Source organism: Tetrao urogallus (assembly GCF_951394365.1).
Source record: "Tetrao urogallus genome assembly, chromosome: Z".
Lineage (NCBI taxonomy): Eukaryota > Metazoa > Chordata > Aves > Galliformes > Phasianidae > Tetrao > Tetrao urogallus.
The window spans coordinates 12,348,820-12,637,177 of NC_136816.1; the positions used below are offsets into that span (position 1 = coordinate 12,348,820).

Genomic DNA, 288,358 nt, shown 5'->3' on the forward strand with positions numbered 1-288,358 from the left:
CTGCCCCGATTTGAGCAGAAGGTTGCCAAGATGGCTAAGGATGTGGTGTCAGACATGGGAGGGGTGGGACTCTTCAGCACAGAGAGGATCTTACCGGTGTGTGTGTGTAAATACCAGATAGGAAGATATAAATAAGTTGGAGCCAGCGTATTCCTGGTACTGATCAGTGAAAGGCAGGAAAAAAACATGCTGATACATATATACATTTCTTGTTATTTAACCATAAAAAAAAGAAAAAAAAGTCACTTCTGTAGTAATTGAATAGTGGAACAGAGGTTGTGACATCTTCCTTGGAGACAGGCATAACCCATCTGGAGATGATCCTGGGCAACCTTCTGTAGCTGATACAGCATTGGGCATAAGATTTGGACTGGACAATTCCCCAGAGATGCCTTCTGACCTCATCCATTTTGTGATTCTCTAAAGTGTTGCACTTGGAATAATTCTTTGTCTAATAGAAACAAAGAATTCTCCACTGCTTTGTTCTTTTGCTATTCAGCTGCTATAAATCAGTACGTGTTATTTTTAGTGTTTGTCTGTCAGTACTAACATTTAGTTTGCTCTGCAGATGTCCTGTAGCATGGCTGTTGAAGAGGTCTTTTTTTTGGAAGAAAAAAGATTCAAGCAGTACTGTGAAGAATTTGTTAAACATTCACAGCAAATAGGGGATGGCTGGGAGTGGAAAACTACCAAGGTAAAAATAATCCAAGTGATCATTTTTAGATAGCTTGTTGGCCTCTCTTAGTAGTTTGCAAATGTTAGGAGCTATAAGATCCTTCAGGATTGTTTATATTGTGTGAAATAAATGACATTTCTTCACAGCTTGTCTGTGAGCAAGAGAGCACAGAAGTAGTTCCTCTAAGCATTTAGGCAAAGACATCTATTGAATACAATTAATGATCTAGAAACAACTGCTGGGCCTTACGTAGCAAAGACACAGAAAAATGTCAGTGATGTCTGTTTTGATACCTTTTAAGGCATTTTCCTATCTTTACTTTCAGATTCCCAAGGATGGGGAAACAATTGTGAGGCTAGCTAATGTCTGGCTATGCTTGAAATTTGAAGAAAATATTACTTTTAAACTACTACCTAGTTCAGGCTTTCAGCCACGTGAACTTATTCCTTGTCTATGAAGCTGAGAGCTTCTCTTTAATCAGAATTCTTCCTGTTCGGGTACTTATGGATTCAGATCAATTCATCCCTTAATTTTGTCTGGGCTAAATAAAATAAGTTGACCGCTTTGGCTGTTTGGCATTTTTTCTGGTATTCCTGTGGAACCTCAAGCCCTTTCCAGTATAGCAGCATCCTTTCTTCTTCATCCATGGTCAGAACTAGAGGATGGATGTTGCATCACTGTGAAGTTCAAACCTTCCTAGGTGACTTTAGCCCTTTAAACTAAAATGGCACGTAGGATTTTCCCTGTTTAGCTAATTATCCATAAATCTATGCAGATTTTGTGCCTTAGGATCTAATCCTTCAACTTGCTGTCTTTGTTCTAGATGTGTGACTGCATTTTATATTTAAAAACAATTAATTATTTGCATACAGCATCTAAAATAATCTATTACTGGTCAGTATGTGGTCAGTCCTCATTATTTTTTGCTTCCCTGTTATCTTCAAGCTTCATAAAAAATAATTACATATTGTTTCTAGGTCATTAATCAAAATTCTAAATAGCACGGGGCTAAGACTGATCCCACAGGACCCCATTAGAATCTTCTTTTATGATGATTTCCCATTTTTTTAAGTTGTGTTTGTGATGATTGTTTTTTTCATCCTTCAGTGTCTGTCAGATTAGTTTGGGATTATATTATTTCTTTCAATTTCTGCTTTTGAAATCAGTGGTTTACATAGGGAAATATGGCATATACTTTACTTTGACTATTTTTCTTAAACAAAGGAAATAAAAAAGGAAATAGTTTCCTGTATTTATTGAATTCCATTTGAAGTCTTTGCTTGGGTTAGTCACAAGGTAACAAGTGTATAGCTATGCATGTTGTCTGGTATATACTTTTAGGGATACCTGGCTGCATTCTGGCCTTCTCCCAAGTTCTCTGGAACTTTCGCAGCATTTAAAGATATAAAGAACGTCGGCAGTTCTTGTGTGCTGGTTAGAAAATTCCGAGTCATTCATGCTAGTGTCTCGTCTGACTGCCGTGGCTGCATCAGTTGTATTTGATGCCTGATAACGATAGAAATGTTTTGAACGCATGATTTTTATGCTTTGAGTGCTTCTAATATTTTCCATCTAGTATTAGATTCATACTGCATTAGGGTTTCTCTTTCACTTACTTTTTTTTTCTTTTGCTTGTTGGACAGCGTAGATTTTCTTGCATTCTCTTGCTGTTCTGACCAATTTTCAGTAGTGGAAGGTTTGAGATGCTTGTTGTTATCTCTGTATTTCTTCTCTTTGCTGTGCGTGTGTGTGGACTGGTGGTCTTTTGCTTTAATGTCTGGTTTTCCATTCTTTCAGTAATTCTGGGGAGAGAAATTTTGCTTGAACTGTTTTGAAATGCAGAAAGTCCAAGAACACATGTGGTATAATTTCTATTTAAATTATTGTATTCAAGTGGAAGGGTTACCATTTGTAATCCTTTCATCGTGGATTGAACAATTTTGATTCTTGGCCTTAAATGCATTCACTTAAAGAAGTTTTTAAAACAGTGCAAATATTAGGCAAGTTTTACAATGCACCCTTTCTTGTAGGTAGCCATTTGAAACTTCAGATTTCAGTCGAAGGCTGTATTTATGAGGGATTTATTCAACAAAGAAAGATGCCATGAGCTTCTATTGGGAATTCAATACGCAGGTCAATCTTTGAACTTTTGTGAAATATGAATCTTTGCTGGAAATAGCAAAATGAGGGATTTGTGTTCTCATGTATATATAAAAAAAAGTGTTTTTTTTTTAATTGGCCAAGTTAATGCTTTGTGGTTTCAGAACATAGCAAAAAGCTTGCTGTTGAGATGCTCCGTGTATACTATATAATCTCTGAAGGAAGCTTTTCATTAAAAAGATTTCTCATTGCCTTTTTGCCTTTTTTAAACAGTGTTTGTGATACAGGAAGTTTGAAGCACTCAGTTTTGTCAATGTAATGTGCTCAGACCCCATTCCTCATTCCATACTTGCATGAATGCCGCTGATGGCAATAAGACCACACAGACTTGTAGTACTGTGCTCTTAGTCTCCTGTGTTTTTGATAGAGATTAAGCTTAGATGATGAAATACTCATTGTTTTTGACAGGCTGACTCCTGTGGCATGAGCTCACGTGACCCCAGCAGAAGCTGTATTTACAGCAGAAAGTGGAATGTTCTAAACTATGTTGTTTTTATAATCCTTTTTTTTTCTTTCTTTCAAAAGAAAGCTATAAAAAAATAGAAAGCTAAGAGCACCTCAGTTGTAGGACCTGATGGAGTTAAAATGTGGATAGAAACAGCAGTTGTTACCAGAGATGGATAATTAGGACTTGTCTGTGACAGCTGTCCCATCATTTCATTTCCGTTTTATTTCATATCAGTTAGTTTAATCTGGGTAACCATATCAAAGTCTATATCAGTTCATGTTTGTTTATGATGCTTACAAGACAGCTGTAGTAGAAAGTACTCCTTTTCCCACATTCATAAGGATCCTTGCTGCAGTATTGATTTGTTTGCAGGGGCAGAAGTCTATCTGCAGGGTGCAGCAGGAAGGATGATCCTCTTTCCAGCCACCACTTCACTGACTTCTGATGTACAGCTGTCAAGCACAGAGGTTTCTTGTTCCATGTTTCCTGCCATCTGTAGACATTTTTTATGGCATTCAAATACCATGGATCGCAAAGGCTGTATAGCTTTGGCTCCTTCTTTCCCCTCACTGGAAAAACTGGTTCAAAGAGATTAAAGTTGTATCCAGATCTTCTCTGGCAAAGATCATTGTGCCTTGGGGCATTCCGCCTCTGTGGGTGGTGATAGTACTTTCTTTGCTGCTCTTAGGGCAATAAATACTAATGTAGGCAGCTTTGTTCTTACTGACACTCGCACAAAACTCCACAAGGAGAGACTTGAGAAAGTGCTGAGAATGAATGGAGTGGTTTTTATGTCATCAGGAGGTGCTTCAGTTTTTCCATCTCTGTTGTCCTCCATATGCTTTGTTCTTCCAAGCTTAGGAGGTAATTGGTTGTACAACCAGAACATCCAGCAAAGTTTGGCAGATTTGTCCTGTTGATGAAGTGAGATAATTGCTCATAGCATTTGTGCTTAAAAATTCACAGGCAAAAATATGTGTAAAGGCATTAGTATTTTATTCAAGGTGTGAAACTTAAGAACAAAGTATGCATATAGATATAATGTGTTGGAGGTGTATATATTATATATTACGTATAAATATATGTATATATTTCTGTATATATTCTATATATATTCTCTCAGTGTCACTGGGAGGAGAGAACTGATTTATCAGAATAAAATGTACATTGATTTAAAGGTCAAAATACATGAAACAAACTGTGTCAGAAATAATAGATTAACCGGAGAGTCCTATTATGGTTAAATTTGCAGCCTTGTCGAGCAATCTAATGCTACATTAATGAATTCGATAGAGACTGCTTTGAATAAAATTCTTTTTCATCAGATGTTGCACATGTGCTTTCTGTATTTGTCTAAAATAAAATGTAATGAAACAGCTAATAAAACCTCAATTTATTTGTTTCCTTTGAAAAATACGTTCTTAACATGCAACTACTGTTCTTGGTGTTACATACACTCTTTCTTTCTCTCAGAGGGTATGTTTGTGATCAGTTTTTTTTTTTTTCTATTCTTTGAATTGAAAAAATAGGTTTTATATATGTGTGCAGATAGTTAATAAAGAGGGAAGGCTGTTAGAGTTTCTTCTGCAACTCTGAAATGGCAAAAGGGCCTTCTACAACAGTGGGCCATGTGTTCTGGGAAGCAGAATGATAAAAAAGGAACTGGGAGAAAGTAAAGCATTGCTGTTTTCTCTCACATTTGACCCTCAGAAGTGATCAAGAGAAGGGAACAAGTTGTGACTCTACACATGCAAATTCTTAAGGTTGTTAGGTTGTTTTGTTTTGTTTTTTTTTACTTTATGAAAGTTGGAATGTAAACAGATCTAAAATAAAACAAACTACGAAGAGTTTGGAAGTTTGTACTGGTATGAATGCACTGCAAGTTTTTATTGGCTATTTGTCTCTTCAAAACCTTAGCGCTCGGTCTTCTGATTTTTTAGCAGTCATCGTGGACGAAGTTTTATTTTCACGTTTAGGGTCTTTGATTTCTTTTAGCACTGAGAACAGATTAAACTGCCAGTGAGAAGATTCTGAGAAGCAGCACAATCATTGGTTTCTGAAAAAAAAAAAAAAAACAAAAAAAAACCCAAAACCAAAAACAAACAAACAAACAAAAAGGCAAAACTCTTGGAGCTTCTGCTTGTATATTGTGCTTTATTATCTGTAAAAGTGATAGCACTTAGCATTTTGGTTACAGATTTTTTTTGTGTTCTGAATGCAGGACTTCGGTGATGGTTATCTCAGTAAAACACATTTCCAGGTGCCAAATAAAAGCATGTCACCAGATCTCAAGAAGAAAAACGATAACATTGAACAAATGCTGCTTACACATGTTGAAGTAAGTACCGATTTTAAACTTCTGTGTTTATAAAAGAAAACATGATTTTAAAAAAGAACGTAGCATTAAGTCCTTCCAGATCTTCAGTTGTCAAAGGCTCTTAGTTGTTTTTCGTGCAGTGCTTCTTGTTAATTTGTGTTGTTAATTTGGAGGTGAAATCTGGGAGAAAATGGAAAAGCTCCAGCATCATCTATCTATGTATTTTTGTGATGGAAGGGTAATGTTTTTTTGCACATTGATTTGCACTAACATTGCACTAACATTAAAAACCTTAAGGTTTTTTTTTTTTTTTAACTGAATACTCAATTGAAGTATATTTTTCTTTGAAGATTTTTCTTTAAAGAAATAAGTATTGTGTAGAAGTTTTATGCTCACTATATGTTTATTTTCTGCTGTTACTTGTTACTAATTCTTAAAAATATTGAGCAATTTTTTTTAAACTAGTGATGAGAAAGAAAATAGATTATGTATTCTTGAAAGGAAATAAACTTCTTTCTTCTAGAAAATGAATTCTGCTCATTAAACAGAGAGCGAATTGTTTTAAATAATTATTTGCTTGTTTGACATTGGACTTACAGATTATTCACTAATCAAGATATAAACAGTGGAAACTCACTTGTTTTGTTGTTAGCATACACAAGAAAAGAAATTTTGAATTATAATTGACTGAAAATAATGGATTTCTTGTGCTACAAGCTGTTGAATAGATTGACATAGTGTATTTTCCAGTTACCTTTTCCTGTAGCAATTCCTTTTCTTTTTCACCAGCACAACTTTTTTTTTACTTTTTTCCCCACAGCAACTGTGGTTGAGGGTCTGAAATAAGTATTCTTTTGGCCTGATTTCTGAAGGAAATGCCACTTAAGCAATCATACCATCTGTTAGGTAGTTGTTTCTTGTGATTTTTTGAGTTCACTTGTAGATTTCAACTGTATTTTAAAGAAAGGTAGATCTTTCAAAGATTTTGTTTTTTTTAAGAAATTTGAAAGCTGATGTCTGGCCAGGTGAAAGATGACTTTTGCTGTCAGGTAGAGCTCTGATCCTTGTGCTCTGTTTGGCTAGTCAGTGCATGTACCAAGATAAAGGAGCACCCTGGTCTGTCAGAGTACCTTGAAGAGCAGGACTCATTTGCTTGTGTTCTACTGTTGATAACTCTTTGGATGTGCTGAAAAAGGTTGGAAAGCTTTACAACCCCATTGCTGGTACACCGGATTTGATACCAATTGGAATTATCATCATCTTTAGAGTCATTGCCTTATCTTTGTTAAATAGGTATAAATCGATGGGCAGATTATATATGTCATCTCAAGTGCAGCTGAAGCATTTCAAGATTTTCCTTGAAATGTTAGTGTTTCTTAAAATGAAGCCAAATATCAGTGCTTCAGAGGTTGTTATTCAACTGTCTTTATAACAGTGTTTATATACTTTAGGCCTGGCTTGTAAGAAGAGATTAGATGTTTATATTCAGAATTACTCTTTATTATTGTGGCTGTTTTAACAACAAATCAAGTTTTCTTTAGACTATATGGTAAAATGATGTGTTTTAAAGCTGTTTAGGCCTCCCTCTGGAATAGGCTCTCCAATCCACGGCTACCAGGCTGCCTGCAGCCCAGCCTGTCGGTCACTGTGGCTGCCCCTGCTCCATGCTGTAAGGCAGCGCCTCTTCCCCTCAGGCTGGTCCCAGCACAACCATTGCTCACAAAAGCCAAACATCAGTGCACTATTATTGCTGCATCGACTGACTGCAGGGCACAGGGGGGGCAGTGCTGACTCAAGCGATGGCACATAACTGCCTGCATGCTGATACATTGGCTAAATATAGGGCTCTGAACAGCAAAGAATGTGCGGCTATGCTTTCTGTTGTGATGAAAGGATTAGAGAATGGGTTTCAAGTGGCTGTAAAGATCATCAATTTATGTTTGTGACACCATTTTCAGTTGATATAAGTACATGACCTGCAAATATTCAAATGGAATATGTAGAGTTGCAATCAGATATTTAAGTTAAAAGTCTGACCCTGTCTCTTTACCAGACTTTTATTAGCCCTCTCTTACCAGAGAGAGAGATCCTTCACAGTCACATCTTATTCATGTCGCTGCTTTGGCAGTATACACATGTGAAAAATTGTCAAGGTTGACGTACAAGAAGAGTAAAATGTCATCAAAAACCTGTTGAACACCTTGAGACCTCACTAAGAATTTCAACCGCTGCCATCAAACCAAGGTGATGCATTTGTTTCACAAAAACAAGGTCAATAACTGACCAGTCTTAGTTCCTTTTTTAAAAAAGTGTTTTAAGAAAAATACTAACAATTAAATTTTGTTTACTTACACGTTAATGATACTGTGTATTTTATAGGGGCTGAAAGTAGTGCTTCCTGTTTTAGGATGTTGGCCTATGACACTGGAGGTGGATATTGGTGGTATGGCAGTAGAGATTGAACCTTCCCAATTATACTCTGTTACATTTTGATGCAGTGTGACAACAAATGGCAGCAGAGGGGCAGTCTGACAGAATGGTATCTGACGTGGAAGTATATATGAAGCAAAGGTGTGTCGTTGAATTCCTCCATGGGGAAAAAAAATGGCAATGCTTGGTTTTCATTGATGCTTGCTTGAATGTTTATGGAGACTAAACAGTGAATGTAAGCGCAGTGAGGTGGTGTTTTTCTGCAGTGGTGACTGTAACAGTGGGCCACCTAAGCTGGTGCAGATTGTTATGAGCACAGCATGGAGGGTCTTGTTTGTTGCTGGTGAAAATTCATAGCCAATGGTAGTGACTATGATCGAAAGATATTATTTTAGTAACTGAGAATTTGCTCTATGAAATAGTGCTATTGTGCTCTTTGTATGGGTTATTGTTTCCATGCAATTAAGTAGGAGGCATTACTTCTGGAGTAGCTTATGTATATGCTGCCCTAGACAATTCATCTTTACAAAATGTGGCTCAGGCAAGTGAAAAAGTTGAAGTGGATCCAGAGGAGGGCCACGAAGATGATCAGAAGGCTGGGCCACCTCCCCTATGAAGACAGGCTGAGAGAAGGCTCCGAGGAGACCTTATAGCAAGGGGCCTACAGAAAAGCTGGAGAGGGACCTTTTATCTAGGCAGGTAGTGACAGGGTACAGGGCTGTGGTTTTAAATGGGAAGATTAGACTGGATATTAGGAAGAAATTATTGTGAGGCTGGTGAGACACTGGAACAGGTTGTTGCCTGGTGAGGTTATGGATTCCCCCTCCCTGGAAGCATTCAAGGCCATGCTGCATGGGGCTGTGAGCAGCCTGGTCCAGAAGGAGGTGTCCCTGCCTATAGCAGGGGAGTTGGAACAACATGATCTTCAAGGTCCCTTTCAACCCAAACCATTCTATGATTCTGTCAAACTGGTGCATATATGAAGAACATGCTTTCCCACAAATGTAGACTCTGCAAGTCTTTCCTGATATCCAACCTAAACCTCCCCTGGCACAACTTAAGGTCATTTCTCCCTTGTCACCACTGAGAAGAGACCAGCCCCACTCTTGCTGTAAGCACCTTTCAGATATTAGAAGAGAGCAATTAAGTCTCCCCCTCTCCTCCTCTTCCCCACACTAAACAGCCCCAGTTCCTTCAGTTGCTCCTCATAGGGCATATTTACCAAGCCCTTCACCAGCCTTGTTGTCCTTCTTTGGACCTGCTCCAGCACCTCAGTGTCCTTTCTGTACTGAGGTGCCCAAAACTGAACACATACTCAAGGTGAGGCCTCACCAATGCTGAATACCCTACAGGGGCAGGATTACTTCCCTACTCGCGCTCACCACACCATTCCTGATACAAACCAGGATGCCACTGTCCTTCTTGGCCACCTGCTGGCTCATATTCAGCTGGCTGTCCATCAGTCCACCAAGGTTCCTTTCCTTTCCATCAGGCAGCTTTCCAGCCACTTCTCCCGAAGCCTGTAGGGCTGCCTGACCAAAATGCAGGACCTGACACTTGACCCTACTGAAACTCATACAGTTAACCTTGGCCCATCAATCCAGTCCATCCAGGTCCCTCTGTAGTGCCTTTCTTCCCTCAGACAGATCAACACTCCCTCCCAACTTGGTTTCATCTGCAGACTTACTGAGGGTGAACTCAGTCTCCTTATCAAGACAGTTTATAATGATGTTAAATAGAAGTGACCCCAGTACCAAGCCCTGGGGGGAACCACTTGTGACTGGCGACCAACTGTATTTAACAGCATTGATCACAACTCCTTGGGCCTGGCCATCCAGCCAGTGTCTCACCCAGTGGAGTGTATGCCCATCAAACTGTGGGCAGCCAGCTTCTCCACGAGAATGTTGTGGGGGACAGTGTCAAAGGCTTTACTGAAGTCCAGGTAGACCATATCAACAGCCATACCTTCACTCACTAAGTCTTGTCATAGAATGGGGTGAAGAGTAATTCAGTGGGTATACCCTATTATAGCAAAGAATTTTGATGTTGTGTTGAAACTGCAGAGAAACAAAGTTGTTCCTGTTTTATTTGTTTTTAAATCTGTCGAGAAACAGTAAAATAGAATGATAGAGTGCAAAAAATGTATAGAACAAAGCAACCTTATTAAAATAGGAAATCAGTTATCAGATAACAGATTATCAAAAATGTGTCAATCTCATAGGATCCCCAGGGAAACAGATCACGTTATTAGAGAAAGCTATTTCCACTTACTGGTTATGGACAATTGGCTTTTCAAACTTCCCATCTTATTCTTTGCCATCTAAATATTTGGGGTCTTCTAGAGAGGGAGTAAGGAGTTAATACGTATTCTAATCTTTTCTTCACAGCTGTCTGTATTACCTGGTGTGCTTGGTTCCACTTAACATAACTTGTGTTTTGATAGAGATTGAAAAGCATCTGAAAACCAAGAAAAATAAGTCTTGGCTTTTTTTCTTTTTCTGTTTTTCTGTATCTGCAATATAGAGCTTGTAACTTGAATCTCTGTTTCAGCCTGAGGCAGTGAAAAGTGATTATTGTCTATAAATCAAACTGTTTTGAGAGAGGATGCACCTATTTTTCTTCATTGATGTTCAGGTAAGCTAGATGGTTAACTCCAATGTGTTAATCTGCATTTCGTAGCATGTATCTTGTACAATGAAGCCTGGATGTACACTCATTACAGGCCGTAGCCATTTTTGCTATTGACTTCACTGAGGCTGACAGATTTTGCTTTGACAGTAAAGCTTATACAAATTTCAGAACAGAATATAGCAGGAGCTGAGGACAGGTTTGGGGACCTTTGTGCTGAACTGCAGCAATGTGGCATTGTTATCTAATAGAAAGCAGGTTTTCCATTTTCTTAAACTTGAAGGTTCTATCATGCACATAATACTTAATTGATGATAACTTGAACTCACCAGCAAGCCTGTGGAGTTCAAACTGTCTCCTAGCACATGTCAGTGAGCCTTTGGCATCTGCAGGACTCAGACATGCTCTTGCTAATTCCTTAGCTGTCCTAGGCAATAGAGGAGTTAGCTCATGAACTCATATGAGGGCTGCATATGATGTTAGCTGCCCTGCTTTTAATTAAGTGCATTGTAAGAGTCACGAGTTGCGTTCTGTTCATTATATTTAAATGACATTTAGCATAAGCTTAGTTTAAGGTAAATGGAAGAATTTATGCGTAGATGCACTGACATTTTAAAGGCAGGTTGTTTGCAGACAGGTAAGTTCAAATGCTATACTTAGAGCAATTTCAGAAAGTTTCTGTGTGCTTGTTGGTAACTGAGTTGTCCAGCTATTTAGCTAACCAAGTGCCTGAGTGCCATGTTTCATGCAGATGCCATCTCTTTCCATTTGCTGCCTTACTATACAAGGATAGGAGTGTTTCCATGAAAAACTATTCTCTGATTTCTGTGGATTTAGTTTAATCAGAATGTTTAATAAGAAAAAGGACTTCAGTTCCTTTTCTTGAAGAATTACATCCTACACAATGTCTACATCTGGTGGCATACTTATTTAGACTGGTAAACAGGAACTACTAATGACATTGTGATTAAACATATACAGATTTTTGACCAACCTTGTGAAGGATGGTCACAACTAACTACTGGGATGGGATTCTGTCCCTGGGATATGAGATCATAAATCTGGGCTGAAAATTATGTGAAATATGAAACATGGAAGCAGTACAAACACATCATGCCATCTGAAAGTTGTAAGGTGCAATTTTGATCTGGTTTGGTTTTTATTCTGTTTTTGTTCTCTCCTCACTTTCTGCCAGGTAAGGGTCGTCTATGCTTTTCTGTAGACAGCATAAATCTTGTGTAATCACTGTACTGTATTGGGCTAATTCAACAACAGTGTTCAGTTTATGTTCTGTCTTGATCCAGATCAATGTCCAAATTTGCCCTGCCAGGAGGTCTGTCAGGATCTGGATCAATGAACATGGAATCATGTAGTCTTTTGTATAATTTAATTTAAATAGAGAAATGTATGTTTTAAATATTTCTATGTTGACAGTCTAATAGTGACCAAGTTTATAGCTGAGATTCATGTAACTTGTGCATCTCAAGCTCTTCACTGAGATGAGGTGCAATGATAACCAGCTGTGCAGGAAAAGAAATAATTTTGATGAACTTAACCTGGGCTTGATTTTTGAGAGATACTGTGACATTGGTATCTTGACTGAGGCCGTACCTTCTGTTTTGAATTTGGACTCTTACCCTTTTTTTTTTCTTTTTTTTTTCTTTCTTTTCCCCTCAGTAGGTTGAAACTAGTTAAAAGCTGTGGAGTTGTATGTCACTTATGTTATTATGAGCCTGGGTAAGTCTGAATTTCACTGAAACATTGGCTATGATTGTGGGTGTTGGTATTTACCATCAACTTCATCCAGCTCCAGCTTTTGTTAAGCCATACATAGACACCTCTCAAGCAAGGACAGAACAATTACTACCATATATTATTACATGAATTGTTGACAATGTGAACAGTCCGGTACAAAAACTCAGAATCAGGATAGTCCACATGCCTCAAAGAGCTTATATTCTGAAAGAGTGAAATAGGAAAATCTGGATTCACTTTATGCATTCTTTTTGTTTATTATTCAAATAGCTCAAGGGAAGCAATAACTTGGAGTCGTAATTCTCTGTGTGTGGTTTGTCTGTTCTTCTGGGTATTGCAGAAATAGTGAGTCAGCCTGGAACTGTTTCTGAAGTTACAGCCATTGCTACTTTATGTAGGAGTAGGCAGGTTGGGAATGTTGAAGGTCTCTTAATACCTGATATTGCCTTTGGAAAATGAGAACTGAGCTTCACAAACATGTTGATTAAGTTATATATTTATTTTTACATCAACTTTACCTTTGCTGGCAGATGTTCAATAGTGTAAGTCCTGATAGAGGATTTGGTAATGAGTCTGACATCCTTCTTGTACTTCGTGATTGTGTGTGATTTGCTGTTCAGCTGTGGTGTTCAGTTTATTACAACTAGAAAATTATAAGTCTTAGCAATTATTAATCATTTTTTTTCTCCAAACATATCCAGTATTTTTAGAATTAAGAACAACTCCTTTTGTGTGCAAAAGTAAATAAGATGAACTCAGTGTAAACATTGGCATAACCACAGTATTTGTTAGATGGTTAAAAAATGTAAAGTGAAAACCCAGGAAAAGTACTTAAGGAGAAAAATGTAAATACATTTAATGAAATCCAGCACTCACTGAAGAAAATAATGTCTGTAGCAGAGGAAGAAAATCAAGTATTATATACTCACATAAAATATCAGTTTATAATGAATGATCACAGCTTAAGAACAGTGCAGCTGCCTCAGAAACAGGTGAGTTTACCGATAGTCTTTTTCACAGTTTCCCTCTTGCTCTGGGGAGGGAGCAAATCATGGTGTATATATTCAACCCAAAGTATGTTTTTTTGAAAACCTAATGGAAGAAGGTTTGATAACCTTGGTAGGAAGGAAAAATTCTAGTTTTGGTTCAACCCAGGCTTACTCAGACTGCTTTCAGTATGCAGGGTTCCTATTTATATTCCATTAGGTCTCTATGGAACCAGCTCTTCCTTTGGTGTTGTTGCCCAGAGTGCTGGTAGGCAGCCTTAATTTTTCCACAGTACATGACTGTGACCCATAATTTTGTATTAGCCAGTCCAGTGATTGGTTCAGTCACCCAAATTCCCTTAATGCTTCATTGTCTAGCATGTGTACAACAAACCTTCAAAAATGTTAGGTCACAAACAGAAAACCCAAACTGTTGATGGAAACCTACTAATAAATAAATAAATCGAGAAACCATTTATTTTACGTAGATCTATAGTGAACTGCAAAATGCAGCAGAGATCCTTATGATTGTGTTTAACAATATATTAATCTGAAAATGGAATTGTTTTTTATTAAACCAGAAGAAAAAAAGTGGGGTGTGGATTTTATTAACTGTGTTTTAGATGAAAAAGCTTGGCAAAAGAATGACATTGTTTAGAAATATCAAGTCTGGAAGAAACTTCAATATCAAGATTACTCCCCTTCCTTGAACTGGAGAAACCTCAATAAAGAAGGAAGGCTGTGGTGTCAGAAGTCATTTGCCCCAAGACGTATCCTGCCTGAGGATTCCCTTATTGGTGGGATGTCTCAGTCTTCATGGAAATCATCTATGTTCTTCTTTTACTGAGTTCTACTGGTGTGGGAATTTTTCTCTCCCCTCAGCCCCCATACCTTTGCAGATCACTTTCAGCATGTCTCTTTGATATTCAGGTAGATCTTTTTAAGAGTAATTAGTCTTAGTTTTCAAGAGCGTTGATGGCATGCTGTTGACTTGGCTATCATTGTGCATGATGAGACAGTAATTTTTATCTTAAATGTTCTTTGAGTGCAGTTCGGGTTTATCCGATAGAATATGCACAAGTTTGTACAAACCTTAAAAGTGATACAAATACAAACTAATTATGAAGCTTTTGGGAGAGCTGAAGAAGCACATTGTGTGACCTCCAACAGTAATTTCTTTTTTGTTTAGGGGCTAAAGTGGATTCAACATTTTATGTACTATCTTAGTATTTGGAGTTGACAATATTAACAAATAAATTTTGGACCAAACACTGAAAAAAAATCTCTAATTCAGCTTTGGTAAGTGAATGTGACAGCTTTCTTAGAGTTACAGTAGTTGAAGACATGCTATAATCCCTGCAGAATCTCTTGCTTTTGCAGTAAGTAAATGAAGCATGCATTGAGACTAGTTACTGATTATGGTTTTCCCAGAGCCTAGACTTTGGCAGTCTAGTAATGCAACTGATGACATTTTTTATAAGCTCCTTCGTTGGGCGCAGTGATAGTGTGTGATAGGTATTAAAAAGAAGTATTATCATTTTGCTGACTTCGGTGCATTGCTTGATGACTTCTAAAAAGTGGTTCTGAGAAGTTTATGTGGTTGATTTTTTCAAATCTAGAAAAGAAAGCTCTAGACCAAGGTCTTTAAACTTAAGAAATGCAGCTTTGGCTCAGTAGGAGAAATTCCATTGATAACACTTCTGTGGCATTCGTTTTCTGAATGTTTCTATTCTTGGGGATGATAGAAATGGAAACATTGGAGGAATGTATCATTGACTTTCTATGATATTTTATTTTGTATGAGCAGGTAGATACCAGACACCCATCTAAGCCGTCAGAACTGTTCAGTAGTTGCAAGAGACTGGACAACACACTGTTTTTACTCAGTACAGCTCATTAATAGGAACAGATTTGTGATTAAAAGTTCAGTAGAGTGCGTAGAAGTCACAAATTTATTACTCTTAATTTTACTCCAACACCTTGCTGTATTTTTTAATTGTTTGAATTTAAAAATGAAAACTATGCACCTTACAGTTGAGTTAATGATGAAAATCTGGCAGTAGTTCTTCAGAATTGATCAATCACTGGGATACACACAATACAAAAGGATGTGCTCCAAAAACGTATATTGACTCTGGCAGTGATGTTAAATACAATAAAAAGATTAAAATCTCTGTATTCCTAAAAAAACAATGACGAATCAGAATAGTTTGGCTTTATGAAAGTGAGGATAAAGTGGCTTCAGAATACTTCTGAAAGTAATGGATACAGGACTGTGTATTGAATTGGCTTGTATAGGATACAGAGAGGAAAGACAGCTGCTTGTATTGTGAGTAGCATTTTGGAGACCTTAATTTCAAGCTGTGGCACAAGAGGTTGGATAGTGAAGAAGTGTCCTGTAAGAATGTAGCTGTGGAATTAAGGTTCTGTACAGGGCTGGTGTGGCAGAATGTTAAAATGTGGTACTGATGGTATTATGAATGGCCCAATTTCAAAATTATTATTTCATGTTAGAGCAGGAATGAATTTCATTCTGTGAGTTTGTATGAGACACAGATGTTTTCCTGAAAGAATAAGGCAGTAGATCTTTAATAACAGCAGGTATTTTTTTTTTTTTTACTTGAATTCAGCTTGTTCATATTGCATAATTTTTTTGCCCTGGTTTGCCAGAGACCAGTTCAGACAGTGCTTAGACATGTTTACTGACAATTTAAGTGAGACACTCTCATTTGTACATTCCAGGTAAAGGGAACATTGTTTCAGTGATCATATATGTTTGAGGATGGGAAAATGCACTGCGGAATGTAAACTGGTGTCTGTAACTGGACATATTTCATTTTACTTGGTGGGAAGCTTTCTCTTGATGATGTGTGGTGTTATCCATCAAGATAATTCTCGAGAGACAGAGTCATACACTTAATAAAATATATGTTTGCTTTCTAAAAAAAAAAAAAAAAAAAGAAAGTGTGAAGACTACTCACAACCATGATATAGGTGTTTCCGCGATAAATTAAAGTGCATAAAGACCCTTCTAGCACGGGAGAGAGAAAGCTGTGTCCTGTAGGAGGTAGAAAACTCATGATGTAGGTAATAGGTTGTATTTTGTAACTTTAGCTTTGTGTCAATCTAACAAGCTTTGTAATATGATTAATAGTATTTATTTTCATCCATATTTTCGACTTCTCCTTATTTGATGGCTTGCCAATAAAATTTCTTTCCAAGACAGCTGAACCTAGCTTGCAGGCTGACAGGGAACAAAAAAACACCTTCAAAAGCAAACACATTAAAAAGCTTAGAAATCACCAGAAAGCGTTAACGGCTCTGTTGGCTGTTGCACAATGGAATGCAGAAATTGCAGTAATGTTCTTCTTCCATCTGGTGCCTGCAAACTTGCTGTTTTCAGAGGCATTCATTACTGTAGCAAACTGTTCACTTATTCATTCATGTGTAGCTGCCCGTTATTCTTTGGAAAAGACTTGAGTTGAAATCGGCTCAGTTCTTTGTTCCTGAAGTGCTTGGTGTCAAATGTATTATGAGAAGTTGTCAGTCCAAATGCAAATATCATCAAATTTTAAAGCGTCTCCGCATGTTGTATGTATTTGGAATGTACTGTGAAGGTGCACTCCCAGGAGTGAGGATCTTGACTGACAATACTCAAAGGAAAATCATGCATTATCTGTGCCAAGATGTCTGTCTTAAACTGAAATTTCAGTTTTTGTTTTAAATTTCCTGGCTTGTGTCAGCTAACATCCTAGCCTTCTTTCTTAGCCTCTCTTTAGTTGTTTTCCTTGTTGCATCTGGGCTGGTTGATGTTCAGGATGTGAAATGGCTACTGGAAGGTGTTCTGTGAGGGAAATGCATTTTCCTGAACTAAAAGCTGGGAAGCACTGGAACTGACTTTTTTCAATCCCAGTTACAAAAAAGTACACGACTTTGTTTTGAAATGTTTCTCCTTATTTCCTTTTATTGGTTCTTAACGGAGCAATATCGGAGTTGCCAATTTCCTCAATCTGATGCAGAATGAGGATCATTTTTAGGTCCTCATGAGGAACCTTTGGAGGAACCATGTGTCTCAGATTTCTGGCAGTGTTAATATTTGTCACTTTCTTAATTGAAGTTGTGGAGTTCTATTAGGAAGAAAATCAAGATTAGTGTGCATCCTTCTTGCTAGAGCAGGAGATGGGGGTGGTTGATGTGTAATTTGTCAGCACAGACCAGTTAAAGGAGTCCAGCTCTTCATCATTCCTGAACATCTGAGATAATGATGTTCATCTGGCCAGTAGTGATGCGTTCGTATCGTATGCGTTCACAAGGGTGCCAGGTTAGCCATTACCTCTCCTGCACGTCCTGCAGCAGTGAGCAGGTAAGTGAACTTGCTGACTGTTCTCCTGAAAGTTCTGGTAGGAATTCTTTCCATTCTGTCCATTACAATTAAATGCTGTATAATAACATGTATATGTAAATCTTCTTGTCTTGCTTTCAGAAGACATGAACAGGGGGCTGGCCTGAGTGAGACTACATGGGAAACTTTCACTTTCGCATGTGTGGAAATTTAGAAAGATTTGATAGTGATACAGCTTTGCAGTGATTTAACCACAGGTGTTCATGAGCTTGTCACTGGGTTGTGTCCTTCACATATGGTGGTGCTGATGAAATACCAACCTTTCCTGGCTTTTCCCCTTCTGGTCGGTTATGTGACTGGAAAACTGACTGGAAAATGTGGAAAAGGACCAGTTTACAGGTCCTAGAATGTCATTGATGTTCATCTCCTGTTTATAGGTTACTTGTGGGAGAAAAAAAAATCACTATTTCATGGAAAGTGAAGGGGTCAGTGAAGTAAAATGCATTTTGTCTCATAGCTAATGAGAGGTTTAAAGACCTAAGCTGTACGCTGATGGTACTGCAGAAGAACTTCGGTAAGGTATAAACTGGATGCAGATATGTGGCATCACAGCGGTAAATGTGTTTCTGAAGGCTTCTTTAAAGTTGGACAGTTTGTTCTTCCCAGAGCTTTAAAATATTCATGTCCTAGCCACTCTTTACAATTCATTATTATGCATAGTATGCTGATAAGTTGTGGATTTCCATTTCAAACATCAGCTACTGTGTTACAAGATTTTAAAATAATTGAAACAAATGTGAAACTTTGTATAAAGTGTGGTTTATGCTCTGGTATTCTCCTAACGGCTTGGTATTGAGACATTTTGGATGATAGCATAGCTCCAATGGATAATAGGATGGTAAAGCCAGGCTGTATATAACTGTTTTTCGGTTGATTTCCTACAGTAATTATCTTAAGGGGTCATGCTGTATATTTTTCTCTCCACCACAGTGAACCTGTGATGTAAGTTTTGGAGCTGCGTGTACTGTCTGTGTTGGATTCTTTTCCCACCTGGGTCACTTGCTGGTACAAGCACAGCCTTAAAGCACCTGTTGTGTACTATTTGTGCCTATTAAAGTAGTCCTCTAAAGAAATAACCTTAGTTCACACCTAGTCAGTGAGGAGTAGCATGCGCCCTTGAGAGTCTCCAAATCGAGATCTTGTCTGCTGGAGTTCAGGTAGTAGTTTGGTTTCTAAAAACAGACTGTATCTCTCTTCAATTATTTCTTCACCAAATAAGTTAAAACACAAGCCCTTTATGAGGACTGTTCAACAAAATGTAGAGCAAACTGGAATTAATTGTCTAACCTAAGCAAATGGAATTCCATCTTCTGCTCACAACATCTTTGTTTTTCGTCCTTTATGCACTATCTAGTCAAATCCTCACTTCTGGAATGTTTGCAGATAATACTGATCACGTTGGAAGTGAAGAGTGTGAAAAGGAATTATTTAAAAATGACTAATCATCATCCAATTTTTTGCATCTGAACCATAAGATCTTGAGTAATCCCTAGAAGCTAGGTGTTGGTTTCTCAACTGCTCTGATACTTAGCAGTGGTGAGTCCTTCAGCTGTTTTTAGTGGAATCTTTCTAGTATGTAGATCTTTGAAAAGTAAGCCCACATAGGTGCTGAAATAGAAACCTGCTTATTTGAGTGAAAATTTCTGATTGGAAGAGTCTTACCCAAGATTTAGGATATGATCAGTTGTATAACCACTCAGGACATTTGCAGAAATGAACATGAACAAGAAAAAGCTTCTGAACAAGAAAAGAACAAGAAAAGCTGTATGAATTCCTAATTCCCATGCAGGATGCATAGAATGTTGTTTAAACATTGTTTTCCAGGGGTCTTGTGCTTCAGTAGTTTCACAGCATCTGTTTTAATATATGCCAAAGGAGTTTTAACAGTCTAGTAATGACTGGTGGAAAAACAAAAAGCTAAGAAACTGCTTTCCTTTTGCTGTAGGAAGTCAAAGAAGCATGATTATTCACCAAACAGAAGATGTAGAAATGCAGTTAAAGAACAACAGAGACAAGGCAATCAAAACTTTGATGCTGTAGTGTGACAGGTGGAATTAGGTGGAATTCTTACATTTTCTAAAGTAAATATTAAAAACTATAGCTGTTTAAATAGTGTTAATGGTAGAAACTCGTGTGACTTAATTTTTTAAAATATTTTATTTGCAATCTGTTTTGGTTGTCTGCTATTCACGTAACTTGTTTTTTTCTTCTGTACTTTGAAAGAACAAGAACATATTTGTCACTTAAAGTTGAAGACATGATGTCTATGTAAACCATAATTATTCAAGTTTCTGAAAAAACTGTAACTGCACAGAATTCTAGGAATAATATTAAACATTGTGAAAATGAGAATCCAGGAGGTCTGACAGACCTAAAGTTAGCAAGGTATAACACTCTTCTTTCAATTCTGTTTTGATTTTCTTCAATGCTTATTTATGTCTCTATGCAAATTTTTTTTTTCATCAGTGGAGTGATGTTAATCACATTTGAGCAAGGTGAGCTTCTGAAATATAACTAAGATCCTGTAAATTCTGTGAAAATCAGTGGCTGAGTGGAAGACAGAGAACATAACTTGCAATGTGCATTGATAATTGCGGTGTGCCAGGAAATCCAGATGAGGTAGACCTTGTGAATGTCCCAGCGTTGTTGTTCCTTACATCCAAAAATCGGTTGACCACAAGGTTCAAATCTGAAGGAAAGAAAAATCAATCAGAGAAAATACTGAAAAATAATTCAAGGTAATTATGATCGTACAGCATTTAATAAGCAGCTTGATGACCAACTTCAAAATGTTTTGTCATGTGGATTTGATGCAATATGGGGAAACAAACATAAGTTGATTGAAGAACTAGACTGACAAATAGTTGTTGTTTTGCTTTTTGTTTGTTTGTTTCTTTTTTGTTTTATTTGCTATTTCAAATGTTTTCCTCATTCCTCAAGCAGGTATGCTTTGGGAAATCAGAGAGTACATTGACTAACTGTGGATAAAGTGATATTCCTCGTGGGCAGTCCTGTAGCCTTGTGGCAGTGTGCAGAGCATATGAATATTAAGCCATTGCATTTTTCAGGGAAGCCTGCCATGCTTTCGCTGGTGCCACTCTCGTCTTCTTGAATGGCAAATTTGAATGTCTGTGAATAGCAAAACTGTGCAAAACCTTTATTGTAGCATATTAGATCCTGTGTTGTATAGATACTTGGGACTTTGTTAACTTGACCTGAATTTCTGGACAAACATGGTACCCACTGCTGAATTTGCACACGTAGTGAATCCAGTACCTGTGTTGAATTCACAGTGGTTGTGCTGGGCCTTAATAGAATTTTTTTTGTATATGCAACAGGTCTTCATGCTTCCAGGAAAACATTGGACTTATGGCACAGACACTGTAGTGCTGGATCTCTCTCACAGTTATGATAAGTGGTCATATTTGAAACTGGAATTTTTTTTTAATTCAGGAGGGGAAATACTTGCTTTCTCAATCTTTCTAAATGTTTGGTATTATTTTGTCTGGTTGATTTCATAATTTTTTTTATGATCCTATTGCATGGACAGTGGTAGCTGTAGCAGAGTGAAAATGTGTTGAAATCCTGTACAGGTTTTGCTGAAGCTCATGTAAAGACTCACCCTACTGTGAACTGTATCTGAATCTGCTTTACATGTAAGAACAGAGTTAATGGTCAGACATGCCAAGCTTGATAATACCCAATCAAGTATGAATCAAACTGAATTGCACACTTACCAATGAAGTAAATATATTTCTAAACCATGTTTTCAAACACTTTAGCTAGGATAAATTCTTATGCACCTTTGTTCCCTAGGCATCTAGAGCCACCTGTCATTAAACTAGACAAAGTGGTTTTTACCTCTGTGGTCAGATTTTTAGTATTAGAATTTGTTTACTGTCCTGTGCATTTCTCCAGGTTTTTTGCCCCCTCTACTGTCGTTACCTATTTTCTTTGCTCTGCATGAAAAGGATATTTTGCTGCTACAGTAGCACCTTGCTATAGAACTTTATTTCAAATCTACCTGTAGAAATACCTCTTAGAACCGTTACTTTAATGCTTTTTCTGTGAAAAATCTTTCTGAAAACTGCTCTGATGCTACTGTGATGGAAATATTGGTAAAAAGGAAGAAACAGAAAAATAACACGAGAGGGGTTGTTATTGATGTCTTTTAGTTAATGCACTTTATTAGCTTCAGTTGAAATCCCTGTTGTAATCTGATACACTTATTTTCTTCTGGAAGGTGTCCTCAGTGTTTTATCTAGCTGGTAATTTCATATTTTGCCTCCTGGTGCTGTTGTAAGCTGCGTATTTGAGAATTGGCTTCTACCTGTTGTTTTCCAGTGGCAATCCTTTATCAGCAGTCTCCTATCTACGTGTGAGCACCAGTTTTCCAAGTATCTAATGTGTTGGCAGCTAGTTATGTCATAGGTGTTGCAGTGAATGGTGTATCATTTCTCAGTATTGAGTAGAAATCTGCCTGAAGCGAGATGGTCCTTTATATGTGTTAAATCCCTCTTACAGGCTCTTTACACGTGTAAATAATATGCAATTAAAAAGCATAACCGGTTTTCTGAAGTGACTGAAGAACATTTAATAATCTTACATGGGTAATGCAACAATTTACTACAGCAAATAAAAATCAAGTGCCTCGCAAACTTTAAGATCATAATTATTAAGAAATGATCACTTACACCTTGAACTGAACTTACTAAAAATGCGGAGATAAAAGGAGTGAGTGGATGAATATGGACAAGTGTTATGAGTAGGAGAGAATTGAGCTGGTGCAGTACTTTGATAGGGAAGGGCATGGGTTTATTCTAGTCATTGGAGACTAATTTCATAGCAGTTTCAGAAGGCTAGAAGTGAGGTTAAGAACAGTGTAATTTTCTGCATCAGGAGAGTGGAAAAGAGAGCAAAATTGTGTTTTTCCCCCCCTTTTATCTTCTGTTACTCTGTCTCTTAATTTGACACTTGATAATACCAAAGAACAGGTATTTAAAAATATCTGTGGCTATTGGGTAAATACAGTTGTGTTCATCTGGCTCTGAAATGTACATACTTTTAAATAATATTTTGGTAAGATGCTAGGAATTCAAAACATTGATTAGCTGTTACAGAAATCATTGAAATAGGTAGTTAGACTGGAAATGTGTACTCCCACTATACCTACAAAGTTTATAATTATTTGTGATATCTTTCAAATAACAGAGAAGTAATAAAAAGATAAAAAGACTTGTTCTAATATTTCGGACATGTGGCTTTAACCAGGAAATAACTTGGGTTGTAAGCTGGTTTTTAAGGGACTTTCAGTTTCTTCTGTTGTTGAAGTAGTTATAAGTGCTTTCTTCTGGAAGCAGATTAGCCATTATGTATTGCTTTGTTAGGCATAATTAACATCGTAGAGAGGTAGGATATTATGTTATTCCAAGCAGAGTATCATAGTAATATGTGCCTATGTTGTTTCTGGTACCTGAGCTATGTCTCTGGAGACATTCTGAAGATGATTTTTGATAGAACAGGTGATTTATACTGATAATTCTGGGAAACCAAACTATATAATAAAAGGGCTGCATGCACTGAATAGTTTCCATCTGTTCATACCTTTGGTATTTGGATTCTGTTCAGTGTTGTACTCCTGTTCATTTCAGAGTAACATTCACAAAACGTGTAATCCTTTTTGTCTCCTTATTTTTCATCTTTCCTGTTAGTGCAATTTAATAGATAATGTTTGTCTTCACTGTTTTTCATAATGGTAGATAAGTAGCAATTGCATCTGTAGTATTTTGGAAGAAACCAGAAAGACTCTGCAAACTCTCTCTTCAAAAATAGGTAAGGAAAGATATTGTGAAATTAGAAATCAATTCTGGAGGTTTTACAACTTGTTTCAGCTATTAATTCAGCTATTAATTGAAAAAGAAGTTTTCACCATGACAGTAACAAAATTTGAAAGCAAGCTTGTGGAATTACATTCCCCTGCAATATGGTTTGTTCATAATTATGGCATTATTAAACTTAATTATTACTCAGTTGTTATTTATAAAAATGGTAGGAGTCTTCTGGATGTAACAACTGGTGGATTTTTTTGTAGCAGTTGGGTTTTAAATGAAGAAAAGCTAAAACACTTTCAGATTTGGTTTTAGTATTTAGTAGGAATTACTTAATAGCTGGCCTTAGAAGACAAGCTTGATTGGTTGTATCATGATTTTATTCTGTTTAAAATGCACTTAAGTTATTTGCCTACCTTGAGTTTATTAACTACGAAAGGTCAAGCTGTAGCTTATTGAAGATATTTAATCATTTTAGCTGAAACACACTTTTACTACCCTTGAATTGAAAGTGCTGAATAGTCTGAAACTCAGCTGTTGAAGTAGGATTAGAAGGAGAGTGAAGCAACTTCAAGGAATGGAGTAAAGATACAGTGTTTAAGTTTTAGATGCAAAATAAGAATTTCCATGAAGTGAACCTGTATTACACCTTGAAAACAGGTCTGAAATTTTGCTACAATGAATGTCAAATGGCTCTTTATGCCTACTGGATAGAAAGAAAGGAAGAAGCCCAATGAAAAGACTGCAGATAACTTTATTTTACTCTCTATGAGAGTAAATGAGAACAAATTCCCATTTTCAGTATAGACTGTTTTGGAGGAGGCAGAATTGCTGGTAAGAATGCAATTGTATGTAGAAATTGCTTTGATGGAGAAAAAGCAACATTTAAGGGGGCAGAAGGCAACAAATAGCTTCTCCACACCAGAATTTTTGTTAGATGTTTGTCTTGTTTGAGAGAAATTTTTGAAATGAAAGAAAAAGGAAAGAATTTTTATTTTTAATTTAAAAATGTGAAGAGCTATAGGCTTCTAAGCCTGAAATCAGTAGTATTCAGTATTTTCTAGTAAGGTCTTAAAGAATAAATATATGGCCACTGAAAAAGAGTGTAGAATGGAATGCAAGGTGGATTTATGGAAGACAGACATATTGAAAAGTAACATTATTTGGCAAAATAGCTCATGAGTTGGAGAAAAGAAAACATACTTTCTAATCTGTTTACAGTTCAGTAAAACATTTTTTATTAAAAGCATAGAGGAAGATGAAAGTGAATGATAATACCACAAATGTTAGTCTGTGGACAGATCTAACATCTTAACTAGTAATTATAGTACAGGAAGTAGAAGTGGGTTAATGAAATTTACTGATGGGAAAAAAAAATAAATCTGGAGGCATCATCTATATAGGAAGAAAAGAAGAAATTCCTGCAGAGGACCTTGAGGATTGATACAGCAGAAACAGGATGAAATTGGTGCAAAGCATAAGGTCATGTACTCAGGGAGTAAGGATAAGATAATTCTGTGTCAGAAGCTTGTGGCTCATTAGATGGAAATGACTGAGAAGGAGAAAGAAATGAATGTTTCACTTGACCATAGGATTACTGTGAGTTGCTAATGGGCATAAAGGAAATAAAGACAGTTTTAGGTTCTGAGTGGTGCTCTTAGTTGAAATGAGCACTGTGCAACAAGGTGGATTTTTTTTTGGCTGATTGGGGTAGTTCTGTGAGAAGGGACCTTCAGAGATCATCTAATCCAACTGCAGTTGGGAGAAGCCTGTGTTAGGAGAAACATTTAGAAGAATTTGTCTTGTTTAGTCTAGTAAAAAACAAAGCCTCAAAAGGAATGTGATTTATCTGTGTTAATACACTAGAGAAAAGATGTTGGAAATCTCTGGGAATGAAAGAGTATTTAAACCCAACTAAAATGTTGGCTTTGGAACTAAAAGTTGTAAACTGACCACGGATAAACATGCACTAGAACCAGTGAAGTGAGATGCTGCAATATCTTTCCAAAAGAAACAGCAGTGTCCTGAAGCCATTTAATTTTCAGGTTAAGCTACATAAATTTAGTGTAAAGCATTATATGATGTTTGATCCTGTGAAGAGAAGAATGGATAGAATCTAAACTTTATGACCCAGAAGGTCTCTTCCCCTTGTATTTCAGACATTCCTATTTTTCATTTGTTGTTATCCATGACGTGGTGAAAGACAAGTATTTAAAGTTAGTGCCTTTGTTGTTACTTATCAGATGTTGCAAGGCTGCTTAGAGGATGAGGAAACGTGAACAGGATCGTCATCTTTACTAAAGTCAAGTAAGAGACATTGTCACTTTTGCTCTAGGTGAGAAGTCCTAAAAGCCTGAGATCTGATTTTGAGAAACTGCTATCCTCTTAATCCCCTCCCCCCCTCTTTTTTTTTTTTCTTTGAAAATTGGGCTCCAACATTGTATTTTCAGATTCCTCCTTCTTCTATACCCTTCCTCCAAACAAGTAAGAAAGATTTTCTCAGGAGGAGAATCATGGGGAAGAAAATATGGGAAGTTTATCAAGAGCTAACGTAACAGTCAGCCCAAGAATTTTCCCATTTATATCTGGTTTTCTTACCTGTATTCTGTTCACTGAGTTTTAGGCACCAAAGTTATTACATGATTGCATTGTACATGGAATGCTTCTCACAGCCCAAGGTTCTTTACCTGGCTAAACTTCTGCTGAGAGAAGAATTAAGAGATCTGCTTAACATTTTAGATCACTGAGCAGTCACCAACTTTCTAATGGAGGTGTGAGACAATAGAAATTTGTTCTTGGAAACAGAATGAGATGTTTCTTCCTCATTTCTCATTTGTAATTCCTCGAACCTGAAATCAGCAAGTAGTTCTTTGGATCTGGCCTCTGCTTGGGCTCAGATGGATTTGCTCCTGTCACTGCTTGTTGTGCTTTGAGCTGGTTTATTTTTCCTTAGGGGCATGTCTGCATCATGGAAGCTTTCAAAAGACGATGAGATTAGTGAGAGACAGTGGGCTGAGGGTGAGATTGCATGGTCATGCTTCTGGATATGTGAGAAAGGGTACAGGAGCATTTTCTACAAGTAGGACCCTGTACAGGAAGGCCAAGAATGGGACATACAGGGAAACACGAGACAGAATAGATAGAAGGGATAGGCAGAAAGTCACTACAGATAAATAATGCTACCTGCTAAAACTTGCTTAATGGTGATGCACAGGTTTGTTACTCCCCATATACTGCACCAGGAGTTTTTGTGCTTCCATGTTGTGGGACTAATAGCACGCTCCGGAGTGTTACTGTTAGTAATGCTAAGCAGTACTGTGGGCTGCGGGTAGCTTGCATCCACTTCTATGGTGAACATTTAGACATTCAGTACTTGTGGTAGGATCGGATCAATGAATGATCAGGTCCTCTTGGTTGATCTTTTTGTTTTTCTTGGTACTGTAAATATGTTACAGAGAGTTTTTGCTTGCTGATCTAAAAGCTGCATTCTTAGCTGATAAAAAGAACCAGGAAGTGATTATTAAGGCAGGGAACAGAGGAATGAGAGGCACTATCCTGAACACAAAGCAGAAGAAAGTAGTGAAAAGAGTGCTGCTCTGAGCTGCCTCATGGGGGGGAAACTGGCCCCTTCCCTTGTGATGTAGCTTCAGAGCTGACCTATGGTTGACTGAGGAGGAAGGGGTGCTGCAAAGTCAGGCATTAGCTTCACCTCTGTAGCTGAGATTTGCCTTTAAACAGGGGAACACTGATAGTTAACAATGCTGTGTATAATGAAATACAATTTTAGTTTATACACAGCTCTAGCTATATGCTTTTTTCTTGGAAATCTTGTTGCCAACTTTGTACCCAAGAACATAATCTTTTGCTTTGCTAGATGAAATTTGTTTTCATTTCTAAGTTATCTCATGTTAAGAATGAACAGAACTGACAAACATATTTCTCCAGAGAAGATGTGGCCAAGAGAAGCAGCATGTAAAGCTGTCAAGTACCAGGGATCTACAACCTGAGAGGGTGGAGACTTTCTGGAGCTGGGCATGACTCCCACCAACTGGCATGGTCCAAGTGCCCCTGGCATCAGCTGCTGACTGATAGGAAATGTCCTGGCAGTCAAGGTACAGATGGAGTAAAATAAAGCCGTAGGCAATCCCCCAGGTCATTGCATACTTCTGTATGCTTCTAGCTTTGGAGCATGACTTTTAACCAATCGTTACAAATGACTGATATTCAGGAACTGTGCTATGAGTTGAAGCAAATGTGCTATTAAGTGGTCCTTATTACTTACTTGTTAGTGGCTGAAGATGCAGTCTTTTGGAATAAGAACAAATGTTTTTGAAAGTGCCATTTTACATATCGGCACTGAAAGCTTGCCCTACTGAAATAGATGAGTTTTGAATATTAACATTCTTCTTAACTTTCCTTGCCCTTGTTCTCAATCCTATTCATCTTTATGCTTTTTGTTTGAATTATTATTTTACTTTCACTTGAGGAAAAAATGAGCCAGTGCATAGTAAAGAATTTGTGATGAATACTTTTTTCATGGTGATAAAACGAAGACTGAATAAACGATGTCATCTGCAAAAGTGTTGAATTTTCATTTCCTTTTTCTAAACCAGATGAGCATTCTTTATTTTTTCAGAAATAATATCTTCACTTGTATTTCATTTTTAATACCGAACTTTCAGCAGTCCTTATCTACATGATAAGAGTAAGGCCAGTAATTTTGAGTTTGCACTGTTCTTCTGACCTGTGTTAGTGTCGTCCCCCTGCTCAATGCCACAGGAGGATCCCCAGGACGTATGAGATTTGTACATCCTCCACACAGGCTTGTAGAGGACTGTCCTTTCTCTAACCAGCTGTGCCTGTTAGTGTATCCATGCACACACAAGTAGGGAAGAGGGCATACCATCTGTACACTCATTGTCTTATTAGAGGTTTATACTGAAAAAAGAAATTAACCTTGATAATAGAATTATGTTCTTATACCAGAAAATCTAATATTAATATGCTCATTTTAGGTTAATTTTGTCTGAGTGACTCAGACAGTTCCCAATTGTGATTGGCAATCAATAGCAATAATATGAGCACTAAGTCATGTTTCTTCATCAAAATGACAAGCCTCAGAGCAGACAGTATAATTGTTTGCTTTTCTGCACAGATAGAGACATGATTGCTCTGCTTTTTTTCTAAAGAATGAGTTCTTGGGGGCTGAAGAAATGGATGTATAAAGCCCCAAAGACAAAGACTTGTGTAAAAATAGGGAAGTGTAAATATTAAACAGAATGGACATTAAAGTCATTCTGAACATATGCATGAGTAGCTAAATATCTGTTGAAGATTTTTAACTGAGTACAGCTTCTAGGTGACATCTCAGAGACTTGTTAACATGAAACTAGAATAGTGTTATGTGCATAGTCTTTTAGGGAGAGAAACAAGAATAAGAGTTTACACAAGCAATATAATTTATGTAACTGCTATTTCTCAATAGATTCTGATGTTAAACTTCAAAAACAAAATGAAATCTCTGAGTAATGTTTTAGGTTTTCATCAGGACAATATATATATATATATTGTTTTCTTGAGGCTTAATTCCATAACAAAGGATTAATTATAACTCTTACTTCTTACATTTTCATCTAGCGAAGTTGCATGTTTCTGCCTAGCATCTGATTTATTTTTTTCTTTTGTTCCAAATGGCATATATCACTTGGCTCAGTAGTATGTATGTTTTTTAATATCTGTAACATCAACAGTTCCTTCAGTATCATTGTGATTAAGAGAGAACCTTAGGAAAGTTATGTGTTTTGAAAACATCTGATACAAAAGGGGTGAAAGATACAGAAATGTGGTGGGAAATTAGTTGTTTCTCACAACACTTCAAGACTGCAAGAAGAGGTGTGAGACAGGGAGATTATGGTTTCAGGATAGAGCTAACAGGGAATTTAAGGTGCAAGATTGCTATATAAGAGAAGTACCTTGTTGCTGCATGTTATTCTGCATTCATAATCATCCAACTCTCACAGCATATATTGGTTAATTTGTAGGCATGACTTTTATCTAATGCCTCCTCATTTTGGAAAACCTGGACCTCAGGAAAGTCCAATGTGCAATCTGTTAGGCTAACATGATCCTGGGATTCTGCATTTACTTGTATGCTTTTTTCTTTTTTGTTCTAAATCAAATGGAATTGTGTAAAACTATATCAAGAAGTTTGCTTTTGCACAACAGCCGTGGCAGATGAAACAAGGCAAATCAACAGTAGACTGTAGTTACACTATGCACTGCACCTGGTCAGTTTTCAAAGGCACATACCATACTTCTACTTCATAGTTCAGTTGTATGTTAAAATGTGTTTATTTAGTTGGTGTAAAATTCATGTTCTTTGTCTTTCTATTTTCATTTTTTTTCTCCAAAGATTTTATCAATAACTGAGATTTTCTGCTACAATCTTATGTCAAAAAATTAAGATTCTTTACTATGAGGAAAACTTCGGTTGAAGAGCTATTATGAATGCTAACAGAAGAAAAGATGAACATTTTAAATCAGAGTGTATGCAACTATATTTAAATATACTTGTAGTATGCACTTACATGATCAATCCTTATCTAAGTAGAAGATAAATTTGTTAAAGAGCTAACTGTTTCAGTGTTTAAATTATACTTCTAAGTTAAAGATATACTTTAAAGTATAAGCTAAACATACTTTGCACTTGCTGATGCTTCTGTAGCATCTAGCAACAACTGAAAAGATAACATTTGTTTTAAAGGCACAGTCATATGATTTTCTTGTTCATGTCTAGTAGTGGTCTTGTGCCAGTTGAGGAAATTCACAGCCTTGGTGTTACTGGTTTGAGTGTTTTTCCATTTAGTTCTTCAAGTTACTGAACACTTAATTTTACTCTTGCTGATATAGGGACGTCCCTTTTGAAAGGGCATGATGTTATCTAATCATTTATGGAACTGTTCGGTAGTTTTTTTTGTTCTTAAATCTAGTTTTTTAATGCAGAGGATCACAGCTTATAGAATCATAGAATGGCTTAGGTTAGAAGGGACCTTAAAGCCCATCCAGCCCCAGTGTGGGTAAGTTGTTACCCATTAGAGGAGGCTGCCCAGGGCCCCATCCAACCTGGTGTAGAGCACCTCCAGAGGTGGGGCATCCCCCCCCCAGTTTGTGAGTAAAGAATTTCTTCCTAACATCTGCCTAAATCTTCTCTCTTTAAGTTTAAAGCCATTCCCTCTTGTCTTATCACATCAGACCATGTAAAAAGTCAGTCTCTCTCTTGTTTATAAGCTTCCCTTAAGTACTGGAAGGCTGCAGTGAGGTCTCCCCAGAGTCTTGTCTTCTACAGGCTAGACAATCCCACCTCCCTCCACCTTTCTTACTGGGAGAGGTGCTCCAGCCCTCTGATCATCTGTGTGGCCTTGTTCTGGACCTGTTCCAAAAGCTCTTCATCTTTCTTGTGTTGGACCCACAGGCCTGGATGCAGTAGTCCAGATGGAGCCTCATGGGAATTGAGCAGAGGTTTCAATTGCCCTTCTGGCCACCCCTCTGTTGATTCAGCCCAGGATACAGTTGGTCTTCTAGGCTGCGAGCACACAATGCTGGCTCTTGTCCACCAGGACCACCAAGTCCTTTCCCACAGGGCTGCTCTCCATGAGTTCTTCTTTGTTTATATTCATACTTGAGATTGCCCTGACTCAAGTGCAACACCTTGTATTTGGTCTTTTTGAATCTCATTAGGTTATTGTGAGCCCACTTTTCAAGCTTATCCAGGTCTCTCTGAATGGCATTTATTCCTAAATTTCTGTCAGTTGCACCACTCAACCTGGTGTCAGCAGCAAAATTGCTGAGAGTATGCTCAGTCCCACTTTCTGTGTCATTGATAAAGATATTGAAGAGCACCTGTCCCAAGATGGGCTTCTGGTAATCATGACTGGCCTTCCCCTTGGGTGTTGAACTGGTAACCACAGCAGTCTGGGTGCTACCAGCTATCCAATTTTTTATCCACCTAATATTCCATACTTCAAATTATATCTCTGCAATTTAGGGAGAAGGATGTTATGTGTTGCCATGTCAGAGGCTTCTCATGTCCTGGTAGATGGCATCAGTTGCCCTTTCTTTGTCCATTGATACTCCGTAAGAGAAGGCCACCAGACCAGGGAGACACAATGCTGACTGTCACTGATCACCTCCTCTTCTCTCATGTAATTTAGCATATATTCCATGATTATGATCTGCTCCTTGAACTTCCCAAGCACAGAGATGAGCCTCGCTGGCCTGTTGTTCAACATGTCTTCCTTTCTCACTTAAAAATGGGAATGATGTTTTCTTTTTTTCAGTCACCAGGGAATTTGCCTGACAACCATGACATTACAAATATGATGGAGAGTGGCTTGCAACCACATCAGGCAGTACTCATTGAGTACCTAAGCTTTCCCCCAATTTCTTGAAGCCATTTCTCCCTTCTCATTTATCAGAGGACTCTAAATTTCAGGAAAGAGAATTTCCAGCTCTTTAAGGAATTACTGGATGAAATCCCCTTGGAAACTGTCCTTAGGGACATAGGAACAGAACAGGGTTGGCAGCTCTTTAAGGGCACTTTTCTGAGAGCATGAGAACTCTCTGTCCCCCAGTATAAGAAATCAAGCAGAGGTGGCAGGAAACTGGCATGGCTGAGCAAGGACCTGCTGGTTAAACTGAGGGATAAGGAAAGGTATAGGCAGTGGAAGCAGGATTGAGTGGCCTGGTAAAAATATAGAGATGCCATCCGGACATGCAGAGATGGGATCAGAGAAGTCAAGGCACAGATGGAACTAATTTCAGCAGTGGCCAAAGCTGTGAAGGTTCCAAGATAAATTTTAAGGTCTTTTGAGACAGGGCTATGAGAGTACTGTCCTGTGATCATGGATAGTACAGATATTTATTAAATAGTTAAGCACAGTTAATGATTTCACTTTAAATTCAAACAATTATGAAAAGAACTTTCTAAGCACTGTGTAGTACTTTCTCTTCATTTTGGAATGCTTGTAGTGGAAACAAAAATGTGCATTTAATATGATATGTTTTACTGTTACATACTTGTTCTAAAGAGTGCTCATGTTAATAAACAATTACAGAAAGGATTTAAAGCTGTTTTGCTAAAATATGGAGTTGCAAGGTAGCTAATTATTGGTTTGAGCATTTGGAAATACAAGCGTTTTGGCACAAGAACTCAGTAATTTATACTCTGAGTTCTTGTGTGAATTTATCATATAAGATTGATGAAAGCACTTCACCTTTCTATCTCCATCTTCACTGAATAGCTTGTACTTGCTGGGGGTAGAAGTTAACAACATAAAATAACTTTATAACTAGCAATGGTGATGCAGAATAAGCAGTAAATTTTGTAATGCCACTTTTTGTGGAAAAAAAACCTACTCGTAGTATCCAATAAAACTGTTTAGGCAAGACCTTTATGTTGAGTGAATTCCTCTTCACGTTGTGATTGCTTTCCTTTTGACCACTCCTGTTTTAAGTAATGACAAGATGAACACATAGGATCTTGTCTTCTAGTATTACATGTTGATCCTTTCAGACTCATTACTGACAATTTCATCTTTTTTTCAAGCTGGAATTGTGTAATAACTAAAAATGGTGTGACTTAAATCGTGTGTATAGAGTCTCTGAGGGTAAAAATCTCAGAAGTGAGCTGTTTGATATTTATTACAGATCATCAACTAAGCTTTAAAGTTAGAACAAACTGCATTTTACAGTAAAGCTGTATATAACTAGGACTCCTTCCATGTGACACGTGAAAGTGTGTAGAATTAAGAAGGGGATAAATTTGACATGACTTGTATTGTTTTAATATCATCCAGTTTTAATTTTGCAGTTTTCCCTGAACAGAGGAGAGGGGAAACATTATATTGTCCAAATAAAACGCAGGGAATGATGTGAGGAATTCTTCCTGCATGTTCTGCAGTAATGAGAGCATGTATATCATTATAGATTCCCTTGCTGCAGGTTGTTTATTCAGCTTGAGTAGCAACCGTGTTTTCTGTTTGAGTACTAACATATTGTGTTGTAAGTAGTTACACTTTTCTCTAGTGACCCATATCTCTGAGTGACTGGAGGACAATTTGAAAAGGAAGAAAAAGAAATGGCATGAGAGCAAAACTAGAGGACTAGCTTAACCCACTCTACCCTAGAATTCAGTGTGAAATGAAATGTGACTTCCTGTTGCAGGTCTGAGTCTCTGATGACAGTGGGAGAAATATACAATTTTTTTCTTGTTATCTCTTGTAATTTCTGGGAAGTATGGAATGGGTTTGTACGCATATTTATACTTTAGGGAAAAATAGGAGCGTTGTTTCTAATTCTGCTGAAATGCAAACATTTTAAAAGGCTCTTCCAGAAGGATATAAAGTTGAAAATATCTCAGTAATAAGGCAAGTCTGCATTAAGCATGCTCTGCCAGCAGGGCACAAGCCGTAGCTGGCTCTTTTCTTCTGGTGGTAGGACCATGTCCTGCCCCTTGAGGAGTGAATCTGGCTGATAAACCAAAAATCACTCCATGGGACTGCACTCTGCTTTATCAGAATGCTGCTGCTGTCTCACCTCTCCACGTTGCCAAGCAGCCTAGACATCGTGCATGATGCACAAGGCAGGCCTGGAGGGGTGCTCTAGAGATGCTCTAACTCCAGAGCTTGGTTTTATTTGTGCTGTCTGTTTGCAGAGACAGTGGACAGAACTTATGTAAGAGGCTGGTACTTCGTGAGCTGCAGTAAATTGATTTTGGTTTTACAGTCTATCATGTAAATGCATGTTTTGGCTCATGAAACACTTTGTCAATGTGCTCAGTACGGTCACACAGTAAAAGCCTTATGAGGGGTTTTGAAATGTCCCTGGTATTAACATTAAATAAATGAATTTTCTTTGACTAGTAAGTGGTCTTAGTTTGCTATCCTTTTTTTTTTTTTTTTTTTTTTTTTTTTTTTTTTTTTTTCTTCTTAGTTATATTTGCAGTTCGGTTTATATGCCTGTAATTCCCATTTTGCTTAGAACTATATGAATACTGTGGCAGAAATGGAGGTGTTAGAGAAGTTTTTAAATGGAAAAATTGTTTTCTGCAAAGTCAACTTTTTCTTCAAGAAATGTTTTTCTAATTACTCAGATGAAAATGAAGAAGCTTATATAGGATCAGCTTAATCCTACTGAAAGTGTGTTGATGTATTAAACTTTTCTCTTCTAGCAGGAGTTCAACAATATGCTGCATTACACAGCATAGCTGTGTTTATTACATCTTTCCCTACCAACACTCTTCTGGGAAAGCTGCATTAAGGTTTTCATGGTAGAATATAGTATTTCTTTTCTCTGTAGCCATTGCGGTGGTGAAGTGCCTATGAATGCAGGCTAGAAGCCCCTAATAAATGAGTGAGAACTGGGGTTGTGTTCAGTTATGCACGCTTCTAGAATTATCACACTGAATGTCCAGCTGGATTAGGTCAATCAGTTAGCAGATTTACATGGCATGCTCTTATTTGGAAATGCAGATGTTTTCTTTGTTTAATATTTCACAATTTGTAACCTAAACATTTTTGTTGTGTGATAAATATTCATGTGTAACTTTGATGTTGGTTAAAGAAAGACAGATATTAAAAATCTGAAGTCCCTCATAAGATGGAAATAGCAGAATTTGCTTGGATTGCTGGCAGTCCAAATTCTCTTTTCTTGTAAAAAGAGATCTGCAAAAGATGGGAGAACCCATAGGCTGCAATATGAGAATGAGGGGCATTTGTCTTTTCTTTTGTTGATACTGTCAATACTTTTCTGACAGAGAGAGGGAGAAGCGCTGAGGTCAGCTTGTGGATGATCTTGATGTGGCAGCACTTGTGTTATGAACACCATTTCCTGTAACACTACCTTTGCTCTATTGACAGCACTTCCCAAGCTTGTATCATCAGCAAAATGTGCCTATGATCTCCTGCTTTTGTGTTCAGGTTATTAAGGAAAAATTTAACCAAGATTACGTTGTGAACCAGTTTTAGAGGTACTCAGCTGGTCAGTGGTCTCCTGGTCAATAATTTGCTGCTGAGCATATCCCCTTATTACCTTCATTTTGCCAGATTGTTATACATCACTTTTTAATGTAAACCCAAACTTCTCCAGTTTAAATAATATTTTCTCATTTGGCACCCTGTATGATGTTTACCTGAATTCAGACAGATTAAATCTCCTGCATTTCCTTGTCCACTAATTCAGTTATCTTGTCAGATACAGATAGCAGGTTCGTCAGGACTGCTCTCCCTTTTGTAAACTAATGTTACGTTTTGTCCCTGTCTCCATACTGCCTTATGTTTTATTATTCCTACATTCAAAAATTGTTCTAACCCCTGCATATGCTGAGGTCAGAATACAGTTAGCCAGATAGGTTATTTGTTTTTTTTTCCTTTTTTTAAATGCAAATACTCTGTTATTTTTCATTCAGGTATTCTCACTCAACACAGACAGTGGTAAAAATCCCTGCTACTGGATCTTTGTTTACATGTGTCTCTCCCTCAGAGTCTCGAACTGGAGGCCATTCTGGTTCCCTGCTTGGCTGTCCCTCAAGTGACCAAGATGTGTCATGTTTGTGTATCAAAGGATGAATGTACCCTCATCCTTGTTAACAATTACGGGGTGTTCTCATCTTCTACTATAGTGCACTGTGACAAAGTCTGAAATTGGGTTTGTGGCTGTTCCTGTGTTAAGTTTTTTATTTGAACCTCAGTCTTATTACATTTTTTACACCACTTTTTTATCTTGATGTTCTTTTACTCATGTCTGGTGAGTCTTCTACCATTCATCAGTGTCAATTTACGTTGAATATTGGCAGTTCTTGCTTTCTCCTTCTAACTTAGACTTCAAGATGTAGTTCTTTTCACTTGCCATTGCTCTCTTTCATTCTCTGGAGGTTTTTTTTTTCTTTGTTTTTCTTTTTATTAATCATCTGTCCTGAGGTGATTCTGAGGTGATTATTCACTCAGTTAAGTCTGAAGCTTTTTTCTATGGTGTTTTTTAATAATTCAGAATGTAGATTTTAGGAAGTTTTTATATCTCTGACTTAAATAGATTTAAACCTTTTCCAAATTCTATTCCTTCACCTAATTTGGTATGCTTTGAAATTCTTCAATTCATAATCTCTCTTAATTTTTCAAGTATTTAAGAAATATTTACAGAAATTTAGAAAGGATTTTTATGGACAGTTTCTCTCAAAAGATTCTCAGTACTGGAAGATCTGTAGTATAGCTGTTCCATCATTGTGTGCATATTTCAGGCCAAAATCATAGAATCATATCAAAGAATTATAGAATGGCCTGGGTTGAAAAGGACCACAATGATCATCTAGTTTCAACCCCCCTGCTGTGTGCAGGGTTGCCATTAGGCCAGGCTGCCCAGAACCACATCCAGCCTGGCCTTGAATGCCTCCAGGGATGGGGCATCCACAACTTCCTTGGGCAACCTGTTCCAGTGCGTCACCAACCTCTGTGTGAAAAACTTCCTCCTAATATCTAACCTGGGTTTCTCAGTTCATTATAAAAGGTAAAGATCAGTTGTAAAGTACCAAAAGCCACATCTTTAATGTGCAGAACTCCTCCCTGATCCGAGGAAGCCGAGCAGATTGGAGATGTTGTAATTAATTGGTTTTGAATGTTTGACCAAGGTATAGCAATTAAATACACTCAGTATCATGTATACATCTGTCCTTTTGTATTTGTTTGTACTTACGCATAATTGAAACCTTTGAGTCAGACTCTTTTTATATAAGTGACAATCCTGTAATAATGTTGAAACTCTGTTAAAATACATAAAATTATTATTTTTTTTTATCCACTGAATTTTATGAAGAAATAATTCAAGAATCACATCCAAGAAAAAGTGGGCCTTGTCAATACTAGAAACATATATTCTGTAATCTTTTGCTACTGAGTTTGTTTCCTGCGGTTCCTGGCAGTACTAATCTCTCTAACAGTATTTGAGAGATCCCTATCCACATAAAATCCTGTAGATCCTGTTTGTATTACTGCAAACTCTGTTTTTATAATTCTTCCCTCAGATGATTTTGACCCAAACTGGGTTAACTTTGTCTGTGCCACTTGTATTTCTCTGCATGATTCACAGCTGGAATAAAGGCACTTGAAAGCACTTTCTAAGAGAGAATTCTGTAATATTTTGCTTCAGGGCGTGCACCAGGAACCCATGAGAAACCTCTGCTTCTTCTTGTATTGCTCAAGTGTTATTGAATCAGTGTGACACTGGGAAATGCTCTCCTTGACCTCTGCCAGGGTTCTGTGTAATGCAGATGCAGTCCTTTCACTAACTGTGGTCCATAGTTTCAAGGACTGTACTTGCTCTCTGATAACAACATTATCAGGCCTTTTTCTAGATTTTATTTTCATAAAATCATAAAATATCTTGGGTTGGAAGGGACCTCAGGGTTCATCCAGCCCCAGCTCCCCTGCCATGGGCAGGATTGGTAGCTCAAGCACCAGATCAGGCTGCGGTGTGCCCCGTCAAACCTGGAGTTGAGCACCTTCAGGGATGGGGCATCCACAGCTTCCCTGGGCAGCTGTACCAGGACCTCACCACCCTCACAGTGAAAAACTTCACCCTGACATCTAATCTAAATCTTCCCTCCTTTAGTTTAAAACCATTCCCTCCTGTCCTATCGCTGTCTACCCATGTAAAAAGTTGTTTTCCCTCCTGTTTATAATCTCTCTTTAAATATTGGAAGGCTGTTATGATGTCTCCCTGCAGCCTTCTCTTCTCCAGACTGAACAAGCCCAGCTTCTTCTGTCTGTCTTCATAGAAGAGGCTCTTCAGCAGTCTGATCATCTTTGTGGCCCTCCTCTGGACCCATGTGTGGGGGCCTGTGTGGGGACCCCAGGCCTGGATGCAGTACTTCATCTGGGGCCTCACAGAGGCACAGTAGTGGGGGACAATCACCTCCCTCATCTAGATGGAACCCAGAGTATCTTCTGGGCTGAGTAGCCTTCTGGGCTGCAAGTGCACACTGCTGGCTGATGTTAAGTTTTTCATCAGCCAGGACACTAAAGTCCTTCTCAGCAGGACTGTTCTCAATGAGTTCTTCTCCCAGTCTCTATACATATCTGGAATTATCCCAACCTAACATTGCGCTTTACTTTGCTGAACCTCATTAGGTTCACAAGGGCCCTCCTTTTGAGTTTATTTAGGTCCCTCTGGATGACATCCCTTCCTTGTGCTGTATCAGCTGCTCCACTCAGCTTGGTGTTGTCAGCAAAGTTGCTGAGAGTGCATTCAGTCCCATCATCTATGTCATTGGTAATGATGTTAAAGAGTATTCAACTCAAGACGTACCCCTGGCAGACACTGCTCGTCACCAGCCTCCACCTGGACTTAGCGCTGTTGACCCTTCTAACCAATTCTATATCCATTGGGTAGTCCGCTCTTCAAATCCATATCTCTCCAATTTTGAAATAAGGATTGGTTGGAGACTGTGTAAAAGGACTTGTGCAAATCTTGATAGATGACACCATCTGCCTCCCTTTTGTCTACAGATGCTGTCATTTCATCACAGAAGGCCACTAGATTGGTGAGCATGACCTTCTCGTGGTGAGGCCATGCTGGCTGTCTCAGATCACCTGCTTGTACATCATGTGCCTTAACATTACTTCTGGGAGGATCTGTTCCATGATCTTTTCTAGCACAGAGGTGAGGCTCACTGGCCTGTTGTTCCCTGCATCCTCCTCCCTCCCTTTCCTATAAATGGGAGTGATGTTTCCCTTTTTCCAGTCACGTGGGCTTTGCCTGACAGCCACAACTTTCCAAATATGATGATAATGTTTTTTTATTTTATATTTTTTCATGTACATGGATAATGTTTTACTCTTTCTTGATTTATGATTTTGTTCTCTGTTTGGTAAACAGATAAATCTTTCAAATTTTCCATCACATTTCCTATTTTAAAATACTTACTAGCTGTACTAGACCTGACTGAAAATGTTAGTGATCCAAATGTAGTGATATCATTTTGTTGAGAGAAATCAGTTTTGTGTGGATGCTTACCAGTGACTAAGCATTCCCAACGAAGTCATCTCTTAATCAGCACTGATATCATGTCTCCACCTGCTTTCTCTTGAAAAGGTGACTCCCAGTGAGTCACAAAATTGCCACCCAAAGTTCAATTAAACCTTCATTTCTCTAAGCATTTTCCTCTGCCATCCTCTGTAGTCATCTGTGAGTCATTTCTGTAGAAACTGGGTTTTATCATTTATTTTGATATGAGAGACCCTCAGTAGAGCTTCCCACACTTCTGACTTGGATGCTGCGTATTGAATAACAAGAATAAAGAAGTGATGTGCTGCTGCCTGTCCCTTGTGTACTGCAAGGGGTAAAAAGCCCCCTGAGAAGAGATTAAAAAATCACCTGAGTGGATCGAATGTACACGGGAACCCAATTAGTTAGGAAACTTCAGTTCCTATTTGAGTGCTTCAGCTTAAAAATATAGAAATAAAAAAGCTTGTATGTCTACTCATTCTGTTCACTTGTGTGCAAACGTTTGTTAAAACATATGCATTGATATCAAAAGCCTACATTTGCCATTTTTCTATTAAATTCATATGATTTTGTGGAATTCAGTGTATGAATGGTCCTGGTACTTCGGAACTGATTCCTGCGATCATAAATTCTTGCTTGTCTCATGAAGTATTTCCATCTTGGCAAGGTCAAAAATGCAGAGGTTCTCTTATATCTGAACTGTTGTGGAGTGGGGACCTCTGTGGTAGTGCTTAAAATATCATATGGACACCAGGCATTTCTTCTAAAATTATATTTTCAGGAATTGCATTTGAGTTGCAGAAGCCTATAAACAGCAGTTAAGAAAAAAGTCGATAGAAGTATGTGTTTTATTTTGGTGCAGCACTATCATTCATAGATTTGGTCTTATGAATAAAGTTATAGTACAGGATGTTAAAAATACATCCAATATATATTTAGCTGTTTCTTCCTCTACATGCTTTGTTTTGCAAATTCCTGAAGTTTGGTGTTTAGGAAAGCATGTCCATAGTTGATTCAAGATTGATTCCTTTATATAACCAGAAATAATTTAAGTATTAAATATGTTGCAGCTTCTGAGGGACCCTATTTGGGGTACATGCTGCAGCATGCTGTACAATAAAAGGTTCTTTCAGCAAATGTTTAGGAAAATACTTTCCAAGAGATCTGCGCAAGATTAGAATTGCTGAGTGCTCTCCTCTTTGGCTTCCTGTTTTGGAATTAAATGCCTTCGGGACACTTGGAATATCTCAGCTTTGAAAAGCAAGAGCAATTTAACCAATTAAATACTTCATCGTCTTAGCTGTGATTTCAGTTTGTTTTAAATAGGGGTGAATATCTGAAATAGTCCCTGAGATACCTTAATCGATTTGAAGAAACAAATTAGCTCCAGGAGCTATGGAGTAGCTTTTGAGGGAAATTAGAGGGTAAAGTGCAGCAACAGCCAAAGCTATGTTCTGTGTCCTTCTGTGCAAATATGCACACTTAGTAGCTCTTCTCTTACCTTATTGTTTCCTGTGTTTCTGATCCTATGGGTTGTCAAGCGCATCACTTTTAGGTGGGGCCAAGGAACTTGGGATTGTCAAGCGTCTCATGGTTTGTGCCTCTGCACATAAAAGTAATCAGTGCAGACCCGTGGAGCATGGTGTCCCTCACTCACTGAGCCCCCTAAGATGAGAGACATTCAAGTATTTAATCGTTCACAGATTGTCTGGGTTTTGCATCTCTTTAAATTATCTATGGCAGCACAAGGTAGGAGCTTGGCCATGTGTGCCAATCCTGGCTTTTGTAAACCTGCTGCTGCAGTGGTCACTGCGGTGTTGTTGACCATCCCAAGTGTCTTCAGCCATGTTTTGTTGTAAATCTATTTAAGTGTTCCTAATGTGGTGTTGAGCTTTCTGGTCAATTAAAATAAACATTGTCCGAAGGTGGAAACTGTTAGAGGATACACTGTAAAAAGGTTCATTCAAATTTTCGTCTTCATGTTCTTTGGAGCAGAACTGGCTTCTAGGTGCAGTAGTACTGAGTTGTCCAAAACTACTTGTGCTGTACCGGAACTGCTGGTTATAGCCAAGATATGTTTCTACTTGTGTATTTCTATATTTGCCCACAGAAGTCTCCCAGCAATGCTATTCAACAGTAGGAATATAGTACAACTGTCTTTATTGTTAGATAGTGCTGTAACAGTCTATTTTTAATTATAAAAATGTATTGCTTTGTGTCTTCTCATTTGAATTTTGTGGATTTTAGCTACATTTTGTCAAATTACAATTACTCCTTTGTAAAGCCTGCTAGTGATTAAATTTGCATTGAGTTCTATTACATACTGAAAATTCTTCCTGAAAATTAATAGTATCCTGTAATATAGCATGGCCATTTTCATTTGATATCACCTTAATAAAAGAAGCATTCAGTATTTTCTTTCCATCCAGTATGAATGTCACCAATATACATTTGGGATAGTTGTGATAAACGGCATTTGATAACATTATAGTTATTAATACTTAGAATATACAGAGTGTTTTGTTTGAAAATGAATTGAAAGGCTTTTGACCTGCCAGCTCTGAATACAGAGCTTTGCATTTCCTATGTAGCAGTGACTGCGGAGTAGACAGTAAGTCCATCTGTATTACATCACATATTAATAAACAGCTTTTCAGAGCAGATAAAAGCTGAACTGATTTGACTTGGTAAACTCTCGCCCTGTTCCTTAAAAAAATATTTATTCTCACACCTTTCCAAAAAGAAAAGATCACTGGATCCTAGTGTGATACTGGTTTTTATATAAGCATGGGAACAAATCAGAGTATTTTCAAGAATTCACAAGTGAGTTCATAATTATTTTGTGTGATAGTTATATTTTTTAAATTATAATTATTTTTATTTTGAAATCGACCATTCTGTTTTAATTTTTTCTTCCTATTGTCTTAAGATAGTAATGTACGTGCTTCAGGCTTAATGTATGTTTAACTTAATCGGAGCTCATATTGAAATAAGTCGGTTGTTATTAAGCTACCTGGTTTATGAGCATGGTTTCTAATTGTTGTGATTGTACAGTACAGCTTATGGCCAAGCAGTACCATTTTGACAGAGATGCACTTAATTAGGGGCTCTGCATGGCACATGGCTTCTGGACCTCGCCATCATCGTTTCCCTTCCAGCTGCTCGTAATCAGAACCTGTAACTTTAAATTTCTTGTTTTTGTCGTGCCAGATTTTGTGACAATTTGAGCATTTCTGTCTGTAACTTTTTCACTTCAATTACTGCTAAACACTGTCAGTCTTGGCACCATTTTCATACAGTTTCCCATCTGAGAAATTAATGAGGATTTGAATTTGTCTTCTGTAAAGTAAAGAGCTGCAGGAATTTCTGTCAGTCTCCCTGTTGAATTAACTGTGTCCAAAACTGGGTTGCTGCTGAGCTTCTCAATGCAGAAATAATAATCTTGTTCTAAAAAGATAAAACTGACCTAAAATACAGCTGAACTGTTACCTTTCTCTTCTGATGTATCAGTATTTTTTTTCTTTCGCCTATCATGAAGCATACAATATGAAGCATAGAGCTCAATTCGGGAAGCAGTTAGGTCCAAAAAAGCAATAAGCTTACATAATAATGCTAAGTCTTGTAGTAACTTCTTATAATCTGTACAAATTCAAGATAATAAAAATAATGAGAATATGCTGCAATTTTGTTTATATCTTTCTGTACAAAATTCAAGAGAAGGACTTTGTCCTGTTGTTTGCACTGCTTACCCAGAATAAGATTGAGGCTTTTGTTCCTGCAGCTGGACATATGTAGAGTGATCCCCGCACCTCATCTGTGCTGCATGGTAATTCTTACAGTAAGGCTGGTGGCGAGAAGGCAGAGATAGGAACACCACCATCTCCAGCTGCTTCTTCATAGAATCACAGAATCATTTAAGTGGGAAGGGACTGTTAAAATCCGTATATTCCAACTTCCCTGTAATGAACAGGGACACCTACAGCTCAAATCAGGTTACTTAGAGCCCCCTCCCTCCAGCCTAACCTTGAGTGTCTCCAAGGATAGGGCTTCCTCCACCTCTCTGGGCCACCTGTACCAGTGCCTCACCACCCTTAGTTTAAAAAACTTCTTCCTTATATCCCTTCTAAATCTCCCTTCTTTTAGTTTGAAACCATTTCCTCTTTTTCTGTCTCAAGAGACTCTGCTGTTTGTTTGTCTTCTTTTTCTAATACCCCCCTCCATAGATACTGAAAGACTCCTCCCAGGCCTACCTGGACCTTCTCTTTTCCAGGCTTAGCTGCCCCAGCTCTCTCAGCCTGTCCTTGTAGGGAAAGTGTTCCATCCCATTAATCATTTTTGTAGCCCTTCTCTGCACACACAGATTCACATCTCCACTGTCTGAGGACTCCACATCTGGACATAGTGCTCCAGGTGAGGTCTCACCAGTGCACAGCAGAGGGGCTGAATCACCTCTCTTGTCCTGTTGGCCATGCAGCCCAAGATACAGTTGGCTTTCTAGGCTACAAGGGCACATTCCTGGCTTGTGTGCAGCTTGTCATCCACCAGTATCTCCAGGACCTTCTTGGCAGAGCTGTGCTCATTCCTTTCATCTCCCACTTTGTACTGATAGTGGAGATTTCTGTGATCCAAGACCTTGTACTTGCATTTATTGAACCTCATGAGATTCTCCTGGGCCCACAGTTTCAGTCTGTCTAGATCCCTCTAGATGGCATCCAATAGCTTAGTATGTTGACTGCACCCACAGCTTGGTGCCATCCATAAAGAAGCTGAGAGTGTACTCGATCCCACTGTTAATGCCACTGATGGAGATATTAAAGAGCACCTATCCCAGTACTGATCCCTCTGGGACACCACTTGTCACTGATCACCCTCTGAACATCGAAGCATTGATCACCACTCTCTGGGTTTGATCCTGTAACCAGTTCCTGTGTCTGACCAGTATCTGTCAAACAGTCCACTCATCAAATTCATGTATTTCCAACCTGGAGAGAAGGATGCTATGAGGGACCATGTTAAAGGCCTTCTTGTCTCGCCATACATCCTGCAAAAGAAGAGTTCGCTTGCCTGAGATGGAGAAAGAATTTTGATAATGAGTATTGTTCGTTGGAGGGAGTTTACATAAACGCATGCCTTCAGCTCACACATCAGACCATATATACATGTCCATGGCTTAGGACATGCCTCCTGCATTGCCAGCTTAGCTAGCCTCTCACCCAGCACTTAGCTGTGCGTGCTGTGATTTCTACCAGGAGGGATTTTCTGCGTAAGCCATATTTTATATATTAAAAGAAAAAGAAAATACCTCTTCAGGGGAAGGAGAGGAGCCACTAAATTCTGCATTTGGAATGTGACAACAGGAAAAGAATGAAGGGTTGATTTTGAAAGAATTCCCTACCTTTATATGTAGTGAAAAAAAAATTCTAAACAGTTCTGTTTTCATGGTCCATTGCTTCTTTCACTTGAATAGATTTTGCTTTCACTTGTGATAACAGTTTTAAAGCAATCAAAAGACAAATCTAATTTCCAACCATTAGAAACAATTGTTAATGCATGAGGGACTACTAAAATTTTATGTGCTGCATCTTTTTGGGGTGGAACTGTTGGATTTGTTCTTTTGGTATGCCTTGCATGACGAAAGGCTGTGTTTTTTGTTAGCAACCTGTGTATTTTGGGGAAAGACAGCCATTCTAATAATCCCTGGATTCTTTAGTAGCATCAAGTCAGGGTGCTGATTTGCAGTAGAAGGTGTTCCTTTGGGAAATGAATTATTTACTAGATCCATGTGCCTGTAGGAATCCATTCCTTGTTTACCTTAATCCGTGTCTGTTTTCCATAGGTGACTTAGTAGCTTCTCCAGGAGGCTGTGTGTTGTAGAACAGAATTCTGACTGTAGTCAGGGTTACTTTCTTCTTCTGTTACCAAAGGGCAGTATTTAGCTAGGTTCTTCACCTGGCTAATTGAATTTGAAGAAACACAAGACAGTAGGGAGCATTCTATAGCTGCTTACAGGAAATAAATCCATAAGGTAACTTTGTCATTCCATGGGTCTCTTTTGTTGTACTTTTATCTGTCTGTCATTTGTCTGTCATTAACAATGACTGCCCTGGAAAGCACACAGAGACTGCTGGATTCCTAGTATGTGCTTAAGATAAAAAAGCAATTTATTAATGATTATGAAGATGCTGAAACTGTTGGCAAATACATTTTTTACACCATTCATACTTAACATATTCAGGAAAATGCCCACATTTTTATGTATTTTTATGGACTAGATACAGTGAGGTAAGTGTGTTAGAGCCTGTGAATCTTAGTGTAATGTGGGGATTTGATAGTTGAAAGGAAAATACAATCACAAAATGCGAACAGAAGTTCTCTTACTGTATTAAAATAAAGAACATGTGTTGCAGTGGTTTTGAGGTTCTTAAAAGTTTTTTTTATTTTCCCTTGCTTATACAAGGGAAAAAAATTCCCTTGTTTATACAGGGGAATTTTTTGCATTTTGTAGGTTGTGTTGCAGTGTCCACATCAGGGATTGTTCTGATGCCCTGGGAGCAGAGTCCAGGCCCATGGCTCATTCAGCCTTTGCTCAGCCATTGCAGCCAGGGTCTATATGATGGTGGGGACCATAGTATCACATAATGACTTGGGCTGGAAGGAACCTTAAAGCCCACGCAGCTCCAACCCCTGCTGTGAACTGGTTGCCTCTCACCAGGTGAGGCTGCCCATGGCCCCACACAACCTGGCTTGGAGCACCTCCAGGGATGGGAGACCCACAGCTCACTGGGTAGCTGAACCAGGGCCTCACCGCCCTGAGATGATGCGAGAGTCTGTGCTAGAGGTACGAAATCATGAGCAAGGTGACCTGCAGAGACTGGAATGGTGGGGCTGCAGGCAAAGAAGGGAGATGCGATACTAATAGAGGTGGAGAACACCCAGGGGGAAGAATAAAGAATACAGATACAATCTCACCGTGCTGCCGCACCCTCCACATTAAGCTCTGCTTTAATTCTGTCTGATGAACGTTGTCCTGCCATTCAGTTTTCATATTTTGCCACAGGGAAAGTGTTGGACTGAGAGGGGAGCTGTTCTGTGGATTTCTTGTGTTTCACACGGGAGCTCACAGTCATTTTTGGAAGAATAGTTAAAGAGGTACATGTGCGATACTTTTGTTTTCAAGTTTGGAGGCCAAAATGTAATTAAGTGTAAATACATTCTAAGGAATGAAAACAAATTTCTTACTAATCTGGACTGCATCTCGTTTTCCCGCAGTAATGAGGCTGCTGGCCCCAGCGTCTGGTCCTTGGTCTTCTCCTCCTCCCCTCTCTGCCCACAGCCCCATCCTGCCCCACTTGTGTGTGAGGAGAATCCCATGAGGCTCCCAGGAAGCAGGAGGAAATGCAGGTCAGGATGCCAAAAACAGAGATAAAGAACATGGGAACTGGGAGAAAGGTAGATGTGATATCCAGGAGGAGTGTGCCTGCTGTCGTTCAAACCACTTCTTTTTCCCTATTCCCCCCCCAAAAGACTTTAGGGCCTGTGTTAGCATTTCAAAGAGAATTTGGGCTGAGAAAGGAATGCTGGCTCAGCCAGTCTCTGTGTGTGAGGTGAAGAGAGGGAAATATGAGGCGTCAGCAGAGGAAAATCCCTTCTCCATCAGGTGCATCTGCCTCCTTCCATTTCACCTTGCCCGTTCCTGTCCCTTCCGTTTCTGTTGCAGCCCTCCCTCCAGGAGCAAGCTGCCCTATCCCGTGCCTGCTGCGATTGCATGCAGCAGCGTCAGAGCACACCAGAGGCTCTGTCCTGCTCCCAGATGTCACCGGCGGTTGTTGACTCGTCGTCTTCATCAGGAGGAATGGAAATAGTGCAAACACATTACTTTGCCTTCAGAGTGATGTGCAGCGTCATTTCTGATCTGTTGATTTAAATAATTTAGCATTTTAAAAGGGACAAATCAACTTAATTTGCTTAGGGGATACTTAAAGGTTGAGAACAATTTTATATCAATTAAAATTAGTGATAATTCATTTATGATGGAACTAATATAATTAATTAGTTGGTTGCTGCTTATCTTTTTTGTAATAGATACATTGCTTTTAAACATCTGCTCAGCAGTCCATTATAGTAGCACAAGAATGATTTTACATGAGAGCAACAGAGTAGCAGATGCTTCCTGATGACAAATTCCCAATTTGTTTAGGAAACAGTTGGTGAGTCCTGGATTCACAGTTTTAATGTGAAGCATGGCAACCATGCAAGCAAATTGCAATGCAGAAACAAAAAAAAAAAACAGAAAGAACAAAACAACAACAACAAAACAAACAAACAAACAAAAGAAACAAAAAAAGAAAAAAGAAAAAGAAAAAAAAAGGGAAATAAAATTATTGCAGTTATTTCATCTCATGCTTAAGGATTGCAAGTTAGTCAAAAAACATTTTCTGTAAACACAGTAATAAACTTTTTTCTTTACGCAGATGTGTTTGTCTTGACAAGATCAAAGCAAAATTACGAATTTGTTTTCTTATTCATGTGCATGTATGAATGTTTTGTAAAAGTTATGCAATCTCCCAGTGTTAAAATTGATTTCAGTGCTATTAGAATAACTAAAATTTTGTATTAGCTGAAAGAGATAGAACATCTGTATACGTTGAAAGGGAATGTAGAACAATTACTTGAAGAAAAATTGAATAGGCTATCAAGTGAAAAGAAAATTCTGTGATTTTTTTTTTTTTTTTAATGAGTTACACCTACATTTTATGTTTATGGCTTTACCAGTAGCTGGTTAAAGAGGAAAAAAATTGTTTTTCTTCCTTTGGGCTGATGTAACACTCTCTGAGCTTCCATGGCCTTATTCAGCTATGCATAATTTTTAGATGTTCCAGAGATGCCTAAAGTGACTGTACTCATTTTATTCCTCTCATCAGCAAAGTTCATCTCATCAGTGAGAGAGATACCATCAGAACGTTTAGGCTCCAAGATGTACTTTCCTTGGATAAAACCTATGCATCATACGTACAGAGGCTGTAAAGTACAGGATTACACATCAGTGCTGCATTTTTTATGTTAGAAGTCTTGCCACTACCGTTTACCAAAAGGAAAGGAGATTAGAAATAGCCCTAAGAAGGATTCAGCTATCTGTCTTTCTATGCAGATCTCAAATACAATGCACCCGCTTGTCACTAGAAATGGCACGAAAAGAGATCTGATTATCAGAAACTGTTCTGAATAAGCTTAGAAATGTTGTAGTAGACCCAAGTCCATCTTGTAACAGAGCAGAAGAATGTCAGTTTCAAGGCTTCGTCCAGCTCTGCATAAAGCAGAGTACTTGATTTCAGACACTGCTTAAACCATCAGTCAGAGAAGTCTGGGATAATGCAAAATGAATGTGTGCACAAACATTCTGCTCTCCAGTGCAGTAATTTGTTTAGAGCAAAGCTGTTTATACAGCCTTCTTCCCTTGTCTGCTGCCTCTCCTGTCATCAGACTACGTACATCTTCTGGGAAGGCCACTTCTGCAGAAAATCAGCTTTCTCTGGAAGTAATAGGATGTTTTGGTAAGTGGCCCACTGTCTAATATCCTGGTAATGGTAGGAATTCTCAAGAGAGTTTTCTCTCTGGCCTTCTTAAGGAACAATAAAATTGGAGGGACTGACTGACTCCTTTACTTTCCTTTTCCTCATACCAAAAATGAAGACAGAAGTTGCTTACTAGTTGAAATCCTTGCTAACCTAGCAGTCTCAATTCTTGATGACAAAGTTATTCTTAGCTTAATTTATTACTTATTGAGATGGTAAGTAGGTTATTTACAAAACATATTTTCCCTGAGGGTATGCAGCTTTTGAGTATTTAATTTTTGAGTTTAAGTTATTTATTTTCTTAGGTACTTGCAGGTAGTAAAGAGTATGACTCCTTTATCATTTGGTCTAAAATTAACACGAATCAATGTTTATGTGAGGGTTTAGAGTTATTTAACCTTACATACACAAAGCAGCACAGAGAAGTGTGTGTGTACATGAAGCTTTTTTGGTAGAACAACAGTATTTAATACATGTCCAGGTAGTCCTGCCATTTCCAACAGTTTTTAGGACAAGGTAAGCATAAGATGATGCAGAATTGATGTCTATAAAGCAGCATTGTTTTGATTCCAAAAGGCTGATCCAAAAGGGTTTTGCAGATTTCAATCTAGGTTCCATTCTGAATGTGGATTCTTTTGCTTTCCTACCTGTATGAACTCAAAAGCCAAGTTGTTTTTTCATTTCCATTACCACGTGCTACTGGTTTTCTTTGTTTTATTATTCACACTAAAGCACTGAAAAAAGACAGATTTGAATAACACTGTTTACTGTAGAGAGTCTGTCTTTTCCTCAGGATGTATGTATTTTAATGGTATTCTGCTGTATTTGACATCTGATCACATGTTCTGACATGCAGGAAGAGGAAAAGTTGTCTTTCTTAGTCTGTTAAAGGTTTTATAGGAACCAGGTATGGCATAATTACCTTCACCTGTCCTACGAAGTCAGATACAGCAATTATTATTGTCCCTTCTGGCATGTTGTCTTTAGTATCCCTTCATACATTTTTTTATAAGTAGGCTAACATGGAGAGTATTTGCTTTAATGTTCCCTTTCAGTGCTTCATATACCTGTTTCTTGGGGTGCAGCTGCACAGAATTTCCCAGAAACCTTCTATTCTCTGGCCATCTGTGATTTTGTCATTTCATGTCCAAAACTGTATTTACAGTACCTTGGTCTGCAGCTTCCCACAGTCTGGGTTCTTCATTCATGGTCTTCATTCAGCTGCAGCTGGTAATCTAGTATACTAAATGTGGGGGAAATATCTTTTATGTTGACTACAAAAAAAAAAAAAAAAAAAAAAAAAGTGTTTGGCATGTTATTACTGCTATAGTTTATCTGTTACAATACCACCTCATAGATTGATTCATGGCTTAGCTGCCAATGTGAGATAAAAATGCAAAATTCTTTGAATTTCCTGTGTGTTGAACTATTGTGGGATCTGCTGGTTCCTCTTTTCCATTCAGTCTTTTTCATTGTGTGTGGACAGAGACAGCAAACCAATATTCATGGTTGGCAATAATAATCTTGTGGAATAAACGCCCAACCTGTGGGGCATTATCATTGCTTAGTTCATGCATGAAAATTTGGGGGTTTGAAAACCAAACAAGTACACACCCATAGTGTCTTTTTGGAAAGTTTGTTCTAACATTTAATCTTAATGGCATTAGTAATTTAACGTCTCCAATTTCAGAGTTGTGAAGAATTGGCAGTTTGTAGAAAAGTCAAAATAGCTGGGTGCTTAGCACAATTTAAATATTATTTTGAAATTAAGAAAATTAATACACATGCTAAGAGATTTTTGTTCCAGCTGGAAAATATTTTAATGCAACAAGTCCATCTCTTCAGCTTTGTTTCAGGCCTGCAACATATATTAATTACTTTGCACCCAAAATATACAGTAACCAGAGAAAAACGGTCTCCACTTTTGGAAGTGTTATTATTAAAACCAGACTTTTGCAAAAAACCCTTAAAGAAAAATGAACAAAGATTTTTTGGTGAATACTGTTGATTTGTCCTTTGGCAGGCAAAACCAAGAGTACACTTTTAAAATGGTTTATAATAATGGCAATCAGAAGAGGTGCAGATTTGGTTACCTTAGTGTACAAGTATTCTGCCATAAAGAAAGCTTTGCCTTTTTCTTTTGCCTGCATAAGCAGCCTGCGTTTAGAAAGGCCTCGATTCTGCAAGTGCTGACACAGAGTTCACAGTTTTTAAAAGTTAAGTGTAACACATCTTTGCAGGGTTTGGACCTCTGTGATTTTCTTCCTTGTATTAAAATTCTAGTGCTGTGAAAGGGGTGATTGCTATTTTTTTCTGTTCTGTATGTTTATTAATTATAACAGTTATATAATATCTAATATATATATATATATAATATATAATATATAATAAGTTATATTATAACAATTATATAATTGTAATCAATTTCCTCTTGATAGAAATACAAAACTTTATATAATTTTGTGTTTGTGTTTATTGTTTTAGGAATCTTTGGATGATTCTCAAGTAGCTGGAGTCTGTGCAACAGAAGAAGTAATTCGCTATGAGTATCATGTCTTGTATTCCAGCAGCTACCAAGTACCTGTGCTTTATTTTAGGGCTTGCTTTTTAGGTAAGACCCATTTTCTGTTAAACAGCAATGTAGAAAAATATGTCAGGTGCTATAGATGTTGTAAACTAAAATTTTATATTAAACAGAGAAACAGAGTAATGATCATGTGTAATAAGAAAGTAAGAGATGAGGCTGTTCACCAGTAAATTTTGTAATACTCCAGACAGAGAGCTTCAGGACCTTGGAATAGATGATATCATCTCAGCCTGAAGGAGGCTGAACTTTGGCTCCTGGCGTCTTGCCTGGGGTTGACTAAAACTACTGGTCATTTTTCTTGTTCGTTTCTTTAAATGAATACAAAATCCTTAAAGCTGCAGGTCTGAATTTGGCTATGAAATAAGTGGACATAATTACAGTGCTTCAGCAGAACTGTGTGTCTCTGAAGCCTGAATTTGAGCTCCAAGGCTGGGGCTAAGTATACCTTTAAATATGTATGTTGTTTTCTATTTAACTTTGCTCATTTAAAAAAAAAATAATAGTGATAAAGTATTGCCTTTTTCTCTTTATGAAAACTATTTTTTGAAACTAACAGATTTTGTTTCCTCCTAAAATGTACATCTTGTTATGCATTACTGAATTGCTACAGCCGCTATGATTTCAGTCACCATCCTGTCAGGAAGGAAGGAGGAACACAGAGCCTCCCTCCAAGGCCAGTGTTAGTGTCACTTATTTAATCAGCAAGCATAGAGTGATCATATTGCAGCACTGGCTGTGCTTTCTTCCTCTGTACCCAGCAACTGTGTACCAAGGACTGAAGGTTTGAAATCTTCAAGTCATTTTGTTCAGTCTTCTGCGTGGTAGCATCAGCATCTTTTGTGTTTTGAATAATCTCCTAACTTTATCTAGATAAAGATGTCTGAATGTTGCCAGAGATATCTTTTTCTTTTTAATTAAAAAGTAGCTTAAGCTGCTTTGAATGTGTTTGGTAGATTTAATCACTCTCTGCCTTATATTGTTTAATGGTTTCTAATTTTGCAGTGTTAGCGTTTTAAAAGGCACTTTAGATTTAAAATTGAAGAACAAATTCTCATAGATTCCCTGGTGAAAAGATTTTAGTCAGAGGTGCAGTTTCAGGAGTGGATAATTTGGGGCAAATTTTCAAACTGAGACATGGGGAATAGGGGACATTGCTCTGCCTTCCACCACCAGAACTCATTTGCACACATCCTGCTGCAAATTTCTGTTCTATTGCAAGCATTTATAAATGTGCAGTGTTTTGCTTTTAAACTTATTGTGCAGACAGAAGGATGAGGGAAGTTTTGCTTGAAAGAGACAGCTTAACCTATTTGTGGTCCTGAAAAATGTCATCATCTCGGTTTTAGCTGAATTAATAGCACACAGTCTCTACAGAAGAGGATGGAGATGCTGCAGGTAGAAGAAATAGGACACTATTTCGACTATACTGTACTTTCATATAATTAGTATTCACCATAAGCAGTTAATCACCAGAGAAGAGCTCCCAGAGACAAAACAAGTTGTTTAGCTTGTCAGCATCAGGGAATCGGAGGTGTTGAAACATGACTCCTTGTATCTGGAAGTAGATATTACAGAAGCTAGTGGATGATCTAATGCACAGTTGCAGTATTACGTGCCAACAGCTCCCCTTGCAGTACAAATCTGTTATTGTTCTTGCAACTAAGATTGTGGTTTAAAATGCTTCTTGGGAACCTTTCACGATGGAGAACAATGATCTTTTCAGATAATTCCTTAAGCCATCTAGCTTGTCTTCCGTATTTAACATTTTCTTCTAACATCTAACATTCTCTAACTCTTGAAGAAAGAAGGTTACTAAATACTGGTAGTAAGTACTTCTCCAAGAATGTTTTCATCTAATATTCTCTGGTTGTAGTTCCAGATAGTTTAGTTTTGAAAACAAAACATTCTGTCATAACTGCAAATAATTTACCTGCCTGTGCCCGTGCTATCTGAAGGCCTCAGCATGGAGTTTCCAGAAACGTGCAGTCACAGCTCCCTAAACTATCTCAGAAGGGTATCTTTTGTCTTGCTCTGAGTATGTTATGTAGAAAACTAGGCAAAGCCCTAATATTTTTTTCCTTACAAGGGTGACAGTCTTTCAGTGATTCCTTTCCTCACCTTGTTTCTTAGACAGCTAGAAATGCTCACTACATTCTTAATCTGAAATAGACAGGGAAAAATCTTCTGAGACCTGCATCGATTTCCCACTCTAAATTCCTGCTATTGTTTGCAGATTAACTAGTAGAATGGTTCTTCACAAGTCTCTTGTGAGCTACTCATGGTTTCTCTTGAATCCTGTCCATACTGATCCTCATGCTAATTAGAGCATGTTGCAAGAGGTGAAGGTGAATTATAATCCTTTCAGTGTTTCCACAGCTCTGCCCTGTCTTGTCTTCCCCAGCAGAAGAGCAAGGAGGTTGGATTTAACACAGCTTCCTCTCTGGCAGTATGTTAAGTGGCCATTACAACTGGAGGCTTGCCTAGGAAATGATAATTTTTTTTGTTCAACCTGACTAAGTAGTTCTGTTTGTTTTGCATTATTCACTTCCTTACTTTGTATGCTATGATAGCAGCTGGTGCTGGCCTGTCCAAATGTGCAATATTTCAAATAGACTCTAAGAACTTTGCTAGAACAATTAAATCCTTCATTTCTACCATCGTATGTGAATTTTTACTGACTCCAGAAGAAACTCTTAGGAAAAAGACTTCAGAAAATACTCCTGTGGAGTTTTTTTCTTATCCTCCTTGGTAGGATTTGTATCTTCAGGAGCTTGTGTGAGTGAAGACGTCTGGTTTTTACTCCTTTCTGCTAGCAGTTGTGATAAAAAAAAATTGCAGGTTAGTCCTTTCTGGAGGAAGGCAAAAGTTGCAAAGCTGCATTGTATCTTTACCCTTGCTGCTTTTTTGCTGCTTTTTAAATCGCATGTGATAACTTATTTTCTGGTATTCATCTTTAGACCCTTTTTTTGTGTGTGTCAGAGGAACTTAATTATGTAAGGTAGTACAAGATACAGGTACAACTGCAACAGAACTAAAATGTTCTGAAGTGCATCTAAACTTTTTGGTAGTCTCTGGGAATAGGTTTGCAGGGATAATCTTGTTCTGTGCAAGGATATACTTTGACTGAAAATGATGAAATGAGATGACTGCCTGGAAGGGTGATTGAAAACATTTTGGGAGATAGGAAGATGATTTTAGGATACATATATATAAATCTAAGAAACGTTTTTCACTACTTCATGATACTTCCCTTGTGGCATATTTTCCTAAATTCAGACCTCACGAAGTCCTAGTCTGTGTCAGGAGCTCAGAGCAGTGGTCCTCAGTACCTCAGAGTGTCAGAGAACTAGGTGTTTGTTCTCCAAAATCAGTTTTATCTGTGCCATACCTTTCAAAAGCAGAGGCCCTTCTTTGGCTTCTGAGATTACCAGAGAGGTAGCTGAAGAAATGCACGAACCCTTGCTGAGATCTGATGTCAGCAATTAGCCCTCTTAGAGACAGATGGTCTAGGCAATTAGCCTTTCCCTTCAGTGCTGGCATCAGCCAGATGGGCTGGGCTAGGTCCAGTAAGCTTTCTTTAATCAGCAGAGTATATTCCCCTTTTCTTCATCTTTAAGATGTCAAGGAACTTTGTTCTTTTTCTGAACCATCTTCATTTAAAGCCTTACACTATTGCACTGACAGTGAGGTAGCAGTAACAAAATCACAGATGCACACAGGCATCAGTCAGGAAACACCCTGCAAGAAAAGAATGACTTGTCTCACAGTTTGCTGCTTCTTTTTCCTACAAAGGCAGAGGAAGAATCTTTAATACTGGCAGAGCACCAAAAAGAGCAGGACTAATGGGAGTCAGTAAAGACTACAGCCTCACTCACCTAGAAAAGAGTGAAGAGAGGGGATTTTCAAATTGACCAGTTCAAAATATGTCTAGCTCTCTGACATAGATAGGTCCCTGCCAATAAAAGCCATGCTAATCAGTGGTTATAGAGAGACAGCTTGTGAGATAATGTAACTTCCTCCAACCCCGAAGGCATGACTTTCTGTATTCATAACAGTGCTGAGCCTGATGGATGTGCTTTCCAGAAATCAGGCTTACTCTCTGAAGTCAGAAGCATGCAACCACTCTGTTCTTTCTCAAATAGTTCTTCTTAAGATCTTGTCCTGTAAGAATGAGTTGTGTGGTTTTGGGTATAAAAACAAACAAAAAACCCCAAACAAATAAAAAAGCCCATCTGCTTTTAAACTATTCTTAACTAGCTTATGGTGACACGAGTTAGTTAACCCCAGCTGACTTCAACAAGGCTTTCTCAGAAAAATTTATTATAGCCAAGACAATCTAAATCATAGCAATTTGAACTTCTGATAGGAAGGCTATAGGGGCTGGTGCAGGTGAAACAATTGATTCAAGCTCACAGCTAGTGAAAGGGAGAAGCAGAACCAATATTCAGGAGTTTTTGATTCCTGTCCTTTAGCACCTTTCTCTTAAAAAAACCTTTGGTGGTTGTTTCTCAGGTGCTTTTGGCCTCTGTTGCAGGATAGGTGTCATGTTTGTTGCATCAAAGCCTGTGTTTCACCTGTTGGTACTAATGATGGCTTGTGTGCAGATTTGTGGCTTTCTGAGCACAGTGTTTCAAAAAGGTACAGTAAGCCTAGGCTGGCCCACACACAGCTCCTGCTGTGTGGTATACATTTCCTTTCACTCTTTGTGGTAAACTGTGTGATTATTTAATAAGCTGAATTACACAAAACCACAGATTTTCTCCTCTGTCGACACACCAGCTTCCAGCTAGACCTAGTGCAGGGCTTGGGACGAGCAGCAGACACCTCAGCCTCTGGGTGGCTGACGAATAAATAAACACATTGCTGAGTGGATTTGCAGCCCACACCTTCCTCTGCCGCCATGTCTCTTTGCTTGTTGCTGCCTTCCTTTTCCAGCAGTGCTTTCTGAGTTGAGCTCCACTATGGAGAGCTGAGTATGGAGACGCAGCAATGGCAAGGCCCAATGGCTGCTAGGCCCCGCAGGTGCCACAGGCCCCTTGATAACAACAGCAACAATTTTTGACCTGCCTGGCTAGGCAGCTGGATGTGCGGGGATTGCAGAGATGCAAAATGGACTGCTGAACCTGCAAATGCTGGCAGCCCTGCAGAGGTGGAGTAAAAGTACCCAGAGAATACCGATGCGTCTACTTGTGCAAGGGTGGGAGCTTGAGAGAAAAATGGCTTCAGTTGTGTTGTACTCACATAAGCCAAGGAGTTTAAAATGTAACACCACATCCACTCAGGTTAACTGAAATTAGTTTTATCGGAAATACTTGTATTCCAACATGGAAACAGCAACAAAAGAAAGCAGACTACCAAAACTTCAAACTCTTCTATTTCTCATACTTCTGTCACAAATTTGGGATCATAATGTATTTTTTATTCTTTTCTATTTTGTTCTAGTTTGGTTATTGTATTTTATTTCTTAAATGCAGAGAGAAAATGCTAGCGTTTCAGGTCTTCATCCTGCAAGGGGCAATGTGGAAACTGCCCATTAATCATCTGTCCTTCTAGGAAACCAAACTGGTCAAGTTCAGTTAAGAATTTAGGAAGAATAGGAATTTACTTGGAAGTATGTATGAAACCTTGCTCAATTAAAATAAAAAAAAATGACTGATTTCAAACTCATTTAAAGTTTAGTGAAACATATTAAATTTGTGAAGAAAATTCAAAATTTGCAAGGGGCTTAAATCCAAACATATTTCACTATGTAAATCCCGTGATCAGAATGCCCAGATCAGTTTTTTTGTTCCTATGTGAAATGCTGCAATCCCCTTATAATAACCAGTGACATTTTTTATTGTGATCTCACTTAGGTAATGTAAAAGTTTTAGTTTAAATTTATTCATATTTTTGTCTGAAATGAAAATAATACTGTACTGAAATGGAACATGTACTGCTTTTCATACATGAAGTAAAAGCAAAACTGGTGATTTCTAACTATAACATGCTTAATACTTGTTATGTACTCTATCATTTCTATCGATGTAAAATTTATTTGAGCAGTTTAAGTTAGAGATAGTTAAAGTTAGAATAATACATTCCATGTGTATAATCTGAATTTGCTCAAGGGATGTTCCAACAGTTCACAAATACAAAGGTGTACAGAGCAAAATCAAGAGGAGCAGATGAAATTTGTAATTGAAATGTGTGTTATTTTACATTTTGCACTGGGACTTGTTCTGGACTGCCTTAGCAGGCAAGCAGAAAACTGAAAATGGCATTTTCAATACAAAATCCATGGCATTTTGTATTACCTATACACTGATGATCTGAGTGTAAATATTTCCTTCTAAACTTGACTTACATGCTAATACCAAATTTCTTAGTAGGTGTTAGATTGCCTACAGAGCAACTTTGATATCTGCCATCATAGGCTCTAGGACATGAAGATCTAGCTGGTCTCACCTTCCTGAGGATAGCTTAGTGTATCTACCAAATATTCTGTTGCCTTCACAGATGCTTCATTTGCTACATATCTTAATGCTCCTGCTCTGTCATGCTTATGTAAGGGCAAAACTTGGAGCTGCATTGTAAAATGTGTGCAGAGACTGAAACAGTGGCAGTAGGCAGCTGTTGTTAACTTACACCTAAACGTGGTATTCAGATGTTAATTTGGTGCATAAATCTTGTTCATTTTATAGATGTGAAAGTGTCAGTAGAATAAAACTAGTTATCACACAGTAACAGTCTCTGACACTTAATAAATGCTAAGATGTAGCTACTTATTGAAAATATATCCAAATATCCTGCTGCTGTTTGTCAAAAACAAATATTCAGGAAAAAAACTGACATGCTTATTTTCAAAATGGTTGACACTAATATCTTGGCATAATCCTAACTAAAAGCCTGCAGCAACAATGCAGTCATCTAGGTTACTGAAGGGCAGTGTTTTTCAATCTCTTTTACCCAAGTGTTTTTTTACATAATTAGTTTAACTTTACAACTTGCAACCTGGAAAGTAAGTTGTTGCTCTCAGGTGACAGAGACTAAAGATGATCAGAGTGTACATAAACATATATATCACATAACAGTTTTGAGAATTCAGGATAGTTTTATACACACATCCAGTTAGGATCTGAACTGTGCTGTACCAGAGTTATGAGGCCAGAAGTGTCTCAATCACATTTTGATGTGATTGTTTCCCTCTCTCTCCAGAGAATCAGTATTTTTGTATTTACTTTTGCTGCTCTCTACTAAAGATACTGCCTACTTAAGTGTGTTAACTGTGGGTGCTTTTTCCCCTTCCCACTACCACAGATGGAAGACCTTTAACTCTGGATGAAATTTGGAAAAGTGTTCATGTGTGCTACCAGGCTCGTCTGCAGGAAGGGCCATGGGACACTATTACACAGCAGGTGAGAAGCCACTAGTCCTTTACACAATTGATGAATGCAATATATGCCCAAATCCTCGCTGGTCTTATTTCTCTCCCGTATGCAAATAAAAGTCTTACTGAGGTGCTGTTTGAGCCACTTAGCCAACTACAGTTTCAGACCTGGATTTTGAAGAATTTACCACTTAAAACTGAATGTGACATTATCTCTCACTTAAAATAATTTTCCAAAGCCAATCTTGAAATTTTGAATCTTGAAAATCTTGGTGATTTGAGTAATCATGGATTTGGGTACAAAAGAAAGTAGTCTTATTTACCTAAGTTTTGTCTAGTAATGCAACATTTCCCAGATTGTCTGCTAATCAAATTACTAAAAAGACTGTATAATTTTTTATTTTAAATAAATTTCCAATTGCTAGGATTGAAGGAGAGAAAATTTATCTCTCAGTCAAATAATATGTTATTCCTGACAACTGTGCTTAAGAATCAGTGATTAATGAATACTGTTTTACAAGAGGAAACAGATTAGTGAACTCTGCTATCACTGCCTTGTTTTAGAGCTATTCAAATCACTTTTATTTGAAGTGGTCTTGAAGTCACTAGACTATTTCAGCAATTTATGCCATGTTTCTGGGGTTGCATGGTGGCTGTCTTGAAAATAGTCTCACTTGTGCATAGGAAAAGTGACATGGCTCAGAGCTGAGCTGATTGCTCGAGGCCTGCAGTTCAAATTTGGACAAAGAGTGGAGACTCCAAGTGTGAAGTCTTTATCATCAGATGAACATACTGATGCCTTTATTCTTCTACTGCTTCAGTCACTGGCTTCTTGATCTTAGCTGTTTCCGGGTATACAGGTTTCTTAATACAGCAGCTGGCACAACAGGAATGTAGCCTCAACCGAGGTCTACTGGTGTTCCCATAATTCAACTAATACAACTTAATTACTGTTTGTAAATAGTACTCAATCATGGGAACACAGGCAACATTCATGCTTTTTCAGCCACAAACTATTATTTGTATTATAATAGCTCCCTGGGAATCTCACAGACATTGGTTAATCCAATGTTCACTGTGCATTTCTGAATTCTAATTGTGAGTTTGCAGATTCTCTCATAATAGATGCTTTTAAATAAAGTGTTAATTACCCAGCTTGTCTACTGCAGAATGAAGGTGAGAAAATTAGATTTTATGCTAGTAGGTAGCTGTCTATCTGTAGGAGAAAGTTTTATAGTTCAGATTGTAAAGTTTTGTGATTCATAGCTGAAGTTAAAGATTTGTAGCTAAGTGATCACTGTTTCTGCATAGAGAGGCAGAGGATTCAATTAACTTTGCCTTCATTGAATGTATATTCTTGCATTCCTGGTAGATAGAGACCTATAGTCAGATGATAGAAATCTTTTGGTGTTAAAATCTTTAGTATTTCCCAGCTGAGCTGTTCTGGCTTGTGGATAGTTTGTACATGTAAAAATGTATAGAAGTGTTTGCTGTGTGCATGTTGAAGGTGTTTTTGCCTTCTAATACACCCTTACAGATTCCTCTATGGCCTAAAGCCACATTCACATTCAATAGATAGCACAGTTTCTTTCTTTCTATTTAATGCAAAGCACTGCAAGAACCTACAACCCTGTATAGATAATAAATCATAATGCAGTGCTACTGAGAATAAAGTATAAAGAATATGTTTGAAATATATAAAATCAAAGTAATGGAAGCCAAAGGAAAACCAGAAAACTTCCAACCCATAATTACTCTTAATGAACAGTAAAGTAAAACTGTCCTACATCTTATAGCTGGAGATGTGTATGAGGCTTACACATGCACTTGTTTTACGGATGGTAAAATGTATGGTGTGCTGAGCCTCTTGACTTGGTGGTATTTTCCCAGGGGCAGTTCAGCCTATATGAATCCAGTGACAAACAGAAATTATGATATGAGAAAGAACATTTCCAAGAAATTATTAGTTATATAGCAAAATACTTTGGAACATAACACATCGAAGTGTTACTCCATTAAATAATGTCCATTAAGCAATGTCCATTAAATAAGGACATTGCAGACCAAGTTAAGCTGTTTCTTCTAGAATAATACAGACTGAACCTCAAGCATGATATTGAAACTGCTGGCAGGTAGAAGCTGGAGATGGTAAGATCCTTCAGCTGTTCTAATAAACATGCAATTTAGAATTACTTTTTTTCCCCTACGTCTTTTGTACATGTCTTCTCCATGAAGCCTATGTACCTGTGGCTTAAGACCATTGAATTTCACTGTCCTGAGTGAGGTAAGCCTGCTTCACATCAGTATTGAACAGGGTCCATAGGCACCAACTGCATTCCTGCATTGAAAATGTGCTTTTCTACATGTCTGTGAGAGAGCCCCTGGGAAAGTGGCTTTAAGAGGTCTGTAGTTTTAATTTTAGATGTAAGCAGGAAGGCACCAGGCAGTGAGGGTACATTCACTTGTGGTCATTCATTCCAGTGACCAGAATATAAAGGGAATGCATGTTTTTTGGTACGTCTCTCACAAATTTGGAGGGGAGGGAAAGCACTGGCACAATTAGCTGTGCCAACACTATCGTATTACAAGAGCCAGCAACTGCTGGTATAACACCTACCTTTGTAAATTGAGAGATACGTATGCCAGATCATGTATAAGACAACAGTGAAAATAAGAGAATTCTCACAGAAATTATAAAACATAATACAAGCATACTGTAAGTAATAGCCAGCAAGGCTCAGATCAAAACAAGTTAGGTCTGCAAGAAAAAGCATGTTTTTTGCCCTCAAGTGGGTCAGGGTTCTGAACTGAAAGATACAGTTTCTCTTCTCTTCTGCATTTCTGCTGACCCATTTTGTTATGTGGGTTAGGCTTTGCCTCCAGGGACACAGATCATGTAATGCAAGTCACTGGGCAAACTCACCAAAACAAGCTTGAACTCTCAGTACACATGAACAGCAGAGAAAGAACATTTAGGATTTTGCTCCAGAACAGACAAAAAATTTTAAGTTCTACAAGCAATTCACCATTGGGAAAAAAATGAACAAAAATGTCATTGGATAATTATTTAACTTTTAACCCTTGACTTAAATGCTTGGTAGGCTGGGGAGGAGGGAGTCACACTGCCACATATAAGTCACAGATCCACAGGTGTCAACTGAGCATTTGTAACTTGTATTCTGTGTCTTTTATGAAATTTTCATACTCTTCCCTTTATATCTGAGACCAGAAGTGGAACAGTACCTAAGCACTAAAGAGTTTAGGTGTGTGGGAAATACATTGCCAATGTAGTTAAAAACAGACTTTAGGTAAAATTTGAACTTTTTTTTGTTACCTTTGATTATCATTGGAAAGTCACATTCATTTTTAGAGAACGTGCCTTCAGATGTTTTTTCTGACTAGATGATTTTTATTGCAGAAAGCAGAAATCATCTAGTTACCTTGTCACAAATAAATTAGTATGATAAGGTTGCATAGTATTTTGTAATGATAATTGATGATGATTTAATTGCACTTCCTCTAGTAATAATCTTAAAATGCTCAAATGAAGTTCCTATGATTGGCTTTCTTGTGAGTTAAATCTCCCCAGAGTCTTCAGTCGTCCCTTTTCTACATCCGGAGATAACTTGCTTTAGCTGTTTTAAATAATACAAATCAATTATAACACACAGCTGTTTAACAAAACTTCTAAATGTTGCTACAGGTCTCTGTGGGTATTTCCTGATGGTTTATAATGACATCAATTTAGCACACCTGGTAAGATCTGTGTGAGCTGGAAGTAGCTTAATTCTGCAATAACAGGAAAATTAAGGAGTATTTATGGATTACTGTTGCATTTTAGAACCCTTGCCAACTGTGATTTTAGCTTCTTTTTATGAAGAATCAGAAATGGAATTGCAGACATTGCATGTCTGTGTCCTGAATAGTTTTCTTGTAACTTGGTGAGTGCTTTTGAGGATATACTGTATTAGTTATTACTCCCTATGTATTTCAAAAGAATGGCTCTGTGCCTTTTTGAATTAATGGATGCTAGAAATGGGTTTTTCTGAAGAAGCTGCTTTCTGAGTGTCTGGTGTAACTTTTCCTGAAATGCAATATAGCTTTCCTCAACTGTCCTGCAGTTGATTTATTCTGTTGTATGGGAATTAGGATGAAATCCCAGCCCTGCATTGCCCTTGTCAATATCCTGGGGGAACTTCTGGATTCCTGAGGCTTCTAGCCCTGTTTTTTTTCCTTTGGTTGCATGGCATTTCAAAAGTAATTATTAAGCTGGCTATATATTGGCCTTTAGAATGAATAAGAGATGTAAATGTTCAGGAGAGTGGATTGGAGAGAAACAGAAATATCACAAGAGAAGTTGAAAACAGGATGAATGTGAAAATAACTCTGAAGGTCCTGAAGAGATTTCAATTCATAGTAGAGAACAAAACAAGAAACATTCTGCAAAGCTTTGAGCAACTGGATCCAGCTAAAAGAAATTTAAGGTAAATGGTAATAGTAGTCTATACAAAGGAATGAAGAAACGAGTCACCATGGTAATGGATGCCATCAAGATGTGTTTCTCTCACATATGCTCTGATATTTAGCAGAGAAATCCAGTATCATTTTAGGTAGATACATGGTGGCATTGCATATAAAAGCTCCAACCTAATTGTCCTCCTTTATGTAAGCCAATGTCAGATCCGCCGTATGAAAATCCAGGTACGATGTACCAGAGGCGTCCTGTTGGCAGAAGCCCAAAAGTGATATGGTGCAATGCTAAATGATGAGACAATCCAATAAGTATAGGGGAAAGTATCAAGACCAATCAGTGGAGAGCAAAGAACAGAAAAGAAGCAAGGTGGGAGAAACCTTACTGTTTAAGTGAACAGGTTTTGCCATGGGTATGGTATAGTTTATCAACCCGGAATTCATAGTACACAGATAACTAAACTTAAGTTCATTTAAAAAGGCTGTATTTTATCTTCTGTCATTTTGGAAGTCTCCCCTCATGTGAGTGACATGCAGCAATTAAAAGTGACTGCATAGTTACAGCCACCCCATAAGTACTGGTGAATGTCAAATTTTGTCTTCCATTTTTACACACCTGCTTTTCTAACTTACGGCCTGGTGATGCATACAATTACCTATTAAAAGTGAACTATAAAGGCCTATTTATTTTCCAGACACCTTCTAGAAGTTGTTATGCAGTACTGGAATATTTATTGGATTGGGCAATAGACAAAGGCAGGATTCGTTTCCATCTTGTCTTTGTCCTGACAGGTGTTTATAAAACTGTGTCCAGAATAGAGAACTTTAGTAGTGGAAAGTGAAATGTTCTCACCTCAAAGTACCATGTAGGTTGGTAGTGAATGGCTCTCCTAGGAAAAGCAAGCAGAAAAGAAAGCTGAATCTAGGTCTCTTGCATCTCAAATGAGTTCTCTAGTTGCTTATAGAGTCAAGGCGTAAAACAAAAAAAAAAAAAAAAGAATTTTCTTCTTTTCTTTTTTTTCAGGGGGGACAGACTTGGTAGTCTGAAAAACAGATATTCCTAAGCTTAGAAAGAAGCTGAGTGAGAATTTCAGAGGATGTTGGATATATACTCCTGAAGATGTGTGCTCAAGTCCATTTTTTTGTTTTTCTCACTTGTGCCAGTCTTTGATATTTTTTCGTTTGTGTCTGTTTTGAAGCAAACAAGATAATTTTAAAAGCTAGTGAATGAATCTGATTGCAGTCAGGAACAAGCATCACTGAAAGTTTTGTTACAAAAACAAAACTGTGAGTGTTATGTTGTCATAAACCACGACCTTCCTCTGAGAAACGCGTAATCACAATCAAGTGTATGAGCTAAGGCTTAATCAATGCATAGGGATGATAGAATGTAAAATAAAACATCCAAGGATAGAAATCGAATTGCATTATAGTAGGAGGTTCAGCAGTTGAAAAACTGCCCAATAAAACAAGAATGAAAGCTTGGTGGTTGAAGGTCTTGTAGAAACAGTCTAAAAAACTAAACTGTGACTCAGGGCTCTGAAGGATTATGGAAGTTACAGACCGTGTGCTTCCTTCCTCCTTCTCCGTACCAGTTTTTACTAACAGCAGTTCAGACCCAGTGTATCAATTATCAAAATGTGAATTCAAAATCTGTGTGCATATCCCTAAGCATGTGAGCAGACAACTTTCATGTATGGTATCATGATTTGGTGTTTTGCTTGTGTTAGTGCCTTGCAGATGCCCCAGAAAGAAAGACATTGACGGCATTTGGGTACTGACTGTAAATGCAGTAACTGGTGAGATCAGATGCAGGCCTGAATTTCAGGACTATAGCAACTCACATTTCCTGTCAGCCTGAAATTCTGATCCCAATTGGGTTCAAAAACTTAGATTCTTAAGAAGTTTCCAGTGTTAGAAAAGATTAATGTAACGGTCTAACTTATTGTAGAATCATTAAGGTTCAAAAAGACCGTAAGATCTTCCAGTCCAACCATCCAGCTGTCACTACAATGCCTACTAAACAAGGTCCATAAATGCCACTTCTACTCTTTTCTTAAACACCTCTAGGGACAGTGCTTCCATCAACTCCCTGGGCAGCTTGTCACAGTGTGTCACCTCTCTTTCTGAGGATAACTTTTTCCTAATATCCAGCCTGATCCTCCCCTGGTGAAAGCTGAGGCCATTCCTGTCACTGTTAGCCTGAAGAAGAGGCCAATCCCCAACTTGCCACAACTTCCCTTCAGGCAGTTGTGGAGGGTGACATGGTCTCTCCTGAGCTTCCTCTTCTCTAGACTTAACAATCCCAGTTCCCTCAGCCTCTCCTCGTAAGACTTGTACTCCAGACCCCTTGCAGCTTCAAGGCTCTATTTCATGCATACATCTTCCTTAAAAGGTTATTTCTCCTTTGGTATGTTCCTGCTGTTCTGTAACCAATGAATTCCTAAGAAAGAAAGATCATTGTTGTCTATGCGGTAGCCTGTTAAAAGATCTTATACAATGTTTAAAGTCTTAGCTTAAAAGCTCATCTTGTATAACCCATAAATAGAAACCAACACCAGTTGAGAAAGGCTGGTGGTGATTCTACTGTTTTCCTTCTGTTGTTTGTGCATCTTCAGTTTCAGACTATTCAGCTCTTTTTTGATTCTTCACTTACAATGATCAAAGGTGTTGGTATTTACTAATAACACCTCTACAACAAAAAGGGATTTTAGCAGCTCTGTCCCACAAATTAACTGGTATTAAGTTTCAGAATCATAAGTAAAAAGGAATTTTCTTACTTCTGACTTTTTTTCCCATATTTATTTGTCAATTTCATCTGAATCATCTGTTTTTCTTCTGTCATTTGGTACTTAGCAGGTAGTTGTAATATCATCTCTCTTTCATGTCCATTCTGTCATATAAAAAGTAGCTTTCCAAACGTAAACTTCCAAGAACAGCAGAGAACTGCAGTATTTTTCCAGTGTCTGTGCTTTTTCAATATGTAGTTAAGTATCTGAAAGACATATTCTTTATAGTACTTCAATAATCCTGTCCATTACATCACTTAATTTATAGCAGTGTTAACAGAAAAATCAATAAACATTATTTCTAAAATGTCAGGGATGTTAATGGTGTGATTTAGAAAAGGAAAAAGATTCAAAACTCTGAGCAGAGCACATTGATATAGTGTGGTAGAGGCACATCTTGCTGAAACTGTGGTAGGGAGGATTTAAATCATTATGGCTCAGTCATCTTGAAAAATGTGTGTAGGTAGCTATTCTTAGACATACAAATCTTTCTTGCCATATTGTGGGATTTTGCTAAGTGGGGGAGGCTGTATAAAGTATATCTTAACAGAAGGTTGCTAAGATTGCTCTTAAATCATTTTGAGTCATATCAACAGTTGCTATGGATCCCCTGCTAATATTTTTGGAAAATTATTAGTACAACATCCTGAGGAAAGGGAATATTACCAGCATGGATTGGAAGGTTGTTTCAAAGGGAAAAACACTAAGAATGGAGAAGTGGGGTGAATACTTGTTTAAAACTAAGAGTTTCTGTGATGCACTGAACTTCTGTGGCTGGAAACAAGGAACAGTATTGTACGATCTAGCAAGTAGGTTTTGTTTAAAAATTAAGCATTAATTAATAATGTATAGTCACAATGAGTCAAATTTCTTCCAGTAAGACTTTATGGGCATAAACCTAGTCTGACTAATTTCATAGGAGTTCAAATGGTAGACTAGTACTAAATTGTGTAACATAAACAAAGAGGCTTAGCTGATAATGTTCATATAGAAATAAAAAGTGGTAGGAGGATCCTTGCCAATTGCCAGTATACTGTTCAGGATAGCCTTTCAAGCCCTAGCATTCAGGCCTAGTGCTTGAATTGATCAGTTATTCTGAAGTAGAGGCTTAATAATATTTCAGCACTGATTCATAATTAATTGAATGAATTACAGTGTAATAGTATTGATCCTCATCGTTCTTCTTCTGTAGAAAAAATGAGTCAATGCTACATGTCCCATTTGCAGTTTCTCTGGTAAGAGGAATTCCACAGATATCTTCTGGTAGAGATTTTTTGAAAGAGATGAAATGACATATTTTCTACCTGCTCTGACATTATTCATCGTGAGCTGAGGTTGTCTTTCCCTTGCAGCAGACCTGTATGGATCCAGCAGTTCATTACTGGAGCGAAGCTGGGTAATGAATGTTCCCCTCTTATTGAATGTTTTTATGAAAAATTCTAAGACACACGGTAACACTAATTGCACAATATGAGAGAAGTGGTTGTCACATATGTCATATTCAATTAAGCTCCATGTGAAAGACAGCTGACACGATCATAAAACTGTTGTAAACTTTGCAAGAATATCCAGTTTTGTTTCTATAGCATAGGCTTTTGGTCAAGCCCCTCTGCAGATTTTTATTTTTTTAAAATTAGTATTAATAAAGCTCCTAAATTGCCATTTCAAATGGAATTTACGCATTTATGCCTAAGCACCTGTGCTCTCAAGTTTTGGAAGCAGATGCTATCAGCACTTCAAAAGCATTTAGAGAAATTAATGGAACCACTTGTCCACAAATGGCTATAAAGTTACTCAAACACACTAATAGAACAAATATGCTGGAGCTGCATAAGGGGGATGAACCTCAGAAAAGGGGCAAACTTGTGTTTTTCTAAAATGGCCTTTCCAGTTGCAGCTGGAAGACACAAGATATGTTGCTGGATGGATTTAGTACAATCCAGTAAAGTGCTTCTTGCATTCTTATGGCAGTCTGAGTTTCAAGAAACATAATGAAATCATCAGAGAAGATGGATGTCCTCTACAAAGTCAGATAGTTAATGAAACTGCATGGAGACTCCAAAGCTCACAAAGCCATGTGATGTCTCTTAAAGTTGAAAATTGACTGGAGCCCTACTATGGCTCCCCTTTTTGTGTATTGCATTCTGGCTGCATTGCAGCATAATTCAAGAATAAGCGGATATACCACTTAAAATGTCCTTGCAGAATGGGAGCTTTTGCTCCTGAAGACTAGGTGAGCTCACACTTGCATAAGATTTTGGACTCAGGAGAGAGTCTGGTGATTCACTTGTGCTGTTACAGACACTGATGTGTTCAAAGGCTGTTTTAAATAGATTCTGGATGCTGGATCAGATCATCCATTTGATCAGTCAACAAAGCATTTAGTTGCTGAGTAAGTACTCAGCAACTCAGCAACTAAAGTACTGAGAAGCTTCTTCACCATTGCTGGAGACAATTTCATTTCCTTTGTGCATTTCCTGCTGTCCACTTTTGTTGTGCCAGCATTTCCTTTTCTCTTGGATATTAATCCCAGTTCAAACTTCTGCCTCTGCTAGATTGAGTATGAAGATCCTTGACTACCTTCAGCAAACTTGTAGGCTGAAGGTCAGGCTTGTAGGTCATACACTGTTTGTAGCCTACTGTGGAATCTGTCATGAGTAAAATTGTTGTGATCATTGACAGTGTTACAGTGTCTGTGCAAGAGTATAACATGTACAGTTTCAGTAGTCCAACAAATGGTATTTCAAGTAGCAGGCAATACAAGGTCCTTTAAGTGAAGGAGAAGAAAGCGGTCATCTGGCATTAGGAAGAGACGAGGAACAAAGAAAATCTTCCGTTGGCCCAAACTCAGAATGAGAGTTCACTCGCACTTTTATGGACCCTTTATTGCCTATATTTATTTATTTAAATAAATGTTAACTATTTATTTATAGTTAAATTAGCATCCTGCTGCTTTGCTGCAGCAGAATTTTGCTTTTCGTTCATTACCGTGTGGTAACTGTAACTGTTTGACTGTGCTATAGCTATCAGTCAAACTACCTTACTGATAAACGATAAAGAGGAGATGGAAATATTTGCCATCACATTTGCTAGTTGCAGTATTTCAAGCTCAAAATTCCAATGAAACCTCTCTTTCCAACATCTTTTTGTCTAGGAACTCCTGGAACTATAAAGTGAGCCCTTTAGGGGTGCATTTGTCAAATGCTATTACAGATTATAATTTTTTCAATGGACCATTTTTTTTAATCAGAGTGGGAAATCTGTCCCCAGTATCATTTCCATACTTCCACAGCTTGCTGGATCTTTCAGCTTTGCACCTTAGTTGAATCTCTTAACTTAAGAACAGATTTTAAATAGTAATTAATTAAGTCTATATGCTACATAACTAAAATTGTGACAACTGAATTAATCTCATTTTGGCAAGCATGGAAGAAGAATCATATGTTTATTTTCTTGGAAAAATGGCTGAGATGTCATTTCTTGACAATACAATTATGGACCTGCCAATTTTTAGCTATAGAGTTTTCTTAAAGAATCCTAAATGCAAGTTACGTGCTTCTGAGAAGTTTAGGCTTTGAAAACATAATTTTGTCTGAGTGTCATCTGGTGCTTTGATTCCAATTGTTCTTAAATTTAATAATCAGAGCCTCATTTTACAGATGTAAGTGTTAGCAGTGTTGTCTATTTTTGATGTATGTTATGCTTGTCTTAGGTATGCTTTTCAAGGATATTATGTTAGATGTTAAATAAAATACTAAATTTATATATTAACAGTAAAAAAGGATCTTCGCCTCATCGCTCTGGAATTGGTCAGATGAATTGATTTCAGGAATGAGACATACTAGATCTTGGTTATCTAGTTGTTTATTACACTTTTTAAATTCTCTGCTCTTCATGTATTACAATAATTTGTTAACTCTGCACAAAGGTACACATACACATCTTTCAGAATTTCTGTTGTTACCACTGTTGTTAGTTAGAGAAGTCACTACATAGAGATGACGTTTATCTTTTGAATACACCTGAAGTAGAAAAGACCTAAGATGTTAAGTAAACTGAAGTAAAAGTTCCTATTTAAACTCATTTCCATCTGCTGCCCTTGAAAACACTATTTCTGGATAACAGGCTTTTTCTGTGACTTTTTAACTTGTGTATTAGACAAGAGAAGCAAAAAGCTGTCTTCAAAGATTGTGGACAGAAGTACTGTTCTAGTTTTGGATACACTCTGATAGTTTAAAGCTATCAGGAAAGCAAGATTGATGTGTTTATGGCATTTGACTGCAGACATGTTCAAGTGTCACATTCAGCAGAAGCTGCAGCTGTCAATACAAGTAGCAATAAATTAGCAATATGGAGGTAACATGTGTGTGGAATGTGGTGGTCAGATATCTGTCCAAAGCAAGAAAACAATTTTACTGTAAAGTGTAGACAAAAGACTGCATTCAGGCTTAATGTCATTAGCAGGGTTTTAGATGTCATTTATGGGAAAAGCACTGTTAATTTGTACTATGAAATGTTTCTTCAGAACCATAATTTACACCTTCTTGGCCATGGTGGATTCAAAGCAGCAGCGGGTACAAAGTGATAGGTGTGCTTCATCCCACAGAATTTCTGGGTGTATTGAGTAACATCATGTATTTGTGCTGTGGAATCTGCCAAAACAACTCCATTTTCCTCAAGAAAAATCACAGCAGTTTGATTAATTGCTTTTTCAACTTGGACTTCAAACTTATAGAGTCATAGAGTCACCAAGGTTGGAAAAGACCTAAAAGATCATCCAGTCCAACCATTCACCTATTCCCAATAGCTCCCACTAAAACTTGATGCAAAAAGAAAGCGTAGTTGGCTGTGTGGGATTTGTAGTAATAGAAGGATTAATATAAACTTGCCACTGAAGTTAGTTGGTATGTTTTTACAGATGCACAGGGAACACATCTATTAAATCATAAGGACAACTTCAACTGCTCTTCTGCAAAGAACTTGAGCATAAATCAGAATCCCTCTGGGGGCTTCCCCAAAAAGGGATTCAGTAATTGCATAAACTTGCTTTTTTTGATCTGGTGTTCACTTTTTTGTTTCACTGGAGTCCTTAGCCAGTCTGTAGTTTTCCTAGCTCAGTATCAGTGCAGATTTATTTTGTTTATCTCAGAAAATGCAGGAGAACAATGATAGCTGCACTTTTATAGTCATTTTTTAGCAGTTTTTACAAACAGAAGTAGGTTGTTTCATCTTCAGCAGGCTTAGCAGTAGGAGTGCTTCTCTGGGTGTTACTGCAAAGTTACAGAAACTTTCCTCAGTTATATCAGGAGGATGACTTGGCTTCTGTTTGTAAATTGGAATCAAGGTGACTAAATACGTTACCCATTCACGGTAATAAACTGTATCCCAGGCTCCCTAAGATAAAAGGAGCTTTTTAATTTTTTTTCTTTTGATCTCACTGTTATTACAGCAAGCGCATTTCTTTCACCAGCTTTTTTGCCAGTCTGAAGGCTTTTTTTTTTATTATCATTTCTCTGTAACCAATACCAGTCCTGTTACTTAAACATTAGTTTTATGAAGTGGCTGCATTAACAGTAATGTTGTGACCTGTGTCAGTAGAATGGAAAAGTGCTATACAGTTAGTATTCTAACAGCTTTATTGCTACGATCTGCACCTTCTTACTGAGTGATAAAAGTTCCTGGTGTAATTGCATTTCCATAATGCTGCTTCTGCAACATAGCAATAGTAATGGAGTTTCTTTTGTAGTATTTGCATTATTAGAGGAAAAACTTGTGTAAGAAAAAGGAAACAGTAGGAGAGAAACATTTGGAACATTTTTCATCTGACAGCTGTTGCTGTACTGTTGCCTTTGCACCATAGCTGGTTCTTGTAATCACAACGTGCATACGGTTCAAAGTTCCCGTAGCCCTCATTCATGGGAGTTTGTTACTTCTTACTTGCTTTTTTGAGCCTGAACTGTGCAGATGTGTAAGTGAAATATGAAGTCATCTTTTGACCTCAAGTTCAACATGTTAGGTTTCACATGTGTACAGTTATCATTCTGTTTGTGGGACATGTGTTCAATCTGAAAAGCAAAATTTATTACTGTTTCTCTGAATTAGAGGAATTTGATTTTATTGAAAAGAAAGTTATGTTGGCATATATAGAAACAAGAAATGAAAAAGGAGTTTGTGAATTTGAGGTTGTAAAATACTTCTAGCATCATAATCCTGAGTCAAGGATTTTTACTTAAAAGCAGACATTTAACTGTGGTTAAGAGTTGGTGAAAAGAGAAGGGCATGCAGCTTCTTTATTCATCGTGTCACTATTCCCGTGCCCATCAGTGGAAGAGATTTTGAGGTAGTGTTTTATTAATTCTGTGATCTTTGTCTGACCTGATAACTGGGATAACTGATAACACTGCAATAACAACTGGGATAACTGCTGGGAAGATACCTGAAAATAATTGGTTCTGGCTTATTTGGTAAGGTATCCCACATGGAAGTTCTCACACCCTTCAGTGAGTTATTTTTGTAAAGTGACATCATGCAAACTAGATCTGGGCAGAGGTAGTTCAGGCACAAATCTCTTGCACTGTCGTAAATGGCCATAAAAGTTATGATGTATGCTCAGAGGCAGGTTAATGTAGCACTGGAGAAAATAGAAGCCATTACTACTGGACAATCTCCAGTTATGACACAGAAGATAAATGGTGCTGTTACAACAGATGTACTGACAACAAAATACCTGCTGGCAGGGGAGAACAGCAGAGCATAGTTCAGCTACCTACAGGCAATTACCCGTTACCTGAAGTAATGTTTATTTTTAATTTAAATCTGACATGGATAGTATTTCCTACATGCACTGGTAGATAAAGTGACATAATCCAATTTAGCGGAAGTTTTGTATTTTATTCTCCTTGCACTTAGGAGCTACCCAATTTTTGCCACTGTTCAGATTCGTGTCTATCGTTTCACTGTGTTACAGGCAGTGCACAGAGAGGGGATGAAGCTTACACCTTCTTTCCTCATAACCTTGTGAGGGAAATCCGATTGTGTTAGTAAATGATTACGGAATGGGCGAAGGACGGAAACAGAGCCTTTGTGTCAGACTTTGAGAGCAGACCTTTCCACAGCACACAAAAAAAGTTGCTTCTAAAACAGAGGTGTTTTTCAGTGTCTGGTAGCCAATAGTGTTCGCTTTTCATTGTTGCCAAGAGCTGAAGCACACTATCTAACATAAACATTAGTGGAAGAAGTTTAAGCTTGCCAGTTTGACCTCATAATCCCATCCCAGTAAGCCCACCCCAGCTGCAGGGATGGTTCTGGCTGCTTGGCTAACAAGTAGGAAGATGTCACACTGCTCACATTCAGTCAGCGTCCTTAAACAAAGGTACATACATCAACAAACTCCCAATAAAATATTTTACATCTCTCTTCCACCTCGCTTATTTGGTTTTATATGAGAGGGCTGAGCAAACAGCTGCAGAAATGGGTGCAGATCATCCTTTTGGGTCATTCATGAAGTTACTTAGTAAAGACAGTTTCCTGCAGGGAGCAAATTTGGCAATGATTTGAGCTTTCCCATTCACTGGAGCTAGTTGCTCCCTGTAAAAATCTGTTTTCCCATTAAAGTTGATTCAGACTCAGAGATACACAGATGTGTGGTGGATTGCAGTGCTGAGCAGCATTACAGGTCAGTGTAGGGATAGCTGCAAGAAGATAAAGTTGCAAATTTCAGGCAAACTGCCCAGGTATTGCTGTCCAGAAGAGTTGAGAGCAACCTCTAAATGGATTCTTTCCATACAATGCCAGTGACTGATTGTGACAATTGACTTGAAAGTCTCACACGCAGTAAAAGGCGCTGCAATATGAGTGATCAAAAATGAGAACACTCTTTGTTGTTTAAAGCGATCTTTTTCTGTGTGTGTAAAACTTCGGTAGGACTTTATGCTTTCCACCTAACAGGCGTACAGAAGAGTTTAACTGAAGGCTACTGTTGCTGTCCTAGCATTTTACTTAGAAAACTATTTCACATGCACATTGCCTACATTTCCTGACAGAGCACTTTGCTCCTACCTGGACTACCCCTGGGTTGACAAAATAAGCCACAGCTCTTAGTTCTGGATGCATATGCAGCCACCACCACCAAGGCTCTAATTAATGCTGATTTGCCTGTGTGAAGCCAGACAGTTGCATATACAGCCATCGTATAATAAAGAGTTCTAGCCACTGGCAGCCCAGGCTGACTCTGAACTGGTGACCTGACAATGAAAAGGCTCTGTTGCTTGATATCCATTCTGAAATCATTCAGAGCTTTGGTAACTCTTGATTTTTATTTTTTTTTTGGCAGCTGTCTGGTTGTTCCTCCTCAGGTCTGCTGTGTCAGTCATTTAACCTTGAATATACATTAAGCCTCATGGGGAGTCCATTATGTACAGGATTTGGAATGCAGAATTGGACTGAATTAGATCTGGTGCTCTCAGAGTGTTTTCCTTGACTGCTCAGCAGCTCTCCTCCTTGCCTCAGCCATTTCCCTTTCTAGAGACTCCTGATAATGGGCCTTGGCTTGGTATTTCTTTTATTCCATTCTCCTTTTGTGTTCGTCCTGTCAGACATGCAGTGTGTGATGTATCCCTGTCTTTCAGGCTTCTAACAGTTCTGAACAGTGTGCCATTCTTGCAGTTTCATTTCTTTTATTTAGGGAGGAAAAAATAAACTGATGCAATAAGCTTGTTGAAAAATTCACACTTCAGACATAACTGTTTGCTTGACATTATGCCTGTTATGCCAATTTCTTGCTGAAGGATCTGTGTAGTAATAAAACTTCTCTGACTTCATGGACTCTTCACTGTTGACATTAAAAATTATGTGCATTGTAGCAAGATTTGGACACTGGCACTTCCGTTGTTTCAGAAACTGCATGAAGAAACTCTTAATAACTTGACAAACATGGTAGACTTGGGAGGAGGAGAGTTTGACTAAACCAAACCAACTGTTCTCAGATCCTTTGTCACATGCTCATATGTCATATGTTGACACTAAAGATAGGACCGAGGATTTTACCCTCTTGGAAAACTGGGTTGCAAGGCACTCTGCTTTTTCATGTGGACATCTAATTGTTAGAGCTGGGGAATTCTTCAGTCTCACTATGTCATCTTGTAAGAAGAGGAAAAGCTAAAAGAGAAATGCAGAACGTAAGGTTAACTAGTTATTTTAAGAGATGACCTCTGGCCTCCATTTCTCATTCATTGGTAGTTGGCTCAACCAAGAAGTAGGAGGGGATAGAATGAAATACATGCCACAAGATGGTTGGGATTGACTTCAGGCTCAATATTCAGCTTTGAAAAATTAGTTTTTTTTTCAGAGTGCTAAGATATTTAAAGTCCAGATGATCTTCTCCATTCTTTTTGGGTGTGCATATTAACTCTTTATATTCTTCGCTTAAGGAAATTGACTCAAATTGCTGCTTTTATCTTTGTTTAATTATTTTGCTAGCTAACAGTTTTTACTATCTTTGAGGACTAACACTGGCACAAGCTGTGTGTTTTCTAGAATTTCTTAGAGATATAAACTGACTTAAGTTAGCAGATAATTTGATTGTATTTTTTTATTAAAACTGTCAATATTTCTCAATGGAAAAAAGCATCAGTTCACTGTCACCAACAGATGGTAGCATTAATGCACAAGTTATCTACTTGCACTGCAGTGTAAAAACACAGCCTTCTGAACATTATTTTTATGTGTTCTGAAGCTTTTGGAAGTTTTTTAAAGCTCTCTTAGACAAAAAGTGATGGCTCCTCAGGGGTGTGTTTTCAGCATCAGAACCAACTGTCCTTTAACTGAAAGAGTTATGGGATACGCCCTCTTTGCTGAAGATGACAGGCCAGGATTTGTTTTCTGTTCGTAAGCAAAGAGTTGGAGAAGGAGTTTTTACTGTGTAGCAAGAAGTCTTGATGAGCCTTCTTTCTTCAGTGTAGGCAGTACAGTCACAATATGCAGTCACGGAACCAGGGAACTTTGGCTGCAACAGCCTGGACAAAGGAAATACGTATGTCTCAGAGCATTAAATTTGTGTGTTTTTTTCTCAACCAAACCAGAAATGGAACCACCACTAGAAGCAAACTGAACAGGGTCTTTGCCCAGGATCAGTTGCCCTTCACATCAGTCCTTGTTGTTGATATCTGCTGAGGTCACAGTGAGCAGCCCTGTGCTGCCAACCAGGCTCATGTCACAGAGGACATAGCGTGGAGGTGATGACCCTGTTGTTTACTCCGGGTGGCCTGTGCCTGGTTCCCTCCTTGTCCCTCCTGTGCATGGTGCTTTGAAGCTTCAGCAGATGGCCACGCACACTGTGCTCAGTTGTACATAAGTTGCCTTAGCCCTTTGTGTCTGACGTCCTCCTTGCCTGGGATCACCCCCTAGCTGTTCCCTGGTATCCCATATTAAGTCCTTATACACTTGCTGAGTGTGAGGGTGAGGTAGAATTTGTTTGTTTTGGTGGAAAGCAATAACAATGACCTCAGCAGCGTTAAAAAATTAGTTTCCCAAGGCATGGTGCATGAAGACAGTCAGATTGGCTGATGTCCTGGTATCATGGATGTAAAAGCAAGTGTGAGATTCCTGTTACAGCCAGGGATTGAGTGCAAGCTTGATTAAGTCAGAACATATACTCAGTGTGAGTGGCTGTTGGAGAAGAAAGCAAAAGCTTTATGGAACGTTGGATTGAGTTTTCAGCAGCTCCCTGTGCTGTGTGAAGTTGGAAAGGAATGCAGAAAGTTTTGTTGTGGGGAGTGTGTCTGCATGCAAACTTAAGCACAAAATTGTTTTTTTCCTCAGGACAATTTTGATTAGGCTTCCTGGCAGTGAAAGTTCAGGACATTTTTCTGTAGAATAGCCGAAATCAGGATATGCCATCTAGTGAAAACTAAAGCCACCTCATTGGCTCTTCCTCTTTCTTGCTTCACCTTACAAGCTCCTCATTGAACTCTGTTTAATTCCCAGCAGAAGTTTGACAGGGCTTTATGTTAAAGAAATTTTCCCTGGAGCAGCTTTGTTTTACATATTACGTGTGATCAAATGCAGTAGTTTTGCCTACACTTGCATTGGAGAAATACTGATACAGTAACTTGAGCTGCTTTTGGAAACCTTTACATTTGAACTAAAACTGTGACATAATGTACTTGGTGGTTTTATTTCTCTTTTTAGGTAAGATAATGTGCTGTTAAGTATTGATTTGTTAACGACTTAGTAGAAAAAAATGTGGGTTCTGAAAAAAAAAAAAAGTTCTGAAAAGAGAAGAATTGCATCAAATGAACCCTTCTACATCTTTTTCAAATGCAGGTGATATATTTTCTGTTTTCTTTATGTATAATAAAACAACTGACATTATTTCTTAGGAGCATCCCTTACTTGGACAGCCATTTTTTGTTCTACACCCCTGCCGGACTAATGAGTTCATGTGCTCTATAATGGCCGGTTCACAAAAAGACAACAGGTGAGAAACACTACTTTGCTTTGCAAGGTTTATATGCTGTAGAGTTAGCCGGGAAGTAGAATTGGGCAGAACAACTTCCTTGGTCCAAATGGAAGGGGATTCTGTATGGTCACTTCACTGCTGAAAATTATAATGCACTTGATATGGCTCAAGTGAAGGAGCAGCTCCATTTTAAAATACCTTATTACTGTCAACTATATCTGTAATCCAGGAAAAGCTGAGTAAGAGCTTTATGGATTCTTTAGTGTCTTTTTCTTTTTTCTAGATACAGAAATTACATTGTATTGTGGCTAAGTACAGTAGGCCCAGTTGTGGGTCTAAGTTTACCCTTGAGTTATGCAAAGCTGGGACTTGAAGAGAATACAAATGCTGAAATTGATTGAAATTTTATTGAAAGGTAAGAAAAAGTTGCATCACCTCCATCACCTCTTCTTTCTCACATCATCCTCCAAAATTATAAAAAAAATAGATAATTGACAAAAACATTATATTTGCCTCTGGAGCTCTTTGTTCAGTTCATTTAGGACTCAGATTTTGGTATTGTGCTTATACAACTGCCTTGTTACCTTTCATGTTTTGCAATGGAAATTTGCACTATGAGATATGTTTGGCACAGTGCTGTGACCTTTCCTGTCAGAAGGTTCCTGAGAGGTAGATATCATTCCTGAGAGGGAGATATCTCCTTCTCAGGAGGGAGCAGGTATAAGAGCATATTGTGGCAGACCTTCCAGTTCATGGTTGATGGTGCCATCTGTCAAAACTCTGCTGCATTAATTTGAATTTCATCCTTTCTCTTTTTCCTGTTTGATGTCTCCACTTCAGACCCCTGAGCTTGAAGACAGGTAATACAGCCATGTAGTAAAGCCACTGCAGACTTTTCTAGAGAAGAAACGAACACAGACTGAAGGAATTCTGTGTGATTGGTAAGCAGTGTAACACTGAAAGATAACTATTCATGGCTCTTTCTTTGGCAAGCACTTGCCTAATTACAGGTGAATCCTTAAGAGTTGGCTGCAGTTCTGATGGCAACTCCCAAACACCACCAACACTTGTTCTCCCTTGTGACAGCACTGACCCTCTGAAGTTGCTCATTTTCTTCCTCTGCTTTACTGTGATTATGGCCTTAATAGGGCTTCACACAAATGCACATACCTGGATACAGAGTTGAAATACTGTGTTTGAGCCTACTTTCACCTTTCTACTGCATAGTGTGTGAGAATATGTACAGAAAGGACTTGCAGAACGTGGTTTAAGATTGTAGCAATCCGTGTATGGGACATTGCCTGGGGACCGCCTTCTCTAGCATACACTGACCCTCATATTCCACATTATACACATAAAATGTCCAAATCCCAGGATTATATTGTTACTGAGCAGGTATGGTTCTAGGATTCAAGGTGCCTAATGCTATCCTGTGAGAACATCAGGCTTTTACCTGCCTCGGTGCCTCTGAAGGAGGCTTTGCCATACTCTAAGGGAGTAACTGTTGTAGTCAAATTAGTATTTATCATTGTACTAGTAGTTTTCACTTTTTGTCCCTGTCCTGCAATCTTTGCACAAGCATCCCCTGACAGCTGTTGAAGTTTGGGCAAGTAGGAATCACACAGTAGTGCAGTCAGTGAGAAACAGACATAACTTCTGTACAAGCCATCCTGGATTTCTTCCCAGTCACATTTATGTGTAATATAAAACAGACCACTAGTATGACGGAATTGAAAATTTTACTTTTTATGTTCAGCATTATCTAATGTATGCCACATCATAGCCAGAAATGTAAGATACAACGGTTTTTCAAATTGTTTTTTCTTTTTTTTTCTTTTTCTTTTTCTTGATGTTATGATTGGTTGCATATTTTAAATCTGCATCATATGTTTTTAGTGGATTGAAATAAAGCCCTTGACATTTCATTGGTGCAGCATTGTTTTCAAACCCATTGAAATTAATAATAAAACCACCTCATTTATCCTATTCTGGGTCACACCAATCAGAAAAGGCATTTTTCCATGTAAGATTTGTAAAATATGGACTTCCATTCATGTACTATGGCAACAGCTACATTATCTTTCTTAACACTTTCGGTAACATGTGCTTGATGGTTACATCCATAGCCCATTTTGAAACTTAAGATTTGTGCAGGAGGAAAAACAAAAAGCAGATAACAGCAGTTGTAAAAGCTGTTAAATGTTCATCCCTACTCTGTCATCTTCATCTGCAGTGCAGTAGAACAAAAGAATGAAAGGAGTCAGCTGCTCTCAGCTGCTCCACATTGCTGACTAGCTCCGCTGCCTCTGTCCAGCACAGTGCACGTAAGCCCTTTGGACCTTTGTTCCCAGGATAACTGAGAATTTGCCTCAGGTACTGTTATTTCCACAAAGGCCTGAATTAGCTCTTGCTGTCCTTAGGATCAGCGAAGTGGAAAGGACTGATGGAATTTTTCATATCAACCATAAACACTGAATGCTGCGTCAGTGTACCTGAGAGTCACATGTGCTCATTTTCCTTATCATCCACATATGTTACCTTGTACTCTGCTGATGATAAATTACTGGGAAGAAATTCCACTTTTAAGGACTATGAAGAAAAGATGTAATCCTGAATATAGAGTGGTATTGAAACAACTTACAGATGTCATTTTAGTATTAATGTTTCCAAATACCAGACAAGAGCTGTTAGCTGATTCCTTTATCAGGTATGATAGAGAGGTATGAGAACAGCCTTGAACACCCCTGACTATTGTTTTCAGTAGTAATTGTTAGACCTTAAGAAGATTCAACTGCCAAGTTGCTGCTTTGCAGTTTACAAGCATAGTTTTCATAGATGTTTTTTTTGAGATCAGCTCTTGCTGTTTCTGCCTCAAAAGCAGAAACTGTGGTACAGTACTACTATTTGAAACAGGCTTTGAGGAATTGGGTTCCCTCATCATCGTTGCCAAGACTGATTATTAGAAGTGTGGTAAGTATTATCTGTGGGATGCTGTTCATTGGACAATGTAACTAAGCAGAGTGTAATTACAGACAAGGAGAAATAAATAAGAAATCTCTAGGAAAATATACCCCAATCACCTTTCCCACTCTGTCAGCCTTCCATTGCACCTTAATATTCTTCCATTCAATAATGGCAATAAAAAATGAATTTGTGTGCTCTTTGACAGCTTTATCAATGACATAGAGAGTGGGATTGAGTGTAAGTTTGCAGATCACACCAAGCTGAATGGTGGAGTTGATAGACAGAAAGAAGGGATGCTGTCCAAGGGGACTTGAACAGGCTTGAAAAAGTGAACCCATGGAAAATGTAATGAGGCTCAAAAAGTTGTTGCACTTCAGTCACGGTAACCTCAAATATGTGTTCAGTATGGGAGAAGAACTTGAAAGCAGTCCTCAGAGAAGGACTTGAGGGTTCTGGTGGACAAAAAGCAAGACATGAACAAGCAATGTGTGCTTGCTGCCTAGAAGGCCAACTGTATCCTGGGCTGCATCAACAGGGGGGTAGCCAGAAGGGAGGGGATTGTCCCTCTCTATTCTGCCGTCATGAGGCCCCATCTGCAGAACTACATCCAGATGTGGGGCACTCAGCACAAGAAAGATGCAGAGCTTCTGGAGCAAGTCCAGAGGAGGGCCATGAAGATGACCAGACGACTGGAGCACTCTCGCAGAAGTCTAAGGGAGCTGAAGCTTGTTCAACCTGGAGAAGAGAAGGCTCTGGCGAGACCTCAGTGTCACCTTCCAGTATTTGAAGGGAGCTTATGATCATGAGGGAGATGGACTTTTTATACTGTTTGATAGTGATAGGATGAGACCAAATGGCTTTAAACTAAAAGAGAGGGCATTTAGGTTAGATGTTAGGAAGAAATTCTTTATGCAGAGATGGTGAGACCCTGGCATGGTCTGCCCAGAGAAGCTGTGGGTGCCCCATACCGGGAGGCTCTCAAAGCCAGGTTGGATGGGGCCCTGGGCAGTGTTACCTTGTGAGTGGCAACCTGCTCATGGCAGGAGGCTGGAACTGAGTGGGCTTTAATGTCCCTTCCAACTCAAACCATTTCAAGATATGACGTATTTTCTTAGACATGAAGGAATTCCCATCAGCCTTTACTTTCTGCATTAATTTATCACTTGTAAACAAAACTGAGGATTATTTGGGCAGAGCATTGCAATTGTACTACAATGAAGATTTCCCCTGTCAGAGAAACTCCAGGCACTTGCTAATGGATGGCTTCACCCAGCAGGGTAGTTCTCTGTCAATGGCCTGACAATCACACTCCAGCTTGTAGACATCCTCTGCTGGTAATCACTCTACTTCCTCCGTATCTTAAAACCATTCACTTAGCTGCAAAGTCATAGTTCTTCGCTGTTTCTGAAGCAGTCTCTCTCTTCCTTTCTTCTGATAAAACCTCTCCAAATTCCTCTACAGTGCCTTGACCCTTTTCCCAGCTAGTTGGACATGATGATGATAATAGAGAGCATGAAGTGGATGAGCAAACTGATAGTTCCTTGCTCCACTATAGTTCTTAACCTTTTAAAACCATAAACAACTAAGGAACAGAGCAGTATTATCATCAGTCCTTCGAGTTTCCTTGAAATTTGCCCAAAATACCACCAAACAAAAATTCAGTTAAGTTAGTACAAATGCTCTAAGCTTAGATTGAGAGACAAATACAGACTAACCTAAATATTTGGGATTAAGGTGAGCTATCATCGTGTTTAACAGTCTACTCTGTAATGGCTTGAGTAGAGGTAGGCATCTAAGACCCCATTTGCATCTGTGCCTTAATAACTTACAGGATGTTCTACAGGGATTGCATATGTATAGAAATTCTGTTTTATTTCAAAATGAAGTTAACTTCTACAGTATTTAGTATAGCCAATCTATTGAAGGCTTTTAGATCTGAACTTGGGTTTTGATTTGCTCAGTTGTTCATCCTTGCTAATCTGGGAAGACATGTTGAGGACCATGGCTACTGGGACTTCTTTTAAGGGAACAAATTCATACCTGTCCTTAGTTACACGAATCAGCAAGAAAAATGAATTCTGTGTGTTAACTAAGCCAAAAACATGCTCTGCTTTGGAATGCAGTTCCAACCTACATAATTTCTCATTTGTGTCAGAATGATCAGGTTAGAATTTATCCTCCATCTGGTCAGCCAGAAGGTTTGTTGTTGTTTGGTTTTGGTTACTAAAAGAAATGCTTATTGGGTCAAATCACATGCTTGTTTTCACAACAGTCAATGTTGTGCTAGTCAGAGCAGAATATGGTGAAGTAATCAATATCAATTCTTGTTGCAACTCCATGAATTTCAGCAGAACTTCTTCAGTGTCTTTTCTTCTCTTTTTTTTTTGGCATTTGCTATGACTACAATTCTACAATTTAATGAGTTTGTTTGGACATCTGTATTTATATTACATAGAATTCCAGCTCCAGCACAAAGGAAAACAATTGCTCTTTCTCCTGAGCTGTGAAATACAATTGTTTCCTCTGAAATACTCTCTTCTAGAGAATATAGCGTGTGATATCAGTATATATATATTTTTTAATCACATGTAGGCTTTTTAAAGTGTTTCACAGAGTGTGAAAGATTTCTTAGCAATGAATTTGTACCACCCAGAATAAAAAGTGTATGCATACAGTTCATAGCTGCAAAGCTGCCCTGTTGGTAGCTGAAGTGTTAATTCGTAATTCTAGAAAGACAGGCTAATTACAGAGGAGAGGCGTACTAGGAGAGTAGCCCTGAAGAGTGTAGCTTTGGACTGAGTGCTCAGGAAGAGTTAGGACAGTGTTGCAGCAGTTACCTTCATGTCTTGAAGTGCCTAATGAAACCAGCAAACTTTAACTTACTGCTGGAGAGCTTGTAACCATCACCTACTGAAGATGAATTTCAGCTTCAAGTGAGAGAAGAGTTAACTGCTATGTTTGGAAAGAGTGATTTTATAGAGTCTCACCTTGAACATCTTTTTCCTCCAGCCTGCTAGAAAACAGCATGTATTCCTGCAGTATTATTTTTCAATATCGTTTTTAGTGCAGCACAGTAGAGGAAGTTGTGCTGTCTGAGGTTAGGCCGTGTCTTTCTCCATGGCTGTGTCAGGCTCCAGAGCCATGCGTGACAAGCCAGCAGCAAAGGCCAGATAGAGGAAGATAGATAGTATTCAGGTGTCTCATTTCCCAACCTTTGGTGATTCCTGGGATTAGGCGATATACAGAGAAGGATCCCAGTAAGCAGTCATCTGCATCACCAGAGGAATCTCAGTGTTGGGCTTGGAATCCTTGTCGTGGAATCCATCACCTTGCAATGCAGTGGCACAACTTGATGATTCTTGCCTCTGCAAAAAGTGTTGCAGTTAGTGCCACCCCACTTCAGGGGAAGGTAGAGTCCACAGCCCCAGGCTGAGCAGAGGTGGTAAAAGATGTGGCAGCCGGTAGGAACTAACTAGTCTTTCTTTTCTTTGCACCCATTCCATATTAAAGTCATCAATTTTGGTAAATTCCATCCAGGCCTTACTAGGTCAAACAGTGATTCTCCAGGGTCGATAAGGTTCATTCTCCTGCATTCAGCAGTCAGGTATGACTGGCTTCATATGGTTAGCTAACTGCTTCAAGATTTACATGTCTGCTGTATTAATTGCACAGGTTCACCTCTGATTTCTCTTTTGGAGGATTTGGTTGCATAATACATAGTTCTGGCATTCTTAATTAGGCTTAGAACCACTTTACTAGTGACTGTGATAAAGTCTGGCCTGGCTTATCTTCCTCTGAATTATTTTGTGCAGCTTCCAAGTAACAGAAGTTATTCTTGAGCACTGACAGGTTCCGTAGACAGACATCCTAAAAGCATCCTGGTGCCCAAATTCTGACCAGATATGCTAAACATGTTCATAAAATCAGTGGCAAAATGCAACTCAGAATGTGCAACTTGCTTTAATAACTTAGTGCTTTGCTTCTGCTCCCATTCTGCATGTTTGCTCACTTCTTGCAACTAGTATTACATAATATTATCTTTACAAGAAGTTTAATACAAACAAAAAAGAGATCTACTTTAACTAGGCCTGTAAAACATCCACATGCCCAATGGAGGAGTAATCTGTATTCTTTTATTCCATTTTTTTGATCTAACAAGATGTGCAATGAATTCACACTGTAGGCTCTGGTGTTTCTGTATGGCATCTATCCTCCAACTGGGTACACAAAGACGATAAGGCAGTAAGTGCCCCATTTCTAATGGAAACTCACCAAATCAGTTAAAAGCTAACTTTTCCACTTTGAAGACTTCCTCTGTCAAAGTGTGCATGAACAACTGTTGGTTTACAACTTTTGTGCTCTAGCTTCTCCCTCATCGTGCTTACAGCAACATCTAGAGGTGAGATTACCTCACGACAGTGCCCTACTTTCAGAAATAGCTCCACTTACCGCCGCTAAACCCTCGTTTCCTCTACTGTCAGGTTGTCTTCAGAACTTGAAAAGAATATGAACCACAACTTCTTTAACAGAACCCTTTGATGGCTGCAGTATAATCCCTTTTTCTACTGAAAGCCTTTCTGATATTTTCTGCTAAGCAAGAAAAGCAAATCATAATAGGAACAATAAGACTCCGTTTGCTGGTGGTAAACTTGGGTGAAATAATGTAACACCAGTGGTGGTGCAGGATAACATTATTTGTGTGTATGAGACTGGTTTATTGATTAAACTGGGACAGGGACTTGCTTCTTCCTCTAGAACTGCTGTCAGGTCCTGCAAGCTCTGAATCACAGCCTTGAGTGCAGAGGCTGGTCTGCTAATCCAGCAGTTTCTAATCGTACTGTAATCAAAGATCACTTGAAAAAAATGTTTTAGCTTGTCTGGTTTGCATGTAATTGTTTATGATTTCTCTCACCTGTTTACCTGTGCTTGGTTTGATGCATATCATGGATAAATACGGCTGTGCTACTGGCAACCAATTATTTCAGGTCAGGATGTCACCATATTCAGTTCAGGTCAAGACGTCACCATGCTCCTAGATTAAGGCTAGATTTCAGAGATTTCGCAGTAGGATATGTTTGCATTTCTACCATGTGCAACCTCTGGTTACTGCATCTGTGTCTCAGAGAAGCAATACACAGAGCCACAGCAGACATGTTGTAGTGACATATCTGGGATTTCTGGACTTACAGTAGCATAGTAGAAGTACTGTGCATAAACAGTACATGTGATTCAGTGAAGCTGTAAGAAATATTGGGCAGATGTAGAATATCCTCAAAATCTGTCCACATTAGAATTTTGGGTGAAAAGAGAATGCATCCAGAAAACACATATTGCAGGAAAGAACAAAAATGTCAGCAGTGAACCCTCCCCTATCCAAGATGGGATGAAGGCTACCAAGCTATGTATCTCAGTAAAAAAGTGGTGGCAGTGGGTACCGAAACTGTGGGATTAGCTGATGGCATGGGATCCATCCATAGTCTTCACAGAGTCATAGAATCATAGAATGGCCTGGGTTGAAAAGGACCACAATGATCATCTAGTTTGAACCCCCCCTGCTATATGCAGGTCACCAATGACCAGACCAGGCTGCCCAGAGCCCATCCAGCCTGGCCCTGAATGCCTCCAGGGACTGCGCATCCACAACCTTCTTGGGCAACCTGTTCCAGTGCTTCACCATCCTCTGTGCTAAAAATTTCCTCCTAATATCTAATCTAAACCTTCCATGTCTCAGTTTGAAACCATTCCCCTTTGTCCTATCACCATCCACCCTCATAAACAGCTGTTCCCCCTCCTGTTTATATGCTCCCTTCAAGTACTGGAAGGCACAATGAGGTCTCCCTAGAGCCTTCTCTTCTCCAAGCTAAACAAGACCAGTTCCCTTAGCCTTTCCTCATAGGAGAGGTGCTCCAGCCCTCTGATCATCTTAGTGGCCCTCCTCTGGACCCACTCCTAGAGCTCCACATCCTTCCTGTGCTGGGAGTCCCAGGCCTGGATGCAGTACTGCAGATGGGGCCTCACAGGAGCTGAGTAGAGGGGGACAATCACCTCCCTCTCCCTGCCGACCACTGCTTTTAATGCAGCCCAAACACAGTGGGCCTTCCAGGCTGCAAGCACACACTGCTGGCTCGTGTCCAGCTTCTCATCCTCTAGGACCCCCAAGTCCTTCTCTGCAAGGCTGCTCTGAAGGAGATCCTCCCCCAGTCTGTATAAACACCTGGGATTGCCCTGACCCAAATACAGCACCCTGGACTTGGTCTTACTGAACCTCATTAGGTTTTCATGGGTCTTCACCAGGTTCTGGTGTGCTGGTTGGCTGGAGTACGTTACTGGTACTGTGCATCTACACTGCTTCTACAGTCTGTCTGGTGGAGCTCCTAAAAAACTCTTCCCTCTTTTCTGTCTTGTTCTGTTGCGTCTTCCCCATTCATCATGGCCCTGGTCTTCTCAGCTTCATTTTTCTCTGCACCAAAGACCATTGTGCCTCTGAAGTCAAGGTCTGAAAATCTGAGTCAGGTTGCAAACAAGGGAGTCGTAATTCTGGAATCACAGACAGCAACTTTCCCAAAGTTGGGAAGGGGATGCCAATAAACGAGTTTTCACTAGGATAGCAGCTACAGTATTAGCAAGACTACAGAAAAACAAAATTCAGTGCTGCTTCTGTGCCTGATCTGAGCAAAGATTTGAATCCAAATCTCACAACTAGATGACTAAGCTGCAAAGCAATTAGTGGCAGAGATTCTCAGCCTGCTCTTAAATTTTATTCCTCTTCCATATAAATTAGTGAATGCTAATTGAAGCAGAGCCTTGTGAATGAACACACAGATGAACCATGATGTTATTGAGAGAATTGTTTACAGTCAAAACTTCAGCCAGGTAGATATTTTTAGTTTCTGTTGCGTAAGATAGCCCTAGCACAAAACTAAGAACCCATGCTCCACCATAAGCTCTATGGAAAATGTAATTTCAAAGGGCCAAACTTGAGGTAAAAAGTGCAGATATTGACAGCATAGAAGATTTAGCAGTAGTTTAAAGGCTAACATGGAGAAACATTTTGACCTCTTTATTATTGTCTATAATTCTATGTTATGTTAACATCCATTTTTTAATGTGATATTGAAAAATTGGACAATACAGAGAAGAATGACAGAAAATACTAAGTGATAAAAGCTTCAGTTTTTCAGTAGTTCGATAGTGGTGTAGAGAACTCTGGAAAGCCAAACCAACCAACCCAAAATCACAGAACAAACAAAAAAATCCCAACTATTTAGAAACTTGTTTTAGCGTGACAGAGGAAAGCAAGAAATATTATTCAAAGATATATTTTAGTCAGTATGACAGTAGTTAAATGATAACAGATAACAACTGAACAGCACTAAAAGAAATCAGTATCTTCAAATCAGCAAGACTTGTTCAATCAAACTATTTAACATATAACATGTAACATGAAAATAGCTGGGTGAAGTCTGGAGGCTGAGGAGTACAGAGATGAAATTAGGTAAATGCCTTAATAATCCCTTCAGGACCTAAGTGATAAATTGTGTCAGGTGCCACTGCCTGCCTTCACACTAGAAACTGGAATGGCTTTCATTTGAATACTAAGAATGAATATGAAGCTCTTGGCAAGTACTGCCTCCTGGTTTATTTCCATGGAAACTACAACCATTACAAAGAGCACAATATCACCATTTGATAGAGCAAACTTCCAGCTACAAAACACCCTTTTTCAACGCAGCCACCACCATCAGCTACACAATTTCACCAGTGATGAAAAAGAGCCTGCATGCTGTTGCACAAGCATTGGTGTAGGTGACCCACTGTTACCAGTGCTGAAATGCCTCACTGTGCTCACATCCACTGGCTGATCTCCATAAGCAGTCAGCAAGCATCAATGACTGCCAGTGGGTGCAATTTTTTCTGCAGAGAGGAATGCGGTGACACACCTTCCCTTCATCTGCACTTCTATGTCAGACACCATTTTGTCAGACCGCCCCTCTACTGCCATCTGTTGGACGGCGACAAAATACTGGCTCTAAGGTTCAGTCTCTCCTGCCGTACCACAAACGTCCGCCTCTGACACCATGGACCAACATTGTAAGAGGCATTACTTCTATTGTATTTTTCAAAATACTCCAAAGAAATGGATCTTTCTTTATAGAGGACAGAACAAGGACAAACTTTGCTGCATAAAGCAGTGAACATCTCACTCCCTGACCCTTTCCACCATATAGGCCACACCTAACGATTAACAATGGCTTTATGGTACAGCCCTATTACAATCATTGTAGGTTTGACACCAAAAAAACAGCCCACCACAAGAAGCCTCAGCAGACTCAGGCATGGAGCTTGAAAACTCAGCTCCAACACCATCAGAAATTGTAACTGCTGCAGATAACATGTTCACTGGGCACAGGGCTTGTCAGCTCTCCACTGGACCATCCATGTGCTGGCATCATGCACTAGTCCCCTTTTCTATGCTCTTACAGCACTCCATCCCTTGAAAACAGGCTACAGAGCAAAAATTTGAGTTTTTCCTTCTGTAACACATCCTGCTTCTTTACATCAGGTCCCCACATAGAGTTAGCATCATACTCAGACCTGAAGTTCATGTGGCAGTATGACTATTCAGTAACTTTCTTTGATGAAACCACCTTTGCAACAGCTTTCAGAAAGGGCTTACAAAGGGACAGAGACCTTAGAAGCATCTATTGTTCCATCCTGGCAGCATAAGCCTTCATGAAGGCTCTGACAACTGGAAGGAGACCCAAAACATAATTTCAAACCATGAAGTAAATCTCTGAATTTCCAGGCAAACAGCTGCTGTGGAGTAAACTTGGAAACTTTTGAGCTAACATGCTGGTTGCAAGAATGCTCTGGCTGTCTTCTTTCATTCAACAGCAAAGCATGTGCTACATTAAGGAAAAACCTATTGCAACACAGGGCAGTGTACCCTGCCTGTGACAGACCCATTGCTTGCAAAATACTCTGAATCTTAAATAAAGAGATAGAAACTTTTCCAATCAAAAATTTTATTGATATTCTTGGCAAGTTAATAGAAATTTATGATCTTGGTCTCTCTTTCTTGCCCTTGTACAAGGCCAACAGAGAAACATTGGCTACTTTGACAACCTTGAAGCGAACTCCAGGAATGTCACCAACAGCGTGACCCTTCCGACCAAAACCAGCAACCAGCACTTCATCATTTTCCTGCAATAAAAAAACATGCAGTTACAAAGCTATCAACAACAAGTCTGCCCAGATACCTGAAAGAATCTGCAATAAATCTGAGCCCTAGTACAAACTTTCTAGGGAAAGGACAAGAAATACTGAAGGCTTTCAATAGGCACACAGATTAATATCCCCTTCAGCGTTTTGGAGAGGGTAATATTATTTAGCTTGCAGCAGGAACACTGAAAACTGTCTTTGCCAACAAAATGGAAAGTATGAAATTGCCTCTGACGTCTTCTGCCTCCCTCTGCAGCTACCACATTAAGATACACACTGTTCAGAATGACATGAAACCTTGTCTAACCATCAACTAAGTCCATCCGTTCTGTGTTTCTTTACCTTAACACACGTATCAGTCAGTTCCTGGGTATCACTCACCTCAATGAAGTTCAGGCAGCCATCGTTGGGAACAAAGGCTGTTATTTTTTTGCCATTCTTAATGAGTTGGACTCTCACACACTTCCTGATAGCAGAGTTGGGCTGTTTAGCTTCTACTCCACTAAAATGAAAACACGTGAAAACACATCAGCAAAAAAATTATTTCATGAGCTAGCAGACTCTCACTGCACCACAACATATTACTAAATTTTTTTACGTACAGGCTGGACATGTATTTCAAAACAGAAAGGTATCACTGATGCATGTAGAGCTACTCAGTACTAAAGCTTAATTACACAACTACCTCTTCTCCTACATATCCTAATTCAGGAAATAAAGCTGAAAAATAAGAAGCCCTTAGGTCTTAGCTGTAAGAAACAAAAAATCCCACCATCCACCCCTACATTAGGTCAATAAGAATGTACTGCTTCATTTCTTAAGCGACGTTTATTAACCTAGCAAAATAAAGCAGCAATAACAGACGTCCTAGAGCTCGCTAACGCTAGGTGCTGTATAACAAAATACATGAATTAGAACAGCTTATGCTGGCTGCTTCCCCGCGGCCCCTTCCCGAGGCCCGGTGCCTCCCCGTGCCCGCCGCCCCCCGGCCCCCAGCAGCGCAGGCTGACGCACACTTTCTCCAGGACGATCCCCTTGGCGTGGGACGCGCCGCCAAACGGGTTGGCCTTCAGCGCCGTGCCCAGGTGAGCCTTCTTGTACTGCTTGTCGTGCCACTTCTGGTCGCGGCGGTGGCTGCGCAGCTTGCGAGCGGTGCGGAGACCACGGCACTTCCCTGCGGGAGGCGGGACGGAAAGGTGAGGAGGCGCTCCGAGGCCCAGCCGCCCCGCTGCCGCCCGGCCACGCGGAGCGAAATGGCCACGCCGCCGTGGTTCCGTGGAAGCGGCGCGGCCAGGGCCATCAGGCTCCGAGATAAATGAAGGAACCAGCCCCCCAACCTCGCCGCCGCCCCGACCCCTTCAGCCCAGGCCCCGCACCCCCGGGCCCCCGGCCCTGCCCAACAGCGCTCACCCATCCTGCCACAGTGACTGCCGAGCGCAAAAGGAAGCGCCCCGCCCGCTGTGCGCCGCCTAGTCGCGCTCGCGAGGACCCCCGCGGGCTGCCCGCGCCGCGCCTGACTGAAAACAGCCGGCAGGCGCGGGGCGACCTCGCCGGGCGGGGCGGCCGTGAGCCGCCTGAGGCGGAGTGTGACCGCTTTGGGCGCGTGCGGAGCCGGCGATGGGCGTTCGGGAGCCCCGGTCCGATAGTTTAAAGAGATTAAATTCGTAAGGATGTTTTAAAGTCTTACAGAGGATCAGGACTAATTAAGTGTATAAAAGCCGTTAGGAAGGAAATTGTGACGGAGCGTACTGAAGCAAACTGTGGTCTTCGATGCGTTATTAAGGGAATTGCTCGGTAACGCGCCAAGGCTTAGGTGTCATCTGCGACGGGGACGCAGAGCTGCGCCGGCTCTTCCCGAGGAGCTGGCGACCGCCCGGCCCCAAGGGGGCGCTGTGAGCTCGCCGGCTCTCGGGCGGGCGCCTCCATTTTGCCGCTGTGAATAGGCGGGGGGAGGCCCCCGTGTGCCTGGCGCCTTTGTGCTCCGCGGCGTGCTCGCGGGGAGCTGGGGGTGCGTTCCGCTTGCTCCATGCGCTAGGGTGTGGGGACCTCCCTTCGCCGTGGTAGATCAGTGCTGTGGCCCAGACTGCTCTATTTTTTCCTTTTTTTTTTCTTTCCCCTCCCCCCCCCCCCCCATATACTCATAGGATCGTAGAGTGACTTGGATTGGAAGACATGTTAGAGCCCACCCAGTTCCAACTCTTTCTTGTGGGCACGTTGCCCTCCCCCCAGATGAGGCTGCCCAGGGCCCCATCCAACCTGAGGCCTTTAGGGGTGGGGTGCCACAGCCCCATGGCAGCTGTGCCAGGGCCTCAGCACTCCCACTGTGGAGAGTTTTCTCGTAAGATCTAACCTAATCTGTAATCGCTGTGTGGTGTAGATGGTTGAAAAGCACATAGACAAATTAGTTGCCAAGAGGAGATTTTGCTGAAACTGGGATAAACTCTAGATAAAGCTAATTTTTTTGCCCATACTTTTGTTGTATTTCAGGAATCAATCCATTGTAGCTGTGAACCAGAGGAACACCTTATCTTAGTCTACAAAAATACTAATGGTTTCTGAAGTGTTTGTACAGTTGCTTATATGTCATACTTAGTTATTTTGTTAGGCATGTTACTTTAAAAAGCTGTTCTGATCACAGTGACCTGATATGTCATCTGAAGGTAAACTGTGTTGAAAATAAATTGTGCCATTGTCTGCCTGAGGAGATGCCCTCCAAAGAGATAAATTATCCATGTTTAAAATTATGTGTGCACTCTCGTTCGTTGCATGCAAACTCACTGCGTACATAATCACTGCAGCATGAGGCAGAACAGCTGTCATCTCTAGGCCTCCATCAACATTTATGTAATCATCTTCTTTGACAGAAGGCTTGCTGAACTGTGGTGACACACTTGGGGGTGTGTGGAAGGCCAGGAATGCTGATTGGCTTACCTATCGGTCTTTGATTTTTTTGCTTCACAACCCACATGAAACTCTGAATCCTTCTCTGAATTGCCAACTGCTTTCTTTACTACCTTTTCTGCAAGATAAATTCCAAACAATAAGAGCAGTAAGAGCAGATCCAAAAAGAGGGACAATGAGATCTATGTCTTCCCTCTGACTGCTATTCATTTTGCAGCAGAGGTGTTTGAAATACCACGTTGCTAAGAAATAAATGAGTGATAGCAGCTTAATCACCCCAAGGAGAAGTTTTGCTTGAAGAGTAATCCTAAGCAGTATCTTATTGTCAGATGGAGAAATCATGACAATAAAACAGTATTTTATTTTTCTTATTTGAAATAGTAGCCAGTCAGCCCACCATAGTCCTTCTTGCGAGATGCAGACAAAACTTATTGTTATTCCCCTAGGAAGTTTGTTGGATGCATTTATGGAACTGAATGCAACCTTGTGTGTTCCATAAAACAGAATTTGGGTTTTGCACATGATCCTTTGTTCACCCTTTGTCCACTGAGTATGTATGTAGTTGCAGATTAAGGTACATTTGATTAAGCTTTGCTTGTCTGTGTGATTTCAACATAAAACATGCAAATATACACAGTAGCTTGTCAACCAAATCACAAGAGCTCATCTAATCAAGACTCCTGCATAGAGGCTCCATTCAAAAAGTTTCCTTTACAGGCTTCATAGAAATTTTGTTGCAGAGTTGGATGTTTGTCATAATTCTTCACCGGAACAAAGTGTATGCATAGGATGGCTTCTTTGCTTTCAGTTTAGTCTGTTTATTCTTGAAGTTCAACCAAAAGGAACCTTTTTAAGAATGGCATAGAATGCTTTATATTATCAGCAAATGCCAAGAGGTAAGGAAAGACTTTTCTTCATTCCTTCTCTCAGTTTGTCAAGTGATGACTGCTAGTTAGTGAATTCCTATCAGCATGTGCTAGTAGTATGTAGTGAGAAAGTCAGAATATTTTCATATTGGTTTAACTGTGTTAGCAGTTTGGCATTATGTGTTCTATTAGTTGTCTGAAAAGAACCTTACGTCTGAGCACACTCATATGTACTTTTCTACTCTCTCTGTGAAACATGGACTGAAAAAGCATTTTCTCTGTAAGACTGCAACCCCCGCAGAAATATGCTGGCAGAAGAACAATTAAATATACATTCTGTTGACAGAGAATGGACTTTTCATTGAATTCAGCCTATAGAGATTTAGTTTAGCTGTGGTCTGCCAAGTCTTGTCGATACCATTTTATCTCCCTTTCTCACCTCAGAGGACACACAGTTTGTTAACTGTGTGCAGCAAGTATTTGTATTTCAGCATTTTTCTTTCTTAGCATTTGCTCCTGTACCAGTGAAAAATGAACATGTACAAAATACCCACATGTGTGAAATCCCAAGGTACAAATAGGAAGACTGCATTTTTATTTAAAAACAAAACAAACAAGCAAAAAAAAAAAAAAAAGCTAAAAAACTCAAAAACTTGTTTAAAAGGAACTATGTTCAGGGATTTATCAGGGATTTAGAGAATTTAACATCTTTTATTTTTTGTGGCTTACTAATTTTTAGAAATGTGTGTGACACTTCTGCCTCCTTTCATGATTTCATAAAGTTTGCAGCCACTTCTCTTTACTGGTGTATTTATTCTGCATTTGGCATCAGAAATTTCTGGTTTTACATGGAAAATGTTGAGCTTATTGTCCCTTGTTCATTATTTTTCACTGCTCTCACCTCATTTTTCATGTGAGGATTCTCATAAGTATTTAGATTCCACCTTAAATTGGATAGAAGCAGCATGGCTCTGGACAAGCTGTTGAGAGATTTTTAAGATTAGTGAGTAGTCTCTGTATCCCTGAAAGAGAAATTAAGATGGCAAATCCTTTTGAATAGTTGCAATGCTAAAGCCCCTATCTTAATCTTGTATCTGGAATGCAATAGACAGGAGCTCTTAATCAGTGAAGTAGGTCTTATTCTGTGATCACATCAGTGGGTAGCTTACATTAGCTGCCACACAAGGCATTAACGTGCCTTACGGTTGGGTGTAGATTGGGTATTGGTTGGGTATGGTGTATGAACATTAATACACAGATGCATAAAGGCAGCTGTTGGCTGCAACTGGTTGTGGCTATCTCCTGCCCGGTTATTTAAGTGAAAAAGGTGCAGCATGGCTGCAAATGTGAGCTGAGCGCTGGTCTGAACTGCCTCTCAAGACTGATCTTTCAAGAGTGGGCTGCAGATGCTGAAAGCTATACTAAAAAGGCATTTCTGTCAGAGGTTTTTTCTCAATTTGATCACCAGTCGTAGCTATGCTCATGACTGAGGCCAGACCGAATGTGAGCAGGTGGAAGAGCACGGTTTTGACAGTGGATCCAGCGGAAAGCACCCTTACTTCAGCTTTCCCTGTGTAGATGCTTTGATTACAAGTTGCTGTTAGTGAGTTTATGTAAAGAAAGTGCATGGACGGTAGGTTTGAGAAATCATTGTGCCCTACCCTCCTCTTACCCCGCACAGATAGAACTGCAGTCATAGAACCATAGAATTATTAAGGTTGGAAAAGACTACTAAGATCATCGAGTCCAACACTTCAGCCCATCCGCGCCATGCCCACTAACTGTGTCTATCCACGCCATGTCTCCATGTTTCCTGAAGACTTCCAGGAACAGTGACTCCAACCACCACCCTGGGCAGCCTGTTCCAACGTCCAAGCGCTCTTCCAGTCAGGACATTTTCCTAATGTCCAACTTGGAAGTCCGTTCTGATGAGTCACATGAGGACAGAGGTCTTGTAGAAGCAGGTGTCCTCGTCAGAACAACCTGATCCAACCTGTGCTACGTGTGGACCCTGGTGCCTCAGTCTGACAATTCCCAAATGGAGGTGCTGTCATTCTGTGGACGTTTGGCAATGTTAGTTCTGCTTTGTGTTGTCTGTGGGTATGTAAACATCTAACCAGAGAGGTGGGTGCACACAAATTGAGTGAAACTGAAGTTAACCAACTCTGAATGTTTGACTTCTGAGCTAAGTCTAATTCCACATCAGTAAAATGGAGCTAGCACTAGTATTGTAAAGGTATTGTAAGTCTTCTTTAGAATACAAATAATCCTTATTAAATTATACAGATAGGAAAATTTATGAGCTGTTTGGAAACATAACTTTACCCTTCTGTAAGGCTTAGATAACAAGCTGCTCAGTGCAGTTTTAGTGTAGTCAGAGCTTGTAGAACCACCCTTTTTTTTTTCTTTCTTTTTTTCTCCTTCTTCTTTCTCTCTTTCTTTTCTTTTTTTTTTTTTTTCTTTCTTTCTTTTTTTTTTTTTCTTTCTTTTTTTTTTTCCTTCCTGAAAGACATCTCGCACATCCCAGTACATTTTCCCCCCAAACCAATAATCTTTCGCAGGGACATGGGCCGTGCCTGCTGTCGGTGCATGCAGTCAGTGTACGTGTGAACACAGGAACACACAGAGACTTTCTCCCGCCGGGTACCAGAGCAGGGACGGCTCTCGTTGGCTGCATCTGCTGTCCATCACACCGCCGGGCGTGCGGGGCCGCGCAGCCGTCCCCAGCCCAGAGGAGCAAATGTGCTCGGTGTGGAGGCATCGGCTCTTCTCCATGGAAAGAAACGTCGCACTTAGGTTGTTCGTTCTGTTCTCGTGTCTGGGCTTCGCAGCAGCTGTGGAACAAACGCTAGCCACAGTGGATGGCAGGTGAGTGATGGAGCACTTGCTGACTTGGTGAAGTTGGGTGCGTGTGTTGAATGGGGACCTTTAGTGGTGTGTGTCGTGTGGAAGATCTTGCTGTGGTTTGGAATATCAGGGCATGATTTCAGTTCTCCTCTCAGAGAACAGCTGGGGTGAATGTAGAAATTAGTAAGAATTTTGAAGCCTACGCCGTGTAAGAAAACAACTTTAAAACAATTCTATGTGTAACACTAAAAATGGTTTTAAAATGAATGTTTTCTGAGCATCTGTCTTACATTTAATGATTCTCTTGCTCATAACTCTCTTGCTTTGACTTTCCCTGGCCTTTTTCTACTTCATTCTCTTATTTTATTTGTTTATTTATTTATTTTTATTTTTATTTAAGAAATAGAATAGCAAGAAGGGTGTGAAAACTACTCCATGAAACATGCATGCTAATATATTCTACTTGTACAGAAGCGTGAATTCAGCATTGCTAAGAAGTCTTATGGTTAAGAAATTGGAAGGAATTTGGATTCATCGCTGTTTATTGTGCCATTTTTTAACTTAGTGAAGTGTTAATAGGAAGCCCAAGTTAAAAGAAAGAGGACTTTCTAATGCCAAGCAATATAAAAGTATAAAGAGCCTAAACTGTTTGTTGAATCATGTCCCCAAGTCACTAGTAACAAACATCAGATATGCTGATGAAGATCACTGCTGGCAAGAAGGACGTGTGGTGATTTGCTTAAGCTTGTATTACGAGAGCTGGTAGTCAGTTACCAGTAAGTGCTACAACATGTTTTCATTTAAATAGCTTACTTCTTGTACTCCTCTGCCAGTTTTCAGATTTGTCGGTGCCTTCTTAGAATAATTGCACTTCTTTGCTATCAGATCAAAATTTGAGAGAAGGGAGTGAAACATTGCATGAACTTTATTCTAATAAAAGTTAGGAAATGTAGTTGTGCTTCTATTGCTGTTGAATTGAATGGGAATTCAACTTTTGCATTCAGTCGAGGTGAGATCATACCTATAATTCGCTTTCTGCGAGCTCAGTTTTGTTATTGGTATTCAAAACTATAATTTTTTGTAGGTCCTAACTCTATTAAAGTACAGATCAAACAATACTCAGTGCAAAATAAAATAATTATGTAAATCTGTCTCCCTATGTTCCATCACAAATAGAGCTACCCAAATGTGACACTAAATATTTAAAATCTGTAAAGAGATGCAGGCTTTGTAGATTTTTTTTTTTTAATGATATAACTTCAGCAGATGTATTCTAAATTTAATTACAGTTTTTGTTAGGTACATTTCTTAGGAGGAACTAGATTTTACTTTGAATGTGACTCACAATTATGATTTAATAACTGTGGAGATACTACATATGAACAGCGTCCCTGGGACTACAATCTGGCTGTTGCTGCCAGCTGCTCAGTAAGCATTCCTCTCCTTTGGTCATTATAATTTCACATTTAGTGAGTAGGAAGGTTCACATTATTTTTCAAATAAATACTTCATAAGTGATTGAGACCAGTTTTGCAGTCAGTGAGGTAGTCTGCATCTGCACAACGCGAGTGAGTGATGATTGGAGTAAATACTGCAGCGGAGTATATTTTGGCACCTGATGCAGTTTGTGAGAGCAGTGATATGAAAAGTAAACGACAGCCTTTGTATTGCTTCACCTGAAACATTGTAAGCTCATAGCATGAAAAGTATGGCCTCTACACTTGATTATTTTTGCATTCCAGGTTATTTATTTTTGATCACTTCAGTGGCCAAAAGGCTGCTCGCATGAGAGTCTTCAAGGGGTGGAATATACATGAACATTTTAGATACAAAGTTAGACTTTGTTATCTTATGTAGATGGATAAGGTTGTCTGATAAGAGGGAATTTACACTTCTTTATTCTTATAATCTTATTTAATTGGGTTTTACATAGTGATTAGTCATCCCAGTGCTTTGTATTAGGGCTAAGCCAATTTCATGTGGGCTCCTGACACACTAAGAATGATAAGTTCAACATACAGCATATTGCCTGCATATGTCTGGGCTAGTTATTTCTGAATTGGTAAAGAAATATGTTAGTCCTCACATCATACACTGTGTGTGCTCCTGAATTTGAAGTTACTGTAGGGCAGAATGGCTGAAAAAGAATTACGTTTTTATAAGTCATGTGTATGTTTTTGTTTGCTAAAATGATTTGCTCTTACTGATTCGCAGCCCCTCTATTGACAGTTTTGCAGGCAGTGGAGAAGAAAGCTCTAGGGCTAGCTAGAGGTAGTTTCCTTTCTCCCCTTACTGTAGTTAATGTTTTGTGTATACAAGCAAATAAGTGCTCTTATTTCACCATTAACTTTTCCCATTATTTCTTACAATGCTTTCATCTTATGAGGGCAAAAGCAACTGGCTGCCAGAAATCACCTGTCAATTGGTCTTGGCTGAAAGGGCCTCTGATTTGACACTGGGATGTGTCAAATTGAAGGCCACCTGTTTCTGTCACAGATGACATGCTTCCATGAAACCTCAGGGTTATAAATGTCAAATGCAGTTGATGGACTGATAAAACTGTCAGATTTTTTCTGTTCAGAGAAACGGAGGCGATCCTTACCATATACCACTGTCTGTGCCACAGAAGTTGGGCTGTAGTGAGACAGAGCAAACCCTTTAGTGGGGTTTCACGCAGTAGGCAGCTGGCATTGCTGGTGAGCAGGGTAAGAAAAAGTAGTACCCAGGTGGAGGCATTCCGCTCCTTTGCCTCTGCCTGCAAGTGTGTGAGAAGACTGCCATGTGGCTGAGAGCATTTGTCATACTGTGGTACTTAGCGGTGATTCCTGGGTCGTGCTCTATACTGCGTTCCTCATGAAAGCATGAATATTTCATCAGCTGTGCACATTCATCTATATTTGAATACCTTTGTGCTGGAAAAAGCAATTTGGCCTTCAGGAGCAGCATGGCTGTGCATTGCTGTGGTTTATTGCATGTGAAGTGAAGGCGTCAGACTGCGTTGTCACAGACTTCAGCCTGAGCCTCACAGTCTGTGTGGAGGGCATTTGTATCTGTGTTCAAGGTATAACCCTGCAGAGTTTTTTGTCACGAGTATGCTGCCTCATATGTTCATTCATTCTTTGTTCTCCTGAGGGCTTGATGTTGTTTATCAATTAGTATTCCTTTAGGTGAACCACTTGGCATGGCCGTGGTATTAGCATTATCCCAGATGGGAGATAAGTAATGACTTTTCTTATCAACATTCATAATACCATAACCAACCATTTCTCTTTCGGACCAACATAAAAACCTCTCAGTGATGAAATTAACTGAATTATGCAATTTCACTTGTCTCCTCACATCCTAGTTTTAGTCTACTTGCTTCAGCATGGCAGTTTCCAAATGGAATAATGGGCCTTGAGCTTTTAACTAAGCATATGCAAAGAAGCTAAGTGTATAACTAACATAATTAAATATATATAGATACAACCAAATATAACTAGAGTTAGTATCTAAATAATTCACATCAATTTCTTTTTGGTGTGCCTCATTTTTATAGCTTTTACTAAGAAAAAATGCCCAGATGATCTACTGCCTTCTCTGTCCCAAAGGCACAATCTGTCCTGAAAAACGGAGAGAGGAAATTACCGTTGGGCCCAGATGACACAGCCTGTGCTCCTAGTCAGTAAAGAAGCTTAGAGAGAGCTTTGTCTGGTCAAGACAACAAAATTAAGTCTATTATGGTCATATCTTGAGACTGCCAGTTTTTGTTCCTTGCACTGGACTCTTGGAGATGCTGAAGTCTGCTGTGTGATCTAACCATGTCTTTCTGGTGCAGGTTGGGCCAGAGTGAGTCTTGGGTTAAGGGCGGTTGATGTATACGTCCAGTATATGCATCTCAGTGGGATCCTATTGAAGTTACAGTAAACAAATTTGCTTTGGAATTATGCTCTGGATTGTTTAGGTTTGGTAGATACAGCAAAACTACTTTGCTTCTGCTCCTTTCTTGTGAAGCAGTGGTTTAAAAAAACTATCCTAGCACTAACACCTGGCTCAGAAACGTGGTGAGAATGGCTGAAAGTGCACCATCTTTTTGAAGTCTGTGGTATTTAACAGCTTTTGACTGGAGAAAGAGCTGGGCTCACTTTGTTTAATTAAAACTGCCAAACTGATTTTGAACAATGTTATCTATATTGAACTTCTTATAAGATCTTTTTGGCTCATTCAGCTCATATTAGAATCACTGCATTGTGCTGCAGATCGTAGCTGTCTTTTGGTACTGTGTCTCATTTTATCTGGAGACTGTCTTCTGTTTTATTGCCTTGGTTGCTAAAGGGACTGAGCGTCCTGTGTGGTCAGGAGCAGAGCTGCTCATCAGGCCTGGTGTTTGGTGACAAAGTGACAAGCTGGGATATGAACTCCCCTCACTTTTCTCTGTTTTGCCTTCTGGGTTTGAGGAGTTTGCAGGGGTGCACAACAGGTCTATCCTTGACAGCACAGAGTATGCTTATGAAAAAATGCTTTTGCTAGGGAGGCACTGATCACAAGAAGGAGCCTCTTGCCCTTCCAAACCATGAGTGTAAACAAGATGTTATGTGTGAGATGATAGAATAATAGAATCGTTAAGGCTGGAAAAAACTTCTAAGATTATCCAGTCCAACCATCAACCCGCCTCCAACATGGTCATCACCCATGTCCCTCAGTGCCACATCTGCCCTGTTCTTTTGAACACTTCCAGGGACAGTGACTCCACCATTTCCCTGGGCAGCCTGTTCCAATACCTCATCACTGTTTCTGAGAAGAATTTTTTTCCAGCTTGGACCTACCCTGGTGCAACTTGAAGCCTTTCCTTCTTGTCCTATCACTGTTACATGGGAGAAGAGGCCACTCGCCACCTTGCTACACCCTCCTCTCAAGGAGTTGTAGAGGGCAATAAGGGCTTCCCCAAGCATCCTTTTCTCCAGATTGAATAAACCCAGTTCCCTCAGTGGGAACTCCCCCAGGACACGTGCTCTGGACCCCTCACTAGCTTCACTGCCCTTCTCTGGACATACTCCAGAGCCTTGATGACTTCTTGTACGGAGGGGCCCAAAACTGAACACAGTACTTGAGGTGCGGCCTCAGCAGAGCAGAGTTCAGAGGGATGATCACCTCTCTGCTCCTGCTGGCTGCACTAGTTCTGATACAAGCCAGGATGCCATTGGTCTTGGCCCCCTGGGCATTGTGCTGGCTCATGGAGTTACATGGGTTTTGAGTGAGCCAGGTGCAGAAGGATCAAATTCCCTTGCTGCCAGAACTGCTTAGACGTGATAGAAATGGATTTCAAGGCTGCTCTGTTCCTTCTACATGAGTTTATGATGCTGTGTCTCACACCATTCTGCCACTAAGATGAAGACATTTAAGTTGGTATCGCTCTTGCTCATTGTCCTTACATTGTTCTGGTCTTTGCATGCATCTTTTCAAGTATTTTTTTTATTGTGAATGTTATACTGAATGAAACATAGCAGCAGGAACTCTTCCTAGTGAACCTGTTGGAGACTTCAGATGCTGTAAAGTAAATATTTTTCTCTTCTCTTCTAGTTCACATGTAGTTTCAGATCAAGATTCTCTGCAAAGAACTGGTAAGGCTTTCAGTGGGCTAAATGCCTGGATGCTGGCTTTGACAGTGCAGCTGTAAAAAATCTTCATTCCCAGGAGTTGCTCCTTCTGGTATTGCTGACTGTTTTGTCAAATGTTCCGTTAAAACATATCTACCCTTAACAGATATCCTTTAAGGGATTTGCCTGGCTAAAACAATCATGTATTAATTGACTTTGAAATATAGTGAGAATATAGAACAAAGAAGTCTTCTTTTTTTTTTTTTCTTTCTTTCTTTGTTGTTTTTTTTTTTTTAAACCAGATGAAAACGGAGCTAAGTGTTTAAAGGGTGAAGATGTGAGAAAGTCTGTGAAGCGAGTTCACTCCTACAAATCTTCACTGTCCTGACAGTGAAGATAGACAGGCCATCTGTTTGTCACAGGTTCACATCTCTGTCCCCTGCAGGGAAAGAAACTCCTACACAGGCTCTTGCCTTGTAATTCAACACGTACACTTTGAAAATCGCTTGTTGCATAAAGAAAAAGTAAGGTTTTATTAAGTGTGAGATGTATACACATGTATACATGGATAGGCTAAATCCTGTCATTTTCGGCCACTGGAGTTCTTCCCAGCTAGGATGGCAAAATATTCACTGAAAAGGAGACTTTATTTTATGAGCAAGGTAAACTAAAACATAAGATGGATGTTGAAGGTGATATTTGCATCGAGACACATATTTTCCAAAACAAAATAAGAGATTTTGTTCAAGGCTACTTGTGCCAGAATGTGCAAGATTATGGTTGTACAGTGAGTGGATGCGTTCTGTGTGGGCTCATAACACACTTTTATCTGCAGGTCGACGCTATGATGGTGGTGTGAAGCCAAAATTGAATGTAAATCAAGTGGCAATTGCACAGGTAATGCTTGCAGGAACTGTATTGGAAAAGCTTTGTCTTTTTTTTTTTTTTTTCCTTCAGAAACATGCTGAGATCTTTTAACTTCAATTATTGAATAAAATAGTCTATTATTTACAGGAAATAGCCAACAAAATTCTGAGTCATTATGGTGTGCTACTGATTTCCAACATGCATTTCAGTATCTCCGCTTTTCTAAGTAGTGAGGTAAGGCTTCATTGCTGGTGCTGTCACTGGGCTCAGGCACAGGGTTGTTCTAGAAGAACCAAATTGTACTCCTCCTCTTCTGTACAATTGCATTTGACTGCAGAGCCCAGTATTTTGCTTGGTACAAAAAAAATATCTGAAGCAAAACTGATGGTTTAAATTCCATCAGTATTTTCTGAGTCCACTCTGTGGGTCTTGTCAGAAATGAAAAGGCTCCACTATCAAAAACCATGCAGGTGATGCATTCTAATGTAAATATGTTGTTTATAAAATTTATTTTATTGGTAATTCTGAGAACACAGCCTTATTACTTATCCAAATAACATTCATAGTCAGTGTTTCTTGCTGATCTTACCTTGCTTTCTGCTTGTTGCTGTGAGTACTTACTAATTTTAATTCCTAAAGCAGCCTTGTGCTATATGTGAGGTCAAGTATCAAAAGGGTCTTTCAGGGTCTGAGCTGGGAGATGTGATTTGCTAATCTTAACAGCAAAAAAACCCATCTCTTTAAGCCAAGACAAAGCTTTGGGGCTTAACCGTGTCCCTTCTGGAGCCTGATAAGGTGCTGTTTGTGACTGAAACTTAGAAAGAATACCTGCTTTGTTTTTGTTCATGCTTTGAATTTGCTGAATGTGAAACAGCCATGAAGACATTACATGCATTATTATGTTTAGATGGGATGCATGCATAGTGGAAAAAGAGCTAAAATCTGGAAATCTTAAAATACGAAAATGACAAATTTTGAAATCCTTTCTGAACCCTAACTTACTGTCTCACTTTATATAATCTCACAGTCAAATTGTCTTTCTTTGGCGCAGAGGGGATAGGATTTTTTCTCTGACCTCTTTTGAGAACATGGTGGAAGCTGCAGTTCCCAGCGTTTAATGTTGTGAACTGCTGATTCTGTAAAAGCAGAGATCCACACTGAACCATGATACGGGCGCAACTGTCTAAGGTCAATTTAAAGTTGATTATTTTTTTTTTCCACCTTTAGAGCTGCCTAAATTGTTTTTGGTATGGTAGGCTGTATGCTTTGCCGCAGCTGAGTCCTAGAGAGCCTTTTGCAGGGATGAGCAGCTTGTGATTCCAGCATTGCTTCATCTTTTTGTATTGGGCAGCTCTGATTGTGCTGGGCTGAGATGGGATAAAAAAAATGTCAGTTACTCTAATAATACTTCTGTAGAGTGACTAGAAAAACAACTTTAGCTTATATTAGCTATCTTGCCAGTTGTGTTGGAGCTAAAGGTCTGTATGGTACATTGCCCAGTGTTGGGAGGGGTGAGACAGGTAAGTCTGTGCATTCCTACCTCAGTACTGCTGCAGCTAAGACCTGGCTCTAGCAATGCTTTCCAAGTGGTTACCTTATTGTAGGATGGAGAATGTCTCTTGCAGTACCCTCCTTTTGATATTTATCTTCTGTATGATCCTTCAGGTTGTCAGCTACAACTTGAGTAGAAAGGAGCAGCTGGAAAGACCATCCTGGAGGCCATTCACCCCCAGCCACTACAGCCCTCTCAATGTCACAGTTAATGGCATCCCTTGCATTCTCTTCTGGGCCAAGAGGATCATGATTAAGTTTGAAAACCACACACAGCTGGATTTGACAGAGAAGACATTTGGTGTCCATGCAACAGTGGATGTTGGAGATTCAAACTGCAGTGAAGACAATGCAATGTAAGATGTCAGTGAAATAGTACCAGATAACAAGTCTAGTAAGTAAATATTGAAGAAACAAACCTCGTAATATGTAGTATAGAGCCCCAGTACATCAAGGCACATTGCAGCCAGCAAAGCAGTGTGCATTAGATGCTTTCAGATAAATGCTTCATACAGCATATAGACGTACATGTCTGTCTTCATCTTCAGTAATGTCAGTCCTTGTGGCCAACCAGTTTCCCATTAGTATCTGTGAGATTGGAGCTATTGATCTCTTCAGTATCCAGCTATTTTCAGTAGCTTTTTGGGAAAATGAATAATGGGCCCTATGCTAAATGTCAGGATTTAGAGGCTGGCTGTATGTGACTTTGGTTGGTGGACTACTTACTTCCACATAGGATATGTGCCATTATTGTTTACAGCATAAAGATGCACTTATGTATTTAGAGAGACTTAAGTAGCCCCTTGTTGCAGAATGTGATTTACGAATTGCTGGTTCTTAAAGGTGAAATAACTACAGGTTTGCATACTATTCTGGCATGAATTACTAGTATGAACAGTTCATTCCCTCGCTCCTACCAGTTAACCTAACTGGATCCCAAATCCTCCCATTCCATAGCCATACTAGGAAGGTATGCATTTTTTTAATATCCTAGAGATGTTTCCACAGCCTTTTTTTATTGGAGAGGTGTTCCACCCTCTGAGCATCCTTGTGGCCTCTTCAAGACCCATTTCAACAGATCCACATGTTCTTTGTGCTAGGAGCCCCAGGGCTGAACAGGGTGCTCAAGTTAGGATCTCTTCAAAGTGGTGTAGACAGGGACAATCAGCTCCCTCAACCTGCTAGCGACACCTTTTGTTTTTAGTGCAGCTCAGGACACAGTTGATGTTTTTTGCTGCAAGTGCACATTGCTCGTTCCTGTTCACTTTTTCATTCACCAGTACTCCTAAGTACTGCAGGGAGTACTCTTAAGTGGCTCCTAAGCCACTCATCTCCTGACCTGTATTCATAATTGAGATTGTCCTGACCCAGGTGCAGAACTCTGCACTTATCCTTGTTGAATTCCAGGAGGTTCATGTAGGCATCCAAGTCCCTCAAGCCTGTCCAAGTCCCTCTTGATGGCATCCTGTCCCTCCAGTGAGTTGAATGCATTGGAATGAACTCCCAGCGCAGTGGTCATGGCACTGAGCTGCTGGAGTTTAAGAAGCGTCTGGACAATGCTCTCAGTCATACAGTCTGATCTTTCTGTGGTGCCAGGAGTTGGACTTGTTGATCTTTATGGATCCCTTTCAACTTGGGATATCCTATGATGCTACGATTGGTGTCATCTGCACACTTGCTGGGAGTGCACTCAGTCTCACTGTCTGTGTCACCAGCAAAGATGTTTAATAGTACCAAACTCAATATGGACCTCTGAGGAGCACCCTTTATCACTACCTGGACATGGAGCCACTTACTTCAACTCCTTGAGTGCGACCAGCTAGCCAATTCCACTGAGTGGCTCATTTGTCAACTCTATGTTGCTTTCATTTAGAGACAAAGATGTCATGTGGTACAATGTCAAATGCTTTGTAGGTAGATGATGTCAGTTCTTCCCTTATCCAGCAATGCTGTAAACACTCGTATGAGGTCACAGTTTGCCCTTAGTGAACCCGTGGTTGGTGGCAACCAACATTTCTTTGTTTTCCATGTACCTTAATGTAGTTTCTTGGAGGATCTGCTCCATGGTCTTGCCAGGCACGGAGGGGAGAGTGATTGGCCTCTATTTCCTGGGTCTTCCTTTTTTCTCTTTTTAAAAATTAGGGCTACGTTTCCCCTTTTCCAGTCACTGGGAATTTCACCAGACTACCATGGCTTCTCAGATATGATGGATAGTGGCTTACCAACTTAGTAGATTATCTGTCTGAGTGCTCACATGATGAATTGTCCTGTTTTTCTCACCCAGAGAAGCCCCTTAAACTTCTCTCGTCTGACGCCTTCTTTGCTAAGACAGTCCTGTGCTGTGGTTTTGGATTAGCTTCATAATAGCTTTATACTGCCTGATCAATGCAAAGTAGCTGGAGCCAGGACCTGGGTACAAACGCATATGCATTTACTATGTAAATTTAATATAATAAACTAGCCAGTGGTTTGTTGGTTTGGTTTTTATGTACCAATTCCTGGATCAAGCAACTAAATTTCATGTCTTATTTGCCAGTGTCTAATCTTCTTTAGTGATGTGTCTATCCTTGGACTATGATATGCCTTTGTAATAAAACAAGGAAAGGTGTAGTTATGGGGGAGAAGGCAACCCACTTGTGGCCCTCGATGGCTAGTAATGTGGCTCCACGTGATCAGAACCTTTTAATGTTGTTACATGATTTGTAGTGGTAATTTTTATGACTCGATTGTGTGTAGTTCAAGCATGGACTGTGTGGGTAACAACGGAGTGCTGCAGAAGGGTGGGTTCAGTGCAGCTGGCTCCGCCTCTTGTGCCCACCACACATATTTAATCAAATTGCAAGCTGTGTTTCAATTGCGCACCTGGGTGAATACAATGCAGTGATTGCAGGTAATGTATAGACCTACCTACATATGTATGTCCCTGTGAAGACATGCACTTTTTGTTATTGAGTTGTTATGTAAGTTTACTCAATGATTCAACTGGCTTGTATCATCTTGTACAATAATTTAATACATATTCGCTGTGGAAGAAATATCCAGAATACTCGTTCGGTGCTGACAAGTTCTGCAATTTTCAGCATCTGAAGAAGCTCACAAAAAGTATAAAATAGTTTGCAGTATGTTTCTGATTAGTTTTGTACGTGCTAGGGCCTTTCACTTTAGTTGCCTGTGATGACTGCACAGAAGCTTTGAAGAGCTACCTCACAGCCAGTGTATTTATATTGCTGTACAGATGCATATGTGTAAAATTCGAACTTCCATACTATCTGCTTTTATTATACTCTAGAACCTAAAAAGATGAGGATTACATGCCTGTTTACATGTAGCTCTTTTTAACGGCACGTATAGGTTACACTTGACCAATACATGTATTACAAATCAGCCTTTTTGACTTGAAAAGGTGAGCATAGATCAAATGCACCTAATTATCAACTGAGGATGAAACAGCGGGATTTAAATATCTTGTGTTCTTTGTGGAAAGTCTAGGTCTCATTCAAATTAACATATGAGCTACAGAATTTCAGTGGAGGGAGATCTAATAATTGCAGTTTTTTTTCCTACAGATTTTAAAGGTATACTGAGTAAAAGACTGTCTGTAACTGTGCTTAATTTTCTATGCTGTTTTTTCTCTTAAAACTTTTGAAGTTTTTGTCTAGCCTGACATTACTTACTTTTTGACTTAGGCTTTCTCTGAAGTTTGGTGATATTGGAAATCTAAAGGGTCTTGTTATTAGGTAAGTAATATGATAAAGAATAATATTACACAATCAAAGATACAAATAGTATCTTTGGAATGCAATTAATTGTGTGATTTTTTGGAGGGAGAGATGAAAAAAATGATGTAATAGAACTGCTGATATGGTGAGCTAGTGGCAGGTGTCCCTGTCCTTGGCAGGGGGCTCAGAACTAGATTATCTTCAATTATCTTCTTTCCAACCCAAACATTTTATGATATTGTGATATAATCAAGACATTTGCATTTAACAGAGCTGTCATTTTCAACTGTATTATTTGCCTATTGTATTTTCTTACAGCATTTTTTTCTTCTATGTTGAATTCTCTATGCATGAGAAAAGTTCATGTCATCTCATTTGAGTAGTCTCAGATATTTACTAGACTCTGCTAATTAGCTAACTTTTTGTTTGCAAATTTTGTTGAAAAAAACTGATAGTGTAGGCTGCACAGGCATCAGACTGTGACCTACTTCATGTTTGCTTCTTGGTGACCAAAGAAAACAGCATTTCCTGGTAAATAATTTTTGTATGTGGTGGTATTTTACCAAGACTCCATGCATAAATTGAGTGTATACTGGATCATACTGATTTAGCCTTTTTTCTTCCACATCTATGCACTCTTATTAATTTACTGTGACATGACTAAAGTTAAAATAGGTAAGCATCTCAGAGTATGTAACGAACCTGTAGTGTTCTCTGTGAAGCCTGAGGAACTGTAAGAAACAACAGTACACAGCACTAACAAAAGAAAAGTTTACCTTTTCCATTACAACAATTTAGTACATTTGGAATGAGAAACACATTTCACATATGAAGTGTTATCATTAATGTCTATAAAATCTATACTGTTTTCTTGTGAATTGCATCACATCTCAAAGTGATCACTGGAGTCTTCAGGAAGTGCCTTACAGGCATATGAGCGTATGTATCAGCAGACCAAGGTTTGACAGACTTCCTCTGTTGTTGCTGGAAGTGAATACCAAGGTTGGATACAGACTTTTTTTTTTTTTTTTTTTTTTGAAAATCTCTTTCTGCTCTCCTCACTGTGGGGAAGAGCAACAAAATCATTTAGCTACAGTACTGTACTGAAGAACCACAAATTATTTTCCAGACTTATGAGAGCTTGCAGTAATATAAATGGAGGAAATTGATAATATTGGTTGGTCTTCCAAGATTATCAGATGTGAACCTAATAGTTCCAACTCTAAGACTTGCTATTGTATTCTTCTTTTTTCCCATAAAATATTTTCAGATTGTTACTAACAACCAGCTATTACCAGTTGTCTGTTCAGAATTGGTTCAGCTTACAGAGACTGCAGCTTCTTTATAACCACTCTGTACAAGCAACATTTAATGCAACAAGAATATATGCACCAGCAAGTTACTCCTTCCACTGTGAACACGTGAGCAGCTTGCAGAGATATGATGCCCTCCTGATACCGAGCTCTGCAAATGATGTTTCAAAGCTCTGGGAAGTTACTTTCATTGATTTCCAGGTAATGCTGTTGAATTAGGCCAAATGGATTCCAAAGGTAGACTGATAGGAAATTCTGTACTTAAGTTCCAAGAAAGTGTTATGATCTCCTGTGTACAATTTGTCTAACCTCCACAGAACTTTAAACAAATTAAATGCAAATGGAGATTTAAATTATTGTAGTCATTCTCCTGTCAAGGAAATGTAGGGCTATGTAGCTTTTCTGTAGTGTCTTGCTTGGGTTTCCTCTTAATAAGTAAAATTAACTGTCAAGATTAGATGTCTCTGAGCTGGACTCTTAAAACCAATCATCAAGGTTGGGATTCATCTAACTCAATTTTTGAAGACAAGAAATGTCAACGTTGTGCTCTGGTTGCAGTCACCCCAGTCTGCCTCTAAAGCCAGTGGATAATTCTTCTGACTCATCCTGAGTCCTTATTATAGGATGAGATTAATCATCAGCTGAGAGTGCCTATTATTTCTGAATTTGGCAATAGTTGATTCTAAAATGTCTCGGCTTGGATATTTTGCTTTTAGATACCTAAGTTTTAGGGGATGAATCCCAGCCAAATTGCCGAATAGCCCTGATTGCACTGAGTACTTCTACTCTGCCTCATCATCAGTACTTTTTTTTTTAGCAAGGGTAAAGCAGAACAATATAAGAAGTAAATGTAGTGACACGGGACTTCTTTGCCCTTTTAGTCCCCATTTGGTAAATGTCCAAGGACCCGTCTTAGAGAAGCAGTCAACTCTGTGAATGCGAGTGTGGTGAACTTCACACTAGAACTGAAGCCACAAGTAAAACTTGTCCTGGCCGTAGGTGAATGCACCTTCTTGTAGTTGGGCTGATTCGTTACCAGGTATTGCTGCTTGAATCCGGCGATGAAAATCTAATGCTAGGGTAGGCAATTATGCATGTTTTGTGCATTGAAATTTGTGCAGTTTGAAACAGAGAGTCTAGAAATTCTTAGCAAATGATACTGGAAATGCACTGTACCAGAAAGGTACCTTGCTTACAATTAAATGTGACCAAAGTATTGAGAGTGATCGTGGAAGATTTTGTTTCAAATATGAACTGCAAATCCTTTGGGCAACAGAGTGATGCAGATCAGAATAACTTTTGGTTTCCAGAAGACTAACCTGGATATGCTCACTATGAACTCCAGATATCACTGCGAGATTTAATTTTTTAAGATGATGATACTAAATCAAAAACTTTCAGTGGCACCAGAGCAACTTCACAAAATTGTTTGCAAAGATTTTACTTAATATGAGCCCTTTTGTTCTCTTTGTAGATTCAAGGTTTTAACATTCAAGAAGGACATTTTGCCTATGCCAAAGATTGTGCATCCTTTTTCTCTCCAGCAATTCTTATGGGGTTGGTTATGTCGCTGATTCTGCTGCTGGTTCTCGCCTATACTCTTCATATGTTGATCCACCTGAAATCTCTTGACAGGCATCAAGAGTGCAAAGCTTCTCCTGCTTATTTTGCACAAATGAAAGACAGTGACATGGCAGATGAGAAAGAGCCACTGAGAAGTAGTGGAAATGAATCCTATGAACTTAGAAGCCAGCAGTTTTGTAAAATCTATATTTAGCAGCGTGTTATCTGTCTCAGTGGAACAATGAAGTGGTATTTTTTTTCTACTGGCCTCGTTCTGTGTAGTTTGTGCAAATTTTTCACCAACCAATGAAAAGAAAAATAGATAATAGGCTGTTTATTTAATTTATCGTGTTATTTATTGATAGCCATCTCAAAGTTTCCTTTGAAAGCAGGACAAGAGAAAAAGATTCCAGTGTGAGTAACAGATACAATGTGATAGGAGTTTATTACTGTAGTACAAGACCAAAATGCATACCTTTGCAGCCAGCCTACTGATTTCTGAAGAGAAGAATCACTAATGGAATTTTTTTGAAGTTAAATAAAGAGACAAAAAAAAAAAAAAAAAAAAAAAAAAAAATCTCTTGGCTCATTCTTACAGAAAATGAGAGTTTTCTTGGTTTTGTAATTGCTTTGACTGTATCCTAACAAAATAGCATCTGTTCATTTTACAGTGTGTATTTCCATTATATTTAATTCAGGCATTCCAAGTTACACCCTTCCTCTTTGTCTGCATGTACTCCTGCAGAGCCACTTAAGCTATGTATTACACACTACACTGATGAAACAGTGATAGTTGTGGTACAGAGGTATCTTGATACTTTTCTATAAGCTGGAGGCTTACCATAAAGATCTGCTGGGAGAGGAGCAGACATCTGGTCAAAGGCTTATCCTTAACTTCCCAGCTCAACTTTATGCCAAAAGAAGGATTATGAGCATTATGCCCTATAATTCTAGATTTTGATTCTTCTCTATCACATCTCTTTAGTTTTCCAATATTTTACTTAAATGGAGAATACCTAATGCTAAAATGGAAAATACATGCAAAACATAGTGGAATTGGAAGCTCCCCAGCACCAAAAAGAACTTCCAGAATGTTAGAAAATCTTCTGCAAAAGCAGATTTAATAATCAAATGCTTTTATTTTAAATAACAGAGCTAGCTAATTGTTTATGGTCTTTTTAACCTATCCTGCAGTGCTCTTTAAGCATCCTGAGAGATGTCCAAAGAGCTCTTACTTACTAGCACAGATGACACAGAGACCAGACATGAAGTATTAAGTAGTTAGTTGATTTAGGGAAGCACTTCAGAGGAAAATAAACGTCATCTTTGAACTGTAACCAGATGTAGGAGATAAGCTTCTGGGGACTTGGCAGGACTGCCCGTGGCCAATCTCTGCCAAACATAAAGTGTTTCATAAAGGATACAAGCAAAAACAGGAGTATCTGGGAATCCGACTGAGAATGAGATTTGGGGCTGCAAATAAAGAGTCCATGGCATTCTGCATGAGATAGTGTAACACTCACTGGCATCGTTCTCCCTTCCTTAAACACCACAGTGACAGACACAGGTTGATGGCAAAGTTAGAAGGAGCTCAGCGTGTCAGTGCTGAATAGGTGATGTTCCCCAGAGCTGGGAGAACTCTTGTGCCTGTGGTCTGCTTTCCCATCAGGCAGTGAAAAACTGACATCATCAGTGGCAGCCTGACCTTCAAAATTACCTCCTTCCCCAGTGTTCTCCTGTCCACATGATGCCCGTGTGTCAGCACAGAATGCTGGTGCAGAATTAAAGATGGGGATGTGTATGTGCTTTCTGCTGTGAGGCACTTGGGCAAGGTAGATGACTTTGTACAGGCTACGTGCAAGGCAGACTTCATGGAAGAGAATGCAGAGAATAAAAAACAGTGAAAGAAGGCAAAAAACATCTCAACTTTTTCAAAATGATGTCAGAATTGCAGTTACACTTAGTGTGTCGGGTGATGGAGTACAATTGGTGGTTATTTCCTCTCTGCTGGGACTTCTCACCTGGCAGTGAAAATGCTCAGGATCATCACATTTCAACCTGTGTGCTAGTAATGGTCAGAAAGGGTGATAAATACACCAATTGAGTTAGATGGACAAGAAATATGATGCTCAGGAATGAGGAACCATATATTTGTAAAGAGTTAATGATGTTGTAGTGAAGAAGCAGAACGAGAATCAAAAATCATCAGTATAAAACTGAGCACCATGATTGAAAAAGGTAAAACCTGGATTTCTGCATTCCTGATAGGCTGTTTTCTGTGAGGCAGATAAGCAAACCTTATCAAGTGCACATTTAAAACAACAGAGGCATTCCATCACTCTGCTTCTGACATAAGAAAATTCAGGTTAACATTGCCTGCTACAAAAACAAGCTACATTCATGCTAACAGAGTCTTGAACAAAAGATAACCTCTGTTACACAGTTCACACACTGCATGATTTTGCTGCTGCCTCAGTTGCTGCTGGGAAGGTGCAGCTGCGTATCAGAAACTATTTTTTCTCAGAAGGAGTGGTATGGCACTGCAACAGGCTGTGAGGGAGGTGGTGGAGTCACTGTCCCTGAAGGTGTTAAGAAAGGTGTCGATTTGGCACTGGGGGATGTGGTTAGTGGGTCTGGTGGGGATGGGTTTGTTGTTGGACTGGATGACCTTAGTGGTCTTTTCCAACCTTGATGACTCTATTCTATGATTTATATATTCTATATATTTAGATATTAGAATATTAGATATTCTAATCTATATTCTATGATTTCATGGGCTCTGCAGTTCGCACCGTGCACTGTGATAGTAACAAACTGAAGCAGTACATTCATTCATTTACCATATATTTCAGCTGCAGTAGTTTAAATTTTATATTATTCCCCCACCCTCGGTATAAGCCAACTTCACACTCGAGAAAACTAAAAGGTCTGGAAGTAGTGTCCTTGGACATGCAGTGGTGGATGGTTGGCTTAGCATTGATTATGAGTGCAGGAGGCTGAGGTCACTGTGAAGATGGAGAAAAAACATGGGCCCATGGGCAGTAAGTAGAGCTGAATTCCTGCAAACCTAAAGAAAGCTTTCTGTGTTTACTTGAAGTTTTTAAAATGGTGGTGTTTTCCTCCTAGTTCTCGAAGTGTTAATTCTCACTGCAGCAGCACTGTGAGGCCTTTTGCTTCCTTTGTATCAAGCAGGGGCTTGTGTCATTACTTTGGCATAGCTGTGCAAAGCTTTGCTCTTAGGTTGATAGGAGATTGAAGAAGACGACAAATGTCAGCAACTCCTTCTATGTCTTGGTACACCTGTTAATTAGTCCTGTTAGTTGCAGGAAATGTGTACTCACTAAAATAATAATAATAATGCTGAAATGAGAAGAAATCACAACTTTGTATTCACTAGGTGCTGGACTTAGTATTCACTTGGTGCTGGTCCTCTTCTACAGATGGCTGCTCTGAGTTACCCAACACTTGTTTGTGTTCCACATCTCATGTTACTGTCACTGGTTGTTCTCTGCATTGTTTTTCCCTTTTGTATCACAGGTAACAGCAAACTGGTTTTAGGTTCTGTCTGTAACTTCCATTGTTCAGCCAACCCTTTATGTCTGCTCACCACTGTTTGAATGCTTCTCAATATTTCCTCCATTCCTATTAGACACTGAGAACGAGCATGTAGCTGATGTCTGACTGGTTCACACCTGTTTTTTTTTTGCTGTAACACTGCTGGCCATGTTCGATGTTACAGAACAAAAATCCAGGACACTTTCAGAGCTGCACAACCTTTATTAACACACAGTTGTTTAATGTGAACCGTACTCATTATAGCAAATCTTCCACTGTAATTCAGTCTGCCCAGCTGAAGGAGCATGTCAAGAGCTGTGACTTCCATGCTGCCCAGGAGATTGGGATGTCACGGTGTATGGTCTCCTGTGCTTGAAGCACCCTCTCTTCCTGTTCTGGACCATGCTGCTTCCCATCTTCCTGTCTGTGCACACCTGGAGAACCAGTAAACACAAATAAATCTTCACCACAGAGGAGCTTTGAAATTAAAATTAACACAGGTTTGCAGAGAGGAAACTGAACAAAGGAACCTACCAAAAGTGTCTTAAGCAACAGTATATGCTGCATATGGTTTCCAATAAATACCACTTTTGTATATGGAGTGTTTGCATGGGCCGTAGCTGGTGTACTTACAGGTGTTTCTGAAGAGAGCAGCAGCAGATACAGAAGAACAGCTATGCAGTAATTGGCTTTTCCAGAAAGATGGCTGTCAGCACAGATGAAAACTCTGCTCAAAACTCTGTTCTTCACGACAGTTTTTTGTTGCTTCCATGGCAACTTAGAACAAAAGCTAAGAAATGGTGCTTTTGTGGTAGAATTTCAGATAGAGACTTAACCTGAGAGGAACAGCCTGTTAACATCAAGCCACTCATGAGATAAGAAACAGAAGAAAGTGCTAAATCTTTTATTTGCACCTTTACACTTTTTTTTTTTTAAGCTCCCTGAGCTGATAACTTGTCTGTTGTAAGAAAATGTAGTTGTTTTTTTCTCCTGTGTCTGTGATGAAAATTTGCTAGAGATATGTATTGTTATTGTTTTTGATGCCTCACAAAGAGATTCAGCCTTACTGAATGTTTTTCATTTTTTTTCCCCTCTTTTTTTTTGGCAACTGATAATTTCATGTTGACTGTCATGTCCTGTGCCAACTAAAGATCTGAACTGTATGTGCAAGTAACTTCTGAGCCTGTTTGTAGGTGAGAGCTGCTGCTTGAGAACATAAGAGAATATTGATTTAGGATAGAAATTTGCACTGATTTCTGCCTACGTCACTTTTCTGTATTCATTCATCTACTCTATAGCCCTCTATTTAAACATGACTACACTTTCCTCATCTTAGTGCCAGATCTTAGTGCTGGATGAGCCAGCTCCTGAACTAACTTGACAGTGCCCAGTCAGAGCCGGGTGTGTTGCTCCATTCAGTCCAACAATCTCAGTGTTTGCAGCAGACAGCTTCCTTCAGTTTGTTCTCAGCAAGCACCTTGTAGGCCAGGAGCCTGCTGCTGCTCCAGGCCTGGAGAAGGCTTACTGTTTTCTCCCATCTACAGCTGGTCTTCCCAATAGAGAGGGCCCAGAAAAGGGCCCAGCTCCTCCACTGTAGGATGAATGCCACCAGAAGTGCTTATACTTAAATAAAGAGTCTTAAGGAGCACTACTATTCATTCCCAACCTTGTCAGGCAGGGGCAGCTGGTGGATTACACTGCAGCAGCACAGAGCTGCTGAGTTTATATTAGACTTTGCTGCCCCACAGGTGCCTGCTGAGCAGAGTGGGGTGGCTTCAAGTTGCATCAGCAGAAATTCAGGGGAGAAATTAGGAAAAATTTCTTCTCAGGAAGAGCGGTGAGGCACTGGAACGGGCTGCCCAGGGAAGTGGTAGAATCAGTCTCCCTGGAGGTGTTCAAGAAACGTGTAGGTGTGGCACTGAGGGATGTTGTTTAGTGGCATGACAGGGATAGGTCAAAAGCTGGAGTAGAGGTCTGTTCCAACCTTAATGTTTCTGTGATTCTATGATTCTATTTCTGGTTCTGAAGATGGCTTCCCACAGCCCAAAGCTCACCAAGGTCTTATCCTTGAAGCTGCAGCATTTTTCCTTATCAACAATGAGCATATTTTTCACTCCTAGTGGTGGATTTCCATCACAAAGTATTAACCAAGGCTTCTTAAGGGGTGGAGAAGCAGTATTCACTGTAAAAAGTCCTAGAACTAAACACAGTGAGCAGTGGGCCGGTGCCCAAATTCCTGCTGGCAAGGTGATGTCCTTGTGAAACACAGATGGTCATCACATTGTACCCTAGGCAGCAATATCAATTTAATAGCACAGCCACTTTTCAGAGAAAAGAGACATACAGAAATGACAAATTTTTGGGCCCAAGGTAGAACTGGCAGAAAGGAGGAATGGGTAAAAATGGTGGAGAATTTGAAAACACAGTATTTGAAAGCACAGTGCAGAAGTTTTGCAGCCCAGACACAGGTTGCTTTGCGGTGCACACCTGGAGAACCAGTAAACACAAATAAATCTTCACCACAGAGGAGCTTTGAAATTAAAATTAACACAGGTTTGCAGAGAGGAAACTGAACAAAGGAACCTACCAAAAGTGTCTTAAGCAAGACACTCTAAAATGTTTAGTGTTGCCTTGGTGTGCCAATGGAAAATCCTTCCCAGTCAGCTCCCTTCTGTCCTTTATACCAGTAGAAATCCTCAAACCTATTTCCAAGGAAGCAAAGCCTAAATGCTAATGTTCCTCTGTTTCAAATGTGCTTCCATTTCATTTGGCTTGAAACAGCTTGGCTGCTTACACTACAGGAGAAGTAATTTTAAATCCAGCTGTTCAGCTCATGGATCCTGTTAGGCAGCATGGCTGCTGCCTGTAGGGAATGTTTAGGAGCTGAAATGGTGTATATAAACACTAACACTAAAACTGATGCTCTGCCAGCCCACGATGAGATCTCTGTTCTCAGGATATGCCATGCAGCTTCTTAATTTTTGCAAAAAACTCCACAGTGAAAGTTAAAAAGACGTAAGTACACATATGATCTTTCTTTGGCACTGGGGAGATTAGTGGGTCATCACTAATGTGGTGATAGTGCAGACCCCTTCAATGGCACGAGGAAAACTTCTCCTGAAAGATCTCCTGAAAATCTGCTGGATTACGCAGTACTCTTACAGCAGTTTACACGGAAGTAGCTGGAAGGTCATACTGAAGCAGCGTCTACATGCATATTTGTCTGAATGTGTTCTTTAGCTAGCTTCTAGAAGGATATTTTTAGGCAGTGTTATAATACTTATTTATTTTCTTTAGTTCTGCGGAGGAGTAAACGCAAACGCTGCAGTGACGCTCTCTCACGCCGATGGAATGATGTCTGCCTTTGCAGCCCGGAGCGTTTCGTTTATCTGGAGCATGACCGCCCCCTGGTGGGCGAACTTGGACACCGCAGCCCCACGCGCAGGAGGGCTTCAGCGCACGTTAAAAAAAATTAAGTAGAATAAATCCAGCAGTATTTACCTTTTTTTCCCTTTTACGGATAACTCTACCACATTCTCTGACCACCAGCAGCGTGTCAGAACATACTGGTCATTTCAGCTGATGTCTTGCACACACAGAAATGTCATTTAACACTAAGGAATTTCTGCAGCAGATGATGCCAAGCCAGAGAGTACTGCTATGCTGTTTGTTTCAGTGGTACCACCGTAACCTCACTGCATTTGTTTCTGGACTCGTAGCTGAGTTCTCACTCATGTTTCCTCTCTACTTCCGAACAGAACCATGATAGCAGTTATTAATGAATGTTTCACGGTCCAGTAAAGGGACCTAAGCCCTGAATTGTGTCTCACTGCTTCCAGGACACACCACCAAGAAGGAACTGGGAATTATGAGGAAAAGTTGGGATAACATTTCTGAGCTGGATTATGGAGGATGAGCAGGGGAGGGGAAGCTGGTCTTGGACACAGAGGGCCATGAGGGGCCCTGACTGCTCTTGCTCAGCCATGCTGTTTTCTGAAGAGTTCACGTTCTTCCTAGCCTGAGCCCTGAAGCAAAGAACATTTTCAGTTCCCTGTTCTTATTAAACGCACAGAAACATTAGGACTAATCGATAGCTAATCCATATTAGCCCCTTCTAATTTCCCTAAAAGTCTCACAGCACAGGGGAACTTCATTGCTTGAGATAACTATTACGGGTTTAGAATTTTTCTCCAGGTCATACATTTTATAAAACATCCTTGAAATTCCAGTAACTTACATAAAAATTCACGAGACATCCCAGGGTTGCTTGGCAAATCCTAGCTGTAGGATCTGTTTTATACGAACAATTATATAAAAGTTTAAAGTTAAGTCTAGTGGATGAAGATAAAATAAATTATGTTGCCACTGACACTTCAGACCTGGAAAAGTGGCTTCAATTTCTTATATAAGTCTTTGAACAGAATACCTTTTTTAAGGTCAATTAGTTGGCAAATATAATTTAACAAAAAGACTTCACTGTAGGGGAGGAAAAAATCAGTTGAAAAATCAATTCCAAATTCAAGACTGTAAAGTGACAGAGTGCTTCTCTGACACTGGTTCATCTAAACTTCATCTACACTTATTTTCCTCTTCCTAGCTAGGGGCACCATTTGTTTTTCCTAACCAGCTTACAATAGAGTATGTGTTACCAGCAGAGTTTATGAAAATCCATGTGTTTCAGACTAGTCAAGAATCTTAGATTACAAATTAGCAAAGCAATTCCAAAAGCTTTAATGTACTCATCTCTGCAAAGGAGCAACACTGCACTTCAGGCAGGCTATGGCCTATTATGGTGTCTTCATAGTCCTCCAGGTGGCAAAGCCCACTTTGGTGCTCTCAGTCAGAGTAAAGGATTGAGTCATTTTTTGCGCTAGTGCCGTATTTATGTAGCGCACTGCTTACACAGCAAGATTTTGGTAGCAGGAGGCTGAGAGTAGGCCTCTGTGAGTGGAGCCCAGCAGTGCCCCCTGTCAGAGCAGAGCAGCTCCAGTTGCTTCAGCAGGGACTCGCAACTGCCAGAGCTGAGCTGCGAGTGATGCTGGGTGTGCTCAGAGAAAGCAGAGCAGTGAGAACAGCTGGGAGAGAAGAGGGTGAGCAGCAGGAGAGAAGCAGCCCTGCAAGCACCAAGGTCACAGAATCATGGAATCATATAGCTGGAAAAGACCTCTAAGGTCACCAGTCCAACCATCAGCACACCTCCACTATGCCATTAACCACATTCCTCAGTGCCACATCTACACATTTCTTGAACACCCCCAGGAACTCTACCACCTCCCTGGACAGCCTGTTCTAATATCTTGCCACTCTTTCTGAGAAGAAATTTTTTCCTAATACTGAACCTGAACATCCACTGGTGCAATTTGAGGCCATTCCTTGCTATCCTATCACTGTTACCTCAGAGAAGAGGAGAAGAGGCCAATCCCCATCTCACCACAACCTCCTTTCAGGCAGCTGTAGAGAGTGGGCTTCTCCTTCAGACTGAACGAACCCAGTTCCTCAGCTGCTCCCCTAAAGCTTGTGCTCTAGGCCCTTCACCAGCTTCACTGCCCTTCTCTGGCCATGCTTCAGGGCCTCCATGTCTTTTCTGCAGTGGGGGTCCGAAACTAAACGCAGTACTTGAGATGCGATCAAGTACCATCACCTCCCTTCTCCTGCTGGCTGCACTGTGATACAAGCCAGAATATCACTGGCCTTCTTGGCCACCTGGGCACACTGCTGGCTCATGTTCACCTTCCACATCTGTGCTTTGGCTTCCCTGATCCCAACTCTGCACATCTGGATGGCATCCCTGTACTGTCCCCAGGCCATGTGTCCCCGTTTCCACTGCCTTTGCATTTCCTTCTTGTCCCTCAAGCTAATTGGCAGGCTAACTGCGCCATTGCTAATGGCACGTGGGCAGCTTTGGGGCTGCTGCTAGCTGTGGAATGGGCCAGGGCTTGGGGTTTCCTTGTGCATTTGGCAGTGCATGAAGCATATCTGGTTTCGGGGTGGTTCTGGTTTGCAGAAACCATCAGGGTGGAAGCGCTGCTTCTTCTACAACTGGCTTCTTGGACAGGTTAAGTTGTAGCTGGACTTAGGTCTGTCTATTTTTCTCATTGCAGCAGTACTCTACAGCCTGTGGAGAGGCCCATGATTGGGCAGGCTGTCCCCCTGCAGCATACTGGGTACTACATGGAGCAGATCTCTGTGTGCAGTTGTGGAGGAGCCCCATGCTGGAGCAGGTGCAGAGGCTTGTGAAGGGATGGCAGAGACAAAGCATTACGAACTGACCAAAGGCCCTGTTCTGTTCTTCCCTTCACCATTTTAGTGGAGGAGGTAGAGGTGGATGGATAGGCGGAAGGGTTAGGGTTAAGTTTTTGGCTTTTCATTCTTGCTGCTTTAATCTCCCTATGCTGTCGGCTTTGCCCACGATGGTAACTGGTGAGTGATCTCCCAGTCCTTATCTCAATCCAAGAACGTATTTTTTTTGCCCATCGTATTTTTTCTCCCTGGCCTTTTTACTAGGTGGAATGAGAATAATATTGTGCTCCTGAGTTGCTTACCAGTGTTAAACAACAGCAACTGAGATTAACAATAGTATCAAAATTGCCACTACAACCACTATGACTTTTGAGACCTAATATTTCTTCTCAATAATCTGAGAAAATGCATGCTGTGGAAGCATCATCTGTGGAGTCAAAAACTTCGCAGCCTCCAGCTGCAATCTGATACCTGTCGGGCAGGATGTGGTGTTGCTTAAACCTACTTTTTTCTCCTTGACTGGTGGAAAACAAGAAAGATATTTGATCACTGGTAAACTCTTAGCACCTGACACTAGTGTTTTCCTTTTCAGGAAAGCTGAAGTTCAGGAATGAATAATAGTGCTGAAGCTGTGATCTTAATAATGCCTCATCTGGTTGTGATCATATGCAACATGTATAAAAATGAACGGACTAGACAAGAAGAAATCCCAATAGGACTGTTTATCTGTTGCCAGTAGTGTCATGCAGCAGATGCTTAGAGTAAGAGGAAAGAACAGAATACTATGCTTTCCCATGGTAAAAACTGGGAAGTTTTTAAAACAATCTAATTTCATTTTCTAGCAGTCTGGAGACTCCAGAGTGCCAACATCTCCTTCCACTTGTCTCATAATAAGTTTGGATTCTGAGTGAAGCAATTTACATTTTCAAACTGATGTTGTCCAGTCAGTTTTTTTGGGGGGGGGTGTCACGGAGTTGATCAGATCAATCTATGTCTGTGACAGGGGCGACAGGCCTCTGCCCTCCCCCCCCCCACCCCAGTTCCACAAAAAATGGGAAGGAAGGAAGGGAGGAAAAGAGCAGCGGCAACAATCTATGGAGGAAAACTTATTTTACTATAATATCGGAATACAAAATAACACAATATATACAATTTAATTGAAATTGAGATTAATGAATCAGACAAGATGAGAGAGAGGGAGAGTTCCCGGGACCGAGTCAAACCTGAAAAGCTTGGAACGGCCAGGAAAGCACCTCCAGCACCCACTGCAAGGCAGCAAGAGAGCGACCCCCCACCCGGAAGGGCCAGATCCCGTGACTGCTGTGATGTACAGGGATAGGAACCTGGGATTGGGGCAGTGACACTTTAATGCCCCGTACACTACGTGATGTTTTGATGTGGAATACTGAAACCCAAAAACAAAAAACAAAAACAAAAAAACATAGAACCATGACATTCCACCCCTTATTCTACATCGTTACATCATGCTTAAAAATATATATATACATATATACAAACGAACAAAAAAAAAAAGATTAAAATGCATTACACACACATGGTTATATGCATATACATAGAATTACTGACTGTACTCCCCCGGCATCAAGTTTCCTTGTGGTACACATTGGACATCCCCATTCTTCTGCACTACCCACCAAGTGGATCCTGGTCCCTGGGCAAAAACTGTACCCCAGAGAGGTTTGCCCTTTCCAGAAGCTGGAAGAACCCAAACTGCCTTTCCTAACATGTTCTTTACATGTATAACAGGAACTTTATCTCCCTCTACGGTATGTAGGGAACTGGATTGGTTAGGACCATCACGATTGACAGATCCTCTGGTATTGACTAACCAGGTGGCTTCTGCCCAGTGCTTAAATGTTCCGCCACCCAGTGCTTTTAGCATAGTTTTTAACAATCCATTGTATCGTTCAATTTTACCAGAGGCTGGTGCATGATAGGGAATATGGTAAATCCACTCAATGCCATGATCTTTGGCCCAAGTATTTACAGGAGAATTTTTGAAATGAGTCCCATTATCTGACTCAATCCTTTCTGGGGTGCCATGTCGCCACAGGACTTGTTTCTCGAGACCCAGTATGGTGTTTTGGGCAGTAGCATGGGGTACTGCATATGTTTCGAGCCACCCAGTGGTTGCCTCCACCATAGTAAGCACATAATGCTTACCATTGTGAGATCGTGGCAAGGTGATATAATCAACCTGCCATGCCTCCCCATATTTGTACTTTTGCCATCGCCCTTCCTCCCAGAGAGGTTTCATCCTCTTGGCTTGTTTGATGATGGCACATGTTTCACAGTTATGAATAACCTGTGCAATGGCATCCATAGTTAAGTCCACCCCTCGGTCTCTGGCCCATTTGTATGTTGCATCTCTCCCTTGATGACCTGAGGTCTCATGGGCCCATCGAGCTAGAAATAATTCACCCTTGTTCTGCCAGTCCAGGTCTATTTGAGCCACCTCAATTCTGGCAGCTCGGTCTACCTGATGGTTGTTTTGCTGTTCTTCAGTAGACCTACTCTTGGGCACATGAGCATCTACATGGCGCACCTTCACAACCATATTCTTTATTCGGGCAGCAATGTCTTTCCACAGTGCAGCAGCCTAAATAGGTTTACCCCTTCTTTGCCAGTTACTTTGCTCCCACTGCTGTAACCACCCCCATAAGGCATTTGCTACCATCCATGAGTCAGTGTAGAGATAGAGCTTTGGCCACCTCTCCCGTTCAGCGACATCTAAGGCCAGTTGGACAGCCTTTACCTCTGCAAATTGGCTTGATTTGCCTTTCCCTTCAGTGGCCTCTGCAACTTGTCGTGTGGGGCTCCACGCAGCAGATTTCCATTTCCTGTCACCCCACGTTGGGCGCCAAAAATCTGTCACGGAGTTGATCAGATCAATCTATGTCTGTGACAGGGGCGACAGGCCTCTGCCCTCCCCCCTCCCCCACCCCAGTCCCACAAAAAATGGGAAGGAAGGAAGGGAGGAAAAGAGCAGCGGCAACAATCTATGGAGGAAAACTTATTTTACTATAATATCGGAATACAAAATAACACAATATATACAATTTAATTGAAATTGAGATTAATGAATCAGACAAGATGAGAGAGAGGGAGAGTTCCCGGGACCGAGTCAAACCTGAAAAGCTTGGAACGGCCAGGAAAGCACCTCCAGCACCCACTGCAAGGCAGCAAGAGAGCGACCCCCCACCCGGAAGGGCCAGATCCCGTGACTGCTGTGATGTACAGGGATAGGAACCTGGGATTGGGGCAGTGACACTTTAATGCCCCGTACACTACGTGATGTTTTGATGTGGAATACTGAAACCCAAAAACAAAAAACAAAAACAAAAAAACATAGAACCATGACAGGGGGTTCTCACCACAGTGCTATATTCCTTTCTGAACATCTGAGCATAATCCAGTCAAAGCTTATTTGCTGTCACTTGTAAAATCATGACCTCTCCAAGGATACTGAGACAAAAGTTTTCATGGGAGAGCAGTAGACCCAAAAATGTTCTGTTAATGCTAATTGCATCCTCCAAGCCATATATTTTGGTACATTTTCTGTTTAATATCCATTGAGAAGTATAGTGCAGCAGAAGGATGCATTGACTGGTGCAAGAGTACTATCATGCCAAATCTATGGCATATTTCATTTAAAATGAACAGCTATAAGTTCACTTTCCTATCCTGGAGAGAGATTTCTGAATTCAATCAAACACTGTATAATTTGAAAAGTATCCTAAATTATAAAAAAAAATCTTTTATTTCTTTCAGACAGTTTGCCTCATACTAAAGGGTGTTTTTCAGTAGCGCATGCAATTTAATGTCTTTTGGGTGAAGACAATGACTGCAGCAGACCGCTGTCTTTCTTTAAAAGACAGATACTTTTTGCAGCTGGTTTTAAATACAGTAAACATGGCAGCACACTTCTTTGGGTTAAGACTAAAAGTTGTGTTTCACCATTTGAACTTTATTGTAGGACTGTGGGCTTTGGTCCAAGCCTCTTCCTCACAACTGAGTTTGGAGAATAAAATTATTTCACCGTCCTTCACACGGTGATGAGGAGAAGAAATGTACTGGTGAGGAGATAGATGTATGAGACAAAGTGATACTGAAGTTGATTTTGAGAATGGAGACCATACGACTGTGTGTGAGTCTGTTGTTCTTACACAGACGTTCACAGCTTCTTACAGCTTTTGTTTCAACCCTTGGCTTGACTGCATCTGTAAAGAAGAGATGAGGTAGATTGGTGGACTGATTGTCTTTAGACGTGGCAGGAGGCATGTCTTTCCTTCAGAAGGTACATGACTTCAAAATCTTTTCCACAAACTCTGCCTGAAGCCGCTCTTAATTGCAACTTGATACTAGAAAGGTAAAACCATCAAGCAAAAAGATAGTATCAGCAGTTTCATTCACACGTTCAGATGCTTACAGCCCTTCATTTGAAACAAACGAAAAACAAGACCTAACTGAATATTTCCTGAGATTTTACTCAAGTGTTATCATATTATAAAATCTCTTTTAATCGTTTTAGCAGTTGCAAAAAGACTGGGATCCCTTGTCTGGTTTTCTTTTGTCAAGTCTTCAGTCTTGTAGAAGCCTGCTCTTCTGTTCTCCTTTCATCCCCGGATAACAAGAATGAACAAGTCAGAGAGTATAAAGTCTTGCTCACATACATAAAGTTGTTTTTTTTCAGTATGAACTCTCTTCAAACTGAGTGATTCCCCTGCAAAGCCTATTTCTACTTTCAGACTAGGAAAACAATAAGTAATGGTAAACTGGTGTATATATTTTTTATGTTGTTGGCTATTTTTACATTGTCTGTGCTAGGCTCCAGATTGGTTTTCCACCACACGAAGTACATGCAAGATTCATATTTCAGCAGAAGACATAAAGGTGTCCCAAACTGCAAGTTTTCTACTACCTGGATTGGAGGTGTGTGGAGAGGCAACGGCCTCCTAATAGAAAACTGCTGAAGCTGCTTAAACAGCAAAGTTTAAAGTTCCATGAAAGTACAAAAATAACTGCTAGAGTGTTCTTGTCACCAAGGTCCTTACTGACTGCATAACAGTAAAGTCAAAGTGTCTTTGTTTCTCCTTGATATTTATTAAGTTCTTTAGTGTGGCCACAGGGTCTTTGTTTCATTGGTTCTGTATTTCATATTCAATACTACAGAAGTTTGCTCATGGAGAAATTACTTGAACACCATTAATTATGGCAAGAGCTTTACTGTCACAATTTCCTGTTGTTGCTGTGCTTTTTTTTTTTTTTTAATGGAGCAGAACAACACTTTGCAAAGTGAGCATATGGTGCAAAGATCCCACATCCATGTGTACAATCAAAAAAGCTTTAATAATTAAAAAGGCTGAAAATAAACAGACAGTTGCAATAGAATGGTAAAAAATAATAGATTTCTAAGGGTATCATTAAACCTTCCCGTAAGACGTCCACTCCTTGAGTATAAAATGTGTCTGGTAAAATACTGTATTCTCTGCCCACCGTTGCATTTTCCCTGTAACATGGCTTTAGAATTTTTTATAAGTTGATGAAACTGCCAGTGATATCAGCAGAGGGAATTCAGATATCCTATTTTTTTTTTTTTTTCTGAAGACGTTTCTTTATTATTTTTAAGATTTTGTTCTTCTTTCCTTTTTTTTCTCTTAACTGTGAATTTAGAAATAATGTGGACCCTTTGCCACAAAAGTTGAATAACTGTCTCTGATTAATGACATCACAGAGAGAAACTGACCTGGCTCTGTGTGGAAATTGATATTATTTATGAATATGTCTGTATTTACATTCCAGTAATGTGCAGGGGTATCATGAAATATTTATTTATTGTACTGTATGCTGTAGCAGCATCAAGTGAAAGATAGCCCCTGTAACAAATATCAGTTACTTTCATATAATTTAAGAATCTTTTGTCCCTGTCCAGAAGAGTTTATAATGACTACTTTGTCCTCCTCTTTTGGACACAAATGACTTGTTGCCAGGCAATTCCTTTCCATTACCTTGTCCTTCAGAGATGGAAACCTACCTAGAGTCAGTGGCCTACCGTCCACTCTCCTTTGAGCCAGGTGATGTGGCATGTGGGACAGAGCAAGGAGGAGACAGAGCAAGGACAAGGCAACTGAAAGCTGCAGAACTTCAAGGTGTCTTACGGTTTACCTCCAGAATCTGACCTGAAGGCTGCTCTCCCCTGGTGGAGCCACCAAACAGAGGTTGAAGGGCTCCCCTGGTCCATGGGTGTTGAAATAAATCCCTTCACAAACACAGGAGTTCTGTCTGCCTGTTATAAACAAAGCATTTGAAAACATCCCCCAGCAGCCTTAGCTTCTGTGCTGGAAGAAGACCTCTGGTGAAAAGCTGGCAGTTTTTGAGTATCTCAACAGGAGGTGTTGTTTCCATCCTAAGCTTTTCTGTACAGAACACTGAGAACAGATATTCATTGAGAAATATGAGTGATGAGGTGTTTTGAGCCTAACTTGCAGCTGCAGCGCTTTTACACCCTCACTGTGGTTTTTTACAGCTAATGGTATTTTACATTTAAAATTTTTTTTTTCACATATTAGCGTTGTCTAATACTATCTGTTAAGTGTCCATGCTTAACACTTGCCAGGGAAGTGTTTAGAGATGGGAATGTTGAGATTGGTCTGAAAAAGATGCACAGGAAACAGAGTTTACAGAGTTCACGTATCTTTCTCTTTATCAGGCAGTCAGCTGGACAGTGTGAATAATGGCAAGAAAACACCACCACAGTCTGGGGATATGTGCTGGGAGGTGGTGAGCTCTGTGCCAACGGTGTGAGATCCCACCAGTTGTGGTACTAGCATTGGTGGTTTCTTGGTGCACCAGGAGAGGTGAGCTCCGAGCAGAGAAGCAAGGATGATGGTGAGTCTGAAGACCTTGTCATCCTCTGCACACCAAAAGGTGCTGCCACTCCATTCCTAGACCTTTCCTCTGTCGCAGAAGTGGCGTGGCTGCCCTTGTTGGATCTGCTTTTAGGAAAATCCCTGGAGTGAGGTGAGGCTAGTGAGGTGATGCCTGGCCTCTACAAGCATGCAGGCAGTGCTCTGCAGTGAGAATGGAGTCCCTTGTTCAGTGTCTGCTGGGGAACTCATTTCCCTTTCCACCTGTCTCGCTTCCCCCCGTTACTTGTTCAGCTTAGTTTCTGGAAACATGATCTTCCCTTCCTCTCTGTCAGTCAAAAAGATAAGCACCTGCCCAGCACAGAAGTGTTCCCTTAATTAGCCCCAGAAGCATCCTGCTTGTGGTCTTTTCACCTTTTTCTGTGCCCTGCCACTCAGACTGACAGTGAGAGCCTTCCTTCTGTTGATTTTTCCTCATGCCCTTGTCATATGATTCCTACTTGACCTCTTTAGTTGCTCACCAGTGCTGCTTGCATATTCCTGTGGGCCAGCCCACCCTTTGGTGGACCACCTTACATGTCAGCAAGTAATTTTCTTTTTCGTCTTCTGCTCCCATCCCTTCCTCCTTTTCCTCTCAGCAATTTTTTTTTTTTTTTTTAAGCTCTGAGAGGTCTTATTCTTAACAACCCTGAATGCTGCTGCTGTCTGCCATCCCATAGATTCATTCCTTAGGGTCTGCACTTCCCCTGCTCATTCCTTGTGTCTGTCAGATCTGATTTCCTATGGTCCCTTACAGAAAAGTAGCAAAGCAGAAGAGCGACCACCAGCCTCCGGCACTCTTCCTTTTTCAGAGGAGGGTCAGGTCAAGGCTGGCTCTGATGAGTGCTGCCAATTTCATGGAAGTGAACCATTTAATAAGGGGATGCTGATACTTGGGCAGAATGTGGATCTGCTGCAGTCCCAGTGTGATACAATTAGAAATGTGGAAAGCATTTTTCCTTCTCATATCCTGAAAACATTGTGGCAGATGACTGGCTCTCACTGGAGAAGAGATTAAAGGAGGCTATTGTATGAGAGAAGAGGTCCAGGGTATGGCAGTGAAAATTACCCAATGCCTGGGGAGGAGAAACCACATGAGGAGAAGTTTAAAAAGACCAGAAATATTTTGTATGGAAAGGCAAACAGGAGGAGGAAATATGATAGTGTGACATGTTTTATTGGAGGATATAATGACAGCCAAGCAAGGGATATTTTCTTGAATAAAGCCCTTGATCTCACAACCTGAGGTCACCTTTCAGCATATAAGGGCAACATCTTTCCAACAAATCAACTGAATTTAGTTATATCTTGCATATGTGTGGTTCATGATGACACAAGGAAGCCCAGGAGTATTAATGAATAGAACTGGTCTGCCAGGCCTTGCGTGCAGAATGTAAGATTCACATATTTGGCTCTGGCTTTGCATATCCTTACAGATGCATCTGTGCTAAGCACATGCGCAGCACTGGGCTGCAGTCTTTTCCTCTCTTTCCCAGCTGTGAGCTGGCTGTGTCTGGCACAAGAGATCATGGAGCAGGAGAGAGATTTTGCTATTCTGCAGATGGAAATGCACCAACTGAAAATGTCCTGTCGCTCCCCTGCCTATGCCTGCATCTCCTCTCCTGTCCTGCAGCATCCTCCTCTGATGCTGGAGCAATATGGATTGAGGGGCTGGAGTATACTATCTGCCTGGTGGAGAAGAGAGGACAGCAGTCCTCCTTGCTGGTATCCTATAGCATTGTGTGCATATATGTGTGTCCATATATGAGTATTTCTTCTCCTATAACTCTCTTTTAGACACAGCACAGGGCTTTATGTTGGGAGATGTGGGAATTCCCTTGACTTGTATACTGCTGTTGAATTTACAAGCAGAAACATCGAAGGGGAAAATGTCTCCCAGGTTGAAGGGAGGCTGCATCTTCCTTAGCCTGAATAACCCACCCTTTGAGGCATAGAGAACAGAATCACAGAATGGCCAGGGTTGGAAGGGACCTCAAGGATCATGAATCTCCAACCCCCCTGCCACATGCAGGGCCACCAACCTCTCCATTTAATGCTAGACCAGGCTGCCCAAGGCCCCATCCAACGTGGCCTTGAACACCTCCACAGACGGGGCATCCACAGCCTCTGTGGGCAGCCTGTTCCAGCACCTCACCACTCCTTCTGTAGAGAATTTGCTGGGTTGAAGATGAGCCAGCAGTGTGCCCAAGTGGCCAAGAAGGCCAATGGCATCTTAGCTTGCATCAGGAACAGCATTGCCAGCAGGAGCACGGAAGTGATTGTCCCCCTTAACTCTGGTGAGGCTGCACCTTGAGTACTGTGTCCAGTAAGACACTGAGACCCTGGAGCATGTTCAAAGAGGGGCAACAAAGCTGGTGAGGGGTCTGGAGCACAGGCCTTATGAGGAGCAGCTGAAGGAGCTGGGATTGTTCAGTCTGGAGAAGAGGAGGCTCAGGGGAGACCTTATTGCTCTCTATAACTACCTGAAGTGATCTGGGGGTCAGACTCTTCTCTCGTGTAACTGGTGATAGAACTAGAAGGAATGGCTTCAAGCTGCACCAGGTGAGATTCAGGCTGGACATTAGGAATTACTACTTCTCTGAAAGAGTGGTCAGGCTCTGGAATGGGCTGCCCAGAGAGGTGTTCAAGGAACATTTGGATGTTCTGTTGAGGGCTATGGTTTAGTGAGAACTATTGGTGATAGGTGGATAGTTAGACTGGATGACCTTGTAGCTCTTTTCCAACCTTGGTGTTTCTGTAATTCTGTGATTCTGTGGTGAGGACAACAAGTGATACTCCCATGCTCCTAGCCTAGCGTCCTTGCAAGGAAGACTGTGACTCTGTAAGGAACATAGCCAAAAGCGAATGAGGAGAATAGGACCAAACAGCATAGAATCATAGAATCATAGAATCATAGAATCATAGAATCATAGAATCATAGAATCATAGAATAGCTTGGGTTGGAAGGGATCTCAAGGATCATCAAGTTCCAATCCATCATGGGTGAACTAGAGCTGTCAGCAGAAGAGCATGAGGAAAGGGCAGCTGTTTTTCTCCCTGAGACCTGCACTTGGCATTTGAAAAGCAATGACTGGGAAGAACAAATAGCCAGCATGAAAATCTGTCAGAACGAAAGTGGTGGTGGATCCCCTCCCATTTCACCATCAGGCAAAGGGAGGGGAGAAAGGGAAGTGGAAACAGGTCCTTGCTTGGGGACACACCCTCCCAGCCTATCTCATTTTCCTAGATTCCCTTGTTTAATAGGTATGAGGCTATGGGGGATTTATTCTGCTCCCCATCTCTGTCTTCCAGTTGAAGGGGCAGAGTACCCTGAGAATAACTGTTCTATTAAAGACTGAAGCAAAGAAGGCATTGAGTACCTCAGTCTTTTCTGTATCCTAGGTATTGATGTTCCTTGCTGCATACAGTGAAGGGTGGAGATCCTCCTTGGCCCTCCTTTTGTTGATAATGTGTTTAAAAAGCAGTTTTGCTACCTTTTACAATGATGGCCAGATTAAGCTCTACCTGGGCTTTCATCTTTCTAATTTTATCTATGCTGAAGTACTCTGCATCCCATGGAGAGACCCACAGTGGAGCAGGCTTTGTCCCTGCAACCAAAGGAGAAGAGGGTTCAACCCTCTGGTGAACAACCTCTAATAATTGAAACTGACCCTACCCTGACTCCTCCTGCTTAGGGAAATGTCTCTGAAGAAGGGAAGAGTTGATGACGCAGGACTTTGTTTCCTTCCATCTGTCACTGCAGCTCATATTCTGCTTACAAGTATTTTTCCACAACAACAATCTGAGTTAGTTTCCATTTAAAAATGTGAGAGTCTTTCCGGTGCCTGAAGTGCATGGAGCTTCATGGTGGAAGCTAACTATGGAAGATGGCATCTGCTGAGATTTTGCCAGCATGACGGGGGTGTGGGACTTCAACTAATCACAGAGACCAGCCAGGCTACAAAGGTGGGCAGCAATCAGAATGAACAGCAGAAGTGATAACTGGTGAGAAGGCAAAGGGATTGCAGATCTGGTAACTTCATGGGTCTGATTACAGCTTTCTGGGCAAGTCTGTGGGCCTTGGCAAGGAAATGCAATGTCTTGAGCAGTTGGGCAGGGCAGCAGGCAGGGGCTCTGGGATATTTCCAGTGTACCAATCACTAAGCCTTGGGGTGCTGTTCTTGCCTCTCTGGATCAACAGGAATTATATGAGGGCATTGCTCAGCCCCTTGCACTTTAATAAACATAAGGATCATCTGACAACAGCCACCATGTTATGTCTGTATGAGGTTTACTTCTGTCTTACAGACTGTTATGAACATAGAGATATGTTCATACCTGTGGAGTCCTGCACATTTTCTCTTGTGCTGACTTCTCTTGAAAACACATGCTATCTACATGTTCAGTCCATCTGAAGGACCATATCCTCTGGCATCTGCAGCTTCAGTGGGAGCTGAGAATCCTTAGGAGCTGCAGAGCTGTGTTCCAACATAGGGAAACATGAGAAAGTCGTTATTTGTTAACAGAGTTCAACTCTCAAACTGCTCTGAAAACCATTCCTATGGGGTTCAATTACCAGCAGTTTTATGACATATCAAAGGAAGTGTCTGTAAACCAAGATGATGACTTACAGCGTATGATACCCGTCTTTAAGTTCCAGAGCTGTTAAATAGCTTAGAAGTCTTCAGTTCTGAAATATGGAGTCAAGATGGACAATATTGTGCAAATTACACTGTATTTCATAGTGAAAGGAATAGACAGTCTGATATTTTCTGCTGTTATGGGAAGCAGGTGAGATTATATTGGGAGAGACTCTGTGAAATGTTCAAATAATATTTCCAAAGATTGATTAGAAGAATCCTGGGATACATTTCTGCATTTTCCATTGTAGAGCAATTTGAAAGTAGTTCCCTTCCTTCAGGTAACCAACACTTAGATTGCTTTGTGGTGTGTAATTATTTCTGAATATACCCATGAACTTTGGGCTGATTTCACTCCTACTAAAGCCAGCAGGAGACATGCAGAGTTCTTAGTGGAGTGCAGATCACCCCAGACTCGTCAATATAATTTTATTTCACAGCTGTGAAACAGCTTTGCTCTTGCTGTCAGAGAAAGGTAGAAGTTAAGATGTTCTGTATTAGGTTGATCCACCACCTTCCGTAAGTTTCCTTTTCATGTGCCTTTGGTATCTTACACAGTTATTTTTGCCAGAGTTCCACAGAAGATTGGGAAGAAAGTTTCCCAAAGTGCCCCTCACTGGCTACCTCCCCATGCTGCCCCTCTGCTCATTCTTCCCACTTCGTAGAACAAAGCCAATTCCTGAATTTAACAGGCATCTCCCCTTAGGGAGTTTACTCAGTTGCATGTAGCCTTTGTGAGCATTAATCACAACATTCCTTGTGACATTTTTTTGTTTTTAAATTTGAGGACAATTACTATTTTCATGTTAGTATGAATTTCCCAAGCAACTTGTCCCTTCTTAGAGTCTGCACTCCAGCTCTCATGCTTTGTGTATGGATAAATTGTATAAGGTAAAGATGTACATGTGTCTCTTACTATGTGTCACCAGTGGATGACTTCCCATAGCTGAAAGGAAATCAATTTCAGAGGACAACAAGCTTGTTGCTGACACTGTTGGTGAGCTTTACATTTGTGCAGAATTTATATTCACAATGAAATGAAGACAGGCAGGTGGGACAAGTGGGAGTAAAGAGCTGGTAGATCAGGAGAGATGGGTGGTGCTGCATCGCACATAAGGCTTTTGTAAAAGATCAGTGTTTGTAGGATGTTGTAACTGGAATCTCTGCAAGAGGCCAGATAAAACACCATATTCTATAGCCATTCTTCACAGAATTATAGATGTATAAGTTTGTGCAGAAGCTATATAGAAAACTATATAGAGAAGATGGCTGTACAGTCCATTACAGTGTTAATTTTGTACACAGTGTTAGGAAATTGAACTTCATAAAGTGCTGGAGTTTGCCAAATGACTTCTGAACTTTCATTTGGTCCAAAGAGAAGGTGGAAAGCAAGATAATGAAATCTAGGTCATTAAAGTATTATTATTTTGAACTCCGTGGGCAGCTAAGAAGTCACACAATATTTCTAGATCAAAGGAACTAAACTTAAAAACGTCTATAAGTTTTTGACAAACTGGATTTCTATTGAAAGCAGCCTGCTCATAATTAAAACTTCGCAGCTGCAGTACTAGAGGAGCGGAAATTCTGTAAAGCAATAAAATCTTTCCACTGACTTTGATGGGCTTAGCATCAAGACTATGGAGAAAAAACAGTGCATATCCAGGAGTGTAACATAGGGTTCCCAGCTAAATCCCCCTCTGTCTGAGTGGTCTCAGAAGTGCAAAGATCAGGGAATTCATTCGTTCATCTTCTTCATCAAAATATACTTCATGCAACAAGCCAAAGGAGACGTCAGTCTCTAGGAAATGAACTGCTGTGAGGTGTGTCCTCTCTGCCAGTTTTTGTTGCTGAAAAAAGATTTCAGGCAGTATACAGATGAGGTGCAGAGTAGTCTGATAGTGAGCTCTGAAATGAATTGTCTGTCTGTGAAATCTGTCTGCGGCACTCCTCTGAGTGAAAACTGAAAACTAGAGCCCTTGATCTCTGGTGTAGTCTGTCTTATTCCAGACAGTTGTAAACCTTGCACTAAAAAAGTATTTTCTTTTAAAGTATTCCAGAATGTTCTTACTGGAATTTGCCTATAGTCCATGATATACTCATGATGTGATATCTATTCTAAAAGTTAGAGAAATCAAGGCTGCAAAAACACAACCATGGTTGTTATTGGGAAAGAAGGAAACTTGAGATGGCTAGTGGGCATCACTGAGAAGCTGTGTCATTCTTGAAAGGTCTTGGTGATTGGGGAAGTCTTTGGATACTTGGAGAAAGGAAAGTGTCTGCAAAAATGCCATGCAGAAAGTAATGGTTGCTGGTCTCCCCTCAGTTTCTTCTAAGATTGTGAAGCAAATCCTACTGAAAGTCATGCCAATGAGCATGGGGAAAAAAGGATATTTGGGCAATGCAGATTTTTTCTTCAAATACAAATTTCTGCCTGATCACCCTAATTATTTTCTCTGATGACTGGTCCTATGGATGATGGGAGAGCAGGAGACATTGTTCGTCTTCACTTAACAAGGCTCTCAATACCATCCTCTGTTGTGTCCTTATGATGTATTGTGTAGATATGGATTGGGAGGGTAGATATGGATTGGAAGTTTAGTGAAAACTAGTCAAGCAACTGGAGTCAGAGTTCTATACCTTCTAAGGCTCTATACCTTCAGGGGTAGTGAGGGACTCTGAGCAGGATCGGAAAGCACAAGCGATGAATAATTGGCTCAGAGGCTGGTGTCGAACCAGAAACTTTGGGTTCTTTGATCATGGGGAAGTTTACTTGGCCCTTGGCCTGTTGTCTGTCTGTGGAACCCACCTATCTTGGAGGGGGGCAACAAATGCTAGGGCAGGAACTTGCGGGGTTTATTGAAAGAGCTTAAAGTAGCTATGAAGGGAAAAGGGGACAAAACAGGCCTCTCAAGAGATGAGCCTAGGGGAGCGATGCTTAAGCTGGGGGTGAGGCAGATGACTCGTCTGAAATATGTCTATGCCAATGCATGCAGCATGAGCAACAAGCAGGAAGAGTTGGAAACGATTATGAGTCAGGCTAATTATGACCTTGTTGCTATTTCTGAAACATGGTGGGACAACTCCTATGACTGGAGTGCTGTGATAGATGGATACAAGCTCTTTAGAAGGGATAGATGAAGAAAGAAGGGTGGTGGTGTGGCCGTTTATATTAAAGACTGTTTCGAGGTTGAAGAGCTTGGGGTTGGGAATGATAGAGTGGAGTGTCTACGGGTAAGGATCAGGAAGAAGGCCTGCAGGGGTGGCATGTTGGTGGGGGTCTGTTATAGACCGCCTAATCAGGACGAAGAGTTGGATGAGGCATTCTATGAGCAGCTAGCGGAAGTCATGCGATTGCCAGCACTTGTTCTAGTGGGAGACTTCAACTTCCCTGATATACATTGGAAACATAATATAGCGCAGAGGAAGCAGTCCAGGAGGTTTCTTGACTGCATGGAAGATAGCTTCCTTATGCAACTGGTAGGAGAGCCTACCAGGGGCTGTGCCCTGCTGGACCTGGTCTTCGCTAATACAGAAGGACTGGTGGAAGAAGTGAAGGCTGGGGACCTTCTTGGGCAGAGTGACCACAGAATTGTAGAATTCTCCATTCTTGGGGATGTCAAAAGAGTGACCAGCAAAACTGCCTTCTTGAACTTTCAGAGGTGGACTTTGATCTGTTCAGGGCGCTTGTAGCACGGGTCCCTTGGGAGTCACTTCTCAAGGGTAAAGGGGCCCAGGAAGCCTGGACGCTCCTCAAGAAGGAAATCTTAAAGGCATAAGAACAGGCTGTCCCTGAATGCTGTAAGGCGAGCCGCAGGGGAAGACAACCGGTGTGGATGAGCCGGGAACCACTGTTGAGACTCAGAGAGAAAAAGAGAGTCTATGTCCTCTGGAAGAAGGGACAGGCTACTTGGGGAGATTACAGGGGAGTAGCTAAGGTTTGCAGGGAGGAAGTTAGGAAGGCAAAAAGCCAACTTGAACTCAGGTTGGCCACTGCAGTAAAAGACAATAAAAAATCCTTTTATAAATATATCAACGGCAAAAGAAGAACCAAAGATAATTTTCATCCTATACTTGATGCAGCAGGGAATGTGGCCACTGAGGACAAGGAGAGGGCTGAGGTCCTCAATGCCTTCTTTACATCTGCCTTTAATAGCCAGACCAGTTATCCTCTGGGCTTTTTATGCCCTGATCTGGAAGTCTGGGACACTGCTCAGAATATATCCCTAGCAATTCCAGTGGAGACAGTCAGAGAGCTTCTCCTCCATCTGGACTGTCACAAGAGCATGGGACCGGATGGGCTGCATCCTTGGGTGCTGAGGGAGCTGGTGGGGGTGATTGCCGAGCCGCTCTCAGCCATCTATCAGCACTCCTGGTTATCTGGTGAGGTCCCAGAGGATTGGAGGCTTGCTGATGTGACTCCCATCTACAAGAAGGACTGTAGGGAGGATCTGGGGAACTACAGGCCTGTCAGCCTGACCTCTGTACCAAGGAAAGTTATGGAGCAAATCATCTTGGATGAGATTGCACGGCATGTGTGTGGTGTCCAGGGGATCAGGCCCAGCCAGCACCGGTTCATGAAAGGCAGGTCATGCCTGACCAACCTCATCTCCTTCTATGACTGGGTGACCAGCCTGGTAGATGAGGGAAGGGCTGTTGATGCAGTCTACCTAGAGTTCAGCAAAGCCTTTGACACAGTCCCTCACAGGCTTCTTCTGGGGAAACTGGCTGCCCGTGGCCTGGACAGGTATACACTTCTTTGGGTAAGGAACTGGCTAGAGGGCCGTGCCCAGAGGGTAGTGATTAATGGAGCTAAGTCCAGCTGGTGACCTGTTTCAAGTGGTGTCCCCCAAGACACCACTTGGGGGTCGGTACTGGAGCCCACCTTGTTTAATGTCTTTATTGATGACCTAAATGAAAGGATTGAGTGCACCCTCAGCAAGTTTGCAGAGGACACCAAGCTGGGAGGTGGTGTCGATCTGCCTGAGGGTAGGGTGGCCCTTCAGAGGGATTTAGACAGGCTGAACTGCTGGGCTGAAGTGAATGGGATGAGGTTCAACAAGGCCAAGCGCTGGGTCCTGCACTTTGGGCACAACAACCCCATGCAGCGTTATAGGCTTGGGGATGAGTGGCTGGATGAGTGTGGAGAAGAGAAGGACCTGGGGGTGTTGGTTGGTGCTGGGCTGAACATGAGCCAGCAGCGTGCCCAGGTGGCAAAGAAGGCCAACGGCATCCTGCATTAGAAATAGTGTGGCCAGAGGAGCAGGGAGGTGATCATCCCCCTCTACTCAGCATTGGTGAGGCCGCACCTCGAGTACTGTGTTCAGTTTTGGGTCCCTCACTACAACGTGTCCAGAGAAGGGCAACGAAACTGGTGAGGGGTCTGGAGCACAAGTCTTATGAGGAGCGGCTGAGGGAGCTGGGATTGTTCAGTGTGGAGAAGAGGAGGCTCAGGGGAGACCTCATTGCGCTCTACAACTTCCTGAAGGGAGGCTGTGGTGAAGAGGGATTTGGCCTCTTCTCCCAGGCAACGAGCAGGACACGGGATAATGGCCGCAAGTTGTACCAGAGGAGGTTTAGGTTGGACATGAGGAAGAACTTTGTCTCTCAGCGAGTGGTCAGGCACTGGAATGGCTGCCCAGGGAGGTGGTGGAATTGCTGTCCCTGGCAGTGTTCAAGGGGCGTCTGGACGAGGAGCTGCGTGATGTGGTTTAGTGCTTGTGGTGGCAATGGTGATGAGGAGACGGTTGGACTAGACGATCTTGTAGGTCGTTTCCAACCTTGTGATTCTATGATTCTATGGAAGTGTAACAGATGGTGATCCAAAACCTAGCTGGCAGCACCTATCACCCTGCACCTGACATGAAGCAGCTCTCTGCAACACTGTAGAGCTCAGTGTTACAGAGCAAGATGTATGTTTGCAAAAAATATCGTACTGAACATCAAGCTGAACATGAGTCATGGGTGCACTTTTCTGTCAGTGAATGCTGGGCTCCATGGCAAGCGTGTGGTCTGCAAATCAAAGGAAGCAATTGTTTCCCTCTGCTTTGCTTTCATGAGGCAGCATCTGTATCCACATTTCATGACCCCATTACACGAAGGACACTGATAATCTCAGAAACTCCAGTACAGAGCCAAGAGATTTTTTAGAATGCGAGGAACATAGTGTACAATGGGGGGCCAAGGAGTTCAGCCTGCAGAACTGAACGCTGATGAGGGAATCACAGAATCACAGAATCACAGAATTGTAGGGGTTGGAAGGGACCTCCAGAGATCATCGAGTCCAACCCCCCTGCCAAAGCAGGTTCCCTACACCAGGTCGCACAGGTAGGCGTCCAGGCAGGTCTTGAACATCTCCAGAGAAGGAGACTCCACCACCTCCCTGGGCAGCCTGTTCCAGTGCTCCGTCACCTCACTGTCAAGAAGTTCTTGCGCATGTTTGTGCGGAACTTCCTATGCTGCAGTTTCCAGCCGTTTCCCCTTGTCCTGTCTCCACTCACCACTGAAAACAGTCTGGCCTCGCCATTCTGCCCCCCACACCTTAGATATTTATAGACCTGGATCAGGTCCCCTCTCAGTCTTCTCTTCCCAAGGCTGAACAGACCCAGTTCACTCAGCCTTTCCTCATAGGAGAGATGCTCCAGGCCCTTCACCATCTTCGTGGCCCTCCGCTGGACTCTTTCCAAGAGATCCTTGTCTTTTTTGTACTGGGGAGCCCAGAACTGGACGCAGTACTCCAGATGAGGCCTCACCAGGGCAGAGTAGAAATCTAATTGTTTTCTTCAGCTACCTACCCAGTGGTTGGAAGTGCTCAGGAAAAGGTAATGGACACAAGTTACGGCAAGAGAAATGCCAGCAGGCTGTAAGAGAGATGTTTTTTTCTTCTCATAATGGGGATCATTAAGTATTGGAACAGATTGTCAAGAAAGTCTGTGAGCTCTGTATCCCTGTGGATATTTGAAAGTCAACTGGACAAGACCCTGAGGAACTTGACCTCACTTCACAGTTTACCCTGCTTGGAGCAGAAGGTAGCACTAAATGACATCCACAGGTTCATTCCAACCTAAATTGACTTTGTGATCTTAAAAAGTGACTTTTTCTCCCCAGTCTACTGGAACTCTTCAGTTCTTTCTCACACATCACTCAGCACTGCCACGCTCCCTTTAGAGATCCTTTCTTCTAGTCAGAGTTGTTTGTACAATGTATAACCTCAGCATGTATTTGCCATATAGCCCTTTCCATCAGCTGTGTTATCCATCAGCCTTGTTTTAAGAGAAGCTGTCAGTTCAGGGAGTGCTCTGACACTGTTTAATTCACCTCTGTTGAAATCAGATCTGTGTCCATAGCTGAATGAGGCAGACTGGGGATGTGGTTGTCTCCTCTGGAGATTATGGCTCCAACTCTTGTACCAGCATTTCAGCAGCCTGCCTCAAAAGAACAAAGGCATGTTCCTGAATCATACTTATGTGTGTTTTTGTTCTCAACGCACTGAGGGGGAAAGAGGCAACAAGTCTAGAGCATTGCTTTGGACTTACTATGGGGAAAGTTTGCCAGAACCATATTTTAGTTTAGTTTCAAAAAGTCCCATCATCCTTGTGGTCCAAGCAGATATCCATTACTGCCATTTTTTCAGATGTATTAGGAGCCATGATCATGAAGCCAGAAATACGCAAGCAATAAAAATATGTATATACACAGAAGGCTGATTTGAAGGAAACTGAACTCCTGATGTATTTTGACAGCTGATTAATATTTTAAAATCTCACTGCTCCTAAAAAGGGGCAGTCTGATTTCCTATATCACCTCTATCTCACCCTTTACTGGCATACTTTCAGATGACTTCTGTGCTTGCTAATCTCAGTAAATTTAGGGATCAGAAAACTGAACAGGCAGATTTTCTGTTTGCTTCACATTTTTTTCTTTAATATAAATGTACCACTGTTAGGTCTCCAGTATGCATGCTTGCATGGTTGCAAACCTGAAGTAATTATATTTCTGTAGTCCTAAGAATGGACTCTGTTTTACTTCAGGAACTTTGATTTTTTGTTACTTGAACTTAACTAGCTTAACCTTTGTCTAAGTAAATCCGGTTTAAATGAGAATACCCAGGGGTTGTGAAGCTTAGACAATTGTCTGAATGTATCAGCAGGGAGGTGAATAGGCTCAGCTGCAGATGGAGTGATTTGACTTCAGACCTTGTGCTCAAGGCAATTTCCAGTTAATCTAATGTTCTCCAGCCTCAAGCTCTGGTGACCTTTAATCTTGTTTCTCTGGGAAGGGAGTTGGACTGCTAGATTCAGGTTAATCTTGGCTCTTTGAGAGAGCTTGTGTGTGTGGACCTGGTCATAAAGAAGGACTTTTTTCATGGATTAGAATGTGGAAGAAGCTGAATATTTTCTGATTAGGGAAAAATTCCAGTGACTGCACGATTCTCATTAAGCTACAAGTACATAGATAATTCACATTACTTTCTCTTCACAGAACTATACTGCATAAGTACAAATGTATAAGACATTGATCAGTTAGAAATAATGAGGTTTGCAAGGTTACTTCCATAGGATATTGATAGATGGGAAGCAGATGCTCTTTTCTGCATGACAGGACTTCCCTTGAATCCCACGCATTGCAATCTGATCAAGCTTCTCTGCAAGGAAGTGTAGCACTGGGATTTAGAAAATTTTTAATTAGAAACTTTAAGACATGCAACTTCAGTAAACTAAGGAATTTGCTTAAAATTTATTCCAGCTGTTGTGTGATTGAAGTCCTCTGATTACAAGATTGTCCTTTAATTCCACATTTGCAAGTGCAGTTTACTAGAGTGCCAGCAGGACATATGATGTGCTTAAAATGATCATCAGGAATGTTGCCTGCTGCATACGTGTGCACAAAAAGCAGTGGAAGTCATTCTCAGGTTGTCCATGTTAGTTTCTTCTGAAATTAATACAGATTTTTCACATGGTCCATGCTGAAAATCTGGGCCAGTGGTCTCTATACAGTGGCCAGTTATTTAGTGATGGTGTTGTACTTCCATTCCTATTTAGCACTTTGTGCATAACCTGCACTTTGTGAGTGAAAGTAGCTGTCAATGGAAGGAAGGAACAAATATTGCCATGTATGTTATGATCTACAAATATTGTACTTGGTGGAAAAAAATTTTTGAGGTTTTTGAGGATAAAGACTAGTCTTTCAGTGTGACAACACCTCTTCTGAAGAGACTATTGCTGTATGTTTGGAGGTACTTTTTGAAGGTCAGACAGACACATTTGTACAAGGGAAGAAAAAGGACGGGAATGCAAGAAGGGTGTAGTTTATGGACAGCATTGTCTACTTTGTTTGAGAAAGAGTAGATAACTCATTAAAATAAGTGTGCTTCTGTGAATTACTTGTTGTAGCTACAAATCATTATTGGATTTTTCCTGGGACTACCAAGAAGGCTTTTTTGCTATTAGAGCCAGCTCTAGGAACAGGCAAATGAAGAACTGCCTTCAGCAGCAGACTGCTAGTTTGGGGAAGATAGCAACATGGTTATAAATATATGATGTTATTTTGCCCAAGCTAGCATCCCTGAAGTCCTGAGAGGCTGGTGACAGGGGTATCATAAATGACTGAAGGAAGAAATAGTGTGCTTGCCAGATCAAGGAAAACTTTATGTTAGCTGGAGCAAATATTTTCTTAAATATGACTATGTCAAAGCTAGATCCTCAGGTCAAATGTATTTTATTTTATAATAAATGTGTCAGATTGGTAACAGACCAAGGCCAGTAAAATGCTCGGGGGTAAGGCACATCAGATCTTCCTGCAAGGAAGCTCCAAAGCTGTCACCTCATGCTGTCTTGATGTCAGGATAAAGTTCCCTTTGAAATTTGTAAGCACTATTCAGAATGAGAGATGAGCTGACTTCTTGCCATTTGATGATCATGATGTCTTCTGGTGACAGGGCAGGTGGTCTGCAGGATGTTTCCAAACCAAGAATAATCCTGTAGCAGTATGCAATTGAGTTGCAGCAGGACTGTGCTAAGTAATGGTCAAGAGGGTTTGGAAAACAGAGAAAACTTATTTTATTTTATTTTATTTTAATTTTTTGTAAAGCTATATCTTCTTCTTCCTTCTCCTTTTGTACCTCTGGATTCATGTCAGCAGTGAGTAGCCACTGGGATCAGCTGAAGGGACTTTTGATATGATTGTAAAGACTTCCCTCAAAGAATTCTGTCCCCCATTTCTTGATTTGCAAATTTCCAGTGATGGAAAATGAGTTATAATGCATGTCAGATTTTAAAAAATCCTTTTCAGTGTTGAACTGTTATTGTTCAACTTCCAGCTCTTGCTTGCTTGTTGCAACTATATTTGTTCAACTGAGGACCCCTACTGTGAATGTCTGTTCCCTGTGGAGATGAGTAGGCTAAAGAGATGAATCTTCCTTGATCATAAACTTCCTGTTCTTTTCTTAATATTAAGACTCTTCAAAGTTATGTTAGTTGTCTCCAAACCACTCTCATCTTTATTTACCTGCTCGTATTGGAAATAGACACAATATTGCATTTGTGGTTGCCCAAATGTTAAATGTAGAAGCATTTAGTATTCCTGTCCCTATTCTATATTCCCTATGCACACCTAATTTCCATTGGTTCTCAACCTATACCTAACACAGATTGTCTGATGTGCTAATCAGTGCTACAGACATGTGTACTTGGGTAAGTGACACTGATCCTGTGTTTGCTTTGCTCCAGTCTTACTACAACAATCAGATTTTATGGCTTTATTAAAGCCATTGGTGTGGAATTTGCAACTTCATGTGGCTATTCTGGTATTCTCAAGCAGAATCATTTATTCTCTCCCGTTACACATTACTTATGAGGACTTCCATCTCTGCTGTCTGTTGGTATCAGAGATGTGGCTAAAAAACTATACGTAACACCAGCATCACTGGGGGGATATTTGGGATGATATATAAGCACTAGAGAGAGCTATGAGCTGAAATCGAGCGCTGGCAAAGTGTAACACCACATGCCACATTAGGGGAGGAATATTCATGTCTGTTCAGATAAGTGGACCACATGAAGAGCTGACTCTTGCAGAGGCAGCGAATACAAAGGAGGTCGCTCAAATAGTTGTCTGGGAGTGTAGTTCAGATCTTATGGGAAGTGGAGGGATTTTCAGAGGCCTTGGACTGGCTGTAGCTATCCTGATGAAAGCAGGCACTTAAGTAGGGCTTGCAGTTCCTGGCACTGCTGTAAGGGATTTGTAAGTAGTGATAAGGCTGAGAATTTGTATAGAGAAAATTCAGAGTTTTAGACTAAAGGTACTAGCCAGTACAGAACTCTCATCCCTAACCAAGGGTGAGGGCTTGTAAAGAAAGCATTTAGATCTGCTTGCATGAATCATCTCTTCACAAAGAAATAAAGGAGAAGCAAAGGTTAATAAGGAATTGGAAAGGGTCAGCAATAATTTGAATCAAAATAAAGGGATCATGCCAGTATTGATTAAAGCAGAGCTGTGTGAGATTTGGCAGTAATAAGGCAATAGCACTTTAACTATAGAAAGCAAGAGAGAGAGAAAAAAAACCAACAGCAAATGGGAGTAGTCTAAGGGGGGGATTTTATGTGGTGAGTTTAAGAATTAACTAGTTGGAACACCATGTTAAATAGCTTTATCTCCAAGCACAAAGAAAATGGTAACGAACAACACATGGGAAAAGACAAGAGGAGACAGCTAAAGATGGAGGCTACCACTTCTGACTGTAAGACACTTGGCTGAAATCTGACAACAAAAGGGTGCTCAGATTATCCTTGAAAGACTTGCTCTGATCTTCTGTTTATCAGTCTCTGAAAGAGAATTTTTTTTTCTCATTCTTTTTTCCTGATAAGGAAAATAGAAATCTTCAGTTCTCCTTTCTGAAGTGAGCAGTAAATCATGCCTGTGGCATCCTGTACAATATGGCAATATGGGTGAGAGCACTCTCAGCAAACATTGCATTACTGTGTGGTAGGCCCAGCTTGGATCATCCCAACTGGGTCCATTCCACTTATGGACTTATTGTCAGCAAGACAAATGAGGCCAATTGGCTTTGGTACATATTCATAAAGACGATGAATTGCTTTGATCAAGGACCCCAACCAAGTACTTCATTAGAGACTGAGTCCTCTACAGCTTTCTGCTTTTCCTTCCCTTCAGGCCAGTCATCTCCTAACACAATGTGCCACTGCAGTGGTGTCCTAATTTACTCAGTGGTAGCTTATTTATTTGCCCTAAATCAGATACTTCAGAAGAGCTGAGGTAATTTTTACAAGCAGCTCAGAGCTTAAATTTTTCTAAACCACCAGCAACTGCACCACTGATTTGAAAAGCTTTTGAAAAACCACCATTGCATCAATTGGTTGCTAATTTCAAAGCCTGAGAGCTCTGCTTTCACAGAGAACTGGGAGAAATATACATAATTCAACATATAAACTCAGCATCAGATTTTTCAGTTTGCTTCTGAATATCCTGAATACTTTAGCTTCTTTGAATCATAGGTGTGATTTGCTTTCTTGTTTTTGTTGTCATTACTTGTGCAATTGATGACTGAAAAACTCCAGGCAGCACTGTCTTTTTTCTTCCCCCCAACACTGGCAGGGCATCATAAATATTTCTCAACACCAAGTACCAACCCTACAGTGCTGACACAAATATTGGCTTTGTTGTGAGTTCTGTTAGGGAAGAGGAAGGCTATTGTGATATTTTTTGTGCATGGAAAAAATTAGAATAATTTATCTGCAAATGAAATAATTGCCTAATGAAAACTGAAATACGTAGATCAACTCTTCTGTATGTACCATTTTTTTTCAGGAAAAAAAGAAAGTTTTTTTATGAAATAGAAAGTTACACTGAAAAAAACCCACACGTGATCATGGATGAGCTGGGTGGGTGTTTTTGAATCCTGGCATTGGGCAGATTTTGTGATGAAAAAAAACCAAGATGTCTGTGTTTGTGGGTTTGTTTTGGATGGCAACTATTGACAAACAAAAGAGAAAAACAAAGTGTTCATATTTGATTTTTTACTTTTTTGAAACTAGACTGTTGTAAATGTCCAGATATAGAATTTTGTTTGAGACTATCCATATCTGCAGTACAATAAACGTACGAGCTGCAGAGCTTAGCAGACAAGGTAAAGACACAGTACATTTTTTGCATAATAGCATTTTACAAACGTAAGTCTGAAGTCAACATCTATCCTACAGTTAACTGAAATACTTTATATGCATATTTGCATTTTGGATAGTTTAGAGGAGAATCTAATGTAGTCTCTGGCAAGTTCCTGCATGAAACTCTTACCTCACACTGTGGCAATTGCACTTGAGATCAGCAGAGTCTTAAGTAGATGTATTGCCTTTATGCAGAGTTTTTTCCTATACAGCAGATTCATTGTTAAACAGTCAGCACCTCGCCAGTGGTGGATGCCTCCAGAATTAGAAGTTCATGCCTCTGAATGAAAGCATGCTATTTGCTGCCTTCAGAGGCTTGGAAATTGCAGGTTCACTGCTGAGCAGATGCAGTTCCACTAGCCACACACCACTGTCATGTGTAATGTCATATATATTTACACACAGATATGCTTGTTATTTTCTAATAACCATTGCCTTCTTTGAAATAGTAATTTGACATTTATTGGAATTAGTTTTTTTTTTTCCCCTCAGAACAAGATCTTGGTCTGATATTCATAAAGACTAAGAATCTAAGCAAAGCCTACTGCTTGTCTTTATGAAAACTGCTTTCTGTGTGGGATAAGGTCTGACAAGTGAACCATGTCAAGCAATATGCATTATCTCTTCAGAGTTCTGAGTCGTGAACTTACTTTAATATTGGCTCTATTTATAACTCAGTGTTTAATTTATTTAATTAGGATTGTGTGGTAACTGGTAGAAAAGTACCTCTACTCTGAAAAAATAAGAATTAATGTAATTATTGGCCTCCAATCTGAAAGTTTGGTTCAGATGAAAAGAAAAAAGAGGGGAAATGTTTTATTATATGAAAAAAAATCCTGATCCAAGACGTACTGGGCAGTTTGCAGATTCTCCCTGCTTTCACCGGGAATTGGGAAAATACAGTGAGGCAATAATTTTGGGATCTAAATTTGCACACTTTTATGCCCTACTGAAGTTAATGGCAGGTCTGTACTTTAGGTGTTTTACTGAACAGGGGCCTGAGTGTTTTACTGAACAGTTGATGGGGACAATTAATCATCATAAAGGGCTCTCTAAGACTGTTGGAGTAATATCATCCTTCTCTTCAATCTGTATAGTTTTCACCTTCTTCAAAATCCACCAACTACATTGAGAACATAAATAAGAAATTCATGTAGTCCCTCTCTGGTTGTTGAGGGAAATGAAAAATGTTATTATCAAAACACTGTAAACTACCCTTGCTGACTTAATTTTGGTGAAGGATGGCTGAAGAACTGACAGTTTGAGAATTAAGCCTCCACTTTGTGCTGTGTAGGAGGGACAGTGTGTTGACAATGGCTCCATGCTCACCTGTGCTTCTATCTCACCTGGCTGCAGCCAGAAAATATCCTTGATCTGGACTTAACCAGTGATTAAAACCAGGCCTGACCTCCTTATGTGTGCAAGTCCAAAATGATCCCATCATGGATCATGCAGGGCATATTCTGTTCCCCATTGCTATCTACCAGTGCAGGGGGCTGTGTTCCCAGGGAGTAACAAGACTTACTATTGAAGACTGAGGCAAAGAAAGCATTAAGTACCTCAGCCTTATCCTGATCCTTGGTCACCAAGTTGCCCTTGGCGTCCAACGAGGGATGAAGATTCTCCATAGCCCTCGTCTTGCTGTTGATGCATTTATAAAAATATTTATTTTTCTCCATTACCTTAGCGGACAAGTTCAATTCTAGCTGGGCTTTGGCTTTTCTAATTTTCTCTCTGAACAGCTTCACTACATACCTGTAATCATCGTAAGTAGCTTGCCCACTCTTCCACGGACCATAAACTTACCTTTTGTTCTTGAGTTCCAGCCAAAGATCTCTGTTCAGCAAGATACTTCATCTGAAATTCATTGCACACATTTGGATTTGCAGATTTCAAGTCCTCCTTGCACCTACTCAGAAGCTGATGTCCCGAAGGAGCTGAGCTACAGAATTCCATAAGGGATGGCCCCCATAAATGGCCAGGTAAATGTAGGAATATGTTGCTAAAAAAACAAGCAAAGAAACAAACAAAAAACCCACAAACTAATCAAAACAAGCCAAATCCCAGAGAGAACATTCCACTAGACTGTTTTTTACTTTAATTGATAAACTTTTTCACATCTCAGAAACGTCAGCAAATTTGAGGGATTTTAATTTTCTAATTAAGCAAGCATGACAGCAGCTGCTTTTGGAAAGAGAAAACGCTAGAATTTAAAATAGACATTTGGTTGTTACTGGAATGAGGTTGCCCATGTAAAATGTCTGAAGAACCATCTGCTTTGCACCAGCTTTTCAGCCAGGGGACAGCTGTTCGGTTTCTGCCCATCCTAACTCCTAACTTGCTAAGGACAGGTGAAGTTTAGCTGATGAGAGTTTGCAGCCACAGGTACATGCTGTGACTACCCTCCAAAAGAGGGACAGAGGCAGGAAAAGTGTGTTCATATCTCCCAGCCATGGGTTAGGCTGTGAAAATGGGTAGGGTAATTAAAATGCCTGGGATGAACAGCCTGGCTATCTGCATATGCACTGCAGGGGTGAGGAGATGGCCAGATAGCAATCCTGGCTTCCTATAGCTGTTTTCTGGTAGCAGTTTTTTTCTGACTTGCTTATGAGTTTGCAAGTTATACCACAAAATCGTTAAGAAATAAACAAAGAATACCACCAACTAGGAGACACCCTAGTTCTATAGACATCTCTTAAGACAAAAGTAATGGGCTTCAATATCCAAGTATTCCAGTGTCCAAATACACTTAGTGAGAAACTTTGATGCCTATTTTCTAAGGGTCATTTTGAAAATTGCTGCCTAATTCTCAGAGAAAAATGATAGGAGCTACCTTAACTGACTGATCCTGACACAAGGAAAGCTAAAATTTATTACCTGTTCTTTTTTTTTTTTTTGTGTATAAATAAATGTGTAATGCTAATAAATTCCATACAGGCTTTTAGCGATAATATACTAAAAAAGATGTTGTCTGGTAGAAGGTTAGCTGATGGCAAGCACTCAAAAGACTTTCTGTCAATATTATTTAACCAGAGAAACTTGTATGACAGGAAAATGTCAACATCAGCTTGAAGTCTCACTCCTTGGAGCTACTCTCAGTGATGAGCATTGGGTGCTTGGCTGAAATTCCTGTCATGTTGAGCTGGGAACAAAGATCTGGGGGCACAGCAAAAGAGACCTGTCACCTGCATGGTGCATCATGGCTATGGCTGTACATACTCCATGGAAAGAGACCGTTGCTCCAATTTCAGCCTGCCCTGAATGGCCCAGAAGTAATCATCTTTGTCAACAGCCTTGTGAGCCATGAGGGCTAAGGCTCACTGCTGTCTGCCCTCATGCTCTGGTCATGTTCTCATTCTCCTTTGATGACTTCCCTTCTGTGGGAAGGGAGCTCTCACACACTCTGAGTGCCCCAGTTCCCCAAGGAAGGTGAATACCATGATCTGCATATATGGTCCTGCTTTGGAGAACTATAGAATATAGTTCTATAGGATCTCTTAAATGCCATCCAGTTCCACTGCTCTTCCATGGGCAGGGTTGCCAATACCAGATCAGGCTTTCCAGGGCCCCATCCTTGCTACTGCAAGCTGAGAGGTGATGCACTGAAGTGCACATGCTGTGGGGCGGTGAGGTACCTACATCATTCTGTCCTAATGGGACTTTTTCTGGTAGAAAACCAGAAGGGGGGTGAGGATGGAAACTGAAAGCGTAACAGTGAGGAGTTTAGTTACCCTGTGTAAAATGAGAGACAAACACAGACTAATGAGAAACAGAGTGGCCTGCAAGGAAGAGCAAAACAATGCTTGTACTATGGGGGGAAACATGAGAAAAGCAAATAAGTTGCCAGCTGCGTGAGTTTATTGCAAGCAAAAAAAAAAAAAAAAAAACCAAAAAAAAAACACCAAACAACCCCAAAAACACATTTTGCAAACAGTGACAGAAGCAAACTGAAAGTTCTTGCCAAGGAGAGAGCGGCAGTGAGGTCTCTCTTGGAGGATATTGTTTTCACTGCTTCCCACTGTGCTGGAGCCATGAGGAGCAAAGCAAAAATCTTGTTTGTCCCGCTGAACCTTTGGGTCACATCAAAGCACAGACTCAAATGTCACACCTGGCAGTGACTCTACTGCCAGCTTAATGGGATTTAAAGGCAGAGTTATTTTGGATAAGACCCCCATGCTGCAGGAGAGAACCCCCTGTGCTTGCCACAACAAGCACATTGTGTGGATATGCACTTTGTGTGCATGCTGGCACAGCCAAGTAAAGAAGGCTCTGCTGCTGGAAGTCAAAATGGCACCCAGAAAGAAACCATTGCCAGGGAGCAGGAAGCAGGGCCTGTCACTGACAGGGAGTCATGATGCTGGCTAATATGCATGTCCCTGCTCACGGAAGAGAGGAGTGAGAGTGCAGAGACATGGGAAAAAGAAGCAGGGACAACCAAAGCAATGTCAAGCTATGGGTGGGTAAACAGATGTTATATGTGCAGATCAAGGGCCAGTTGGTGACTTTCAGAGTACGTAGTTCCTGTGCTCTGAAAGACAAAAAAGTCCTTGTCTGCTTTTTCCATATTCCCCTTTCGTCAGTTCTTAATATGTCAATCTTCTGATGTGAATGGTCAAAAAAGGAATAAAAAAGACAAGTCTGATCAATTTTATACTCCTCTCTATAATCTTTGCTTTTGCTGGGCCCCCTGTCAATCTGCCTTTCATTTACCCTAAAGGCATCTAGCACAGTACCTCCTTTCCTTCAGGCTTCCTTGCAGCATCAGCATGGCATCGAGCTCCCTGCTCTTGGTGCTGTTTTTGTGTCAGTGCTCATCAGCTGCGTGACTCCAAGCATCTTTCTTTGTTCAGAGCCCACACAGGTCTGCTCTTTTCGTTCGAGCTGTTACCATGATGTGTCCTCAAAGGATGCTGCTCTGGTCACTCTTTGCTTTCATCTTTTCTGCTGTCAGATTTTTTTCACCCGTGATGGCCCTTGTCTATCAAATGTACTCTCCCATAAATACCCTCAGGCAGAAAATCCATTAGCACATGGACTCCATGACCTTCTCCAGCAAGCACTGAATTTATAGCTGTGTGGTGTGTACAAGTGAGGGAAGGTTTATCTATTCTGCTCTGTTCTCCTCTGTGAGAGCAGGTTGCTTTGTTCCTCAGGGAGAACTTGCCTCTTTAAGTTGCTTTCTCCACCTGATTATCAACTTTTAATTTAGCATCTGCTAGCAAGAGGAAATATGTATTTCAGAGACTGAGCTCTGACAGAAATTGCTTCTTATGGCAGGCTGTGTGGAGTGCTGTGAAAACAGTGAGGAGCAAGGTCTCTTGTCACAGAGGCCGAGAGCCATCCTTTGCTTGGGGGAAATAAAAAAAAGCCCTTGAGGAGGCTTTTCCCATAGCAGCCACTGGAAACAAAGGCACTGCCTCACCTGAACAGTACAAGTAAGTCATGCACAAGAATGGTTAGCAGCCTGTTCTCTGTCAGCCTGCCTGCACTGAGGATGAGATGCAAGTGTTTGGGCTGAGTCATGGTCCTACCAAACTGTGTGGAAGAGATGGCATGAGGAGGGCATCCTTATCTTGGTCCAGCCCTGCTGCTGCCACCCAGGCCTCCTCAGCACTGCTTGTTTTCCCATGTTTGCACCTAAAGTTCTGATGGCTGAGTTGCTTGTGAATCTGCTATTTAATGCCATCCAGCTGACATAAGTAGGTGTCAAAGACCTTTTCGGCAGTGGTTAAGGGCACAGTGCTGACATGAAGCAGAGGAGATTGATGCAAGCCGTAGTGCTGGCAACTTTTTTGGGAGGAGTATGGACAATATCTAATGAAAGCATTATGTTGAATACCTGGGAATGGACGCTGCTGGGACTGCCAGAGGGAGGCACTAAGAGCCAGACAGACACACCAACAGCCAAGGCCACATCTGCAATATATCCGTGAAGAAAAGGGTAAGAAACAATCCTCAGGAAGAGTCCTAGCTGGAAAATGTTTTGGAGTTTTGAACAGAAAAGCCTTGTCTCCTGCTGGTTGAACACAATGGGGGAAGGGAAGCAGGCTTTGTACATTCTCTACAGAAAAATAGGAGCGCATCAGAAAAATATCTGATTTCTTCATCAATTGCTTCTCTTAATGGAAACAGTATGTTTGTCCCCAGATTTTGGCTAACAGCTCAGATCAAAATGGTGGCAGTGCTGCAGCATTATCCCACAGAGCAAGCCTCACTCCCGTTTCTTCAGAGAGATGCTAGCTTCAAATTATGCACTGGCAAGGTTCACTTATCCATATGGAAGATGGAAACCTCTTTCTTTCCCTCCTCATTACTTCTCATCCTTCTTTGGGAATGAGCAGAATGGCTCACTGCACAAGGAGCCAGCTGCTCCCTGTCCTGCTAGCGGCTGTGGTCTGCTCCCCACTGTCAGAGCCATGCCCTGGAACTCTGCTGCTACAAGTGAGGACAGCTCAGCAACCCACACAGTGAGCCACTACCATGTGCAGCACTGCATGAGTGTGCCCATGGCATGCAGGATGCGAGAGCAGGTGAGATAATACATGATCATGGCAAACTTCTAAGTTGTTCATGTGCACTGTGTACAGGCAGAATGATTACCTAGGCTGATTTCTGCAAATCATAGTGGAATCAAAGAGTTTTATGACAGGTACTTTTATTATAATGTCCTCACTGTCACATCACATGAATCGTTGAAATATTGTCAGGGCTTGTTATGAAAAAAAAAAAGAATAATAAAGCTTACAATTCTTACCTTTTATACTAAAGGAGAAGGCACTGTGATGAACAGTTCACTGTTTGACTTGGTAATAGATTTCTGAGTTGTAAAGTACTTGCAATAACTTGTTGACAAGACGCATGTTCATTAGGAGTGAAAATGATACCTAGCAGCTTAATCTCTCTCCCTGCAGAAACAACAGAAAGTCCTCCTACAGACAGCAGTGCGGCAGCAGAGGGCATCAGCAGCCTGCATTTGAGGACCATAATAGGTTTTCCTAGCAGAGCTGAACAGGACAATGCTGCTTTAGCTAGTGGACAGAAACAATGCATCCCTTTCCCCGAGACGAGTCAGTGTGGTGTAGCATTTACGTTGCTGACTTTTCAAAAATAAAATATAAATAAGGCACACAATTGCCTGGCACTGGCAGGCAACCTCTAATGGCAGCACTAAAGCAGGCAGGTCACTTTGCTGCTCCACCAGGCTGCCTCTGCAGCTGGGGCCAAGGAGTACATGCTGGATTAAACAAAGCCATGTGCTATTTACAATGTGGTTTGAGTTTGTGCTCACAGAGGTTTGCAGTGCCCCCATGGAACAATAGCTCACTGAGCAGGACAAATGCAGAACAGCTTACAAACAATGAACAAACAATAAGAGGGAGCTGGGTTGTTTTAATTTTCATCCAGAATTCAAGGCAATTGATTTCTTAACAGAAAATAAAAAACTTATGAAGCTGCTGGTAAATTGTCACCAGGCGAGCAACCATTCAGCAGCCTGGAAATTGAATTCAGATTTTTGGGAAGCTTCTTGGACTAGTGGACAGAGCAACATTGGACAGTGCCAATATTCCCTCATTCTGTGGCCTTTGCTGTTTCCTTTAAAGGATTTTGTGAGAAATGGAGGGCTCTATAAATGGCTGCAGCCTGAGACATTTACGAGTCCACCTCACATATCTTGTTCTTGGTAGGGAATCTGGGAAAAACAGAAACAAAGAAGCTCATCTTTGTGAATGCTTTTTCTTGCATTTCATACCCTCTAAATTAGGACAAAGCCCAACCAATTCAGGGTCCCTCATGCCTTGTGTGAACGCAGTGCTCCTGCAGCCTGAGGGCAGGTTCTGTCATTGCTGCAGAGATGAAGGACCTCAGCCTGCATGCGAGCGGCAGTGAGCTCTGCTTGAAAGTACTGACCTTGGACCTTTGCTGCAGCAGATGTGCCGTGCTTTAAGGCTGGAAGGCAGTTTCTTCTTTTCCTCTCTTTTCTGTGTATTTCAATGAATATTGATCTAGTAAAAGAAGACACAGATCCTCTTCTTCTTCAGGGGTGCCTAAACTTCCTCTGACTGTAAATCCCCAATGAAACTGACAGTTTATGCTCAGAGCAGAAAAGCCAAATCAGATGAGTGAAATAAATGGGGTCTGAAATGCTGGCTAAATGTCTTCACAGTTTGGAGGAGCTTGCAGGGACACATGGTGCCCTTATATTTCCTGCCCCAGGATCTCATGTCTCTGGATGTATTTTCATCCAGCAAAATGCTTGTCCTCAAGGAGCCCCTGGGGAGGACAGTGAAAGCCATGCAGTGTAGGAAGCCTCTTAAGACCAGGCCACATGGTTTAATTCCCCAAAGATCTCTCGTACCAAGTGAAGCTTATTTTCATGCTCCTTACATGCATCTTCCACCTGGCTACTATAAAAGCCCTCTTCCAGGCCATTAGCTGGCATTGTCTCTGCTTGAATGAGCTTCACCCATGAGTTTTGGGCTGCTGTGACCTGCTGCTGCCCTTTGCTGCTTGACTTGGCCATTGGCTGCAGCCATGAGAAAAGGCCCTGAGAGGCTTCACATGCCCAAAGAGCAGAGCGCTGGCACTCAGCTAACACACATGATTTCTCGGATGTTTTGTCTATAAGGAGAGGAGGCAGATGTATATCCAACAGCTGAAGAAAACGTGCCAAGATTTGCTCCTAAATACCAGTAGATCTTCCTCCTCAGACACAAATTAACTTTACATCTTCAGGGCATGTGCGCACTTGATTACTCTCCAGATACAAAGAGACCTTCAGTTTTTTGAACACATGGGAAAGATTATGTCAGGGTGAAAATGTGGGCCTCACTGAAGCTGGGAAGGAAGTTGAGCTGAGCATATTTTCCAGAGGTGTGGATAAGCGAGAAGATTTCATACAGCTCATGTCAGTCATTACCTTTTATCTATGCTGGAAAGCAAAGTGTGAGTAAAATGAATGTGTGAAGTTTAAACTCTTTTCCAGAAAGCTGAATTTATCCAAAGGGGATTTTTTTCCTGGAAGCAATGATCAGTAATAACTTTTGGAGGAATTCTCCAGCTCCTTTTACTACAGCTGAGCCTTCTTTCTTCCTTTTGCCATTATCTTCTTCTCCAAAAGACATTATCTTTGAACACTCTCTTAACAGGGTTTCTCAAATGGCGCTCTTCAAAGGAAATTTCCTGTATATATTTTTGTTAGCTGGTAAGTGTGCTTTTGTAGCAATACCATTTGTGGAACTTGTTCCTTATATGTATGTTAAGATATTGGATAGAAGAAGACAGTTTTTGACCGTGGTAGGCACGTGGTGGAAGTGAAGCAAAATCTCTTCCAGCAGCATCCCACATAGGGGCTAGTGGAGGCATTTGGGTATCAGGGTACTTTGTGGCACTGTTTCTGAAGCATGCTCTGAACCAAAGTCCATGGGATGCATATTTCCTCTTTCTACAGCAACATGAGGTCTCAAGGTCCAAAGGAATTTAAGAAGGTTATAAAACTCTGGAATACAGTAGAAAAGGATAAGCTGTACAAGGCTCATCCTTTACCTCTGCTGGAACTGCCCTCTTTACAGAAGAACAGTGCCACGAACTGTTTTGAACTATGGATATTCTCTTTATTTTATCCCATCTCAAGAAACAAATTTGTTTTACTTACGAATTATCAAGACTGACAAAGGATGTACCCTGGAATATTTTTAACAAAAAACAAAAAAACAAACAAAAACAAAAAACAAACAAAAAACAAACAAACAAAAAAAGAAAATAGAAAAATAAATCAAAGTACCCTTTGCATTATGCTGGCCTCCTATGTTTTTTTCTTATCCTTTTTTTTTTTTCTTCTTCTTTTTTTTTCTAGAAACAACATTGTGGGTACAAATGGATTAGCACATAATGTTGAAATATTGTGAATATGCTGACATCTCATTGTTTTGCTCAGGAAGTAGTTGTCATTGTTACAAAAATGTAGCATGACTGTTTCAAAGTTAATTGAGTATGTTGCAAGAATTTTTAAAATCTCAAGTAAACCTCCTGGTCAATAAACAACTGTAGCTCTTTGGATGGAAAAGATTTTCTGTACTGGAGTGGGAAAACCTCTAAATAATCAGTAGGTATTTATTCGTAGTGGGAGATTGATGGCATGGTTATGCTCATGAAGGTCAGCAAGGCAGCTTGGGGTGGTGAGAGATTAGCCTGAGCACTTTTTGTAAGGAAAGAGGTGGATACAAAAGGCCTCTCTTTCTAGACATCATTATCTCAGAAAGTACTTCTAGAGGTGAAACTAGACGATATCTGAGGTCCTTTTCAACCCAGGCCATTCTATAATTCTGTGATTCTATGCTATGACTCAGATCCACTGGATCTGAGTGAGAACAGTTAATACAATGCCACCACTACAGCGGGGAAGCAGCCAGCCTCAATCCCAAGAGCTAGGTCTCCATCTCAGGTAGTGGAAGCAGTAGGTCACAGCCGAATTCTGGCATTGCTGTGGGCATGCCCCTGCCAAGTGAGATGACCACCATGTTTTCTGTAGCTCTGAGAGCAAAGCCAAGGCCCTGAAAGTATGGAGGGACCTATTTTTCTGAGCCCAGCCTAGGCATACCCGGAAATAGTGTAAACAATTGAATGTTGTAAAACCTGAGGCTCTTGGCCTCTGTGGGAAGAAACCATTTAGGGAAGTAAGACTGTTAAGGATTTAGGGTTAAATGGCAGCTTTGTGTATTCCTGTGATTTTCAACAATAGCTCCAGTTGCCCAAAAACTCCTGGAGGCATCTGTATCTCTGCTGGGAATCTTGCCATGTGATTTAAAGTCACTGAAAAAGAAGGTGACTTGAAGCATTAGTTGATAGATTTATCCCTTGTATTGAAATTCTCAGATGAATGCATTCTTCTTTTGCTTTGTGAACAGCTCAGTGTAGATCCTGTTTTTGTCAGTGCAATAATTACTGGAAATATTTGCTGAAAAGGTGCAATGTGTGTGGTTGAGCTCACAAATCTGAGGACCACCAGGCCATGAGTTCCCATGAAATCTGGAGTAGGCTTCTTTGAGGCTGATAGAGAGGCTCAACAGAGTGCAGGGGGAAGGCATTTGCTGCCCAAATTGTGATGTATGGAATAGTGTCTTGAGGGCACAACTGATGAGACAGCTCAAGTCCTGTCTCAGTAAGCATCTAAATGAAGCTGAGCATCTGCTCCTTTCCCATCCCCGATTTAATCTGCATGATCTTCCTTAAAGAGTACTAGAAAATTCTCATCCTCTGTGGTACCTGTTTGCATTTTTAGGCACCCAAATCTACATATGTTGAACCACAAGCACCCTTCAAATTATCAATGGGTTGCTTCTTAACCCCCTAAATACCCTATTTTCTATCAATATGCTACAGAGGTAGCAGCAGTCACTTTTAATTACTGCTTTAAGGAGGTTTTCCTTACTCTTTTTAGTTGCAGTGGAAATTGTGTAATTGCACTAGTGAGGTGCAATTCTCTTGTTGTATTCAATTTGTGTATTCAAGTCATTCAGGTAGGATTACTGGTCTACTGAAAAATCCCAGTGTTTAGACATCAATAGGAGTGTCCAGTCCTAGTCTCTTTTCATCATTTGCAGAAAGCATTTAAATGCATTCCTGCATTCCCAGCAAATGCTCTAATGGCTTGTCTATTGGTTATTCAGAGTGGGTTTCTCTCATTGTCTTCTGGCAGAGTCAGTCTGCTCTGCATAAATAAAGTCCCATGACTAGGCATGTAAGCTTATGGCTACAACCCAACACATTGTTTTTATACAGCACTGTACATTTCCAACAGAGAAAGAGAAGAAAAGATCCAAGATACAACTGTGTACTCACCTGTACATTCAAGATATGCCTTTCCAGCTCTGGCACAAGTCTCTCACATCTCTTTGGCTTGCTATAATACTTCAGCTGTTAGATACTTTGTGCATTTATTTCCTGAGCTTTTAACAGACAAAAACCACCTCTGAAGACATCTCTGGCTTTATGATCCTGAAGAAAGACTGTAGGACTCTCTCCTTGAGTTTTCTTATTGCAGGGTATACATAAAACACATTCAGGGAAACAGAAAAATCTCACTGGAGATTTCTTAACTTTTATTGCAAGTGAAGGGAGAACCAGAGTATCTTAATTGAGGCAAAAGTTAGTATTTCACTGCTAAAGAATGGGATGCTCTAACATCTTCTAAAGCCTCCTGGACCTACAAGCTGGCCTAATTCAGCTAAGTCAGAGTGCAATGGTTTTGACTCATTTATCTTTAGTAGACTCTCTTGAACTGCTATTCTTTGGCATATGTTAAACCAGAAAGAAATGTTCAGTCAATAAATACACCTTCCTCAGCTGGAGTGGTGTGACTTTTAGAAGTAAGACTGTACGTCTGTTCAGTGCCTAATAAAACGAAGCTTTTATCTCTCAGTAATAATTATAGCTCAGAAATGTTTATTTGATGACATTTGACTGTTTCCAAGTAAATCTCTACAGCTTCCATCTGTAGATAAATCGTAGATCACAGAGTACTGATTCCTACATCAAAAGAACAGAATAATGATAGTAAATGTAGGCTAACATACAGATAAGGATGAACTTAAGAATTAATGAATTCCTCTACTTCATGTAATTGTGTATATCAGCATTGTATCAGGCTTTTACGAGCAAAAGCTCATTTATGAATAATCGTAATAGCAAATGACAAGAATGTGTTCCAAATAAATAAGTCATGCCTGACCAATCTAGTTGCTTTCAATGGTGGAGTGACAGCATTGGCAGACAAAGGGAAGGCAGCTGATGTCATCTACCTGGACTTCTGCAAGGCCTTTAATTTGGAGAGATGCGGATTTGAAGAGTGAAATATTTGGTGGGTAAAGAATTTGTTGGAAGGTTGCAGCCAAAGGGTTGTTGTCATTGCCTCTATGTCTAGGTAGTGGAGGCTAGTAACAAGTGTTGTCCCCCAGGGGTCTATCTTGGTTCTGGTACTCTTTAACATCTTTATAAATTACATCAATGATGGGATTGAGTGCATATTCAGCAAGTTTGCAGATGACACCAAGCTAAGTGTAAACAACAAACAAATGAAAAATACACAAAACCAAAAGCAGGCACTTTGCTTTTCTTTCACTACCTGGAATGGCAGTGAAAGTTGAAGGCAGTTTATTTCATAATATATTAAATGCCTTCTTCTGTAGTTAATTTTCATACTGAAACAATAGGACTATCAATTGATTAAAGAAGTAGACAGTAATCTTTTCTTAAGTGGAATGTCATTTTCTTGATGAGATAAACTAACTGAGTCAAGTCTGCCAACTGCTTGCTGATACTGGCTGGCTGTGCTTTTCCTTCAGCCACTACTGTAACAGATTTGAGTCATAGTCCACATTTTCCATATTGCACATGGAGTAATAACAAGCAAGTGGATGGAGCAAAGATAATGGGAATTGGGCCCTGGATGCTGAGGTCAATGTAGTGCTGAAATGGACGTGCAAGGAAAATATTGAAATCTGTGAAATTTGGGACATTAGATACAAAATACTATTAATGTAAGGACAACATACCACAGCTCTCAAGAAGTATAGGAAACATACATTCACACCTGTGTATTGCTTCATGGCATGGCTGCAGTTCTCAGAACTGAGGACAGCAGTGGTCTTCTGAAGCCACAGAGAGCAGCTGACACAGTGGAGTGGTCAGTGGTGGCTTCGGAGATCAGGAACACAGCAGTGTTACACTTCTTATTGGGTTAGCTGTTTTACCTAACAAAGCAGTTGAAACTATGCATTATGTCTTCCTGGTTTAGAAAGATGGAGGCTATTAAAAGATGTGGGTTTAAGAGATGTAGGATCCTAAAACAGTATAAGGTGGTGCAGACATCAGTCATTGATGTATCTCCTGTGAAGCCAAGAGGGCTGGCAAATTGGGCAGATCTGTCATGCTAATCTAACTGCGGGAAACAAGAGATGTATGAATACTGTCATTTTATGGCTTCAGGAATGAAAGAATGAAAATCATTTCTTTTTTTTTTTTTTTCCTATTAGGAGCTAATTTGGCCAATAAGCAAAACTTAATTATAGCTATCCATTAAGTTTTAAGAGTTTTTTTTTCTTCTCCTTCTTCCTCTTCTTCTTTTGATGTTTTCCTAAGGTTTCAGAGGCCTATTTTCTATTTGAGGATCATGTCTTGAGACCTTTCACATGGTTAAATTCTGTGGAAAAATTTATTGTCATAAGAAAAAGGGGTGGGGAGTGTAGAAGAAGAAAAAAAGAATCACTTTTGTTTTTCCAGACACTCCTCCAGATTTATTTTTCTGTTTCAGTTTTCATGGGAAAGTCCTTCTATGTGGTTATACATTTATTTTAGTGTCTTTACTAGTCAGTATTTTGTTTTTGTAGCTGCATGTAATCTTTTAACTTAGAAACTGCTATTCTGTTTGTTGATGGAGAAAAATGGTATTGGAAATTACAGAGATGTAACATTCGGAGACAGTGCAATTAAAAACTCAACTTCTCTCATCACTAATGGCCACAGCAAAGACTGGGGCTATTAAGGCAGCGTCTGTGTCAGCCCCACAGAAGGCTGATTGATTGCTCCTTTTTCAGCTGGCATGAAGTATTCAGACCCTACTGGGAAACTTGGGATGAAAATAATGTTTTCACTATTTCCTGTGGTCATCATTGGCCAGAGTAACTTCAAAATAGAGGTACACAGCAGAGGTGAATTAAATACCTTTTCTTCAGTCTGGAGACTTTTTGTCATGCATTTAGGCTCAGCAGAAGAGGTGCCAGGCAACCTGCAGAGGGAGACTCAGCTTAAATCAATGAAGAAAAGAAGGCCTTAGGAGATACTCTATTCAAGTGGATAAGTAACTAGTGCTTAGCTTTTCCAGATCAACTTCACTTGTCAAACAACCAATTATTTTGGAAGTTTTTAAAAAGCCTGGTGTATTTTTAACCCTAGATGAATGTATGTGATGAGTGCTTCTACTTTTTTTTCCCTTCAAGGAAAGGTTAATTTTTATAGCCACATAATTGTAATGATGGGAAAAGATAAATAGAACTCTTTCCAAGGGATCAGATGCCCAAGTTTAGCAGTAAGAGGTACTGGAGCTCAACGTTCCAACAATCACTGCAGTGGAAAAACTTATGCTGACAGAGGCAACAACTGAAATTTTCTGTAGAGTACAAATGAATTTACAAGCCAGGCTGGACAATTGTCAGAGAAGGGCAAATAGCGATTCACAGTTACTGCCAATGTTTTTTTCCCATGTCTCAGGGTGCAGTTCTGGGACAGGAGTGACTATACTGCCTGGATTAGAAGTAGCTAAGGAGAAAGAGGCAAAAATGTTTCGGGATAGCATTAGTTACTTATCTACTTGAACAGAGTGTCTCCTATGGCCTTCTTTTCTTCATTGATTTAAGCTGAGTCTCCATCTGCAGAAAATAACCCTCTGAAGGAGGACTGAAGAAGTGATGATGGTTTGTGTTAGGAAGGAGATATCTGAAGAGGGAAATGGTGAAAGAGCACTGTAAGATCAGGAGTTTGGATAAAGATGTTCAGAAGAGATGACAGCCATGTTCTCTGATTCTCATGAAACAGAAAAGTGGAGGCATTTGATTTTCAAGTTGAAACAGACACAAACAAAATGCTTTTTCCTGTAGCATGTCCTGGCTGTGGAGTCACTGACACTGCGACACTGTTGAGTACAGAAATCAGAAAGACTCGAAAGTCATTTCTGTAAATAGAGTATTTGGAATCACTTTTTTTCTGACAAGGTGACACAGTCTCTTCAGGTTTTAAATTACTCTCTAATGTCTCATAACTAATAAGAGACTTCCACTTGGTAAATCACCCATCCTGGCTCTGTATAGCAGATTATGAATTTTCTCTTTAAGCATTTGGTACTTGTCAGGTCTCTTCTGGCAAGAAAATGTCTGGGCCTTTATATATTATTTTGTGCCTCTAGTTTGGCTATGCTCTTTGGAAATTAGCAGGCATTTTTCACTGCAGTAAAAAAATGAGTTAACTGGATTGTGTTCATTTAACAATGACTTTAAAGTGCAACAGCTTGAATATTGTCTTCTGCTTTTGTTTTGAAGTTTTTTATGTGTTATATTCACTGAGCAGATGTGTTTATATTGCAGTTCTATCTGTTGTATATGTCCTACTTATTCTTACTGGGATGAGTTTACATGTTGCTACATTTGATAGGTTAGCTTTGTGTCTCTGCTTTCCTGCTTTTTCACCCTTTAAATTTTAAGTGGTGTTACTGCTATTGAAGTGTGGGCTGAGCTTCATAAGCTGTTTGCAACTTTAGTCTGACTATAGCAGAAGGGTTGTATGCGGATATGCGAGCTTAGAGAGACACTTTTATTTAGCAGTTTTTCTTGTTTCATTTACAACTTTAAAAAAATACAACTGAAGTACTGTTGACTTATAGTGCAAAACCACTGCCTGTTATATAGGGTGCTGATAACTGATTAAGTCAAAGCCTAACCAGTGATGATTAATAATATATCAGCATTCACCCAACACATAGCCCTTCATGGCACGCAAAAATGTGATTTATTTCAAGGAAGCTAAATAATTGTTTCAAACACTGATTGACCTGTTCTGTTCCGCTAGATTTTAGCAGTGACAAAGTGCTCTATAAGAGAACAGATGAACTAACCCTAAAGACAGAGGGGATTCTCTTCTCCATCCTTCTCTCTCTCTTTGCAGACTTTCAAAAACCTGCTCAGTAGTAGACTGGTTTGCAAGATGAAATTTCTACAACCAGCCACTGTTGACAGGGATAGAGATTGGGGAACAGAGTGGACTGTGACAGTTTTATAATCTAGCTGTGTTGAAATGTGTCATTGTCAGCTCTGTTATTCAGAAAAAATCCCCAGTTTGACTTAGAAGATGAAGATTTATTGTGAAAAAATCTGAAATGTTAGTGTCTGAGAAGACAATATGTGTAAGTAACATACCAGGCTCACTGTTCCTGCAAAAATGAATTATCATCAGGATACGTCTTCAGCTAAGCTCCACATCAGAGCAGTACTGCTGAGCTTCACAGACAGGCATTTGTTCTCCTTACCCTCAGCTTTTTTAGAAATAGGAAGAAGAAGGAAACTTCTGAGGCCACTTCCAAAAAAATTTCTTCATATAACCTTTGACATCAAAGGTGGAATTGATGGGTCTATTGGCAAAAGTAAGGATTTGTCATGAAGTGTTGTTGCCCACTCCTGCTGTGTGACATTGAGCTTGCTTCTGTTTGCCCTCCAGATGCACTCAAGCAGAGGGTCTTTCCATGACATCTCATCTGAAGTTGATGAGGCAGGTAACTCTGCCTGGCTGATAATGTCAGATGGAAAACTCTGAAACAATTTCAGATCTAAGGCCAAATGCAGATATCAGTTTTTTACACCCGTGGTGGTTTCCCCCAATTCTGTGAATGCATCAGCATGACTTGGCATCTGTTTCACTCATTTTGAGTTGTCATTCAACAGGTGCAGACTCTTACAGTGGGAGGTGGGGTTGGAGGAAGAAAAAGAAATCTCTTTTCTTACGAGCAACAGTATTGCTCGTAGATGCTTCTGATTTCTTATAAATTATGCTTTATTGAAATGCCTTCTGCATGAATACCTGTATATTTTTGCATGCATGTATCTATCTGCCTATCTTTTCATTTATCTACACTTATCTACATTGGACTAGATGATCTTACAGGTCTTTTCCACCTTTAATGATTCTAGCACTCTATCTGTGTGTCTGAGTACAGTTAGACACAGATACTCCTCATCACTGCCTAATGACTGGGCATTATGACCTTTGCATCCACATAGTATGGATACTGGCAATTTTATTTAAAAATATTATGGGGGAGCTGTGAAATCTAGTAGTCCCTGAAGCATTTCTTGAACACACATTTCATTTGGAATGTCAAAATGGTCCTTGGAGATATGCAGGCTAATAAACCAGGCAGGACAGTCACAACATGTTTATGATTATACATATTCCCTCATGAAATAAAATTGTACAATTGTAATTGGAGACAGAGAGTTATCAGCTGGAAACAGCTGTGCTGCTGAAGCACCCGGTGGCAGGCTATATAAATATTAACAAAGATACCCCAAACTCGACTGTGTCTGTATTTATATACGTTTTGTTGCCAGCTGAGGCAGCTGTCAAGAGGGTTGACTTTGGAGAAATGGATGTGAGTTAGAAATTGAGAGTTTTAAGCCTTCTATTCATTTTACTTATCCATTAGCATTTAAAAATATGTACTGAAGGGATCCATCAGGCAGACAAAGTTGTATACTGCAGAAAGCCACAAGTTCATTTTTTAAAGCAGTTTTTTAAAAATGGTGAACTATGTACTTTGAGACCAAATGATTCCAAGCAGGTTTTCTTGCAAGAAAACTCTTCTCTTGCAATGATTCGAGGATTTAATATATTAAAGAAATGCAATTATCATCACAAAGACCGTTTGAGAGATTGCCTCTGCTTACGCTGGTACAAATCAGGACCCTGTGGCCTGGAAACAATGGAGACATAGTATATAAAAATGGCATGGGAAGAGGCACCCAAACTGCCAGTGTTGCTGCAGCTTTTCTGATAGCAGTGGGAGAGGTTTGCAGATTCCAAGGGCACCACAGGCAGCTCAGTATGATGCACCAGGGGGAAGGCTTGGGGTGTCCCTGCAGGATTGTGTAGAGGAGCAACTTTGTCCTCTGTTATTTAAGAGGTTTTACTTCAAAGTATGGGATGGAAACCTAGTATTCCTGGCTGTAGTTCATATTCACTTATCTCTGCTTTCTCAGAGGGAGGGCATGGGAAATAGTAACAGGAAGATTTTCAGTTTTATCAACAGGTTTTTTTTATAGTAAAATATCTATTCTTATTAAAAAATGCTCTGTGCATTCATGACATGGCTATACATTCTGATCTTATAAGTGCCTTTCAAACCCTTTTTGTTAGTTCTAAAAATTTCTTCTGCCTTTTTCCCTGATGACCTAAAATCTCTGCCCTTGATGCAGATCCACATCCCAAAAGGCTGCAGTATTTCAGTGTTTCCTTCTCCTGTGAGACAACAAAAACTGTCAATTTCCTACATGGGAAACATGAGAAAAAATCTTGAACTTTTTAAAGCAATGAATTTTCTTTCAGCTTTGACTGTTTCTTAGAATCATAGGATTGTAGAAAGGCTCAAGTTAGAAAGGGCATTAAAGAACCTCTTTGCTGTGGGCAGGTTGCCCCCCCCCGGATAAGGTTGCCCAGGACCCCAACCTGGCCTTGAATGACTCCAGGAATGGGCCATCCACAACTTCTCTGGGCAGCTGTGCCAGAGTTTCACCATCCTCTGAGGAAAGAATTTCCTCATAACATCTAAACTAAAACTCCCATCTTTTATTTAAGGCCATTCCCATGTGTCCTGTCACTATCTGTCCACATAAAAAGTTGGTTTCCTTCCTGCATATAAGCTCTTACTATGCATTGGAAAACTACACTGAGGTCTCCTTGCAACCTTTTCAAGGCTGAAGAAGCCCAACTCCTTCAATCTTTCTTCATAGGAGAGGTGCTTCAACCTTCTGATCATCTTTGTGGCCCTCTTCTGGACCCACTCCAATTGCTCCATGTCTTTCTCAGAACTCAGTACTGCTGAGATTCCCTCAACAATGCTGCATGCTCTGGAAGGATGAAATCCCATGGTAAATTCCTGCAGTGTGCTTCAGGATAATTATTTCCCTGTCTAGATTGAAACAAACAAAAACCTGAAGACCAGCTGCTGTCCTTTTGTACCCTCATGCCAGACAGTTTTTGCTGACAGAGTGGGTTAGCAGTGGGAATCCTGATGGCTGAGGTGCGCACCTGAGCAATGTGCAACAGTGTTGTCAGACTGAATGTTGACAAACTGCATGAACCACAAGCTTACATGGTTCACATTTAATCTAAACACTCTTCTGACAAACATTTGCCTTCCATGCTATTCTGCAATAAGGTGTCCAACTGTGGACACTGTATGGTGAACTGAGTATAGCTGAAGCAGAAAAGAAAAATGAGCTTTCAACTCTAATTGTTTTACATAAAAATGCAAGTTATCCTGTAACTTCAAAATTCTATTGGGTCCTTTGGGATCTTAAATATTTGGAATACATCATAAAAAGATATCAGCTGGTAATATCTGAGTGTTTCAATACTTATTGAAATACTCAAATATCTCTTGAAGTAATGTACTTTAAATTATTTAGAAATTCTTTCTTTTTCTTTTTTCTACATTCAACTGGTGCCTCGCCTGTAATTCACATTGCTGATGCTTGAGAGAATTTGGTGTTGATGCATTTACTCAAACGCTACGTGCAGCTTATTTGGATGTGGTTTCTTTTTAACAAATGAGATTTTGCTTCTCTGAGAGGATTTATCCTTTAATTAAGGGAAGAATCAGACCCAAAACATTGGACTGCTGAGTTTATATGTTCTATTTCTCATTGGAGGAAGTAAACCTGTGACACAGCAAAGGCCCAGAAGAATGCTTAACATTCACAAGACAGAAATGCTTCAAATTAATCACCTGTTGAAATGTTTTAAATAGAATAACTGTGATTCAGGAGAGTAATTCTGATCTGGGAGTTGACACCGTATGGAAGTACACTGCCACTTGTACGTAAGTGACTGTGTTTATTTGGGAAACTTATAACAATATAAATTTCCAAGGTGTATACTCTCGTTTCTCTTTTGAATCATACATATTTCAGAATAATATCTGAATTATTTAAATGATTTCATAAATACTGAATGAAAAATAAACACAAAAAAATCAGGCAAATACTTCTGACAAACAAAGAAAGGAGTACTCAGGGAAATGTGTTAAACAGCATGGATGAAGAAGTTGGCAGTAATTCAAGTGTTTGCAAGATGTGTTTGTTTTCTCTTATCTCTAATTTACTCTAATAGACATATTATGTCCCAGCATGAACAAGTAAATCCCATGAAATGAATGAAAATGCTCAAAACACATGTTATAGTGAGTTTGTATATATTTAAGCTCATTACATGCGAAGACTTGGTTTCTGTCTGTTTAAGCTTGAAACCTGAAATGAAGCCAAAGTTCACATGGAGAAGGTTTTCTTATTTTAAACACAGATGTCTAATGACTGAAAATTAGCCATCTTAAAAGCAAGGTTCTTACTCATCTGGACTTCTTGTTAGACAGTGGATACAGGTGGCAATTAAACTCTCCATAGGTAGATAGGAGGAACTGCCTTTGAGGCAATTGCCCACTTCTTTGCATTGACCTTTGAGGTTATCCAGTTCAGCAAATTCACTGGCTTTTGTGCCATTTAAATAGTATGAGGTAGTATCTTCTTGTGGCACAAGTTTTCACTTCAGCTTCTTTTCCCTTTTCTTCGCTTTCCTTTGTCTGTATCAACCATTTAAATTAAGTCAGTTATGGCTGCTACCATCTTTTCCTTGTTATTTGCTCAAAGCATTGTTGCCATTGTTGCTCAAGCGATGCCAGTAATACTGAGAATGGTGTAAGGACTAATTTCACATAGCAGAAGGAGGAGCTGGAAGATAATCATGTGAAGATTACAGACAGCAGAATTATCAAGCCAAGAGCTACAGACATTGGCAAATAATTCCATGCCATTCTGTCACAGCTTTCACTCTGGATTTTTGTAAAACTAAAATTCATGAGTGAAAACATTATAACAAACATCATTTCAATTATGGCCCTTCATAGTGCAAGCTATGTACATAGAGTAACAGAAAAAAAGATTTTGACTCTGAGGCCCTGGCAGCTCTTACAAGTAGTATTGAATTCTCATTCTTGTTTCTCTAATGAAATCATGGAACAGCGATGGGAAAAATATCCACTGAAAGAACGAGTAAAAGAAGCAGAGCCCAGACACACAGCTACTTTATCTTCAGACTTAATGTTATTATTAGTCAGTTTTAACAGTGGGTTTCTTAACTGGTTTCTTTATGCAAGTGTAAAGAGATTCACAGAGAGAATGCTAATTCCTGGGCGTATGCAGAATATCAGGAGCACAAGGCTTGGAAGAATCATACAGTTCTTTCATACTGTTTAAGTCTAGTATTGACAGTTATGAGGCTAAGAGAATAGAGTATGTATGTATTAATATATGGTATCTTCCACATGGGGATGTTGATAAGAAGCCTACCTTACCTATAGAAATCATAATGATTTCAGCTCTGATCCTGCTGAGGGACTTCAATCACCTTGGCATCTTCCAAGTGTCAGAACCAGGACAGCAAACTTTAGGCAGTCCAGGAGAATAAAGAATAAATTTTAGGAGATCCAGCTGTTTAATAAATCACTGAATGAATCTCCCAGGAAAACTGTCCACAGGAATAAAAAAGCAGAACAGAGTCTTCATACGAGTGGTTCTCCAGCCCTCTGATCATCTTTGTGGCTCTCCTCTGGACCCTCTCCAACATCTCCACATCTTTTTTGTACTGGGGGCCCCAGGTCTCCGGATGGGACCTCAAGAGAGCAGAGTAGAAAAGGACAATCACCTCCCTGCCCCTACTAGCCAACCCTCTTCTGATGGAGCTCAGGATACCACTGTATAAAGAAGGTTAATAAGAAAGATAGAAGAAGACTTTTTACCAGATTGGGTAGTGACAGAATGTTGTGGTTCAACTCTGTGAGGCAGTTCAGCACCACAAAGACACTCATTCACTCACTTTTCCCAAATGGAATAGCAAGAGAAATGGAAAGATAAAATGTGAGAACTCATTTGTTGAGATAGACAGAGTTTACTATGTAAAGGAAAAGCTGTGCTCACAAGCAAAGCAAAACAAGGAATTCATTCACTGCTTCCTATCAGCAACCAGATATTCAGAAACTTCTAAGAAAACATGACTCATTATGCATAATGCTTTCTTGGGAAGAAAAATGGCATCGCTTTATAAGTCCCTCTTCTTTCTTCATTACCTCTGCTTTTACAGTCAACATGATTCCACATGGTATAATATATCCTTTTGGCCCATTTGGGTCAGCTGTTCTGATTCTCTGTGCCCTCCCAGTTCTATGTGCATCCTCAGTTCCTCTCTGGCAGAGCAGCATTAGAAGCTGAGACTCCTTGGCTCTGTGTCAGCACTGCTCAGCATCAACTAAAACATTATTATCACCAGTATTTTAATCAAAAATCCATAACAGCTTCTAAAAAGAAGATTAACTCTACCCCAACAAAATCATGATATTATCCACTTCTTATTTCATCTTTGAATTTACATCATGCTCAGGTCCCACACTCTCCAGTTCATACTCATGTACTGGAGATTCACAGATAACATTCCTTTAGTCTGTGGACCATCACTGTGAAATGTCCATAGAATGCCCACTGAGTTCTAAAAGAAACTAAAGTTCTTTTGGAAAAAAGTTCTAATATTTTATGGAAAAAAAAAAAATGTTCCAAAAGTTTATGACTTAGGTTCTATCTGTTATGGTAGTTACTCAGGACAGGAGAAACGGTGTGATGTGTGGATGCCAAAGCAGCAACAGCAAACAACAGCACTTGTGCTTCTTCTTGTGATGCACATCCTTGGCCAGTTTAGTTTGAGAGGTTCCTGCTTTTTTTCTTAAAACATGCAACTCATGTAATTAATTACATAAATTTAAAGGTATATCCATCACAGTTTCCACTCCTAGTTCTTTTGGGACACACCACAGGGTTTAACATTGCAATGTTAACCTTCTTACTTGTGCTCCAGCCTGGGCTTTTACATTTGCACAGTTCCTTAGAAGCACACCTTCTTCAACATGAGTCATAGTTCCTTGAGAGGTCTATCTGTTAATGTGGACAGATTCACAGTCACTTTGAGATCCACCCAACTGGTTTGGTATGTCTTTTTTGATTAATCACAGTCCTTTCAGAAGTCAGTAGCTGTTCAGACATCCTGCTGTATTCTGATGTTATCCATGGTGTTGGGTGCTTTGAGGTATTCTGGCATGGCCTTAACCATGGTCACAGACACTACAAGTTATACCTGCTGTGACACTAACTTCTTCATGGCTAACAAGTGCTTTGAACTGTACCTAGTCTGGAGTGGACATATCTGTGGCTACAGACATTTGGTGGTATATGTACTTCAACACACAGACTCCTGCCAGACAAGAGATCATGTTTTAAAACAGAAAGAGGAGATTTCGATTGGATGTAAAGAAGAAATTCTTTATGATGAAGGTGATGAAGTACTAGAACAGGTTGCCAGGGAAAGCTGTGAATGCTCCATCCCTGTAAGACTCAAGGCCAGGTTAGAGGGGCCCCTGGGCATACTGACCTGGAGTGGCAACCTTGTCCATGGGAGCAAGTTGGAACTAGATGGTTTTCAATTTTCCTTCCAACCCAAACCATTACTAGAATTTATGATCTGACCATCAGATCATTAAAAAAGTTCAAAGTCTTGCAGGATTAGGATTTGAAGTTTGTATTTTTATAAAAACAAAATTTTATTTTCCTATAAGGTTTTGGGTGTTATGTATATCTTGAATTTCCCTTACAACCTGTGGTTGCGTGATAAAAGATGCAGATCACAGCTGACCACCAGCCACAGTGGTACAAAGAAGTGGCAGCCACCTTATTATAACTAGATAGATTTGCTAGTTATGGACTAATTTCAATTTCAATTCCACTTTTCTCTGGTGATAGGATGCATATGATGTATGGATAATCACTTATCTCTGTCACCTAATTATTATACTGGCATAAATGCCACCAATTTTTACCATCTGGTCCACAGTCAAAAGTTAATGTCTGCTACTGGTTGATAATTGCTGTTTCAAGTGTCTACCTTGACAGTAACTAATGGGAGTGTTTTCAGTGAAAACTCAAATAACTGTTCCATCTTCAGTAGTCTTAAGCTGCAGATTTTGTCTAGTTATGAAAAAGAGTGATCAGTTCAGGGTTTGTCTAGACATGGCTCTGTTAAGTGCATGTCTGATCATGTGGGTTACACACTCTGATAATACTAATAAATGGGACCAATCCAAATAAAAGACAGTTCCATTAAATTCTCTGAGCTCATAGGGTGGTTATAAAGTCAACAGGCTGTGATATGTTAACATCTCACCAGTGAAATAGTTGTTTCCTGATCCCAGCTTTGGCTTTCAGCCACAAAAAACACAAGACAGATGTTATACTTTAGTACGGTCAGGGTTATCAAAGAGATGTGATTAATAGTTGATTACTTTGCTTTTTGTCACTTTTGTTTTGCAGATTACATAGTACTAACAGCCATGATTTTTCATTGATTTGGTGAACCATTGAATATATGAGAAGAAAGGAAGGATAATTCTGAATCAAAACTCTTCCTGGAAAAAAACAGGCATGGACTGCAGTTTACTTTGAGCTTGTTTGATGTGGATGCTATAGATACTGGTATCTCAGAGGGCAAAGGGGCCAATGCCTCCTCATAGAGGTAACAGCTGTAAATGCAAACAAGGTGTTCTCAGCTATTCAATGATTTCCTATCAGACAAAAATGCTAGAGAATTGAAAACACTGACTTTTAAAATGCATCAAAGTAATTTGTTACTCTTTGAAGTAGGAAGTTATTTATAATGGAGAGTGTTCTCTGATGGAATGATAGGATTGCAGTGTGCGTGTATGATCTAAGTCAGAAAGAGGTTTGTAAAAGGATATCAGAGTGTTGTAGTTTGGATTTGTGAGCTCTTTATTGGCTGAAACGTGAGTATTCTACTGCCGCTGTTACTTTGATAACTGCTTCAGTTTTTCCTCCGATACAACCACAGCCTTCCTCATTATGTTTTGATATCAGACAATGTTTTATTCATTATCATTTTATGGCAGCCATTCAGAGAGCTGATGAGCCTAGAATCCAGGTTAGCAAACTCTATGTCTGAGCTATCTCCCTGCCTTCGCTACCAACAGCTATCTGCAACTGAGTTGGCGTTGGCAGTGTCCTGACTTGTTACCCTTCCTTCAGCCTCACATGCTAACTCAAGAAGCAGAAAGAAAGGGCAAACCAGCCATGGATAACTTACTGAGAGGCCTGATGCGTCCAAAAGGAAAAGTATATCTCCAGTGCATCACAGAGTGGACTGAATGTCTAAAATGGGCTCTCTGTGGCTGTTGTTCACACTGCTCCAAGAACTTCACATCCTATTGACTGGAATACCATCACGCTGTTTTATTTAATGAAAGTCAGACTTTATATTCACAGATATTTGGTTGATGCAGTAACAGGGAGCAAGCAATACAACATCCAGCGCTAAGCATTAAAAGCCATTTCTGTACTTAACTTCTGCCTACTCCATGGTGCTTCCTAATTTCAGTCTCTACTTCAAATTTGCCACTATCTTCCCAAAGATTTTGTTACATATACCTTCTTGTAATGCTGCCGTCATTGCTAAATGCAATCTCATGTACTTAGTCAGCCTAAGAAATATTTTAGTAATAAACATTCACAAATGTCATATGTGGATTTGCATTGCTTTCTTCCTAGAATGGTATTTAAATAAATGAATTCAGCAGTGTTTATGTACCTAGCTCATGTTGGCTGATTGGAAAATTCCAGCTTTGCATTTGAACACGCTTTCTGCCCACTTGGATTATTACTTCCTGTATTTGTTTGCTTATATTTTGTTAAAAGAGACTATAAAAGGATGCACTTTTTTTTCCAAGTAAAAATAATCCTTCATAATTAATTACCTAAATTGCAATACATTTGTCTTTGTTGTAATTGCTGATAATCTTGATGTAGGTTGGCAGTTTTTTGGTTCAAATGTCCCAGGAATGAGTCACAAGACCAAGAGAAGATAACTTCATTGTAATACCGCTTGGAAAGAATAATCAATGTAATTACTCTGCCCTATTACTCTTTCCTCTGGCTTAAGTAAGATGAATTCCTGTTTTGTCACAAGAAAAGCTGAGTAACAGATTTATTTAGATGTCAAGAAGAGCAGTTTATAAGCCTCCTGATCTGAACCTTGAACTACTGTCTAATCTGTTGATCTTTCTGGTTTCACAAGTGATTTTAAATAAAGTTTTGTTTAAAGAGGTAGCTGGAAAGCCAACTTCATTCCCTGTGAAGGAATGCTTAATCTCTCTTTGAAAAAAGTAAAACAGTTATAAAATAGAGATTCCTTTCATACAACAGTTAGAAAAAAAGAGAAAAAAAAAAAAAACAAGAAGAACTAGTGCGTAAATGAAGAATATAAATTGCAAAGTGTAAAAAAAATTGATAAACTACAGGAAACGTTAGCATATATTGCTTAAAGGAAACTCTCTTGTGGAGCTAAGATTAAATATTTACAAAAAGCAATGAAAGAAACCATCAGACCTCTGAAGACACAAAGTTAAACATATTTGTAATTTCTCAATGTGTGGGAATGAGACAAAGCACCAATTTTGTTAAGAAGTTTGATCAAAATAGGTTACAGAGGAAGTAGGCTGAAGAAAACTGTACAGAAAAGCAGTGACCTGTAGTGCCACCAGGAAGTTTTACCTTTGCTTGGAGAAAAATGGAAATCAAATTTTATGGAATTATATGTTATTGAGATAATAGAGTTGAAATAATGAGATAACTCTTTATTTTAAGCTTCTCTATTGAGCAGCACTAAAGCTATTTCCTACAGATTATGCAGAACATCTTTTAAAGAAAATAGATGCTGCTTAGGGACAAGTGACTGAGCTGGAGAGGAAGTGAAGAAGGCAGAGATGAGTTCAAAGGTGCAAAAACGTCAAGGACAAGCACAGCTTTTTCAGACGTACGGAACAACGTATCTGTACTTTTTGGATCTGCTGATATTCAGGAACTCGCAGATTGCTTCACAGAAAGAAAACAGCAGCCAAGAAATCCTATATATCTCTAAATCCTGACTCTTTCATAAAGTAAAATTAGGTAGTTTCTTTGCTCAGAGATTGAAATCCATGTTTGTTAGCTCTGGATTGTGTCTCCCTCTTTAGGCCACACGCAGCTGTTTACTTTGCTCTCCAGTGGCTCTTTCCTCAAACTCAGGCTCTTTCTGCCTCACTGGGAGAGCAATACAAAAACATCATGCTGGTTTCTACAGAGGCCCTTGCCTTTCCACCTGTACTTGATGCAGTGGGCAACTACTTTTGTGATTATCAGTCAAACAGGCTTTATTTTTTCCCTTTATGAAAGGAAGTACATATCTAATTAGTATAACAAAACATTTTTATAGCATAACCTATGGCAGCCCAGAATAAGCAGATTGTAATAACATAATCTCAAAAGGACTTTTCTTTCTGAGTGATTGAGGTAAGAAAGAGAGAGATGTATGAAATAATTGAAATTGTGAAGGAAAAGTATGGGTTGAAGGGGGATCTCTCATTTTTCTCTGGACCACTTAGTGGATGTCTTTGACAGAGAAGTTTGCACTACACCCATGCATTATAGTGCTCACTGCTGGGAGGTGCAGAGCCTGAAAATGTATTATATAAACAACCTCAAAAACTACCTGAATTCTGCAAAAGATATGATCTTTTGTGCAATGTATGGGCTTTCCAGCTTTGGACTCTGGGCCTGAAGATCCTTTGTGCTCCCATGCTCTGTGCAGTATTCCCTGATGATGTTCACAGTCATGTCCCTGCTGCTGCTTTCAGCCTTCTGCCCTCCTTCCTTGCTCCCTCCGGTATCTTGTTCCCTTTGGCAGCTTGCTGACCTATATTGTTTTCTTCTTCTCTTAATGTGGAGAGTCTGAGGACAGCTGGTGTTTGGATACTGGATGGGAATAACCAATTCATCAGTCAAGACAAATTTTAAAACAAATTGATAAGGAATTAAGAGAGAAGTCAGGATATAATCAAGCTCAGCATTAAGCACTGAGTGGTAGGTCATGTGCTCATAAAAGTGCCTTCAGGACGCTAACTTATTCAGGACAAATACACATCTCCACGGTTTTCAGTTTATCTGGCAAATGCTGATTAAATGTGCTACAAGACAAATCGTCCTTTGCACAGACTGCCACTGCCAGCCTGTGTTCTGTGGCTTCTCAGAGGAACACTTAACTTGCATGCTTTTCCTCTTCTCATTATTTTTTACCAGTGCTAGCTTTATATCTGGTGATTGTTCTTTGGGAAATATAACAAGCATTTAAACTAAAATCACCAGATCTGCTTCTCTGTAATAAGAAGTGACAGCATTTCATTTAGTTATTTTACACCTAGCCAGAACTGCTAGGACGCTCTCCAAAGAATACTGCACTGGGAAAATTATGATGTCATTGTCAATGTCTTGCTCATTTCCCCAGAATAAATGAACATCATCAAGAAACTCCAGGAGGAAAACGTGGCTATGCTGCAGTTAAGGAGTTATTAAAGCAGCTGAGACTAAGGTCTGCATTTGTCAGGGGTTATTTGGAGGTCACCATCATGCACTTTTATTTGGAGACCTAAATATGAATTTAAGTGTCTCACTTAAATAGTTTTGTGCTTAAGGAGTTTGGTCTGGCATCTGTTTTCAGAAATACTGCAGAAGAAAGTGTCAGTCACTGCATATTTTTAAAAATTCTAAGACAACAAAAAGAATAATTTCTTTCACAATTCTTCAGGTGTCTATTTTCTAGTGTGTTTTAAATGAAAGCTATACCATGAAATCACAGAGATTAGCATGTTGTGTGCTGAAACTAGCTGTCTCTTCTTTCAGAGAACTAGCTGTCATTTCTTCCTTAGCATGATTTTCTAGATTCAGCTTTTGTCGTTCTTTGAAGCAGAGCGGGAGAGGGTCTGTATAAAAAAGAAGGCAATTTCCAAAATGCTCTTCATAATTATTATAATAATGGTCTGTTGCTGCAATTTTCAGGCTCTACAACTAAGTGAATGATGAGCTTACACAGAGTGACTGTTTACAGCAGAAACGAAGACAAAGATGTAGCAGGAACATAGGGCTTGCCATAGTGTACTGGATCACAGATGTGGAGCCATGTTTACTGCTTTTGGCAGCATCACCTATATTTCAAGCCCACAGTCTAGAAAAGTTGCACAATGTTTTGTACTAGGGAATTTTTTATATCCTACCCCTTTTGCTGCATGTGAATGAAAATAATGGGATTTCCAATTGGCTGAATGGATATAAGAAATTATGTAATACCTTACAGAAAGGGTTCTTTTGATTTATCATATATTCCTACTAAACCGTGCAAACACAGTTGTTTTTTTTTTTTTTTTTTTTCATCAAATGCACTGTAATTTTCTCTCATGTAATAGCTTGAACAGTTCTATTGTGTCACTGACAATTTTCAGTATCTGCAGTATCTTCAGTTCCTTGCTACTGACCTTTCCAAGTGAGTACATCAATCCTTAGCCTTCTGTTGCTACCTTAAGTTTATTGTTATCCTATCCTTAAAAACAGTTCCAGGAAAATCATCCCATTTACTTCTATTTGCGGGGCAGTTTTTATGATAGCTCTGTGGATTTTACTTATTTAAATTTCCTCACAGTAAAGTGCATTATTTGTGTCTGTCAGTGATATTCACTGTTTCTTTGCCTTAATTAAAAACATCAGTACCCCTTTTACATTTCTGTTCCAATTGTTTTGATGAAGAAACTCAACCCCTACCAGTGTGCCATCTGCAGAAGTATGACTGTGTTTCTTTTGCCAGCTAAGAGCATCATTCTTTATGGTGTTTTTTGCTTTCTTCATCACTTTCTGGGTTGGGCTTTTTTCTCCTTTGCAACTATCATCTGGTTTATTTCTTATCCAAGCAGCTGCTTGAAAATGTACTATATGACAGTATCACTAATCAAGAATTATCCCTGTTTCATGGTTGGACCGAAACTTCACATTAAATATTTATAGGTCAAATGTATAAGTTGATTCTGTAGACAAGATCATCTTGTGAACACATGTGATTTCAATTATTTCCATTTTAGTTTTCATTAATTAGCAAGTGAGATCTGGTTTCTGTTCTTCATAATATTATTCTAAAACCCAAAATTTTAATCTTCTTTTGGACAATACATACAACTACAATACATATTCAAACCTGAGTTTTCTGTAAACTGCAGACTTTCTTTTCCAATAATTAAAATCTCAAAATCTTTCAACTGTTCCTGAGCTGCCAAAGCAGAGGGAAATGAATGATTTCAGTGAACACAGTGCTTTTGTCTTCTTGGCCAATGGACCAGATCATTTTGTACCGTGTTTTCCTTACACCTATGTGGATGTCACATGCTGATTAGATAAATAGTGGATACATTGTGTCTGCATGAAGAAAGGCCAGAAAACTTCAATCTTGGGTCATAAGTCTGGAAAGATTTGTAAGCATTAAAATCACCTTAAAAATCATGGAAAAGAGAAAGAAAAAGAAAAGAAAAAAGAAAAAAGGAAGGAGCTTATATGATGGTAGATCATGTTTGTACATCTCTTTCAGTATTTCATTCAAAGTTATTAACATATAGGGTTTGATTGGAACCCTACATACTATTTTGCTTTGTTAGAATCTAGTTTGCTGTGAGTCAGTTGCTCACTGCCAAGGTTAACAATTCACAGGGCAGAGAAAGGGGCTGATAGGCTACTTCCACTTTCATTCTTCCACTTTCTTTTTCACAAGTAGCTTGTTCTTACTGATCACCTTCCTTCTTCAAAGGTACAGTTTGCACAATTGTAAAATGCAGTTTTGCATTTTACAATTGCATTACAATTTCAGCTATCCTGCTTTTGTTTCTCCCCATTGTCACTTGCAGTGTTGATCATAATTTTAACAAAAAATACCTTTGAAAGATTTTTTTTTTTAATTTGTTTTAGAAAATGAATGTAGGTGTACAAATATAATATAATAAGCTTAAAGGAAATGTTTTGTAATAATTTTTTTTTAATCTTGTTTTTTTTAATCTTGGCTATCAAAATCACCAAAGGCAATTCAGAATGACTTCAAATGTCATGACACTGAATTATTCGAAGAAGCACCTTTTCCTGTAATGTCGTAACATTTTCCATTCTTGAACGTAGAAGACTGAAAAAACATGCTACTTGCAAACCAGGCATTGTCTGCTCTTGTACATTTCAGAAAGGTGATTGTAACCCTTTGTTGTTAGGAAAAAGGATGTACAGGATAGGATGGTAGCACATGGAAAGTGACCAAGCTTTATAGCTTACTGCTTCGAAAGGAAAGGAGAGATTGAGAAGTGGGAGAATAATTACAGTTGCTACTGTGGTCAATGGATGGCCTATCACACTTCTCCTGACTTCTGCGTATGTGTACAAATTAAAAAGGCAAGTTATCGGAGAGGTCTCCTATGCAGGAGGGACTCCTGCTCTGGTGTGAAAGGAAACTGACATTTCAGCAGTGAAATAGGAGGTAGGTACTGTCTGCTGTGCATAAGTTCTGAAATAGTTGTGAATATAGCTGTAAAGGACTGAAGAGAGCACACATGTTATGAGATAATCTTCCTGTGATTTAGTCCAGAGTTAAGCCATTTGAGGATACTTATTGCAGAGTCATGGGGATACCACTGAGTTGAGCAGAACTAGCTGTCTGGCTGAGCACTGTACCCTGTTACTTCTCAGGGCCACTGAATCTCAACAGGAGCAGACAAACTACAATGAACTGAACTTGATTTTAGTAAGTTTCATGACACTAGTCCCACCAGTGTAAAACTAAGTTTCTTGTCTTTGCTATTCTGTGGTTAAAGAAATGCACGAAGATGAATGCCCCTTAGTCATTTCCTCTGCACAGAGGCACCATGATCTGTACTGATTTCAAGACCAGTAATGAGACCTGCAGAATCACATGTAAATTCATTGATTCTCTATATACAGTCAGGAATGTGTACCTAATGACTGATCACATGAAGAATGAGCATGTGATCAGAGACAGCCAGCACGGCTTCACCAGGGGAAGGTCATGCTTGACCAATGTGGTGGCCTTCTATGATGGAGTGACAGCGTCGGTGCACAAGGGAAAGGTGACCGATGTCATTCACCTGGACATGAGCAAGGCCTTTGACATGGCCCCCCACCACATCCTCATCTCCAAATTGGAGGGATGTGGATTTGATGGGTGCACCACCTGATGGATAAGAAACTGGTTGAAAGGCTGCAGAGGGTGGTCATCAATGGCTCCATGTCCACGTGGAGGCTGGTATTGAGCGGCGTCCCCCAGGGGTCTGTCTTGGAACCGGTGCTCTTTAACATCTTTATCAATGACAGCGATGATGGAATCGAGTGCACCCTCAGCAAGTTTGCTGATGACACCAAGCTGAGTGGTGAGGTTGACACGGTAGAAGGAAGGGATGCCATTAAGAGGGACCTTGACAGGCTTGAAAGGTGGGCCCGAGTGAACCTGATGAGGTTCAACATGGCAAAGTGCAGAGTTCTGCACTTGGGCCGGAGGAATCCCAGGCATCCATACAGACTGGAAGGAGTGGTCCTTGAGAGCAGCCCTGTGGAGAAGGACCTGGGTGTCTTGATAGATGAAAATCTGAACATGAGCCAGCAGTGTGCCCTTGCGGCTCGGAAGGCAAATGGTATCCTGGGCTCCATCGGAAGAGGGGTGGCCAGCAGGGACAGGGAGGTGATTGTCCCCCTCTACTCTGCTCTTGTGAGGCCCCATCTGGAGCGTCCAGGTTTGGAGCCCCCAGTACAAAAAAGACAGGGAGATGTTGGAGAGGGTCCAGAGGAGAGCCACAAAGATGATCAGGGGACTGGAGCACCTCCCCTACAAAGACAGGCTGAGGGAGCTGGGCTTGTTCAGCCTGGAGGAAAGAAGGCTGCGGGGTGACCTCATTGCAGCCTTTCAGTACCTAAAGGGAGCCTACAAACAGGAGGGGAATCAACTCTTTGAAAGGGTAGATAACAGCAGGACAGGGGGAAATGGTTTTAAGTTGAGGGAGGGAGATTTAGGTTGGATGTCAGGGGGAAATTCTGTACAGAGAGAGTGGTGAGGTGCTGGAACAGGCTGCCCAGAGAGGCTGTGGATTCCCCATGCCTGGAGGTGTTCAAGGCCAGGTTGGATGGGGCCCTGGGCAGCCTGTTGTGGTATTAAATGGAGAGGTTGGTAGCCCTGCATGTGACAGAGGGGTTGGAGATTCATGATCCTTGAGGTCCCTTTCAACCCTGGCCATTCTGTGATTCTGTGTGATTCAAGCCACATTTTCATTGTTTCAAATTAAGACATCCTGTTCTACATCCTTTGGACATAGAGAGTCCTAACGTCTAGTAATATCTGTCTATGTTTTTTTCTTTAGCAGTTTTACAACTCCAAACAGACTTCCAGTTCCTCTGCCACTTCAGTGATTATTTTCTGTTTCCTTTTTGTGTGCTTTTTTTCTCCTTAGCTCCTTATAGCACTTAGCATGAAATATTTTACTTCAGAGGTGACTATTTGATAACTACCGCAGTGGAAATGTGGAGCACAAATTCATCTGCTGTTAGGTAAAGATTGCCATGTGGTTCCTAAATTTTTCTAATCCTCACTACACCCTTTGTTATAAGAAGTCAGGAAATGTGATTGTGCTGCAAAAGGTTTGGAAGGTTTAGCAGCAAATGGGTACAGCGAGAGAAATTGAAGATATGGCCTGTCTTCCAGCATCTTGACAGGTTTATTACTTAGTGATTACCATGGACTACTTTCCTCTTGTTAAATCTGGCTCTCTCCTACAACGTGTCTCTGTGCCCCCCGTGTTACCTAACACCTAGAAATTTGGACACAGTTTTCAGCTCTTCTATTTCATCTGACATCTGGGGAAAGGGCACGTGGGTAGTCCTCTGTTAGTGAGGACAGGCTAAGGCCAAGGCCTTGATATCAGTAAATCACTTACATTGTGATCAATTTGAAAAAAAGAGAACTCATATACATAAACTAATCTATTACCATTAGAGCTCTTCATTTGAGGGAAAACGCATTGAAAACAAGCAAAGAAAGAAACTTCAGCATAGGAAGAAGTTAGTCACTTGTCCAAAATCGGCATTTGCACAGGCTCAGTTATGAATGTGTCTTGGCCTTCCAAGATCTAGCTGTGTCATTGCATTATTTTCCTTAATCATTGGGCTTTACAGCAGAAAACCTTATGCAGGGCAAGCTGCTTGTGTGTTTTGCTCTTATTTTTGTTGTTTGCTTTTCTTCTGCGTTGCAGGAAAGATCTTACTGAAGGATTGCAAGCTTTCTTGATTATGTGGTATGGGCTTGTAAAACAAGCGCAGGGTCTACATAAAGCCTCGAGTCCACTTGGATTCCCCACCTGTCTCAGTCAGGGCTTCCTAGCCTTGATGCTCCTATTCCCTTGGCCTTACTCCAAGGCAAGGTAAATCCCTCTTCCACACCTCACATTTTATATCTCTGTTTTATATTTCCTAGTTTTTGATGACTTCCTGTGTTGACGTTGCATTTCTTTCATGCGCCACATGTGGTGGGCAGGCAGATGGGGATTTTGACTGAAAGAATGTGTAATGGCTGGTGTGGATTTCGTAGCTGTATCAAGTGGAGGAAATTGGAGTCCCTCAACTTCCTACCTCTTGTTTCTCCCTCTTCCACCTTTATGCCACCAACGCATGCTTAAGTCATTGTTTATGGTTTTGTCCTTCCATCTTCTTGAAAGGATAATGTGTCTTGGGAACCTACAATTTAAAAGCTTGAGTTTACTTCTCAGATGGAACCTTGTTTTGTTTTTCGGAGTACTGCAAATCCTGCCCAAATATAGTCTGAGTAGGTACATGCACCTGTATACATTAGAGTCCACAACTAGTTAACAGGCAACACTGTAGAGCTTCTGCCAAACCTCTGTCATATGAAGAAGAAACTTTTTTATCATCTGGTTGTGTGGCACTTCCACAGAATATCACATATGTTTGTAGATATTGACTGTTCCCTATGGGAGATGATTAAGGCAGGTACTGCAATACAGTAAGTTGCTGCATAAGACTAAATGCTATATACAATGACAGCAGTCGTAGAATTTAATTTCTGACAGTAATTTTGTTTTCTTACATTCAATTATTTAAATAGTCTACATATATTAATGCTCATATATAGAGTATGTACATCCACCTCCTCTCAGGAGATGTTCAGTAGATCTTCCAAAAGCTGGGAATGTTCAACATTCAGTGTGAGACAGCCATGCTCTCAGTATTACATTAGTGGATTTACAGTGGGTTTTACTTAAGAAAGCTGCTTCTGAGTACAGAGAATTAGAAGCTGTCCATTTAGGATTATTTGAGTATGGTTTCATATCACTACAGTGGCAAAAAGCAGATATATGGGTCAATAACTTGCCCCATAGCAATACAGCCATCACACCGGATATGAAAATAACTTATAGTATGAATCTTTCATACATTCACATTGGAAACATCCATACTGTGTACTTTGTCACAGTTAAAAACTTCTTTGCCTCCTTTGTCATATTAAGTAACTAATGCCGTCATTTGAACAAATCAACCACTGAACTCCATTTAATATGATATATGGCGTTTCTTGCCAATAGAACATCATGATTGAACAGCTGTACTTCACATTACACTTTTCTATAAGCTGAAAATCTGGAAGATAAATGGTGCGATAAACATTGGAGAGGAACCAAATTCCAAAGAGATTACCATTGCCTTCATTATGTAAATTTAAATGAGGAAAACTCTTTTACGTTAACTTTTCTTTTAAACTGACATTTAAGGGAATATTAAAATGTGGTTGGCTGGCAGATTTTCTCTCTAATTATTTCACTGTTTCCTTTGTCACAGCAACTCTGACTAGATTTCCTTTACAGGAATTGTTGTTACATCATAGCTGGGTGCAGAATGCCTTGTTCATACCAAGTATTTTTTTTTTCCACAAAAGTTGGTCAGTGGTTTATTTTTCAGACGTGTGCTCACTTACCTCCACCCATTAAAAAACATCATTGTTCCAAAGGTGACAGCATTGAGGTTGACAGTTGAAGATGCTTTTCCTCTGCTGGCTGTAGATCTGTAAGTTATATATCAGTCTGATAGCTCATTTTCTAGACTGGAATTGATTTTTTTTTTTCTCTTTTTTTAATAAATAGTAAATACTTATTCATGAGAACCAGGATCCAGCAGTGAGGTATTGTTACTTTAAGTGATGCTGACTTTTCCTGGAGGGTTTCAACACCAGGATGCTCATTGGCTACCAGACTAATTGCTTTACATTGCAAACGATGCCCAGGGGTGAAATAACACAAATACTGAGGTGAATTTTCCAACATGTGTTCTTTAAAATTCCCCCCTGAGCTGGAAGACTGACCTTTGGTGAACAAATATTCTTTCACCTTCGGTGTTCAAAACTATTAATGTTTTAGTGTGCTTACATGATTAATTCACTGGCTTTCTTTTCAACACAGTAATTTCTGGACTCTGCCTTTCTTGTGGCCTCAGATTTGAGGTAATTTGCTCTCTAAGTCCATCAATGGTTTATTCAGCGCTGCTATTTTTGATTTTGTTTTTAATAGTTACTGAGTAAGAGTTGTACTCAGCTACCTTGTCTTCATCTACAACAGCCTTTTGAATGAAGAACCTTCTGCCACATTATTCTGTAATGCTGACCTTTGCAGCTGAGGTGGATCTCTGAAGAGTTTGTAGGCAGGAACTGAATGTTGAATTTCCCAGCAGTGTTGCTTCTTAATGGTTTTCCATGACAGTAATTAATGAGTCCTTTCTCTTATATTGCAAGTATTTTAAAAACTTCAAGGAGGAAAGGCCTAGATTCTTTTTCTTCTTCTTTTTATTTCAAACAAAGGGTTATTTAAGATGGCAGGCAACCTTGAGTTTGATCCAGAGGGGTAAGAGTCTTGCCTGAAACTTTTTAGGTGGTGCAGTGTGCCTACTTCCTGCTCTCACTTAGCAGTATGTGTAAAATTGAAAGTCTGCCTTAGGTGGTGGGAAAATTACTTCAGTTTTCCATTGATTTCCTGGCCATTGATTGCCCAGTGACTAGGGCAGGTGGAAGACAAGCCACACACACAGTTCTGCCTCCTGGTGCTTCAGAGTGATTCTGGACCCTCTGATAAAAGGCTTTCGCATGTTTGAGTTTCATCAAGGACTTCACACAAGACTCACAGGATTCCTCTTTGAAGGTCTTGAAGCACAGTTCAAAAGAACAGAGTTGTGATGAAGTTATTTCTCTGGATGATATTTGTGTTGTTAATCATTATTCCTATTCTTTGACCAAGATGGTGATCTCTCTAAGGTTTATTTTTTTCTCTTTTCTTTTTTTTTCTTTTTTTCCTTAGATATCTTACCTCATTGCATTTTCTCATTCAGTGTGTACTTATGATGAATCCCACTCAGTTAGACTTTGGCTTTATAGGTTCTTATAGGTGTATTTCCCTCTATTCCTCTACTGAGTTTTACAGAATTCTCGCTCAGAGTCAATGCTAGATATGCAGCTTTCCTGCAGAAGCCGGCAGCCTGAGGCTTGGATGGGTACACTCTTGGCTGGGTGAGGAGCTGGCTGGAGGGCCGGGCGCAGAGAGTGGTGGTGAATGGAGTCAAATCCAGCTGGCGACCGGCCGTGAGTGGTGTTCCCCAAGGGTCGGTGCTGGGGCCTGTCCTCTTCAATATCTTTATTGATGACCTCGATGAGGGCATCGAGTGCACCCTCAGTAAATTTGCAGATGACACCAAATTGGCTGGAAGTGTGGATCTGCCTGGGGGTAGCGAGGCCCTACAGATGGATCTGGACAGGCTGGAGAGCTGGGCTGAAGCCAATGGGATGAGTTTCAACAAGGCCAAATGCCGGGTCCTGCACTTCGGCTACAACAACCCCAGGCGACGCTACAGGCTTGAGGCGGTGTGGCTGGAGGACTGCATAGAGGAAACGGACCTGGGGGTATTGATTGATGCTTGGCTGAACAGGAGCCCACAGTGTGCCCAGGTGGCCAAGAAGGCCAATGGCATCCTGCTTGCATCAGAAACAGCGTTGCAAGCAGGAGCAGAAAGGTGATTGTTCCCCTATATTCAGCACTAGTGAGGCCGCACCTCGAGTACTGTGTCCAGTTTTGGGCCCCTCACTGCAAGAAAGATATTGAGGCCCTGGAACGTGTTCAAAGGAGGGCAACAAAGCTGGTGAGGGGTCTGGAACACAGGCCATATGAGGAGAGGCTGAAGGAGCTGGGAATGTTCAGCCCGGAGAAGAGGAGGCTCAGGAGAGACCTCATTGCTCTCTACAACTTCCTGAAGGGAGGTTGTAGTGAGCTGGGGGTCGGCCTCTTCTCTCGTGTCATTAGTGATAGGACCAGAGGGAATGGCTTCAAGCTACGGCAGGGGAGATTCAGGCTGGACATGAGGAAGTATTACTTTTCAGAAAGGGTGGTCAGGCACTGGAATGGACTGCCCAGGGAGGTGGTGGAGTCACTGAGCCTGGGAGTGTTCAAGGAAAGGCTGGATGTTGTGTTGAGGGACATGGTTTAGTGGGAGCTATTGGGAAGAGGTGAACGGTTGGACTGGATGATCTTTTAGGTCTTTTCCAACCTTGGTGATTCTATGATTCTATGATTCTATGATGTCATTTGCCACAAAACAAACACAGGTATTTCCCCAAGCCCAAAATCAGTGATGACCATATCTGGTGGTGACTTTCTATGTTGTGGTGTCAGTTGGTGCTTAAATTGTTTGTTCCGTGAGAAATTCTGAGCTCAAAATAAAAAAAAAAAAAAAACAAAAAAAAACCCCTAAACTTTATGCTGGAGCAAACTTTTAAATTGTCTCATGGATGGAATATTTCCTTCCATCTGTTTTCAGAACAAAGTTGATGCTGGATCTCCAGTCAGCACAATAATCCTCAGCTCTGGCCCAGGCATCTAGCTGCATTTTGCTGTACAAACAGGAGATGTGAATGCAAATCTCTCTGGAGCCTTAGGGTTCTGTTGAACAGAATGAAGAAATCTTCAGTGCGTGGGCTCGTGCCTCTCGGGTCCTGGCTCTGCCACTGCCTGCAAGGTGGGCCACTAGGCAAGCAGCAAACTGGCAGTGAACCAGGCAGCTGGTTTCCTTCTAAAGATTTGATGAAAATGAAGTGTACCGTGGGAACATGTTGATTTCATGGAATCGGCATTTTTCTAAGGGTAAGAAATTAGTTTGGAAAATTTCTGTCCGGCTCTAATTGTAATGTTTCTCTCCAGACCACGGCTTTTGACTTTTCCTATGGGAAATCAAGGAAGGTCTATCATTGACAATGAGAGACATTAAAAAACAGAGGGATGAAATCTTTGCGTATGTGCTGTGCGTTACCTATCTGCCTTCATAGAGCATGATGAATAACCCTTATCCAGTTAATTTACTGAAATTAACACTGAATTGGAGGCCGCAGGAGTATGAAATACATTCTGTTCTCCATTTGCTATGCAAGCATTTTTAATTATTAAACAGTCGTTCCAGTTCTAAGTGTCATCTCTAATTCTAAAGGCTCATCCCATCGCCCGTGCCATTACCTCCTTGCTCACCATCATTACTGGAGAGAGGAACAAAGCTCTGTGTGGCTCCGCCGCACTATTTTGAGATTTGGGTTGCATATGGTGCGAGTCAAGAGAGGGAAACGCAAATTCTCCTGACAGCTGTGTTCACTTCTCCTGCTTCCTCTCTGTACAGATGGTTCACAAATGCTGCAGCAGGATTAGGAAGGAATAAGGCCTGACCTGTTGGTTGTCTGTGTTGGGTGGTGTGGTGTGTTGTCTGCTCCTGCAATAATGCAGAAATAGGTTTAGGAAACTTTGGTGACATATGGAAACCATGATTTTCTGTTGAAAGTAGCTGCACTTGTATGAATCTCTTAGATGAATTCCATCCTCCTTTTTGTGAAAGGGAAAATTTAAAATTGAAGAGACGTTCTGTTTGGAGACTTAAAACTGATTTCCTAGGTCAGTGTATTAGTCTAAAAATGTAACCTAATTGCAGGATGACACTGGGAGCTGAGGGGTCAGATAAGAATGTTGCTGAAGTTAAAAGAGTAGAGTAGTGAACAATAGACATGCTTCTACTTTTTTGGAAATAATATTTTTTCAATTTTTTTTTTTTTTTTTTGACTGTGAAATTCTGCTTTTCCTTCTGAATTAAGAGGATAAAACATACAAAATTCTGATGTTATTAGATGGGAAGTATTTTTTTTAAATGTATTATTATGTCTTTTTCTAATGAAATTTATGAGGAAAGGTGTTGTGATTTAGTATTATACATCCCAGATAAAAGAGCTTTTGTAGTAGCACAACTGAAGCATAAATCCTGAACAAGAAGTGGTACTTCAAGTTGTGTTCCAGAGAAACTCATTCTCCCAGCAGATGTTCTTGCACATTTGCTTACAAAAAAAAAAAAAAAAAAAAAAAAAAGTTACAAAAATTATGAGAAACAAAATAAGCAGTATTAATTAGGAAGAGCAAAGAGCAGTGGATGACATTTTTTATTTTTTTTCACCCACTGTCAAACAATAACAGTTTTCTGTTCATTGGTTTCATCTGCTTTTGCTCAGCAGTCCCATTGGTGATGTCTGGGAGAATGCAGGTGTGCTCCAGAAATCAAAAGGCACTCAAGTTTGAAGGGACAGAGAGAATTGTTTTTCTTCTTGGCTGACAGTCCTGTGTCTGGCTTGAAGGTAAGCTGCAGATGCCTATTCCCTTTGCACCTGCTCTCTGAGCAGGACTGCTGGGATCTGCAGAGAGCAGTAAATTCTCATCCATGGTTGCTCGTCATCATCTGTAGCTGTGGTGCTGCAAAGAAAGCAACTGCCCCTCAGCTGGCTGCAAAGGAAAATCACTGGGGAAAAGGAATAAGCAGCTTGCAAAACTGGAACCCAGGAAAGAAATGAGATGAAAATGAATTCTGCATACTATATGTGCTTGGAGGTTTGGTGAAATACTGTGAAAAATTGATGTGCACATCATAAATCTGCCAGTTTGAGTAAGTAGGTCCATGGGTTATCCAAGGCCACAATTTTTTTCCCCTCCTTAAAAAGTGACCAGAATCACATATAACCAAAGAAGTGCAGAATTTTCAAATGGATGACACCAGAATGCAACAGCATTATATAGTATATATACTCCACATATACTTCAGTAAGTTCTACCCTGATTTTCCTTAACTATGCCCCATATGTAATCACTCCTTCCATACAATGAATGAACATAAACATTTGTGACGCTTCTTAGTTAACACAAGAGGAAACCGCTTTGTGAGACAGAAATGCTATATCATTATGAGTTTTCTTCTTACTATTCAATATATGAATTGAAATAAAGATCATAGGGATACAATGCCTGTGGAATTGCATTGATTATACCTAGGAATTCTGCTATGCTCCAAGAAAAATTGTTCTGGGAAGGTGCTTGAGCATGCCTCTGCCATGTTTCTGTGTGGAAATGGCCTATGGGATGAACACCCTCATGAATTCTGCCTCCTGAATTGGTTGGGTGAGTTTTGGATGGCATAATAACTGTTTCTAGACATTGACATTTTGGCAGTTCTGAATTTCCAGTGTCTGGTTATATTCCTGAGTGATGTTTAATTTACTTATGTAGACTCAGCTCCCCCTCTGAGTATAGGAAGGATCATTATATTGTGGAAGCTTTGTCCTCATGAACCTTCAATGCTTGAAATCCATTTCTTCATTTCGCAGCTGTCAGGGAAAAGAGAGAACAGGATTCTTTTCTTTTTTTATTTATTCTGCTTTGTATTTGAAGGCAATTACAATGTCTCACACCAGTCTCTTTCAGACTGAACAACCTCAGTTTTTTCCATATTTTCCTTGCAGGTCATGTTTTCTAGACCTCTTCTTGTTTTCATTGCTTCCTGCCTTTCCTGAATTGAATGGTAGAACTGTAATTCGTAATGTTATCTAAACCTTGCCTTGACTAGACAGGATATTCTCCTGTTATTTGATCTCTGCCCCTCTAACAGATCTGCAGTAGGGATGCTCAAGATCTGGAACTTGTACAGTTCACTTTGTAAAAACAGTGTTACTCCAATTCTGAGGCATATTTTTACACTAGCTTTTAACCTTGATGCTCTACAAAAAGATTAACTCTAGATATAAAAATATTGATAATGTTTTTAATTGTTTTGGACATGGTTTTGAATTTCTTCTCAGTGGTACAAGAAGACTGATTAAGAATACTTGTGGTTGCCACCGCAGCCAGGGCACACTGAGCCTAAAGTCCATGGGGAAGTCAGCTGCGTATCATGATTTGACACTTGTTAGTGTTTTGGAAGCAGCATGAAGCTCTAAGTTCTTCCCGAATTTTCCCATTCTGCACATCAGGAAAGAAAAACAAAGGTCTTCTCTGAATTTCCCATGATGGGGCAGGAACTGTGCAATAAGGTGGGGGCAATTTACGTTGGTTCTCTTGGAAAGCACCAACAGAATTACATTTTCTGTCTGTGCTTGCACAACCTCTCATGTCGCTGTCTTGTCTGTATCTGCGCTGTCCTCCCCCTGGCTACCTTCCACTCAAACAATTGGAGAGAGAATCTTGAATACTTTCACTACCTTATTACAGAGTGCAGGAACACCTATAGTGTCCCCCTGTCACTGTTACTCGGATCATTCTATTAATACTTACAACCACAAGGACTGAAAATTCTTTCACAGGTGCCAGTCTACTATTTGAAATATTTTAGTAGACATTTCGGGCTATCTAGCAATATCCAGGGGATCTACAAAATTCCAAGTTTACATTGGCTGCTAAAAATATGTGTTTTCTAACACAGTAATTAGAAAGTAAAAAATAGAACTTCACTAAAAAAAATGGTCTCTTTGGGAATAATATCTTAACCTTTCTTCTGTCTTTTTTTTTTTCTTTTTTTTTTTTTTTCTGCCTTAGGGTCACATTTAGAAAGAACTAACCCAAAGGAAACTTTGGATGTCCAAGAAGATAAAAATGAGATATCTTCTTGAAAAAACATCACTTGTAAAGACATATAGTGACATACAGAAGCTGACAGATGTTCATATGGAACATTATTTGTATTTTTACAAATTTAAAGAAAACAAATACAGCTTCAGAAAATTGAATATGGGTTGCCCATTTGTCTTACCATCTTTCTGTATTGCTGCAGTTCTCATCCTGTAAGCCCAGAGGAGTTTATTTCCTTTGACTGTCATAGCAGCAAGGACAGGAGGATACCAGTTCACATCTATTGCCTTATGCATTTTAAGTAGTTTTGGTGTTGGAATCCATGTCTAGCAGCCATAATCCATAATTCCAAATACAAGAAGTGATATTTGAACCCAAAGGGAGTTTCAACATGAGCTTAAGAAAACAAAACACTAAAAGCTGTTATTGGACATTTCAGTCTCAGGAATCTGGGAAGACAAATCTGTTCCATAACTGCTACATGTTTCACGGACGCGCGAGAGCCATGAGTCTGAACCCGGAGGAGTTTTAAGAAAAATAAATAAAATATCAGTGTTTTGGCAGTAACTGAAATGGGACAGAGCTTGTGATGGAAGGGATTCCTGAAAGACCCTCTTCTCCTTGTGGAATGATTCACATTTCAGATGGTCTGGCGCTGGTCCGATCTTCTAACACTACTTTAAAAATAAGAAAAGTGACTTTTCTCTTTCATACGCTATGTATAGTTTCGGGCACTAGAGTACAAAAAGGGTGTAGAACTATTAGAAAGTGTTCAGAGGAGAGCTGTGAAGATGTTGAAGGATCTGGAGGACAAGAGGTGTGAGGAGTGGCTAAGGCCCCTCTTTTTGCTCAGCACAGAGCACAGAAGCCGAAGGGAGGTCTGATGGCTGCTGCAGCTCCTCAGAGGGAGTGGAGGGCAGTGCTGAATTCTGCTCTGTGACAGTGACAGGGCCTGAGGGAACGACATGGAGCTGTGTTGGGGGAACGGGGGAGCTAGGGAATGATTCTTTGCCTGATGATGGCGAGCATGGAACATCTCCTTAGATCTGTGGACACTGCACAGGCAGTGTTTGAGTAATGCTCTCAGATACGTGGTTTGGATTTTGAGTGGTCATGCGTGGAGCCAGGAGTTAGGCTCGGTGTTTCTTGTAGATACCTTCCAACTCAGGCTATGCAATGCAAAGCAATGCCATTCCATTCCTTTCCACTCTCCTCTCTTCTGTTCTACTCAATTCTACTCTACTTCTAGTTGCTTCGTACCTATTACTTTTTACTGAGAAAGTATTTTTAGGACTCTTCAGAGAGTTGAGTGTGAACATCTGTGCCAGTCTGGAGATCAGCAACCCCCGCATCTTCTTAAAATTGAGGGATAAAGACAGTATCAATCTCAGCCCACATAGATTTCTCTTTCTAAAGATGCATACCTTCTATCATTGACTTCTCTCCACATGGTTGTCAACAGCAACTTAAGCTTGCTTGGAGATTTGAATTCAAATTTTTGGGCCTGACTTTGCAATTTTGCTTCATGAGAAAGTATTGTTCATTGCACCTGTACGGTAGAATCCCCAGAGTGCTAGAGAATGATCTGCAAAACAAGAAATTAGTCCAGCACACTGTATACTGCAATTCAGGAATATAATGTGTTTAGGTACAAAGTGCTCAGGACAGCCCTGAAGAAATATTTATGAGACAATGCAATGTGCTGTAGTGCTTGATGGAAGTGCTTTAACTGTAGTGGGGTTTGCTTTTTGTCAGAAAGAACATCAAGAGGTATCAAGTGAGTTATACAAGGGCCATGTCCTTTTAGATTTAATGTGATTCTTAAAGGTTATTGTATGGAATACAGCTCTATAAAAAGTCTCCTGTGTAGTTAATGCAAGCTGTGCTAGTACTGAGCTTTTACATGGCAAGTTACTGAGCCAGAATATTAAAAGGTCTGATGTGTCCAGTAGGGAGAATATTTCATAAGCCAATACTGCTTCCTCCTAATTTGCAGATGTGAACTGCAAGATGTCACAGCTGTTACCAGAATGATCTCGGAACTAAGGATGAAGAAGTGATGTTGCTTTCCAGTCATCCCTCTGGTACAGCCTTCAGAGGAAGGGCTTCACTCTTTCTTGCTCTGCCTTCTGCTAGCCGTAGGGAAAGAGGGAAAAGGTGAAATTGTGATCTGTTATCTCCATAATGCCTCACAACTGACCTGTTTCAGTCACGTTGATGTGCAGTCAATGTGTGTATGTCCTTTCATAAAGTTACATCAAGGCAGTACTCTGTAATTTTTTTACAGAGTAAGTAATGAGAAATAAAATTTATGCTGCACATGACTTAACCTAATTAATCTGTTAAGATAAATGCCCCATTGAGCAGTTGACTAAAATAAATAAACCTCAAGTGACTCAACTGTATGCAGAGGAAAAAGTTTTGAACAGATTTCTGAGAAGTTATATTCAGGATTTGCCTACTGGGCAAAAACATATTCAGTATTTCCCTACAGGTCTCATAGATAGTTGGCTTTACTTCTGCGTGTAGAACATGTGGAACTGTGATAACTGTTCACCCTCATCCCAACAATATAGTTTCTTATTTTCATGTGGGTTAAACTAAAAATAGAAGCATGTGTAAAGAATCTATAATTTTAAAAGCTATTTCCAGGAGTACCTAAGCTTATTGCAAAAGATACATATAAATTTGGCCTCTGGTTTGGAATTGAGACTTCGACTATTAGTTTTTCCTTATGCTTTACTTTACAGATTTAAATCCACCGTAAAATAAGGGCGAAAGTGATGGTCTACAAATATTTTAAAATTGTCCACATTGCAACAGCTGTTGCAGTGACTTCATCAGAAAAGATAATCTGGCCCAAAGTTCTGGCTTTGGTGATTTCATTTATTTCCAAGCAGAGGAGAGCTCTCTTTCTTTCTTTTTTCTTTTTCTTTTTTTTTTTCCCTCTTTTCAGTCAATCTAAGAGTCAAGGTTTGAGCTCTTCAGGCTGCTGAGTGTGCCACTGCAGGTAGGTCTGATGGATCTCTCACTCTAGTGCTGACAGTGGCATCTTTTTGCTGGCTCCTGGCTGTTGTGGTCTATCCAAAGCTTGCCTGAAGCCACCACAATCTGCTTACCCACAGGACTGAGGGGATCAGTGCTTCGTTGTTCTCAGGACTGTGGTTGTAGACCACGGTAACTCTGCCCTGGCTGTGCTTTCCGAGGGCAGCTTGGCTGATCTAGCACAGTATTTGCTAGAAATCGCACTGCTCCTGAACATCTGATCTTGATACTCCCTGTAAAGCATGTGCAAAATAAATACCTGCACTGATTTTACAATATTTAATTTCTTAATTTTCTATTAATCTTTTTTTTTTTTTTCTTTTTTTTTTTTTTTTTCAGTTTTCACAGAGGAGGGGGAGACAAGGTTGCTAGATTTTCTGTAAGTCGTCTTTAAAAAGTTTGAGTGAATGTGTCCCACAGGGTGTGATAAAATAAAATTCAGTATACCTTAGGCCAACATAAACTCTGCAAAACTGAAACCTTTCATATTGTTGGAATCATCACCAGAGATGCTTTCCAAAAGTGCCAGGAAATAGTTTTCTGCGTGTCTGATTAACCCTATCCAAGCAGCAAAAGCATTAGAAGCTGGTTAGATAAAATGCTGCTCTATACTTGTGTCTTACATTGTTTTTTACAGGTTTCACAGCACTATTGCAACACATTGGAGTTCCCCCCCCACAAACACCAGTGTTTCTGACCAGGACAGAGGACACAAACTTTGCAGGGTGGTGAACTAGGAAATGCCTCCCATGCTAGCTGCTACCCACAGCACTCCCACCTGTGGCTTTTGTTCACCCAGAAGTGCTGGACTTTTTTCACCTCTACTGTCTCTGGTACTGTGGAATCAGTTGTGATTCAGTGAAAGGAGAATGTATCTTACCAATTATGTATAAGATAATATTTCCTGTTCTTGTGATTATGCTAGTGAAGTACACTATCATTATACCAAAGATGAATTTTGTCTATTCTTTGCACATCTGCCAAATTTTTGTTTATCTGGCTTCTCCTTTTATCAAAGGAGTTGGAGTTTCTCTTTTTGAAGACAAGTGTTAACCTTTTGGCATGAATTATATCTCTTTAGAGCCAGTTGTCAGTACAGCTTGAATTACTTGTGAGTAAAAAAGTAGGAGAAATTACATAAAATAAAATTGTAACTGAACACTGGTGATGATTTCTTCCCAAATTCTATCATATTCTCTAGACTATATGTTCATATGTTTTAGGAACAGCGTTGCCTCTCCCATATGAATTTTAACACCCACTCTGTATTTTTAGCTGCCATTTAGTAGTCTCAGATTATTTTCTGCTGAACAAGCTGTAATTTTAGATGGATTGTATGTGGTTTTTTGTATGTTTTCTTCTTCTTCTTTTTTTTTTTTAATGTATATATGCACGAAAAAAATGTTATTCTGTTGTGGTTGACTAATAAGAATGATTTTTTTTCCTTCTTAGGAAAATAAATTCGTAAGTGCCCTCTTTGAGTGGAGAAGGGGCAAGAATTGAATGTTACTGCATTTAAATTTTTGTTTCTAAGTACTTCTTTGGAAACAGTTTGGCTAGTAAGCTGAAGCATCCTGCTTTCTTTGTGGCTGAGAGAGTGGGAGTGGAGGTTTTAATTTGGCAATTATATGCCTTTCCTAAGGACTCTTGCTGAGTTTTGATGTTTTCTCTCACTCGGTAATTTAGTGACTGTACTGACATCACTGTTGCTTTGTAGGCCTAAAGCTCAAGACATCATTGAGAAGAATGAATTATTTTAGCTTGAAATAGTGATTTTTCTTCTCTCCTGTGGAAATGACGTTTCAGTATTTGGTTCTGATTAAAATGTAGCCTGAGGTTTGATATTTATATTTAATAATATTCCGCATCTTATGTACTATGTCACGCACTAAGAATACAGGATGATATGAATAGCAGGCTTTGAAACCAGGTTAATTTTGTTTATTGATTTACATATTTATTTATCAAATGAAAAAATAGCAAGAAGGTGTTGTAGTAGTTGCTGCTTGAAAGCGCTGTTCTTTCTGTCTGATGGCTGGTATGTAAATGATGGTAGTGACAACATGCAAAAGTAAGTGAGATCTGGAGAAGAAAAACAATGAATTTCAGAGACTCTAACAAAGCTCCAGGCACATTCTTTTTATGCTGTAAACAACAACCAAACTCTGCTTCTCTGGAGCATTATGAATAGTAATGGAGGAACTGCACTGTCCCCCCCCCCCTTTTTTTTTGGTTTGGCTATTTATGAATATCCTGACAGTGTTTACTCAAAAGCTCCCTTCTGTTGCTGGCAGCTGGTTGCCAAGTCTCGTTTTTATTACTTTTGCCAAGTGGTCCTGCTGCTCTACAGAACATCACCTGGACTTCTCTGAGCTAAAGGTAAGGCAAATGTGAGGAAATTTGGATATGGAGGTTTTTTGAGCTGTTGTCAAGAGTAAAACTACAGAGATTTGACCAACTGCAAACAAATTGTTGGTGAAATTTGTGAATAAAAAATGTACAAAACTGGATGAAAATAATAAATAGATTTTATTGAAGGACTGTGTTAAGATTATATTTGACACAAAAATATTGTGAGATTAGACAGAAAGTGACCAGTCATAGTATGATCCCAACTGTTAGAATAAAAGGACAGCTGTGCCTTTACCAGTCAATAGTGTTGGCCAAGGCCAATTCTCTCACTCTGAGGAGAAGTTGCTTTGCTTATTGTGAGTTAAAGTGGTGGACACCTGTGCTGACCATTCTGGAGCTGTAGGCAAAGGCTGGTTTGCTAGGGATGCAAATTTTACCACTGTTGTAATTATTTCTATCAGCTCTTGGGATTATGTGTTCTAGTATTGAACCTGCTCATCATTCTCAGCCCTGAGATATATATAAGCAGGAGTTTTATTTGCATCGTATCTGGCTACACCCTAAAATCCAATGGATAGTGATCATGTGGTAATGGTGGACTGCACTTGTTCTCTTCCAAGCTTGTGCTGGTCTCTTTATTCCCCCTGCTTTTGCCTTCTGCTAGGAAAGGTTTCACTGTTTCAGCACAGACTGGTGCCACAGATGGAATTTTCTGAGCAGAAGGCTCCTAGAGCAGCACTGTGGGGAGCACAATGGCCATAGAGTTTTGCCAGTTCTTGAAATGGCTGATGGATGTGTTATGCCTGCTGTTTTCAAGATGTGTGCTATTAAGGCAGACATCACTAACAACAGATACTGTCTTTTATTTCTACTGCTCTTCTTCAACAAGACCAACACTGGTGATGTCTTTAGGTTTCAACTGCTGAGAACTTTTTCATTTTTTCTGAAGTGAGTAGACAATAAAAGGAAGCTGAATTAATTCATTTTTCTTTCTTATCAAAAGTAGCAATTGTTGGGTGAACTGTTAAAATGAAAGCCCTAACAGCAGCTTGCATCTCACCTGCTATAGCTGAGTTGTCTTATTTCAATAAGATACTGAAAACTTTCTCTTTAAAAGTGATTATCACTAAGGTAAGGAATCAAAATATCACTGCTTCACATCTTGAAGCATTTAATGTAAAGAGCCAAAGGGTTATTTGACCTTTCTGGAGATTTTAATTTCCATTGGAATTCACACCTAAGTTCTTGGTATGAAGATGTAATACCCCCATGTGAAGGACACAAGAAAATGCTGGGAAAAGAAAACTTCCATGAGAAACTTCAGCTCAAGTACTAGAAGCAGCCTTGCTGTGGTAGCATGGGGCTCTGTACTATACACATTTTGTAAAATATTTTAAATCCATTAGTGTTCCTTCCCCCACCTCCTAAATACCCCTCTCAGCTTTTCCTTTGTTAGTGATTCCTGTTCACAGTTTTAACACGTACAAATCCAAGCTGTTGCATGCTGTAATTGCTAATTTTTCTGGCAAATCTTGGCACTGTCTTGCATGTACCTTTTTTTTCCCCTTTCCTTTCCTCCCCCTTTCATTAAAAACATCAATGCTGCCTCTGAAAAACAGAAAGAAACAGTGAAAGTTGTGAGAGTCAGAATTTGCTTTGAGTGGAAATGTGGCATTCCCACTGAAGTCTATTGAAGTCAAGAAAAAAGTCTGACAAAAGAATTTGCTTCCTAAGCAGAAAGAGTTACATAGCAAACATACTCAATACCACCCTGTGGAAGAAATTTTACATGAATTAGACCATAGCCAGAGAGCACAACACTTAACCTCATCTGTTGTATGGAGTAAGACAACAGTTTCTTGTCTTTCTGTTGGTAAGTCTCTGTTATTAAAAGGAGCAACCATATAATCCCCTAAATTGGTACATGTTATGTATAGAATTTTACATCTCTCTCAGCACAGCTAGAAACCCTAAAGTTAGCATAACTTACGTCAATGGTGACAATTTAGTGATTTTTCAGCACTTATGTATTACTGGATTTACTAGACCAACTGTACCTCTCACTTTAAAGTGTTGTAAATCTGTAGTAATTGTGCTGAATTTGGAGGACTGCCAGAGGCATTTACAAGTCAAATAGGGCACTTGGCCTTGATTAGTTGTTCACTGCTGTGCAATCTTCATTAAACACAAAACATGGTATGAAATGCCTTGTCAGTTTTGAAATGGGATGGAAATGGGGATCATATTCCTGGAGAAAAAAGGAGCAGTCCAGTCTGCAATACCAGTATTCACAAGGTTTTATTAACTCTAATTAACTACTAATTCTACTGTTGAGAATTTAGGCAGACCGTGCTGGAATCTCTGTAAGCAGAGTTAGATATCACAGCAGCTTTGGTAAAGGTGTTGAAACTGCTGACATTTTGAATGGATGGATGAAATTTATAGATACTGATAATGTGGGGAAAATCTAAAAGTGAACAACCATCATGCTTTAGAGAAGAGTTAAGATCTCTGGAAGAGTCATACTGTAAAGGGAGCTAGTAACAAAGCAGGAACACATATTCTTAAAATGCTGCCAGTTAAGAGTGTGGGAATGAACAGGAGCTGAACTGGATCTGGAACAGTGGTAGGCCTGGAGGGGTCAGTGAACATGATGGGCTGAAACAACAAAAATACATTTAGGCCAATGTTCTCTGTGTTGTAGACGGTTGTCAGTTACCGAGATAATACCACCTCTCTGAAGAAATAGGGATCTTTTGTGGGCCATTTTAATTTTTAACAGTGTTATGAATGCTCTCAAGTTGAGCTTAGTATGTATTTTTTGGGGGTATATTTGGTATTTCTAGTTTTCATGGCAATTAAAATTCACATTGAAAATGAACTGAGGAGATATTTTTCTTAATAAATCCCTTCATAATGCAGTACTTAAAATGAAGTTAAGTTTATCCAGGGCTGCTTTAATTAGACCTGTGTATTTAGAAGCAAGCTTTTTTCCTTACATTAATCTGATGTGTGATTGCAGACATTGCATTCTGATTGTCTTTCTTCAGTAAGACTGAGAACAGGCCATGGATTTGCCAGAACAGGCTTAATACCTATCCTCACAAAGCTCTTCTTTCAAAGTTTCAGACTTATTTTTTGAGCATTTTTCTTCCTTCTCCATTTCCATCCATAACATCTTGTTTCTAACCAGATAATACTACAAATAATTCACTGGCAAGAATGTCTTCCTTCCAGCATTGTGCAAGCCTATGCAAGTTGCTTGCAGTTTTTTTCCTCTATGCTCTAACATAGGTGTAGATGATTCTAAATAGTACAATTGTACATATTTTTATAGTTAGCCTTCTACTCTTAGTGATTTATTTAATAGTGGACAACTAGAATTGTACAAATATCACAAACGCAGGCTATTTTCAAACCTGTAGGAGTATCTTTAGAAAATGCATGACTTACAAGAAAAAATGCATTTATGCTTTGCTGAGGAGCAATCTTTTCATTCCATAATCACAGTGAGTTTTCTGCTGTTGCATTTGTGCATCTAACAGTTCTTATAGGGCCTCCATTACCCATTAACTCAAATCATTTACACTGTGCTCCTGAATCTGCACTGCATTACAGTTTGCTTAATAGTATTAAAGCTAAAACTCTTTTTTTCTTTTTTTCTTTTTTTTTTTTTTCTGTGTTAGTATTTCTTTGTTATGAAGTCTGTTTACTTAAGACTAAATTGTTGCATTTGGAAATAGAGGTTAGTGAGATTTAGCACTTAGATTTTCTACTTAAGTTCAAAGGTTCTTGTGACTCAGTTTCTTGTCTCTGGACCTGGTTTTGATAAGTAATTCTAATACAGAAAACTCATGCCTGTAAAGTCACAGGTGAATTTTGTCATGTGTTGTGTGTAAAGCATGTTCTTAAAAAGGGAGCTCAGAAATTGGTGAGCCTCAGATGCTTCAAAGGAAGGTTAAGAACATCTTGTTTCTACAGGAAATGTGAAAGACTGTTTGGGACAGGATGTTCAGTGTCCAGAATATAAAGTTGTGACTAATGTTTGTCACCTACATTTGAGAATAGAAACCCTTTCAATTCTCCAAAGATGAACTACAAAGTCCAAAGTCAACATTCAACTTGGCCCTCCAGTGTGTAATTTGAAAGCCAATGTTGTAAGTTAGTTAAAATCTGGGGAATTGCAATGAGTCAGAAAAATAAATATTACTTGGAATTTGTTAAATAGTCATTAAAGTTAATTGATATGAACATTAATATTTTCTTTGAGTTGGTCAATATTTATATTTAAACTCAAGGCAATATTAACTTTGAATTAATTGTAACAGTGAACATTGTTTATTCTCCTAACAATGGAAAAATCTTCTGGTAAGGTATGTGTCAGGACCAGAGATTTAGAGATGAGATTGATTTTAAAAAAGAAAATTTGAATTTTTTAAGGTTTACTTTTTGAGTTTAGCCTGAGCTGTCCCATGTGTCCATGACAGTAAGACTGGGTTCTTTCTCTTTTTAAACAACTTCCCAAATTGTGACAGCTGGACAATTCTTTTTTCCTCTCATGAATAAAGCTACTCAAAAGTAGAATATGCAGTGGAGTCAAAAAGGTAAATGACTGACTCAAAATGTGGGAAAACATTTGAAAATTTTCAAGCCATGTCATAGTATGATATTTTCAATATATTTGTTCTCCTTTTTCAGAGGTGACAGGAGGTTTTCTTGAATTTTTCAGAAGTAAAATTTTTACTGTGCATTTTTGAAATAGTCATCTTTTAGTAGATTAGTTAAGATTGACTAGCACTGTAGTCAAAAGCAGAACTAAAGAAAAGATGGAAATGTTTGAGGATCCTGGAAAACAAACCACATCACACTTAGTCAAATTAAGTTTATCAAGAACTTAAATTTAAATTTTGCTCTTCTAGGAAAAAAAAAAAAAACAAACCAGCGATCATTTGTACACCTCAGTATGTAAGCCAAGTCTTTTAGCTGCTCACAATTTTATTTCTCTTGAAGAGAATCTGATGGTGACGAAGATCTATGAATTCAGCAAGTTACAACTGACCTTTTAGTGGATATGATTGAGTTAAACCACCACAATGATGGTTGGTGATGAAAACTTTTACGCAACATACAGCACATCTTGCCAGATTATGAATAAAAGTGGCTGTGGTAGGTAACCACAGAGAAATTCCATCCTAACGGAGTAAAAGCATTCAAAAATGAAAGAAAATTCAAAGAAAGAAAGAAAAAAAGCTGATTACAAGACAACTTATATTTTCATTTGGTTCCATTTTAGTGAGACCAAATTACTTCTAATGTGACCTTTTCAGTGATGAATACCACTTCCTACATTTTCCTCTCAATGTCACAGTGTCCATCTACATTGTGTTAAAAAGAACACCATATAGTTTTGGCAGTGTGCTTAGAAAAATTTTCAACTAAAAATGGAGGATTCAACAACACACCATAAACAAAGATAATCCTTTTCCCTGCATATGTTCTCTCTCCAGCATAAAAGAGATTTTTTTTCTTTACCTTTGTTTTTATGGATGGGAAAGGACGATTTTGTATTATACCAGAATATGCTACTTTAATAAAATCATCCTTATCTCCAGAAAAGTGGTATTTATGTTTCAGATTGGTTTGTTCAGATTACCCACTGCTCTTTAAGACTCTTAGGAAAGAAGAAGAAGAAAAAAAAAAAACGAAAAAAAAAAATCCAAAAAACACAGTATACTTGGTTTTACTCCACATATTAAAAAAATGGCAGAGATAATTTAAAACAAGAGCCTTTTTGTCTAGTGGATTGGCATTCACTGATATTGAATAGAGTATTCTGTTTTGCAAATCAATCTCTGGAATAAAACAATATAATAGAATATCCCCAGGTTCACTATCAAAACATAAGTCAAAGCTGAAATTACAGTTTGGAAACTGCTTAATCTGAGATATTCATCTCTATAATAGATAATTTTGGCCATGATACTTTTAAAGTTATTACTGGCCTTCCAGTATGGGAGAAAGAAATGGAGACTGAAATGGAAATAGTCAGACCTTACAAAAGCGAGGACTGCAGGACCAGTGTTGCTGTCCACACATGAACTACTGACAACTGAAACTCCTTCCCAAAAATCTGATGATCGCAGAGGTCCAGATTATTTTCATTTTCATTCCTATCTTGTCTCAATCCTATCAGTTCGATCATTTCTAGAGAAACAGTTCTGAAGATAAGCCTGACCTGTCATCATGGAGGTTGGCCACCAGGGACAGGAGTCTCCTCTCTGCGTTACAGAGAAGGGTGTTCTGTGTACTGAAGTTTCATCACTGAAAGGTATTTATGTTTATTCAAAAAGCTGAAAGAAGGCTGGGACCTCATTCATGTCAGAAGTTTAGTTCCAGAGAAGCATCACCTGATCCTGTGTACTCTCTTTTGGATTAGCACATGATGACAGAATGAGTAGTTTTCCCTTCATGTCTATCAGATAGTCTTAGTGCATTTTTGAGAGTTATATTCTTGGACATCAGGAGAACCTGAGCTGAACAGGTATGACTCTGCTAATCTGGACAAGGCCTTTAAATAAATTTTCTTTGGGACCCAGTGTCAGCATACTGGAGGAGTCATCCATGGTCAGCAGCTATGTAATATGCTCTCTATCAATTCCATTGTGGAAGGCCAGACTCAGTTACTGAATTCAAGTACTGAATTATTAAGCACCGCATTAGCAGATACCTATATACATGCATATTTTGTTATGTTCCTAGAAAGCAGCTGTTCAGTAACAGTTACTTCTTTTTTTTTTTCATGTTTGAAAGGTCCACGTATGTGACAGCATGAGGAAAACTGTTAAAAGCGGTACAGGTAGGAGCACAATGGAAGTTCAGCAGAAGATTGCGAAACTCTCATTTTACTGCAAACTTTGTTTTCTATTTTAAGGGGAAACAATATACTGACTGAGGCTAGGAAGAAATACCATAATACAGATATTGTGCTTCACTAATATTTTGGGATCTGGTAACATGTTGTGTGTAGTAAAACAAGTTATGTTAATGTTGATTAAGACTTCTGCAAGACTGCCTGCAACTACCACAGTTTTAGCAAGAAAACCATAGAATGTCTATTTATTGTTTAAAACACATCCCAACATGCACTTTTCTACTGAGTTAATATTATTATACAATTCTGTTCCAGAAACTTTACTCATGATTTATACTGGGCTAAGCAGGAGAATAACGAAGTCAAGATCTTTATGGAAGATATGAAATGTAAACTGCTGCCAATTTTCTGCTGAGATAAGCCTGAGACATCTGGAGGTTATCAAAGAAATGACTTCACTGTGAAGAAGGCAGGATTGCACAGGCTGGGATTGACTTGGGCCTTACCTGGTGCTTGCTGATTTTGCAGTTTCTGACAGTCCCACTGGCAACTATTTGGGAAGGGATGGTGGAATTTGGGCATTTATATGGAGCAGGAACCACTGCTTCTGCACTGCTGCTTCTCCAGAAAGTGAATGAAAGGGTGTTTCTTTCTCTAGTGCTCTTGCAAAACAGTTTTCCTCCTCCTACTATTTGAGAAGAAAGCTCACTGCTCTGGCTATGGCTGCTTGCATGCAACTGTGTTTTTAGGGAAAAACATAAATATAAACCTTTACAAGTCAGAAGGAAAATGGTTTTGCCCTGCTGCTAACCAATGACTTTGTATTTTATTCATTCTTTCTTTCTTATCCACAATTCTTCTTGATTTATTCATTCTTTAGGGATATACAAGACCTTGCTGTCTAGCTCACCTGTGAGAAGCTGCTTCCTAGAGAGGATTAAAAAGAGGATTAAAGGCATAAAATTCAAGACAGACAAAGCAGATGCCAAATCAGGGACATTTCTACCAGAACTTGCAGTCTTGGAAGTTCTCAATCAACCTGAAAATGCTTTGCACTATAAAATTGTTTTGGATGACAATTTAAAAAGAAATCTGATTGCAGTCTTCTACTCTAATTTTGTACTAAGAGGTGATATTAATAGTACTTTATTCATTGAAATGTTCTCTTTTGATCATAATTATCTATTATCATAGATTATCTAGGATCATAGAATTATCTAAGATATTATTATATGTAGAATTCCAAGAATATATTAGAAAAATAGCCTAATCAATGCTGATCATGAAAGTGAGTTAAAAAAAATAGTAGCATATCTCAAAACACATACAGAATTTGCTGCAGATTTTGCCCTCAGCTTATTCGTGTGCACTTACAGACACTTTTATATCTCTTTCTGAAGGTTCAAAAGGAGAAGAGCTGGTGTCCTCTTTGATCTGACCTACCTGCTTTAAAATTGGAAATCAACCCACCTGTATAGTTTGTACATTGGTAATGAGAATGGCTTATCTGTGCTTTGCAATGCAACCCATTTGACATCTTGCAATTGTGATTCTCTGATGAGGTATTTGTTACAAAGATGAAAAGCAGAAATGCACTTCAGCAAGTGAGGAAGATTTGCTGACCTGGAACCAGTCAAATCTGCGAAGACATTTAGACTGAGAACTTCATAAGCCAGGAGCTATTTAACAAAGCATAAATTAAAACTTGTGAGAGATCAATTTATTAAATGACAGGGCCTGTGTAGAGCATCTGTGATTCCTACTTTAAAAAACACTTTAGCACTCATAAAAGTGACACATGTCTCAAAGCAAGATCTAATGGCTTTTGAGGATTCATAAATTTCATTAACAATATACCTCTGAGTACTCAATTAACTTACATTGCATAATGTAAGGAATTTTGTCAAATATTCAATGCCTTCAGGTGGTAGAACAGACCTGATATGTACAGGACCTTGTTGGAATGTGTGGATTGCAATCTCCTTGATTATGCTTGTGGTTCATTTTTATTAACATTCATCATGATCTGGAGGATGCAGTATGAACCTGTGATGCTTCAGAAATTGTAAGGCAATGGTTTCATTCTGTGATACATCATCTTGGGGCCGCAGCCTTGGATTTAGCAGAGGTGGTTAGGCTTTGGTTTGCTGTCAGCAGTGACATGGTTATAAATGACTCTTATCTAAGATCTTAGATGAAAAGACGTTTTCTCTCTGGAAGCATGTGGTAATAGCAAAAGATCCTCTAAAACTTCTGTGCTACTTTGCTAAGAGTTTCTAGTGAGCTAAATTGTCGTGCTGGCTTGCAGGTGAATTACAATCATTTGGGCTTTACTTTGATTTGCAGTACTGTGAAATCAGCATGATCTGTTTTCTTCTCATCAGTTTAGATGATGTGGAGCAGTTACACTGACACTACTTGAATTACAATTCATGTGAAAGTGGCTTCATAAAAAAAAATCTGGATTTGCATGTTATCTGTATCACTTATCACTCTTTGTTGCCAATTATTGTCTTTTGGCAGAGGGTGGGCAGAGGATGATTTTTTATCTTCTAAGATATTCGAGCTATCGGTCCTGCAACAATACCTCTAGACAGCTTTCTTTATGGGAGGTAATTGAAAAATGTATCTATTGTATTTCGCAGGGGAAAGAGGGAAGGATTCTTCCACTCTTTTGTATAGGTATATTTGTGCAGATGTTCAAATGTGTTTAAATACAGGTAAGGCATATGCACAGATTAGATCTGCAGATAGATAAGAAGTCCATTGTATTTTTTTTGAGCAAAGTCAGTGGTCTACCTTATCTTTAAGGATTTTCCATTACAATCCAAAGGAGATTGTATGTCTTCTTTTATTTATTAAGAAAGGATTATTTCTGATAGAACTGAAGGAGTAGGACAATATATATTTTTCTTCAGACAACTACTTTCATCTTTTGGTTCATTTTGTTTAAAACACAGCAATTAAAGAACCTGAATTGCAAAATTAACAGGTTTAAAACAGAATATAATCCATTCTTTATTAACTGATATGAAGTTTACTTTATTTAGTGTGTAAGTTTTATATCTTAATAGTGCAAACAAATCAGAATGGCTATGAATTTCCTTTCTCCTGCAGTCAGTGGGCTCACATTTGCTTATCTGGTTCCTTGGAGGAGCAAATGGAATTGTTCTTGCTTAGTTCAAGATTTCTTCCTAGGAAGCACACAGAGCTTGTTAAAGTCCTGCAAAAATTGTTCTGTCTATTTAAAGGATAAGTGGCAAGTTTTAAATGGAGACTGCTAAAAACAGTACTCTAGTGAGGTCATTTTGTGGTCATTGCTAGGGGTTTGGATATTAGGAGTACAGTCTCTACATGCTTTATCCTCTATCTGAGATTAATTAGACTGTAACATGATTTGCAGTTGCAATATATGCTGTTTGTGTGAGGCTGACTTCTTCAAAGGGAACATGTTGAAGGTTGTACTGCAAAGCACAGACACACCATTCTCATTACTGATGTACAACCTATACGAGTGGGTTGAGGGTGCCAGAGTTGGTCCAATTAGATCCAGCCTAGATGGGGTCACATTTTCTTGCACAAACCCTTTAAGACTGGAATGCCTTGGAAGGGAGGAAGGTGAACCTTCCCTCTGCCCTGCTGCACAAAGGTTAATGGCTTCACTGGGAGGCAGTGAAAGTTTAATCATTGTGCTTCCCAAATGTTTCAGAAATTTTGGATGGCAGTTGCTGTAGGAGTGAAAATGAAATCAGTGTCACCCTGACACTGTCCAAGTCTGACAGTGCAGAAAGGGCTGGAGGCAAAAAACATCCTTGGAACTGGTCACTGTAAGTTAGACTGGGAGATTGGTTCTTGGAGTATCACATTAATGCATTTACTTTATGGTAGTTTGTATCTCCAGTACCATGCAAAATTAGTCGAAAGGAAAAGCAAAGCGCTTCTACCTTCTCTAATATGTATACACATAATTAATAATTTAACACAAACTGAGGAAGTTACACAGAGAAGGTGCAGTTGCAGAAACAGGAAATGGGCCATTTTAAGAGGTCTTTGTTGTGTTTTTTCAGTGAGTGGGGGGTGACTTTAAATGGGGAAAGCTTATTATATTAATAACTCAGGAAACAGTAAATAAATAAAATGTGAGACAGTTAATCTAAATTTAAGTGCCAGGGCTTGGATCCAGCTTTGGAGGATAACACAGGAAACTCCAAAACATGCAGTGCTTTTTGCAGAGAAAGTTTATCTCAGTGTTGCTGTCTGGCAGTGAAGGATGGGGGGCCCTGGGCTAAGTTTGTGCAGACACAGCAGTGCAGATGGATCAGGTCTGCAGCTGAGGTGGCTCTCAGGCCCATGGGCTGTGCAGGCTGAGAAGGTGGCCTGGACGTGTGAGGGCTTTGTAAGGGTTTTGTAGGGATGTTTCACTCTCCAGTGGAAGAATACTAAAGGGAAGAGACATCTTCTCTGGTAGAGATATATGGATTAGAGTGAATGGCTTCAAGTTGTGCCAGGGGAGGATCAGGTTGGATATTAGGAAAAATTTTTTCTCTGAAAGAGTGGTCAGATGCTGAAATGGGCTGCCCAGGGAGGTGGTTGAGCCACCATCTCTGGAGGCGATTAAGGAACGTTTAGATGTGCTAAGGGACATTGTTTAGTGGGGAAATATTGGAAGTAGGTGGATGATTAGACTGGATGACCTTGTAAGTCTTTTCCAACCTTTCTGATTGTGCATTTTAGGATGTTGCTTGAACCATCTTATGTTACACACCATTGCAGAAAGATTTGTACAATTAATTGGTCGAAATGCTTGTCAGATGTCTTAAGGCTGGCAGTACCAACACGTACTAACAAGGGGTCTTTTATGTGCTCCCAGGACAAGAATGATATTTAATGCCGTAGTGTAGAAATACACATTTATCACACTTCATTTCCTTTGAACACATTGGTTGTAATGAGATATTTTGTTATCTATAACAAAACAAAAGATGTAACTTGCTATGAAAGATCCACCTGTATTATTTGGTACAAATAAATGTCAGCTAGAACCAGTTATTTCTGAAAGCTACCTGCAAGTGCAGTAAGCTCTTTAAAGTAATGACTCCCAAAGGAATAAACCTCTTTAAAGAGGAAAGTGATTTTACATTCTCTCCTCCTATTTAAGAAGTCTCAAGTGTGTTTTATAATCCTCCCAGGATGTTCTGTACCCAATGTATTTTGTGTAATCTGATTCTGTTCAGCTGACAAAAACGATTGCATTAAAATTAGGACAAGAATTTGCTTGTGAACATGAAAATTACTGATTGCTGACAGAGTGAGTTGCCTCAGACATTTTCTCATTTTGGGATGACCAACTAGTATGTTATGGATATTGGTATGGTAGTGGGATTCCTGATAGTAGTGAGTGATGTAGCTTCTGAGAGTAGTAAAAAAACTGACATTAGAGACTCCCATTAGAGATCTTGTGGTATTGACTTTGCAAAATATTTAATATATATTTATGTATATGTATATTTAATAAGTAATGGTTCATGGACTTATTTTTTAGTATGAAATTTCTGTATTTTAATTATTTTTTTCAACTGGTAGTTTTGTCAATCACTGATGTTTGTCTTTCTGTTCTAAATTATTTTAATCCACTGTCCATAGGGACAAAAACCTTAGGAATTTCTTGCCGTTGTTTGGTGTTTTATTCTGAGTGAAAAATAAATTTGTTGTCTCTCGCTATTTGAAATTTTCTGGGAACTCAAACACCGGAGTAGCCTCAACATGGTGCTGCGGAAAGAGCGATGGAATGTGGTAAGAGTATTTTCTAAGGAGATATTTCCAATATCAAGACATAGAGTTGGCACAAAGATATGCTGCCTTTAAGCTTTCTCTAATGTTATTTCCAACTCCTAGGAAGCAGGCTTTGGTTTTCATTCCCGTGACCCCTATATGTGTATTGTCATTTGCAAATTTTTGTATATACATGCAAACATATGCATGCTTATTTGTACATGCACAAAGTGCAAAGATGAAAGAAATGGTGCCAGTTGTAGAATGGCATATGGATTATGTGTAAATGTGATTCTGCATAATATTTGGCCAACTCCGGTGTTGTACCTGCCTTGCAGATACATTCTTTCTCCATTGTTCTTAAAGCTGTGATTGCTTTGGATAATGGTCTATTCCCTTCTATCTCAAGACCGAAAGCCTTGTTATCTTTTAAAGACTGTGTTCTCAAGTCATAGTAGTCACCAAGAGGAAAATATACTGACTTATTTTACAAATTTGGAACTCATTTTCATGTTATATCTGCCAGTGCTTATTTTAAAAATGTTTCAAACATCATATGTTGAATTTTTGGAAATTTTCCAGCTGATGCAAATGATTTTTCAGGGGCATTGCTTCAAGTTTATGAAATATGTTGTTTAATTGGCCACTTTTCTATTAAGATTAATCAGAGTTGCAGCTGTGAGTGAAAATTACATTCCTTTCTGACATATATTTTTGATAGCAGGTGTGCAACATTAAGACAACCTTTCTGTTATGACTCCCTTACTCTTTTTCACGTAATATTGCTGATTCTGATTTAGCATCTTTTGATTCACCTCCCATGAAAAATAAATAAGTAAATAGATAGATGGGTATCACAGAATCACAGAATCACAGAATTGTAGGGGTTGGAAGGGACCTCCAGAGATCATCGAGTCCAACCCCCCTGCCAAAGCAGGTTCCCTACACCAGGTCGCACAGGTAGGCATCCAGGCAGGTCTTGAACATCTCCAGAGAAGGAGACTCCACCACCTCCCTGGGCAGCCTGTTCCAGTGCTCCGTCACCTCACTGTAAAGAAGTTCTTGCGCATGTTTGTGCGGAACTTCCTATGCTGCAGTTTCCAGCCGTTTCCCCTTGTCCTGTCTCCACTCACCACTGAGAACAACCTGGCCTCGCCATTCTGCCCCCCACACCTTAGATATTTATAGACCTGGATCAGGTCCCCTCTCAGTCTTCTCTTCCCAAGGCTGAACAGACCCAGTTCACTCAGCCTTTCCTCATAGGAGAGATGCTCCAGGCCCTTCACCATCTTCGTGGCCCTCCGCTGGACTCTTTCCAAGAGATCCTTGTCTTTTTTGTACTGGGGAGCCCAGAACTGGACGCAGTACTCCAGATGAGGCCTCACCAGGGCAGAGTAGAGGGGGAGGATCACCTCCCTCGACCTGCTGGCCACGCTCTTTTTAATGCACCCCAGTAAGCCATTGGCCTTTTTGGCTACAAGGGCACACTGCTGGCTCATGGCCAACCTGTCATCCACCAGGACACCCAGGTCCCTTTCCGCAGAGCTCCCCTCCAGCAGGTCATCCCCCAACCTGTACATGTACAATGGTGCATGCAATTATTCCTCCCCAGATGCAAGACTCTACACTTGCTTTTGTTAAACCTCATCCGGTATTTTTCTGCCCAGCTCTCCAGCCTATCCAGGTCTTGCTGAATGGCAACACAGCCTTCAGGCGTGTCAGCCAATCCTCCCAACTTCGTATCATCAGCAAACTTGCTGAGGGTGGCCATTATCCCCTCATCAAGGACATTGATGAAGATGTTGAACAAGACTGGACCCAGCACAGACCCCTGAGGAACACCGCTAGTTACAGGCCTCCAACCGGACTCTGCACCACCAACAATGACCCTCTGTGTTCCGCCAGTCAGCCAGTTCTCAACCCACCTCACTGTCCACTCAGCTATCCCACACTTCCTCAGCTTTGTTATAAGGATGTTGTGGGGGACAGTATCAAATGCCTTGCTGACCTCTATTGGGTAGATAGATAGATAGATATGTATTTCCTTGCTAGTCTCTCACTGTCTAGTCTCCTATACTACCGGATCAACTATGTTTCAGAGGAACGGAAGCCATTAAATGTGTTTTGCACTTATGTTAGGCAGACAAATGTTTTTGATTTCCTTTCCTGTTACGTGATATAGTCCCAAAATAAATTAAAGGGAAAGACTCAACTTATTAGATTCACTTCATTATTTTTTTGAACTATAAAAGAGTTTAACAGTGCTACTTGATATTTGGTCTGCAGTTACTCTGCTTCTGTCTTCAACTCATAGGAATTTTATCTTCTTACCACTGTTGTTCAGTGAAGAATAAGGCTGTATTACATGAGGCAGACACTTTGTTCAAGGAGCTCCTCTGGTTCTTGATTTGTGTAATGCCGTGATTTGTTGTCAAGTATATTGTTTCTTATGAAGCCAGTAGGTATATTTACCCACTGAAACAGAGATACCAGGACGACAACCTGAATAACTCTTCTTTTTTCAGTCAATACTAATTCTTTCCATTAGTACACCCTCCCCCCACTCCTTTTTTTTTTTTTTTTTTTTTTGTTTGTTTTTTTTGTTTTACTTTTGTTTTAATGGGAGCAAACTGAAACCAAGCAAAACAATGCTTTTGGAAGAGATAGGCTAATCCCTGCCCTCAGGATTTCAGCAGTATCTCACAGGACCTGTGACTTTATATTGCAAAGTGCTGATCTTGCTTCATTCCTGTTCAATTGTAGGATGCCTACAGTAAAAATGATTTCCATATGTGAATAATGTAAGCTTATAATTTAGGCTATTATGTGTTATTATTTAGTTCAAATAAATGTGTAAGTTTAATTTATGTATGCTTTGCTCTTCTATTTACTAAAAGCAGCTAAAATAGGTTTTCCTTTATTGTACTAATATACTTTTTACTTGGAACAGTAACTATAAATTATCAAACAAACTGCTAGCAAGTTCTAGATGATTACAGATCACAGAATCACAGAACCACAGAATGGCCAGGGTTGAAAGGGACCTCAAGGATCATGAATCTCCAACCCCCCTGTCACATGCAGGGCTACCAACCTCTCCATTTAATACCACAACAGGCTGCCCAGGGCCCCATCCAACTTGGTCTTGAACACTTCCAGGGACGGGGCATCCACAAGCTCTGTGGGCAGCCTGTTCCAGCACCTCACCACTCTCTCTGTACAGAATTTCCCCCTGACATCCAACCTGAATCTCCCCTCCCTCAACTTAAAAGCATTTCCCCTTGTCCTGCTGTTATCAACCCTTTCAAAGAGTTGATTCCCCTCCTGTTTGTAGGCTCCCTTTAGGTACTGAAAGGCTGCAATGAGGTCACCCCGCAGCCTTCTTTTCTCCAGGTTGAACAAGCCCAGCTCCCTCAGCCTGTCTTTGTAGGGGAGGTGCTCCAGTCCCCTGATAATCTCTGTGGCTCTCCTCTGGACCCTCTCCAACATCTCCCTGTCTTTTTTGTACTGGGGCTTCAGACCTGGATGCAGTACTCCAGATGGGGCCTCACAAGAGCAGAGTAGAGGGGGACAATCACCTCCCTGTCCCTACTAGCCACCCCTCTTCTGATGCTTAGACATACCACGGTAATTTCTGAACTAAAACTTCCATAGTGCAGCATTTTTATTTAATGGATACATGTTAGTTTCATGTAACGTAAGTGATTTAAAGATTCTAAAAAAGTCCCTCATTGAACAACAGTTTTTCATGATTAATTACAAGAATTTTTCTAAGCCATAAGAAAGTTACCACTTAATTCTATATATGTCATCGTAACTCCTTCACTGAATGTCACAGTGAAGAGCACACAGAGTTGGTGGTAGAGATCTGGGTTCAGTTCTCCAAATTCCTGATGGCCATTTCAAGATATTTTTCAAATTATTCATAGACAAAGTAATTGAGCAAAAATGTTAACCAACTACAATAAGAGTAAAATAGAGAAAAATGACTAAAATCAGATGTAAAGTGAGCAGAAGAGTTTTGGCATGCTGGGTTGTCTCTTGACCAAAATTCCTGTTGTATCCAGACAAATTTTTGTGCCTATATGTATTAATTAGCATCCAAGGAGGGCAATCCAGTTTGGAGATACCCCAAGAAGTTTCTAATGCAGAGCTACACAAACTATTTACATGAGATACATAGGGTTGTAGAAAGGTAGATTGATAGAGAGTGTTACAGCAGATGCAGAAATGGTCCCATAGGATAGTATTATCTAAGTAGTTAAACTGTTTATTGATGTTTCACACGTGGTTCAAGAAAACATGATGGTAATGGAGAACATACAAGCTGGAATGGTCACACAGGAGAACTGATATATACTGGGAATGTCACCTGATCCAGCTGATGACACTGTAACTCTTGAAACAGACTCCCAGTATACCTTACCAACAGGTCAATGTGTATGAAAGACTTGGTTCATTATATTAGTGTTATTCTGTGCCAACATCACAATAATTTAGGCTTGCTTTTAATAGAAGGGGACGAGGACATAAGCACAGCTTTCTCTGTGCATACTACTGTTCCATTTATATATCCCCTCATAGAGGAAAATCACCTTTTAGTCTTCAGCCTTTTTATGATTTTGAAAAGAAAAATATGAACAGCGGGACTTTGATTAGATCCTCAAAATTTTGCTAGCTAGGGGGAGAAGAGGTAAGATGTTCAGGACTTGAAGAAAAATGTCCTATCATTCCTTTATATGGCACAACAAGAAACCTAGTTTTTCTTGTTATAAATCATGTTAGATTTTAAAAATGAAATTATAATCTGAGGAATTTTCTTTGCATGTATCCCTAATGAAAGGAAAGGTAAATAGATTATGCAATTGAAAATGTAGCCAGGGAGATGAACTCTGAGAACAGGCTCTCATTCAGCAAGCTAAATTCTCTTCATCTCTCTGGTGTGTCCATAGATTTCTTCCTAGAAGTTGGCTCTTCCAAAATCTTTGTCTTCAGATTTTCATTTGGTTTATAAAGGTTTATTAGTTGGCTCAGAAGACGATTTGGCTCTTTGCAATGCAAATGGAATTTATGTGTTCTGCCAGGGATACCATATGTCCTGTCTGCAGAGGATGTGGAAGAAGAAGCCAGTTTCCAGTGTATGCACCAACATAATGCAGTCTATTTTAACAATGCAAATATTTTCTTCATAATATACAGATTAATGTTAGTCCTATGTTGTTAATCCAGATCTTTATTATCAAAGCTTTTAAAGAAGACAAATGAATATCTTCCTTATATGTGACTAAAGTTTTCTGTGCATCTATTATGTTTAAAATGTCTTACATTTCAGTCAGCCACTGAATCACTGTTTGTAAAACTCTTGTCCAAGTATGAGTTGTTTGTTCTCCTCATAAATGGTCATATTGTAGAGTTGTCAAATACTGAGAATTGCCAGATATGATATGTATGTGGCTAATACTTGTCCTGTACTGTGCATCCAGACTGTCTGCTTTTGATGTAATGGAGATTTTAACATCTCTTCAAAGGGCTTTATCTGTTTGTTTAATTAAATATGCTCAGGAACTTCTAATTAGAATTCAGCTTGCCTGATTTCTAACCCACCTGAATGTAAGGAGTTTGAAAATACAATTAGAACATAAGTGCCCTTCATCTTATGTTTTTTCTATGACTGTGTAGGTAAAAGGAAGAAAATCCTTTCTGAATGATACACAAATAAAAGGTACAATAGAAAATGGAAAGAAGAGGAAAAAAGTGATGGATAAATGGAGAGGGAAAGAGATGGACCAGAAAGATGGAAAATAGTAAACGAATCTCTCCTTTTCCATTAAAAAAAAACACATGGAAATAAAAAGTTAAGTAATTAATGTATTGAATTAGTTACACGTAACAATAACATTTATGGTAGTTAGCCATTTTGAAAGAATACATACAAGATTTCCATAGTTATTGACACAGACAGTCTTTTTCTTAGGAAAAGCCTCTGATTTTAAACAGAATTACTCTAGGGAGAGAAAAATAGTTTAAATTAAAGGAAAGATATTTTATGGGCTCACACTAGTTTGAAAACCCAAACAATTGGCTAAGAGGATTGCAAGCTCAGAACTTTGCAGCATTCATCCATGTTGGCTGTTAATGATTATTGTAAGCCTGGAGGAATTTGCAGATGATCAGAAATACTCAAGAAACTGAAGGTTCAGCTGTACTAGGAAAAACAGACAATGGTAATACAGTTTGAATGTGGCTTATTCATCCTGAAAGTATTTGGTGATTTCTTTACTTCTCATCTGTTGACTCATCATTGGTGTTCAAGTGCAATTTCGATTTTCTGCTAGGAGTGTTGTGTCAGTTGCATGCACGTTCAGCAGGAAATCTTGAGAATAAATGTACTTATCTTGTGGTGGACAATCTGTGTCACACAGGTGGTGGTCACTCAGCATTACACACCACGAGACAGCACTGTCTACTCCAAACCCTTCTGATCCCCTGGGCAGTACCTTTATGTTCCAGGAGTACATTCCTCAAGTACTGATGAAATAGATAGAGAAGAAAATGAAGCTAGCTTCAACTTTCCTATCCCATAAAATCCCATAAAGGATTTAATGAGACTTTCGTTACCTTACATAAAGTGCATCCAAGGGGCAGAGGGATGTTCTTATCCTACAGTAAGCCTATCTCTGCAGGTGAGAGAGGGCAAGTTAGCTAACACCAGAGTCTCCTCCGAGGACAAGATGTGTCTAGGGAGGATGTGATTGAAGGGATGCAGCTGTAGTCTTGGTCAACTAATGGAAGAAGACCTGTCAAGTTGCCGAGTGTGGTGGTGTTTTTTCCATCTGTGAGACTCATGCCGTGTTGAGGTTTTAACTGGAGCTGTCCTTGTTCTGATAGAAGATCCAAAAGAAAATTTATTTTTCATCAAAATGGTAAGAGTACTTTGTTATGTTGAGCTGGAAACTATTCTATCTTCTGGCATTGGACAGCTGTTGCTTAAACTTTTGGTGTTAAATTTGATTTAGTAGTTTTGACAGAGAGAAAGCCTGTTAAACTGAGTAATGTTGTCTGGATATAGCTGATAATTTAAAACTGATTAACAATACCACAAATAGATTTTCTTTTTTTTTTTTTTTTTTTTTTTTTTTTTTGAGAAAATTCATTTCCACACAACAGTTTATAGCTAATTTAGTAGTTTTTTTTTAGTTTCTGGATGATGATATTCAATTTTTGGATGGTAATCACTTTCTTAAATTCCTTATACTTTTGGGAAAAGTACTTCCTAGGTTGTCTGTTAAGAGAAGTAGAATGTGGTCAGTATCACCAGTGCAAGTTATTTTAAAAATGTCAACTGGAAAGTCACTTCATTTGGGAAAGGTCACGTTTTCTTTCTAGGAGATATATTGCCTCCTTGGCATACAGAGCTGGGAATGCTTTGCAAGCATTGAGTTTGGTGGCCCTCTCACAACTGCTCTGCAACATTTTTTTGAATTTAAAGTACATATATTCTTGGTCATACAATATATTTCAGAGAATCAGTGCTTTCTAATTTTCCTCCCACAGTCCTGCTCAGCAACCATGTGGTTTCCCCTTCAAAGTGAACTGGTTAATTGTGTTTGAAATTGTCCATTTGGTGTATTGAATGGCAGGCCAGAAGAGCTACCACTACCACACAGTTATTGCCAAAAATAAATGCCAAGCTACAAGTGATTCTGAGCCATGAAAAACAGCAGCAGAATTTTAAATTGGTAGTTCATGTGCAAACACTTGTTTCCTGTGCTCTTTGTGGTGGCATAGACCTAGAAGAGTTTTAAAAAACCCCAAACCTCTGCAACTATCTGTTATACTTTTTGTTCGTATTAGACAAGCCTGTCATATGCTCAAGAGTGGGTAAAATTGCAATGTGACCCACTTCAAGGATCACTGGGCAGCATCTTGGAGTGTACAATTTAGTGACTTGAGCCTAATGCAGCTGGATTGCAAGGTAGACTTGGACTACCCCTGTGTATTTCTTCACTTGTTTGTTTTTCAACAGAACAGATGAATTCAGATCAAGAGCAGAAAAGGGGAAATGAATATTTCCCACTGTTTTACCTTACTATCTCTGCCTACACCTCAGTAGAATTCCATATATTATTTAACAACATTTTCCAGCTGTAGAATTCTCATGCTAATTGAATTTGGAAAGATAAATCAACTTCACATGCAACTCTATAGTTATGAATCCTATTCACAACCACAAAAGCTAGTTAATTAATTAAATAATTGAATAAGTAAATTACTTGCTGAAGAACAAAGGACACTTTCTTATGTGTATTTTTTAATGAAAATGCAGATTGGTGTGCTCAATAGAGATACATAATATTCAAGGGAAATCTTTTTGAATAAGAAATCAGCAGTTCTCCAAGAAAATGTGTAATTCAGGTACATCTCATTTGTGAATAAAGGCTATGACAACATACCAGTTACTAACACAACATTACTACAGCAATTCTCTGTATTTTTTGTAAAAGATTCTTTATACTCAAACAGGTGATCTAAATACTACACTTGATCAATGTGTTTGTCCAAAAGGGTAGTTGTAATATCAAATTTATTTAGTTTTTAATTACTGGTATTCTTTTGATAAATGTGTATTTGTTCAGTATTGCATTTCCCCATGATAAATTCACTTAAATTTATAAGCTATTGGTGACTGATGGGACTCCATGAAATGTGAGTGAGTGCAGTACATTTCATATAACAGAAGTAAAGTCATATAGTTTCTGTGAGCCGAATATTTTATGTCTGGCAATTGTGTGCTGTCAGTTATTTCAATGAAAATTTATTTTGCTTTGTGGAATGCAAAAATTAATTGATTAGTAATCCTCTTCAAGGTTACATTTCCAAAACTCACAGATTATTGATATATATGTGATATCTCAGTTCATCATACTTAAGTTGATTTTTCCAGTCTATAGTTACTACTTTTGTAATAATCTTTTCTACTGCTGGAGTTTTACAGGGGAAAAAGAAAATTAAATGTAGACCATGAAAATTCTTAATAAGGTTGCAAACCTTTCCCCTACTTTTAAAATGATTTTGACATGCTTGCTACTTACTGAGAGATGTACTGTGGTCTGTGGCTTGGATTTCCATATACTTTCTTACTTCATTATTTTCTTTCTTAGTGGTTTTTCATGATTCAAGAAAATTATATATGGATCTTTAATGGAGGGCAGGGTATAAGGGAAGGCAGGGGTGAAGAAGTACATTTCGTGTTTCTTTTTCATCAGATACATAATGTTTGCATGTGTGTTTTAAGGAGAATTGAAAAGAACAAGAAAGACCTGTGCTGTTTGGTTTGTGTTCATTGGTCACAGGCGGGAATTTATATTCTGGTGTCAGATAAAATCAATATGTCTTTAATTTTTCTTTCCTATAATATCTGTAGAAGCGAAGATGTCATTTTCAGGTTTTCTGTTAATAATGCTCATTCAGAACTTTCCAAATTTGTACTCATATTTACTGTGTCCTGTATATTGCTGTTTTGCTGCATTAGATAATATTTGGCCTTTGCAGAAGTGTTGATGAGAAACCTGCCTTCAATACTTTTATTAAAATGTAAATACTGCAAAAGTATTTTTTGTAATTTAAATGATTTTCTCCTCGTGTCTCCTCACATCAATAATCTGTCTGCTGCCAATTGCCTTGCACTGAGGTACATGCATACTGACTGGTTTGTAAGGACTCTGACTTTTTTTTTTTGGTGTTTTCTCTTAGATTTTCAAACCTTCTTGTTTGGATCGTCGTACTGAAGCATTTGTCAGATAAAAAGTTATTGATTTTCGTCTTACTGAGATGATGATGGATAGCAAGAATAGATGATACAAAAGATATGAAACTCTACTCAAAAGAATATGCAAATTTTCAATTGTTGTTCTAGAAGAAAGAACTTACATTTTAAGCCAAAGAGTGTTAAAATCAACATCAGAAAAATATAAGTACTTTTTTCACAAAGGTTTCTTTTCTGCAAAGAAACCTTTACGGTATTCTGGCAACAAAGTAGGTTTTATAGTGGGTATAAACTACACAGGATAAATTAAGAATAATCTGAGATTTTTATTATTCACACGACTTTGTCATCAGAAATACTTAGTTCTGAATTCTGTAGCATATTCTTGCAGAATAAAGAGAAATGCTAAATCATAGTGTAAGGGAAGAAATCCAGCAGTTGTTGGAAGGAAAGCAGCAAAACCACTTGAAAACTATTGGTACAGCTGCTGTACAGTTGTGGCTACTGTAAAATAAACCCTTGCATATAAATGTTTTTAATGTACTGAGTATGGAGCAAAAAGTCAACTGCTTCAGAATGCTTGTTTATATTATGCAAACATATTTAACTTTATCAGTCATACTTGTAATCTCATTTTAAGAACTAGATTTTTTTTGGCAAGACATGTTTCCCATAAAATCAAGCTGATTGGCATTCATTACAATGCCATTTTCTAAGAAAATACCTCCCATATCAGCCTTTCAAATATTTTGTTTAGATCAGAATCATGCTAACTGCGCTACAATTTCTCATAGTATGCTTGCTAAATTCTGACACTATATCTCTTTTTTTCCCCTAAACCTTTGAAATCTCATCAGTGTTCAGAATTTCCTTTAAATTCATTCTTTGTTACCTGAAGAACTCTGTTATTTTGCCAAATATACCACTAATATATATTTTTCAAACTAAAAACCCTTCTTACCATTTTTCATGGTAGATGTATGTATTCACTCTGAAGGTGAATTTAAGTGAAATTATTCTTCAATACTTCCTTAGTATCTATTAGATATTCTGCAGTATCTAACTTTGCAATTACGTGATTTCAAATCTAGCCCCTGCACTGTGATAAATAAACAGGAGTTCATCCTTATTTGGAAGTAGAGAGTCATTAGGTATGGTTTTATTTAAGGAATTCCATGCTTAATCTCACTCTCTATCTCTTTATTTATTAGCTTTTCCCACCAAGTTCCTGTATTACCTGGCTACGTCATTGCAGCCTTTGCTGTCAGTGTCTCTGGTATAATTACGTATTTTAATTTTATTTATTTTATTAACCACTTTTTGGTCATTTTCATTGCGTGAAATCTTCTCTTATGAGTGTGAGCTCTTGAGGACTTCCCAGTTAATAAAAGCATTTTGCTGTTTGGGTGACTGCTCTGAAACCATGTGCAACATGGGGCTGTGATCAGGGGTGAGGCTGAGGAGCAAAGTGAGTGACACAGAGAGATGAATTGTCTCAAAAGCTGAGCACAGGCAAAGAGTCCTACAAGAAGCTGTTCTCTGCTGTAGTTTTCTTTGATGGCCAGAGATTTTGGTGCATCTTTCCAGCTGTGGTACTTCTTCACGTTAAAGCTGCTGGCAAAGATGAGTGATAGGGATTTAGGCTGGTTATCAAACCAATACCAGAGAACTTTAAAGTCATCTTATACTCTGCTGTGAAAAACAGTGCTCATTTTTTATTAGAATTAGGGTTATCATAAACATGACTTGTTGACCGGAACAGATTATCCACTTCTTTGTTCAGCTCTTGTTTAATAAAATTTCATAGTACTAAAAAATATAAATTCTCTAAGCCATCCTTACTTTCTCTTGCTTGCATTTGCTTCATACCACGACTTCGTAAGAGGTCTTCTCTATCATGGGAGGTTTTTCCTCTTTTTCTAGATTCCATAAAAATCCTTTTGCTTTAGCAGAAGATATTACTGCATTTTGTTCCTTTGTTCTGGATCCAACCCTTTATGATAATTTTCCAGCCTAGTTATGGCTGATTGGACTAAAACATTCAAGGCTTTTTTAGAACAATTTGGACTCAAATGAAAAACATACTGATAACCACTGAAAGTTTTGTATAAGTTATTGGAACTGTGGCTTGAGAACTCTATAACATAGAAGGATTCATCTCTATTTTTCCTCTTTTGTTGTGTCAGGATATTGTGGCAATTCAGCCTGTGACAGATGCCAAGCAGTTGGCGGTGATATTTAGTACCAGCTGCTGTGGCATGAACAGTGCTTGGTTAGGTTTCTTTACATTGTGTGAAAGTTCCTCACAATTTTTTTTTTTACTTTTTTTTTTTTTTTCTTTTCCTCAGAATTTGTATTAGAAGGACTGACTGGCTTAAAACTGAACACAAAATGAATAGCATTTCTGGAAACAGCTTTCCAGGGGTGAAAGTTGTTCCCTTTTGAATGCATGTTTGGTAGAGGAAAATGCTTATCTATCTCTTTACTATAGAATCATAGAATCAGAGAATTGTAGAATCCTAGAATCACAGACTCATAGAATGGCTTGGGTTAGAAGGGACCCCAAAGATCATCACGTTCCAACCCCCCTGCCACAGATAGGGCCACTAATCTCCACATTTAATACTAGACCAGGCTGCCCAGGGCCCCATCCAACCTGGTCTTGAACACCTCCAGAGACGGGGCATCCACAACCTCTCTGGGCAGCCTGTTCCAGCGCCTCACCACTCTCTCTGTGAAGAACTTCCCCATGTCATCCAATCTAAATCTTTTCTTCTTGAGCATAAAACCATTCCCCCTTGTCCTATCACTGTTTACCCTTGTAAAAAGTTGATTCACATCCTTTTTATAATCCCCTTTTAAATACTGGAAGTCTGCAATTAGGTCTCCTCACAACCTTCTCATCTCCAGGCTGAACAAGCCCAGCTCTCTCAACATGTCTTTGTAGGGAAGCTGCTCCAGCCCCCTGATCATCTTTGTGGCCCTTTTCTGGTCTCTCTCCAACAGCTCCACATCTTTCCTGTGGAGCCCGAGACCTGAGTGCAGTGCTTTACATAGGGCCTCACAAGGACAAAGTAGAGAGGGACAATCATCTCTCTCTGCCTGCTGGCCACCCCTCTTCTGATGGAGCCCAGGATACCATTGGCTTTCTGAGCTGCAAGAGCACACTGCTGGCTCATGTTCAGTTTTTATCCATCAGGACCCTGAGGTCCTGCTCCAGAGGGCTACTCTCAAGGAGTTTTTTTCACAGTCTTTATACATATTTGGGATTATTGCTGCCAAGGTGCAAAGCCTTGCACTTTGCTATGTTGAATCTCATTAGATTCATACAGGCCCACCTTTTGAATTTGTCAAGGTGCTTCTGGGTAGCATCCTTTCCTTCTAATTTGTCAACCTCACCACTCAACTTGGTGTCATTGGCAAACTTGCAGAGGGTGTACTTGACCCCACCATCGATGTCATTGATAAACATGTTGAAGAGCACTCATTCCAATACAGACCCCTGGGAGACACCCCTCATCAACAGCCTCCACCTGGACATAGTGCCATTCATCACAACCCTTTGTCTATGGTGTTCCAGTCAATTCCTTATCCTACAAATAGATTGTTCCTCAAATCTGTATCTCTCCAATTTAGAGATAAAATATGGTAGCGGACCATGTCAAAGGCCTCGCACAAGTCCAAGTAGATGACATCACCTGCCTTCCATTTGTCCACCAATCTTGTCACTCATGATCTCTACCAGCAGAAGCCAGTTCTGCTAATAAACATCAAGTCAGCTTTGAATAAATATGTAAGATCTGGTAATCTAGAATGAAATATTGTGGCATATACCTCATAGAACTTAACTACTTTTTACAGATTTATGCCACTAATTAAGTCGATATGGGGCAGGATGAAAGGCTTGGTGTTTGGGAAACTGAAATGCAGAAGATGAGGAGTGAAAAACCTTTGTGATGTTATGTGCTTCTTTTCTTGCTTTTTTTTTTTTTTTCCCCCACAGAAATGCAATGCTATTGTGGGATCAGATGGTAGTCATATTGATTAGATCTAAATATTTGCTGCTTTAGCAACACAAATTGTTCCTTATTCCTCTGTGAGATCCAACTGGGAACAACTGGGAGAAAAAATATGCACCTTGGTGCACCATATCTGTAATTAGAACACTCTGACCTAGGAATAAGTATGTCACAGGTTATAAGGCAGCAGTACTAATTGGCAGTTTTTTTAGGAACCTCTGCTTGCTCATGCACTCTTTATTAGCCTCTAAAAAAAATCCCAGTAATTAGAAACCACTGCAGAGTCGTGGCTTCAGATTTTCTCTTTTCTCTTAGCACAAAGAGATTCGACTTACCTTCTGTTAAAGGTAATTGCATTCTTTTCACATTTTCTCCTCAAATTTAAAAGGAAAAAAATGAAGTAATTTTACTCCACCTCTTTCGGCGGCATGGTTATTGTCTCCAAATGGTTGCACAATTTCACGAATGAAAGACAGCAACCCTTTTGTGAGCTGTCATGTCGGGGTCAAGATGAGGTGGATGCCGATCACTCTTCCAGCCATCCAGCATGAGAAACATGGTGGCAAGAGGACAGTTTTGGAAGAAATCCAAAGAAATCCATGGATTTCCTCTGCTCTGTGTTATTTTCCGGCAGCCATGCTTTCTTGGACAGCAACTCCTCCTTTTTGAACTTAGCCTCCCTTGGGCCCAGAGCAGCCCAGGACAGGACACCACATCTCTCTCTGCTCCTTTCCTTCTCTCTTGCTCAGTTGGCAAGCATTCAATCCTAGCAGTTCAAACTCAGTGAGCTGCTCTTTGTCGAGACATTCCCTCAAGGGGCATGAAGAGGAAAGGTAGGGATTTAAACACTACTGGTGTGAGCCAAGCTAGTCTAGGTCTTCTGCCACTGTACTACACACAGAGCTCAGTGTGCCCTTCACACGGGTGGGAAATGGCACGATACACGTGGAAGGAAAACAAAGTGCTCTGTAGGCTTTCAGAACAATTACCAGTCCAGGTAATGTTACTGCTCTTGTGCAATAAAAAAAGTGGTGGAGTTCAATAAGGGCTTCAAGAACTATCTAGACATACCTCCAGAGTTTAGCAGCAATGCAACAGGCTATTGCTATCATGTAGAAAAGAAAAAGCCTTCCAAATGAGAGACAAGGATTATTTTTAAAAGCCTTATAACTCTTCTAAATCCAATTTTGAAAATCAGAGTTACGAATATGGTTTTATTTAAAAGCTTTTAAACAATACTGGGGAAAAAAAACCTGCTACTCAGCTTGACCTTAGCTCGGTGTGTTAACAGTACACATGGTAGGAGGCCTTTTTGTTAACGAGAAGCAGCTGTTACTGCCCTCAGCACACAATCTACAAAGCTATTCAGTGGAAGTGAATAACTATTTATTATCCCTTTTCTTGCAAAACTTTTAGGACTAAACAGTAGGTTCATAAGAATGCCAGAAATAGCACCTCATTTTCCATTGAATAAGGTCAAAACAAGCCATTGAAAACTGATGATCACCTACTTTAGGAAACAAGAAGTGCATGAAATATCTGATGCAAAGCAACCACACATAGACATCTTGCTATCCTGCATAGCAAAGTGGGTAGCTCCTTATACCTAATTGCCTGTTGCTGTTTGAATTTTTCCCGAGTGACATCACTTCTGAATTTACCATTTGGTAAATGATACATGATAGATTTCCCAGTCTCAAAGGAGACTTTTAAAAGAAAGGGAAAAGATTCCCAGGAAGAGTAGATCAAAGGAAAATTTAATTCTCAGGGCATTCTCTGTGTACCCTTTTTCTTGATAATGGAGTTAAGTGTTAAAAATTAGGCAGATATTAAAAACTGGGCTGCTGGCTTATCCACAAAAGCTTTTCATATGCCTGTGTGAAAATATCAGGGGTGTGTTGAATAAACCCTTTAGCAAGGTGCAGCTCTTTCCTCAGAAGGGTATGATGACTAGTTCTGACAAACTAGAGCAAGAAGAGACTTCCTGAACACAGGAATATGGAATTGATGAACATATATACGGTATAACTGCTGATATTGTTGCATGAGGATTGCATTAGGACAAACCTAACAAAAGACATTAAATCAAGTATATCCACACAGTTATGGAATACAGTATGTTCCATAATTTCTTAGCACTGCAAGTTAAAAGTAAAAAAATGCATACATAAGAGCAATGAGACTTGTATGGATCTGTTGCTAAGTGTTAAATTCTCCAAATTACACAAACATACATTTTTCAACATAATTACACAAATTTCATTAGATTAAGTGGACGCATTTCTAAAATGAAACAGGAAAGAGCCTTAGTACATAGCTTAAATCATGGTCGTATTCTCTCCACTCTGTTGTCACTGATATTTACAGTCTCCATTAAAGTCCACTTTGTAGAGTTACATCAGGTATAAATCTATTATCCAGCACAGTCTGTTCTAAAGTAAAGGTAAGGAAAGGGTGACTTTTTGAGTAGCGGAGTAGACAACAGAAGTAGTTCAGGAACTGGTTTTTACTTCTGGAAACCAGTACATTAATTAAAAGGATTAAAATATTACCAAAGCTGCATAAAATACAGTAAGTTTACATTGTAACATGTGATTTTCATTTATTTAAATCAGGAAAACAGAACAAAACGTAAGAATTCATAAGAAAATAGATGGCATAGCAGAAATTCATGTTTATCTAAAATGAAGAAGAATAGATATGTAACTGTGTGGTTAGTTTCTTTACCTAACAGACAACAAACTTGAAGCTTTCTGCCTGACATGAAAATTACTGTATATTCACTGTGGTTAATAGCAATAAAGTCTTAAATGCAGAAAAAGTCTTGTAACTCATGCTTCTCATGTAATATGAAAATCAAGAAAGGTAACTTGCTTTGAGGGTTTCCTTATTTGTCTTTCTTTTGCTTTGTAGAGTACTGCTGAGTAGGATGACTTAATCAATCCTGAATCTGAAATAAATACCTAAAATGTGTTTAAATAGCATTTTTTTTTTCCTGTGGATTTTAATTAGCATAAGACCACAGCACAATGAATTTTTCTTTCCAGAATATTTGCCACAGAATCGTGACCCACCTCTAACCTTAAATACTGCAGAATAAATATGAAAATGGTTAAAGACAGACTAGAATTTTCCATTTAATAGTTCTCAGAAAATTGGAAGCATATGTTTAGGCAGCGTGTCATTCTTTTCCTTTCTGTTTGTCCGATAAAATTCAAATGAGAGCAGGATCAGGACTTATTAGCTCCTTCAACAGCAAAAGGGTTCCTGTATACCCAAGTGCTATTTTTTTAAATTTCTTTTTCCCTGTATTTCCCTAGTTGACTAATTATGTAGTGAAAGAAACCCCAGAGCTGGAGTGTAAGCAGGTGATACTGCCACTTGCACTGCTGAAGCTTGGTTGATTGCAACAGCACTATTCTAGATTTGTCTCTGTGTGAGCAGGAGGAGATCCTGCTCAGGGTCTCTGGTGTCTAAGAAAGCTCTCACAAAGGGATATGAATCACTCATCCAAAAGAATTAACAACAGCCTGTGAATGACTTTATGGAAAATACTTGTTACAAGGCAGACAGCATCAGAAAGCATGGATACTATTCCTGGGTAGCTTCACCATATCATGCCTGCATCAGATGATAGTAAGAGAAAATCACCATCTAATCTTCTTAGTTTAAAACCATTCATATTTAGTGAAACACACCTGGCTGTGAGGATGTTAGGGATGTGTGAAAAGGGACAGGTTTTAATGGGTGCTCATCAATTATGCTGACAGAGGCCCAAGAAGGAACAAAGCCACACAGATTAACAGTAGATATGAGCTTGATATGCAATGGTTATTCTCTGGCTGTATGTGCTGTCAGAAGGAATTCTTTCAGTAATCGTGACTCTAGCATGAAGACTGGAGGACTTGTCTCAGCAAAAACAACATGTCTCTCACTGGGAGCAAACAGCTCCTCTCCACTATTGCAGCTATTGCAGCTGCCTTCTGTGCAAGAAGCCTGTCACAGACACACAGGTAAATGAGTGAAAAGCACAACTGCAGAGAAACTGGTTGCATCTTCTTCTTCTTCCTTTTTTTTTTTTTTTTTTTTGTGTGTGTGTGTGTGTGTGTGTGTGTGATCCAGTACTGGAAAATCTGGTGTTTGTATGCTGTTTTCATTATTTCTGAATTTATTTATTTTCATACTTCTGTGTGATATTTTTTCCCCCTCAATCTGATTTAGAGAATATAAGCCCAAAGGTACCCAAATGTTTTATTGATTTCTAGAATAGTGTAGTGGCTAAATGAGTTAAAAGAACAAGATGAGTTGAAAGATTAAAAATTGCGATGTCAAATCTTGGAATGGAATGGCATTTTAGAAATCCTGTGGCTTGAGATCTGAAAACAGTTCTAAATTCAAGCTGTTTGTGAGGGCCCCAATAGCTCCTACTTGTGCTTGAAAGAGGCAAAGGAGGAAATGAGTTAACTCAGCTACTAGTAACATGTGACTGAAGGTCCCAATCTTGCAAAACCTCACTAGCATCAATGACAGTTTATAGGAGGTTCAACCCAGATCTATGTTTTTGTGGAACCTCTTCTAGTTGTACTCAGTGCAGAACAAAGCACTCAGATTGAACAGTGGGTGGAAGGATCATGCTACGTGGGGTACAGTACAAAATATACACTGTTTTGGGCAGGTTGATTGCAAAGAATTATCTATGTGACTATAAAAAGAGCTTTAGTGATCTATTCAGTATTTTCCTTCCCTTCTCTTCCTTTTCCTCTCCCTTTCTTCTTTTCCTCTATGCTATTAACTTTGCTTATGAAATTTGACTGGCAGTGCAGGTCAGTGAGTTGAGTCACAAATCCCTCATGCTGATGTCTCCTTTTCAGTTATCAAACACATGCATGTTTAATGAACAGAGCCCTTCAGGCTAGAAAAAATAAACATTCAGATGAGACCCTTTTCCCACTGTTACCACAACCCTAACTCACAGACAAATGAAAACCTGATGAAGGATATATGACAGGACCTATTCCACTCCCACTCAGTGACCTCAATCTATCATGAGTGCAACTGGCCTGTATCATGGCAAGCAACCCAGGCAATTGTCAGTGCTGCCAATAAATCACTGCAGTCCTGAAGTTATGAGCTCTCTGCAAATGTTGTTACAGTTCTTGATGTTCAAGTAGTTACACGCCTTAGGATTGCAAACATTTTGAGCGAGGTTCACTCATGTTGGTGTTATGCTCGTTAGATCAAAAAGCAATGTGCTCCCTCACAGAGGAAGAAATGGGAGCGATGTTACTGTTGCTTCGTTCTCAGGGTAAAATGCCTCCTTTGTTCTGTGAGTAATAAGCAGGGGAACTCGCCATCATGAGAAGCATATGACAGATGCCTTTCATTCTTAGAAGAACAGAAGGCTTTCTAAAAAGAGGGGTCTTCTGCTTCCTCTGAAGTAGTTGCCATGTAAATAGTGGCTGGTAGGTAGTACCATGCTGCAGACAGCTTTCAGTCTGTTTTGCATAAGCAGCAGTGTGTTCGTTGGCTGAGCTTTATTCCTTTCAGTTATTCTATCTCGTTCCTGTGTCTTTCATCCTATGCTCTGCAAAACAGTGTCAGCTTTCAATATTAGAGAGACTATATTTTCCACATTTCAGCCACAAATTCTCCCTGTTCTGAACTGTATGTGTGCTGATATAATGATTGCAATGATAACAGTAACAATTCACTGTAATACAGATTTCTCCGGTGGAAATGTGATTTCAGTTGAATTGCAATGGACTTGAGCCCAAGAAATATTCTGTGCAGTGATAATAGTGGTATTTCTGCACCACAGCCAGCCTTTGTATGACAGTCTAATGCCTTATAACTTGTCATTGTGCATTGCAGTGTCAGGAGCAGTATGTTTACCAATTTGTTCCTAATAGGACTTTGTTGTAGTTAATTTTTTAAAACAACACAATGGAACAGTTACATATATGGTGAGAAGAGAGGTGCTTGTGACTGATGCTTTAATTTGATCAGATTTTCTTTTGCTCTTATGTTTCAGTGGCATTGTGCTCAAAGAAGACAGCAGTTCTCTTGATAACTTCGTTCTACGTGCTGGCTGTCACTTCTGTCTTTTTGCTTCTTCCAGAATGACAGATATGTTGCCTCTGAGCAAGGAAAGCCTTCTTATTAATCAGTCAAATGTAGTTCTGCCTAACCTGAATAAAATACACACTTATTGGCATGAGAAAAAAAGACAAGAGAAAAGAACCCCCTTAAGAAAAAAAAGAAAAAAGAACATTTTCAGATGAACAAAGGATAAGCTAAAGATCCATTTTCTTTCAGTTCCATATTATCAGGGAACAGACTGCTAAAGATACACATGAAAAAAATAGAATAAGCAAAAACTCACCTGGCACCCAGTCTATTTTAAAAGAAAGAAAATTTTATTTTTAAAATCCTACTCTGGAACAAAGATGTATCAAGGTCTGTAAAAATGGGTATAAAACTGAGATACACTGTCACAAAACCCTTATGCCCTCTTCATTTCATTTGCCTGTTTAATCTCACTTTAGTGTTAGTTTAATTGTAACATTCCTCCAAATATCTAATCTCCTGGAAGGCCCATTTCTAGATGGAGATTCTTAACTAGAATCTTTGAATGTCCTTGAGGTCTACTCAACTGCTTTAAAGTGGAACATGTCTGTGAAATGTGCAGATCAGGTCATACAATTTTAGATTTGGCCCAAATCCCAAATCATTTTGCTGAAAATATCTTGCTGCTGCTTTTATAGATAAAGTTGTTTCACCTTACCATTTTGATGCATCAGTGCACTCTTAGTTTTTGAGTGAAGTTAGACAACTGACAGATTCTCATCACTCTATCCATGTGAATGCTCCAGCCATTGGTGGAGCTGTGCCAGTGGGAAAACATTGCCCTTGAATCCTGCTGCAGAAAAGGCCTTTGTGTATGTCAAGGAAGGGATTTTCCCCACCCCCTCCCTTGTCCTGCTACAGCTGGATAAATTTTCATGTCTCTTGTTACTCAGATGCCATTCCATGTGTCCTAATTAACTCTGTCTTATTTTGGTTAAGGTTTCTCTTAACACCTTCTTTTCAGTATTTCTCGATTGCTGAATAAACAGTCTCATGAGCAAAACTCTATTAAAATGCAAATGCCTAAGTTATATTTTGTGTTGAGCTTCATTAACATGGAAAGATGCATTTCCCAATGGGAGGTCACTTGGACAAAACTTAGTGCAATTACATGATTTTTGTGACAGCTCAATATCATGCGGGTGAATACTGCAACATTTTCTCTGGCATATTTGCTTTAGTGGAAAATGGATTTTATTTGAGTGTGTATTGCAACCGTTTGCTCAATTTTTCTGCTGTATAAATACATTGGCAACTAATCTTGCCAAAACAGCAAATTTGAGATCTGTCTATGGGAGAATTCGTGTAAAATAATGTTTGAATGAATAAAGAAGAGTTCTCTAGAGTCAGATTTCTGGAATATGCAAGTGACATGTAATATCTTGTGGTATACATTCTCAGTAAAATGAATATGGCTTAGATCTTAGCACTGATTTTCTGAAGAGTAAAGCAGCATGATTAAAAATAATCTTCAGTTTTCTCTCACTATATATATGTAAAGAAAATAAAAATTATAACTTACTGCATAATTGTAAATTGTAAAATCTGGATGGTTTTTAATTCATAAACACAAAATGGAGATAAATTTATTAATCTAACATTAGTATTACTCAAATTCATTTTCATACATAGCACTCATTTTAAATTCACTTGGCTGCAGTGAATGTTGAGCACCATTAATTACTGTCTTTAATTTTAAACCAGAAGACAGATGTTTCCTTTATTGTATTCATTCTAAAGTATAATACATTTTTAATATTTTGCATGGAAAATTACAAGAGACCAGAGTTTGGCTATCCTCTTAACAACTACATCATCTGCTAATGATGGTGCAGGGCCTAATGGAGACTACAGTTTAGAACCACTTGGTATATCACTAAATTATGGAATTGCAGGGGCTGGGAGGGACCTCGAGATTATCAAGTTCAACCCTTGTTCCAAACAGGCACTCTACGATAGGTTGCACCGATAGGTGTCCAAACAGGTCATGAATATCTCCACAGAAGGATACTCCACAACCTGTCTGGGCCACCTATTCCAGTGCTCCCTCACCCTTCACAGAGAAGAAACTCTTCCAGATGTTATTACAGAAGTTTCTGTGTTCAAGTTTTAGGCTATTACTCCTTGTAATGTTGCTGCATTGTCCTGTTGCTGCACACAGCTGAGAATAGCCTGGCCTCATGTGTTTGCCTCCCAACTCCGGTCAGATATTTATAAACGTTCATCAGCTCTCCCCCTTCAGCTTTCTTTTCCCCAGGCTGAACAGACCCATATTACCCAGCCTTTACACAGTGGGAAGCCCTTCACCGTGTGTCTTGGTCTGTGATGATACTCTGTGACAATGGATTTTACGGTTTTATTATTTTCTTCCTTATAGCCATATGTTTTACTTCTTAATTAACTACAGCTCAATCATTGAAAAGTCTCTTGTTTTAGTGAGTCTCTCATTCAGTGTTTTGAAATGTGTCTATCATTTCTCCTCTCATGAATACCTTCTGTGAGCCACTAAATATTTCCATTTTCTTTTCTTATGGAAGTCTTTTCATGTTTTTGTACCATTCTTCTGAGACCATTCTATTGTTACAGCAACTCTTTTACAGTAGCCAGAGTTGTATACGAGTACCCCACTGATTTACTGGGTGACTCTATAATCTGACTCTATAATCTCTATAATGTTTGGTATTACTTTATGCACACGTGCTTTATATATCCTTAAGTACCCGCATCTGTTCCTGCACATTACAAAGGATACTTTCACATAGTGTCACCCTGCACTATTTATGAATGGTTTTCTTTCTGTAGAGGACATCATTCCTTGCAATACATACTGTTTAGCTTTTTTTTTATCTGCCAGGTTGATGTATAGCTGTAGCTTTCTCAAACCCTCTGAAATTCTTCAAGCTGTTCTCACATCTCAACTAATTGAAATCATTTTGCCTCTATTATTTATTTACTTATTCATTTATGTCTTCTTCTGGCCTTTTCTGCCATTTTTTCCCCCTGGCTTTCATCTGTTTGGAGATTTTCTTAAGCTATTAGCTCCCGAAGGCAGTACGTTTGCATCATAACCTCTGCTTGTGTTACAGTTATTCCCTGACTGTGTCTGGTGTTTGCAGTGAAGAAGTATCTGTTGAAACATTCAATGTATAATAAATAGTAAAAAATACAATAATGGCTTTGCTCACAATATCTGTTTCACTCTTTCTTGCTATTAATATCAAATATATATGTATCTCATCAGTGTTTTCAATGTTTGAGAAAAGGAGAGTTGCTTTTCAAATGAAAAAACAGCTGTTTATGTAGAGTGAAGACGTACAGTTATTTTAGGTAGGCTTCATTCAAAACTTTGTAATGATGAAAAAATATCTTCTTCTACAGTGGATCTGTGTATGGACTTTGTACTGTGTTAATGCTCATAGAAATCCCCATTGGTTTTGGTGGTCTATTGGAAAGACTGAACATAATGGTCAGGAAACATTTGCTTTTGGCAAAATGCACAGACTACCAGCAAAAGTCTGAACAAAAATTATAGCTGGATGGGGAGGTAAGTAGGGAGAGATTATAGAAATTCCAAGTTAAATAATTTAAATTGGAAAATAAAGTAAATCTTGTAGAATGTTCCATGTTGAATTGTGCAGGAGTATCTGTGTGGTGAAGCAAATGATTTGTGTATGCTGTGGAGTTTTATTTTAAGAAAGATCTTTAGGGATCTGTAATGTCTGCAGCTTACTACTGTGCAGTGTAAATAGTTTAGTTTAGCAGAGAATTGGTGCCAGAACAACAGCAACTCTAGAATCTATGGTTCCACCCTCTTCAGTGAATTGAAACTGCCCTAAGATCTAGCTGCATTTATCTTATCTTGTCATATATGAATTCCTAAACTCTAGGATTGCCCTGCTGCTTTTCAACTGGAAGTATGTTTCAAATGGATGTGCCTTGATTTATTAATTTATTTATATATTTATATATTAATTTATATAATGGATGTCTCTTGATTTACTTGAGGGTCTGAGTGGAGAGCTGCTCCCTGCACCACTAGCAAGTCACTGATTTCAGCAGCACCTCTCAAATGAGAGGCAGGTCTTCTTGCAGGGAAGAAAGTTAGCAGAACTGACCCTCTTCAGAAGAAATTGAAAATGGCCAGTATGTCTAGGCCATCTTCTTCAAACTTCTCTGATCTTACAGATCTTTAGAATGGAGGAATCTGCAACTGTATCAGACTTCAGATTATTGATGATATCTAAACTATCTAACTAACATCCAACTAACTAAAAAAAACAAAACACCCCACCTTTTACTAGCCATCTCTCTGTAAGCATCATCAAAGATCAAGAAGTGTAGTTCTTATGTACATGTGAGACCAAAGACCAATAAGTTGCAACTTATTTATCCTAGAAGAGATTTCTGTTTCCTAATTTGAAAAGTTAGTATACTTGTAGTAATTTCCTATGCAACAACATTTTTAATGTATACAGCATCATAATTATTGCTCCTTATAGTGAGATTAAAAATTTGATTCTTGGTGCTTCTTAGAAGATGACAGCTGACTTTAAATAAAATCCTTTTTTCTTTCTCTTGAAGAAGTGTAAATTTTGTATTGAATAGTGATTGTAATGAAAACAAAACCAACATCATAATTACTGTTCAGGAAAGTGACATTAAAATTCCCTGTGCATTTATAGTGACTTAGGCAGTATTCTGGCTATGCGTTACTACATATCAGCAGTGCCAAGATTTCTTCTCCGCATTTTAATTGTTCTTTCTCTCTTTAGAATTTTTTTTTTTTCTCCAGTTCATATTTGCTAGGAAAATCTTCATTGACAAACTGCCAATATGGAAGTCTGAGGTTTTCTCCTCCCAAATTGTATTAATGCTATACAAAGCAAATAATTTTTTCCAATAGGGAAATTCCTAGAGACAATTGACATTTTGGGCAGAGCTCTAAAACTAAACTCTCTGGAGAAAAAAAAAAATCTGAACTGGTTTTGTCTAGAAGAGCCTCTTCCCTGGTCATGGCATTTTCTTTAAAAAAAAAGTTCAATAGCCATTTTTTTGATGATGTGCTGACCTGATCCTGGGATAAAGACAATAGTGTCAGACCAACATTATGGAGTCAACGTCAGCTGCACCTTCCGTATTCAGAAATAAAAGCATCTGTGTTTTCCTGCCCATGTCGCTTAGCAGCTTTTTGTTCATATGAGGACATATACTTAGGAAGCACAGTTTGGATATTGGTATATTGTTTAGAATTCCTTGCTAAGAAGATGGTTGGGGTTTTCCTGTGAATGTCCAGTGTATGTAGAAATAGCTGTAGTAGTAATGTATGTCTAAATGTTCACTTCTGGGGAGGAGAAAGCCCCTTTGGCCAACCTTTTCAAGTTACAGCAACAGCTCATTTTGAGCATTTAACATCACAATAAGTGCAAAATACATGTACTTCGCATGAACTGCATTTTAAAGTGAATGAAGTTACACACTTTGTCCTTTAAATTTGTTTGACTCCCAGGAACATATGTAATATCTCATAACAGACTGCAGGCAGGATAATATTTCTGCCACTTGAATGACCAACAAGTCTTTTAATTTATGTATCTTACTCCATTTTTTAAAGGCTACTTTGCCAAGTAGTTTTGTTTTCTTGTTAAATATTAGGCACCGAGTTTATTTCTTGAAAGGTTACCCAGGGCATGCTAAAAAAGCTCTTATTTTTAAGCAGATTTATTTTAACTGTATGATATGGGAATGTATATGGTTTTCATGCAGGGTAAAAACAGGAAAAAAAAACACCCAACCCCATTAGGTTTGTTATGACATTTAGTAGTGATTTCTGCTTAAGAGTTTCATTTCTGCTCTGTAGCAGTACTCTAAACTGTTGTCCTGAAGCAATTTGGGCATGTCATGTCTAAACTTCAGAATCTGGACCATGTATCAAGCCTTGGGCTGAATATGGTTTTTCCTGTTGCTTGTATTTCTCTGTTGTCACAGACTTGGAACCCCACAACCCAACTCTGTCCATTTCTATGATTCAGCGTCTGCTGTGCTGAACTGTCATCCATCTAATGATGTGACAGGATCAGCTAGAGCAATCCTGTGATTTTTGTGTATGTGTCCTGCTGTCTCTGCAGGACATGTGGCTGTGAGATGGAAATGCAATTTGGGTTTGAGTTCTGCTGTGAACAACTGTGAGAATGGTTGACTTTTTTTTTTTGTAGCTGGCATGAGAAGCTGCTGTCCAAATGTTTCTTTTGGGGACTGAACTGACCTTAATAGTTGAAGTGAAATGAAAAATCAAATTTTGTTTTAGCTTGAACAGCAGTTTTATTAGTATTTAATGTAAACCTCTCACTCCAAAATAGTAAGCAAGAAAGCAAGATATGTTTTTTTAAGTAAAAGTTCGGTTGTTGTGTTTGGAAAACATATTCAAAGAATTACGATGAAACTGTAAATTTTTATTATTCTTATTTTCCTAAATGCAGTAAATAATGAAAAATTGATCATGATGTTTTGACTGATCCTTCACTTTAAATTAAACACGTATGTTATAGGAATGGAATTGAATCTCTGTTTTGAGCATGACTGACCAAAGACAGAGAGAAATCAGTCCAGAATGACTTTTTTAGCACTGAAATGAGGGAAGCAGCACTAGCAGATTGAGCAAATTAAGATAGCCAGTAATAATGAATCTTGCAACCTATCCCCTACAGGAAGGTCTTCAGTTTCTGAGCCAGGGTAAAACTTAGAAGAATGCTGATGTTAAGTCCTACATCCAAATAATTTTCAACACCACTAAATGCTAAATACTTAAATGTAATCCTTTGTGTTCACAAGGTTTTCATTTATAGAGTGATTTCCATGGATAAATTCTTTATTTGCACATTGAGACCACGCTGGTGGCGCAGGTCATTGGTGAAACATCACTGGTGCTGTGGGTATCAAATGTCAGCAGCTTACCTCACTGAGGGGTTTTGATCTTTTACTGGCTTGTTAAAACCATTAAATGCCAAGAAGCTGTATGATAATAGGAATTGATGTTGCTTATCTTGTTGCTTTTTGATGGTTTCAGGCTTCACACCTATCTCTGACAGCACTATCTGAAATCTGAGTAAGAACACAAATAGTGATGCAGTAAATAATATAGAATCAACCTGTGCTTCCCTGATGTGCTTACTGCACTGGTGTTTCTTTGAGCACAGAACAGAGTGTAATGATACCCAGACAGGTGTGAAGACAAGAATTTGTTTTATTTTCCACACATAGACTAACATGAGATTTTGAGAATGTCATTCCACACAATGCAGTAGTGCAGCTCTAGCATCACATTGTGCTTCTAAAATATTTTCTTTCCTTTTAAGTTGTTGCATTAAAAAATCTTCCTCAAGATCTTACAGTTGAAGGGGTGAAGAAACACGGTAAATAGCAAAATTTTATTTTGAATTTATGACTTCAGAGTATCTTAAAAATTCAAGTTTGTTGTTAAGGTGGGATTAGAGAGGTAACAAAGAGTTATATGTTTTTCCTTTATTGTTCTTTGTGGGCCTCTATTCTGTGTTAGAGCCTATATGTTTTCTCACAGGCTTTCATCCAAGCATCTGTCTAGGGACAATTAGGCAAGTATTCATTTTGAGTATACATTATGAGGCAATTAAATAAGAGCTGCTCTCCTCAGGGAGGAGATGGAGTGAGATCTGGGACATTAATTACTGAGATGTCATGAGAAACTGTAGTGAAGTAAGTCATCTGTTTCCAGCTTGAACTTGCAGCCAAGCTGCAAGCTTACTGCAACTTGATACTACAGCACAGATTCAGAGATAGCCTCCTGCTCAGCCTGCTGCTTGTGTGCTTGCTAGCACAGAGTGAGAGTCATGGCAGAAAAAACAGGAAAAGAGAAAGAAAAAGAAAAAAAACAGAAAAGAAAAACTCTTTCTAATAATCTGGAGAGATGTGGGGGCAATTCATAAACATAGAAAACAGTTTCCATTATTCCTTTGAGAAGGGTATGAAGGAGCTACTGGAACTTCCCATGGTTTTTAATGTCCATGCTTGTTACTGAAATGGTGTAGTTGACAATTTGGCCTAAGAAGTCTCCAGATATTGTGGTTTAACAAGTTTCTGGTGGTCAGAATGTCTGCTTGAAAGTTATAGGCATGTTTTGGTGTTAAGATTGAAAAACAATATATAAAGTAGAATATTTTGCTTCCTAAATTAATCAAAACCTTAGTCTTAAGTAGAAAACTTTGAGCCAGCAGTCTACTGTAAACTCCTCTGTCTGGCACAGATCAGTGAATGAGCCTTGATTCTCCACGGCTGCAAGGTCCAAAGCAGCAAGAAGACGGCTATAAAACCAATGGTTAATTTAATGCTTTCCAAGCTGATCTTATATTTTATGCTGGTGAGAGAGATGGGATTGATTAATGATTTCAAAGACTCCAGCTGATGAGCTGTGTGATGAGTTGTCAGGCATGATGACCAATATAAAAGTGATTGCACCTGGTGGAATCAAGGAGGAAGATGTAGGGGATAATACTATGGCTGGAGGACCACAACATGATTTCTAGTAGCAATATTTTGAGGGGAAGTGATGTGTGTGAGCTGTAAAAACAAAACTGATGGAAAGCCTGCAGAAAAAGCTGTTACAAGATCTTGGCTGGAACAAACGTGTTTCTCAGACATCTCAGAAGACTCTGCTAGCTTGGGCATAGCTTCACTTTAATTTCATTACATGGTATTTGGGTTTCGGCTGACTTGAGTCCACCTGTCTGGGAGAGTCAGTGCTTGCCTGACACTTTCCCTCTCTGTAGACATTTCCATAGGTCACTTACATAAAACCTGGGCAGGAAAGATTTAATCTTCAAAAATTTCTGGAACAAGAGGTGACAGAAAAAGGGCATAAATTGCAGAGGGTAGATTGAAGACCATGCTTAGTTTATGGGCCTGAACAATTGACTAGTAAGGTGGAGGAATAACCCACAATGACAGAGGAAGTTGAGCATATAGAGAGGTTAGAGAGGAAGAAATCAAAGTTCATTTTTATGGAGTTTAATTTGGCAGCTGGATCTGGACTGTGAGATGCTGTCAAGGAGGTAAGAGAGCCCTAGCAGACAGTGGGGAACAGGATTTTATGCAGTGGGAGCAACGTTGTCAAAGATGTCCTTCTGAACCTTCTCTGAACAAACAGAGAGGAGTTCTCGAGAGAAACAGGAGATGGGAAGCAGACCTGAAGGAGGATGCTGATGAAACCTGTTTAATTTCTTTATATTTCTCCTGTGATCATTCAAGTACTTCTACATGTGTAACTTTCTCTGTGTACAGAAATGGGCAATATATTTCACAAATCCAGTGGGCCAGCACTTTCCTGAAAAGCCTTTTTTCCTGGTTGGGTTGCATGTGGGCATGTCAGCATACATGGTGCTGTACAATATCATGAAATCATTTTTAGATAAATACAGTGAGGAAACTGACCATAGTCTGAGATTTGGTGTGGGTGTACAGGCAACTGGCATTGCTTGCAGAACTAGCAACCAATACAGAGAAGATTTTAAATGTCCTTTATTTAAGCATCTGGAAGCAATTTGCTGCAAAAAGCATCAGAGCATCATAAGAAAGAATGAATTTAACAGTCCCTGTACGGATCTGTCTTTTCTGCGTGGAAAGAGGGCTGTGTACGTTACAGCATGGAGGACACTGTTAACTGGTATCCTCCATGAGACAGTGAGATCTGCACCTTGCATTTACTCTGATTGCACCAGGAGGATCTTTGGCTGCAGGAAAGTGTACAGATTTGAAGTGCAGACACACAGTGCAACCCAACATGGCTTTTTGGTCAACTCTTGAGCCTAGCTGAGTTATGCTTTAAACCATATTTATGTTTTCCCTTTGGCAAGGCAGGGACAAAAATAGTCTTGGATGGAAGTCAAAGCTCTTCAGAGTTGTTCTCATTTATGTCCAGCTGTTTGCTGACCACTGGGGCTCTTGTGATGACTAAAGATGACCATGGACAATGACGGTTTGTGGATGATTGCTTTTCTTTCATTATTTTGGGACAGGGTGAGAGAGACGTAAGATCTGCTATGGTGATTCCTAGAGACATGAATATTTCCCATAGGAAAGAATATGCTCATGCAGCTGCAGCAAGCAATTGGTGGCTCAGAGGAATGTGAAGGAACATGGTGGGAAAAGCAATGGGCTGTAGAGAAATAAATCTGTCTTTAGAGACTTGGGTGTTGTGGAACTCAACTACCTAATTTTGGCGTAAGAAGTAATTTTCTTGCATTATTCACCCAAATCTGGTTTTCACAAACATTCATTGTGGGTAGATGCTTACAGATGAGTCTTTACATTTTTCGAGTGTGAAAAATAAAGAAGAAAGCAAATCTTGCAACCTCATTGCTTAGCTTTCTCTCCTGTTAGTTTTGGGCTAAAAGGCAAGGAATCTTGAAATCCCACAAGTATTTGTGTTTAGCAATTCAGTGGTTTTATCTCTGCATGAGACCAAGCTAGGATAGGGAATGCCTTGGAAACATGGATTAAAACAGCTCTTTAAATTGTGGCTCCCATCCCCCTACTTGAAATTTTTCACGGCATTTAAATTAAAATTAGAGTTTGACTAACACCTCTGAAACTCAGAGACATGAATACTTACATCTGAACTTCATTCCTTTTGTGCAATGAGGTTTAGTGCAACTCCTGGACAAAGTTTTAGCCTGGATCCAATCACTTTGTCAAGGAAATTAAAAATGTGTCATATTTATTTGCTCACTTGTGAGTTCTCCTTCTAGGAAAGAGATAGTGGGATATATTGCAAAACATACTTGTTTGAAATTGTCCACAAAGTCAAATTAATGGACAATCTGTCTTCAAACCAAGCCTAAAACTAGTCTGTAGACTGACAAGACTTAGGATTTGGTGCACTATCTTTTTGCTTAAAAATGAGTATTTTAAAAAATATTTATTTTTGTTTCATCAGTTATTTACTGTATTTTTCAGTGTGTTACTGAAAAATATTGTGATTTTCAAGAGCAAGCCATTGCAAAACATGGCAAGTAATTGTCCACCGATGAACAGCAGGAGATAAATAGTTTTATCCTGCGTTGGTTGTGCCAACTGGGTGAATTCCTGGGCGCTGAGCTCAGTAGCAGAGTGAGAGGTGGGTCAGCCGCTCTCTAATGCTCTGGGCAATGGAAATGGTAGGAAAATAGGGGATGGGTAAGGATGTGCTAAGATGGAATGGTAGGTAGGATCCCATAGCAAAAATGCTGTGCGCTGTTCCCAATTGTCCCACTGGAACCCAGGGCAGATACCCAACCCTTCTTCAGTATTTGCGAGGACACTTCTGGGGACGTGGAGGGCCTTGGGAGAAAATACTCCTCCCTGAGTTTGTATGTATTGCACATGCACTAGTTGACCCTCATCTATCCTTCCTCCTCCTACAGGACAGAGCTTGGATGCCAAAGGAAACCTTTGAAAGGTTTCCTTTGAAAGGTTTGAAAGGAAACCTGAAGCTGCATCTTTTGAGATCTGATTGTCTGTGCTCCTCTAAGCTTATTTCACACCCCATAAAGAGAAAGACACTCCAGGAAGTGAGTTATCACTTACGGACCTGGTCTATGATGGGATGAATCAGTCATGAGAAATGAGAAGTGTTTTCCTCGTGTCTTAGTGGGAGAAGAGACTGCTTGTGCATTTTCAGCGGCTTAGATCTGAATAGCTGACAATTACCCGAAGAGCCCAAGTCCGGAGATGCATAGCAGCTTAACATGACAATTGCCGTAGCAAATTAGCTAGTGGCAGCAGTGTTGTGCTAACTTGGAAGCAAGGAAGTTACAAGACCAATCAGGATCTCTTACCATGCTTATTAAGGCTCAAAGCAATTATAGTTTTGAGACGCAATTCAACTTACAACTTTTTCTCCTGTAGTGTTCACATGAGTCACTGTTACCTGTTTTCTGAGACCTGTGCACAGCTATTGCTGACTCCAAAAAGCATTTTCAGTCACTGCCCAGTTTCAAAGAGCATCCTCCCAAGGTGAATCAGGACTATCTCTTACCCTTGGAATAATCACCACCACAATTAATTGCAGGAGCGGCTCACCAAGATCTCTGGTAAATTGAACAACAAATTGGAGGCTTAAGCTGAACAGATGGCACAACTAACAGTCTAGCCCACTTGATGTACTTATGTCATGTAAAAAATTCTGGTGTATCTGTGTGGAAGACCACAACTCAGTATAATATTCTTGGTGGTTGAACACCAGTCTTATTTTTCTGAAATGAGAATACTGATTTTCATGAACTTAGGGATCACTACCCAGTGGCATCTTAAGATGTGTATTGGCTAATCAGATTAATATGACAGTTTTCCATGTTTTAAAGCACCTGATTTTTTTGTGTAAAATGTCACAAGCCTTTATACCAGATTAATACAACTGCTTTAATTCAAAGTTTCCTTAATTTTAGTTTTATTCTATATTATTTTTTTACATTGGAACTGAAACTACTTAAAAAGGCAGAAGTTATTGTTCTAAAAATACCAAGGGAAAAAATAGTGTGTTTGGTATTGTACCTTGACGTAAGAAGGAATTTTCTAAGTTTCTCATAAGAAGTGCCCACTGCAGTGTCAGGACGCTAAAGATCATACTCAGTAGCAGTTATAAACTGAACAGGACTTGTCATAAGCAAGGTAAATACAAACTGGAGATTTAAGAGGAGGTGGAAGACTCAGGAATTCCTAATCTTTTATCGAAAAGAACATTGCAAATAAAATCTGTGACCAGGTCTGTCTAAGAACTGTTAAGACAAATGTCACAACCTTAGTCTTGACCAATTGTCCTTAAGGGATCTAAGAAAGAGATAAATAAAAGAAAGAGATAAATAATGAGGGGAGAAAAAAAAAAAAAAGTCTAATAAAAGCATTCAAGTATTTTGAAACCCAGAACAAACTTGCTGATGCAAGGGAAAATGCGAAATAATTTCAGCATGAATCTGTAAAGGCATACTTTCAAAGGACTTGGAAAATACCAAATGCACTTTACACAGGTAGTGTGAGGAACAATTAACAATCTGACATTAAAAAAAAAATGGAAGTTGAAGAGACATAAAAAAATGGCCATGGGCACAAAATATCTTACCAGTTCAAATCAAAGCCTCATTCATTGACAGACAAAAAATGTCTTCCTATACTACTTTGCTGACATAGCAGAAAATTTTTGCTTCTTGATTATTGTTTTACTGAAATTTTATTGAAGTTGGCAAGAATTTTGATCTCAGGGTGAAATTTTTAATCTCTTTTATTGAATCACATAGATTGAAAAATTAGGAGCCACCAATCCAAATCATAATGTGAAAACAGTACTGGTAAATTCTTTATGTGAATGATAAGAGTTTGTTTTGAAACCATTTAAATTCTTACTTTTTGTAATTCCAAAGGAGGTTTGCTTGTCTGCCTCCAAAATTGATATTTACCATGAAAGATGAATTCAAATCCAGAATTTGGGGAAGTTATTGTAAAAATACATAGGTTGAGGCAAAAGCACTACTGATGTCAAAATTAATTACTTTTCCTCATGAAAAAAATGACATGTAGATGGTCCTTTGTTTAATCTTTTGATATGTTTGCACTTAAGCCTGTTATTTATTTTCATCAGGTCATAGCAAAGTTAAAAAACAAATAGATAATATCCCTGCTCATCATTTTCAATATAACATCATTCCATAGAATTACAAGCTGGCTTAATTTGGAAGGGCACTCAAAGAATTTCCAGTGCCCCCCACCAGATGAGCCTGCCCAGGGCCCCATCCAACCTGGTCCTGAGCTCATCTAGGAATGGGACACCCACAGCTCTCTGGGCAGTTGTACCAGGGCCTCAACTGTCCTCTGAAAAAAATATTTCCTCCTAATATTAATCTAAATCACCTCCCTTTTTGTTTAAAACCATTCCCCCTGGTCCTGTCACTATTGCACCATATAAAATATGAATCTTCCTTCTGATTATAAGATCCCGTCAAGTACTAGAAGACCAGACTGAGGTCTCCCTGAGGCCTATTCCAGGCTAAAGAAGCCGGACTCTCTCAACCTTTCAACATAGAAGAGGTGCTCCAGCCCTCTGATCATCTTTGTGGCCTTCTTCTGGATGCACTGGAATAGGTCCATGTCCAGATAAGGCCTCATGAGGACAGATAGAGGGGTACAATCCCCTCCATCTCCCTGCTGGCCACCCTTTTCTTGTTGGAACCCAGAAAATTGTTGACCTTCCTGGCTGCAAGAGCACACTACTGGCTCGTGCCCAGCTTCTTGTCCACCAGGACCCCCAAATCCTTCTCCACAGTATAACTTTTTATTGTTTTTATTTGTGCAACTGTAGTGGCCAGAAGTCATCCTTTCTAAGTGAGACCACTGCTGGGTTGGATGCTTTCCAGCTCAAGAATGAAAAGATGATCTCTCTCTCCAAATCTCTGCAGCAAGGAAATAACAAGCCTGTTTTTTTTTTCAGGAATCTCTGCAATCATGATGTTTCAGCAACTGCACTCATATCAAGTGACTTTTATGTCACTTCCTTAGGAGGACAGAGTGCCTGTGAGGTATTAGCAATTTATCTGTCTCCTGTGAGAGCTGTGCACAATCTAGTTCTTTTTAAAAGCTCAGAATAACACATTTGATATTCTGAAGTTCAATAATTCCTAGGTTAAGTGAAATTCCTATTTCTTGGGGGAAAAAAGCTTTTGTGAGTTGAATTGGGGCTTATTAACATTATATAAACTGAACACTAATCTGTTCTCATTTTCAGTTTTAGTCCAGAGAGAAAGCCAAACTCCTATCTGCACAATAGACACACTTTTGCCTGTGCATGTAAGCACACACAAGCACACAATTTACTCTTGAATTTTGTCTATTATTCTAATTTACGCGCGCAGTCTACCATTAAGAAAGCTTTAAAGATCTAATTAAAGATTATATATATTATAATTAAACATAATTAGTGGAAGAAATAATTAAAAATAATTGTGTCTATCCAAAGGCTGTGCTGAAAATGATTGATATATCTAGCCAATGATTGATAGGGCAAAAATGCTATTGATCTAAAAAGGAAGAGCACACACATATTTCATTACTCCAAAAAAGCTCTAACAATATGATATTAGGAAATTATTTTTATTTTATAAATGTCTGCCAGTGGCCTGAAATACTAACATTCCCCTATCTACTGGGCAGCCCACACTGCCAAGCACGGAAAGCCTCATTTAGCAGAATGGGATAATTTGTAACTGCCCAAATTGGCAGATGTGAAATTTGAAACTTTCTCCTCATTCCGCACAAAATCTGAACTACAAAGATTCAAAACTATTGGATCAGTAAGTCAAAGTTTTCCTTTTGCGTGAAGCTACTGTATTTCAAGAAATTCTCCTCTTGGGTTCCAGTAAAATTTCAGGAAACCAGGTGGGAGGGAGTATTGCTATAGCTGTTTTCAACTGACCAAGTCCATGGTCTTGTATTGAGTAATAATCAAGCTATTTTGTAGGTGTCATAGAATCATAGAAACGTGGAATCACCAAGGTTGAAAAAGAATGACAAGATCATCTAGTCCAACCGTCCACCTATCACCAGTATTTCTCATTAAACCATGTCCCTCAACACAATGTCTAAACAAGTCCTTCTTCGCCTAACCTGGGCAGTCTACAAAAGCAAGATTAGTGATAATCATTGTCATTGGATGGAGAAATACAGCTAATCACCAGCTTTATTACAGAGGTTACAGAGTCTATATAGAACTGATGTGTTGTGATCTAGAAATTGCCTTTCTTCCAATAAAGTCTCCAAACCTTCAACTTTGGATCCTGTTGGGTTCAAGACAAAAGAAAAAAGAGAATATATTTCATTATTCCAAAGGATGAGGCATACTTATAATAAAAGCTATTAGGAGTATGAGTAGGTAGGTACTCTTGAAGAATTCTGTGTACTGAGACTAGGGAATATGTGTGCATTTAGTCATAGAAGTGTAAAACCAACACATATCTTCTTCTACAGCAACTGTATTTACTTGGGCATCTACTTATCTGTGTTCTCTTACAAAGTTTCTCTGAACAAGTACACAGTTCTCAAATGTGCTTACAGTTTGGCTGAGTGCTATCAGTAAGCCAACAGACTGGTCTAAACCCTTATTTTTAACAAAGTTATCTAAACTAGTCAATTAAATGACTATAAGACAATTTGAGAGTTGGTTTCCTCTGGGTTGTGTTAGCTCTCTTGAATATTAAATGAATATTTAAAAATTTACAAAAATATGGTACAGTTGAAACAATATTCACACAGTTCTGTTATCAGCTACATTATTTTGCAGTCTATAGCCTATTGGTATAACTCATTTGTCTAAAATGCTCAGTGAGTTCAAATAACTCTCAAATCTACTGAGACAGTTGAATTATTGCAAAAATCTGTCTAGGGCTTTAGACGTGTTCATTTGACTCCCTCTCGATCCTACTGAAAAATAAACTACTGTTCTTCATGGCTTATTTTGTCTCTGTCAAGAAAACTTTCTGCTCTCATCTCAGGAGAATTATACAATAGCAATCTGATCCCGACCTTTCTACCTCTTCCTTGAATCACAGATGAAAATTGGACAGTGAAAAGTGGTGTACGCTCCATAACTTGTATCCCAGACACAATCTCATGACACTCCTCTTCTAGTAAAAACAATAGTTGCAGCAAAGGTTAAGGTAAACAGGTTTAGCTAATTACCTCTTAATCAAATCCAGTTATAATTTACTGTCCTTCGAAACTCTTTGCCTGCTAAACTATCAACACTGGTTGGATTAGCTTATCTCTGATAAGCGTAGTGTGATTAATATCTCACATAGCACAGCAGCACATAAACATCATAGGGAATAATATATGACCAAATAAACTCATGTTATGCACTATTACAGCAGAAGTCTCCAAGCCACGTACCAGGCACTGAAATAAAGTCTTTTCTTACAGAAGGCGCCTGTGGAGTAGTAATCATTATATTATTATTTTTTATCCAGGAGACAGAGATGAAGATGTGCACTGCCACTTTTGTGCTGGCGAAATCACACTGCATGGATGCAGCATGCTCATCTGTAAATGAATACACTCTATTACAGATGTATAAACAGGGCATATACATTTGTACATGTTTTTGTCACACTGCATTTTGAAAATATGGCTCTGAATACCCAGAGAGATTATTTGTTGTCTTTTTAAAATATGGAATAATCTGTTTTTAACGTAAGAGAGAGATCTCAATTAAAAATCAATTAAAATGTTTATGTGTGATCTGAAATTGCATATACTTCTTGAATTTATGGTTTGGTTTTAAAATCAGACTGGTTTAATCAAAACATTTGCTACATTTTGAGCAAATTTGAGACTATTTTCTAAAGAAATTGGTACTAGGTGTGATTCTGTATCAAAATAGAAAGGAAGTCATAACTCCACAGAGCTTCCTTAGAAGTTCTGTGAAATGCACCAGTTTCCATTCAGTTTTGGTTAATTTTTTTTTTAACTTCATGGGAATCCTGCCTGAGGCAGGCAGTAGAAAAAGTCTGCATAAACTCATGGCTGTGCTGGCAAACAGTACAGCTCCATGCAGCTGTTTGGTGCTATTCTCTAACATATTTAGTAGGAGAGAAGCAATTTTTTTGATTTCAAGAACCTAACAAACAAATCTCACCTTGCTTTAACATTAACTTTATTTCAGTGTCGCTTGCTTACTCCAAAGCAGCAAGTAGACCATACAACTCCAATAACAATACCTTCCCATGCTTTTGAAGAGCTGCTGTTACACTTAACGCAGCTTGAAAACTCTCACACACTTCTCCCTTGTCAGACACAAATTGCTTACATCTTTTGTTTGGCATATCAAAAGCTAGGACAGACACCTCTCAGATCTCAGCACTAACTTGTATCTAGTATGTCAGGGAGCCCATGTCACCAGGACATTCTAGTCGGAAGTCCTCTGAATGTAAAGCAGCAGATTCGTTCTTCATGACTGCTATTGTGAATGGTGGCTGTCAAAACCTGGGGTCAACATCAACAGGGTCTGTAAAAGACAATTGAGAGGATCAGAAAATGTGTTGGATTTGAATTCCCTAAGCAAGCATATACAGTTCAGCTGATTGCTGCTGTGCAAATGGAAAGAACTGATCATGCCTACTCTTTGGCACAGTTGAACTGGCCAACATATCAAAGGATGCAAAATTTCAATGGAAGGGCCTGAATGCAAAAGTGGTACTGAAATGTCTACAGTAGAAAATTACTTTGAAGCTGATCCACATCTTTTCATAGATATGAATAATCCCTTCACTGAGTTTTGTGTTATGGTGACATGCATGCTATAAACAAATGATGAGCCAAGCCTTAGGAGCCTTCAAACCTTCCCTCTGTTGGACAGATTTGCAGTTGCCATTGCCTTTTGATTTTCTCTCTTTTATACATATATTTTGATTAGCACTTCTGTTGTGTCTTGTGAAAATAGACTTCGAGTTCAAGAGTCTATACAGTGAGTGGATTTCTCTGAGGCCATTGGAGTTCTAGCCAGTAAAAGTTCAGACATACATGCCAAATTAATTCCATCATCATCAAATGGAAACAAAGTGCCTGAGACAAAGTGACTGAGAGGTCAAGGCAATCTACAGCTGAGAATCAAACTAGGGCCAGTTAGGAATTCAATAGCTTTAAAGGTGAACCAGGGGGCATTTCCAGAGCTTGGGATTCACTCCTGTGACTGCATGCAATCTTTCATGCTTTTTTTTGTCTTTGTCCCATACATTTGTTGGCTGATGCACATGATGAAACAACAAGAATTATTCTGATCTGTGAATTTTCCTTCTTTGTGTTGATTTTGTGGAGTTGATGCACATGTTATATGACATGATGCTTTAGAAATCATTTTGAAACCCTAAACCAGCACAGGAAAGCTTGGTGTTTCTGACAGTCCTTGAGTTGCTTGGTCATAAGATGGGTCAGGGTTCAACCTATTACATTTTTGGTAGCTCAGGACACTACAGGATGCTTTCTGGAATGCCCACCCACAAATGCAGACCTGATTGCTGCTTCCATTTCCTTTTATAGCAACAGACAAAGCATGAAATAAATTCTTGCACATGTTCAGGGAACCATTTTATTCCCTGCAGGGCTGACATCTTTCTGGCTGGATAGAAAAAATCTTTCAGATGATCAGATAGGAGAAATGTAACTGCTGCATAGCCATTATGTCTTAGAGCAGTTCTGTTATTTAAGACTCCCGTTTGGTGGCAATTCCAGTAAGGCAAGGAATGGTGTAGCCTAGCTAGCTTTGGGGTGAAAACAGCTGTGAGCTTTCAGTGCAATTGTAATCTTGCACCTTAAATTCGTGACCCTTTAAATCTGATGTCGTGCGAACCCTGATTACTCATCGCCTGAGGGAAAGAGAACTTATCTGAGAAGCTCTCATACTTCCAAACTGCCCCACATCTCTGTGGCTTTAAGCCACATAAAAATAATAACCGTTCTATAAGATATTGCACAGTGGCTCTTGCAAATGGCTTGGAATAGAACTTATTCAGCAGCTTTGCATAAAACTCAATCTCTTGTTTTTACAGTGTCTGCGGATTGAAACATGAAATGTAATCATTCTGACTAGAATCTATGACTTCCCACAGTGCTGTTTAATATCAAATCTGATACTTTTTAGTTGTCTGTTGTGGAATGCTGGCTGGCTCTGTAGTGCCACACCAGGGCACTGTTCACGTTTCAAAAAAGCATTCATCGTGTCTTCTTTTGACCAGCCTACCTCATAAACCCCAGCTAACCATGGTCTGCAAAACCTCTGGGGCCTTCTTGCCTTGTGGACATATAGATCCATACCAATAATTAAGCCAGAATTTGGACAATCTAACCTCAATCCAGCTTTGTCTCTTGCCATACACTACCTCTTTAGATAGTGTATAACAGGAAAAGAAAGAATAAAAATAAAGAGAAAAGAAAGCCCATTCAATATCTGTATCATAATATAGACGAAGACTTAATTATTTCAACAGACTCCAGGATACAGGACACAGTACATAATTTTCATGGTTGTACTATGGACTTTTGCGTCTGACTGTGTCAGCCCAAACCCTTAGGATTAAGGAAAAAAAAGAGAAGTGCTTTCAGACTGTGATTCATTGCACAGCCAAAGTGAGAGAGAGAGTTCAGAAATATATCCCATGTTCGGAGGTGCACTCATGGGTGATATGATAGAGGTCTGAGTTCTGAGCATCTGATTGTGCTTGAAGTCTGCACTGGGTAGAGGAATTCATCTTGGAGTGACTGGGCTTCAAACTTAAGAGTTTCTATTAAAATCTGCTATTTAGAAAGAACCTGTGCAAATTAGTCCTGAACTCTTAAAACAGTTCCTCTGTACCAGAATCAGTACCACTAGGCAACACTGAGTTTCTTTAAAAAGTAATTCTTGGACGATATTACAAGAATAAGTATTGCAAGTTATTTGCATTAAATTATGGGATCTTGTTGTGCTAAGTAGATTTTATGGTATAATTGTTTTTTCTTTTTCTTTTTTTTTTTAAATCTTTTTCAGTATCACACGGAAAGAAATCCTTTCTGCACAGAGTGAACAGGTTTGTCTGGGGGGTTTTAAAATACAGTTTACAACATCTGGAAGGATGTTCCAAGGATGTCAGCTGACTATGAAACCGTGATGAATGTAATCTGCACTGTGAGAACTGTATCAATTAGAAGTTTGAAAGGTTGTTTCCAAAGACAGTAGATCTGAAGAGTCTTCTAAATTCGAAAGACAGTGGATTTTCCCTTTTGGTGTCCCTAGCACACTTTCACTGGAGTTCAGAACTCACATTTTTGTAGCAAAGGAGTTGCATACATGAAGAATGAAATAAGACATCTCAGACATCTCAGAGTCAGCCATGTGACTTTGGCCTCGGTCACTTATTTGTCAACAACTGGTTCAGTACTGTGTTACAGACAATGAACAAAGGGAGCAACACAGGAATTGTCACAACTATGCCACATTCCCATCCTTGCATTGCAAAAATGTAATTCTCTGAACTCTCAACTCCAGATGCTATTCAAGTTTGCTCTCGTGTGTAATTGCCAGCTAGAATTAGAGCATAAAGGCATTTAAAACTGTGGCCATTGAATGTTTTATATAAACAAAAAGGCAAAGCAGAAGCCTCAGCAGAACAGGCTGGAGATTTCTATCCTCAGAGCGCATTTCCTGGGCCCAGTGCAAGCAGGAAGGAAAGACAGCATAAGAAACGACATGGTGCTGGAGATGTCTGTGCCTGCTCAGCACTGTTGCTCCCACAGAAAACACTGCCAAATTCCACTTCAGGCAGTAGGTCTAAGAATCATGGTTTTTGAAATCATAGCTATGGCAGAGGTTAGCCATCACATTCACGCATCACAGTTCTGGCCAGATGTCCTGAGGGTGTCAGAACTTAACTGTCCTCTCCCCAGCATTCTTCCACTGTAGAGGTTTGTCTCGATGTGGTAGCCTTTGTGGGTCCCAATCTCACTTTGACAGCTCTCTGCCTGTGATACATAAGTGCAGCAAATCCAAACATAAGAGTCTTAGTTGAAGTGAGCTGCTGCAATGCTAAGTCTAATTTGGCTTTGTGAATCCAGCCCACTTGTGAATGCCAGTTGTGCTTGGAAATTTTGACTTGGGATATTAAAATCACTGTGTAGATCCAGCCCTTGGGCACCTTTGAAAATTCCTTCATGGGAAATATTTTTTTTCACCGCAAGTGTGAAATAGAGTATAACTCTTACAGTTTTTAGTGCAACTAAGATCATGTAGCACTTTTTATAGACTGCCAAAGGGTCTAAATATGGTCAGTAAACCAGAAGGTGTTTTAAGGAGAGTAGACAGAAGGGGTTACATCTGCATGGGCTTATTGCCATCTGCATTTAAAACATGGGGGTTGGGTGGGGGAATTGTGATGCCTTTGGGGAGGAATGTAGTTATTTGCACTTTATTTTATTCTTGTAATTGGAGTGCTGTGTCCCTGGAGCTGGGGAGAGATGATTCTTTTTCTTGCCTCTGAACTTTCAGGTAAGTAAATAATGTAACCTTGTACTCCAGTCTGCTGTACAGAAAATTAATTCATTCAGTTTTCATCATTCAGCTTGCCCTGGAAAAAGCACTTCAGTACATTAAGGCTTGCACGTGAGCTTTCAGGCCAAATTGACTGTGAGTCATTGAATGGCACAGGCTAAGAAAAAATAATAAATTGAACTCTAGCTCTATAGATGCATATTTTGATGTAGTGAAGGACTCTGACTACTGTCACGTACCTTTTGGAGACTCAAATGAATGTTATGGGTCTTGTGGAGACAACAATTGCTTTTGTTTTTTGAAGAAACGTATGTAAAAAGGTATTTGTTTTAGCAAAAGTGTATCCTGTGTAGTAGACTCTGGGGAAACTGAAATCTTACCATACAGACTTCAAACAGCAATTCTTAGAAGCTTGGGATGGTTTGTAGTCTACAAATTCACTGACAAATGTTTGATTTAATGTGGAGAAACACTAATACAATGGTCCTTTCACAGACCTCTTAAAACATAGTTTCCTGTCTTCTAGCGGTCACTTCTGGAAATTTGAATGTAATGCTGAACACTTCACTAGTTTTAATGTGATCTTCGCATAACTGCTCCCTTTTGGATAAAGATGCACAGGTGTTAATCTACTTATGTTTCTCAGCTGTGTTATTGTTTTAAAGAGGCCTATGAGAAAATGTTCTCCATGTTTTGCATTAAACAGCTTTTCTTTTTATGACAAGCAAGCTTTATGAATATACTCTAAGAGCATTTGCAAAATCCTTCTGCTTCTAAGGAATTATTTCTTGTGCTTTATACTGGACAACACAGTTTTGGGAAAGCAGGATCAAAATGTAAACAGTGAGTTTTGCTTTCTAGTAGGCTGATGTCTTCTGGAGGAGTTTTTTGGATCCTGGAGCTAAGGACATAGCAAAGTTTATCATTGTACTCTTGTTGCTTTTCAGACTCAGTTACACTACACTTGCAATCCTTGGTAATTCAGCTCCTTACATGACAGAACAGATGAAGGTTTACTTTTACTGGTTGCCTATACCAACATCTTCTTACACAAACTAAAGAGCAGACCTTGTGTTTTTTAACTCAAATTATAGTTTCAACAAGTAGGTGCATTGCAACCTTATGGCTGTGCATTATGTGTTTTCTTTTCAGCTTTTTATGCTGCTTAGAATGATTTAGTTGCTTAAGGGAAAGTAGGTTTTATTAACCACTGAATATATGTGAAAGGTGAAACTCTTGAAGCAAATGAACTCCATTCAGAGTAACGAAACTGAGAAAATAGTTTGCTGCAGTGGTATATCTGTCATTGCAGATTTCACCATCCTTCCTTTCAGCAAAACAACTTCTTTCCACGCAGCCTTCCTGATCATCCATGTGGTTCTGCACCACCGCTATTCAGATGCAGCTGTGCCCCAGGTGTGTCAGTGCACAATGAAGGAGTTAACATACATGAGATTACATCAAACACACCCTTCAGAGGCACAAAGAAATGTCCATGGCCTGAAAAGCTCAAATGATGATACCAGTGAGAAAATACGTATTACTCGCAATCTCATAGATGGTTCAGAACATACTTTGGCAGAGTGAGATTGCTCATGTGCACAGGCAGATGGTGACAGGAACTGATGGAACATAGTAGCCTATGTGGCACCTATACAAGATGACTTTCATATTTCAACTTCTGTGAGGCTGACTGTGCATCTGCAATGCCTGACAGACAAGGTCTTGCAGGTGCCATGGCGCTTTTTTTTTGAACTGGCTTCTTTCACAGTGTGCTTTTTGGCTACAAGATTGCCTGAGATCTGACGGTTTCAATTCCACCATCTGCAATTCTGCAGGCTCTCTTTTTCTAACATCTGTTTGATTCACCAGGAACTCAACAGATAAATGAGGTGTGGCTGCTGCTGAGCACTTTGGTGCTAGGAAGCTTGTCAGGTGAGGTCACGCCATGGTTTTAAGATTCTGACTGTCCAGGCCTTGGTTATCAGGACCAGCATTTTCTACATTTGTTTGATTTTAGTGTATCATATTGACACTAATGATTTATTGACACTTTGATTTCTCTCCATAGATCACACTTCTACATGTGCAATCCTTTTCCATGAGATACAAAAGGTCCTTTAAGGTCACTTTAAGGGCAGAGTAGAATTAAGCAAAACAAGATGTGTAGTTCTTTAAATGTTTTGATGTGAGCTTTTTACTTCTGTGCTTTCTACTGGCTCAACAGAGTTACCTCAAAATTTACTTTCAAAAACATAAAATAAAATCCAGCCCCTTTAATTCTCCCAAGGTCTTTGACTGTCTTATCAGGAAAATGAAGTGGAGTGGAGCCAAACCTGATATGGAGTATGTCAGTAATGAACAGCGACTTTGAAGGAAACCTCAAGTACAATCACTTTAGCAGATATTTTCCTTTGTTTTTTTAAATTCAGGAAGAGGATCCAAGGGTAGAGAGATCATAACAACTGTTTCACAAATGTAGAAGTCCACGTATTTATTACTGGCAGCTAAAAAGACTCATGTTAATTAAACGTGTTAATTGGCATTAACAGATTTTAGCATCATGAAACAGTACATAATGTAAGAGAAACAGAAATGAGAAAACAGTCTGGTCTTGCATGTGCTTCCAGCATTCCTTGGACCACAGCCTTACAAAATGCAGCAGAAGGAGAAAGTGCCACTTATCCCCTGTTCCCTGATGATTCCTCCCACTCCTTACCACCAAAAATGCCCAGGTAGCCACAAAGCAGGGTCAGACTGAGGTTGAAAGGATCCATGACTGCCATCAGATCCGTTCTCCCCCAATTCTTCCTCCCAGACTAGCTTCCCATGGCTAGAGTGGTGGTATGGGTACAGCAAGGACCTGTGAGGAACCAGTGCTGCCTTCTTCTGTGGTGGTGCCAGCCCAGGCAAGATGAAACTCTCATACCATTAAGAATCTTCCCTTGTTAGACAGGTGTGATTAACCAGCTATACTGGTAGTCTGGAAATCAGAAAGCCATCTTGCTTGGGATTCATTGCTGCTTCTGCTATTTCTGGTTCACATAATCATAGAATGGCTTGAGTTGGAAGAGATTTTAGAGACCATCTAGTTCTAAGCCCTCTGCCATGGGTAAAGCTGCCACCCACCACATCAGGCTGCTCAGGGACCCATACACTTTGGCCTTAAGTGTGTGCAGTAATGGGGCATCCACAGCATCTCTAGGCAGCCTGTGCTACCGCCTCACCTTGTAGTGAAGAATTTAATTCTACTCTCTCCTAACTTCAAACTGTTACCCCTTGTTATATGACTATATGATCTTGTAAAAAATCTCTTTCTTTCTTTTTTGAGTCCTGAAAGTCCACAGTGAGGTCTCTTTGGTGCCTCCTTTTCTCCAGTCTGAACAATCCCTGTCTTCACAAGAGAGCTCCAGCCCTCTGACCATTCCTATGGCCCCCCTCTGGACCCACTTCAACAGGTCTTTGTCCCTTCTGTTCTGAGAGCCACAGAGCTGAATGTAATACTGCAGGTGAGGTCTCATGAAAACAGAGTAGACATGAACATTCACCTACCTTGACCAGCTGATTGTGTTTATTTTGATGCAGCCTGGGACATAGGTGGCTTTCTGAGTTGCAAATGAACATTTCTGGCTCACATCCAATTATTCATCCACCAGTATTTCTCAGACAGTTTTTACAAGTGTGCTCTCAATCCCTTCATCCTCCAGGTATATGTGAGCCCACTTCTCAAGCCTATCCACATCTCCCTAGGAAACATCCCTTCTTTCTGTCACATCAGCAGCACTCAGCTTTGTATCATCTGCAAACTTGCTGAGGGTGCACTCAACCCAACTGACTATGTCCTTAATAAATATACTGAACAGTACTTGTTCCACTATGGGCCTCCTGAGGAACACCATTCATCACCAGGATGTTAGACATTGAGTGCAACTCACTTGATCTGGTCATCCAGACAATTTCTGATCCACTAGTACTCCATCTATCAAATAAATTTCTCCCTAATTTGGATACTAGGATATTGTGCAGGACTGTGTAAAAAACCTTACAAAATTTCAGATAGATGATATCAGCCACTCTGTCTATCGATGTAGTCTCTCCATTATTGAAATATCTGGAAAGATACTGGCCTTACTAATGTTGGTACCTTTGTGGTACTGGGAAGATCTAACCAAGCACTAGGTACCCATAGTACTTGATGTCTTACAGCCACAGAGGAAGAAAACAGTATCTGCCCCCAAAGACCTTTACAATCATAAATATTATTTCAGGAGATCATAAGTGAAAAATGGTGGAGAGAAAGGAGCTGGAGTTTTAGAGACTGTTAAAACTATGAGTACAGAAATGATTGCTGTGAGAAGGAACCACTCCACATCCAGTCCTAGATAACTGATGCAGAGGCAAGAACATAGAAGTTCAGGTAGGAGAATATCGCTTTGTAATAATCAAGACTAATCTGAAGAAAGTTTGGTAGACAGAAAAATGTTTTGTGGTGTATAATATATACCTCTTCATCAGAGGATGCTGAAGGATGTCTGTCTTGAAGATCTTGAGCTTGAACATTAATAATTAATCAGCGTGATAGGGAGACTGAAGAATTGAGGTGTGCTGTGTGTATAACACAGTTTGTGTTATAGCTGTGTGTTCAGGTTGGAAAGTGCTGCTATACAACAAAATATCAAGGATGTAGCCTGAGATGAGACAAAACAATTTATATTTGCCTAATTAGACTAAAAGAGACAGATTGAAGCAGAGAGGATCTTCGAGGAGCCTGCATGGAGACAGAAGTTGAATTTGTGTGAGTAATGAGTGTTCAAAAGATACAAAAAGCTGCCTGAGTTTCAATTGAGAATTTTTAATGTATAGGATTCTCAGTACAAAGCACCACTCTTTTTCCTAAGGCACGTAAAAATCAGTGACCTTGTATTTACCATGGTGGACATTTATTAAATGTATATAGTATTTTTGTGGTCAAATGTATTAACCTGCTCCTTTGAGCATGTCTGCATTTAAACAAATGAACAAACAATATGATATATCTGTTTTGCTTCATGGTTTATAGGCTGGGGACTCTTTATACTTGTAATATCTCTGTTCCCAGCATGGGAGACATAGCACAACTGTTTTCCCTCAGAGAAAATGGTAATATCTTTCCATTGTTATAAATAGTTCTCAGTTACAACAATGAAACCTAGGAGGTAGTTAATTTTTTGTCATATTTTGCATAAATAAAGACAAACCTGAATATATTTCCAGCACTGAATTACTTGTTCATTTATCCCAAGCTAAAGATGCTAATTACAATCTGTTTTTTTTTCACAGCCTTATCTGATTTCACTAATCTGACAAAAGGACAGGATCTGTGGTTAGATTTCAAGATAAAGATAATGCTAATAGACTTTTTTCCTATCTCCTCTGTCTTTTGGCTGATTTTCATTAAGTCATTATGAGGTTCGTATTAGCCCATAAGTTGTTTCAACACGGTATTTAGCATTCATATGGAAATTTGAGCTTGATATCATCCTCAAGCTTTTAAAATCTGCCTTCAGATCTGTCTCTTGTCCAAAGAAAGCAGAAGAATGAAAATAATGATCTTAGATTCAAGAAAAAAAATAGGCAGAGAAGTAAAAAAATAATCTTAGAAATTGTTCTAGAAAGGAGAAATAAAAGGATAGTGAAAAGGAATTAAATATTTGGGGAGCTATACCTAATTAAAAAAGAAAATCATAGTACAGAAACGTTCTCATAGACAGAATCCATATTGAATGTGTGTCTCTGTAAACAGCAGCCTAACACTCTGATGGGATATATAGACTATAAATAGGAAGCAAAAGACAAAGCAAAAGCTTTGCCAGTGATTTCAAAACTGTAGTAAGTTTGAGGATTGAAGACTCAGCTCCAAAACCATATGCTTTGGCCAGAAACTCAGCTTGTGTGTCCAGCAAGGGTATGTTTCAGATATGAAAAATGACAATAAGAAAATGATAAAAATATCATAGCTAGAATATTAGAAGGATCATGCAATTTCAGCCAATTTCTTATGTGTTGATATCCCAAGTCATGGTTGATATCCCAATCATAGAATCATAGAATCACAAAGGCTGGAAAAGATCTCTAAGATCAGCTAGTCCAACCATTGACCCACCCCAACCATGCCCAATAATCATGTTCCTCAGTGCCACATCTAAATGTTTCTTGAAAACCTGGAGGGACACTGACTCCACCGCCACCCCAGGCAGCCTATTCCTATACTTGACCACCATTCCCAAGAAGAAATTTTTCCTAATAAACAAACCTGAACCTCTTCTGGCACAACTTAAGGCCAGTACCTCTTGTCCTATAGCTGTTACCTGGAAGAAGAGGCCAACATCACCTTGCTTTAACCTCCTTTCAGGGAGTTGTGGAGAGCAATATGGTCTCCCCTAAGTAGTGTCTGAGTCCAGTAGATCCAGAAGTCTCTGCCAACTTCAGCCATTCTGTGATTTTATAGTGGCCTGTGCTACAGCAGCTCTCATTTCTGCAGGAGAGTATTTTCAGTCTAGAGCACAGACAGACAAGTTTTTGTGAGGTCTTCTTCACTGCTTGTCCAAAATATGGGACAGACATATTCTCCAGATGGAAATATGAAGCAGAATTAGCTCATGCCTTTCATCTGAAGTAATGAAAATGGAGTGAAGTGATAGTCTATGTAGAAAGGGCCAAGCTGGAGTATTGTCACACAGCTTATATTTGCTTTGCCACTTGAAACAGTTTAGCCCACTCCAAAAGCCAAAGGCAACATACTAATCAAGTAAAAAAAATCGCGGTTTTTTTTGTATTGATGTACTGATAAATCCAAAAGCTCATACTTGAAACTCGAGTTTCAGAAGCAGAAATAATACTTCACCTGGAAGTGGTGATTTTGGCCATTTTGACGTGAAACTTCCAAGCTTGTGGCAGGCTCTTTCCATCACATCACTAGCTCAGCAGAAGACAGTTAGAATTAGACCTTAAGTGATGAATCAGTTAACAGCACTAGATAATTGCATTTTGAACTAGTTAGGATTTTTCCCTCTTCCCTCTTGCAAGTGGCTGCAAATCCCTGGTGTTCAGAAGTACACAATTATAGATGTGTGTCTCTTTAAAGGAAGGGGTAGGAGTTTCCATGGGGAAAAATGCATGAGGTGGAGAAACATTTAAGGTAAAGGAAAAGAATCAGCAGTATATTGGTGTCAGCTCTGGGAGAGAGAAATTTGCAGGTAAGAGATTAGACTGTCCTCAGATTTGCTGTCACTCGGTAGCATTTTGCATAGCAGTGTTAGTGGCTAGCAAGGACTTGTACTCCTTCAAGAGAGTCAAAAGTCAGCAGCACAAGCAATGCATGTGCAAGAAGCGAGGATGAGGGACTATTACATATATTTTCTGCAAATGTATAAGCCTTCCTCAAGAGGAACTGAGTACTGACTGTTACTTATATTCAAAGAGATGTTTACAGGAAGAAAGAAAACCTTATTCTTCTGCTGTTCAGACACAACAGTGTCTGAATTATATATTATGTCTAATACACATTGTATCTTAAGTACTATATCTCAGTTCCTCTAAACAGAAAAGTGACTGAGAAAATTGATGTTTCCTATGAAAGGACTGCAACAGCTTAAGTACTCAGAAAACCTAAATCTTGTCTACTGAAGGCTCATTTATATGGCTTTCTATCCTGAACAAAAAATACTCTTAAACACAGGGTAACACACAGCTCCAACCTTCCAATATTTTTCTCCCTTTCCAGAAGAAGGGGATTCCTCTGGCCAGCAGTAATAGTGTGCAAGTACAGACATGGTGGGATGAGGCTCATTTCTCTGAAACAAGGACTAATTTCTTCCTGTGGATAGGGAAGAAAGTTCAGGTTATAAGTTCAGATGTAGATTTTTTTTGGTAATGACTGAAGAAGGCTGAATTTCCCCTTTTGATCCTGCTTCTGGCTATGGGCTTGCCTGTCTTTCCTCGGCATGGCTGTGTTATGCAAAGGCAGTGCTGTTCTGCTGCTGGGGCTCCCCTCCCCTTTTTCACTTGAAATTTGCTACTGCAATGGACACTAAACCCATTTCAGGCTAAATGCATTTGAAAAAAATACCCTAGCTTTTTTTTTTTTTTTTTTTTTCTTTTTTTCTTGAAAGGCAGTGGAGTGTATGAGCTGCTTTGCATGGGAGAAGTCTGGGACCCACTGAGGTGGATGCCAAGAATCTAAGGGTGAGCCAGGGTCAAGACTGTTCTTGTGGAGACAGGACCTGTGACCAGGGCACAGGGCTACCCTGAGGCAGCAGCGACAACACAGGCCCTGTCAGTGGAACAATGTCTACCAATGACACAGGGAAAAAAAGCTGAGAATGATCAGTATTGTTTCTAGGGATTTCTCTTTGTCACATGAGAAAAAGGTAAGATAGAAGCTGTTGGTGTTGGTTCCATTATCTCAGAGTAAAAATGAGAAATAATTTTCACAGAACTTGAAACACGAGCAGAGAAACTGGAACAGGGAGAGGGCCCTGCATGAATGACTGGTGTGTTAGTTACCTTCTTTGGCAAAATCTGAAGACAATCTGTCCTTCTTAAAAAGGTCCAAAAGCTACTTAAAAAAATCACTGATGCTGAGGCTGAATTTGGTACCGAGTATATGAAGTGAATTCCTCCATGTGGAAAAAATGGCACCCAATGATATTCATCAGCACTTGCTGAACATTTATGGAAACCAAACAGTGGATGTGAGCACAGTGAGACAGTAGGAGGTGTGTTTGAGCAGTAGTGATAGCAATGTAAAAGACGAGCCACATTTTGGATGGCCATACAGGTTGTTACAAGCGCTGTGTGCGGCTTTTTCATTGCTGGTGACAATGCATAGCTAGTTGTGGTGACTACATTGAAAGACAGTGCTTTGTAGTTGAGAATTTTTTCTATCAAATAGCATTATTGTGCTCTTTATACCCGTTGTAGTTTCTAGGAAAATAAATAGGAGGGATTACTTTTGGAGTGACCTATGTGTATATACGACTTTTTGACTAATATTACATAAAATAATAAAACTACCAATGAAAATGAAACTACAACTGAACTAGTGAGAGAGTTCATTTAGTGCTCTGACAGTACATTTGTGACTGCACTAAAAAGATCAAGGTAATTTCAGTGCACTGAAACTACTTATTATTTAAGTAATTTGTAAAGGTATTGTTAATGAAAGAGAAAAATATATGCTTAAGTTAGTGAAAATGCTTACACAATATAAAAGCAAAGGTTTTTGTGAAGGAAAATTTTTTTTCATCTGAGATGCTCACCTGAAAATTGGACATATTTATGTGTACTTTTGTGTCCCCAGGTTTTAAAAAAATCTTTCTGCAATCAACCTAATTATCATTTTTTCTCATCAAAGTAACTAATCGTTGTGATGCCATAGACATCCACAGTCTTGCCACTGAAATCTCAAGGAATTGTAAATCAAGATCTTTCTGTCACTGATACGTATTCCAGCGTAACAGTATACAAGGTTTTTATCAGTTTGGGTTGGATGCGCATCCATCTTTAGGCATCGTTGAAATAAGAGTGGGGAAAAAATTATGTGTTTGTATTTGCATTAAGCCAACAAAGGCCACTGCTGTGATCTATGTTCAGAATAGGCTTGGAAAACTATGTCTTAATAAAAAATAAGATCCTGGTTCCTCTAAATAATTATTCTGTTGCATTTAAATGCAACGTTTCTACTGTTTGGGGTAGAAGAAACACAGTTTTGCTTTCCTTTAAATTAATTTTATATTGCAAAACATTGATTAGGGCTTCTGTGACAAACTGCTGCTCATACAAATTTCAAAACATTCTGGCTATAGCACCACATAGCCTTTGACGTGCCAACATTTCTTCTATCGTTCTTGTCAGAGCCAGATGCTTGACTCCAGAGAGCACTAGAGGGCAGGCTAGCCTTGATATTCCCCCCTCCCACCTCCTCTGCCCCACAGTGAGAAATAAAAGTAATTAAGAAATTTGCAGTTTTACCCAGAAATATGATTTAGAAGAAAGAATGCCTCACACTGTGCCTAAAACCTTTAACAGAAATTAGGCAACTTCACAAGTAATATTTTTTGCTTTCATTGGGAGGCCTTATTTTCTGTTGCACGCAATAAAGAGCTGTGTCAGGAAGCAGAGTTGAGGCACAACTACATGCAGCCCTGCTCTGTCCAAGCTGCTCTCATTGTGTCAGCTCCTCTTTCCGCCCAGTGCCGTTGCTGGTGGCCCTTGTCTGCTTCAGAGGAATCAGTGCACCCTCCCTGCGCTCTGGCCTGCTCTGGTTCCATGGTCTTGCTTCTTCATTGGCCTGCTATCCCTTTAAGGGAGCTGGAAGGGTTCACACTGATGACTCAAATTCATTCTATTGCTTAGAAAACCTGTTTAACTTCCTTACTGTATGCTTGGGTAAATTTACATCTGACTCCCACATGATCTAGTGGAATCTACAGGTGATTTTATTCTGCAGATTTAAAATTTGTAGAACACACTACTTGTGCTATAAATGAGTTTTCCTAATTCTGGAATCTTGCTTACTTCTGGTCTTTCTGCACTGAGCAGAAAGAGGCAGGGAAATGTTCAGACTGGGGGGCTGCAGAGCCAAGGCATCATATCCTTCCTCTGCAAGGAACTGCTGCCAGTTCCTCAGTTCTGCAGAACCCACTGACCCATCCCAAGTTCATTCTTGGTGACATGATTTGATCACTTTCCTCTATGTGACCATTCATTGGAGCGCTCTGTTCAGGGTGAAGCAGCTCAGCCTGGTGGCACAGAGCTGTTGACTGGGATAAAATAGGGGAATGAATTAATGAGTCCTGCAGCAGTTCACACAAGAGTCACAGATTTGAATTTTGATGGGTATATGTGCTTTTGTTAGCTCTCAAATATTTTCTTCACTTCTTATTACTTAACACTCAGGTTAACCATACACATCAAATTACCAAGGAAATTTTAAGCTTGTTAATGGTATGCTTATGTATACTTTGAAAACAACACACACTAACTGTGTAGGAGTTGTTTTAGGCAATTTTGATAATTCCTTGGTCTTCTCAGCACATTACCAATTCACAAATGCCTTTCACTTATAGATTTCTTCCAGGCCAATTGAGGCAAAGTTTATCCCTAGTATATCATAAATTATTGAACCTGTCTGATCTTTGGTCAGTGTAGAAGTGCTCTGTATTATTATTGCTGTTATTATTAGTAGTACTAGTAGTACTAGTAGTTGTAGCAATAGTAGTATAGTAATAGCAGTAGTAGTAGTAGTTATGGCAGTAGTAGTAGTAGTAGTTTCAAAGTGTATTACCTGATTTTTTATGGTTTGCATTGCAGAATTTTCTAGTGTTACTCAGTGTAACTAGACTACCAACATCCTTTTCACTTTTCCCATATAAAAGCATAACAATTTACATGGTGGCAAGCAATATTAACAAACTTGTATAAAGCCTAATAAGTGCCCATATTCTGAGAAGTGCAGTGAACTACATTGTCTTCTCCATCACAGTAGTGACAGTTTGAATAAAATGAAAGGAATCATCATTCTCTATGTTTTACTTCTTTGGAATTTTCCTTTTGGCTAGAACAAATCCTGAGTTTCCAGGATAAACAGAATTTTGGATGAGTATCAGCCAACTCAAAACACCTTTAGCACCATAGGATTGTGCTCTCTGTTTGAGAGAAACTAATTGGAGGGAGTTTTCTTGAAGCTTTCGGTCTTTGCCTGACCTTATGCTGATGTTTTGTTTTGTTCTGTTTGTTTTGTGTTTGAAAACCAAAGAGATTTGCTGTTGATGTGGGGGGAGCTGCCCTATTCCAGAGCTGATTCCTGTGAGTGATATAGCATGCTTTTATAATATAATGTCTTGTGCTGGTGGATATACTTATCACAGCCTGAGCAGAGGTATGCTGACCTAGAGAAAGCTAAGGGATATGGACATTGCTTTTCCTGGCTAAGGAAAAATAAAGAGGGCTGAAAGAGTCAAAAATTTCCAGTTTTCCTTCTAATATTTACACAGTATCAGTACTGACCCATGGTGTGTGCTCCACAATGTGTTAGCTATAGAAATAAAGATGCAAAAGAAGTATAGAGAGCACATGTGGTAGTTCATTGGAAGTTGTGTAAATGTGTCTATTTCTTTTGGATCTGGCCTCAAAGGCACAAATTGTGATCATCAGCCCATTTGTGAGCTACTTCTGCCCAGACTTACTCTGTCACAAGACTTGAGTACTGGATGGGACAGCTGACCACTGCATTTATTTTCTTTGTTGCATCAGAAAGAGGAATTTTGTCCTAGCCAGTTGCCTCAAGGATCTTATGGTAGATTTGTAGTAACCATCTAATCTGTATGATTTCCTTTGTGGACAGAGTGGCATGCACTTTTTTGTTGTTTCAGTCAACAGGGATGAAGCTCTCACTGTCATGGCATATGAATGCAAAAGAATAGGCTGGACTTAATGAATGGCACTAGAGTTTATAGCCACAACACTGTGAGGGACAAGTTGGATATGAGGAAGAATTTCTATCGTCTCTGAAGATGTTCATGAAATGGGTAGATAAAGCACTGAGGGATGTGGTTAGCAAGTGTGGTGTGGATGGGCTGATGTTTTGACTGGATGATCTTAGAGCTCTTTCCCAACCTTAATAATTCTATGATTCTATGATTTTAGGGTTCTGGGGTTCTATGACTTAAGGTGTAGGACTTAAATAGTCCTATTTAGGTCCTATATATTTGAGGGCCTAACAATGGACAGACCTGCATCTATAAGTATGAAGGACCAAAAATCCTGAAAATTTCATCCTTAGCTGAGTTTTACCCTCATCTAATGAATTTTAGCCCATCTCAAAAACAAGAGTTTAGTTTTACATTGCTTAAAAAAAAAGAAAAAAGAAAAAAGAAAAAAGAAAAAAAACGCCCAGGGCCAGTAGAAATGCTGGAGGCAAAGGCTGTTTTGTTGGTTTAATATACAGTGATGGTTATGTCATTTTTGAATCATACTGAAATTCTTCTGTAAAACCCCACATTTGTATTTAAAGGTAACATTCCTTTCAATGAACCATTTAGGAGTCTGCTTAACTGGCCATTTTTAATGAAAGTCAACCTCATCCTTGTGTTGCTGAATTGAATATATTCTTTACAGCACTGGAACATTAGAGTGTTTGTAAGAATATGTAATGTTGAACAAGCTCATACTCCATACAATATAGTATGTAATAAATACTATATGTATATAACTGATAACAGTGTAGTATAAATCATGTTGTCTATATTTTATCCCTTTCATTTTATGTTATGAAAGTTATTTTTTGGATTAGTTTTCCAAATTCTAACTAGTCTAAAAGCATGTATGGATTTCACTGAAATATACTTTACAAGTGTTTAGAATATTGAGTCAATATCCCCCCTCTCACAAAGAAGTAATAAGGAAATAAATATGTGAATAGGGTTGTGGTGAATAGGTCTGGTTGACTTCAGTTCCTGTACAGTTATTCAATCTTGTAATTCTTTTTCTTTTTGATATGCATACAATCATTCAGGATGAAGAAGTGTCTCTTGTTCAGGGAATTTAACCTAATGCACACAAGTTATATGTGAATTATACACTCATAAATTCATCTCACCATCTAGAGTCTGATTTCTCTGTAAAGTTAAAATTACATCTTTGATGTCAAAATTACTCATGAAGTCAAACTACAGGACATTTAACTTCATTCCTTAAAATATACGTTTACATAACACTTATTTTACAAGGTTGATTTCTATTATATATACTTTTTTTTTAGTGAATATTTCCATGTAGGAAAATCAGATAACGTCCCTGGTATAGGATTGTAAGTTTGGACCATATTTTCCAAAATGAGTATGAATTATGAACTGAATGATTTGAAGCAAGCTGGTTAAACAGAATATCATAGAGTAAATATAAAATGTGTACTTCTGTACTTATATGGATGATTTTCTTTAGGACAGAAGTTAATTCAAGGCTGAAGAAGAGCAGCTGACCTTCCATTGAGATGTTGCTGAAATACTGATTGATTCAGGAGCTAGTCTGGAAAGTGATGGCTTTGATTTTAGAAAAAATTACTCACCCTCACTAAAATACACAAAAGAGGGAATCTCAGGGTAAAGACTTGTCCCAGCAGATGTGTAACATAGAATATGAGTGATTGTTATAAGTATGTATTCAACAGTTTTACAATAGCTTATCTCCACACATTCTGATTGTGTGCAAGCTGGGCAGCCAGTGAGGAAGCCAAGTGAGTCCTCCTTCTAAAGATGACACCAGTGCTTCATCTGAGGGACCAGTGTGAGGACAGCACAGCACTCCAGGTGGGATATGTGATAATGCCATATATAGTATGATTCGATTAGCACGAACTCAAACTAAATTGAACTTCTACCGTTTATAAATTTGGCAACATGAAGTTTCAAGCACAGACTAACCAAGGCAGTTTGTGCACTTTCTACATGATGCTTCAGCAGTGACCCAGACCTCTTATAGATGTCACTGGTACGGATCAGAAATATAGTTATCTCAAGTATAATTAACTTTTGATCACTGTAAGCAACAGTCCTTCTGTTGAAAAGAGGTTAACGCTAACAAAACAATCTTGGATGAATGAATAGATCTGTCTGCAGTGTTTAATCAAAGAATGGTATTTAATGAAGAGAACTGGTGCCATAGCAAACATATTTTTAAATACGAAGTAAAGCTGCATTTATTATTTTCTCCCAAAAGGAAGAGCGGACATTTTGTTGTCAAAATTTTTAACAAACAAGATCTGTAGAAGTTCTAAATACTCGGAATGCTATCATTTTTAATATGAGCCATGTTTTATACTTAAAGTTTTACAGAAAGTGACAATATTTTTTTTTTACTATTGTCTGTAACAGAGTGGAAATAACATTTTTTCCTCATAAAACAACAAACACAAACAAACCTCTTCCTCCATAGTCACAGCTGTTAGTACTGGTAACGTATTTTTATGTGTCATGTCCTTAATGTTGTGCTATCCTTAGAAAAGTGCACCATTATAAGAAGAAGTAAATTTTACTGTGTCCTGATTATCTTACTTATGCTTACAGAATTAAAGAATGACCTTGGAAGTACCACTTCTTCTCAGAATGATATATAACCTTTACCAGAAGAGTGACAGAATCCTGTTCTCTCCTGTTTTCCAGAAGAAATCTTATTTTAGTTTCATTCATGTTATATTGTTTCCATAGTGACTGAAATTTTTATTTTAAGTACTGAAGTTTTAAAACAGGGCCCTGTACAGTTTTCTAAAATGCACTATTCTGTGTTAAATTACTGTCTGAAGGACTCACCTGAGTTGGGAACACCACTGTGCTGGGAACTGTGAAAACACTGTGGGCTAAATCCTGGTCCATTAAAGCCAGTGGCAAGAATCCCATTAACTGCAATGGAGCCAGGAGTCATGTTTCACCCACAGTGAGAGACAGTACTTGTCTAGAAACTCTGGACCTCGCCACTCTTGTGCTTTGGCAACAGAGTCCGGAACCCTCTCCAGCCACCCTGCACAGGATAAGTACTTCAAGAAGTTCCTACCAAAAGGGACTCAAAACCCAATCAAACAAAAACATGAGGATGCAGCCTGTGTAACTGCCCAAGTTCCTTTGTCTCTTTTCTGGAACTCTTCACCAACCCCTCAATTTTTAATTGAAATCTGTAAAATGCCAGATTCATTATTGTCTTTCCATTATGCTTCCAGGCAGAGGCTAAGACTGTCATACATCAATGCCTGGTATCGACAGCACTAGACAGATAGATGCAAAGTTTATTTAGTGTTGGAAAACTATTCTTGCTGTTTTTTTTTTTTTTGTTTTGTTTTGTTTTTTAAATAATTATTATTATTCAAATAAACTCAAATCAGCACTTCCTGCATTTTTTTATCTCCTACTTCACAAATGCCTTCATCATGAGAGCTTCCCAAGATCCTAACCTCTATAATATTATGATTGTAAGGCTTTCAGCGTCTCCCAAGTCTAGATAATTCTAGACTTGGAAAAGCCAGAAAAGTCAGGGATCCCTTTTGCCCCCTTCACATCATTTCTTATACTGGGATACAAGGCTTGTAGAAGAAGCCTTCTAGAAGATTTGTTTCAGGCTTGGTCAAAGAAAGGAAATGTTTGTGTATTTTCCCTCCATCTTGTCTCACGCTTCCCCTGAATTAACATATTTCAGGGAAAGAAGACTGATTCTACTGCAATTATGTGTACAGAACAGCTGTTTCTGTCTTAATAAAGTTGTTTAGATGTGGGACACAAAGAAGTGACAGCATTAAAAAAAAGTTTTGCTATTCTTCTGTCAAATTTTTTATTGACTGAGGTTAATTGAAGTATACAGCAGGTTTATAAGAATGTTATATCTACTGTTTCAGCAGGAAAATCAGCCAGGTTTTCGAGTACAGAAGATAGGTAGCTATGAAGCTATTTTAAACAGGATATTGCTCTTCCCTGCAAAGCCTGCCTTGTTTATAACCTAAGAGCTTCATGTGTACTAGTTAAATACTGTATTCTGCCTGTCCATATATAAGTTTCTTCCTCATGAAGTTCTCTGAAAGACCATGAAGAACTTGTAACTCAACATTTAACATAAAAAGTGATACCAATGCATGTTTTACTGCAGAACATAAACAGGCAAGGCTGTAAAGTACCTAATCTAATTTGAATTGCAGGGGATCAAAAGCAAGTTAAATGCTCTTTTGACTAATATATTTTGCCTGACCTATATTGTGTCCCATTTCAAAGCATGGGAATTGTGAAGTTTTAAAAGAATGGATTATTGAAAGTTTTGAAACTGTTTTTTATCACATCTTATTCTGTCACCAGATTTCATATTTCATTAGGCTTCTCCACATTTCAGTTCCATCATTGTTCCCAGAGTTCAAGGGAAAAAAGCCAGAGAAGACTGAGAAACATAAAAGGAAAATATGAACAAAATAACCATCTAAAGCCAAGTGCTGGTGGGAGGTGCTATGCATAATATGTTAATCCCATGCTCCTGCAATAAAACAATCACATGATAGAGGATAAAGAAGAGTCACAAATAATGGTGGGAAAGTCTTCTATAAAGAACTTCAAGAACAAATGTAATTACCAAAGACATTATTAATTGTGGGGAAAAGCTCTTTGACCAGCCTTTCATATGATTTAGAATGTTTACCAATAGTGCATACACAATTCACCCAACCAATTAAAAGCAAAGGCTATAAAAATGTTAGCAGAAGGAGGGAGCAGACTGTGTGTTGTGCCTCAAAGAGCATTTTGGTAGTGGTGAGAATCTTCTTAATTTACTCAAGCATGATTCATATCTGTGCCCTGAGCTATGTTTAAAGCAGCCTTGCCAACCTGCACTGCCTCAGTCATTGTAGCATATTTTTTCCAACTCTTAAATCAACCTGCCAAGAACAAAATGAGCTAGACTGATGTGTTCTCCCTGATCCGAGCATCATAGCCCATGAGAAGACCTCACAAAATGCTATTCGGTGCTCTCTTTCGTAATTTGTGCATCACATCTCTCATAGAAAGAGAGTTGGCTTTTTATGGATGATGGAGACCATCCTTAACTCTTCTGGTTGGGATCAGAAGCCAGTGCAAGGCTTTAGCTATCAGACCACTGCGAGCCCATTCTCTTGGCAAACAGGTAGCAGACACATTTGCATGGTGACTCTACTTTGTCATGCCATCTAAATCAATGAGGTGTAAAAAGACAAAGAAATTTTCAGTTGGCAGAATATTAAACTCTATTAACCACTATGTATGAAAATAATCTGTTGGTGCTGAGGGAGTCCATTAAAAACACAGGAGGGTAACTTTCTGACTAGTTTTCAGACTACAAAGTGTCCAACCTTCTACAAAGACAGTGCCACATCTCTTCAATAGGATATCTGCCTCAAAACATCAAAGAGCTACTTATGAGGGACCTAGGACTGGTTTGCATATCCCTGAAGCATTCCATCATGTTAAGACCTGTGTTGATATGATAAGGGAAATGTTAGTTTTTACTAGCTAGAAATTGTACTTTTATTTATATCATAGTGTCACAATGATATATGAATATCTTTGCAAGTCTAAATATATATATGTAGGAGGATTTTTATTTTTACTTTAAGTGTGACAGTCTAAAAGACTCACTGTCATAATCAGAAAAAACTTAGCAATAAGGAAATGAAGTCCCAAGCCAAATGAAGTTGCATGTGAGTTGCATCTGCTTATGAAATATGTACTAATTGGGCATCAAACACTGTCTTAAATCTCAATGACTAGAAATCTGGCAGTTTTATCATACATAGTTCTCCAGTTTTTCAAAGATGGTGTCCATTTCTGATTTTAAAATGTAAATCCTATTTAATATTAACATGAATGAGATGAGTATCTTTATGGATGAATTGTTCCACGTAGCCTAGGGCTTATTTCTGTTCTAAACTTCAAATCCTTTTACAGTCCTATTGGAGAGCTGACTATACATAAAGTTCATTGTTTGTGAGCTACAAAGAGATGCCTATTAGTTCATAAAACAAAACCATTTTGAACTCTGTTGGACATCCTTCAGCAGAAGCAGATTCTCAGAATGATGATTTGTCACTTCAAAATGATAAGTGGACCTGGCAAACCACTGTGGTGTCTTTAAGAAGGAGCTTGTTTCAGAAGTCGCTGCTTATTGTTTGCAAAAAGATACAGCTTATTTGGAAAAAGGCTCTTGTGGTTCTTGCAAAGACCCTGTGCACAAGACTGAAAATCCAGACAGCTGCCAGTACTTATCTGGACAAGTCCGTTATTTTTATCTTAGTGTGCAATCACACAAAGTGAGAGAAAAATACACATAGAATTTTAGGAGTGCTGAGCCCACATGAAGTAAATTTGATATTTTGGCAGTAAACTTCCAATCCTCAGTTGTGCCAAGTCAAGAAAAATGCTAGAGAAAAAAAAAAACAACAAAACAACACATTGCATAATTAAATCCTTTTTCCCTTCCCTTCCCTTCCCTTCCCTTCCCTTCCCTTCCCTTCCCTTCCCTTCCCTTCCCTTCCCTTCCCTTCCCTTCTCTCTTCTCTCTCTCTCTTCTCTTCTCTTCTCTTCTCTTCTCTTCTCTTCTCTTCTCTTCTCTTCTCTTCTCTTCTCTTCTCTTCTCTTCTCTTCTCTTCTCTTCTCTTCTCTTCTCTTCTCTTCTCTTCTCTTTCTCTTCTCTTCTCTTCTCTTCTCTTCTCTTCTCTTCTCTTCTCTTCTCTTCTCTTCTCTTCTCTTCTCTTCTCTTCTCTTCTCTTCTCTTCTCTTTCTTTTTTTTTTTTTCCTTGCCTCTCCTGTTTCCTTCCTTCTTTCCTTCTTTCTTTCCTCCCTCTCTCCCTCCCTCGCTTCCTCCCTTCTTTCTTTCCTTCCTTCCCTACGTTTCTTTCTCTTTTTTCTTTCCTTCCTTGGAGACTTCTCTCTTCCTCTTTCTGCTTGGTAAGTTGCTTTGTTTTTATTATATTTTTTTTCGAAGTGAACTTTCTTGCTACACAGGTTTGTTTAAGTTCTCACCATTCTACTGATTACTAACAAAACAGACCAGCTATCAAATGCCAAGGCAGAGCAAGAGTTTTACAATCAGGAAAGGGAAATGAGGATGCAGCGCTAATATTTATTTTATTACTATTGATATTACATTGTCAACGCTGTTAAAAGGCTCTGCTGTTGGTACTGTCATTTCAGTTGTGGATCCTCCCCCTTTGCTTTTTTCGTCTTTTCATGTTTTTCTGTTCTTTATGAAAGATTCTTGTCTTGTAATTTTCCTAGTCTCTTATAGTTCAATCTGTATTGCTCCATGCACAGGTGAGTGGAATTATTGTTGGGAAAAGACAAAGAATTTGGTAACAGCAATTTTTTTTGGTGTGTGTTAGTCACTCAAAATAAATTTTCTTGCAGCAGTAGTCACAAGGATGCTGAATTCACATCAAGACATTATGAAATAAGTTGATTTGTAAAGAAACTTCTGGTATAGGATTGCAAAAATCCCAACAAGTAGTGTATTTAGATTATTGTTCCTTCTTACCTGTCATGCTGGGGAATTTTTATTTTTAGGCTCACTTCAAGCAAAATACCTGTTTTCACTGCCTGGGGGCTGGGACTTCTCAATAACAGTGTAGGACCTTGCTGCAAGCAGCCCTAGCAGTGTAAGACAGGTCATGGTACCAGGAGTTCCCTGCAGCCACCAATGATTCAATCAGTGTGTGCATGGACAGGGACTGCACTTAATTTCTGAAGGGAGAACTGTGGCTTTCAGCCCTGCTGAGCATAAGTCACATTGTGTAAGAGCTTGCTCTCTATTCCAGGCATGTCACATGCATCATCTCCTGATAGGGCACCAATCAGACTCTGGGTAGAGTAATCAAGTAATCAAAGAATCACAGATTCATTGAATGGCTTAGGTTGGAAGGGGTATTAAAGCCCACCCAGTTCCAGCCCCCTGCCCTCGGCAGGTTCCCCCCCTCCAGCTCAGGCTGCCCATGGCCCCATCTAACCTAGTTCTGGGTTCATTCAGGGATGGGGCACCCACAACTCTTCTGGGTGGCTGTGCCAGGACCTCAACATCCTCTGAGTAAAAATTTCCTCTTAATATCCAGTCTTCTTCCCTCTTTTAGTTTAAAACCATTATCCCCTGTCTTATCACTATCTGCCTATATAAAAAGTCAGTCTCCCAAACTGTGTTAAATAATCACCAGAGTTACTCTTAGCTTAAGAGTGTACTTCAGAACCTGTGATCTCTGTGCTTGTGGGGAAAAAAAAAGTCTTCTAGCAAACTGTATGCCAAACGTGGATTTTCAGGGAATGGGTTTGTGCTCAAATGCAGTGAATAGCTTCAGTTGAAAGCAGATTTCAAGAATTCGAAGAGAAGGTAAAATGTATTTTTCTAGCTGCCAAAACATTCTGTTCTTTTTTGAAAGCTAAGGAGCTTTATATTCTCTCTTTTAAAACTAAGTTAGGAAAATGAAAAAGGCAAGAAATAAAATGAAACCCTTATTGAAACTTAAATGGAAGATGCAGCTTGTTTCAAAATGTAATTTTTTTGGAGTACTCTTTTAAAAACAATGAAACATAACCACCTGAGCATAATGGCTACCTAATTTTTCAATTTTTTTTTTTTTTTTTTTTAATTGAAAGAACATTATTCTATCCCAGGCCTAATTAGAATTTCCTATGTTGTTCACCCTAAAAACTGTGTTCCTGACCAAAAGCACAACAAATGCAGAACAAATAGTTTTTTTGCTGAACTAAACAATACAGTGCAGAAGAAAGTGGGAGAAATGATGCATTATTTTGTACCTTGAATGAGTTCAAAGGGAATGTTGAAGTTTCTCTACTTGGTAAAATTTGGGTGTAGACTCTCAACCATGTGTTCTCACTTCTGTTCCACATTCAGATAAGAATGCCATGCACTTAGATTTTACAATTTCATTTAAGTAAAATCTGAGATTTTCAGGAATGTGTAAATAATGTAGACACTTCTTTTCCAAAAAAAAAAAAAAAAGAAAGGTCATTACCTTGAAATCCTCAGAGAAAATATTCTTAAGTTCTTTTAAACAAGAACATTTTATGTATACATAGTATTAGACAAGAGTGTGGTGCTGCTAACCGTTATTACTTTTTCATTTGTTTTATACATTTTGTAGGGGAGTGGAAATCTGAAGCTTGCTCCACAAACTGGAAAGACAACTAAGTCAATTCAGACAGTGAACAACAGTGAGGGAGAATGCATCCACAGAAGTAGTCAGGAAGGGCATTTCTGCCCACCAGAGAAGAATTCCTCTTCACCAGCTGTGATATCATTTAACAATGACAGCTCTCTGGTTTGTAAGTGCACCATGTGTTTTCAATGCCTTATTTGCAACTGTTTTCTGAAATAATGATTTAAGGTCACATCCTGCTTGTTCAATCTGCTTGTAGTTTCTGTCTGTCTGACGGGACTCACTGCCATAAGTAAGGTGAGTAGACTTTTGGCCTCTAAGGGAAAATTCCCAGTGCTTCAGGCCTTGGACTCATCCTTAACCAGAAAGAATTAGGGATAAACTTTCTCAGTGGGTGGCCTGGGCAAGCTGTATCGTTCTTTGAAGTACACCATATTGGCCACAGTTGGTGACAAAATGTGAGATGCGGCAGTGGTTTCTGTGCTCATAAACCATCCTAATGTTTTACTCTGAAGGCATCATGAATACCTTGCTAACAGCGTTTCACAGGAACGCTCTGGGAGGGGTCTGGAGACATTCTCATGAACTTTGTTACTTTCTCCATTCCTGCCACCCCCCGAAATGTAAGTCTGAGCTGCTAGCATATGTCTGATTAAGAGCCACTAATGTATGTGCTCATCTTGCACTAAGTGGGATGTAGATGGATATTTACATGATTTTGGAATGCTTGGTCTTTCTCAAGGCCAAGAAAAATAAAGTCGCCAACCACCTCCTGTAATGAAAAATTAAGTGGTGCTCCCAGCAATCTTAGCAAGCCTTGCAGCATTTCTTGATTATTTGTTTATTTTCTTTTTATAACATCCTAAGACTTAGTCCAGATTTGTTTTTAAAGCCTTTGCCCTTAAAGAAGCAAAAAACCTCCTTTTTTAAGATTTTTTTTTTTTTTTTTTTTTTTTTGAGTCAAATATGTACACAGGGACATCTGTGTGTAATTTTTAAAGAGGATGGTACAGGAGAAAGCAGGTTAGCTTGGGACAGGCTGGAACTACATGCTGACAACAGGAGGTGCAAAGAGAGCTATTGTCTTTGTTAAAATAAATAAACGAAAGCTGCAAGAAATTCTTTCACTAAATTGGAAACAGTGTTATCCAAAGAGTTTTCAGGATTAGTTAAATCACATAGCTATAAACTATATTTTTTTCCATAATAGTGCTTCATTTTAGAGCTCTGGCTGGAGATAGCATCAGATGTCTGATTCTTGCCCTGAGCATAGGGAGGTGAGGTTGTGTGTGAACAAAGGATTTACAATTTATGAAAGTCTTGAACGAAGGAAGTGGGGCGAAGAGAAACTGCTTGTCAGAGAAAGGGAAAATACTTATCTCCACAGACCATTGCCTTGCTGTGGGCCCCGCCTGCAGAAAAGGGAGAAAGCATACATGTCTAATGTGTGGTGACTTGCAGGCAACAGGATGAAGCACTGCTGCTGGCTATGTATTAGGAAGGTAGCTTTATCTGTGTAAGATCATTGCTCTTTCTCTTCAGGAACTCCTTCCTGTTGAAGGCTGAAAGATCAGACCCAGAACAAAACCTGCTGTGAATAAACCTCCCAAGTCATTAAGAGGGAAGGGTACTGAAGGGAAAAAAAAAGAAAAAAAAAAAAGAAAAAAGCATTAAAAATGTTTATATTTGGAAATATCAAGGTATTTCGCTGTGAGTTTTATCCACATCTGCTCACATAGTCATGGTGACTCAGAGGAGCCTTAGTCCAGATGTGTATTGCTTTCATGAGGTGGACACCACACCCAACTGCACTTGATATAAATTTAAGTCCCTGTATCTGTTCTATTGTATGACAATGGGAAGGTAATCTGTTTTTTGTAGAAAATACAGACCTGCAAAGGAGATGAGCACATGACTTCCCATTCCCACGATGACACCATAGTTATTCACACTGATTGTAAAACAAAATCATAAAGAGTACAACTATGTATCTTTAGATAACTGCTAGTCAGCTTTTGGGAATGGCTGATGCTCTGAGTTGTGAAGCTCTGTGGGTATTTCTTGAAATAACATTATACAACTATCGGTGTTTTGTTATGGAAGCTTCTAACACATTTTATCTTAGGATGTCAAAAGGAAAGAAAAACACCTATTCAATTAACAACTGATGAAATTACTTCCCAAGTGCTGGGAGGATCTTCTTTCAGATTAAATGTTTACAGCAAAACTGACTATTTCCCTTAGCAAGGACACTTCTGTCCATCTGACGCATAGTGAAGTCAATACAACAATTACTGATAGTTAGAAGAAAGGTTATGATGATAGACTATTCTGTTCTAGTTCCTACTAATCTCTTCAGCTTTTGCTGTCTTTTGCTCTTCTTTGTGCAAGTGTCATTGTGAAAAGTGATTAACTGGAACGAAATCATTCATTCTGAGACTTAGGTCTGAATACGAAGAAAAGTAGTACTGGATGTATTTTCTCATATATTCTTCTCGTTTACTACTATATTTTTGAGGGTTTTTTAAGAGCTGAATGAGACAGTTATATATACATGATCTCTCTCCCATACATGGTTGCATTCACAATACATTAGACAGTTTCAGTACTTACATAAAATCACAGAATGGCCTAGGTTGAAGGGCACATTAAAGCCCACCCAGCTCCAACCCCTCTGCTTCAGGCAGGTTGCCTCCCATGAGATGAAGCTGCCCAGGGAATTTCTTTACTCAGAATTGTCCCCTCTTTTAGTTTAAAGCCATTCCTCCTCGTCTTATCACTTTCTACTTTTGTAAAATGTCTGTCTTACTCCTGTTTATAAGTTCTCCTCTAGTACTGGAAGGCCACAGTGTGGTCTTGAAGCTTTCTCTTTTCCAAGCTAAACAAGCCCAGCTCCCTTAGCCTTTCTTCACGGGCACATCAGTCCTATGATCATTTTCACAGCCCTCCTCTGCAGCTGCTCCAACATCCAGGCCTGGATGCACTCAAGATGGAGCTCAGAAGTGCAGCACCTCCTTCTCCCTGCTGCCCACATCTCTATTGATGCAGCCCAGGATGCAGTTGGTCTTCTGGGCTGAAAGCACACAGTGCTGGCTCAAGGTCAGCTTTTTTTTCCACTGGGCACCTCAAGTCCTTCTCCAAAGGGCTACTCTCAATGAGATCTTATGAGTCCATACACATATCTGGAATTGCTCTGACCCAAGTGCAACAACCTGCACTTTGCCTTGTTGAACTTCTTTATTTTCTTCTGGGCTCGCTTCTCAGGACTGTCCAGGTGCTTCTGGTTGGCAATCCTTTCTTTTATTGTGTCAATTGCACTACTTACCTTGTGTTATTACTGAACTTGCTGAGAATACATTCAATCCCATTGTCTATTTTGAAGAACACGTGTCCTAGTACGGACCCCTTGGGGACATCACTCATTAGCAGCCTTCAACTCGACATGGATCCACAGATCACAATCCTCTGGCTGCAACCAACCAACCATTTCTTTATCCTCTGAAAAGTCCAACTGTTCAAATTCATATATTTCTTCAATTTAGAGATAAGGACGTACTGTGGGACCAACTCAAAGACCTAGCATAGATCTAGTTAGATGACATCAGTTGCCCTTCCTTTTATCAGTAATGCTAACTCTCCACCACAGAAAACTATCGGACTGGGTAGGCAACTCACATGTACCTTACCATCTCTTTCAGAAGGGTGTGTCCCATGATCTCCCCCAGCACAGAGGTGAGGCTCACTAGCCTGTATTTCTCTGAGTCTTTCTTTCTTCCATTCTTGAAAACAAAAGATTTTTCCCTTTTTTCAGTCACTAGTGACTTCATCTGACAGCCACAACTTTTCAAATATGGTGAAGAGAGGCTTGGCAAGCACATCAGCCAGTTCCTTCAGGACCTTCAGATGCATGTTATCCAGCTACTTAGACTTGTACACATTCAGTCTAATGAGACAGTCTTGGAAGTATTCTGTTTTTACATTGGAAAGGATTTTGCTTTGCCTACCCCTGCCTAGAAGTTCACTGATATGAAAGACAGGAAACCTGACTGCCAGCAAAGGTTGAGGCAAAAAACTTGTTAAGTACTTCAGCACTGTCCACATCTGTTGTTATTTCTGGCTTTTCATTTATCAGAGGATGTGCACTCTCCTTTGCCTTTCTCTTCTGACCAATGTACTATGGCTTTTCTGTTTCCATCTCTGCATGTCCAGATGGAATTCTTGTATTCCTGTATTCTCCAAAGAATACATGTTCTTGCTTATATTGCCTATGCATTTCCTTCTTATCCCTCAGTCTGACCAACAGATTCTTGCTCAGCCATGCCGGTTTCCTGACTACTCTGCTTGATTTCTTATGCTGGGGGATGTTCTTGCAATCTCAGAAAAGTGTCCTTAAAGATTTGTCAGCCTTGTTCTGTTCCTGTGTCCATAAGGACAGTTTCCCAGTGGATCCCTTCCAACCATTTTAACCAGTATCTCCTCTTTCAAACACCTTCTTTTTTTCTTTATCTTCTCTAAACATACCTTTGCTTGTTTTGCAGAATCTCTGCTTTGAGTTATGGTTTATAATTTTGCACTTTCTGAGTCTACTTCTTACCTCAAGGGAAGGATACCATAAAATATAATTTTTCACCTACATTGGTGTTAAAGATGTCTGTATATTTCTTCAAGAGTTGCACTCTCCTCATTCTACTTTCTTATTTAACAAATGTATAAATTGCTTATATGTACATTCAACTTGCAAAAATCTAACACAAACAGAACTGATTATTTAGTTCTTCATTAAAACCAACTAAATCATATTGTCTGACAATCATCATGTTATTCCTGTTTCATAGATCTTTTCAGTTGTAATTAGTTATCTCTCTCTGTACTGAAGTTGTTCTGAAAGTTGAAATTGTGAAAGCAGAGGGAGAAACAAGGATACCATGCTTCTGAATGTCTTATTTAGTAAAATGTGAAAATAAGGGTAATAATATGTCCCACTGTGAGAAATAAGGATATTATTTCTGATTAATTTCTTCTGAGGCATAAGAGCACACTGCTTATTTTAAAAGCCACTAAAACAGCTATAAAAAGTTTCCCTCTTTACTATTCTGAGTTATTTAAATCAGTCTGGTGATCCATTCAAAAGAGATCTGTACTCATGTGTACGATTTCTTACTTATCTGTCTGACTTTCTGGCGTAGAAGGGATAAATGCAAAACCCTGAAGCTATGTAGGATGGTTAGCAAAGTGCTAAGATTTCATTAGTTCAGTCTGGCTACTGATGCATCTGTTCATAGTGTAATAGCAGTGCTGGCAGTTTAGGGAGTGGCCAGCCACAACTGGCTAGAAATTTTCCATCAAACTGTTCATCTGATGATCCCTTTTCAGAATTTGTGTGCTTGAATGTAAACACACATGAAATGACTGTGCAATGAGGACTGGCCACCAGTGGATGAATATATGGCTCTTGGAAGGTATTCCAAGTCTTTATTCAGATAATTGGTATCTGGCTGTGACCCTTCAAATCCTTCTTATCAGAATTCCTCTTTTTATCATAATGCTCACTGGAAAAAATGACCTCCAATCTATGTACCATTCCATGCACATACAAAGGTATGGGCTCTCATTGCCTTCTATTGTTCAGAAAAGGGAGATTGAGATCACAGTGGATACTTTTGCGAAAATACGACCTTCATGTGGTGAGGAAGTTAAAAAAGCAATCAGAATGTCAAAATTTATCAGGGAACAGCTGCCCAGAGAAGTTGTGGATGCCCCATCCCTGGAGGCACTCCAGACCAGATTGGGTGGGGCAGACACATCTGATCAGCAGCAACTAGCCCACAGCAGGAGGAAGGATTTGGGTGGCCCTTAAGGTGCTCTTCAATGTAAACCATGCTATGATTCTATGATTCTGTAGTTACTTGATGTCAACTGAGATCTTGCAGCTGTACAAAGGTGACAAGTATGGTCAGAGCTGTGAAGTGACTTTGAATAGTTTGTCCTCTTGAAAAAAGGAGTGATGGTAAAATAGAGGCATATTAAGTGATATGGAGAAGCATCCTCTAGGCAAGTTGCACCTCATGATTTCACCATGAAAATTTTCTGACAGTAGTGGCAGAAGGAGGGCAGATGCCTTGGCATTTGTTCTCATCCAACATGTTACTGCCTGTCTCCTCACTCATTCCTTCCCAGCTGAGTGTATTTTATCCTGCAACATTTGGGAGTAAATCCTGCTGGCTGCAGGTAGTGGTCTATCAGGAGAGCCCCTGATCACATCTTGGCCTTAGACTTGTCCTATCCTATGACTCTTGTCCCAACCAGGCTCTGCCCCTGCAGCTGCCAGCTTGCAAGTACAGGCAGAGGCAAATCTTTCTTCTGTAGCCTTCCTATTACTTCTTTATTCAGAGGTTGCCTATGCTTGCCTCCACTCCAAAGGCGGGCTTTTCATAATAGCATCTACTTCTATGAATAAGATAAATCACCGTTTGTGTGGAACAAGAACAATAAATGGATGTTTTATTTTGTGTTATACTTAAGGCTTTAATTGCATTCCCTCTCTCAAAAGCATGGGGAGGTGGTTATGATAACAGGGTGTTTATCTTATATTTGTCAGCAATTAGCTTAAGAAGGTGCTTGTCCTGACAATTTTCTGATCAGGAGCCAGGGTGCAAGGGAAGATCTTTTGCTGCGGTGACTTTTCTTACTGTTGTTAATCCCCTCTCTTTGATTGATTATTACCCATATGGTTTGTTACCAAAATGGGATTATCTACAGTACTGATAGTGAAAGGCTGGGGAGATCTGGTTTATTTCTTTCTTGACTTACAGACAACTCTAAATTTAGGGTGGAGGAGAGCATACATGGATCCGCTTTTTGGGAGCATTCAGCTTCAAGGACAGCTCTTTCTGTGATTAATATGTCTGAGCAGGGTATATCCAGTATCCATGGTTATTCTTGTTTAAACCACATGCAGCCATAAGAGAAAGGGCCACTTTAGAAAGGATGACATCAGTTTTTCTTAAATTCCTTAAGTGTCCTTTTAACTTGGCTGAACAGGGAGTTGACAAGTTAGAGAGGGCTTTCAAAAGCAACAAAAGCTGAAGGGAGACAGGTGATGTTTTGATGATGAACTTTCTCACACCACTAAATTATAAAAGCATGGTGTTAAGTCTTCTTTCTACCCTGGGTAAGTTTTAGACTGAAAGGACCTTACTGATGAGTACTCAAGTGGATGTTTTCCACTTGTTCTAATGATTACTTGCCTGACATGACTGTGAATATTTACAGCTCTTAGGACATTTTTTCTTAAGTCCACTGATGATGCAATCCAGGTGACATCAGTGTAAATTTAACTTGACCAAGGGAAAATCAAACCTCCACATTGTTTTACACTAAACCTCTAAATGAAACAAGGTAAAACTGCCAAAATTTTGAAGTGGTTTCATTCTTTCCAAAAGCAACTCTCTGAAAGAAAGTTCACTAAGATTCAAGTTAATATTTTGCAGAAAATGGAGAGTAATCTTGCATAGTGTTAATGGAAGAATTTATCATTAGCAAATGCATTAAAGAAATACAGAATCTTTATCTGTATTTCCTTCTGATGACAAGTAGTGAGTTTGTTTATTTCATTTCCTAAGGTAAGAAAAAATGTATGACATTTTTTGGACTTTATTGTAATGTTTATCAAATATTTTCTACAACAGCTTATTTTAAAAGGTTAGAGGGCTAAATTTGAAAGTTAATTTGAAGGTTATAGCATTGTGGAAATCAGTCTGTTGACAAAGTGTGTGCACATCATAACCATTCAGGCATAACCATTCAGGCTTAGCATTTGATTTGTAAAATTCATTTAATGGATATTTTATGTTAACATGCATTGAACTCAAATTACAGCTGTTGCTTCAGGAAACTTTAGTGATGCCTTCCATCAGCTGGGTCATGGATGAGAGGAAGCTGAGATGTATACAAATAGTTCTCAAGGGATGTGGCTTATGTACTATGAAAAGCTATTGTGAATAGTTCAACTGATGAAACCTTCCAACTTTACATATGGTAGAGCGTTTCCTTTGGTAGAATTTGTTCTAGCTGCATCAAGAAATATCACAGTGATGAGGAAGTGTTTTTTTCTTGGGTCACAGCATATCTGTCAGAAATTTGGGAGGATAATAATGCTGTTTACTTGAATAGGTTAGAAATTAAACAAAGCTGCAGATAATTTCTAAGTAAATTACTGGTGTTTTTCTTCTTCTTTTTAATGTAATTGCAGAGTCCTGATTGATTTTTTCTAACTTTGCGGTAACTGCTGCAGGACCTTTGCTTTGTTACAGCTGAAGTGTTGCAGGTTTAGGACGTTTTTGTATTTATTCCAGTAGAATTTCCATAAGCAATCTCTGGGTAGAAAGATTTCCGTAAAAGATAAAAAGTATATGGAATGTGTACTATTATGCATGAGACTGGTAAATGGGCACATGGATTTGAAATGCACAATTAGAGAACAAAAAGTTGCTTATGTAAGGGGTTAAGTAGGCATAATGGAATTTAATTAGGAAATGAAGGTTCTGGGATGGATATCAACAAAAAAATCTTCCTAATAAGTTGGATAGACTGAAAATAATCATTCACAGGAGACATTGCTCAAGACAATTTAGCTTGATGGGACAAAAAAAGCCAAGAAATGACTGAGGAAATTCAACTGGGGATTTTCTGTCTCCTACATGCGTCATTTAAGAGTGCAAAAAGAGAAATGAGAGGTAAACATTTACGGCTGAAGATACCTAACACTCGTGCTCTCAGGGGGAACAAATTCAGAAAGTATTTGCATGCATGCCTAAGTACTCTGGTCCTCAACACTGGTGTATAACTGCAAGCTTCATATTCTGACTCCTACACAAGGACAGTGTATTTTAAACTTTGTTCTCTTGGATAGACTTTCTGTAGGAATGGAACATTAGCATTTTGACTGGCAGAAGAGTTTTTGCACTCCTTCCTGTCCCAAGAATGCTGAGATCTTTACTAAATGCTGCAGCCTAGTTTCAGAGGTGATGATATGGGACATCATCATTACTGGATTGCCTAGTTACTGGGGCAGGATCATACAGGCCCAACAAGAAAGTCTCCTGCAGAACATTTGTTTTGAGCTTACAATGCAAGTTTCCAGATGGGATGCAGGAGTGGCTAACCATTGTGAAGAATCAAGGAACTCCCCAGGTCAGATCAGATCCAGCTCCAGCTGATTCAAAAAGGACTCTCTTCTGCCAGCTCTTCTGCCAGAGCTGACCCATGACTGACACAGATAAGGCTTGGAGGAGGTACAGCCCATGGAGAGCCCCCAGAGAAGCAGCCCCTGGCCTGTGCTGAAGCCCAGATATTTATACTATGAGGTAGAACCAAGGCTCTTCCTTTCTAGAGGGATGGCTGCTCTAAGACCTAGAACTGTATCACTGAAAAAGTCACCAGGTATCATATATTTTTGTTAAGAATAAAAAGGCTCTGTTCCTGGCTGCATTAATTGTCCATGGTTTTGTATGAGACTGTACAGAGAAGAATATGACAAGAGAGACCAGAACAGACCCTGGAGGCAATGAGATTCACCTGGAGGTGAAATGAAGCTGCAGCTCAGTATCTGCATAGAAATAGGGCTCTTGCTGTAAACAACAACTCAGGCTGAGTCTATAAGCATGAATTGAGGTTATTTGATCTCAGGGCACAATTACATTCAAGTAGAAGAGGGCTTTTTGGCTAGGTAGTTTTAGATTTGCCATGTGGATTGTGCTGGTGCCAGGTATATTATCATTTCTCCTCGTGGACATGGAAAATGAGAAAGACATGTCTCAGTGCAAAGGCTCTACAGAGTAGTCCATGCTGGACTAAAATGCGAAGTTTTGGATTTCAAATGAAGTTTATCTTTAAATCTTGACTGACTATGTGAAATGACCCATGTTATGCCTGATGAACCTTATCTCTCAGACCAGCAGGGAAGCTAAGCATCTGTGGTCTTTTATGTGTCAATGTGCAAATATCTGTATTTCCTCACTGATATACCCATAATAACATAGCCTTTTATCTTCTTTGGTAAGGGAGTTTCCATGGCTGTTAGAAAATAAATCCAATGGGAGCTGGCCTTGAGAGCAACCATAGTACAGCTTTCTTCCTTGAAGGCATTGAAAGAATTTACAAAAGCAAACAGAAAAAATGTTCTATCACAAACAAATCCCTTACATGTCTTCTCTCTTATATAGTTGATTAGGCTTTTCATTGGGTGGCGTTGCACTTCCCTACAAAGCCTGCTGAGTTTTGTTTCCACTCTTGCATTTGAAACAAATGAGATATGTGTAGCTACAACCACTCACGATGAGCTGGAAAGCTGCAGGCCTGACACTTTTGAGCTGAATTACAGTGGGTTTGTTGGAACAGAGAAATAAAGACAAAGCTAATGTCTGAACACTGGAGATTTCTATTGCTGCTTCATGCCCAGCTTTTCTCTTATTCTGTCCACAAAGCTCTCTGAGCTCAAGATGAACTACACACACACAGTCCAAATTGTGAAGTGGGTAAAAGCCAAGGTCTGGCCTTTCTGTTCATCTGCTTTACATATCAGTTACCAAAAAGGTGCGAGTAGGCATTGAAACTCTCTTTAATGAATAAAACTATGTACAAACATAATTTTTCCAGTGAGACATCTGGAGAAGGCCTCTGAGACTGTACCTTAATCACAAATTCTTCTTCTGCATATGCTGTTGGAGAAAAAAACTCTGTTCTTCTCTCCAATCAGTGTTCATTGAAAAAGATCGAAAGGAGATGGTAGAAAGAGTCTTTTCACAAAGCTTCAAGAGAATCGTTAGCATTTTTTTTAGCAAATGTATGCTATAAATTTCACTTTGTCTACTCAGAAAGGAACACACACCTCTTTTACTCTCTTGACTCTTTCAGTGCACATATGTATTTCAATTTTGGCATATCTTGTCTCTTTATTAGAACTGGAGGGGAAAAAAAATGGAAAATATTTTCAAAATTCTTCTGTATCTTCCAGGTCACTCAAAAGTGAACTGAATTTAGTCTTGTTATTATTGTTTATCTTTTAGAAGCAATCCACTTAGATATTCACTCATAAAACCATAAGGGAAATGGTGCTGTGTGACCAGAAAGAAGAAAAGAAAGAAATAGAAATAAAGAAGGTAAGAAAAAAAGAAGGAAACAAAAAGAGAAAAGAAGAAAGAAAGGAAGGAAAGAAGGAAGAGGGGAAGAAAAGGGGGCTCTTTCCTTCATCCTCAAACAATTATAGGACCTTCTATAACAAGGGGATGGGGGAGAAAAGTGGCATGACAATACATATTCTCCTTTGTTTTTGTATGGAGAAGGAATGGATGTAAACCAGCATCTGCTGTAGGAAGAGCTGTGCAGCTAGAAGTGGTTATTTACACCTCAGTTTTCTACGTGTATCCATGGTCAGCTCTCCAAACTGGCTGTGGTTTTCTGGGTATCATCTCTTTTGGAAACATTTTTAATATTTTTTAAATTAATTATGAAATTAATCCTATGGTCACAGACCATTCTGTCTTCAGTTAGAATCATATCTAGCAGTAATGCTGAAATAATCTGACCGGTAAAGTCAGAGTGTTGGAAGATCCAGGACATGCGTCCCTAGTTAGCTGCTTCTGACGGGAGATGAAAGGTTTAGTCATATCTGCCCTCGGATAAAACATGCCTATTTAAAGATTTGATTAAAGACATGGACTGTGAGTTAGGGTTTTTAAAATTTACAGCATTTCTGACAAATCTGGACTCAAGAGTGTGAAGAGACTGGAGATTTAATGGTCAGAATGAACTTTTATAATTATCTTGAACTGGATGAGCAATGGAAAAACTAATAATTTGTTAAATAGCTTTACATACTTTTTAAAAAAAAGCTGATTAAAAAAAAAAAGGGTAGGACTTATGTGATCCATAGTAAAAAACAATATCCACAGAATATTTCTCTTTCCTGTAAGACAGCCATATTTCAATTGTAAGTGCATGGTTTGTGTAGGAGAATTCATTTGGTTCGTGTCTTTTTAGTCAGTGAGTTGCTTCAGCCATATTTTCTGATCTGAAAGTGAAAATCTGCCAAATATTTTATCTACTGATCCTGAGCATCCTGAAGAACAGTGGTAGAGCGTGGATGCATCCCAGGATAGGAGCCAGAGCAACAGTTGGCTACATAGACTTGTCAACTCATGAAGTAGTAAGGCAAAAAATGTATTTCAAATGTAGACACTACCTAAAGCTTTGCCTTCCCAGTTTCAGTCAAGATCTTACAACAGCTAATCTGTTATCTAAGTTAGGAGGAACAACCTCTGTCTTTTATGGCTAGAAATACCCAGTGGGAAATTTCTTCAGCTTTTGAAATGACTGAAGGAGTCCCATCTACAGTGTTTCTGGATTGGGCTGAAAGATGAACTTTTGGGATGTAAAATTAATTCTCTCAATTTGGTGGAGGACAAACAAACTGTAGGACTATTGTGCCAGCCCAAGAATAATAGTGTTCTTTTACCAATTCCAGAAGAGTCACACAAGGTTTCCAAGTGCTTTAGTCACTCTGCAAGAGCTTGTAAAGTTTTGGAAGAAATAGAAGTAAAAATAGAAGTGCCAGCTTGATGATATTGTTTTGTCCATACTGGTAGGTGGGTACAACCACAAATAAATAATCTGTTTACAAAACACAAGTCACAGTGAATTGCTTTTTACTGTAGTGTTTATTTGGAGCTAGATTGAGGCATAGGAAAGGAAGATATTGAGGAGATTATGGCTGCTTGTTCTAGGGAGGAGATGAGAATGGGCTGCTCCCCTGGTACTCTTCTCAGCCTCAATTTTTGACCAGGTCCCTGTCTGAGAGGAGGAAGACTCACATTTTTCTTTTCAGAGGTGAAATATCCATGACTTCAGAAAGCGTGCTGTTAGTGAAGTATCTTTTGTTCAAAAGAACAGTTTCAGTAGTGTAGGAGGAGTCTTATTCCACCCATGTGCCATATGCTTTACTGCTGGGTCATATTACCACTATCTGGCTCTTTGAAAAATAATTAATTTTGGTTTGTATTTTTTGAAAGTAAACCTTGGTCATATTCTGTCTTCCTCCCTAATGCTTTAAATAAACAAACAAAAGCCTTTGAGCTGTAGTCCATGTACTTTTTCAGTGGAGTGGTGGAAATCGCGCACAGGGATATATTCCAAACTGAAGTCAGAAAAGCCACTCTTGAAAGTTTCATTTAACAAGACTTTGTATAAGACTTTCTCCTTGGATTTAGTCCCATGTATGCCTTTCAATTTAGATCTAAGCAAATGAAAATCTCTTGGAAATTGCTCAATTTGGTCTACTTCTTTTGCTGACACCACAGCAAAATATAAATACTGGACGAATTTTCTGCAACTCTGCAGCTCATCACAGGTATTCTAACCATTTCTCTCAAGTGCATTGCAAGGGTTTTGGAGGTCTGGCTAGATTTTGGCTTTGCTATTCTGAACCTCAAGTTTCTAACTAAAGTCAAACAGTGATAGATTTCATTCAGAAGTACCTGAAGAATTACTACTGCCACAGCTAGATAAACGAGTCATTGTTTTGGAAGGACAAATATTCATTTACATTATCTAAATTGAGCATCTTTCAGGGAAATAATTGGAGAGTTCTCTGAGACCTACATTTGGAGCTTAGGAGTACCTTCCTTTTTGCATTGTATTTACTGTTCTTGTAGAGAAGCTAAGATACTGGGTATCTGTCTTCAATTAGCAAATTAAGACACAATTAACCAGTTCAAGTATACTAACAATGATTTCTTTAAAGTCATGTTTTTTAAAAATATGAAATGTTTGTGGGAATCAGATTTCCATAGTTAGGTTGTTTTTGTTCAAGGAACCATTGTGTGAATTACCACTGAGAACAGGCTGGTATTTTTTTCATCTTTATTTTTTACTTACCTATCTATCTATCTATCTATCTAGCTAGCTAGCTACCTACCTACCTACCTATCTACTTAAAGTTAGTGTATTTTAAGCTCTGCAGTGTATAGAGTGGAATCATTTGTGTTATATGGAAATAATCTTTCCTTTTACAGAAGTAATTTTATGGGGCAATTCCTCAGCCAAAATAAATGAGCATAGATCCTCCACTGAAATCAGTGTTTGTAGAGACACAAAAGGGAAAGATACCAATATTTTTCTACAATATGAACTGGCTAGCTTATTTAGAAATCTGAAATGGAAACTTTCACACAATGATAAACTTGTACAGTTATCCACTTAGTGCTAGAGAAGTTTGGAAGTAAAGCTTATTTGCAGATTAAAAGTGCCTTTAGTTATAGGAAAGTCTGCAGTATATTATTTTAAATAAAAAGAGTTTTACATATTGCTACAGACATTTGAGTTCAACTCTGGCCTCCACTGCACTATCTTTCCATTGCAATGGCTTTAAAAGGGGCCATTAAAATTGGTGCATATTAGTCACCTACCCCTTTGAAGACCCTTTTACCTTTTGAAAACATTGTAGAGTTGTAGAGAATCAGACCCACATGTGTAACCTACTATTACTCTCTTATTGCTTGTAGCCTAATGCATTAATGCAGACAAGCAAATTCTATGCTATTTGAGCAAATTTTTTTTACAGTATCTGTTAGCATATTTCCCAAATTTTGTGTGACTGAATTCATATCCATAAAATTGCTCTGCCATACTCTCTGTCTAGAAAGAGGAAGTATTGCAATATTGGAAAGATTTGCTTTTTTTTTTTTAAAAAAAAAAATTTTTTTTTTAATTTCTATCTTTTCATCAGGTAACAATCAGTGTTTCTATAGACATTTAGACATTTGTCAGTTTGTAAAGCTGCAGTTACCTGAGCTAGTGTGAATATCAAGAACAGGAAAAAGTAGAAAACTGTGCCTGAATGTACTGCCAAGAGTCAGAATGGATAAAACTGGGAAAAGCAAAGTGATCTTGCATGTGCATCTGTGTCTAATTTTCTTTGTTATTGAAGTTAGTGCGTTCAGTGAGAACTGCACTGTGCTCTGTGCATACCTGGACATCACTCGTGACGTATTTGAGGGATGTGTGACCCTGATTTAAAGTGAAAAGTATAAAAAGATCAACCTATTCACTACAACAAAAATAGCTGAAGAGCTAAGCCCTGGCTAAATCAGAGCACACAGATGATTTTGGTAGAACTGGACTACATAATATAGCAGATCAAATGTGTCAAGCTGAATTTACTAAGAGCTGAAGTTAGACAACTACATTCTAAAATGAAAGCATGCATGTCTGTCTAGACAAGAAATGGGATTTCCCTCACTCTGAATGACATGTTACACATATGCTCTGAGCCTTGCTCAGAAACTAGAGGTTAAACTCTTGGATGCTCTTCTGTGTGTCTTCTGTTATAAGGGAAGTCCAATTAAGATAAAACTGAAGAAAGCAAAAGGAGGGTGGTAGAAAACCTCTCAAAGTTTCATGTGAAATTTGAAACTGAGCTGAGACTTCTGTATGTTTTCCAGTACCTCAGCCTTTCTCCTCTACCACATTTTCCTCTTCTCCTTCAATACCACAGGGAACCAGGATCCCTACCTTTGACCCCTAATCAGCCTAAGATATTTCTCTTTCAGATACCCATGCTTTGCTAGAAGACCCTTTTATCTTTAATATCTAATATATTACTCCAGTGGGTGCAGGCACCACCCATCATAACCATTACAGATGGTGGTTTACTAGTGAACTGCCTCACTTCAGGTTAAGTAGCCACTTCCATACTGTTTGTACCCTGCATGGCTATTTCCATGCAATTTTCTTTAACAAGTGCGCAGATTGAAAGATAAAAATCCGTAATACTTGCATCATTGCCTCTTCTTCCTTCCCAATCCTTCTTACTATTCCCTCAAATGTGATTTTTTTGAGTCTTTATGTTTCCAACCGCTTAAATTCTTTACTTCTTTACTGTGAGGATGGTGAGACACTGGAACAGGTTGCCCAGAGAGGATGTGGATGCCCCCTCCCTGGAAGCATTCGAGGCTGGATGGGGCTTTGAGCAACCTGGTCTAGAGGGAGGTGTCCCTGCCTATAGCAGTGAGTTGAAACTACATGATCTTAAAGGTCCCTTCCATCCCAAACCATTCTGTGATTCTTTGAAATGCTTTAGCACTGAGCAAATTTTGTACTGATCTAAAGCACAGTTTACAAAGCTGGGATCATATTAAGCAGTTATAAATTTCTCTGTTCTCTTAAATAGTCTGCCCTTTGGAGGAATACACACAAAATCAGTACTGAAATATTCCTTACCCATCTTATTTCCTGGATATTAGATGGCATCATGAAAAGCTGCCAAAGAGTTGGCCATGAATTCCTAAGTTGAGAAGACTAATAGGGCAAACATTTTGGGAATATAAATAGAATTCGGTATTTCAAATTCAGGTTACTGACAGTCATTTCAGTTGTGCTGATTCTGTTGCAAAGAGAAAGATTTTACCATTGTTCTCTTCCATGATATGGAGAAATGTGGTAATGTTATATCTCATCCTACAACTTTTATGGTTCTTTGGAATGACACAAACTCATGCCATACTCACTGTTAGTGGCACCTGTACTGACCAAACACAGGAATTTGTACTGTATGAAGGAACTTGGAAGATAATCACCCCTGGCATTTCTTGTGCTGTTTGTTACTACATTGATACAAAATCCTTATCAATTCAGTTCTTGAAAAACATGCATTGAGAAAGACTTATGATATGAATCTTCATGCATTTCCACACAGTGTTACTTGCAAATCTGCAGAAGTACAGCAGATCTTGTAGAAGAGGATCACCACAATCAGGCTGGTATGGTTGATTTTGTTTGGAAAGATAATAGTGTTTTACAGACACCAGTGGACACATTTTCATGCACTTCCTGGGGCTTCAGCTGCTTGAGTCCCATCACCATCAGTGGGAGTCAAGCAGCCAAATCTGCACGCATTGTGCTGAAAATGTACCCCTGAGGGCCTAATTCACAGGAGCAGAAACAACACAAG

General features: G+C 39.4%; 3 protein-coding genes across 3 annotated transcripts; 2 read left to right on the plus strand and 1 right to left on the minus strand.

Moving 5' to 3' along the window:
• Positions 1-568: 568 nt before the first annotated feature.
• On the plus strand, positions 569-78,329 carry ATG10 (autophagy related 10; the record flags this gene model as incomplete). Its single annotated transcript, XM_079548399.1, has 6 exons — positions 569-694; positions 5,506-5,622; positions 51,740-51,866; positions 59,142-59,239; positions 77,849-77,946; positions 78,212-78,329. The coding sequence occupies 6 exons, from the start codon at positions 569-571 to the stop codon at positions 78,327-78,329; spliced, it is 684 nt and encodes a 227-aa protein (XP_079404525.1).
• Positions 78,330-89,907: 11,578 nt separating this feature from the next.
• On the minus strand, positions 89,908-91,414 carry RPS23 (ribosomal protein S23; the record flags this gene model as incomplete). The annotated part of the gene is made up of 4 exons (XM_079548618.1): positions 89,908-90,096; positions 90,496-90,616; positions 91,129-91,288; positions 91,336-91,414. 4 exons carry the CDS (start codon positions 91,412-91,414, stop codon positions 89,950-89,952), a joined length of 507 nt encoding a protein of 168 aa, XP_079404744.1. The 3' UTR covers positions 89,908-89,949.
• A 5,240-nt stretch (positions 91,415-96,654) lies between these two features.
• On the plus strand, positions 96,655-111,531 carry LOC306957318 (V-type proton ATPase subunit S1-like protein; the record flags this gene model as incomplete). The annotated part of the gene is made up of 7 exons (XM_079548722.1): positions 96,655-96,749; positions 102,288-102,328; positions 103,140-103,201; positions 104,837-105,078; positions 108,409-108,459; positions 109,712-109,955; positions 111,229-111,531. 7 exons carry the CDS (start codon positions 96,655-96,657, stop codon positions 111,529-111,531), a joined length of 1,038 nt encoding a protein of 345 aa, XP_079404848.1.
• Positions 111,532-288,358: the final 176,827 nt, after the last annotated feature.